Raw genomic sequence first — 269,922 nt, forward strand, 5'->3', positions numbered from 1 at the left:
AATACTTAAGATCATTATCTTAGTTAGGGTTTTACTGCTGTGAACTGACATCATGACCAAGGCAACTTTTATAAGGACAACATTTAACAGGGGCTGGCTAACAGGTTCAAGAGTTCAGTTCAGTATCAACAAGGCAGAAACATGGCAGCATCTAAGCAATGATGGTGCAGGAGGAACTGAGAGTTCGACATCTTCATCCAAAGGCTGCTAATGGAAGACTTACTTCCAGGCAGTTAGGATGAGGGTCTTATAGCCCACACTCACGGTGACACACCTACTCCAACAGAGTAGTTACCTTTGGAAACTACCAGTTATATACAAATACAGGTCAAGTACATTAATGTTTTTGTATGTGTGTTCTTAACTAAATTTAAATTAATTATTTGTTAAAATTTTAAGTTGTTATTATAAAGAAGACATTGTTCTAGATTACCTCACTCAAGATATTTTCTAGTTCTATCCATTTGCCTGCAAAATTCATGAAGTCCTTGTCCTTATTATTAAAAATAACTGAGTAGTATTCGATTTTGTAAATGAAACACATTTTCTATTCTTCCATTGAGGGATATCTGGGTGTTTCCAGCTTCTGGCTATTACAAATAAAACAGCTATGAACATAGTAGAGCATGTGTTCTTATGGTATGGTGTGGTATCTTTTGGATATATGCCCAAGAGTGGTATAACTGGGTCTTCAGGTAGAACAATTTCCAATTATCTGCGGAACCGCCAGATTGATTTCCAGAGTGGTTGTACCAGCTTACAATCCCACAACAATGGAGGAGTGTTCCTCTTTCTCCACATCCTCATCAGCATCTGTTGTCATTTGAGTTTTTGATCTTAGCAATTCTGATTGGTGTAAGAGGGAATCTCGGGGTCATTTTGATTTGCATTTTCCTGATGACTAAGGATGAACATTTCTTTACGTGCTTCTCGGCCATTCAAGATTTCTAAGTTGAGAATTCTTTGTTTAGCTCTGTACCCCATTTTTAAATTGGGTTATTTGGTTTTCTGGAGTCCAATTTCTTGAGTTCTTTGTATATTTTGGATATTAGCCTTCTTATCAGATGGAGGGTTGATAAAGATAAATCTATAGGTTGACATGTTGCCCTATGACAGTATACTTTGCCTTGCAGAAGCTTTTCAGTTTCATGAGGGTCCATTTGTCAATTGTTGATCTTAGAGCCTAAGCGGTTGGTATTCTGTTTAGGAAATTTTCCCCTGTGCCAATGTGTTCGAGGCTGTTTCCCACTTTCTTTTCTATTATATTCATCTTATCTGGTTTTATGTGGAGGTCCTTGATCCACTAGACTTAAGCTTTATACAAGGAGATAAAAATTGATCAATTTGCATTCTTCTACATATAGACCACCAGTTAGACCAGTACCATTTGTTGAAGATACTTGCAAGTACTCATTGATAAGTGGATATTAGTCCAAAAGCTCAGAATACCCACAATACAACTCACAGACCATATGAAACTTTACATGAAGGAAGGCCAAAGTGTGGATGTTTTAATCCCACTTAGAAGGGGAAGCAAAATAATCACAGGAGGAAGAGGAATTGAGGGACCTGAGTGAGAGAAGGACAAGGGGAGGGAAAGGTGGAACAGGATCAGGTATGGAAGGAGGAGATAGGAGAGAAGTACAAAGGGCCAGAAGAATGAGTAGCAGTATATAGCAATAGTGGGGTGAAGGAGCTGGGGAACAGGAGGGGGTGGGGATGGGGGACAACTAGAAAGCCCCAGACACCAGGGATGCAAGATGCTCCCAGGTACCAGTGGTGATGACTTTAGCCGAAATGCCCAACTGAGGGGAGATAGAACCTGAAGAGACCACCCCCAGTAAATAGACATGGCCCCCAGTTGAGGGATGCGGCCACCCACCCATCTCAAAATTTTTAGCCCAGAATTGTTTCTGTACAAAGAAAATGCAGGGACAAAGAATGGAGCAGAGACCAAAGGAAAGGCCATCTAGAGACCGCCCCACCTTGGGATTCAACCCATTCACAGACACCAAACCCCGATACTATTGTCAATGCCAAGATGTGCTTGCAGACAGGAAACTGGTATGGCTGTCCTCTGAGACATTCTACCAGTACTTGACTGAGACAGATGAAGATACTCACAGCCAACCATTAGACTGAGCATGGGAACCACAATGGAAGAGTTAGGGGAAGGACTAAAGGAGCTAAAGGGGATCGCAACCCCATAAGAAGAACAACAGTATCAACTAATCAGGCCCCTCAGAGTTCCCAAGGACTAAACCACCAACCAAAGAGTATACATGGGCCAGTCTGTGGCTCCTGCTACACACGCAGCAAAGGACTGCCTTACTAGCATCAGTGGGAGGGGAGGCCCTTGGTCCTGTGGAGGCTTGATGCCCCAGAGAAGGAGGATGCTAGAGCAGTGAGGCTGGAGTGGGTAGATGGATGGGGGAACCCACTCTTAGAAACAGTGGGGAGGGAGGTCGGGATGGGAGGGCTCATGAAAGGGAGACCAGGAAGAGGGATAATATTTGAAATGTAAATAAATAAAATAATTCTTAAAAAATAAAACTGAAATATATATATCAGAGGATAAATACGTACTTTTAAATATTTACATCATTACCCACTAGAATGGTTCTAAGAGTATATTAACCTTTGCTGGCATCTTTATTATTCCTATTAATTTCAAAGCGCATACTCAAAATTTTTATTTTGCCCTCATGTGTGCTCATTAAATGTTATAAAACAGGAGAAAAAAAAAGAAAGAACAACTAAGAGGGCTACATAGAAGGGCCCTGTCCCTAAATAAATAATAAGTAAATAAGTAAATAAATGAGAGAGAAAGAGAGAGGCATTGTTAAGAGATGAGAAAACACACATGGCAGGGCCTCTGCAAAGACTGAAGAACAAAAGCCAGGTCTCTTCTTGAGGGCTGCAGGGTTTCAGGGTCTTTGTGAGGATTGTCTTTCATTGGTATAGGGTTGGTCAGTTTGAAAAAAGTCAGGAAGCCTGGGAGCTCCACATCTTTGGGGTAAATACATCTTGATCTGTCCCTGGATTTGGCAGGGAGAGCAATCCTGGTGGAAGAAACACTAAACTCAAAGCCATAATGTAAGTGCAGAGGAACTGGTGAGACCCATGCAGGCCCTGTGCTTGCTGCCTCAGTCTCTGTGAGTTCATGTGAACTTTGCTCATAGTGATTTAAAGGACCTTGTTTTCTTGGTGTCATCCATCCACTGGGGCTCTTACACTCTTTCTACCGCATCTTCCCGGGTTCCTTGAGCCCTGAGGGGAGAAATCTGATGGAGGTATTCCATTAAGGGCTGAGTATTCCAAGGTTTCCCTCTCTGTAATGTCTGGTTGTGGGTCTCTGTGTTTGTCTTTAACTGCTGAAGAAGTTTCTCTGATGATGGCTGAACCAAGACACTGATATGCTTCCCTGACCAGAGTCTTAAATAAATTTTTTATTAGCAGCTCATTCTAATTCACAAGCAGACTTTTCATGGAGCTCTTATTATTATGAAATACTAATTTTATAAATTTTTAAAATTTTACATTTTAATTAAAGTAAGCTGCTTAGTTGTGATTTTTTTTTTGTTGTTGTTGTTGCTGCTGCCTACAACTTAATTAAACACACACACAAAAGCCAATTTTGAAACACCAAATGTTCCTCTGTGATGGCTGTTCTTGGTTGTCAATTTGACTACATCTGGAAGTAACTGAAACCTGCACAGCTGGGCACACCCATAAGAGGTTTTCTTGTTTTTTTATTATTTGAAATGGGAAGACTCATCCTAAATCCTGATCTTTTGAGGTGGGAAGATCTATACCTTAAATCTGGACCACACCTCCTAGTGGTACCCTATTAAAAGGACATAAAAGAAAGGGGTACTTGCCCTCACTTGCACTGTCAAGTTCATTTGCAATGTCAAGCTCATTAGGGTCCACTTCTTCCAGGTTCTGGCGTATATTAAAGATCAACTGAGACATTCAGCCTTGTGAACTGAACAACTACAGGATTCTCAGGCTGTTCACAGGGGGAGAGCAAGTGCTGGACAGTCAGCCATAACTTGTAAGCTACTTTAATACAACCTGGTTTTATATATACAGATTCAGTCCCTCAGTTGTCTCTCTAGAGAACCCTGAGTATTACACCCCCTTCCCCACTGGAGGAACCATAAAACCTTGGTTAGAACTTCTTATTTTTACAAATATTTGCAAGCTGAAAGGCAGTAGTTACACAGGCCAGCTAGAGAACCAGATGCTGGTTTATCTCCAAACACTCTCTGGATTTTGAAAGCTTACTCCCCCACACCCCCAACACACACACACACACACACACACACACACACACACACACACACACACACACACACATCCTATTAGCACCATACCTCTTTCCCCTTCTGAAAAAGTACCTGTAAATATCCTAAGCGAAAGGCTTCCCAAGGTCACAGGAGAAGCAACAGAAAACCACAGGATTAGGTATTTTCGAGGGAAAATCAGGATAAAAAGGCCAAGTGATAATAAAATGAGATAACCCAAAGGCAAAACCAGTGACACGTGAAAACAGAAACCAACATTGCTTCAGAGTTCCAAAAGCAAATAAAACCCTCTTTAGGGATTTGAAAACAAGCAAACAAACAACAAAATCAAAGGTCTGGATCAAGGCAAACAAACTCAGTACCATAAACCAAATGCTTTGAAAGACAACCAAAAAATGTATCTGTCAATTTAGGGTTCCTAGTTAACCAGCTTGTAATGAACAAATTGGACTGTAGACCAAACCAAGAAAGGTCTGAGAACCCTGGAAAGAATTCAACAACACACCTGAGGAAATATACCCACAGTCCTGGACTCAGTGAGTACCATGTTTTCATTCAGGTGCTTACTCTGGTGAATAAGTGAATCATTCAGAGTTTCTTCCTGTTTGCCATAATTGTACACACACACACACACACGCACACACACACACACACACACGCAAACAAACAACAACAAAGAATTAATTTAATTTTCAATTTTAGTGACCATGGCCTGAGAACACAGATTTAGGTTACCCTAAATTCCACCATGGTCAAACACGTAACCATCTTCTTGTTGTTTTATGGTTTTATAAAAAGAAAGTCATAAATCAAAAGCAAGTTTAAAATAGATCTGTAGGTACATTGGAAGCATGGATACAGCAAGATGGGAGAAGCTCTTCAACAGTGTTCAGGTGTTATTTGAAGGCACCCTTAGCATTTGGGTAGAGGGAAGCTAGTGGACTGCTAAGTTAATAAACTGCAAAATGTTTTTACCTATTTGTTACAAGGTGTTAATGCGGACTCAGAAGTAAGCCAGGATGTTAAAGCTAGCCCAAGAAACAGTGATCAGCCCCTGTAGTCAAAGTATTCTGGCCTCTCCATATCACTGGAGTTCTAAATAGTCAATGCATCTTTGCAGACACACTTTTCAAGAGTTCTCATTGATAACAACTAGTCTGGTGATGCCGAAGGAATGTACATTTTGTAGGATTTAGAACTTACGTACCTTGCTGATAGTCTTTTCTGCAAGAAGCGAGAATGTTGAATTCTAAACTCTTCATACATGCTATTTAGCTGTTGAGGCATAACCCCTTATCACAATCTCCACTGTCCTGTTCTCCTCTGTCTGCTGATTGAACAGCTAAATGACTTCTTCCTCTCCTAGAATCTGGTAGTGTAAGACCAAGGTGCCATGATGTTTGGCTCCAGATACTCCTCTCCTCTTGGCTTTTATCTGACGATGTGTTTGCTGGCTTTTTCTCAGGACGTGGCTAGAAAGAACATTGATGTCCTACAGGCCCAAGACCCATGTCCAACAACAGTCACATCTGGGTTTACAGTTTCAATGAATTAATATTGAGTCAAAATTCATTCTACAATACTTCACTCCTGACATGACAAAAACAATGTTCTTTTTCCATGCAAAATGTTCTTATCACATTCCCAAACCCCCATATGCTTAACTCATCATAGTATTAATTCTAAAGTCTGAAGTGTTATCTAAGAAATCTGAACCAGTTATGGCTGAGACTCAAGATTCATTTACCCCTGGTCAAATTTTCTCTCCAGCTGTGAACCTGCAAACCAAGACAAGTCATACAATTCTGATATACAGCAGTGTGGCTGGAAAAAACACTCAGCACTTAAGAGTTCTGGTTGCTCATGCAGAGGACCAGACATTGATTCTCACCATTTACACAGTGGCTCCCAACCATCAGTGACTCCAGTTTCAAGGAATCTAATGCTTTCTTCCAGCCTCTGCAAGCACTGCAGGCACATGGTGCAAAGGCAAAACACCCATACATATAAAAATAACAAATAAATAAATGATGCTAAGATATAGTTGTGACAGGCATCAGACAGACATGTCCATGTGCAAAGGGAGTTACATGAAAGGAAGGGGGAGACATTCTAGGCAAGTCCATTAGCTAGGAAGACCAAGTCTGTTAGCTCTGAAGTCTCAAGAATACACTCATAAACTCTGTGCCCAACTTTCAGGCTATCTGCTGTGGCCATGCTGTCTTCTTTACTTTGTGTGGAGCTGACTCCTCCTTTGCACAGAGTCCTGACCCTGTAGTTGGGTGAAGTCCCATTCAAGTAGCTCTCAATGAGAGACTGACCCATGCACAGCTGTCCAAGCTGGACTTTGCCTACTCTGTGACACCATCACCAGAATCTGAAAACATACCCTAAGAGGAAATGTCAGCCACAATGATCTTAAAAATACTTGTTGGGTACTCTTCTGTTTCTTGAAAGACAGGGCTTGTTCACAATAGAATAGTTTATGGACTCCTCATACAGAATCAAAAAGCATAACACCATTCTTTCATTCTGTTCTGCTTCCTAAATTTATATTAAATTGGTAGCATCTTTGCTGGAGTGATCCCACCTCTCTCTCTCTCTCTCTCTCTCTCTCTCTCTCTCTCTCTCTCTCTCTCTGTGTGTGTGTGTGTGTGTATGTGTGTGTCTCCCTCCCCCCTCTCTCCTCCTCTTTCTTCCTCTCCCCCTCTCCCCCTCTGGCTGACAGAGTAAGTTCATGACTGGTACCCATGATGCTTTTGTCAAAGGGCTACTCATCCATAGAGCTTTAATTTTAAAAGTGTGGTGGCACATGTGTGTAATCCCAGCATGGGAGATGTGGAAGCAGGACAACATAGTTGCCTTCAGATACCTAGTGAGCTCAAGCTAATCTGGGCTATATGAGACCCTGTCTCAGAAAAGCAAATAAAGAGGAGTCCAAATGTCTCAGGAGTAACCACCTTTACCTGCTGAGGCTGACAACCTGAATTTAATCCCCAGAATTCCTACTAACACACTCCCGTACACACATGCACAAATGCAATAAATGTAACATTAAAAAAGATTAGATATATGGATAATAAATGGATGGAAGGATAGGTAGATAGATAGATAGATAGATAGATAGATAGATAGATAGATAGATAGAGTGATTAATTTCCCATCTCCAAGGGCTAGTACTGTTTGGCTAACAATTCCTTTGTCTAATCATCTCTTTCCTTTGACATTTACTTATACAAACAGGTTGAATCTGCCTCTTCCCACTTTGTATATACAGCTACTCCACTAAGTACCTAATATTGTTGCTTGTAAGTGGTACCTTCAACAACACTTGAACTAGTTCAGCCACGTTCTGTGCCACTTTAGAGAGAGGATCATCTTTCCTCCAGATTGCAAAAGCCTCTCTCTCATGTCTCTAAATGGCCTGTGGTAGCATCGTATTTGCACCAACATTGTGCATATGACCACTTAATCTCCAAGAAAATGGAAGCATCTTACATTGCTCTTTACTTTGCCTTCTAAGCATTTCCAAGAATTAATTTTGATATCTTCAATTCTACTGGCAAGCACTTGGCAGTGACTTTTCCCAACATGATCCTCAGAATTATTTTACCCTTTCCTAACTAATCAGTTCAAAATCTACTCTCACGACTTAGGGTACCTGTTACAGCAACACCCTAGTTCTTGGTACTCTGATCTGCCAGCTTATTGTCACTGATATAACAAAATGTTGCAAACTACGCCGTTTTAGTGGCATGACAAATTTATTTTCTCATGATTCTGGAGGGGGGACTCTGATATCAATCTACAGGCACAGGCTGTTTCTGGTGGCTCCACTCTTGGCTTATAGGTTACAGGACATCAAATACATGAACATGACCATTCTTTGTTGTATTTGTTGTATACCCTGAGTGAAAATGTAGGGCTTTGACTAAATCTCAAAAAAAAAAAAAAAAAAAAAAAAACCACCTTGGCCTTTCATTCAATGTCCACCTCACAGGGATCAGAAGTTCATATGCTTCAGTTTTGAGGGACTCAGAGAGCTTGGGTCTGCTTATGTTCTTACACTCTCTTTGATAGTTTAATCAATCTTGAAGTTTTAAAAACCATGGAAAGGTAATAAACTTCCAGTTACACCTCTGTAGCCTATCCTCTTCCACAGAATGAACGATAACCCACTCCTCAAATGTAGACATTTCCAACACACAAGTTCCCACTGTGCCCCACGCCTATCGATGCCTCTGTTCTCCCCAGCTCAGTAAATATATTACTGTGAGTCCACTTCGTTAAGCAACAGTGATCCTTATGAGTTTTCTGTATTACCAGTCCAAACTGTGAGTCACCACACTCTTCAAGACATATAAATGGATCTTCCATATTTCTTACTCGCCTCCCCTAACTGCTCAACCTCCCCTCCCCCCTCCCACACACACAAACCCTGAGGTCATCTACCTCCTTTGCTCCTCAAATCATCCTGGTTTCTTCCCCATTCCCCATACCCTTAGACTCTGGTGCATTAAGGTTTTTGCTTTTCTGTTGTCTCTCTGAAGCTCTAGTCCACTAACTTTCTGGTCCTATCATTTTTAGTCTTTGCGTCTCAGGTAAAACAGATCTAGCTAAAAGGAGCACGAATTGTAAATTATAAAATATCATAAATGTATCAAAGACATTTTAAAGATCTTTTGTATGTCACAGTGTTAATGCATGTTTTGTGTTTATGTACATGTATTAGGCAGAGATGTCATTAAACAAGAAGGAAATATACATGTTTCATATATGTGTATGTATCTCTATATTATATATCATTTATCCATATGTGTTTGTGTGTGTGTGTGTGTGTGTGTGCGCGTGTGTGTGTCTCATCTATGCTAGGGTTTAGGTTGTCCAGATCTTGTATAGGTCATGTGCCTGTACCATACCTTCTGTAAGTTCATGTTTGTGATAGACATGTCATGTTCTCAGAAGATAGCAAACATACATACATAATGCTGAACAAATCTGCGTGTCTTTGTGCAGGAGCCATACTAGTCTTCTCTGTATTGACAATTTTAGAGTACATATTGCAAAAATGAGCACCTGTCTCAATTCTTTAAAATAGAGTCTGAGGTTATCAGATCTCCTCATTCCCTCTCCCTTTAGACCTTGCTCCATTAAGTAGAGAGTTGGTCTATTATGTGTCATGTCCTTACCCACTAGGGAGACTAGCATTCAGTGAGCATTCACATATCTGGTCAGTGAAACAGAGACAGATATCTTGACCCAGAGAGCCTTTCACCGTCCGAAAGCATGTTTGACTTTTATGTAAAAATGTCTGCTGCCAGTGTAGGAAATTCCCATTTCTGCTACCTACACACCAGAAATGCTGTAACAAAGGGGCAGTTGCTTCCTTTGTTTGCTACTTTTCCCCAGTTTGTGCATCAAGTTTATATCTCACAATAACAATGAATTCTTTTAAGGCTTATTCTCTGCTGGTTGAATCGCACTACAGGAATCTTCTTTAAATGTTGTGGGTCTATGTCTAATAGATGTTTACTTAAAGTAATGGGGAAAAAAATCAGGGTTACACAGCTCAAAAGCACAAACAACAAAATGGCTGCTACATCTATTTTAGATATCTGCCATGTGGTGGACTTTTCCGTTCTAAAGCTGAAATTACACAGTTAGCTGTCTCATCTACTGGATAAGTTTATTGAAGAATGGAAACTTACCTGTGTCTGTATACTGACACCTAACACCCTTCCCATGCAAGAGACCATCTGTCCTTGATGACAAAACACATCTCCACAGAATGGATATTCACAGTCTAAGCCTTAGAGAGCTGTGAACATATTCCCAGATATGTACCATTTTAGTCACTTCTTGATCTGGAATTGCATAAGCTAAGTTTGGGAAGAGAGCACATGACTCAATATAGATCTGTGCTTCCCAGTGTAGCAGAGCCACCTGGGACATTTTAAACTTACTTTGAGAAATTAAAATCTCAGGCTCACATTCTCATTCACTACATTTTGAGCTTCCAGGGACTGCTATGTGGATTTGGCAGAAGTGCTATGCACATGTCTTTCACAAAAGTTCTCTAGGGTAGCAGTAGGGCCAGAGACTTCCTCTTCCTCTGGGCTACGGTGCCGGGAGCCAAGCCTAGGAAATTACCTGGTGTTTTAGAAAGTCTAGTCAGTACAAGGTTAAGAAAGGACATTCACAGGTCTCAGGTCCCAGGAACCTAAAGAACGTCTGGCATTTCCTTGGAGCTGATTATGACAGTGGGATGGTCTAGGGTGATAAGATTATGACAGTGGGATGGTCTAGGGTGATAAGATTATGACAGTGGGAAGGTCTTAGACAGTAAGGATTCCATAGTAAGATAGCCCTAAACAATGACCCTCACCCAAACTTCCCGGTTTGCTGTGTCTTTATAACCTGCCCCCAAAATTAAAGTTTCAAAGCTTGATCAGAACCTCAGACTTGCTCTCATTCTTTGTGTCTCTTGTCCTTTCATTTGTTCGCCCCCTTCCCTAAGGTCTCGTCGATTCCCCGCCGGCCGGGGCACTACGGAGCACTGCATCCAGCCACCTCCCATCAGGAGGCATGCAAGAATCAGGTCACAAGATACAATGTGAATTCCAGATTAATTCAGATAGGGATTAACTGGTTGTTTTGGTATTTCCTGCTCTACTATTTCATGAGACACACCATACTCAAAAATTTAAAAAGAAAGAAAATAAAAACAAACAAACAAAAAACCCAGAAATTTAAATTTAACTGTGATAATGGGACACTCTCCTATTCTGTATTATGAAGACACAGCTTCTTGTCATGTCATAGAAAGGAATTTGCTCATTCAGTCATTCCTAGCATAGCATACATATATACTATTAATGGTTTGCTTATCCTGAGTTAAACTATTTCTAGCCCTGCTCCTGGAGGAGTACAAAGTTAATACCAGCAGAAACCGAATAGAATCTCTTTCAAAAGAGAGTCCGAGCACAAACATCCACAGACTGAGGGAAGAGTAGAAGGGTAACTAGCAAGGCCTGGATACCATCAGACTCAGAAATGCTGTTGATCACCTGACCAGGGGGCAGGACTTAGCTTTGGAATGATTGACAGCCTTTGTCCCCAACCCCATCTGCTCCAAATGGAGATGAGATAGTAGACTGATATTCAGGATTTTAACCTACTGTCCTCTCAGGCTGTCATCTCTATGAATACAGTCCAGTTTTAAAGATCTGACTCCTGTCTCTCTCTGTTCTTTGGTGTCTATAAGTGACAAGAAGGAGCCATGACATTCCTGTTACAACTAGACACTGTGTATTGTTTACTGGCTGTTGACTCTATCTGAAGGGCACAGTTAAATAGTATTCTTCCTGGGAGTCTGAGCCCTTTGGTGATGGGCATTTCAATGTGGACAATTGAGAAGAGCCAAGAGCTAGAGAGTCGGTAACTCCGATCAAGGAAAAAAGGGCTGTGCATGAAATAAAGGTAGAAAGGGCTCCAAACACATTTACTGTAACTCCTTCTCTCCTGTAGGTTTCCATAATAAAGAGATGCTAGAACATCAAGTGTCTGCCAAATCCATCTATCCCCCGAAATGGCTAAGTGGTCTTTGTTCCCATGTCACAGACCTGAAATTATTTTCTCTATCTACAGTCTCTTGAGCTCTAGTAAATAAACTGATACCCAGGCTCATGCAAACAACACTAATTAGACACATTAAACAAATGAGTATGTTGGTATAGTATAACATTTCAAAAGGAGAACAAGAAAGGGTGATTTAAAGAGACAAAATGAATAATAATATGTCCACATATATTGTATACTTTGTCTAAATTCTTTAAATGCTCTCTCAAGGTGTAACACATTTTCAATGCAAAACACATCCTTAAATGGGCAATGACTACACATGATTCCATGAAGGATTTTACCTTACCAGAAGATCTGACTTTAATTACTTTTCATATTTTTAATATTATTATATGCTACCAGTTTTTTGAAAGTGTTAACTAAACTTGTTGATTTGTATAGTCTTTAAACCTAGATTTTAGCTATCCAAATAATAGGATGTGAGGATTGTTAGATGTTTAAAAAGTTAGAATTTTGAAATTTCTGATTTATACTCCCTGAATTTCAGAAAGTAATGTTGCAGGGGAAACAGAGCTTTAGGGCTCAGTTGGTGAAACTAAATTCTGGGATGTGGGTTTTCAACCTGATAAACTGGAGAGCCAAAGAGCATCAAGAAGCTTTGGGATGTAGTCTCTTGTGCTGAGCTTTTATGAAGTCTAAGTATATCCAAAGACACTATAGAGTCATTAAACCATGGTGACAAGGAAAAGACAGTTCCCCATAGCAGACCACCAGGGAGGACAAAAACAAGGAAGTATATTAACACAGAGACACATACAAGCCTTTAAATCCTAATACAGACTATTTCCTTCCCAACTTAGTGATCCAAGGCTGGGAAGGCTCTTAAACTCAGACTTAAAGTGTTTCTGGTTTTTTTTTTAAAGGCTATTAGCAATATATTATTCCAGAATTTGAAACACTGAGAAACTTACATTTTATTCCCTGTAAGTTATGATTTTAAAATACATTATTGTTGCCAAAGAAATGTGCTTTCACACACACACACACACACACACACGTATTTCTACATGAATGCATTCAAGCCTGTATTTTTCCATGCTCCAGAAAATAACCCTGAAAGTCAGTGAGTCATGAAAATGCCCAGGGAAAGATCCCCTAAGAGGAAGAAAGGGGTTCAGCAGGAGTGGGAGGGAAAAAGAAAGGGTAATGGTTATAGTGACCAAGATATTTATGTACATGTACAACATTGTTAAAGAACATAAACAGTCTGGGTTTGTTCTTCGTGTGACTAAGGAATGCCACGAGAGGAGGATAAACCTAGAGGGTTAAGGAGAAACGTGTCTATTTTTTAAAAATAAGTGATACATTCAAGATGTTTGGGGAAACTTGAAATAATATGATGTACACTGGGACTGGAGACGAGGCCCTGCAGTTAAGAGCCCTTGCAGCTCTTGCACAGGCAGAGGATTCTGGTTTGTTTCTAAGCAGTTACATTCAGTGAGGTCCAGTCACAGGAGATCTGTCCTCCACATGCATCCCACTCATGTAGTACACATGTGGCAAGCAGACACACGCACTCGCGCGCACACACACACACGGTTGTTTACATAAGGTATATACTAAGAATCTCCTTTTTAGATGGGTGTGGTGGTACATGCCTTTAATCACAGGGAGGAAGAATTAGGCAGATCTCTGACTTCAAGGCCAGCATGGTCTATGGAGCCAATTCCAGGACAGTAAGGACAACACAAAGAAACCCTGACTTGGAAAAAAAAAAAAAAGCAAGAAAACAAATATAACTTTCTTCATCTCTCTAGTTCTTTTTTCCTCTGTATAACTTTCCAATGTTGATTTTTGTTGACGACTGTCAAGAATGGATATATTTTAACTCGCTCTTCCCTTTTCATTCTAGAGGAAAGCAGCTTTGTACATGTGTTCTTTTAATCACAGTCTACTTTAAAAACCTTCCAGAAGAGAACACACGTGATCCCAGCAAATGATATTAGATACTGTTACAATAAGAATGTGCATCTTTATTTATGCAATGAATCCTATATTAATAAGGTTCTCCTAAGAGACAAAAGTAATATGGAACTAGATAAGTAAATCCAAGAGAGGACACTTATTTATATAGATATACAGATCTACTTAGATATATGGTATAGATATAGAGACATGAGAAGAAGGCTAGGCTGATTCCATGACAGGCTTCAAATTGGCAGTAAAGGAGACTACGCCTAAATCTCTGTCTCCAAGAACTGGACAATTCCAGGCAAGTCCAGGCCTCAGAAGCTGCCTTGCCACCTGGCCTGAGGCAAGGACAATGGGTCAGCAGCAGTTTCCAGACTTCTTCAGCTACTTCCTCCATAACAGTTTCCAGACCAACCCAGCAAGTTTCTAGTCCCCACACCCTAGTAATAGAATGTCCATAGAGATGGACCCAACAGAATAACATAGAGGTCACCTACCCCAAAATTCCCTAATGTACTTTAAATCAGGCCTGTGAACATACTTAGTTGTCTCTCTATTCTGGTAATAGGAGACCCCAGCATGCTCTTCTTCTGTGTTTACAAACTATTGAGTCCGGGGTATCATTCTTCAGCAAAACATGGACCCTTACAGTGAGAGAGGACTCCTCTCCAGGGACATTGGTTTATTCATTTACGGAGACTAAGAAGCTTCAAGAGACTGTTTGCTAACTGGAAGTCTAGGATATAGCTAACAAGGCTAACTCCAAGGCCAAAGGTCTCAGAACCAGGGAGCTAACATATAACCTTCAGTTCAGGGCCTCACAGCCAGAGGGATTCTTGTTTAGATCCTGGTTTTACCTAAGGGCTGGAGTGCAAATGTCCAAAGAAAAAGAGGAGTGTCCTTAGTCCAGGGAACATGATTCTTTTTCCTGCTTTCCCTCCCTCGGGACCTGCAGCTAATTGGAAGACAGCCAGCAAACACTACTGAGCAAGGATGGCTCAGGTGAGGCCCTGCTCAACACTCTGTGAAGTTTGGAGGTCATGTGCGAGCCACAACACATCCGAAGGTGTTAGGTGTTTGCATTGGGTCCAGTTGGACTTAGTGAAACAATTTTCAAACACTGAATTCCAAGTCACAGCAAATGTGCTTGTGGAATGGTAGGAACAGAGCTGACGTTCAAAACGCTGTGGGGTTCGATTCAAAAGATTTTCCCTTGAAAATGATATTACCACAATATTTTGAAACTTAGTTTCCTATCTCTAAGTGTCTTCAAAAATGAAAATTGATAAAGAGGATGAATTTGATATTGTAAGGAATGCCACAATGAAGTGTATTAATTCCCACTTTCATTGATTTTTGTGAAAGCTGAAAATAATACAGTTGGATAGGAGTGGATTCTCCAAACTCCAGCCTGAAGAGGAAAATAAAATGTTGGCAGTGGGAGCAGGAGGTCTCCCAAGTTACCTGGCTAAATTGTTATTTTCTGCCCTGCCTGTATAGGCATTAGGAACCACACCCTCCCTCAGCCAGAGAATGTCTTTTCTGGACTGGTATAGGTCCAGATAAGCACTTGATAAGTGATAAGCACTTGCCTTGGGTTACATCCCAAGCCTGAAAAGGTGGTCTTTGTTACTCTATGATTGTGTGTGCTATGAACTGGATGGAAGCTTTGGTTCACTGATGTGTTCTCTGCTCCCATATGATACCTGATGATGTCTGGCATGCAGTAGTTAGTTCCTCAAAAGCTAGCTGACTTCATAAGACCTACTCTGGGGAGAAGTTTTACTTTTAACGCTGAATTTCCAGGAGATAAAGAGACAGGAACATTATCACACAGGCTGAGCTGGAAGGATGTCCTGCTTACTAGTAAAGGACTCTACAGTTCATGGCAGGGAAGGGAAAGGAAAGGCACATGAGGAGAAAAGGAGCCGTGACACTGGTGATAATTTTTCTCTAGAAAGTCTGAGAATTCCAGTACAACTAACAGAATATACCATGAAGGCCATGTAAAAGGAAGCAATTACCTTTTCTGTAATAATATTTCAAATAAAAATGTTAAATACCAACAGACCGTGTTTGAGACCCAAGTGTGTGAGACCTGAGTTTTCAACCTTCTCCTTGTTAGGTTTCAAAGCAAGGACAACTGTTTGGGGTAGCTATGTAACACATCAAAGTAGACCTGGCCTCTAGCTTCTCCCAGCATTCTACAGTCCCTACCTGTTACAGAGTGTAGCTGACACACACAGTTCTCTACCCTGAATTCTCCAGCCCAGGACCTGGGCTGCCATTCCCACAGATGTTCTTTCCTATATAAATAATCCAGTAATTTTTCATTACCTGCTCCCTTTTTGTGTTTCTTTTATACTTCTGGCCTCCTGGCTGTTGTACTTGGTTCTCCTCTTTCTCTTCTTCTCCCCTTCTCCCCACACAGTTCAGTGTCATGACCACTCTGGACTCTCCTAGATGTGTCTGCCTCTGGCTATGCACTCCCACATGTCTATAATAAACATTCCCCTCCACCATACCTAGGACCAGTTCTGTCCCTTCCCTTCCCTTCCCTTCCCTTCCCTTCCCTTCCCTTCCCTTCCCTTCCCTTCCCTTCCCTTCCCTTCCCCTCCCCTCCCCTCCCCTCCCCTCCCCTCCCCTCCCCTCCCCTCCCCTCCCCTCCTCTTTTTTCCTTTTCTTTTTGCTTCTATTTTTTTCTTTTTCTTTTTTTTTTTTTTCATTCAATTGGTGCAGAAAACCCATGAAAGGAGTCAGGGCATCAGGAATCATCTATGACTTTTTCCTGCTGACACTCCTTCCTCAGCTATAAACTTGTAACTTTCTGAAAACAGGCTCATTTTGTTCACTGTCATCATGCATCTGGATTTCCTGGTGTCCTTGTATAGTTAGGATTACCCCAACCCTTGTGACCAATGAGTTTATTCGACAGCCTGTAATCATGTCCTGTGTACCTCAGAAACCAATTATGATCTCATTTTTTAAAAATTTGTAAAGCACCATAGAGACCCTGAACTTCAGAAGCACACACAGAATTTCAGAACACCAACAGCAATGGGAGCTCTCAAAAGACTCCAGAGAAGTCTGCACCATCTTGCATAAGCAGTCCTTCTGGTAAGCACTGTTCTCTCTGCTTCCATGGTACATGTGCTTAAGTCTATGATGACATCTTTACATTCTGTTTGTTCTTTGTGTGTGTGTGTGTTTATACATATTCTCACTCCTTCTCTTGGTGTGATAAAAACAAAATGACCAAGTGCAACTTGAGTAGAAATGACTTTATTTCATCTTTCAGGTTACAACCCAAGATTGAAGGATGCCAAGGCAGGAACTCAAGGTGGGATCTTGTCTTAGTTAGTGTTTTACTCCTGTGAACAGACACCGTGGCCAAGCCAACTCTTATAAGGACAACATTTAACAGTGACACACCTACTCCAAGAAGGCCACAACTCCAAATACTGCCACTCCCTGGGCAAGCATATTCAAACCACGACAGAGCTGAAGCAGAAACCACAGAGAAATTCTGCTTATTGAATTACTCTGTCTGAGATGTGCTCAGCCAGCCTCTTTTACAAGCAGGACCCCATATCTAGGAATGACAACATCCACAGAGGCCTGGACCCTCCTGTATCAATTAGCAATCAAAAAAATGCTCCTGAAGACAATGTATACAGACCAATCTGTTGAGGCCAACCCCCAGTTAAGACTCCTTCAGGGGAACACTGGTTCCTTCCGGTCTGGGCCAGAGCACTGAGCAGATCTTGGGTGGCAGCTCTGCCCCCAACATCCAAGAACCCAGAGGAAGCAGGGATCCCAAGCGATCTAACTTGGACAGTGTCTTAGGTAAGTAGACAGCAAGGCCCGCCCTAAACAGGGAGTAACTGGGACCCACAAGGACCCAGGAAGTCACTCCCGGCCCGGAACACTGGTTCCTTCCCGTCTGGGCCAGAGCACTGAGCAGATCTTGGGTGGCAGCTCTGTCCCCAAGTTCCAAGAACCCAGAGGAAGCAGGGATCCCAGGCGCTCTAACTTGGACAGTGTCTTAGAAACTAGTTCTCAGATCTGAGGCCTGGATCAGACCTCTGCCAGGTCTGCTGTTGTGTGGACCCCGGATTCCACCTGAGACATACTGGCAGGTCCACTCAACCCAGAGCCACAGAGGAACAACTGAACTCAGAGCGTCAGACAACATATCCTGAGATATTCTAGAGGAGACACTGCATCCAGAACAGCAGAAACCTAGCTGGACTACTACCTTGGAGGCCCCATATCCTGAGGCATCCTAGAGGTACCACTGTAATCAGTGCAGCTGGAAAAGATCACAGAGACATCTGGACCCCTAGGAGATCAGACACAAGCTAGATAACTGGAAAGACAGGCTTCAGTCAGAGACAGCAAGTACAGGCAGCACTAGAGTTAACCAGATGGCAAAAGGCAAGAGCAAGAACGTAAGCAACAGAAACCAAAGTTACATGGCATCATCAGAACCCAGCTCCCGCATCAGAGCAAGCCCTGAACACCCCATCACACCAGAAAAGCAAGAATCAGAATTAAAATCACTTCTCATGATGATGATAGAGGGCTTTAAGAAAGACATAAATAACACTCTCAAAGAACTTAAGGAGAGCACTGGTAGACAGATAGAAACCCTTAAAGAGGAAACACAAAAATCCCTTAAGGAATTGCAAGAAAATGCAACCAAACAGGAAAAGGAATTAAACAAAACCATGCAGGATCTAAAAATGGAAGTAGAAACAATAAAGAAATCACAAAGGGTCAATACCCTGGAGATAGAAAACCTAAAAAAAAAAGATCAGGAGTCATAGACACAAGTATCACCAACAGAATACAAGAGATGGAAGAGAGAATCTCATGTGCAGAAGATACCATGGAAAACATTGACACAACTGTCAAAGAAAATGCAAAATACAAAAAGCTACTAACCCAAAATATACAAGAAATCCAAGACACAATGAGAAGGCTAAACCTAAGGATAATAGGTATAGATGAGGGGGAAGACACCCAACTTAAAGGACCAGTAAATATCCTCAACAAAATTATAGAGGAAAACTTCCCTAGCCTAAAGAAAGAGATGTCCATAAATATACAAGAAGCCTACAGAACTCCAAATGGTTTAGACCAGAAAAGAAATCCTTCCCGCCATATAATAGTCAAAACATCAAATGTACAAGACAAAGAAAAAATACTAAAAGCAGTAAGGGAAAAAGGCAAAGTAACATATAAAGGCAGACCTATAAGAATTACACCAGACTTCTCACCAGAGACCATAAAAGCCAGAAGATTCTGGACCGATATCATACAGACCCTAAGAGAACACAAATGCCAGCCCAGACTACTATACCCAGCAAAACTGTCAATCATTATTGATGGAGAAACCAAAATATTCCATGACAAATCCAAATTTACACAGTATCTCAACACAAATCCAGTACTTCAAAGAATAATTGGTGGAAAACTCCAACAAAAGGAGGGAAACTACAACCTAGGAAAAGCAAGAAAGTAATCTTCCAAAAACCCCAAAAGAAGATAGATACACAAACATATCTCCACGGATGTTAGCCCAAAAGCTTGGATTAGCGAAGACTCAACCCACAGACCACATGAAGCTCATGAAGAAGGAAGACCAAGAGGGGATGCCTCAGTTCTACTTAGAACGAGAAACAAAAATGCTCAAGGGAGCAAATAGGGAAACAAAACATGGAACAGAAACTGAAGGAGGGGCCATCAGGAGACCATTCCACCTGGGTATTCACCCCATGTACAGCCACCTAAGCTAAACACTGTTGTGGATGGCTGGAAGTGCATAATGTGAGGAACATGATATAGCTGTCTCCTTAGAGGTCTGGCAAAGACTAACACACTCAGAGGACAATGCTCACAGTTAACCACTGATATGATCAGGGATTTCCCAACGGAGAACTTAGTGAGAGGACTGAAGGAGCAGAAAGGGTTAGTGACCCCAGGTGGAAAGCAACAATACCAAACAACCAGAGCCCCCCAGGGTCTAAACCACCAGCCTGGGAACACATAGGGAGGAACCCAAGACTCCAGAGGTATATGTAGGGGAGGATGGCCTTGTCGGACATAGGTGGGAGAGGAGATTCTTGGTCCCATAAAAAAAAAAAAAATGAACACACAATGGGGGGGGGGAAATGTGAGGGCTGGGAGGGGATAGTGAGGGGGGTAGGTGCAGTCACTGCCTCATAGAAGCATGAGGAGGGGGATTGGATAGGAGGTTTCTGGGTGGTGGGAGGAAGTAGGCTAAGGGATAAAATCTGAAACGTAAATACTACAACCAATTTTAACAAGCAAAAAAAAAAAAAAAAGTCGTCAGAACCAACATCTTTTTAAAAAAAATGTCAGCCCCCTGGGGGTGGGAAAATTTTTTTTTCTTGATACTAAAACTTGTTCTGAGAATTGTATATTGCAGAATACACAGCCTTGGTGTATCTACTCATCAAGCATACTGAGCAGACCTGCCCAAACCTCCGATATCCTGGAATTCCATCTGGATTCAGTGAAGACACAGCATCAGAGGCTTATCAACTTCTCTTCTCCCCACCCCTCTTCTAAAATCTCAAAGCCCTTAATCAGCTTGAAGAAGTTAAAGAAGAGTCAGTACCCCTATTCCCTGAGCTTGGGGACTAATGTGGTTAATAATGGTCTGTCCTTCTAGGGAAAAGTAGTGGTTTTGTTGGAACAGGGGGGATTAGCTAGGACTTATTGCATAGCCATAACCTATTGGAAGAAATCTGTATAATTATTATCAAGATGAAGTTATAATTTCTTAAATGGTACAAAATTTACTTTGATTTCAAATTTAAGGTTTTCATTGGTATAAGCCTCTTATTAATATAAAAATGAGATGAATATTGATACTCACATGGACATTGTGCCTGTATAACACATTTAGGAATACAAGGCCTAGACCCAGCCCTTTTTTAACTTTTTTAACTGATTTGGGACGGTTAACCTATGAGTTAAGGGACTATAGCAAATTCATGGTTTTGAGTTTATTGTTAGGGTGTTTTCCATATTTTATTTAGAAATAGCTGAGAGGAGTGAACAGAAAACAGTCCAGGTTACCTTACATGGATAGTTGGTTTTCAAAACATCAGAAGTCCATAGAACTGATGCTACAAATATTTATATATTAATGTTCATTTTGATTAGAGACCTGTCTGCTCCTGACAGCTTTCTGTCATGGATTCTAAGAAGAAATTGAGCATCCTTGGAGATAACTCCAGTTGTGCGGTGACAGCCACTAGGCAAGAATTGCCTCTCTCCATCTACAGACAAATTACTGTCCAGAAAAGGACACACATGCAGAATAGTCGACTGATTATATCTGCCTAGACAGAGTAATCAGCCCTTAATAATCCTAAGGTCTGTCAGATGATTCTGGGCCAGAAGGCTGAAGATTTGATGCTCCAACGTCCGGTAGTATAGGGGCTTTTCAGGTGTTCAGTGGTCTCTATAAATTGGCTAAGTTTTAAAAGCTATGCTTAGTGCTTCCCATAACTTCAGTTAACTCGGTCATTCTGAATTTCTGATGGGGTTGAAGACCTATAGTCTCATAACCAATCCTGGCTATTTACTTTGAGAGAAAAGATCTGAGTAGATGGTTTTCAGCTGACATTCATTCTAAAGCCAAAAAGCCAGGATCAAAAGTAAGTGTTTTATTTAGAAGAGATGACAGAAGTTCTGGTTAGTCAACAGAATGGTGGACTGGGTATTAGGACTATCTTGTAACTCACTGGTACAATTAGGAATAAGTATGATCTAATTGTATTTTGAGAGAAAAGTTCTACTTTACAGGAAGAGTGATATGTAGGAGGAGCTAAGTGGAAAGGAGTACTGAGAGGAAGATATGGAACAAGGAGAGAAGATGAAGAAGAGGAGAAGCTAGGTGATGAGAGAGAGAAAGAGAGAGGGGGCATGGAGGCAGATGTTCACATGTCTCCACCAGTCAAAGATAGTTTTTATATCTAGGTTGGGTATTGGGTTACGCTTCTGATTGAGCATTACCAAACTTATAAATGCTTTGATTAACATTTTTAAAAAATCGTATAAAAGCAAATAGGAAAGGGGGGCATGGGACAGGGGTGTTCTAGGGAGGGGAAATGTGGAAAGGGGATGGCATCTTAAATGTAAATAAAATATAAAATAAAAAAAATAAAAAAATTTAAAAAATTTAAAAAAAAAAAGACTCCTTCAGATAACTCTGGGCTATGTCAAGTTGATAGCTGAAGCTAACAAGGAAAGAGAAGATACACATCTGTGTGCTGCTATGTGTACACTTTTGTCAGTTTAGACACAGCAGACCCAGTGGAGAAGGTTAACATGTTAAACTCAGCAAAGCCCTTTCCCAGGAACAGAGACTTCCAAGACAGAGTTGTACCAACCTTGGCCCATTCTGCTTGTACTTCACCTTAACATCAGACTGCAGTGAGGATAGAAGCAGCTGTCCTTCAAGGGCTCCTGAGAAAAACTGAGGTGGACTCTATAGGAGAAGAATCCTTGGGTTTTGTCCTTTTGAGAAGAAAGACTAAATGAAGGGCAATGAATAAAGACTCAGCAGCTACTAGATTCTTGGACTTTCCATTCATAACCAGCCATTGTTGGATTAGGTAAACTGCAACATATAAATAATTCCTATAAATAATAATTAACAATGTATTATTTATACATAACAATAAACATGCCTATGATATATAGATAGAAAGATAAATAGATGATAGATAGATAGATAGATAGATAATTAGATACATAGATACATACATAAATAGATACATAAATACATACATAGATACATAGAAAAATACATAGATACATAGATTTTTAAAAAGACCTCTCTTAGGACATGGTTATAACAAGATTAAGCTAACGTGTGTATGGCCCCAGCTTCCACACATCTACACACCCAGTTGCATTTCAGCCCTTTTTGCCATTTTCTCAGCTCTCCCACTGAAATCCATGACATGTGGCAGCCTTCCTGCCTTCTTAACTTTATATAGTCTCTGTGCACCAGTGGAGTGAAATTACCCATAAGTGTAATATTTAAACAACAAAAACAACAGATACTACAAGCCTTTTGTTGTGTTACCAGAGAGATAATTGAGACATCTCCCAGAACACCTCAGCTTCAAACAACCTGTGTCTTCCCAACAATAAGTCTCTCTCACTGCATCTCTCTCTAACACATACAGACACAAACACACATAGTCAAATGGACACATGTAGTGAGCTGCTGTTTCAGTGGCTGCACACGTGCGTTTTCCAACATGGCGCTGGCCGCATGGTTCCCCAGCAGTAAACAATCATTCTGCGCAGCTGCTAGGCAGAAAGAGCGCCAAGTCACTGGCCTATCCCGAGGCGTAATATTGGGTAGTGAGCGAACAGCCATTCAGAAGTGAATACGTCACTCTAGGGTGTATTTAAGGGACCCTCTTCCGGTTTCTTGGGTCTTTCTGCTTTATCGTATGGAGCAGTAAAAAAGTTCCTCGTGGCAGTAAACCCGACTATCGCCTCCTGTCCTTATTCGCGGGCGAAAAGGGATTTTGGGGGCGCGCGTTACATCTGGTGCCGAGAAACCCGGGTAATTTTAAGGCGCTGCGGGAGACCACCCAAGCTTGGGGACGGGTTAAAAATTGCGGGAACGCGAGGTGCATCGTGGAAGGTATGCTTGGCGTGGAGACCTTTGTTGCGACCGGATTTTCATTCACTGCCGCTGCTGTAGTAGCTGGCCTTGTGTGGTTTTCGTTGGCAGTCTATTTTTGTTGTGAGGAACTAGCTCGAGGCACAGCTAATAGGGCGAGTGGAGAGGTTTCAAAAAAGGTCTGCTCTAAGCTATCAGAACCAGGATGTGGCAACAGGTGCTCAGCCATAGGGTTGGGAAAAGAGAAACAGACGAAGAAGTCTGGAGAGAGACTGGCCAGAGAGTTTGGTTATAGGAAAGAATGTTCAGGAGGAATACAGGCCACTGCAGGGCCTGTTAAAGCTAGGAAACCTTCACCGGCTGGTGAAGAGAAGCGGGAACCCCCGCACCCAATTAAGGAGCCTGCTTCCATACACCTTAGCAGCTCCGAGGAAGATCTAGCACAAGGAGAGGAAGAGGGCCTGGGGCAGGAACCAGCGGCCTGTACTAAGGCTGGCGGTTCCAAAGTAAGACTAAGAAAGCCTTTGAATTCCTCAGCCCCACCCTTGCCTCCGACTTATGATTCGGGCGGAGGCCTTAACTCATTCCTCAGTCCGGCAGATCAGAGGCAGCTACAGCTTGCATTTCCGGTCTTTGAAGCGGCAGAAGGCGCCCGCGTTTATGCTCCCGTAGATTATAGACAGGTCAAAGAATTAGCGGAAGCAGTGCGCGCATATGGAATTGGAGCTAACTTTACTGTAGCCCAAGTAGAGAGGTTAGCTACAGCCGCCATGACTCCAGGAGATTGGCAGAACACGGTGAAGGCGGTACTTAACAATATGGGCCAATACCTAGAGTGGAAGGCCTTGTGGCATGAGGCGTTACAAGCACAAGCTAGGATTAATGCAAATACTGAGGGACAGGAATTATGGACTTTTGATATGCTAGCGGGAGTTGGTGTACACACGAATGACCAGACCGCTCATCCTTGGCAGGTCTACGCGCAGACAGCAGCAGCTGCGATAAAGGCGTAGAAGTCCCTCCCTAGGAAGGAAGGCAGTAACCTTTATTTGTCCAAGATAATTCAGACAGCTAATGAGTCGTTCTCTGACTTTGTGGCGCGGATGACCGAGGCAGCGGGTAGAATCTTTGGGGATCCAGAACAGTCGATGCCGCTAATAGAACAGATGGTTTTTGAAAACGCCACGGCGGAATGCCGCACCGCTATTGCGCAGCGGAGAGCTAAGGGGTTACAAGATTGGTTAAGAGTGTGCCGAGGATTGGGAGGTCCCCTTACTAATGCAGGGCTCGCGGCGGCAAACTTAGAAATGGCGGCAATGCTGCTTAAGGGTCAGAATCGTGGAACCTTCCCTTCAAAACATATGGCCCGGTGCTATGCCTGTGGGAAGGCCGGACATAGAAAAAGGGAGTGCCCAAATAATCAAATACCAACGAAACTGTGTACTAGGTGTGGAAAAGGCTATCATTTGGCTCAAAATTGCCGTTCTGTTAGAGATATAAAAGGTCAAATTCTCCCCCCAAATCTGTCAGCCATTAAGGAGGAAAATTTTTCAAAAAACGGATATGCGGGCCCGAGATCCCAGGGCCCCAAAAGATATGGGACACTGCAGAACACTCAGGAGACTCTGTTCGCTGCAGAGCCACAAGGGGCTCCGCAGGACTGGACCTGTGCTCCACCTCCCGAGTCTTATTAATGCCACACATGGGGGTGCAGCCGATCCCGGTCGATTACAGAGGCCCCCTGCCAGAGAGAAACGTTGGTCTTATGTTAGGCCGTTCCTCTCTCACCTTAAAAGGGCTTGTGGTACACCCCGGTGTAATAGATCAGGATTATACCGGAGAACTTCAAGTTCTCTGTTCTAGCCCACAAGGTGTATTCTCTATCTCCCCTGGAGATAGGATCGCTCAATTGATTGTTCTTCCAAGCTTACATGATTGTTTTCCATCCACTGAGAAGCTTAGAGGTTCTCAGGGGCTTGGTTCCTCAGGAACTGACTTCGCTCATCTGGTGGTTGATTTTAAAACTAGACCCACCTTACAGTTAGCAATAGAGGGGAAGAAATTTACCGGAATTCTGGACTCAGGAGCGGATAAAAGTATCATTTCCGCTAATTGGTGGCCTAAGGCATGGCCTGTAGAGAAATCATCTCACTCCCTACAAGGATTGGGATATGAAGCCAGCCCTGCAGTCAGCTCCCGCTCGTTGACTTGGAAGGCAGCAGAGGGTCAGACAGGAAGTTTTATACCTTACGTGCTTCCCCTCCCCGTCAACCTCTGGGGAAGGGACATTTTACAGGGCCTAGGGCTAGTTCTGACCAGTGAATACTCCCCACAAGCTGTAAACATTATGAAAAGCATGGGATTTAAAGAAGGGAAAGGTCTTGGCAGGAACGAACAAGGAAGGTTAGATCCTGTCTCACAAGAATCAAACGCAGGAAGACAAGGACTGGGTTTTTCCTAGTTGCCACTGAGGGCTCAGTGCCCATACCCTGGCTCACAGAGGAGGCCGTCTGGGTTCCTCAGTGGTCATTATCCTCTGAGAAATTGGAAGCTGCTACAAAACTAATTAAAGAACAAGTGCAGCTCGGTCATTTAGAACCTTCTACCTCCCCCTGGAATACACCTATATTTGTTATTAAAAAAAAATCCGGGAAGTGGAGGCTTTTACATGATTTAAGAGCCGTCAATGCACAGATGCGACTATTTGGGTCTGTGCAACGGGGTTTGCCCCTACTCTCTGCCCTGCCTAAGCAGTGGAAAATTATAATTATAGATATTAAAGATTGTTTTTTCTCTATTCCCTTATGTCCACAAGATAGGCCAAGATTTGCGTTTACACTACCTACTGTTAATCGTTTTGAGCCTGATAAGAGATATCAGTGGAAAGTCCTGCCTCAGGGCATGGCGAACAGCCCTACCATATGTCAGCTGTATGTACAAATGGCCCTCGAGCCAATTAAGAAGCAATTTCCTTCGCTGTTGCTGGCTCATTATACAGATGATATTATTATGTGTCATAAGGATTTAGGTACTTTACAGACCTCATACCCCTTATTATTAAAAACCTTAGAACAGTGGGGTCTACATGTTGCTACTGAGAAAGTTCAATTTTCAGAGATTGGTTCCTTTTTAGGGACAGTTATCTATCCAGAAAAGATAATTCCTCAAAAATTGGAGATTCGTAGAGACCATTTACATACTTTAAATGATTTTCAGAAATTATTAGGTGATATAAATTGGTTAAGACCGTTTTTAAAAATTCCCTCGGCCGAGCTGAAACCTTTATTTGATATTTTAGAAGGGGATGCTCATATTTCCTCACCGAGGGCCTTAACACCAGCTGCGAGCCGTGCTCTGCAAGTAGTAGAAAACGCTTTGCAAGACGCCCAGTTGAAACGTATAGATGAAACCAAAACCTTTGACTTATGTGTTTTTAAAACTAGACACTTACCAACTGCTGTATTATGGCAGGAGGGGCCCTTGTTATGGGTCCACCCTAATGCGTCTCCTGCAAACATCATTGAAAGGTATCCAGATGCAGTTGCTCAGCTTGCCCTTCAAGGGCTAAAAGCGGCTATTACTCATTTTGGAAGAGAGCCTAAGGTTTTAATAGTGCCTTATACTGCCCATCAAGTCCAAATATTAACGGCGACCTCTGATGTGTGGGCAGTGCTGGTTACCTCCTTCAATGGTCAAATAGATAATCATTATCCTAAGCATCCCATCTTACAATTTGCTTTAACTCAAGCTATCATATTTCCACGTATTGTCTCTCAGGAGCCGCTCCCAGATGGAATGGTAGTTTATACAGATGGGTCAAAAACAGGAATAGGTGCCTATGTGGTTAATGATAAAGTTACATCCAAACAATATCATGAAACCTCACCTCAAATTGTGGAATGCTTAGTGGTGTCAGAGGTTCTGGAAATCTTTCCAGGTCCCTTAAATATTGTTTCAGATTCCTTCTATGTGGTTAATGCAGTAAAAGCATTGGAAGTTGCTGGGTTAATTAAGACATCCAGCAGACTTGTAGAAGTTTTTCAAAAGATTCAGCTTACCCTGGCTAAGGGTAGATCCCCGGTCTTTATAACTCATATTAGGGCTCACTCAGGCTTACCGGGACCTATGTCCCGTGGTAATGACCTGGCAGATCGAGCCACAAGGTTAATTGCAATTGCCCTTTCGCCAAAGTTAGATTTGGCTAAAGCTTTTCACAAAAGGTTTCATGTGACAGCTGAGACATTAAGATGTCGATTTAACATCTCTAGAAGGGAGGCCAGAGATATCGTGACTCAATGCCAAAACTGCTGTCAATTCCTACCTGTTCCCCATACAGGAGTTAACCCTCGGGGAATCAGGCCCTTACAAATCTGGCAAATGGATGTTACCCACATCCCATCCTTTGGTAAATTACAATATTTGCATGTTTCTATTGATACTTGTTCTGGAGTTATATTTGCCTCTCCTTTGACCGGAGAAAAGGCGGCCCATGTTATTCAACATTGCCTCGAAGCTTGGAGTGCTTGGGGAAAGCCTAAAATCCTTAAAACGGACAATGGGCCAGCCTACACTTCTCAAAAATTTAAACAATTTTGTCACCATATGGAAGTGACACACCTGACGGGTCTCCCTTATAACCCCCAGGGACAGGGCATCATTGAGCGTGCTCACCGCACCCTTAAAACTTATTTGATAAAACAAAAGGGAGAAGTTGAGGAAGCTCTGCCCACGGTGCCACGAGCTACTATTTCTCTGGCACTTTTTACCCTCAACTTTCTGAATTTGGACAGTCAGGGCAATACAGCGGCTGATCGACATTGCCTGGAACCAACTAGGCCAAAAGAAATGGTAAAATGGAAAGATGTTTTGACTGGTCTATGGAAAGGCCCGGATCCTATTTTAATAAGATCCCGGGGAGCCGTCTGTGTGTTTCCACAGGGGGAAGACAATCCATTTTGGCTGCCAGAGCGACTGACGCGGCGACTCGCGGTTCCTGAAAAAGACCCCCGGAAGGATTCATCTGCAGACGCTCTCAGCTCCCATTTGGACTCTCCTAAATCGGGTTCCTAGTATATACAGTGAATTTAGATGATTAACCTATCTGCTTCCCAAAAACCTATGCCCTTGCCTTCTTAAAAGGTGTTGCTGCTGCTAACTTGTACCAATGTAACTCGCTTTATATTACAGTGCTGGTCTGCTTTTCTATAGGCAGGTCTAATAGCCAGTTTACCACTCTGATCCCTATCCCCGTTCAGACGTCTGAGACCTTGATTTTATCCTGACAAGAAAGGAGATTTTAATATAACCGCAGCCCTTATCGCTGCTATTACCATCCCTACAAATTGCAGCTGTGACAGCTGACTCAGACATGGTTAATCAAATTACAGCAGCTACTGTTGCTAATCAAATTTCAGAAAAAATCCTCTGAGGCTTTGACCCTCCCACAGAAAGTGGATGTGTTGGTCAATCAGAGAGTTAATTCGCTCCAAGCACATTTGATACAGCTCGCAGATGTGGCTCAAATGAGCTGTGTCTCAACGACCCCATATCCAGGTATTTCACCTCTGAGATTTGTGAATAATACATTTATTTAAAGCCGTAATCTTTCTGCTTATTTAAAAGGAAAGTGGAATGGGAAGTTGGACCAGATACAGCCTTGATTACAAGCTCGGATTTCCAGCGGATGAAACCTGCTGCCCGTGGAGATTTTACTTCTTAAAAATAAATTTCTTCTGCCTTTTCTTTCTTTCTTTCTTTCTTTCTTTCTTTCTTTCTTTCTTTCTTTCTTTCTTTCTTTCTTTCCAAAGAGCCGGAATAGGCCTGCGTGATACACTCCTAGGATGTGAACTAGTATTCATAGATGGATGGTTTGTAAGCTCAAGCCCAGCAAAAACGTGACAAGGTAGCTCTAAGCCTAAGCACTCGCAGCCTTGGAGCATGCACCCCTCCCTGAAATTAGACTATCTAGGCCAGGACTGCGACCCTCAGTCTAAGCACCCCAGGGGGTTTGCCTCATTGCACTGGGAAGATGAGAGGTCTAAAGTCCAATCAGCCCTTGCCTGAATAACCAGTACCTGAGCAGTTAGAGGTGTTTGCGAGTGGGTACTCGACAGGGAATGTTCCACGAGTATGGATAGATTTCCCGAAAGTATGCCTGATTGCACAAAGGTTTGATGCCAATTACCTCCTCCTGGTGGCGCCCCAGGATAGAGGCTTCCTTTCCCCGTCAAAAGGTATCGAGATTGGGTATGGGAATTAAACCCATTACAATATCTCATTTTGCACAGGGGATCAGGCCTCTGCTTTCCCTCACTGAGTTGGTGCTGCGTTCAATGGGCGAAAGGCTGTTTTATATTAATAATTTAAACAGGGAGAGATGTAGTGAGCTGCTGTTTCAGTGGCTGCACACGTGCGTTTTCCAACATGGCGCTGGCCGCATGGTTCCCCAGCAGTAAACAATCATTCTGCGCAGCTGCTAGGCAGAAAGAGCGCCAAGTCACTGGCCTATCCCGAGGCGTAATATTGGGTAGTGAGCGAACAGCCATTCAGAAGTGAATACGTCACTCTAGGGTGTATTTAAGGGACCCTCTTCCGGTTTCTTGGGTCTTTCCGCTTTATCGTATGGAGCAGTAAAAAAGTTCCTCGTGGCAGTAAACCCGACTATCGCCTCCTGTCCTTATTCGCGGGCGAAAAGGGATTTTGGGGGCGCGAGTTACAGACACACACACAGACACACTTCCTGTACTGTGCCTTCTTTGCATCTCTCACTCCTAACCCAGGTGTTTCAGGCCTGACTTAAGTGCCACATTTATGAGATGTTTCAGATGCTGAATAGTTCAATGTCATTAACTACTTATTACCACCCTTCATTTCCCTCAGTCCTTTGCCCAGATATCACTGTGCAATAAAGCCCTTCCTGACTACCCAATTCCTAAAAGGGAAGCCATGTCTTCCTCAGTAGTGGTGGGGTGGCTGTGGAGGGTGACAGCAGCAGCCTGGACATTATGAGTAACATGACCAGAAATGCAATGAGTAGACACATTGTGTACATAGCAGAGATCTTCAACTGCAACCCCGGGGATTCCCTCTGGGTTGCCTGGCAATGAACTAGGACGGGTGATTGCTTCTTTCCCTGTGGGAATGTATGCCCAGGTGCTAGGAAGCTGCCTTTCCCAGCTGACACCTACACAGACAATATCTGTTCTCTATTCAAATCTGTTCTCTTCTTTCTCTAAGAAATGAGGAAAACATAGGCTGTGGAACCCAGCGTCCTCTATGTGGAGCTGCCCCCATCTGGATACTCAGTTCTTCCTGCTGCAAGAGAACAGGCTGTGTTCGTTCCCCGTTAGTTACAGTTAGCATAAATGACTCTGGTGCCTTCTAATAGTGGAGGCAGAGGCTAAGAGTGAAAGACCTGTTAGAGGACATTACATTGAGGTGGTCGTCGGTGGAAATAAATAAGTCAGTTCCTTAAGGGGCTAGAACCTAACTTCTCATCTGATCAGAAGATAGAAACAGGTCAAGTAGGGCAGGGAATCCAAAGTGGCAGTTCCCCAATGTCCTTCATGGAGGCCAGTACACCAGAGAGCTGCTGATTCCTGTGTCTATCTCCTGAGTGCCTCCACCTAAACACTGTACTGCCTTAGGCGACTGAAATGAGTAAAGGCATCTGGACATCTGGGTGTGCCAACTGGAGGCATCTAGACACCTCGGTGTGCCAACTGGACTGACCAGTTCATCTATACCTCACCCCAGTTTCTGCAATAAGTCTTTTATAAGCCCAGACTAACACCTGGATGGTACTCCATTTCCTGAGCACCCTCCTGCTATATAGGAGCTCTAGGCCATCTCTTTCTTTTAAGCTTTCACCTATGGATCTGTAAGAAATGTTTCTAAAGCTCACACTATGTGTTCCTTGAATTTCGTTCTTCAGTTTATTGAGACAACAACTTTGATGGCCATTGTATTTCTGGAACCACACCCCAGCTACCTGAGAAAGTATCCATCCTTCTTAAAGAAGACCCATTATTCCCATATCATTTCTAATCACTTGATCACATCAGATCTCATCTTCTCGAATAGTTCATAATGACAACAGCAAGCCACATTATATCTGAAACCACCTGTCTTTTGCAATGCCCCATCTTTTATCTATTCTTTCCCACGGTCTTGCTCACCTTTTAAAAAAAATGGTGATTACCTTTGATTTATTTTTTGTTTTGTTTTGTTTTGTTTGAAATAGAGTCTCACTATGTAGCCCTGGCTGACCTGAACTCACTATAAAGAAGACCAAGATGGCCTTGAATTTAATAGAGAGTCACCTGCCTCTGCAGCCTAAATGCATTAAAGGTACTCGCTACCAATGCTCCAGATTTGGCAATTACCTTTAAAGGAGCACTTCTAAGAAGTACCTTTCTTGTTTCTACATTAGCATTAGATGGCACTGAAATAAGTAGAGGCCCTACACTGATTAATCAGAGTTTCAAGGCCAAAGCCCCCTAGTTGGCAGCCATAACAGGCTAAGTTTAAGCACCTGTCTTCATATACCAATTAGAGAGATGAGGGATGATTTAAAAATTCAGAGACATTAAATCAAAGTGGTCACACTAGGAAGAGCAGAGAACAGAATCCAGTGACCCCCCCCCCAAGTCTGTCTTCAGATGACTAACAAAAGTTTTAGGCTCAAACAAAAAAAGAATTGGAAGAAGGAACAAGAAATACGCATTATCAGGAAGTCCTGACCAAACTGCCCTGCCTACTCATTGCCTTAGATTTCATTCTGCAAAAGGATGACCGTAGGCCTTAAAATCCTACTTTAATAAGTGTTTTAAATGCTTTAACCTCCCTTCTAGCCCACCACCCACCAGAGGTAGTGAAAAGGAAAGGTTAATATAGCAAAGGAGGGTGTGGACCTGTTTAGAAATAGTTCTTTGAGGCAAATCCAATCTTCATTGCCAAGATATTAGCAGTTCAATTTACATGAATTGGCAGTGGAAACTCGATCCACTCACAAAAACCACTCAGGAATCAGCAATGGCAGTTTGATCCAGAAGAAACCACAAGGTTCTGCCAATCAGCCTATGTCTGTAGAAGCAGCAATAAGCCACCAGAATATTACAAGAAGTTTTTTTAGTGTGTTTCTCTTTATGAAGGCACAACAAATGGTGATTAGCAAAGAAAGCAAGGCAAACCAATGCCACAGCATTGTCAGTGAAGACCAGCATCAGCAAAGCCCAATGAAAACCAGCAAAGAGTGGCAAGGCAAACCACAGCATCATCCACTGTCTGTTGGGTTATATTTATATCCTTTCCAAACACCATATGCCCTTTTTCTAGGCACTTTCCAGAAAAACAACATGTGTCTCTTCTCAGCAAAATATCCTCTCATGTTTCTGCTTTAGCAAGACATCCTCTCATAAGGCAATTTCCAGAAAAACATCGTTTGACACAATCAAGTCTCCTAAGAAACCAGAAATTTTTGCTTCAATCAAAAGAACTCTTGATCAAGGTCATCACTTGAGGGGCATGAGCTGGTTCCTATAAGATGGTCACTTCATGTCTAGTGAAGCTTCTCGTGTGTGTGTGTGTGTGTGTGTGTGTGTGTGTGTGTGTGTGTGTGTGTCTGTGTGTCTTTGCTCAGCCTGGAAACTAAGGTTCAGGATAACAAATGATTTTTTTATTTTTAGCCTTGAAGAGAGATGAGATAGGTTAAGAAGACAAGAACTCCTTTTGTTTTTGTTTGTTTGTTTGTTGTTTGCTTGATTTTGTTTTTGTTTTTAAGACAAGGTAAGCTGTATAGCTTTGGCTGGTCTGGAACTTTTTCTGAAGATCAGAGGAGCCTTGAATTCAGAGATGTGCCTGTCTCTGCCTCCCCAGAGCTGAGATTACAAGTGTATGCCCCAACACTTAGAACTGCTTAGAGACTTCTTAATGGTTACGATGCTTATGCACAGTTGAATAGCAATCTGAGCCACCAAAAGAGGGAAAACCCCACACGGAATAAAAGCAGAAACACCAAAGGTTCATCTTGCTTTTAGTCACCTTTTGGATCGATGTGAGGTGAGAATGTTTTTTGGTAAAAGCAGTTTGCAAATGCATGTTTTCACTGCACTCCACAGATGCTTGTGTGGGGCTTGGTAAAATGGAAGAACCTATGAGGTGAGCTCTGGATTTTTGGAGCCTCATCGGTGTTAGGATGAGCACTTGGGGATTGCTGCTGTGGCTGCCACCTTCCTTGGCCCTGCAGGAAGCTCAGAAGCTCAAATACACAGTCCTGCTGCCCAAATCTGTGGAGATGTTATCCAAACCAGATTAAGACTGTGAGAAATATGCTGATGACCTTTCAGGAATTAATTCATGATGTTCACTGTGTTGCAAGAGTTCATTTGTGTGACCAAACCCTAATATATGTGATGGTGTATGAAGCAGATACTGTTAGAATTCCATTTCCTGAGGGAAGGACATGGTAAAATGGCAGGGTTGGGGAAGAATGTAAGCAGGTGAGTTTAACACAGAGACTCACAGTTATTGAGGAAGTGAGGAAAGTAATAGGAATCTGTAAAGAGTGCCAGCTACTGGTGTCAGTTGTTTCTGTTGCTAGTATCAAGGTAACTGATTCTCTGATCTCAGTGATCAAGAAGCCCAACAAGTTCAGAGCCACTTACTTCCTTGACTATTTTTATTTTGTTTTATGTAATTATTTCTCCAGTTTAGTATTGTTTATTGATCCTCAGACAAGAAACCAATTAAGACACCCCCCTTAGTTATTAACATCTAAAAATATGACACCTCCCTCATTCCCCCATGCCCCAGAAGAGAAAGATTTCATCTTTCTTAAAAAAAAAAAAGTCCAAAAGTCCCAAATCATTTTTAATCACTGTTCTAATTATATTAGATCTCATCTTCTCAAATATTTCGTAATAAAAACAGCAAGCCAACAATCATATCTGGAACTTTCTATCTTTTGGAATGCCTCCTGTCTTTTGTCTACTCTTTTTTGTTTTTGGTTTTTTTTAGTTTGTTCTTTTGTTGTTGTTTTTGTTTAAATTTTATATATTCACCATTGCTCTCTTCAGACACACCAGAAAAGGGCATCAGACCCCATTACAGACGGTTGGGAGCCACCATGTGGTTGCTGGGAGTTGAACTCAGGACCTCTGGAAGAGCAGTCACTGCTCTTAACCACTGAGCCATCTCTCCAGCCCTTTTGGCTACTCTTTTCCCACTGTCTTGCTCACTTTTTTTTTATTGGTAATTATCTTTGTTTTGTTTGTCTTGTCTTGTTAGAGACAGGGTCTCACTACATAGCTCTGGTTAGCCTTAACTCACAAGATCAGGTTGGCCTCAAACTCATAGAGCATCACCTGCCTCTGCCTCCCAGATGCTTAGATTAAAGGTAATTGGCACCACTGCCCTGTTTCAGTATTTGGCCAATAGGAAGCAATAATAGAAGGTAACAGAATAATCAGAAATTTTCTTATCTTCCTTTTTTCTCTCTTGTGGCTTCTCTGTCCTCTCTGGTGTTCCACCTCTGGCCACAACAAGCCAATCTGCTGGTCCTGTCAGCTGGCACTTCCCTTATCTCAGAAGATTCTGTTCTGCATTTGCTGGACAGTATCATCTCCTCCTGCCTTGGTTTTCTAGCAGAAGAGAAGTGCCTCAATTCTGCTGCCCTTTGGTTACCCCCAGCCCTCCCTCAGCACACTCTCCACTAATTCATCATCTGGTGACCTAATTACCTGTGTAAGTTTTCTGAAATATTCCCTGCACTGCTATAGGAATACACTACTGGTAAGACTAGGTACATAGAAGAACTCCTTTCCAAAGAAGCTGGAGGATGGTACTGAAGGCCTTGCCTAGGCCTGCAGACTGCACTATCTCTTGTGCTGCTGGAGCCCACAGTGGGTGGCTTCTCCAATTAAGACTGGCTTCAGCATGTGTACTAAGTTTCCTACTTTGTGGATTCAGAATCATTGGACTGTCTGTGGTCCTGTACATCCAAGAATGTTGACATGCTGGCTAGTTTTATGTTAACTTGATACAAGCTACAGTCTTCTGAAAACAGCAGATTGATAAAATGTCTCCAAAAGATCTAACTGTCTGACATTTTCTTACTTATCAATTGATAAGAGAGAGCCCAGCTTGCAGTGGATGGTGCCATCCCTGGGCTGGTGGCTCTAGGTTCTATAAAAAGCAAACTAAGCAAACCATTAAGCAGCATGGCCCTCCATGGTCTCTGCATCAGCTCCTGCAACTTGGAGAAGTTGCTGTCCTGTCCTAGTTTCCTTCCTGCCTTTTCTCTCCAACTTGATTTTGGTCAGGATGTTTCATCATAGCAATAGTAAGCTGAAGTAAGACAGCTGAAAATTATAAAATTTCTTCACCAGGAAACTTGGGGAAATATGTTCTGGCCGGGAGGACTGAATATGAGGCCAAAGGGATGGGAGACCAGCTGTTGAGACTGCATATGTGGAGTGTGGTGGTTTGAAGAAAAATGGCCACCATGGCGCATAAGGTTTAGCACTATTAAAAGATATGGCCTGGTTGGAATAGGTGTGGCCTTGTTGGAGGAAATGTATCACTGGGGGTGGACTTTGAGGTTTCAAATGTTCAAGTCAGGCCTAGTGTCTCTCTCTTCCTGCTGCCAGCCAATACAGATGGAGAACGTTCAACTCCCTCTCTAGCACCATGTCTACTTACACACCATTATGCTTCTCACCATGATGACAATGGACTAAGTCTCATAGCTGTAAGCCAGTCCCAATTAAATGTTTTTCTTTATAAGAGTTGCCATGGTCATGGTGTCTCCTCACAGCAATGAAACCTAAGACACAGAAAGAGGTTTCAGAGCACTGCACTTAAAGTCAAAGGGTGGGGAGCACAGCTGATGAGAACAAAGGGATGACAATACAAGAAACAAGAAGAAAACAAAGAAAGAAAATGGGTTGAGACCAAACATTGAATTGTCCCTGTCCTAAAAAGAGTACCACGATGCAGACTATAGGTATTCTAACATCTAATCATATCTCACCTTTATAGAGTAATCCCATTTATCCTTCCTTATCCCACAGGTTAAAGTAACCACAAATCCAGTCATTATTGTCTTTAAAATGCAGCAAAACAGATATTCACATGGTTTTACATTGTATTACAGCAATGGTTCTCAACCTTCCTAATGCTGTGATCCTCTGAATACAGTTCATTCTGTTGTAGTGACCCCCAACCATAAAATTACTTTTGTTGCTATCTCAGAACTGTAATTTTGCTACTGTTAGGAATCATAATGTAAATACTTTTGTGTTTTCCAATGGTCTTAGGCAACCACTGTGAAAGGGTCATTTGACCTCCAGATTGAGAACAGCTATATTTTAATCTAAATGGCCTAGAGATGATTTAAAGTGTGTGAAGGATGCAAATAAGTCATAGGTTTACAGTACTACTGTATTTTATATAAAAGATTTGAGCATCCATGGACTGTGGTTTCTGTGTCAGGCTTGGAACCCAACCCCTTAGAATACCAATGGTTTACTGTATATATTCTTGAAAATTGTTTGGATCTCTTATGTTGCCCATGTATTTCTACCCTACTCCCATAACAAAGGAGAGTATATAAAAATAAAATGAAGAAACATTACAATGGCATTTTCTCATACTTGGATAATAGTCACTGTAGGAGTTGTCCCAAAAGAGAAGACAGCAAAGGTAGGTCTCTTAGCAATATAAACTTACACGGTATGTTACATCTTCAGATTCAGTTTTGTCTCCTGTGGAAATGATAGTAATAGCTCATGAGCTTATGGTAAAGTCTGAGAAAGTCCTGTTCTTGGGCCAGTTTCTGCTACATAGTATCTACAGGAAATTACAAATGTATCATTGTGTATAACTTGCAACTTTTTACATTTGTTTCAGGGCTGATGGTAATTATAGAGGGCTAGAGTGATTGTTACAATTCTGTGGTGCTATTCTTGGTTGTTAACTTGACTACATCTGAAAGTAAAAACTCAAGCAACTGGGCACACTTATGTGGGAATTTTCTTGATGGGGTATTCTGAGGTGGGAAGACCCATCTTAAATCTGGTCCACATCTTCTCATGACAACTTTCATAAAGGCCATGGGGGGTGGGAAACATTTGCTTTTTGTCTACTTGCCCTCACTTTCACTGTGAGTGTATCCTACTACTGAGGTAATTTTATTTTTTTATTTTTTTTTCTGACATTAGAGCCTCCTTCCTTGGGATTCAGAATTACACTGAAGACCAGGTAAGACACCCAGCCTTGAGAACTGAAAACTACTGGATTCTTGTACTTTCCATCAGGAGACAGTTATGGCTGGAATAATGGGAACCACAGTCTGTAAACCACTCTAATAAATCCCATCACATATTTCATTCTGATCCTCTAGAGAATGTTCTAAATCAAAGTCCATGGAGTTCAAGCAAGAGAAATGATAGGGGCAAAAATTCAAAAGTTTGTTGAGTGCAACAGGAAACACAGCCCAGAACTACCCCAGCAGCCTGAAATACTTCTGAAGTAGAGGCGTATGGGTTCTTTGGAAAGTCATTCAGATGGTGTTTTGTTGGGGTAAACACGTGAAGGAGTGGTTTTTTTTTTTTTTTTTTTTTTGTTTTTTTTTTTGTTTTTTTTTTTTTTTTTAGTGGACATGGGTGAAAGACTGCCTGGAGCCAAATCCATGAAATTACCTGTTGTTCTAAGAGAAACTCATGAAATTACTTGCTGTTCTGGAAAGCCTAGTCAGTACAAGGTTAAGAAAGGACTTTCACTGTCTCAGATCTTGGGAATTTAAAGAACATCTGGTATTTCCTGGAGCCAATTACAATAGTGGGATGGTCTTGGGCAATGAGGACATGATAGTGGGATAGCCTTAAGCAACGGTCCTTGTCTAAACTTCCCATTTCGCTGTGTCTTTATAACCTGCCTCCTGAAATTCAAGTTAGAGAGCTTGATCAGAACCCTAGACTTGCTCTCCTTTGTGTCTCTTTTCCCTTCATTCTTTCGCCCCCTTCCCTAGGGTCTCATTGAATCCCCCCGCAGTTGGCACCCAACATGTGGCCTTTGGGTTGGGGTCCTATCGAACATTGCTTCCATATGGATGCCCCTCAAACATAAAATCGAGGCTTCATCGTGAATGCGAGTGAAGAGAGAAGATCTGCATTGTGATTGCCACAGAGTCACCCATCAGTGAGATTATCCTGTTAAGGTAAGAAAAATGGAACAAAATTCTGGGACAAGCATTAAGCAAACATAATTTGTTCTTAAAGGGTTTGAAGGAGTTCCTCAAGACACAAGGAATAAGGGTTTTAAAAAAGGATCTTTCATTGGTGATGTTTCCCCAAGAGGAGACTATTGATGAGAAAACACTACACCTCCTAAGAAGGTGATGAAAAGTTAAACCTTGAAGATGAGGGAGAGAAAGGGCTAAAACAGTTGTCCACTCTCCAGCCGTGTTAAAAGAAAAGGAAAAGGCTATTTCAGAGCCCTCCTGGGAGCATAAGAAAATCAGGAGACATCCTGCTGTTTCTCTGGCTCCTATTGGAGAGATCCTCAGTTCTGCTTTCTCTGTCTATTGTCTGTCCTTGGTGCACTAATCTATCTATGTGTGTCAATTGTCTGTTTTTTGTTTTTTTGTTTGAATAATTGTTGTTTGAATAATTGTTGTTCTATGTTTCATGTTTAAAAACATGGTTAAAACTTTATCTGCTAGCTATCTACCCCTTGATTTAGTTTAACATAAGCTGCTCTTAAAAGGGCTAGCAGCTTTTTGGTTTCTATGATAAGGAAGCTGATAGTTGTTTTTCCTAGAAAAAAAATCTTCTGACAGTGTTTATTGGGTTCAACAAGTGACAAGGTATTTTTCTCTTGAAATTACAGCTAGAAAAAGTAAGAAAATATTATTTAGTCTACACATATAAAACATGTAGCCACTTCATTTTTGTTTCTGACTGCTTTTAAAAGTATAAATATGGTCTACATGTCTGAGTTATAGATTATTTGCTTATAAGTTATTGGGTATGATTAAAAATTTGCAACTTTGGTAACAGAAAGTTGGTTTAAAACTGGTAACTCAGGATTGGAGTCATTCAGAAACTACATGTATAAAGGATAGGATTTAAAACAATGTCTCTTTAATGAGATATTAAAAGCTGCACTATCATACATTCATATATAAGAACTGGCAGCCAAACCTTGTAAGATGAAAGTAATGTACTTGGTGTTGATTTTAGAGAAAATGGATTGTTTGCATTGTTAAAAATTGATTTTGTTTCTCAAAATCATGGTTATACTTTAATGTTGCAAAAGAAACTTAAAAATATAGTTAAACTGCCAACGTTCCATTGGCTACAGTTGGCAGTTCAATCGTGAGCTCAAAAATTTTTGACTCACCCATGTTTATGGTTGAGAAGAGGATCAAGCAGGTGGAGATGATTGCAAGAGTAATAAGAGTTAAAAGACAGCTGTAGCACAGTACAACCCAGCTGCCACTTTTACAGCTTTATTAGATACAGTGGTAGAAGCAAATTTAGGCCCCTGAGACTGAAAAGGAGATCTCAGTGTGAGTTTTATCTGGGATCAAACAAGGCCCTGATGAACCATTTCAGGAATTTGTAGATAGGCTTCTAAAAGAGCTGGTAGAATTTTTTAGAGACCTTCAGGCAGGAGTTACTTTTGTTACACAATTGGCTTATGAGAATGCTAACTACAGTCCAAGCCAGGCTTTCATAGCACTGAGGTGATAAGGAATGCTCCAAGTATGTGGGCATAGGTCGTTTTAGGAAAGACTGCCCAAAAAATAGAAGCATAGACAGACAGCAGAAATACTCCCCTGAGTACAGGAAGAATAATTGTTGGGCCACACCTCAGGAAATAGGTCCAGATTAAAAACTTTTACATTTGAGTTAAGACAATGCTCAGAGTGGGCTCAACAGAAGCTTGTGTGACATTCCTTTTGTCTTGATCACCCTGACCAGCCCCTACAAAGGTGTTTTCCAGAATTAGTTTATTGCCTTGCTTCTTCCTTGGGGAGGAAAGGTCAGCCTCAGATCCAAAGACATTCACAACAGACAGCTTATGGGCCAGGAGTTACAGATAATGATTATGCCGGAGAAATTAAAATTATGTCTGCTTCCCTCCATGTCATAGCTGTGTCTGCTAATAAAAGAATTACTCAAAGAGTAAGAGAGGACAAGATTGGCCTTCAACTTGGCCTTTATTTGATACTCCCCTTCAGCTACAAGGGATTGATTATTTCATTAATCCATAACAAAGTTCAGATTTAAGATATATGAAACTTGTGGGGCATTACAGCGAGACTTGCCTACTCCAGCTGCTACTCCAGGAAATACATATAGAATTATTATAGATTTAGAAGAGTGTTTTTATACCATTCCCTTACATCCTGGTGAAGGTGAAAGGTTTACATTCAGTGAGCTTGCTTGTAATTTTTGAGAGCCCATGAAGTGATATCACTAGAAAGTTTTGCCATCCGGGCAGTGGTGGCCCACGCCTTTAATCCTAGCACTTGGGAGGCAGAGGCAGGTGGATTTCTGAGTTTGAGGCCAGCCTGGTCTACAGAGTGAGTTCCAAGACAGCCAGGGCTACACAGAGAAACCCTGTCTCGAAAAACAAAACAAAACAAAAACCCAAAAAAACAAAAACAAAAAAGAAAGAGAGAGAGAGAGAGAGAGAGAGAGAGAGAGAGAGAGAGAAAGAAAGAAAGAGAAAGAAAAGAAAAGAAAAGAAAGTTTTGCCTCAAGGAATGGCTAATAGCCTTACATTATGTACAAAATTTGTTCTTGCCTTAATACAGGAAGAGTTTGAATCTTTCAGTGTATATTATTCATTGTATGGTATTTTATTAGCTGATTCCTCTGAAAGAATTTTAATGCAAGCCTTTGCTCTCATACAACAAGCTTTAAAATTTTGGAGTGCTTGTTACTCCAGAAAACATTCAAAGGCAATATCTTTTCAATATTTGAGACGTCAATTATATTCCTAAATAAATTGTAGCACAGAAATTCAAATAAGAAAAGATAGTTTACTTACTTTAAATTATTTTCAAAAGCTTCTAGGAGATGCTAATTGGCTAAGACCTTACCTTAAGCTCACCACAAGAGGACTTAAACCTGTGTTTGATGTTCTCAAGAGGGATACAAATCCTAATTCCCTGAAACAATTAACTGATAAATGAGAAATAGCTTTGCAGAAAGTAGAGTAAGCTGTTAGTTATCAATGGATACATTATATAGACTTTGATAAATTGTTGGATGTTTGAATTATTGCTACTCATGTGCTCACAGCAGTTTTTTTGGCAAAAGGGACCATGAATGTAGATTCATCCTTCTTCATCTGCAAGTAAAGTTTGAACATCCTATTATGAAACTGTTGCTGTGTTAATACAGAATTGTAGGTCAGGATCACAAAAGTATTTTGAAAAAGAACTTAATGAAATATTCCTTATTTCAAACAGCAGTTAAATTGGTTGTTAAAGAATACTGATATTTAGCCTATTACATGACCAACTTTTTAGACAAATTTGATAGTCATTATCCAAAAGACAAGTTGTTACAGTTTTCCTCTATGCATGCTTTTAAATTTCTTGTAAATTTACACATGCAACCCATAGAAAATATGTTTACTGTATTTATAGACAGCTCATCTAATAGGAAGATAGTATATGTAATTAGATCACATGTTCATTCTCTTGAGTTTCCCCTGCTTCAGCACAAATAATTGAATTATGTGCTGTAACCACTGTTTGAAATGCTGAAAAAAATCAGGCTTTCAATTTGTATACTCATAGCCAGTATATAGCTCATGATTTATAATTGCTTGAAATTGTTCCTTTTTTAGATATTGCTAAAAATTCTCAAATTTTACAAATATAGATTAATTTAAGAACCATGTACTTTTCCTTAACTTTAAAAAACATTTAAGGGCTCATACTAAATTGCCTGGACCTCAGGGCAATGCCACAGCATGTTTGTATACCAGGAAGATTATAGGCCTTACAGAAACAATTGGCCATACAATCTTATTCTTTACATCATCAAAATAATAATAGCTTGAGACAATAATTTGGTATTTCTAGAAAGTGTGCAAGTCAAATTGCAAAAACTTGTTCTCAGTATCCTCAATTTTTTTCATAATGGTGTTAATCCTTGAGGACTTATACCTAATCAATTATGGCAAGTGGATGTTACTCAATTCTGATTTTGGAAAATTAAAACATGTACATGTGACTTGACACCTTTTCAGGCTTTCTAGTTGCAACTGCTTTAACAGGAGAAGCAAATAAAAATTTAATTAGATATTGCCTTTATTATTTTTCTATGCTTGGTGTTCCATATCAGATTAAGATAGATAATGCAACTGCTATTGCAGTCACACATTTGACATGTTTTGTTGACAATTTAATATTACCCATATTACTGAGATTCCTTATAATCCTCAAGGACAACATTATTGTGAAACATATATTGTGGAATTTTAAAATTACATCTTCATAACTCTCTGGGTGTGGGAGGAGCAGCTACTGGTGCTTCTGTCCTGGCTTTGCAAGAAACTCTAAAAAATTGGCTTTTAAAAAACAAAAGAGGGAGAGTTATACCCCCAGAAGAAGTCCCCTAAAAATATTCTCCATCATGCCTTGTTTGTTCTCAATTTTCTAAATCTGGATGCTCATGGCAAAGCTGCTGCCAATCGCCTCTGGCACCCTGAGACTAATAAAAATTATGCCACAGTTTTGTGGAAGGACTCTCCTACCTTTAAATGGAATGGCCCGAACCCAGTTCTCATATGGGGCCAAGGATTGATATGTCTGTTTGATACCAAAAAAGGTGTGGCTAGATGGCTGCCAGAAAGATTGGTGAAACAGATACCTCCACAAAGCCAAACCCAATTGTAGATAAAATGGATAACAATTGAGATCCAGGGAAGAGAGATCTCCCTGAGAATTCCCTTCTTTTTTTCCTTTCTAGATAAAAATGAGCCACCTAATGGTGGTTGCTATTGGAAGTTCTGATCCGATGGTGGCCTTGGGACTTGCACTACTCAGAATTTCAATGGGCCATTGACAAGGACATCGAACAGCCAGAGATTGGCATCACTAATCTGGAAAAATCACTCATCTGCTTTTCCTTCAGCAAGAGTGGAGGAGGGGACTCTGTGCTGCCCTCAAGGAGGAATGCTGTTTTCATACTGACCACACTGGGGTAGTTAGAGATAGTATGGCCAAGATCAGAGAGATTAGAATGGTGAAAGAAACAACAAGAACAAGAAAAAGAGTGGTTTAAAAACTGGTTCTCGGCCTCTACTTGGCTTACCACCCTTCTTCCCTCTATCCTGGGCCCTGTGGTTGGTCCTCTTCTTCTTTTGGCTTTTGGCCATTGGGCCTTTAAAAGACTTATGGGCTCTGTAAAACAACAAGTTGACTCCATGGCATCTAAACCTCTACAAGTGCATTATCATAGACTTGATCTGCCTGATAGAGGCTTGGCTGAGCCTTTCGATGACACATTTCCTTTAGGAGCTGCATAGAACTCAGATCTGTGCACGTTAGTTCATCATGGCGTGAACACAGCATGGGTACCTGCAAGGGGTGTGGAACAAGGTACTGCAGGGGAAGGACTCAAATTGTCTGCTTCTGAGTCCCCCAAGAAGCAAACCTATTTGCATAAGAGGTTGGTGTTGATTTCTTGTGTCTCAAAGCAGCCGACTAGGACCCTCAATGTACTACGAGGCCCATGAGACAATTAACCCTCTCCTCCCCCAAAAGACACCATTACAAATGATACTGGGAGGATCAGATCAATACTTTCCACCATGGTTAATGCCCACTTATCTGTCGATGAGATCTTCCCTGCCAGCTTTATTAAAAATTGTTAAAAGGGAGGAGATGCTGGGAGGCATACCCATGAAATTACCTGTTGTTCTAAGAGAAACTCATGAAATTACCCGCTGTTCTGGAAAGCCTAGTCAGTACAAGGTTAAGAAAGGACTTTCACTGTCTCAGATCCCAGGAACTTAAAGAACGTCTGGTATTTCCTGGGAGCTGTTTACAATAGAGGGATGGATGGTCTTGGGCAATGAGGACATGATAGTGGGATAGCCTTAAGCAACGGTCCTTGTCTAAACTTCCCATTTCGCTGTGTCTTTATAACCTGCCTCCTGAAATTCAAGTTAGAGAGCTTGATCAGAACCCTAGACTTGCTCTCCTTTGTGTCTCTTTTTCCTTCATTCTTTTGCCCCCTTCCCTAGGATCTCATCAAATCCCCCATGAGCCAAAAGACTAAGGTAGACTCATGAATGTTTAGCTAAAGCAGACACTGGAAGAAGGATGTTTTGTTAAAGCAAGCATGTAAAAGGACATGTGACAAGGGATTTTTTTTTTTTTAACAATATGTATGTATTGGTCTATCTTATACTGTATAGTTGAGTTATGTTTGTCGGGACTTAGAGAGAGAAACATACCAAAAAACTTTTGGTGGCGTGTTCTAGTTTTTTTGTTGGTTTTGGGTACTTGGGCTGATTAGCAGAATGATGTCAGTTGTGACAGATGTATGTGTTTTGATAAGACACGTGTTAAGGCAAGACCCATATTGAACAAGACCCTGGAGGACATGTGATGTTTGGAGGGTATAAGTAGAACTCAGTGGACAGTGACAGAGGCTGACCTAGGCTTGTTTATAGAGCTAGCTGTACAAAGCTTGTGGGTCTTGCATCTTCACTGATCTTCACTTTGCTGAGTGAGACACAGCAGAGAACTTCTCCTGGCATTCCTCATGGTCACTCCTGCTGACTCTAGCCAAGGCTGAGGCCTGGCTGTTCCTCCTAGGTTGTGCCACTGCCACTGCTGACCTGTTTGTGAGTAAATCAAGCTGCCGCTGCTGACCTATGAACTGAACTGCCAATTTCCAGACAACACAGATAGGAGTTACTCCAAAGAAACTTTCTTTTTCTTTTTCTTTTTCTTTTTCTTTTTTTTTTCTTTCTTTTTTTTTTTTTTGTTGTTGTTTTTGTTTTGTTTTTTGGTTTTTTGGTTTTTTCGAGACAGGGTTTCTCTGTATAGCCCTGGCTGTCCTGGAACTCACTCTGTAGACCAGGCTGGCCTCAAACTCAGAAATCCTCCTGCCTCTGCCTCCCAAGTTCTGGGATTAAAGGCGTGTGCCACCACCGCCCAGCCAAAGAAACTTTCTAAACAGGTTCACTTCCTTGTATTCTTTCTTTTCCACTGCCCCTGGCAGGTGGTGAGTTAAAAGGGAGGTTAAAGCATTTAAGAACCACCATTAAAAATAGGTTTTGAAAAAATTAGAATTACATCTTCCCTTCCAGAGAGCTCTCAATTACATTGGCTCCTTGACTTCAGTGGAAAAAAAAAAAAAAAAAAAAAAAAAAAGACAACCAAGGTTGAAGCAGAGGTGCATTTTATTAAAGAGAGTGGGCAGAACTGGGAATCAATCTCAGTGGATAAACTGCTTGCATTGCAAACTACAGGCCTGAATTGAACCCCCCAGAATTCATGTAAAAGAAAGCAGGCATGGAGGGAGGGGGAGCTGGAGAGGCAGAGATAGGCAGATCTTCTATTTTCCCAGCTTGAGGCTAACTAGAGACCCTATTTCAAAAATAAGATTGGTTCTAGGAATTGATACCAAAGTCTTCTGGCCTGGACACACATGTGCACACAAATGTTAATGTGCACATAGGTAGATAGGTAGATAGATAGATAGATAGATAGATAGATAGATAGATGAATAAATAAATAAATAAATTAGTGGTTGGATGGATGAATGAATGAATAAATAAATAAATAAATAAATAAATAAATAAGTTGAACAGAAGAATAAGGTAGACCCAGGGTCACAGTTTTAAGCTTCTCCAGGGCAATCTCACTTCATTGTCCATTGGCAACTGTTTGCGGACTTAGGAAGCTATGGGAGTTAAATTGGCCAGTTTCTAAGAGACTCCTCTCCTCTGCCTCTTTGCCCCTTTTCAATAAGTATGATTAGGGGGTAGGTCTGAGGGTGCCTTGGATAGGATTATAGGCTGGCAAGGTAAAACCATAGATGATAAAGTTTGTACAAAGGGTTAAGAAATGTCATTTACTGTAAGTGGAATTTCTGGTAAGATTGCTAGAAAAATGAAGGCCTACATCTAGGAAACAAAAAATAAACACCATTTGTGATTTGGCCCTAACCATGATACACTGTTATTCTAGCATTCTTGCTTGAAAGTATCTATGTGCAAAGAAAACATTGTTTCCATATTAGCAACTTCCACAGTGTTGATTGTGTTGCAATTCTTGACTTTCAGCTGGTGAGAGGCTTCAACCAGACTGGAGTACCTGTCCCCTTTCCCTGCTCATGTTCCCATAACTTTTTCTGCCTTACTTCCTGGCCTCATCTAGAAAGAGGAAAGTTTACAGGCAATAGCTGCTTCCCTGTGTATTTTCAACACAGAAGGATGCAATTTCCTAGTGCCCTTAGAAATGGTCAAGAGACCTCCCTTAAAATCATTTTCACATACAATATATAATTCTATTCTCAAGATTATCTTCCAATTTGTATTTAGTATACTGACCAGAAAATAATACAATAAATATCTGATCAACAATGGTGGTTTGTAATAATACTTTTTAAATTAGTTTTTTCTTCCAGCCCCTTAGTTCCCATCACTAACCACTCTGAGACTAATTAGTTATTATTAAGTGCCTACACCATAAGATTTGGGTCATTCCCTGATTAGCATGTAACTTATTTAACCCATTTAAACTATTCTAAGCCTACCATGTAGTTAGTTACCTCTCCTTTAGTCCTGGCCCACTTCTTCCTTTGTATCTCCTTAGCATCTCCTTACTGGTTTACATCCACTGTTGGGATCCGACTCCTAGCAGAAAGCAGCTATCATCTTTGCAGCCATCTCGAGCCATATACCCTGACATGAGACTTGTTTTCAACATCCTACAACAGCTGAGCACACTCTGATAAACATCTTGTTTTCCCCAGATATCTTGTTTTGTTGTTTAGTGCCCCCAGCCACAAAGCTCACGTGGTAAAGTGTCTTCAGCTGTGTTCCCCTGCTTGGGCACTGAGGCAAGGCACGTGGTAAAGTGTATATATACCCATGATTTCCTTTCAATAAAGGAGACTAGAGACTTGACCACACACCCTGTCTTGTCTCCATTTTTTGCATCTCTTGCCCCTCCATCCCCACTCTCTCTCTTGCTAGACACTGACCAGCGGATTGGAGCAGCAGCCTGGCCAGGACAGGATATAGTGGCCCCCAAGCATAGGGCAGTGTGGGCTGCAACAGTCCACCTTCTTGGTCTGACTCCCATCTCATTTTTCACAGCCTTCCCCACATCTCTCTTTTATTTTTTAGTATTTTACAGAATGTTGTCTCTTCCTGCCAGTATGCCACCTCCTATTTCCTGCCTCAGCTCATTGGCCTTCAGCTTTTTTATTGACAGGTGATGTTTATAAGAGATTCACTCTACAGTGGCTCTACCCTGTATTTTAAACATAAAAGGACCTAGACTCAGATAACACGACATGCAGGGAAATCATTGAGCTGAAAAATAGACACCTTCCACTTATGCATTTATCATGTGATGATGAATGACACAGATGTAATAACAAAAAGAATTCCTCCCACAGGAGCAATCTTGAAAGTCTACATCAATGAAAACAGATAATCTTCCCACAACAATCAGGAAATGTTGAGAGCAACAGCATAAGCCATTGCAGTGTCCTCACCCAGATTTTAGGACTGGAAGACAAAAATAGGACTAAACTCCTTAGTCACCTAGACTTGAGAGGCTTGTGAGGGGCTGTCCGCAAAACTGTCACTCTCATCTGTAGTTTTGAGACTTGTACAGTCTCCTTCTGAAGTATGTAGGACTGACCTGTTGAAAGCACTGAGCAGTGGACCTGTGCTTTTCTCTTTCCTGGATCACTCATTCTGGGGAAGTCAACAACTATGATGTGAGTTTCTGTGCAGCCCTGTGAATGGTCACATGTGCTCCAAACAGAGCCCTCTGCCAACTGCCACCACAGATTTAGGGATTTGGAGTCCATTCTCCATCCATTGTGCTGGTTAAGCCTACAGAAACCTGAAGGTCCAGCTAACACCTCATGAGAAATCACTACTCAATACCATTCACTCATCTCCTCCAATTTGTACTGTAGTTTCAACCTACTATGATGATCATTCTTGCCTGTAAACTTGATGAGATTTAGAATCACCATCTAAGAATGTCTGTGAGAGAATTTCTAGGTAAGTATGTCTCTGAGTGACTTCTCTAGGTTAATTGAGATCTGAAGACCCACCTTCAGTGTTGATGGCACCTTTCCATAGTCTGAAGTCCTGCACTGAACCAAAAAGAGTTCAGGAGCATTCACCACTTTTTGCTCCTTGACTATGGACACAAGACAACCAGCAGTTTTGAATTCCTGCAACTATTTCTTTCCAACTATGATGAGCTACACCTCAGATCTATAAGCCAAAATGAACCCACTTCCCTTAAGTTGCCCTTTCAAGCATTTTGTCATAGCAACAAGACAAGTGACTTACATACTACATTTGTTGGGAAATTAATTATGTAGTAATAGCTAACTCTGCAAAAAGTCTATCTGTTTAACAATTTATACTAAACCAACCAGTATTTATGAATTAATGGTATTATTATTACTATTACTACTACTATTAAAATTGAATGCTGGTACTGAAGTGATGGCTCCCTGGTTAACAGCACAGCACCAACATTGAGTAGATCACAACTACCTATAAATCTGGTTCAAGGAGATCCAGTGTCCTCTTCTGGCCTATAAAGGCACTGCAGGCATGTGGCACACAGACATGCATCCAGGCAAAACACAGATACATAAAATAAACCTTTTTAAAAGTAAAAAAAAGAAGGAAGAATGGAGAAGATAAAGGTAGCATGTAATAAGTGTAAAAGGGGAATCTATTAATACTTCAAATTTTTGTTTTAAATAGGTCATATACATGTGAATGTGTTTGAGTCAATGATACAAAATGTGTTTGCTTATGAGAGTTATTAACAAAATGAGTTCCTAAAAAGAATAACTAGTCAGTTGCTAAATTACAGTAATGTAATATAAATAAGTATAACAGTAATGTAAACCATTACTATTTAGGCTATTCATGCAATATAACAAAGAACCCACAAAATTTAGCAGCCTAAAGAAGTATTTTACTCTGCCCACTCACTTTAATTTGAAAGATCAGGCCACATGTTCATGTCCTGGGGGCTTGCACGTTGATAGTCTTCTGGAAAGTGATTAGAATCTGAGGGTCTCACCTCAATAATGTGTTAGTCCCCTGCTGGGTTGGTAAATGGAGTGACTGAGAAATGGTGAAAAGTAGAAGGTAGGACTCACCTAGAGGAAATAGGTCAGTAGGGATATACCCTGGAAAGATGTATCTGGTACCCTACTCCTCCTTTATCTGTTTCCCAGCTACCATGAGGCAAGAAGTATCCTCCACTACACACTTCTACCACTGTGATGTTCTGTCTCAGCAGAAGTTTACACCCATGGAGGTAGAACGTTCTAAAGCCATGAACACAGATCAATCTCTCCTCCCTTAAGCTGTCTCTTGTGTCTCTGTAAGTGGTGAAGACTCTAACCCTCCTAACAGAGCTGTTGCTTCAGAAGTTCAGATAAGGTAGAGAGAAGTCAGTTTGTCCTTGTGCCTTGATACTCAGAACTGCAACTAAGGAGACATGATGAAGGGAGCCAGAAACCTTCATATTTCTGGTCCTTGGGCTAGGGTGGTTCGAAAGCTAGACTGGCTAAGCAAAGTATCCATGTGCTGCTGTCTTTATCATATTTGGTGCCGACAGTAGCACTGCCAATGATATAGCTCAGGAATCCCAAGTTTCAAATGAATTATCCACATTGTACAACTATGAGAACATAAATGAGTATCTGTAAGTAAATATTCTGGCCTATTTTTAATATATGAAGCAACCACTACTTCAGTGGTTCTCAACCTGTGGGTCATGACCCCTTTGGGGGTTGTTGAATGACCTTTGTCACATGGATTATATATCAGATATCCTGCACATCAGACAGTTACATTATGATTCCTAACAGTAGCAAAATTACAGTTATAAAGTAGCAATGAAAATAATGTTGAGGTTGGGGTCACCACAACATGAGAAATAGTATTAAAGGCCACAGTATTAGGAATATTGAATTACAGAGTTAAGAAAGAGGCAATCTGGACTTGTGGGCTTGGTGGGACTCACCTGTAATGCTAGGACTCCAGAGCCTGGGCCAGGAAGATGATAAATACCACTCTGATAGAAAAACCTCTGCCTCAGAAAAAAAGAACAGCAACAATCCAAAACAAAAGCAAAACACTAAAGGAAACCTCTTGTTAAAGAGAAAACAAAACAAAAAAAGCAAACAAACAAGTCCTACTCCCAATAATAAGGTACAAAACACTAACTCTGCTATTATTTCAAATTATTTTCTAATAATTTCAAAAGCCAGGCAAGTAGATCCATATTGCTCAAGGATACATGTACATAATAAATTCAGAAAAAAATAAATGTAAATTATTTCATTTAAAATCTAGGTTATAAGAAAGAAGAATAGTATCTGAATTAGAATTCTTCACTATGGACTATCTTCTTCTTCATACCTAAGAAATGTTTCGGGAAAGTTATGTAAAACTCTGGGAATCACGCCCTTCCACATCCATCATAAATTATATCTATCCATAAGAACATAACAGTGATCACAGAGTAGTCTCCTTCGTTCCTTCTATATCTATTAATTAAACTTAGATATTATAAAAGTTTCTCCACTTCTATGTATTTGTAGATATATATATTTACATATGTAATATATATATTGGGCATATATATAATATTGATATACATTATATATGTTATTCTATGGGTCATGTATATTATAAATAATAAATTATCAATTAAGAATATGATGTAAAATAATATATTATATGTAAGATTATATATTATATATTGTTATAAATAATATCTTATTCTGTGGGTTAAATAAAAAACAAATGGTTCTTCCTCCTTCTCTTCCTCCTCCTTCTCCTCCTTCTTCTTCTTCATCACCATCATAATCTTCTTCCTCCTCCTCCTCCTCTTCTTCTTCTTCTTTTTCTTCTTCTTTTTCTTCTTCTTCTTCTTCTTCTTCTTCTTCTTCTTCTTCTTCTTCTTATTCTTCTTCTTCTACATCCTCCTCCTCCTCTTCCTCCTCCTCCTCATCCTCATCCTCATCCTCCTCCTTCTCCTCCTCCTCCTCTTCCTCCTCCTCCTCCTCCTCCTCCTTCTCCTCCTCCTCCTCTTCCTCCTCCTCCTCCTCTTCTTCTTCTTCTTCTTCTTCTTCTTCTTCTTCTTCTTCTTCTTCTTCTTCTTCTCCTTCCTTCTCCTTCTCCTTCTCCTTCTCCTTCTCCTTCTCCTTCTCCTTCTCCTTCTCCTTCTCCTTCTCCTTCTCCTTCTCCTTCTTCTCCTTCTCCTTCTCCTTCTCCTTCTCCTTCACCACTATCATAATTTTCTTCTTCTTCATCACCATCATAATCATCATAATCTTCTCCTTCTCCTTTTCCTTCTCCTTTTCCTTCTCCTCCTTCTCCTCCTCCTCCTCCTCCTCCTCCTCCTCCTCCTCCTCCTCCTCCTCCTCCTTCTTCTTCTTCTTCTTCTTCTGTCAAATAGAATTAGTTCTGGCCATTAGGAGTTCCTTGAGATTTTCTTGTTTTCAATTTTCAACAAGTCTCATTTTTCTTTTTTATTTTTTTCCCAATCTCATTTTCTGACCTTACACCATATCCCAGGTACATTGAATAATACTCTACCCCTAGCCATGAAATCCACCAAACTTCGATAAGAAACTCAAGTTCCTTTTGTTGGCGAATGAGGTATAAAATCCACATCAGTGTGGTAATTGCCACTAGAAAGTGACCTACTTCTATGTTCCACCAGCTGTCAGAGAAGACATGTACATATACTGACCTTTCTAAGTTCATACTCAGACCTGTGTTCTAGTTCTATAAATGTGGTAACACTTTTCACTGATTTCTAGTATCTCATTTTCTACAACATGGAACATTATATATGTTTGTCCAATCCCAATGTGTCCTTTTATGATAGTTACTATCCAAGCTGAAGCAGAAATGATCAGTGTTCTGTGTCTCTAACACTACAGAATGCTTAGGGAAAAAAATTAAAGTCAGACAGGAATAGTGGGTTATACCTATCACCATGGTACATAGGAGGCTGAACCAGGACTGTTGAGTGTAAGTGAAGTCCTGAGTACATGTGTGTTTGACATAAGCATAGTCATGTTGAAGACTCGTGCATTAGCCCCACAGGGGTGGCAAACTCTTCCTCCAATGAGGCTCAGAGGGATCTCAAAGCTTTCTACTGGTCCAAGTATTGAGAGTGGATACAGAGAATGTCCATTATTGCTTTTTTTCCCCCATTCCCCCTGCCACAGATGATGTAACCTGAAGACTTATCTATCCCCTGTTTATCCCCCATTCCTACCAAGATTGACTAAACTTTTCTCCTTGATCCAGTTGTATACCAAAAACCCTACCTCCTTATTCAGCTATATGCAGTACCCCATCTTCCAGGCATATGCTCACATCCTATAGATGTATCCATGCCCAGGTTTTTGCCAGTGTCATAGATAATCTTGGGTGGCAGCTTGGCACACCTGGGAAGAGGAAATTGCTCCCATCAGGTTGGAATATGGACATGTTTGTGAGCCATTTTCTAGATTTCCAATTGATGTAGGAGAACTCAGTGTGTTGCAGGCAGTACCATCCCAAGCAGGTAGAACTGAGCTATATAAGAAAGGTAGCTGATCATGAGCCAGGGAACAAGCCAGTAAGTAGCTTTCCTCAATTGATTTATGCTCAAGCTTCCACCTTGGTTTTCTTCTTGGCTTCTCTGGATGATAGACCATAACCTGTAAGCTGAAGAAAAACCCTTTCCTTCCCAAACTGCTTTTGGCCATAGAGTTTATTATAACAAAAGAAAGCAAACTAGAACAACAGGCAAGCCTATATTTCCACAGAAATATTCACATGACAAGAAGTAAATTTGCCTCATTTCATCCCAGTTATAGTTAGAGAGCAGTGGCTCTCAGACATGGATGAGTAAGAGCATGCTAAGAGAAACTAAAACACTCATATTTTTAGACATATGGAGAGTCATTAGTCAGAATCATCTAGAGAAAAGTTTAGAATCTGTAGTTAAAATACAAGAATGAAGATTGACACATATGTGTGTAATTTTGCTATTGCTGACTTGCCTGGCAGACTAATGTAAAAGAGTAAAGTTTTCTATATTGTGTCTATCTCATTATTTTAAAAAGTATCAAAATCACTTGATTTAATGGTGGGCAAGGTTCATTGCCTTCTCTGTCAAGCAAGCAGTTTAAGGGGAAGGTACAGAGGACTTGAATTGTCTCAAAATTCAGGGAGTTTAATCCCTGCCCTCAGGGTTTTTGTTGTTAACAAAAAGGGGTTAAATCCTCACTGTTCATTATCAAATACCTATACAGTTTCTCTGCTTTGGCTCAGAGTTTTAATGAATACCAAAGTCTGCATTTATTAATACATGAAGATAAAAATGTACATTACAGCATAGAAATACTGATAATATAAATCACTTTTATATCAAATTCATCATTAAATATAATACTACAAGATCTTTAAAATGCCTCATGGACAGTGTGTTGAACTGGTGCATCCCTTTATTTGCATTGCTTTTGTGTATGGAGGTTTAGGACAGTAGAATTGATAATGTGATGTTAGACACAATTGTACCAAAACACAACATCCATTACATTATACTATTGTATAATATAACATTGTATCTTACACTATTGCATAATATAACATTGTATTTTATACTATTGTAATATTTTTCCATTGTATAATATCTTATTTTATAACATTGTATCTTGTTTCTGTAGTGGCCTTGTAATTTCTGAATATAATTCCAACAAACATCCCAGAAATAATCATTGTCACTGGGCTATCATTGACCTCTTAGTTGTTACCTTGGTTGAACAGCTATATAAACAACTGTTTTAACATTTTGCAAGACATGGCTTTGATTCTGCTTGAATGTCGTCTCAAATCTGATTCTAAGATTAAATCTCAACCCCTCATTCACCCTGAATGTCAGTTACATTCAAGGAAATACAGGAAACATTAGTCCCGTGTTTTCGTGAGGAGTAGCCATATATGGAGAGCAGCTGTTCAGTGACAGGGCTGGTATTTTCTAACGATGAGAGTAGTGCTGTTCAGAGCTATACTTCTCACCTCTGTTTCTCTTGATTAATGGTTCAATTATCTAGTTTTATTATAGTATATTACAATTTAGTCCTACAACCTATGTCAGAAGAACTATGTAAGAACCAAGAGAAATTCCTCAAAGTAAAGCTCACCTTCATTTCCAAAGACAAAACGCCATTTATACGTTACTTGGAAATTAGTTATTTTCGTGTCTGCACCATAGACATGTTCTGTAATCTCTCCTGACCCCAATACCCTGAATTTGAAGTACCTCAACCCAAAGGAGTACTTGTCCAGAGAGATAGAATAGCAACAGCCCCGCCCCCAACCCTTGGGAGCAGAAAAAGAATTTTACTAAGAAATTATTTTAAAACACAGGTGGAGCGGGCGGAAATAAAACCACAGATATATAGACACATGGCCTAGGAGAGGAGAATTTAACTCAAAATGATAAATAATCTGTTAAGCATTGAACTAAACCAGTTTGATGAACTCAAATGCCCTCGGCTCAATAGGCAGGACTCTCGGAGGAGCCTGTGTTACTTCCCTCACTTAAGTGCAGATTTGTAATAAAAATCATAATGCCAAAGTCATGGTTTTGGGCTATACAAGAAGCTAACCACTTGGAGAATCGTCTTTGATGGGTCAGAAAACTGTACAGTCGAAGATCAGTTTATAATTTACGAAGAAAATAGAAAGTTTTGTTTCTCTGAGTTGAAATTTGCTGAACACCGCGGGAAATATTGCAAGTTTTTGGCAGAAGGCTTAGTGCTTTGCTCAGTTTTTGAGATGTGCATGAAGCCCGAGACTTCGGGGATCATTATTTGAGAAAAATCGGGCAATTCGATGTAGGGAATTTCGACATTTTTGGCTTTTTTTGAGGTGTAACAAACACAACTCTGCATCCGAGAGGACACTCCGCGACTGCCAGCGAGGCGGGCTGGACAGCGCACCAATCACGACGCAGCTCCGCCCTATATAAACGGGCGGGCGCAGCGCCGCGGCCCGAGTCCCGGCCAGTGCCTCTGCTTCCGGCTCGAGTTCTCTCTCCTTACACACGCTTCGCCATGTCCGAGACCGCGCCTGCTGCGCCCGCCGCACCGGCCCCTGCCGAGAAGACACCCGTGAAGAAGAAGGCCCGTAAGGCCGCAGGTGGCGCGAAGCGCAAAGCCTCCGGGCCCCCGGTGTCCGAGCTGATCACCAAGGCTGTGGGCGCCTCCAAGGAGCGCAACGGAGTGTCCCTGGCAGCGCTCAAGAAGGCGCTGGCGGCAGCGGGGTACGACGTGGAGAAGAACAACAGTCGCATCAAGCTCGGTCTGAAGAGCCTGGTGAGCAAGGGTACCTTGGTGCAAACCAAGGGCACCGGCGCCTCCGGCTCCTTCAAACTCAACAAGAAGGCGGCTTCCGGTGAGGCTAAGCCCAAAGCAAAGCGGGCAGGCGCGGCCAAGGCGAAGAAGCCTGCGGGCGCAGCCAAGAAGCCCAAGAAGGCTGCGGGAGCAGCCACCCCCAAGAAGAGCACCAAGAAGACTCCAAAGAAAGCAAAGAAGCCAGCTGCAGCTGCAGGAGCCAAAAAAGCTAAGAGCCCGAAGAAGGCAAAAGCAACTAAGGCTAAGAAGGCGCCCAAGAGCCCTGCCAAGGCGAAAACGGTAAAGCCCAAAGCGGCCAAGCCAAAAACCTCCAAACCTAAGGCAGCTAAGCCAAAGAAAACCGCAGCCAAGAAAAAGTAAATTTTCTTTGGCCAACTGCTTAGCCCAACAACCCAAAGGCTCTTTTCAGAGCCACCCACGAGTCTCAGTAAAAGAGCTGTTGCACATTTAGGGGGCGTGGTTAGGGTGGGAACGCTACCTAGTGGGCTGAGCTTCCCAGAGAAGAGGCTGGGGATGTGGGTGTGTGCAGTGGTATTAACTCCAACTAAGCTAAGGGTATGTGTAGTTACTCTTTCCCGTCTCGTGTGTGCGTGCGGGGGAAGGGGCGCCCGGGGGAGGGCTGGTTATAGTAGCCCACAAATGACCCTTAGAGACAATAGGAGTAAATAGTTTATCCTTGGCTGCCACGTCGATGTGCAGCTAACTTACGGAAGCAATTTAGTGGTAGAATCGTAAGCACTAAGTGGTTAAGTACAGAAGGAGTTGAATCAGTGTCCTGACAACCCCCGCCCGAATCTCACCGCAGTTCCGACTGCAATCAAGCATACAGACCCGGCCGGAGTCTTTTTTTTTTTTTTTCTTCAGTATTTTCCCATGTTTTATAGCGATCGTACTAATAGGTTAGCTATAGCAGATTTGTGCAGTTTAATTCATACTTCCCGATTGGTGAAAGCGAAGTGACAAGACAGCCAATGAGACAGTAGACCTTCAAGTGTCGTTTACGTTCCTGTTCGTGACGAAACACTAAAACTAATCCAATCCTGAAGGAAATCTTATTAGCCTCATTTGAATACTGCGTAACGTAAATGAATGTGGTGTAACTGGGTAGTTATTTTACCAAATGTTTGTTTAGTGTACCTGTGGGAGGGAGTTAAATCTTGCGCAATGCCGGAGCTGGCGAAGTCCGAGCGTGCCCCATATAAGGTCTGTCACCAACAAACAGAACAGCAAGAGCGCGAACACAGCTGAAAGGAGAGCTTCTCATTGTAAGTGTACAAGGTGCTGAAGCACCCCGACTTGAGCATCTCGTCCAAAGCCATGGGCATCAACTACATTTTAAAGCGCATTGCCTGCGTCGTGCCGCATTACAAAAAGCGCATGACCATCATATCTCAGTTGATCCAGACGACCATTCTCCTGCATTGCCCAGGAAGCTGGCCAAGCACCAAGCCTGTCACGAAGTAAAGAAGCCAAGTAGGCATTTTCACCAGTGATTTCAAAGACTTTTAAGAGCTAGACATTCTTTCAACAAATGAATTGTAGTTGTTTCAAGTAACCTTAAACTTAAAGCTATGTACTTTTTTTCCCAGTCTGTTGAACATATGGTCAAGAAGTCTAGCCCAAGTTAGATCGGAATTTTCAATCCTTCCCAAGTGAAATTTATTCCCGTGCACCACCATGCCCTCTGGGCTTCTCATGCTCCAAACTTGTATTTATGTGAACTCCGTGGTGCACCGGAAATGGGGGTGATGACAGTAGTTTCCAGGAATCACACACTTACTGGCACAAACATATGTGTTTCATAGCATATGAGTTCCATGTAGTTAATTGGCTGTCACATAATTAATTACAGGTACTAAAATTAACTAAAGATGCTGTTTTTAAGCATGCAGCTCTCTATTTGAGTGCTTCTGTATCCGTGTTCCTCTTCTAGAGACTGAATTGGCCTTAAGAATCCAGAGATTTCTCTCCTCAAGCACAAATGAGCATGTTCAATTTCATTTTGATTGGAGATTTTGCCTTCTCCCCCATTCCCATCCCAACCTTTTTTTTTTTTTTTTTTCTATAAAGTATGTGCTACTGAAAAGGGATCTAAGAATTTCCACAGAAATGTGGTTGTTTGTAGGTGCTTGCTTTACAAGCAGGACAGTTTCAATGTGACTGAGTTTGCCACTGGCAGAGATTAGGCTCTGACAGAAGAAAAAGCAATCTGGGATGATTAAGTTCTGTTACTGTATCTTAGACAGTTACTTAGCTCACAATCTTTGAGCAGCTTTCAACAAGTATGTTCCCTAGGTGCTGTCCTCCTGGTGGCGCACCTGTGATACCTGTAAGGCAGGAAGCAGGCTGAAGCCAGGAGGAAAATCCAGGTCTGCCAGATGTAGCTGTTTCTTCACAAGGCAGACTGGCATCTTGTGCTTAGGGAAGAAATAATAGCAGGGGAAATAAATCAAGGAAACAGAGAGGCTGGGAAGAAGTGTGGCTAGGAAAAAAGCAAATATAAATTTTTCAAAAAAAAATCTCGATGTGGATCAAGCTGAATTTGAAGTAAACTGGATGGGATGGTGGAAGCAGTGAACTGTTCATATCCTCATGAACAATAACAGGTTCATATTGTAGGGATAATGTTTGTATAATGACAAGTTTGATACCTCTACAGATAAATTAAAATCCTAATGATGTTTTCCTTTTACAAAGTACAACACTGCTCAGGTCAAGGGACTTGGCCTATGTGAAACCCCAAGAACTACAGCTGACTTTTACCCAGCCTAAACTTCGGTACACAGGGCATTACATGGGTCTTTAAGTGCAGCCTTAATCAGAATCTTGAGCTAGTGATGTTGAGGCACCAGACAAAAGACCTTTCTTCAGCAGAGGATGATCTGAAAATCCACACTGCCAAGCAAAGGTGGCCTACCCCCAGACGACTACACAGAAAAGCTCAAGCTCTGAACTTGGTTCTGGACCAGGTTTACATTCCAGAATTCAAACCAACAGATATGGTAGCTAAACTGGATATGTAATTAGGGTTTTGCTAAGGTATTTTTGTGTCTGGGAGCACCAGGGAGATCCAATACTAATTATTACTTTGCAGTCTTAGAACTGTGCATCAGTGCATGATGTAGAAACACTAGGATCATAGCTGAGAATTTTATAAAGTTGATGGATTTCTCAATACAAGAAATGAATAAATGAAAAATATTACAAGGTTCTTAACATGGCATGTTCAATCAAACTATAAGCTCTTAACAAATACAGTACTCATTGCCTGGATATCCTGGCCTCCTGGGGCACCAGACACACATGCAATGCACATATGTAAATATAGGCGAAACATTATACACATAAAATAAAAATTAATAAATTTCTTCAAAGGAAAGAAGATCACAGGGTGTGGTGGTACACACCTTTAATCCCAGAACTCAGCAGGCAGAAGCAGGCAGATCCCTATGAGTTTGAGAACCTGATCTACAAATCAAGTTCCAAGCCAGCAAAGACCACATAGTGAGACCAAGCCTGAGAAGTGGGGGAGGGGACTAACCATCAAGTTGTCTTTTAACTTCCTTTGATTCAGGAGTTTATGCCTTAAAATATTTTCTTGTGCATGTGTTTAGTATTTATTAAGTTGTAATTTCCTTCTAACTCTTAATTTTCAGTTACTAATTAGTTATAAATTTTATCCTTTCTGTTTTGGCACCACATGAAATTGTATCCTACACTTTTTTGACCTTAAAGAAGTACAGGAAGAGTTCCTAATGTTTGTTCCTGCTTGCATTCATAAGACATATTTTAATTTTTTTGTTCATGATGAGTTATTAAATTAAATATGCCTGGATACATATTAACATTTTACATAAAATTTTTCCAATTTATTTTCACACATGAATTTCTCTGTTATTTTCTCTTTTAGGGCTACCTTTCCTAGGTTTTGCCATTAAGATTATGACAGCTTCATAGTCATGTTTATCTATTGCTATATGAAGAAAGGAAGAAATAGAGAGAGAGAGAGAGAGAGAGAGAGAGAGAGAGAGAGAGAGAGAGAGAGAGAAAGCCCAAACAGGAATACTTAAATCAATGAGTAGCTATCATTTATTGTCTGTGAGTCAAAAGTTAAGTGGAAGCTTAAACCAAAGGAATCTTTCCTGAGACTGGTCATACAAAAGCTTTGAAATACTTGAATGTTCCAAAGAGCCTTCACATTTGGCACACAGGGCTCTTTAGAAACCTCACTGACCATTCTCAAAACAAGGAATTCCAGTATGGAAGGCTGAAACTGTAAGGCTCGGGAAGCCCCCAAAGGGGACCCCACTTGAGTCACAGGATGGCGCGCACCCAAAGGACACACGGAAGACCAACTTGCTGCAAGAACACGAGGTAGTTTAATGGCGGGACATTCCGGGCCGACACGTGTCTCAATGTAGGAGACAGGGGCATCGACCTCGTGGCTCCAGGGTTTAGGGTTAATATAAGCTCGGGGTGGGGAAAAGGAGAAACTTTCGCGCAGGTGCACACGATTGGTTGTTTTCCAATTTTTGAACATCTGGCCAAACCGGTCCATGGGGGCGGGGAGCAGTTCCTGCAGGCGGATGTTTATCTCTTATCTTCATTCCTGGGATGGCTCGGTAACCCATTGTCCTGTAACTCTGCATTCTTTGTTTACGGATTAACTGGCCTCTGGTTGGCAAACCAGAGGGGCAACTTTAGCTACTCGGCCAGGGAGAAAGAATCTATAATATCTGTTTTTCATGGGACCCATAAAATTTTCTTTTAAAACAAGAAGATGCTGATAATCCCAGCCAGCCTGGTCTACATAGTATGTCCTTGTCTCAGGAAAAGAAACCGGAGGTGGTGTGGGATGGTGGGGGGAAGAGGCCAAACAAGGTGATTCTTGCCTTTATTCCAGCATTGGAGAGATAGAGGCTGGTGGGTATCTGTGAGTTCAGGGTTATCCAGGTCTACATAGTAAAACCCTATCTTTAAAAGAAAAAAAATAAAAGAAGAAAGGAAGGGAGGGAGGGAGGGAGGGAGGGAGGGAGGGAGGGAGGAAGGAAGGAAGGAAGGAAGGGAAGGAGGAAGGGAGAAAGGAAGGAAAGAAATAATGGAGGGAAAAGGCAGATGTTAATATCTAATGAATGAGAGTACAGAAAGCAGAAGAGTGGAATGAGCAACATTTTGGTCACTGAGGTTGTAGCTCAGCTTCTAGCATACTTGCCTAGTGTGCACGAAGCCTTGAGTTTGACTCCTAGCATGGCAGAAATGGAGCATAGCAATAAATGCCAGCAAATCTGCACACACTTCAAAGGTAGCCTACTCTGACTTCTTTTAAAAAGAAAAAAAAAAAAATACTTGAATTAATTCGTCTGAGAAACTGCAAACTATAAAACAAATCTGTGAAGACAGATTGTTTGTATTGTCTAACATAGATTTGGCCCGTTTGTACTTAAGAAATACACGAGAATTAAAGCAAGAAAATATATACTTATAAGACAAATACATCTCAGCACTGTAGCATGTAATATGATAAGAAAATAGTCTAGATTAACAAATTAATGGGGTCTTTCTGGACCTGGAAGAGCAGGAGGCACCATCATGGGCGTTGATACTCGCCACAAAAAGGACCGAAAGATTCGGCACAAGGAGCCCAAGAACCAGAAAATCTACCTGCAGCTGCTAATCATACAGGTTTCTGCCCAGACGGACCAACTCCACCTTCAATCAGGTTGTGCTGAAGAGGTTATTTATGAGCCGCACTAACCCGCCACCTCTGTCCCTGTCCCGAATAATCTGAAAGATGAGGCTTCCTGGCCGGGAGAACAAAACCGCCGTGGTTGTGGGGAAGGTCAAAGATGATGGGCGAATTCTGGAAGTGTCCGGGCTGAAGGTGTGTGCACTGCAGGTGAGCAGCCAGGCCCGAAGTGGCACCCTCAAGGCTAGGGGTAAGATCATCACCTTTGATTAGCTGGCCCTGCCTGGAGTCTCCTAAGGGCGGAGGCGCTCTGCTCTTGTCTGGTCTTGGAAGGGCCGAGAAGTATACCGACAGTCTGGCAAGGCCCCAGGAACCCCCACACAGTCACACCAAACCTTATGTCCATTCCAAGGGCCGGAAATTCAAGCATGCCAGAGGCGGAAGGGCCAACCGAGGCTACAAAAGCTGACCCTGGATCTTACCATTAATAAAAAAGCTTTGGATGTCAGTAATAATAGGTTTTAAAGTTAGGCACAAAGTGGTGCATGCCTTTAAACTCAGCACTTGGGAGGCAGTGACAGACAAATCGATGTAAGTTTAAGGCCAGTCCTGGTCTGCATAGGGAGTTTCAGGATATCCAGGGAAAACAAAGCAAGAAAACAAAATAAAGCTAGACCCAAAGCTAAAACCAATTCAATTAAATATGTAAAGTATAAGACTAGTAATTGACAAAATTTTAACTATCTTGAAAACATAAGGTAACAAATTAAGAATTAGAAAAAGAGAAGAAACAAAATAGAAGATTTAGTCCTGTAGAAATACAAAGCAATGAACAAATGGTTTCCACATTCGAGAGGTGGGGGTAGGGGAATCAGGAACTCACGGTCACACTGAAGTACATCAAAAGTTAGTTCAAGGAGAGCTTAGACTACATAATAAGCACATAGCAAGATCTTATGTCAAATAAAGAAATGAATGAATAACTGTTGTACACAAAGTTATAGAGCATTACAAAATAACACATATAAAAATCAGCCAAGACACAACACAGAATGGAAGATGCTTTCAAGCACATTGTCGTCTCTGAGCAATGATATAAAACACCATATGCTGCTCTTCTGAAGAAAGTGCAAATGCTTGAGGAAGAAGTGAATGCTATAACCAAGAATCCATGGTGTACTTTGCCTGAGAACTTTGATGTCTCACTAATGTTCCTCATGAAAAAGAACACATATTTCCATGGAGACATATATCTCTTATACATTGAGATACATAGCAACACCCTCACTCAGCTGGATGGGTAGTTCACAGCCCAGGTCAGACTCAAATCACTGTAGTTGGACCATACAAGGCAAAGCAGTGAGGAAAGGTTATAATTTGATATGTGGGTAGCCAAGTAACTTACCAACAGGCCAAGAGATGGAACAGCAGATCCAAAACAAACCCCTGACCAGCACTGACCTGGACAACAATCTCCGTTCAGTCAAGTCGTTCTGGCCTGTCTCCAGCTAACAGAATGAAAGGGGCCTCCTGATCTTCCCTGGGAAACTAGAGTGTAAAGAAATCTTTACCTCACTGAGAAATGCATAAAGGATACTAAAAGGACTTGAATTGGTGCACTATCCTGTCACTCTCACTCACCTGTGTGAGGGAAGTCTTCCAATAAAATAACCTAGTGAAAGAATAGATACATATTGATACATATTGACATCCCAGGAAAACCACATGACCTTGACTCATGCACCAGAGTGCTTACACTGCTAAACTTCAATTTCTTTCTGTTCAGAGACAGAATTGTCAATGTTTCCACCATAAGTGATACCAGTAGACTGACCAGAGCAGTTCAGGGTCACTGGGAAACAAGACAGTCTTCAAAGGTTTGATTGTTTGGACGAGAACACCCTCCATAGTCTCAGACTTGGTCCACAGTTGGTGCAACTGTTTGGGAAGTAATGGGAGGTATGGCCTTGTTAGAGGAGTTATGTCACCGGAGGTAGGCTTTGAGGTTCAAAACTCTCCCACGATGCCCTGTTAGCTTGCTCTGCCTCGTTTGTGAACCAATTTGTAACTCTCAGCTCTTCCTGCCGCCATGCTTTCATTCCACTATCACATACTCTCTAACCCTTGAGTTTTGAGTTGTTGACTAGTTAAAATGTCTCCACCCCTGGGATAGCTTCTGATCAGATGTGACATGTCACATTTATGACAGTTAGTACTAATGCATATTGACTGATTGTCCCCATTTGCCATCACCAAGACTGTAGGACCAAGCTACAGGTAAAGGGATGTCATTTTTTTTTTTAATCCTGTCTTTTTAACAGTTAAGGTCCTTCCATACATACAGACTAATGTATTTGTAGGATGCCATAGTTAATTCATTTAAAATACAACCATTGTCTGTGGCAACTGGGCTAAAGGACAAAGATGCACTGTTAAAATGGTTTAATAGTATGAATGGTTCAAACTGATCTGCTTGTGTGTTTGTTTGTTTGTTTGTTTGTTTGTTTGGATTGAGATAACTCAGAAACCTCTGAAATTAGTGGTGGTTGCTTAGCTGCTTCTTAGGGAATATTAGCCATCTTTTATATTTTTCATTCCACTGACTTAAAATAAAGATGGAGAAATCCTTTCAGATCACAAATTAGAGATTAGACAAGGGCTGGAGAGATGTCTCAGGTATTAAGACTGCTGTTCCAGAGATCCTGACCTCAATTCCCAGCAACCACATGGCAGCTCACAAGCATCTGTCATGGGATCTGATGCTCAGTAGATGTGTGGTGTTTCTCCTCCATGAAAAGTTTTGTCTAAACATTCCCTAAACTACTCTCCAGTGGCTGAAAACACACCCCATAACCCAAGGATCTTTGTTTATACATCTAATGTGGAGGAGGAAATGAAAGCAATAAACTGATATTATAAAGGATTTACCAGTAAACTTGCTTAGAAAATGTTAAGTTACACAAAAGTAAAATGTAGCTAAAAGAGCTCCGCCTCTGCCTCAGCAGCCTAAGTAGGCTCTGGTAGCTGTCTTTTGCTAAGAGCCTGACAACCCAGTAGTTGCTCAATCTGCTGCCTGAGCAGTCCCAGCCTGGCACTGAAAATCTGGAAGGTCTCTGGAGAGCTACTAGTCCTTAGTCTGGGACAGAAAACTGAAAGCAATGGTTCAGTCACTGAAGGAAGCAGCAACAGCAACAGAGCAGTGCAACCTGGCAACAGAAGAGCAGCAGAGATGAGTCATCTTCCTTCTCCCATACCCTTCTTATCTGGGATACTAGCAGTCAGGGTGGCCCTTCCTAAATCAATTAGCACTATTAAAATGGTTCTTTAGTTGAGGACTTTTACTCATAATTCTAATTTGTGACAAGGTGACACTAAAATCAACAATAACAATTCACTGCTCACCAACTAAAAATGTAAATAAATCATTTTAAAAAGCAGGACCATGTGCTGGTACAAATACCTACATATAAATTATATACAAGCAAACAAACACACACACATTTTAAAGATAATAAAATAAAGATTAAAAACTACCCAGGCATGGTGTTGCACACCATTAATTCTTGGGAGGCAGAGGTAAACAGATATCTTGAATTTGACCTCAGTTGAGGCATAAGGATTGCTGTGAGTTCCAGACTATCCAGGGCTAAACAGTGAAACTCTCCCTCTCAAAACAAAACATTCCAAACCATAACCTCATCACCTAAGTCTTTTTATTTTATAATATAAAATATAATTCACTTTTAACAGTGCCCCAAGTCCTTAAAATTCCAATGTCTTTTAAAAGTTCAAAGTTCCTTAACTTTGTTACATAATTGTGATTCCAAGAGTGAATAACCAGGAACAGTTAAAAAATCAGATCAAAGCAAAGCCAAACTGCAACAGTGTATAAAGTTCAGCCTCCAACGTCTGACTCTTGTTCATTATCTTCTGGGATCCAAAGGACTTGTGAAGTCCTAGTTCTCTGGTTCTTCCCTCCACCACAAGCCCAGCTTCTCAAAAAGGCGCAGGCCAGCTCATCTTCACAACTGCTGCTGTGCTGTCCTTGGTCATCATTCCACAGTCCTGTCATCTCCAATATGCTGGGATCCCCATTACAATTGAGGCTGCACCTTCACCAGTAGCTTTGAGGGGCCCTCTCACAGTACCAACCTTCAGCTGTTCTCCAGGGCTCCTTTAATGCTGCAGTTTCTACACTACCAAAACAAGCATGGCACGGAAGATTCCAAACTGAACAGTCAGCTTGAGATGCAGTCTCAGCACACCCCCACCTGTGGACCACAGGCTCTGTGTACTAACCCTGAGGAAATATTTTGCAAAGCATTTCATCCCAATGATGTTAGACTTGTATTAACCTCAGCTAGTGTTTTCAGCCTGTCCTAGTTAGGGATGTTATTGCTGCAATGAAGTGCAGCAATACTAAATACTAAATGCTTCCAAAACGCTTCCAAATTCTTTCCAAAAACAACATGGTAGGTCTGTCATAGCAATACTCCACTCCTGGCACCAATTTCTGTCTTAGTTTCTCTATTGCTGTGATAAAATACTGTCATAATTTGAGTTTCTATAGTGATAAAACACCATAACCAAAACCAACTGAAAAAGAAAAGGTTTTATTTCAGCTCACACTTCTAGGCCCATTGCTGAGGAAAGTGTGTGGAGAAACTCAAGCAGGGAAAGAATCTGGAGGTGGGAACTAATTCAAAGGCCATGAATGAATACTGCTTACTGCTTTGCTCTTCAGGCTTGTTTGGCTTGTTTTTGTTTGTTTGGTTGGTTGGTTGGGTTTTTTTGTTTGTTTGTTTTTATTCAACCCAAGCCTACCTGCCCAGGGGTAGCATTGCCCACAGTTGACTGGGCTTTCCCATATCAATTAATCAAGAAAATGCCCTGATGGACTTGTCTACAGGCCAATCTCATGGAAGCATTTTCTCAGTTGAGATTGCTTCTTCCTAAATGCTCTTAGCTTGTGACAAGTTAAAAAAAAACAAAAACAAAAAAACCACCACAGTGTGTGCACGCATACACACACACACACACACACACACACACACACACACAGAGAGAGAGAGAGAGAGAGAGAGAGAGAGAGAGAGAGAGAGAGAATTGTTTACCACTTCAATGATCATTTGTAAAAATTTATCATCTGTGTTATCATAAGCATGCTCTGCCAGCAAACTTGATGGAATAGATGAATACAGGGTGCATTTCCACACTTTCGAAAGTTATTGACAATCAAATTCACAAGGTATATTGGTTTCATCTACTACAATTTGCCAGGAATTCCTGATTTGCCTTCCTAGCTGGCCATTCACAAGCAGGTTCCTTTGATATTCACTCAAGCTACACACACCACCCTACCCCTTAAGGGTCTGTGCTATGTGGCCTATAATATGGGCCAAAACTAGGACTTTAATCTCTTCACTGGGTTTTGTTCGGAGGGCTAGCAGTTGGAGAAGACAGTGGGTTATATCTTCTATCTTATGGTTACCCAGTAGGTTGTTTAGGGAAAAGAAACAAAGCCAGTCAATCATTTTGAACCTCAGCCTTGCCCCTCCTATCAGGTGGTAATTGCTGACCCTGAGTTTCATGGTTTTGGTGCTTTCCTCCTTGTCTCCTTTTGCTGTAGTGAGAGGCAAGTTCACACATACCAAGGCCCTGAGATCTACAATCCTGCTGACCCAGTCATTTTGATGAAGCTAGATTGAAGTGGAACATGGAACAAACAAGCCACTTGCCATATGTTCATGGACTTCACTTGCTATAGAATGAAGTACAAATGTATTCTTAAAACATAGAATGTGCAGTGCTTACATGAAGGTGGCAGGTTGGTGGAAGCTGTCACCATCACAGTATTAGGTGTGTACCTGACCCATGTGGGGTCCAGGTACACCTATTATAGGTCTCTTGTGTTAAATAAGTCCTGGGGACTGATTTTTCTAGTGTGGTTTTTAATATTCCCGTGTGCCCTACTGTGCTAGGTTTATGGCTAAAAGCTGTTGACTCTTGGGACCCTACTGTGCTAGGTTTATGGCTAAAAGCTGTTGACTCTTGGGAATAAGCTGATTCTTAGTCTGTTCCTCCTGGGCACAGCTGGACAGATGATGCTGTGAGTTTCTTTACAAGCCCAACAAGATGTAGCCATCCAGTCTCTGTGTTGTCATTCAAAATGGAACCACCCAGCACAAAGCATGACCTGAAAGCCACGGTTTAACACAAAATGCAGAGCCAGTACTGCCTGACAGGAAGAAGGGCCCATATCAGTTAGTCATGAAGGCCTACAAAACTTTTTAACATTCACAAAAATATTATAATTTCTTGTAAAATAAAAGGGAACATGATAGAGAGATGACTCAGAGGTCAAAAGCACCTATTACTTTTGCAGAGGACTTAGGTTCTGACCCCAGAACCTATATAGTGATTCACAGCTATCTGTACCTCTAGTTGCAGAGGAAACGATATTTGTTCTGGCTTTTGTAACCAGCAGGCACATACATGGTACATGTACATGCATACAGGCAAAATATCCATGAATGTAAAATAAAAAATTAATTTAAAAATAAGAAGAGAAAATTTAAAATTTAGGTCAAAGAAAATATTCTTTGTACTCATCTTCCTTTAATTCTGCTACCACTGTTATTTTTAATAGATGAAGGGACACACAGAGGCAAAAGCACATAGGATCCAAAATACATAATTATAGGCGTGAGGGTGCATAGCAGACAACATTCTGGATCTGCTTTTTGCTCGTTTATCTTCCAATATCCTTTAGAGAATAAGTGGCAGAGAGCATGCTAATCCAACCTGGTGAGCTCTGAGTCCTTGTTGTAATCATTACACTGAAGACATTATCAGTTGCTAACCCTAAAAAATTAATCCAAAGAACAGGTTAAACAAACAAACAACAATAGCAAAATACCTTGGGCAGGCAAACTGACTCAGCAGATAAAGGTGTTTTCCCATCAAGCCTGACTACTGAAGTTCAGACCCTGGGACCCACACTGTGGAAAGAGAGAATGAACAGCTGACAGTTGCCCACAAACATACTAAATTAGTGAATGTAACTGTTTTAAAAGTAAGACTTGAGGGCTTAGTGGTTAAGAGCACTGACTGTTCTTCCAGAGGTCCTGAGTTCAATTCCCAGCAACAACACGGTAGCTCACAACCAATGTCTTTGTCTGCTGTGTTTGAGGAGAGTGTCACTGTGCTCATATTAAATAAATAAATAAATAAATAAATAAGAGTTTTTTTTTTTAAAGTAAGATTTGCTTCTCACAAGATAGTGAAATTGCCACTCCCCCTAAACCCCCCTCAGGCTCCCACCAGCATTCATGATGGGCAGGGTGTTGCTCACCCTAGAGCAGGGCAACACTCACTCAACTGCCCCACCCCCAACAGGGGAGTTATAGTTCACCTATTTCCTCAGAGCATAAGCATGGCCATCCCATCCATTATGGAACACAGGTAATCTTGGAACACAGGACCAAAAGGCCCAAAAGTCATGATAACAAAGTAAACATTAAACAACAACAGTCATAACTAGGTCTTTTGATGAGGACTCTCAACTGGGAATCTAGCCATCTCTCCCACCTGCTTTCCAGTTGTCTATAGCCAGAGTCCATAAGAGATAGATAGTTAGCTGAGAAAGGGGATTCCATGATACAGCTTCCAATGAGGTCATCCACCACGGTGGTGTGGGATTTCTCAGTGGTGTGGCTATTTTTGAATGAACTACCCACCTGTAAGTCTCCTCTCACTCCTGTTCCTATACATTTACATCAGTAAATTAGTTTCATTGAGCTGTGTAATCAAGCCCAGTGGGTTCAATTTGAGTGAGAGCAAAACCAAACTAAGCACATTCAAGAATCAAAGAGTGAAGAAAGATTTATCTACAGTAGGCAGGGAGAATAAAGAAATCATTCCCAGAGCAATAGTCTCTCTAAACAAAGGAAGCATGGGGATTTTGTTCAAGAAACATATATATGTTTATAGAGGGGTTGGCCCATCTTTGAGCATGCTCAATTTAAGGGCATGGCAATTAAAGTAATGGACAAGAATGCTTCAGGCCATGCTCAGTTTGCACCATAAAGCTTTAGCTAAAAATAAAAGCTAAGAGTCTGCAGATTGATGAACAGAAATGCACGTAGTTGCAAGTGTCCACCCCCCTTAATGACAACAGTGAGATACAGTCAAAGTAACCAAGCCAAGACCATCAATCTTCTTTCTCTTTCTTTCTTTTTAAATTGGATGAGTATCTATATTTGCCCTCATGTATATAAATGAGCCCCTTTCATGCAGAGTTCTGCAGTATATAAGAGGGTGTTGGATCCCCTATAAAAAGAATTTTGGAGAGTTTTGGGCCTCCATGTGGGTGGTGGGAACTGAACACATACCTCTGCAAGAAAAACAAGTGCTAACCTACTGAGAGGCCCCTTTCTTTTACTTTCTTCTTCTTCTTCTTCTTCTTCTTCTTCTTCTTCTTCTTCTTCTTCTTCTTCTTCTTCTTCTTCTTCTTCTTCTCCTCCTCCTCCTCCTCCTCTTCCTTCCTTCCTTCCTTCCTTCCTTCCTTCCTTCCTTCCTTCCTTCTTTTCTTTATTACAATCTTAACCAATTTGGTTTATCCATAGCAATTTTACTGTTTAGACTCTCTACTAAAGATCCACTAAGGTTTAACACAATATTGACTCTCTAGTTTGTTTGGGAAGGTATAGACATGTTATCATAGTCATCACAATATAAACATAACAAACTATACCTAAATGTGTAAATGAATCTTGTGTAATCCACATCTATATAAAATGCTTATTCTGGGAACTAAAATCTTCACATTGCTGTGAATACAGGAATGACTTTTCTGTTCCCTTTTCAGATAGTTAATTTCTCAAGTATATCCTCATACCCATGAATTCAGATGAAGTCTTGTTAAACCAATTTGTTTATATATTCTTATCCACTATCATTGATAACCAAATATGGGGTAATCTTTCACCATACTACCCTTAGAACTTCATATTCATATAACAGGTAACAAACTATATATAAGATCAAAGAAGATTTAAACACAACAGATAAGCTATGATACAGAGAATAATTTTTTGAAGCACACAATGCATAACTTGAATAATTCAATCTTGGCTTTAAAAAAATAGTACAATAGATAGTAAAGAATTAGTTTCATACACACTGTGGTTTTCTCACAATCTAATTAAAAAGCAACACCATCAGAGACACATAAACTATACAGTATAGCAAAGAAGCCAATGAGAGTAAAATGAAACAAGGGAGAAATAAATTTTATTACATTAGTTAATTTATCTTCTAGTACTGGGGATTGAACCCATGGTCTCAGACATGCTAGACAAATGTACTCTCACTGAGCTATTTTCCTATCCTCCCTTCTTTTTAATCTTGAGACTAGGTCTCACTAAGTCTCCCAGACTGGCCTTGAACTCACTCGGTAGATTATAAATCAATCCTCCTGCTCCAGTTTGTAAGTAGCTTGGTTTACTGGTCTTTATCACCAGGCTTAGCCCACCCACAAAGAAATTTAAAAGAACAGAAATTAATTATAAAAAAAAAATGGGAATTGTCTACAAGTCAAAACCTTGTCTTTTGAGAAAGGTCCGTGTGTGTGTTTGTGTGTGTGTGTGTGTGTTTGTGTGTGTGTGTGTGTGTGTGTGTGTGTGTGTATTAGAAATTAAGAGAGGAAAGTAACTACCAGAAAGGAGTTTTAAGAAGTCATGAGACACAAAGCATTGTGGCACATGCCTGTCTTCTCAGCACTTAGGAGGTTAAACTCAGTAGATGGGTTGTTCAAGTCCAGCCTGGGCTACATACTGACATCCTGTTCCAAAAATCAATAAGAAACCCTGAGAACAAACAAAGTGCAAAACCAGAAGAGAGTACTATGGAAAACTTTTAAAAATTAAGCAATAGAACACGATGATTTTGTTTTATTTTGCGTATGCATGCATGTGGTGGTCAGAGTAAGGGTCCACTAGAACGCAGATAGAAAGCCAGTAAAGGGCTTCTGGAGTGGCCTTCCTCCTTTGATGTAGGCTGACTCTGGCACAAAGAAGGAAAGGAAAGATAAGGAAAGTGGGAGGAACCGGGGACTTTAGAAGGCCTAATATACACCCCAGTCGATGAGATTTCCTGCTCCACATTTGCCCGCACATCCTGGCAGGAACTGATGAAGCTTTTTCTCGCCCCCCCCCCCCCCCCCCCGCGCGCTTTTTAAAATTCTTATCCCTTCCTCCTCCTCTTCCTTCTTCCCCCCCTTCTCCCCCTCTTCTTCCTGCTTCTGTTTCTCTTCCTCCTTTCTCTGTATTTCTATCTGTTATTTATCCAAAACAGGAAACTAGTTGTTAATCCCACGGAACAAACTTTCCTAATACCATGCAGGTCCCAGAGAAGGGACTCAATCAAGGAGCAGAGCTTGGCGGCAAACCCCTTTGCTTGAAGAGCTCTCCCCAGCCTCTGAAACAGGCCTTTTACACACTATGCCAGTCTCTGCCTTCTGCAGCTCCATGAATAGGTGCATGTTGCGCGTTATTGCTGGATCATTTCTGCTTGCTCCTATTCCACCCCTTGCTCCTTGCTTTATTTTCCCTTTTGTATTTTCTTAAACCCCTAATAAGCCGTTAGTTTATAGCTTCCGAGAATTTCAATCTCTGAAACTCTTTGCTTGTTTGTGGAAGTTTGCGGAGATTTCTATTTGATGACCAGTGGATGCTCCAAGCTGTCTGTTTTTCTCTTTGACAACAACAATAAAAGGTTGCCAACTGAACTTAGAAACATGGTTGATATTCTCCGAAGGCGGTTTGCCTTTGTAAAGCACTAGGTGGCGCTGCGAGTCTGAATAATATTAATTCCAGGGCTCTTGCAACCCCATTGTAACATTTGAACCCAGTTTCTTCCTCTGTCCTCTGCCAGTTTTATTAACAAACAAACTTTGCCGGGCACGTTTAAAAAAAATTATTATTATTCTCTTGAATTTACATTTTGTCCAAGTCTAGGCATCTTCGTTCTGTAAAAGAACCCGCAACTCTTTTCTCTAGTAGGCAAAAATTAACTCTTAAGACTCAAATCTTATCATGACACTTACCCAGAAATTCCTAATCCGGCTGTTCCTTATCCTGATTTAGGTCTTAAGTCTGTGTTGTTCTGTGGAGTTGCAAGGATTTCTCTGTTGTTGTGTACTTGTTTTTTAAGCAGGAAAGGATGGGTTTATATGTGAGGTAAGTTTCCCTGGTCTTTAGGTAGGTGTTTTGCTTCAGGAAGATATTCAGAGTGTCTGGTCTTCCTCTCCACAAGTGAAATCCTTACAATGTTCCTTTCTATCACTAATACGTTGAACCTTCATCTTCTGTCTGTTACTAAGATTGCTATGTAACATTCTCCTGTAAACATTAACCATGTGTTGTTTAAATCAATGCATGAGTTGTTTTCAGGCTGATATACTTATATTATATTACAATATATATTTATATAGTTTTTATGATTTATAATTAATATGCATATAGATCCTTTATTTTAATAAACAATATATACATACTCCAGATCTGATACAGTTTTAGAAGGCAAAAGCAAACGTAAACCTTCCTTCTCTGAGTTGGTACCCATAAAGTAAAACTTTGGAATGTATCTTTAAGACAATGTGATATTTACGTTTTATTTAGTGAAGTGGGGGGGGGGAGAACTGTGGGTGCTGTGGGTGTAGGAGGAGATTTCACAGGGCAAACCTTACCAGAACAATCTTACTTGTAAGCATTCTAGCCAATTGTTTTGATTGGATGGTTGGTTGACTTTTGGGTTTGCTTTTGTTTTTAAGACAGTGAGTGTCTCCTGTAGCCCGTGCTGGCCTAGAATTCACTATGTAGCTAAAATGGCCTTGAAGCCCTCATCCTTCTGCCACTACCTCCCAAAGAGCTGGAATTAAAACATAGGTAATACAAGGACCTGCTTTGATGTACTTTTCAAACTAGTATCTTGTGGTCTATTAAGACACGTGCATCAGCAGATGACGATGACTTCACCAGGGAACAAGCAATTCCAATCAGATCAGGAACTCTGCAGTCTTCAGTGTGAACAACACACAACACTACAAATCACTGATACAGGTCAATAAGTCTACACTAAACTAACACAATACCAAGTGTGTTTCATAGTCATTCATATACATTAGGCCTAGCACATACTGACAATACTAACCATTATCTGAGATGACCCTGGAAAACAACAGCAATTAAAGACATCCTAAATGTCTTAAAAAGCCCCCCACCCCAGGAGTTTGTGATTTAAATGGACAGCTTGCTTTGTTTCCTGAGCCAAACACAGACTAAATCCTTATTCTTTGCCTTGTAAATAATAACCTGACCTGTCTTGCAGATTAATTTTCAAAGTGTTTTTTATTCAATTTTAGTTAAAAATTCTCCTTCATGCAGGCCATCAGAATTTCACCTCCTCTCTATCCGAGCCTGTATATGTTCCGGCCTTGAGTGTCTCTATGAGACAGACTAGCTTCAGGCTAAAATGTTCTTTGATCTACTATTCTATCAGGCTAAATTCTGTCACACTTTGCATCATGAAATGCCTTATGTCCATTTGTACTCTTGGTGGGAAGTACAGGAAATGTGTATCTGAAAGGGGAAACAGAAGAGACTTATGTTACAGCTTTACCAGTAAACTTGCTTAGAAAACATTATGTTGCACAAAAGTAAAGTTTTGCTACAAAGCATGCCTCCCTGCCAGGCAGTTTGGAGAGGACAACTCTGGCTGGCGGGTCTTAATTAAGTCCTGCTCCTCTTATCAGAAAGAGCATGATTCTGCCAGGCAGGCAGGACAACCCTGGTTATCCTGAGAAAAGCTGCCCTGCTCTCTGTCTCTAGAAAACTATAAAAATGTTTTATAGTGTAAATGTTCCTACTTGTCCAAACAACCAAACCTTGGGATTTTACTCTATGAAACATGTTTAATGGATCAAAGTGTAACCTGGGGCCATAAAACTATATAAACTGTCAAGGATTTCTGTTCAGAGCAGTCATACACAATCGTGACAAGTTTTTCTTATTAAGCTCTTAAGTGCTTGGAGTGGTTACTCTCTGGGAAGGTGGATTAACTCTAAACAGGATAAGCAGCATTGAACTTCCATCTTTCTGCCTCCACCTCCCAACTGCTGGGGTTCTAGGTGCCCCGCCCTTTTCTGATTTCCCTTGAAAGGCTTCTGCTTAGGAATACCAGGCACTGACACAGACTGACCTTTGTAGTAGGAGTATAGACTAAAGCTCTTCATGTAGTGTAGGCCCAATGTACTACTGTGACCATACATCTTCAAGACGATTTTTAACTTGCTCCTGGGTAATCATATGAAATTACAGATGACCTGGACCAGCTTTACTGGTTGGCACAGAAAGGATAGTCTGTCTTGTCTTGGACAAGGAATTTGAAAGAGACACTGCAGGAGAGACATGGAGATCCTTATGTTTGCAACAATTTCTTAATTTTCAAGTCCCTCAGCCTGCCCCATAAGGGTGGAAGCCAGGTTTTCCCCTTGGCATACCCTCACTTTCCAATAGGAGGCTGCTCTCCACCTCTACCACCCCATCCTCCCTGTGTGCACTAAGATACAGAGTCCTATCTGGTGAAGGTCAGTCTCTTAGTCCTTTGTCTCTTTATGCTGCCTCAGAAATCTAACATTTTGTACCAAAACCCAGGAAGGACATCTGAGATCTACTAGTGAAGAGCTCCAAACTCTGGAGACCCTTCCTCAAGCCTCAGGATATTGCGGCCACCCAAAGATCACAAGAAACCATACCTGGATGCAATCAGCAGAGGTTTATTAGGGAAAGAGCTGGCGGCCAGCAGTCTGACCAAGGTACTCGCACTGGAGTCAAGGTCCGACCTCCTCAGCCAGTCCTTGGAGGGTTTTAAAGGGAAAAACCACAAACCAGGGGAGTGGGAAGCGGGAAGAGGGGTTGTCAAGGATACAAAACATGAAAACAGTGGAACAATTCAGAGGTACTCACTCTAAATGATTAGTGTCATGTGGAAATCGCCCTGCATTCTTCTCAAAAATGTGGTTTTTACCATGCCATTGTGCCCTATCCTGACATTTCAGATTACTATCTTTACTTTTTCCGGCTATAGGGCTATAGCCCCACCTAGGTGGTAGCATCTTTATCTGTAATCAGGAATGTCTTCCTGCCTTGGGCCTCTCCCACCCATAGGTGGCAGAGGCTTGAGGAATGTAATCCAGCAAGTGTCCTTCACCTGGAATGTGAAGGCCTGAAATCTTATTTTCAGTTCCACGTTCTGTAAGGTGAAAAATCTACACATATTTCATAAAATGGCCTTTATAATTTTTCACTCTACACTAGCAACCCGAGCCTCTATAAAGATAGATCTCCCTTACCCTCATCCACTTGACAGCCTCAGGTCACAAGTAGGCTAGACAGGACCGTCTGTCTCTCTCAAGCAGCAGTTTCTTTTGCTCTCCGTCTCCATCCTTCCCTACTTTTTCCCCTCTGTTTCATTGCGACAGTTTGACAGCCAGTTTCTCCATCTCACTAGACTATGAATCCAACACAGCCAAAATGGCAGGACAAGGTTATTCACGAGCCCTAACAATGAGGCACCCTGCTTAGGTCTCTCAGGGTTCCCAACTTAGTCTTCAGAGGGCTCAGTAGAAGGTTCCAGGCTTCTTGGCTCTGGACTCTGAGAAATACAAGAATGGGGACACCCATCCTATTTTCCAGGTACATTGGTTAACCTGAAACCTGAAGATGCCTCTGAGACGCTGGATCTGACCCATCTTTTTAAGTTGGATCCACACCTGCTATGAGTTTCTGTCTCTGCCAAAGGAGACACATTTAGCCTGTCTGTGAGCTAATCTAAAATAGCTCCATTTAGGAGACCTAAAACTGGCCACACTTGCTCAATTTGGCCTTGGTCCCAATTCGGCCTTGATATAATTGGACAATGGCCAGCAGCTCCCCAAAAAAAAACACAAGTAAATCTTTTCCCAAATGCTAACACTTTATTCAATCCATTTCTCATTCCTGTTTCAGGGTTTTTCCGATGGATTAAAACTGCAGTTTGAGAATATTTTGAACATAATGCAACTCTATGGGTATGGCATTAGGGTTATGTATGAAAGGTGACTTACATGTGTGACATTTGGGTTATGTATGAAAGGTGACTTACAGGAGCAGAGAGTTGGAAACTCAAAGACAACAGCATCACCAAAGCCACACCCCAGCACAAGTGACATCTCACAAAAGCTGAGTAACCTGGAGCACTGCACAGCCTGAGGTAGCTCAACAGGATAAAGACTGGCCCTTTTAAGTCATCCAGTTAATCTAAACCTCTTCCAGGCACCTCAGCTGGTTTCTGCTTCTCCTTTCAGTTTTTGCAGCTTGGTTTGTTTACTCTTGAGAAGGGGCCTGGTTAATTTGTTCAGTTTCAGGGACTTCCAAAAAGTTATTCTGAGTTTTTTAACTTCCAGTGTAAGGAGATTCTCTAAGGGATGTAATGATTCAATCCTGGAGGAAACTGCTATACTACCCTTGTCCAATAGAGCTACTCTCAGTAAATATTCTTACGGAATCTTTTAAAGGAATAAAAAAGGTTACTTTAGGGCAAACCCAAGAAGTCATAGAAAGAGGATGAATTAACTCATTAGACAGAAAATGGTTATTCAGTGCTGGAATAACTCTCTAGGGGACAACTAGCTAGGATTTCCTTTAAAATATCAAACAATAGTATCAGTTGTTTAGTACTTAACTTTAAATAAGATCATAGCCAATGCATGTCTCCCAAAAGCTTTTGGAAACCATTTAAAGTTTGTAATTGAGTAAACTGAACTTCAATTTTGAGGTTTAATAATGTGGTACTCCATTGTAGCGCCTAAGTAATTATAAGGAGCAGAACCTTTTCAGGAGCAGTTTGTAAGTTATCCTTTCAAGGCAAAGCTGTAAACAGGAAGATGCAGATGTGAGATAAGCCTGTTCTGATGTGGCTAAGAATAGGCCATCCCTATAATGTAGGATAGCTGGAGGATAAGCAGATTGAACACACTGAGCCACAAACAATGGCACAGCATACAGCTCTTTTTCCATTCCTTGTGGCAAAGCGTCCAGCGGTATCATCCCATAGGCTCCTGATTGTTAAGTCTGTAGCAAGTTCTAAGTGTGGAGCAGTGGCTACTGATGTCCTAACACAACAGCCTAGGCCTAACCCTGGCAGGACTTTGACCAGGTAAACAGAAGGACTTGCTGAATAAATGGCATTCCTCAGAATCTCCTTTGGTAACGGTTTCTTTTTGCCAGGAAAGCCACTTTCTCCCTGACTCCAGAGTGGTCAAGCACCTCAGGAAAGGCCATCTGGTTCCTGATAACCCAAACAGCCTGCAGCACATCAGCCTCCAAGCTGTTCTGACTTGCATTCCTCCTCCCACCACTGTCCTCCTAACTAAACTTGCAAGGCTTTTGTTGGCGCCAGGCAGTCATTCCCCTAATAGATGTTTCTTTCTACCTGAACACTGGTCTGATTCCATAACTTCGCTGCACCTTCACTTACAATGATTTATGGAAAGAACAGAAAAAAAAAAAAGTAAATCTAATTTGATCTTGACAATATAAAGAAGTGGTTAAAAAAATAACTTTTAAATCTAAAACTATAATATGGCAATTTTAAGGAACCATAGAAGAATGGGGGAAACCAGGCTGTGAGGATCCCATAGCTTACATAGTTAGTTAACAATCTCTGTATTAAGAGCAGCGGGGTTTTATTGCTGTGAAGAGACACCATGACCATGACAACTCTTATAAAGAAAACCATTTAACTGGGATTGGCTTATAGTTCAGAGGCTTATAGTCCATTACTGTCACGGCAAGAAGCATGGCGGCATGCAGGCAGATAAACTTGTCCTGGTGTGCCAACTCCTGTAATGCCCCTACTGGCCAGTTCTAATAATCAAGCAGCTAGCCACCATTTATTGATACAACAGCTTGGATCAAATAATCCTTTTTTAAAAAATGTTTCCCATTAATATTAATATTTGGGGCTGTTTCTTTAGCTTTTGGGTCCCAACAACACACTTGCCCAAAGAAGAGGTATATATTAATTATTATATATATTAAGAATTAATTCTTAATATATTTAATTAAGAGTTGGACAAGTCTCCACCCTGAAAAGCATTCAATAACTGAATTAGTGGAGAGCATAAAAAGAATGTCTTCTGTAAAATCTAATCAATAACTCCAATTCATGCTTTTTATCTAATCATTTTCCCTCTCTGGTACCAGCTCCCAGGATCTAAGGTTCCTTCTCCAGAGAACCAAGGGCTATAGTAAATCAGAATATCTAAGCATTGTTCTAAATCTTCTAAAAGTAAATAGTTACTTTTATTCCTCTTAGTTTCAACATACTATTTAACAAAGACAAATAATGTTTCCTTATACTTTCTGAGATTCCCTTGTTCTTGGGGACTTACTGGACACAAATCAGTGTGTTGCCCAAGCTTGTTTCTTCTCTGGTCACTGCTCTGTGCCTATAACTGTTGGGTGTCCTACAGGTTGCAAGTCTAGGTGTCAATCACACCCACAATTGGTACCACTTGCTTTGTGCATGCATCCAATTCAGCAAAAGCTAACATTTGGAGTTCCTGGAAGAGAAGACAATGATCTCAGGGCAAAGCTTCACTTGGAGTCTCCAGGTTCCTTTTAGGGAGAACAGAGAACAACTATATTTTACAGTTCAATATATTTAAAGGGCAGAATGGGATTGCTCCAAGTTTCAGGCCTTTCCTAGGGCTTTAGAGGTGATACGGGCTCAGAGATCTCTCAAAAAGCACACCTAGAGGCACCTTCCTTCTTGCTATCAAATTGCCTTCTTTTTCACAGAGATACCCAAATGTCAAGGAGTGAATTAGCTGACTCACAGGTTGTCCTTGAATTTAGGCTTAACCTTGATGGAAGCTTCGCAGAAGGACTGCATAGCAACAACAGGTGATGACAGTTAATGGTATTTACTTAACCAAATATAGCTAAAACATTATCATTTCAACATGTAATTAATAAAAAACTATTAATAAAATCATTTATTTCCTTGTTTAGTAGTAAATTCTTGAGAGTTGATATATAATTCAGACACAGACCTCCCTCATCTCAATTTAAGAGTAATTAGTGTGGGAAATAGTTGATCTAGATATTTAGCTTTTCAAGTACATCAGACTTGTTTTTTAAAGGTGCTTGGGTATCTGTTACTGCAGGCCTATAGTTGTTGGAAAAGAACATTCTCAGTGTCCCACAAAGAAATACCAAACCCAACAAAAGTAACTTGAAAAGGCAATTTCTCTTATAAAAAGAGGTGTCAGAACCCAAGCTAGGCTAGATTTAGCACACCCTGGACAAGAAGTTCAATGAAATTTTAGTCTAATGTAGGTGGTAACTATGCATCATCCCATTGATCTGACACGTTTGGCAAATCCATAACTAGCACAAAGGAAATGAAGGAAAATGGAAGAGGACGGCCTCTCTCAGGCAGCAAGCTCCAGGAATGCAGCAGGGCCTTCGTGTAAACAAAAGATTTACCAGACAGGAGAGATTAAAAGTCTTAAGTAGTTGGGAGATATAGGCCTTTAAAAGGCTGGCCACCTTTGACAGAAAACACAAAAGACTTTTCTCATGCATAGTAAGAGTACCTGAAAATGCATACCTGCCATCTCAGCACTCAAGGACTGCTGGAGTTCAAGACCAATCTGCACTACCTAGAAAGTTCCAGGCTAGCCAAGGAAATATACTGATAGCATGGTTTTTTTTGTTTGTTTGTTTGTTTTTTAAATCAACATAAAACCATTAAGTGCTATTTTGAACATTATTTTTGCAATACCTTAACCATGCCTACGTCAACTATATACCTCTACTCTGCCTGAGCATGACTTCACAAACTATTTATTCCATTTTAATTTGTTTCTCCAACACTTATGAATTTTTTGCCTTTTTTGTTTGTTTGTTTGTTTGTTTGTTTGTTTGTTTGTTTTGGGGGGATTTTATTGGTTGGTTGGTTGGTTGGTTGGTTTGGGTATATTTGCTATTTATTATGTGAGTAAATGCTATTCAGTTACTAATGATCCTTAATTATGCACAGTTAATGTACATACAAAAGTGAGAATACAGAGCTCTAGAATGTCAACATTGAAAAGTCCAATAGATTGAGTTAGACATTAACTAAAACACAAGCAAAAAGAGCAAATATTGTGAAGTTTTTGTTTGTGTAGCGAAGGAAGGCAGGAAGTGGTGTGAATCAATACAAAAGTTATACAATGCCTAACAAGGCAAAAGGTCTGGCATATCAAAGTGCTGAGAGCCTCCCAGCCCGGAGAAAGTAGTGGTGAGGGCACAGAGTAGGACTCTGGTGATGGCTTTAAAGTCTTCTGAGGGTCTCAGGGCTTTTTGGCTCTCTGACCTGTACTGAAATGCTGATGATAACTTCTAAAAAGTCCTAAAAACTTCTTGCTCCTTCTGAGAGTCAAAGGCTGCTGGTTTAGATGATTAACACCTCCAGCCTAACAGCAGAGGACTGGGCAATGTGGCCTTTGTTCTATCTCAGCAGGAACTGCTGGGCTCTAACTTTCACCCACTTTCACTTTTTTTAACTTGCTTGTCTGAAGTTACAGAAAGAAAAGACACTCAGAGATGTGGTTATAGCATTTATTACTAAGTTGTTAAAAGTTTCCTATGAAAGGAAACTTTTCTAAGCAGAAAAGCAGAAAGATCCTGGGGGGGGGGGGGGGGAGGAAAAATTCTACTCTATCTTGGGAAAGGGAAAATATTCTATTCTATCTGCCTTTCATCTCTTTGTCCTCAGTACTTATACATCTTTCAGAATACGTGAGCACATGTTACAAAGTTCATCACAAGTTCACACCAAATATCAAATCATAAATTGAAATAGAAGTTTACAACAGAGAATGTTTACATGTATATCCACTAGGAGTAATTATCTGGCTAACATTCATCGCCGGTCTAGCTCCACAGGTTCACTGAAGGTTTAAAATTATAACTAAGTTATTAATGAAGTTTTGTATAGATAAAGCCAGGCAATATTTTATCTTCTTTCCTAGCACCTATAATAAATCATTAGCTGCCTTTTACTGATCTTTGGTTAATTGTTTTACAACCTTTTGGAAGGTGTTCTAAGTAGGAGAAAGTCTGGTTACTATCTAAGAGCAATTAACTGATGACACTTGGGAGACTGGCAGAGTCCTCATTGCAGTTTTGACTATCAGAAAGGGACCTAAGAGCAATCCCACTACAAACGAGCTTAATAATCATTGACATAATTTTAAGAGTTCTTATAGGATCATCATTAAGACTTAAGAAGTCATCTATTTGTCTATGTAACATCACTACAAGACAGTACATCTTTGTGAATCCACAGAGATCTGCTCCAAAGGGGTGAGCTATTGCTTAGTGATTGTTATATTTGTTTAATAATAATAGGGAAAGCATATTAATAGCAAGAATCTTTCCTAAAATGAGTCCCTTACAGCATGGCTGCATAAGGACTCACCTGTTGCAGATTATATAATAATCTAAGGCAGGCCTTTTCAGGATGATCACCTGCTAGTTATTAGCTTGTCCCATTATGGCTCCTGACATCAAAGAATCCACCATAATAGGTGGTGTAAACTTGTAGTGCCTGATGTGTAGAAGGCTGAGATAGACAGGCTGCACTGCCCCCACCAGTTCCTGAGTAGCCTGGGAAACATAACCAACACTCCTCCCAGAGGAGAAATAAAAGAATTTCATGTGCTCTTGATAACTTCCTCAAAGGTTTCTATCAAGGGAGTGGTGGGACTGTAGGCCAAGGTGACTACGTGAAATAGCTTTGGATTTTGCTATGGGCATACCTGGCTTGTACAAGCCAAGTGGACATCATTTCCCTAAACAGGGTTCCTCATTAACATTGATTACATACTGTGGCTCACTGAGTTATCTATATATGTATGCTCTGTGACAACTTCTTAGTCAGTTTACTAGTCTCTTTCCTCTCCTCATCTGACACTGCCCACACTGTCACAGTACCGGGCTCTGGCATAGGCCTGGGGTATTAAAGGAAGACACAGACTCAGGTCATTCGTTAAGAGAGAATGCCAAAGCTTTTACTGAGCAGGTTAAATATATACACCAAGCCAGGGAAGGAAAAACACAAACAGGAACTCAACTGGGGGGCAGTGGGCTGTCAAGTATAAATTTCCTTCCTGGGGCACCATGACTACATCAGGATGTTTCGATCTTAGATAAATAGCAGAATGCTACTTGTCAGACAGCAGCACATGGAAAGTCTCAGCCAGGGCATGGCAGCTCTTTGGGGTCCTACACTCATCCTCTCCCTACTCCTCTAACTTTTTCTTATTTAAGACGGTGGCATCTCTCTACTTTGTCATACTGACTTTCAATTCCTGGGCTCCAATAGTTGGATTCAACCTGGTACTTCTTTGCAGATAAAAATGAAATGAAACTCAACCACTGCTCTCAAAAAGGGACACATGATCACAACAGAAGGACATGTATGTTGTCGTAGGAAAACTAAGAATCGACTGCTTTGAAAGATAATTAAAGATTCTTGGAATTAATTAAATTAGATGTTCTTTACACAGATCCTAGATGGATGTGTTTTATCTCTACCAGAAAACAAGCAAGAAAGTTCATAGCAAAATAGGCCTTAAAGATCTGGAGAAATGGCTTAGCAGTTAAAAGCAGGTACTTCTCTTAAAAAGGACCAGAGTTTGGCTCCTAGCATCCATGTTAGGTAGCTCATAGGGTGTCAGTAGGAAGCCAAAGAGATGCAATAATACAGAATTGCCAAAAATAAATTCAACTCACAGCCGTGAGCATGCAAGGCCATCACCCTATAACTGAGCTATTAATACATGCCCAGTTTTCATACCATAGTTTGTTACCAGGACTTATTTTATAATTCTAATATGCTCCACATAAATTTAATTTGCATAGGGGACTTTAGTTTTGAATTTTAAAAACCTACAAATGAGTCTTGGGACAATGACTAAGTAAGTAAAGTATTTGCCATTCAAGCATAAGGACCTGAGTTTGAATCCCCAGAACCCATATACACCCAGAACAATGGAATACATCTGTAATTCCAGTATTTTTACCAGGAGATGAAAGGCAGGGACAGGATATTCCATGGGGATTCAAGGACCAACAATCTTGGTATACACAGCAATGAACACACACACAAATATCAAACAATACAGAAAGTAGAACAGGTACCCAAATTGTCCTTAGATCTCCAGAGGCATGCCAGGACACAAATACACAAATACATATCATAAACACATGCATAAAAATTTTTATTTAAGATTCTACAAATATGCACAGTGTGTTCATGCTTATAATTCCAGCACTTGAGATGGAGTCTAAATGCTCAGAAGTTGAAGGCCACCCTTGGCTACAGAGTAAGTGTAAGGTCACATGGGCTATATTAAACCTTATAGAAAACAAATAACTACTGTTGTTGTTTTAAGAAGAAGTCCGACCGCAGCTCAGAACAGACCACTCCAGACCGTGCGGTTCCAAGGGGGAGGAGGTTTCGGAACACTAACAACTACTAATATCTTCAATCAAGAATAAAAAAAAATTCAGCACTGTTACGTAGCTCTCAGTATTTAATTTTTTTAAATCATTGTCTTCATTACCTATGTGTAAGCCTCATTTTTTAAAAAGCTAGGATATAAAAGTGAAGGAATTTAAGTCTTTAGCAGTAATTAAAATGAAATTTTATTTACTTATATTATTAAATATATTTATATTACATAATTATATATTATACATTTATGTTAATGAATATAATTAAATAAAATAATTAAAATTAAAAATAAAAAATCAGAGATAGGTCGGCTGTGCATGTTGGCTCATATCTCTAAGCTAAGCAACGGAGTGGCAGAAGCAGTATTGGCATCCTATCACGGTCAGCCTCCATGGCCAGTGAATTCTGGACCATCCTCGGAAATAGGACTAGAAAGGAGTTCAGAGTGTCAAAAACAAAACACTAAACTCGCAAACACCAAAGGCTAGATTTTTTTTCTTTTGATACTTCCACTAAATTAAAATTTTAGTTCTGATGTTTATCAAAGAAACTGGTATTCCCTCTTTGAGTTCTTAGTCTCATTAATACGAGAACTTAAAAACAGATTCAGAAGATCAATGCCAGTTTCATTAGAGTTTGAAAGACAAACAATACGGGAGCTGTGCTAAAACCTGAGAAATCTTGGGGGGAAGGGAGCAGGGAGAGGAGGAAGAACAGAGGGAGGGAGGGAGGGAGGAAGGGAGGGGCGGAGGAAGAGACAGGTGTAGGATCATACTTTTAAGATCATACTTTGGAGATCAGAAACAGAGTAGCCCACAGTACCATGCAAAATGTTGTTAGGCCAGCTGAGCAGAGGTCACCAAATTCCAGACTTATGTCTCAGGGAAAAGGACTGCACCAGGGCCACGTGGTTGCAAATACCTAGGGACAGACAATAAAGGAAACGCATCCAAGCAGGTAGTGGCCAAGAGGGCTGTTTCCCAGAGAGCCCGCCTTTTTTTTTTTTTTTTTTTTTTTTTTTTTTGATTGTGTCCTGCTCCTGTTACCCAGAGGTTGTGTTACAGGATTTCTTCCTCAGCAATCTAGCTCCTTTCATATGTTAATTTTAATGCTTCCATCCTGTCCACCTTCGCCTAAACTGCTCTGTTTATATATTCTTTTCAAACAAGAGGTCTTATCCCTGCATCTCTCTAACTTTTGTCATCTGTAAGATTTGCTCCTAACCGTTAACTTTCATCTTGAGATTTCCTTTCTGTAAACTAGATTGCACTGCCTTGGAGACCCCGGGAAACTTGGAGGTCGACTGGATCTTTTCTGTTCTTTTTCCTTCTCTGGACCGAAACTTAGATTGAAGTGTTAAAATACAGTTTTACAGGAACGTTTCAATGGTTTCAAAATATTTGGTACTAAATTGAGTGGAAGCTTTAACTTCTGGAGTTTCAAAATAGAGCAGCTTCTGTTTTTTTAAAAAAAAAATTAATCTAAAACTTTAAGAAAGAAACCGATTGAGGAGCGTTCAAGAAGCATAGTCGCTTGAAAATTATGACAAGACTAAGGCTTGACCAATGGGAGAATAGACCGTCCTTTGTAACAGTTAACCAATCATACTGGGTAAAAGTAAGCCATAATTTGCATAGGACTGCCTACAAATAAGGAAAGAGTGCACAGAAACTCAGTTTCTTTTTCTTCCAAGAGAAAGAGATCTGAAGATGCCTGAGCCCGCGAAGTCCGCTCCCGCCCCGAAGAAGGGCTCCAAGAAAGCCGTGACCAAGGCGCAGAAGAAGGATGGCAAGAAGCGCAAGCGCAGCCGCAAGGAGAGCTACTCGGTTTACGTGTACAAGGTGCTGAAGCAAGTGCACCCGGACACCGGCATCTCGTCCAAGGCCATGGGCATCATGAACTCGTTCGTGAACGACATCTTTGAGCGCATCGCCGGCGAGGCTTCGCGCCTGGCGCACTACAACAAGCGCTCGACCATCACTTCCCGGGAGATCCAGACGGCCGTGCGCCTGCTGCTGCCCGGGGAGCTGGCCAAGCACGCTGTGTCCGAGGGCACCAAGGCCGTCACCAAGTACACCAGCTCCAAGTGAGTCAATCATCTTAACTCACTCCTAACCCAAAGGCTCTTTTCAGAGCCACCCAACAATTCACAATTGAGAGCTATGCACTTGTTAGTACCAGCAGTATGGTTGCCCTTTTTTTCTGGGACGAAGTTACTCTAATCAGTTCAAGCTCCTCAGTCAAGTGTTTAAGAAAATTGCCAAATATCAACTGTTTTGTATTATACCGTGTAGAGAGGGTACATTTCCGTTCTGAATAATGAACCCAGAAAGATTCGTTTCAGCATCACAAGCTAAGTGTAACACTGGCATCTCCTAGCGTCCAGATCAATAGGGTATATCCGCCTTTTGTTCTAAGTCTTTCTTGGGAATTCACATTGGCACAGGAAGGCGGAGTGGAACCGTGGCTTTACTACAAGGCTTAGCTTAAGCTACATAAAACTGATTTGCCAGTGTCTACTAATTTCGATCAAAACGCAGGGTTTTGAGCTCGGTTCCTGTTAAACTGGTTTTCAGTGACGCTCAGGTCGCCATTTTATGCGGCGCCGCCCTGTAGAGAGTTCAGTTCAGCTCGCTGAAAGCGAAAGTCTAAGCGAGAAGGGCCATCTCGAGAGTCTACAGCTCGTAATTCTTTCCTGGTCCTCACTTCAAAAGGACTAGAGCTTTTGGACTTTAAGGCTTTTGACTATGAACTAACTTGTGGGAGAAGCAACAAGGTCTCCATTTTTAAAAACGTTTACTTTGTTTACTTTTTAACTACAGGAAACGGTGAAGGGATTTGTAAAACTGAAAGGGAAAAAGTATGCAGGCCTGCAAACAATTTACTTCTTTTTCCTGAACTACTGGGTAGTTTTTAAACACCAAAAAAATTCCCAAAGCCCTCTACTGACTCGTTTTTGTAAAGAGACCTGGAAAAAAAATTCATTTCCTAGCATGTAGCCACATCACTTTCCTCGCAGTTAAGGCTAAGGAATGTTAGGTGTGGCTCTGTGGATTCCCATCTCTTTAATTTGCCTGGCTCTGGGGTTTACAGCTTCTGAGTTTGAGCTACTGATCCCAGCAGGGAGGGACGGTGGCCCAGTCTTGGGGGGGGGGGGGGGGAGGAAGTAGGAGTATCAGGAAGTGGTGGGTGTTGGAAGTATCTATCACAGGTGTTGGGGATGGAACTAAAGGCCCAGTTCCTGAGAACTACAGTCTTGCCTCCTCCATCCAGCCTCGTCCATGGCAACCTTCCTAGGCTTTAAAAGTAAATACAAAGAAACTATCCATTTTAAAGTAACAAAATTGCAGCTACAATCCAGGAGGCTTTATAAGTAAATACAAAGAAACTATCCATTTTAAAGTAACAAATTTGCAGCTGCAATCCAGGAAACTACTCACTGTATAAAAGTTTTTTTGCCACCAAGGCTGAACACCTCACTTATGTCCTCTAGCACCTACGTACAAAACAGGTCCTCTGTCCTACAGAGATTCCCAAGCAAGCAGAACACACATACACACACACACACACAAAACGTGGGGTTTTTTAAATTTTTTTAAAAATTACAAGTCAACTTTACTCATAGTGACTTTAGAAATACTGAAACTTCCTTGTAAATTATTTACACATCAGAGTTAAAATGTTCATGGCAATATTTTGTTTCCCTTTGTTTTGCTTAGCTTTGTTTTCTTTGTAACAAGATTTCAGTCTGTAGCCCTGGCTACCCTGTAATTCAGCTATGAAGCCCAAACTAAAACTTCCCACAATGCCCCTGCTTCCCCTTTCTAAACATGGAATTTTAGGTGTAGACCACACTACACTACACACCTTGTAGTGTTCCTCTTTTCTTTTCTTTTTTTCTTTTTTTTTTTTTTTCCGAGCCAGTGTTTCTCTGTGTAGTCCTGGCTGTCCTGGAACTCACTCTGTAGACCAGGCTGGCCTCGAACTCAGAAATCCGACTGCCTCTGCCTCCCAATTGCTGGGATTAAAGGCGAGCGCCACCACTGCCCGGCTGTTCCTCTTTTCTTGTTTGTGGTTTGTTTCTTTGTGTGTTTGGTTTTGTGTTTGTTTGTTTGTTTGTTTGGACAAAGTCTGAAACTCACTAAACCAAGCTGGCCTCAGAGACTTCAGCCTGACTGCCTGCTATGCACTGGAATGTGTAACACCGAGCTTGCTGTGGTGTTCATTATTAAAGCAGTCCTGACTGACCCTGCTCAGAGCCTTTCAACCATCCACACTGATCTTAAAACCAGAATTCCAGTGTAGTACTCACTAGCTCTCCATAAAACCCAAACTCATAAGGTTTCTCTCCGGTGATTGTTTTGTTTTTTAATCTTTTCCCACTGGTTGAAATTCCCCATGACCCTTCCAGTTTCTGTTCTGTGCAGATTTTCTCTACCTCATCTTCCTATTCAGGCTTGACCTGCCTACATTGCAAGATTCTACTTTAAAATAGATACAAGAACAAAAGAAAAAAAATCTAGACTCCAAAGTGGATGTGAGTATTGTCTTGGGCTTGTTGAAGGACATACTGATTGATAAATTACTTCTATTCCAGCTAAATGAGCCAATTCAAACCAGATTGGATTAAATGGAATGTATAATATTAATTGGATTATATTGGGAAGCTGCTCTCAGGTGAGTTCACTGGCCCAGGGAAGTCACCATGGGGAGAGGGGGTGGAGGAAAGAGAGAAGTGATGCACACCAAGAGAAAAGGGGGAAATTTGAAGGAGAAGTCAGGGAGAACAAAATGTCTGACTTACATAGAGAACAGCCTCTGGGGGAAGGGTAGCCCAGGCTCTGGGCCGGAAATTTCAGGGTTGGGGGCAGGATATTCCAGGCAGAGACTGAGGGATGATGGGAAAACTTGGAGGACTGCCTTGTCCCAGAGTCCGAAGGTAAACATTGGTGATTCCAGTACCCAAGTTTTTATTCACTACGAAGTTTGAGTCTTTTTTTAATTTTTGGAGGGAAGGGCTGGAAGGACAGTTAAAGCAAGTGCCCTGTGAGCCTGATGGGCTGAGTTTGATCCCTAAAACTTATATAAAGGTTCAAAAAAATGCAAAAAAAGGTTAAAAAAATGCTTATATAAAGGTTAAAAACAACACAAATTTTTAAAAATTTCTTAAATTCTCAGGGGACACTGATGTTTCTTCTCTGGTGATTCTGTAGGAACAATTGATAATGCTGACTAAAGTTAATGAAGCTTTCCTTGAGGAATAGATATAAGATTTATATGTCAAACTCTGGTGTTTATTGTACAGATTAGGAAATTAGAGAAAGCTGGGTGTGGTGGCCCACAATTTTAATCCCAGTACTTGGGAGGCAGAGGCAGGCAGATCTCTGTGAGCTGTAGGCTAGCCTGGATGGAGTACAGAGCAAGTTCCGTGCCAGGGCTGATACACAGAAGCCATGGAAAGAATGAAAAGAGGGAGGGGGAGAAATTGTAGAAAGCTCCAGAGTAGGAAACTTGAAGATATTCAGTGTTCCTCGGTTTCCAAGGACTGGGTTGATTAGAGGGTTTGGATTTGAGACAGGATAGCATCTATACCTTAAGGGCCTTGAAAAGAGGATGATCTTGATCTCTGACCCTCAAGTCTCCACCTCCTGAGTGCTGACATTAAAGAATGAGCCACCAGGTCTGCTTTTAGGAAATCAATACTGGAGATAGAATGGTAGGCCTGCCTAAACACTATATATTGAGCCACAGTCCCAGAACCCACCTCCCTCTTCCCATGCCTTCACCCCCTTCCAGAAAACCACCACTGATATTTAAACACTTGTACACATAAAACTATAATACACACACGCGCACACACACAAGTGTTTGTGTACATAGTTTAAGTAATAAAGGCTCATTATGAAAAAAAATATTCTGGTCAAGAGAATAGAATCTCTGGCCTAATGAAAACCCTTAAAACCACACTAGGTGGTTTCACTTTAAGATATACAGAACATTTTTTCCTTTTATGAGATGCAGTACTTTTCACTCCCAAAAGTACTGAGCAGCTTGGTGAATGAAATGTTACCGCATTTGCCATTTTCTGAAAGTGCAATTTTTCCTTTTTCTTTCCCTATCTTTTAACTGCTGGCCAGAACCTAAATGTCCTTTCTCTAATAGCTCTGTATGCCTGTCACATGCATACGGTAACCACCTCTGAGGTGAAATGCCTGGAACTAGTTACAAATGGTAGAAAGACACCACGTAAACGCTGGGCAACCTAGTCTTCTGTAGGGGAAAAAAACAAAGCATAAAAAAAAAAAAAAAAAAAAAAAAAAAAAAAAAAAAAAAAAAAAAAAAAAAAAAAAAAAAACAAAAAACTAGCACACAAGTCTGTGCATCTAAGGGAAGCTGAGGGCTGAGGGAGGTGACTATCAAATTAGGAACCGCACGGTCATTACCTACTCAAGGATAAACTACTCAAATTTACTCAATACTTGTGAATGTACCTGTGTCCTGTAATAGGAAGATAAAAAGCTGAGGTCAATTTACTCACATGAAATTAGCTGTCGGTGGCGGCAGGAAGCAGCTCCTGGTGCTGCAAACCTGTCATCGTTTCTACCCGCCCCACAACCACCACCAAGCAGCGTTGTTAAACCTAATTCAGCTCCTTTAAGTGAAAGGGTAGTGGCCCTGAAAAGGGCCTTTGGTTTATGGATAAGGGAACATAATGGGCAACCTTAACCGCCGAAGCCATAGAGGGTGCGGCCCTGGCGCTTGAGCGCGTAGACCACGTCCATGGCGGTGACGGTCTTGCGCTTGGCGTGCTCCGTGTAGGTGACGGCGTCGCGGATCACGTTCTCCAGGAACACCTTCAGCACACCGCGGGTCTCCTCGTAGATGAGGCCGGAGATGCGCTTCACTCCTCCGCGCCGGGCCAGGCGGCGGATGGCGGGCTTGGTGATGCCCTGGATGTTGTCCCGGAGGACTTTGCGGTGGCGCTTGGCGCCGCCTTTGCCAAGACCCTTGCCGCCTTTCCCGCGTCCAGACATATTTGCACACTATAAACCAAGGGAACTACACAGTGGCTATAACAGGCGCCCTTCCGGCTTTTATAATACCATGGCGGACCTGTTTGAAAACCTGATGGGAAGGGGCGGGAACTACAGTCAATTCCCGCCCTTCTTACCTTCATCCTATGAAAAGGCTGAGGAGACAAGGCGGGGCCTGAGACAGGAGCAGAGTCAGGAGTTAAGAATTTAATACACAGTCCTAACTGTGTCTATGCAATTCTTTCTGCAGTAAAAAAATTTTTGCAGTAGCAAAATTACAGTTAAGAAGCAATGAAATAATTTTATGGGTGAGGGTAACCACAACATGAGGTGTTGTAGTAATGGGTCCCAGTATTAGGAAGGTTTAGAACCACTGCGTACAATTTTAAGAACATGTACTAGTTCCGGTTCTGAGACTTTTTATTGACTTAGGTATGCCTAGGAATCTGAACTGTGTTTTTTAGTATTCAGGCTGACAAGGGAGAAGTAAAGCCTTAAAATGTTACAGGACTGTGGATTAAAAAGATTAAAAAATGTAATAGATACTCATCCCAAAGTTGTGAGTCTTCTGCTTGAATTACACGTAGACATCAGGAGCTCTGGGAATGAGGATGGGGGAAGGGTCTTGCTCTCTATTTCTACTATGCCTTCATTGAATCTCGGGATTTCCTGCATGTTTGTTTTTAGTCAACAAACATTAAACAGAAAAATCTATTATCCTTAGCACATCATAGTTATACATACCTCAAAACATGCATGCACACCCCACCCCACACTGACAGTTCTCAAAGGATTTGCTGGTTTCGTGTATTAATGAAGAGTCACATACTAATCTCACCAAGCTGACTTTAAAATACTTTCATAAAATGCTAGTCACTACTCATGCTGTATTGTTTTCCACATCTACATTACTCTTCTAGAAAGGAGCAGAATAGTTTCTTCTGCTTTACAAATGAGTCTATGACCCAAAACATGTTTTAGAATCACTCTTCTAGAACACTGCAGAATTAAAAAACTCTGAGTTTCTGGATATTCAGAAAGAAACATTAAAACTTTATGTGAATATTTACTGGGTGAACTACTTGACTAGTATAAAAACACTGGGTTTGATCCTGGGGACTATATACAATGGGCTGCTGGTAATGCACTCTTGTAATCCCAGCACTGCTTAGGAAGTTAAAGCAGGAAGGTCAGGTATAAATAAATCTCAGGTACATAGTGAGTTCAAGCATAGGCTAGGCTATGTAAGGTTGTGGGGGTGGGGAGAGAGAGAGAGAGAGAGAGAGAGAGAGAGAGAGAGAGAGAGAGAGTTGAAATGAAATTGTGTTCCTTATAATGATATTGTAGAGATGTCCAAGAATCTGGAAATGAATGGTACTGTTATTATTTTTGTCCTTCAATTATTCTTACAGGTTTTTATAGAGAAATAGTAAACATAATTTTTAGTCCTCTCAGGGGTAGAGGTAAAACCTTATAGAGAATAAATCAAGTTTGCATTTTTAATAATGGAGAGATATTTTAAGGTCATGGGCCAAATAACCTCTATGTAAGACTAGATATTCCTCTTGAATCAGCTTTGAAATCTTTCGAGATAGACAGGAGAGTGCTGAGGACACAGTCCTTACTGTACCTTCTTTCCACTCTGCTTTGCAAGGTATGAGATTGCCATCTTAATTTTATAGTCACATTTCTGTCTTATGAGTGTATGGATCTTTTAATGTCTGTTCCAATCATTGATAATTGGTGTTATTTCTTTGGTATTGGTAAATATCTCAAATATGAAAGATTATAGGAAATTTCATATTCCTTCATTTTCTCATGAGCAGAATTATCATGCCTAACATGAATTATCTTCCTAGGTCAGTACAAGCAGATTTCCCAAAGGTCCCATATTTTTCTCTCTAGGAACAAAAAGTTAAACAGAGATGCACAGTTACATCAAAAACTGGAACAGATTATTAAAGAATATACATCCAAGGAAGGAAGCCAACCAGAACAAAAAGCTGACTATACAAAGAAATGGGGCTTTTGTCTCTCATAAATAGCTTTAGGGTCGTCTGAATAGCATGGGCTTTCTCACAGTGCTGTTACATATTTATTGGTTTACAACTTCGTACAGTTCACTCTTTCTGGCATTCCAAATCTCCAGATGGTGAATTTTTGAGGTCACCTTCAGACTTTATACAGCACTTGTTCTCCTCCACGAGTGACAGATGTGACAAGGAACTGAATGGCACTTTCTAAACTTCCTTATAACAACCTTTTATTTTCATATGCTAATTTTTCAGCTGGGGTGGGGCAGAGTATTCTCAGCTTCACTTTCTACTCTATCTCCTGTCCCAGCACAATCACAACTGATGGGAAGCCTAAGTAATGTCAGATAAATATGGATTTTCTGTAAAACTCACCAAATGTGATAGGTTGCACTTGGTGATAAAAGCAAGAATGAAAGAGCCATGTTAGAAAAGGAACTGCCTGCTTTCTAAACAAAAAAGGAAAAGCCAGTAAGGTCCCAGTATGACCACAGAAAATGAAGTGGCAAAGTCTTTCTGACAATGGGGAAAATACATTGGTCTGTCGAATACGAGCTATGCTCTGGAGACTTCTGTTACTGCATTTCTTGTTTTCTTATGAAAAAAGAAAGAGAGAGAGATTGATTTTGAACATGGGAAATTCCAAAGTAAATACGACCTCCAAATAATCAAAAAAAAATCCATTAAAATAATTAGTCTGGTACAATAGAATTTTCCAATCAGAAAGTGATGGGTATCTGTTACTGTGATGCCTATGGTGAATTACCAGAAAAGCACACTTATTAAAATACCAAGCAGATCTTTCTTTCTTAAAGTAAATCTCGATTGTTTAGAGTCTAAAAACCTAGAATGTATGATTTATTAGAAAGCCCAACATTAAAACCATCAGCAAATAACTAGGCATGGTGGCACGAACCTTTGATCCTAGCACTGGGGAGGCAGAGGCAGAAGGATCTCTGTGAGTTTGAGGTGAGCCTGGTCTACAAAGCAAGTCCAGGACAGCCAGGGCTTACACAAGGAAATCCTGTCTCCTAAAAAAAATTAGATAGGTAGATGGATGGATAGATAGATAGATAGATAGATAGATAGATAGATAGATAAGATAGATATGTATGTATGCATGCATGCATGTAAACACGTATGTATAACATATACAAAAGATATATGTATATATAGAGAAAATCTATTTAGATAGTTGCCTCTCATCTCTCTGAAAGACTCAGTCTTTGATGAAGTTTACATTACTTTGTTTTGTATTGTTACAATAACCAAAATCAATTTGTGGAAGAAAGGGTTTGACTAACATTTCCCCCATCATGGTCCCTCATTGAAAGAAGTGAGGCAGGAATTCAAGGCAGGGATTTGGAGACAGAACTAGAATCAGAGACCATGGAGGAAAACTGCTAATAGTTTGTTCAGCCTAAACACAGGACCAAGTGCCCAAGAGTAGCAGCACTCATCGTGAACGGTGCTGCTCTATACCAACCATTAATCAAGTCAATGTCTTCCAGACTTGCCTACAGACATTCTTATAAAGGTATTTCTTAGGATGAGCTTCCTCCCCCTCAAGTGACCTTTGTGTGAGTCAAGTGGACAAAACATACCCAGAACAACACTTTGAGAGTATTTGATTAAACACTGAAGAATGAAAACTTGAAACTGGCAAAGCTGCAGCAATCCAGAGTAAAGATCAGCATTGTCCTTCCTCGGGGTTTTCATTTCTCCCTTGAATATTTATTTTTAATTATGTATACTTATGTCTGTGTTTGGTGGATATGTACACAAGAGTGGAGGTTCCAAGGGAGACAAGAGGCACAGGATCCCCCAGGAATGGGAACTATAAGCAACATGGCTCCCCTGGCATGGAAGCAAAGGAGAGTCCCCTGCAAGAGTAGAAAGTGCTCTTAGTAACCGCTTTCTCTATTCTATTCTTTCTTTACTGTTTTAAGACAATGTTACTAACCTAGATAAAATCTAAACTTGTTTGTATCCCAGGTTGGTCTCCAACTTCCCATTTCCCTGCCTCACCATTCTAGTACAAAAATGGCAGTGCGAACGTTCACGCTCACACTGATGTGGTTATCCTGAGTTATAACCCATTTCAAAATTAAGACGCTGTACCTGAGAGCACACAGAGGAATGAGTTCGAAACCAGTGCCCCTTAATTCTTGCTTGCTTGACAGCTTAACTGCAGTCGGTGCGGTCAGCTCAAGTTCTGGCTACCAGCAAGGCCCGAAAGGTCCCACAGTTCAAGTTTCTTTCCAGAGAAACTGCATATTTCAAGACACATGGCATGTACTTAGCCATTGTCAAAAAGGAAGCAGAACTAGCAGTTAGAACTTGTACACGTTCATCAAGTTAACGTTTCTAAGCAGAACTCTATGAGTTCTAAGGAGGTTCTTCTAATAGGTTCATAAACAAAGACAATTCTGCCTTTGTGCCATAACCCCCACAAAAGTAACTAAAGTAATTCAAGAGAAAGATGTAGCCAGTGTCAAGTAAGACAACAAAGTCCAGGAATTCCAAACACTTAAAAATATGGATTGCCCAAAATTTGGATAAGTGTTTAAAATCCCAGATCTGTGCAGGCCTTATTAAGATGTTATGACAATTACAGAATACCAAGTAATGAAGGTTGAGTGGAGTTTCTTAGGTTAACAACGATATACAGTCTTTTAGAGAAAATGTGGGTGGCTCTGAAAAGAGCCTTTGGGTTCAACTTTTCATTCACTACCCTTTATGCCCTCTCCCCACGAATGCGGCGAGCCAGCTGGATGTCCTTGGGCATGATGGTGACGCGCTTGGCGTGGATGGCGCACAGGTTGGTGTCCTCAAACAGACCCACAAGGTAGGCCTCGCTGGCCTCCTGCAGGGCCATGACCGCAGAGCTCTGGAAGCGCAGGTCGGTCTTGAAGTCCTGCGCGATCTCGCGCACCAGGCGCTGGAACGGCAGCTTGCGGATCAGCAGCTCGGTCGACTTCTGGTAGCGCCGGATCTCGCGCAGCGCCACGGTGCCGGGACGGTAGCGGTGGGGCTTCTTCACGCCGCCCGTGGCCGGGGCGCTCTTACGGGCAGCCTTGGTGGCCAGCTGCTTGCGCGGGGCCTTGCCGCCGGTGGACTTGCGAGCGGTCTGCTTAGTACGAGCCATAGCAAGAAACAGACAAAAGAACTCTCAAGGAAGGAGAAAGCTAATGCACCGTTGTCGAAGTCGATATATATAAAGTAAGAGAGCCCCGTTCTCATTGGACGAGACAGTACATGACCAAAGCGACCTTATTGGTAGCTTTGCTAATATCGCTCCAGGCCCCGCCCCATTTATTTAAAAATTTTTCTCTTGATCCGGATCTATACTTTTGATGCTTGTGTTGTTCTTAAGCTTTCACAAACCAAAGTTTTATCCAATTTGTACTTCTTAGAAGGACCTATGCTGTTTGCGTACTAATATTTTTAAATTGTGGGTCCAAAACCTCATACATTCTTCTGAAATGCGCCGGGCTATAGGCGATTGTTGAAGTAGATGTTTTATTTCATTTTATTTTTCTACAAAAAGGTTGAAGCAAAAGGTACCCCCCCCCAAAAAAAAAAAAAAAAAAAAAAACTTAAACTTTGAGGGAGTCTTTATCATTAAGGAAACTTTCATTCCAATATGAACATTAACAGTGGAGCAGTAATTTTAAACACTCTTTTTGCCTAAATAAATGAGCACTTTTTCCTGTAACCATCAAGTGGAAGGATTGGAGGCTTTTGTATAAGATTATCTGGGAAAGGAAAAAAAGCTTACTATACACCAAGACTTTTTCATACAATTTTCAGTTAGAGTGACAATGATAAGCAGTACGGACCCAGAATTTTTGTCCTCGTAACAAACACAAATCACTTAAAGAACAAAAGAAAAAAAAAAGTATTCTTCCTAGTAGTGTCTACCATCATCATAAGAGGACACTTAATGCAAAGATTATCAGAATACTGACGTGATGCTTAGTACTTAAAAACTTATTCGGGATAATAGTAAAAACTCTGCATTGTAAAACAGAAACGTATGACAGTAGGAATTACACAATTAGTATCTCAATGGCAAAGTAAGCAAATGGCTCTTTTATATGATGTTGTACTGGCTCTGAAAAGAGCCTTTGTTTTTAAATGGTTGAGGCTGAGGGTAAACAAAAGTCTTATTTCCCTTTTGCCTTGTGGTGGCTCTCAGTCTTCTTGGGCAGCAGCACGGCCTGGATGTTGGGCAGGACGCCGCCCTGCGCGATGGTGACGCGGCCCAGCAGCTTGTTGAGCTCCTCGTCGTTGCGGATGGCCAGCTGCAGGTGGCGCGGGATGATGCGCGTCTTCTTGTTGTCGCGGGCCGCGTTGCCCGCCAGCTCCAGGATCTCGGCTGTCAGGTACTCCAGCACGGCCGCCAGGTACACCGGGGCGCCGGCGCCCACCCGCTCCGAGTAGTTGCCCTTGCGGAGCAGCCGGTGCACGCGGCCTACGGGGAACTGCAGGCCGGCCCGGGAGGAGCGGGTCTTGGCCTTGGCGCGAGCTTTGCCACCCTGTTTGCCGCGTCCAGACATGATACAAAGGTAGTAGATAAAGTCAGCACAGTGAAGAAGACTAAACCTACGCTCGTATTATTTATAGTCACCGCAAGGCGTGAAAAAGTAGCAATTTCATTGGTTAAATACAACCATTTTACTTAGACCAATAACACAGTTGATTTGAAAATCTCTTGCTATGATTGGATACTTAGTGGATGACGATTGCTAACGCGCGATAACTATAGTCGCAAGTTAGTTTAAAAGGCAGCCTGTGCAGAGACATTACAATTGTTCCTTTTTTTTCTGTTTGTGATAGTTTCCTGTATCCGACATGCCCGAGCCTGCGAAGTCCGCTCCCGCCCCGAAGAAGGGCTCCAAAAAGGCCGTGACCAAGGCCCAGAAGAAGGACGGCAAGAAGCGCAAGCGCAGCCGCAAGGAGAGCTACTCGGTTTACGTGTACAAGGTGCTGAAGCAAGTGCACCCGGACACCGGCATCTCATCCAAGGCCATGGGCATCATGAACTCGTTCGTGAACGACATCTTCGAGCGGATCGCGGGCGAAGCGTCGCGCCTGGCGCACTACAACAAGCGCTCGACCATCACGTCCCGGGAGATCCAGACGGCCGTGCGCCTGCTGCTGCCCGGGGAGCTGGCCAAGCACGCCGTGTCCGAGGGCACCAAGGCCGTCACCAAGTACACCAGCTCCAAGTGAGTTGTTTAATTCACTCATAACACACAACACAAAGGCTCTTTTCAGAGCCACACATAGTGTCACCTAAGATGGTTGTAATACTTTCGTATTTGTAGCAGACAAATTCATTGTCAACAGCTCTTTTTGAGGGGATCCCAGCAGTGTCCACGTAATTAGAAAGTATTCGTGCTCAGTCGTGCAGATTGAAGTCCGTTATTTCCCTTTGATTTAATCAGCATTAGAGCTCTAATCTTGAAGTCCAAGAGAGCCATTGGGTTAGGAATGAGTGTACTTGCTTCATTCAGCACCTTGTACATGTAGCTCTCCTTGCAGCTACGCTTCCGCTCCTTGCCGTCTTTCCTCAGTGTCTTGGTCACGGCCTTCTTAGAGCCCTTCTCTGGGGCGGGAGCGGATTTCGCAGACTGAACCATGATAAGTAAAAGTGTATGAACAACTGGACAAAGTTCAACGAAGAGTTTCTCTCATTTATTTATAGGGCTGATATGGAAATATGGCAACAAAATGCCAGTTTTCTATTGGGTGAAATATAAGGGACGATTCTATTTTATGCAAAACAGAAACGCTGAGTCTGGTTTACAATTGGTTGATTCTTTTAGGTTTAGGTTTTAACCAATAAGGACCCAAATCTACAATCTACCCTGCAAGTATAACTTGCTGGTTTTCACAGATATCTTTCTGTATACATCGCAATCGTTTTAATTATGTCTGGACGCGGCAAACAGGGTGGCAAAGCTCGCGCCAAGGCCAAGACCCGCTCCTCCCGGGCCGGCCTGCAGTTCCCCGTGGGCCGCGTGCACCGGCTGCTCCGCAAGGGCAACTACTCGGAGCGGGTGGGCGCCGGCGCCCCGGTGTACCTGGCGGCCGTGCTGGAGTACCTGACAGCCGAGATCCTGGAGCTGGCGGGCAACGCGGCCCGCGACAACAAGAAGACGCGCATCATCCCGCGCCACCTGCAGCTGGCCATCCGCAACGACGAGGAGCTCAACAAGCTGCTGGGCCGCGTCACCATCGCGCAGGGCGGCGTCCTGCCCAACATCCAGGCCGTGCTGCTGCCCAAGAAGACCGAGAGCAGCCACCACAAGGCTAAGGGGAAGTAAGGTCAGTCTTCCACTCATCCTCAGTATGAAAACAAAGGCTCTTTTCAGAGCCATCCATTTCTTTCAGTAAAGTGCTGAGACACTATAAGCTTTAGGTGGATTTACAAGCCCCAAAGTTTCTCATTAATACTCAATGGCATAAGGAAATGAACAGTAAAGGGTCAATTATGTAGTCCTGGCTGTCTTGAACTCATTAAGTTATGCAAACTGGCTTCGACCTCAGAGATCCTGACTCTTCCTATTGCTAAGTTTAAATGCATGGACAACTATGACCAGCCAATGGAGGGTTTGGGGCTTTTAGTCTTCAGAAGAAATTAAGGATTCAAAGCCAGTATTGGTTAAAACTAAGATGGATTTGATTTGTTTTAACTATTCAGTCTTGATTAATTCTGCCTCATTTGTGGAAGTTGATCAGTTCAAAGACTGAAAATTTTTAAGTACTAAAAAATGAAGTCTGAGATGGTAAGTTACTGTCTAGCTACTACTAACTTAATACTTACTCACTGCATCAATGTGCATATTTCAAGGGATTTATTTTACTATATTTAAGGGTATATGTTTGCGACATGTATTTGGTGTCCTCACAGGCTTGAAGAGAGTGTCAAATATCCCGGTGTAGAGTTCTGCCAGGCAGAAATGGGTACTGGATTCCAATTCGTGTCCTCTGCAGAAGCAGTAAGTGCTCTTCGATGCTGACCAATCTCTACAGCCTCAATGTACAAATCTTTTTTGTTTACGCATTCATCCATTCTATTATTCACTGACAGTGTCACTACAGTCCTGGCTGCCCTGTAACACTTACCTTATACCCCTGATTAGCTTCAAATTCATAGCAATTTCACTATCTTACCCTACTTTTTTCTGGGACTATTGACAAGGATCACTTTGTCTTGTTGAGAGTTAAATATATTGCCAGGACAAGGGGTGTGACTGGAATTGTTTCTGTGCTTTGACAATAAAAGGGAAATTGGACAGTGGTGGGTTTAGTTATAAGAAATCTTGAAACCTTTATAACTATAATCATTGTGGTAAAGGCTAGAAAAGGCAAAAGAAATTAATTTGTAGTTGAATTCCAATCCATCCAGCAGGTAGGCCTCAGTAGCCTTCGCAGGAAAGGCCCACCTTCTTTCAAAGATAACAAACAAACAAACAAACAAACAAAAATGTGCCTTTACTTATAACAGTTATGGGGTATGAAATGCAAGTAATTAAGTTCCAAGTACAAAATAGACATGTTTATACTATGTAATTCCTCACTGAAAAAATCACTACAAAGCCCTACATGGCTCAAAAGAATGTATATTATCAAGTGTCTGTGTGATTATCTGGGACTAGTTGAAAAAGTAGTCAAACAAGCATTTATCAGAAGTAATTACAACCCTGTGACCTAGCTATATTGTAATCTTTTTGTTATTTTTTTCTATGGGAAATGATAATTGTGCTTTGGAATGAAACAAAGTGTCAGTTGTCAGGAACTTTCAAGTGAGAGTCTCAAAGCACTAATTGGGAGTGCCAGGCTTAAGTAAACTGAAAACCATGACCCCCTAAAATATTTTTGAATACTATCAGCAAATCTTTCAGACTAAACATTCATATTTCAATGAAAGGAAGTACATTCCATGATGGCCTTAATTCCAAAATTCAAATATTTCTCAATATAAGTTAGAGCTCCTCCATGATGTCCAGAGTTCCTTTTCTTGATGTCCTCAGATGAAGAATCTGCATCTTCCACCTCCCTCAGGCAAACAATGACCATATAACCTAGGAGTTGGGGTGGAGGGCTAATGTTCAATTTCCAAAGCTAAGCAACAGGAAAAAACTAGAACCATCCATCATAGACACCTCTTTGTCATCAGTCAAATCAATGGCTTACTTCTTTAACTCATTATTTTAATTATTAAAATTAAGGTACAATAAGAAGATAGGACCCTCAGCTATACCTTTTTGATTCTCATATACCTCTCTTATTGAAGACTATCAGCACAGTTATTCAAAGACCGTCCAGACTTCAAACTACAGAGAAAATATCAGAGCATTATTAAAATGACTTATGAACCACTCTCAGGATGGAAATGTGTCTTAATCTTACCCATGGTCATTGCCTGCAAAAAATTATTTTCTAACTTTTATTCATGTTTTAATCTTAACTATATACTTATCATTTCTAAGCCTATAGAAAAAATTCATAGGCAAATTTATAATTGACTTTTAAAGTGGCAATCAAAGAGTATATTTACTTAGCTTGTTCTCAAATTAATATTAGTATGCCTTCCCAGTAGCAAATCACTCTGCGTATTTAGAGAGTATTAAGGGGGAATGGGTCCTCTTTAATATACATAGCCCTTGTCCAGCTATTGCTAATGATGCTGACAATAAATAAAAGATTTTCCTAACTTATATGCACTTTAGACTTTTGCATTCCACATACATTGTCAACCTTAGATGGCTTTCAGATCCCAGCCACAGGTTACACTTTGAACATTTTAAAAAGAGAAAGAAAACCACAAGTTTGGTCATGTGGGTACTGGGAAAATTTACAACAAAAATATTGTCAGAACTACTTCTTAAGTACACCAGTATTGTTCTTTTTGAATAGTTGTTACCCAGGTCCATCTTGCCTACCTGACAGAATTATGCTTCTCCTGATAAGAGCACAGGAGACTTATTGGCCAGGCCTGAATGATGGTTGTGATCGTGCACTGCTCCCCAGGGCTGCCCCTTAGAAGCATGTTCTTTGATACTTGGGATAAGCATAATGGCAGGTTGTAAATTTCTTTCGTTATGGAAAAAAAAACCTAATTGGGGGTCAATATTGGTAAATAAACATTAGCTTTCTAGCATCCTAAATTTTCCTTATCTCTAATAGGCCTGGCTAGCATACTTATCTCTGGGGGATTTTGGAGTCAGTACTCCCTTAGCTAAATTCTACTTTGTGTTAAGGTCTCCTAAGCAATCTGTTAGGAAATCCTTTGAACATCAATTCTATCACTTTGAGCTTCTTAGGGTAAAAGCTATGAAAGTCTTAAGCCATTCCAGAAACTGAAATGTTGTATCTAGCTTTTTAAACAAGGATAAAATGTTGCTAACCCAAAGTGAAACAAAAGCACGTTCCATAAAACAATAATCTTTGAAGTTCTTTGCTTTTGTTGTTACTTCTTTGTTTCTGTTTTTAGTGTGTATTCTCAAGCACAAAAGCTAGCTAGAATATGATGGTCAGAGGGTAGCCTGCAAGATTTCATTCTCCTCCTCCACCATGTGGCTTCCATGAGTTTATGTGAAATTTTCAGGTATGGATCTGATGAACCATCTGGCCAGCTCTGATCTTTGGAGTGCTGTCTGCTCCACTAACCAATAATAACTTGCATTGCTACATAATTAAAATACTACAGGTAAAAAGTAATCCAATGTTTGCTTGTATCAATAGTAAAGACAAAAATGAAGAGCTATATTTCTCTTTAATCCCATTGTGGCCTTAGCCTTTCTGTGCTAGACAACAGAATTTTCCATATTTCCCAGTTCTAGGGTATTTTGTCCAAACTGCATATCTTTACTAAGAAAAAAAGAAAGAAAAAATAACAGTAACATAAACTATCTGAATTCTCCTATTATCATAATTTAGGGGGGTGAGGGACAAAGTGAGAGCACCATGGTCAGGTCAGTGTTCATATGTGTACCTGGAACTTCACAGTCTTCCAGACAACCCCTCTTCTTTCACATTCCTGCCATGTTTTAGTATCAGCCTTTAGATATAAAGCTGCAGAGTCTGTATGCAGACACACACACACACACACACACACACTCACACAGAGAGAGAGAGAGAGAGAGAGAGAGAGAGAGAGAGAGAGAGAGACAAAATGCCCTGAGAAAGAAAAACCTCAGTGGCTGTTTCTCTGAGTATCTCATAAATCTAGTGTAACTTCCGGGCATCTACTTCATCAAATCATCAAACAGTAGCTACTTTTGCTATTCATTCTCACCAGGCTCCAAGCTAACTACCCCTGACTTATCCTACCTCTGTTTCTTACTCTTTGCTAAGTTTCTCAAAAATAAATTGTGTTGTGGCTTTTGCTCTATTTATGAAATAACTGTGGCCTTGCACACTTATTTCTTCAGTCTAACAAAACTTAAAGACTTAGTGATGCCAGTTGCTTAAAGAATCAATTTTAGGCCAAAAAGATGGTCCAGTGGTTAAGAATATTTACTATTCTTGCAAATGATCAGAATTTGAATCCTAGAATGTACATCAGCCAGCTCATCAGTTACAAAGACCTGACAGTTTCATCTAGACTTCACAGGCAACTGCATACACACACACACAACAGACACACACACACACACACACTTTTTAAAAAGGAGAAATAAATCTAAAAACTAAAAATGGCTTGTGTATAGGCTTAGAATTTTCCCTAAACCTACTTTAATTAGGATTCTTGAATGTTTCAACCTCCCTTCTAGCCCAGTGACTAGAGGTTGGGAGGTTAATCGGAAAAGAGGTTTGTGGACCTGTTTAAAAGTAATTCTTTGGGGAGATTCTACTCTTCATTAATCCAGTCCAACAGCAAACACTTGCACCATCCAGCAGAAACCTCAAAGCTAAATCGGCATCAGTCAACTGAAGTAGCAAGAACCAGCCAGAATACCTCGAGAAGTTCTTTGGCAGTTTCTCTCTATGAAGTGAAGATCAACAAAGACCAGCAAAGACAAGTGAAGACCAGCAAAAGACCACTGAAGAAAAAAAAAGAAAAGCATTGCATGGCATCACACTTCAAGAGCATCCTTTCACTGTTTGTGGAGTTCCATTTACACTCTTTCCAAGCATCACTCGTTGTTTCAAGCATCCACTCCAGCAAAATTTCACATGCCCTGAGATGGTTTGTATATGCTCTGGCTAGGGACTGGCACTATAAGAAGGTGAGGCCCTGTTGGCATAGGTGTGGCACTGTGGCTGTGGGCTTTAAGACCCTCACCCTGGCTGCCTGGAAGCCAGTATTCTGTTAGCAGCCTTCAGATGAAGATGTAGAACTCTCACCTCTGCCTAACCATGTCTGCCTGGATGCTACCATGATCCCACCTTAAGGTAAATGAACTGAACCTCAGAACCTGTAAGCCAGTCTCAAGTAAATGTTATCTTTTATAAGACTTGCCTTGGTCATGGCAACTGTTCACAGCAGTAAAACACTAAGACATAGCCTCTCATCTGTCTCACAAAAAATTTCCAGAAAAATATGACACAACTGAGTTTGTTCCCAAAGAAACCAAAAATGTCCACCTTACTTGGGCTTCATTCAATCTTGCCATACAGTGTCCTGTCCAGCAGTACAAGGTCTGGGGAGATCACCTAAGAAAGCGGGGGGGGGGGGGGGGGGGGGGGGGGACAGGCAAAGAACGGCGACCTGTCTATAGGCTGATCAGGTCGCAATTTTTACTTTTTCATACACGGGCTATATACACAAAAAGGCAGGATATGGAGAAGGGGATGACGCAGGATCGTAGGTGTTCAGGGGTAGTACAGATATCTTCCAGAACAGTGTGTCAGCTGGGTGAAGGTTCAGGGGACAGGCCACTATGACTCCATCTATGATTCACTTGTCCTAATCTAAGTTGGTACTGTCTACCCAAGGTCACCTATCTACAAGATCTATGACTAGAGCCTGGCAACTGTCTATCAAAGCTGTTTGTTTACAATAACTTCTAGCCATCTGTTTTTCCACAAAGACCAAGACTTTGTGCTAGCAGGAATACATGTTAGGCCTGCCGCTGTCTTCAGGCCTATGGCTGATTCCAGGCCTTTTGTGTATAGACAGAGATGCCCCTGACAATACAGAAAGCTGAAAGAGGAAATACAGGACCTCCTGGACTACACAATAAAATGTAAATACAGAGGCCATCTGGGTTAAGGTGGTGGCCTATTCGAAAGAATCAACTTTGTACTTCCTGAAGAAAATACACTTGGGAAAGGGATGTGACTCCAAAATTTCAAATAATGCACATCTTGCTGACATTTCATATTTGAAGAATAAGTTAATGGATGCCCTTGCTACCACATCTCTTGTCTTAGTAAGCAAATAAATAGTCACCTTCATTTTCCAGGAATACCAACATACCAGGTGTATTTAAGAGCACTGCCTGAGGGGCAGTCATGAATTTCAGATATGCATTTTAAACACACACCAACATGATTTCATACATTTGACCACAAACTTTAAGCACATAGAATGTTCAAGATATATATTAGCTTGCTGTGGACAATGGCTTCAGTGCTGGGTACACGAGAATCACAATAAAAAGGGTGACTGAACAGGAGCTGGACAGATGGCTCAACAGTCAAGGGCACTGACTGACTGCTCTTCTGGAGGACTGAGGTTAAATTCCCAGCAATGAATGACACTGTAGCTAAAAGCTGTAACTCCAGTTCAGGGAATTTGACGTCGTCTTTTGGCTTATACTGAGCACTGGATATAACCAGTGAACATACATGCAAGCAAAACACCCACACATATAAAATAAAATGCGTTTAATTAAAAAAAAATTGAGCAAGAACATGCCACACAATCTATCTCCTCTCACTCAGGCCATTAAGGTTTGATCCTGGAAGACCTGGGGAAAAGCTGTTTGCTTCTGGAGCCTCCCCTCTCACTCCTGCCCATGTTCTTCATCTTCAGTGTGGTATGTAAAGTAGCCATAACTGGGAATTTCTAATTAAGCCTGTATAGAAGGGTGTCAAAGCACTTGAGTGTTTTGGGTTCAGTTGTCTGCAGTTGGGTGCAGCAGTGTAATTCACCAAGTATGACCTGTAAGAGGCCCAAATAGGAAATTTGGACATATTTTTTAGACGTACATTTAGACACTAAAAAAAAATAAAAGCTGTTGGGGCTATAGAGATAACACAGCACTTAAGGTCACATACTAATTTTCCAGAGGACAGGTTAGGGTCCCCAAATAGACTTGGTAGCTGACAACCATCTCTAGTCCCAATGAATCTGAGGCCCTCTTCTGGCCTCCAAGGCCATTGTGTGCATGTGGTACAATGTATACACGTGCTGGTAAAACATCCATACACATAATTTAAAAACAGAAAAAGAAAAAAAAAACTGTAGGACCCCAAAGGGCTGCTGTGTCCTGGCTGAGACTTTCTGTGTGCAGCAGTCTACTAAGTAACATTCTGTAGTTCCTCTAAGATCAAAAACATCCTGACTAAGGCATGGTGCCCCAGGAAGGGAATTTACACTTGACATTCTATTGCTCCCCAGTTGAGTTCCTGTTTTTTCCTGAGTTTCTGTTTTTCCTTCCCTGGCTTGGTGTATATATTGAACCTGCCCAGTAAAGGCATTGTCATTCTCTCATAACGGATGACCCGAGTCTTTCTTTAAAGAAAGACCTGAGTCTTTCTTTAATCCCCCAGGCATATTCCAGAGCTCGATACTGTGGGCAGTGCCAGAGCTGGAAAAAAAAAAAAAAACAGAACAGCAGCTGTCAGAAAGTCACATTCACTTACTCTGTCTTTTCCTGCTTCCAAGCAGGAACCAACACCCCACCTTGAGCCTGCAGCTGTTGCATTCCATTTTTATCAAGGGAAAACAAAATTTATTACAGGCTATACAGAGTGTACATAAAAAGCACTATGACCTAATCCAAACTGAATCTTCCTAAGTGTGTGGTTAGGTCTTCTATGGGTCTTGATTTATGAGGGCTCCTAATTCATATTGGTGTATGTCTTTCTCTTGAGAATCATTGTCACAGTGAACCCAGCTGAAAAACTGGGAAATTGGGTCATGATGGGGTCGTACTTCCACCTCGCCTATGTAGTTTTTATACAAGATTGTGACAGAAAAATATTTAAAAGCATCTGAAAATATCTGGTGCCCATCCCCTGCCTCAACACATTCCTGTTTTCAGATTTGTGAAATTGCTTCTGACTTTTGTCCCAGACAAAGTTAGGATGCTACTTCTGTACTTAAGGCAACCCTCCTAGGTTTCAATCTTATATGATCCATAGCCTTAAGGTAAACTGGATCCATACCTTATTTTTACTTGTATAGTTCAACAAAGAAGATAAAAATCAATATAATTTAGCATATAAAATTATTTATGCAATAACCATCTGACTTTGGAACACCAACTGTCTATCACTATCTGTAAGCTGTTTAGGGCCTCCAGTTGACACCTTGCCAGAAAACAAAATGACTGCTATGGAATTCTGATCAAAGACAGGATACCCAGGCTTCTTGAAGAAATGAGCTTTAATGCAAATGTACAGGTTATGATGAGCTGATGTTCATAAACAGATATACCAAGGACTATAGAAAAACCAAGCCTATTATATGATTTTTGGTTTGTGTGTCTCTCATACCTAGGTATCTATAATATGGTTGGAAATTTAAAATTATTTGACAAGGACTGCTAGAATGAGAGGGAAGAAGCAGGAAAGGCCACAGGTAAGATGCTCAGTTTCCCATACATATGACAACCTGCCCAGCCTGTGCACACACATGAACCAGTACCTGTGGCTGTCTCCTGTTTGTATTCCTAGGTCTAGGACCCTAACCTATACCTACTACAGCAGCAGTTCTTGGAAAATAGATAAATAAATAATCCCAACTGAATTACTTCATTTATAGAATGTCAAAATGATTCTGCTCCGGTAGGTTATAAAGGAAACCTAAACGATGGTCCATGTTTTCACTGTACTCCTACAGAAACCTGGTTAAGCCATATGCAGAGGGGCAGAAATTAGAGGAGAGTACATCTGTTCAGTTTAAAACTACTGAATTTTTTTAAAAACCTGTTATGCAAAATAGATAATTACTATAATGGGTTAACATTCTGTCTGAGTAGAATATAAACAGATGTAAGTCATAAAGTGAAGAAAAGGTTACAGGGGGAATATAACCTATCATTAAGCAAAAACAGTGTCACACTTCAATACTGTATATTCACTTTGGGATTTATGAACATGTGTTGGCGGTTATTAGGAAGTTATAAACATTGATATCTCAACTACTATTTACCAGTTTAAAGCTCATAAAAGATGTGTTATAAAGATCGTCATGTCTCCCAGCACTATCTATGTAAAGAATCTTGGGAAGTAAAACCGTATATAATCGCTTTGGGCCTGGTAAAATGGCAGGAAAGTATTGAGATTCTTCCCAACATTACTATTCGGTGCAGGAATATGCAAACGAGGAGTTACCAATCTAAACTCTGATTGGACTAAATTTCTAAACCCTTGTGAGGAAGGTGAAGGAAATGACTATTTTGCAAGAGATAGTGTTGGTTGCTTGATCTCCACTAGGTTATGTCTTGTACCCTGTCAATTCTTTTTATACTTGCTATTAAACGACCATATAGTAATTTGAAAATAAGCTGTCACTGTCCCGTTTGTCCCGGAAAATAAGAAAAGTTCTATAATGTGGGCAAGAACAAAAGTATTATTTGTCTCGGAGCCTCAGGTCTCCACAGAAGAAACGCAAGACAACTCAAAGGACCTTCAGAAACACCGCGCCGCCATCTTTTTCGACGTTTGGGGTAGTTTCTCCCTCTACTCCAACACAAAACAAAGCGATCCAGGTCTCTCGAAACTTAATTTACATTTTAAACACATAAAAAAATCATGCTTCTGATATCTGTGACACTAACACGCGGAAAATAATGGGGGCGAAGTTTTCCATAGGTGGAGCAAGGTTCTGGGAACCTGGAGTTGGAAACCAGCATAGCTCCTGACAGGTTATCGCCGCAGGATAAGCTGCATTTAGCAATTTCCATATATGTATATGAGAAATAACTAGCAGGAAAATGGCCGAGGCAGGGAAATGGTTTAACTAAAATCTGGAGCACTTTGTTCTGGGAACATGATTTGTCTACAATGAATCAAATTCAAACCGGAAAGCGGCACGAGTAACGTTCGTCTGTGAAATGTCTCCCGGCTTAAGAGTGTCACAAACAGCCGTTTAGAGCCTGATTGTTTAAGCGGGCGGAATTACCTTTGGTTATTTAGAAATCAAAAATCACAATACAAGAATCAGCCAATCGTCAATACTTAGATGCACTTCCGCAAATTCCAACGGAAGCCTAAAAGCTGCTGGCCAGGATCCAATCAGAGCAGCGCATTTCCAGCATAAATAGCCGTGGCGCCTACCGTTTGTCTCCGTTTTTTTCTTGACCTGCTATGGCTCGCACTAAGCAGACCGCTCGCAAGTCCACCGGCGGCAAGGCCCCGCGCAAGCAGCTGGCCACCAAGGCCGCCCGCAAGAGCGCCCCGGCCACCGGCGGCGTGAAGAAGCCCCACCGCTACCGGCCCGGCACCGTGGCGCTGCGCGAGATCCGGCGCTACCAGAAGTCGACCGAGCTGCTGATCCGCAAGCTGCCGTTCCAGCGCCTGGTGCGCGAGATCGCGCAGGACTTCAAGACCGACCTGCGCTTCCAGAGCTCTGCGGTCATGGCCTTGCAGGAGGCCAGCGAGGCTTACCTTGTGGGTCTGTTTGAGGACACCAACCTGTGCGCCATCCACGCCAAGCGCGTCACCATCATGCCCAAGGACATCCAGCTTGCCCGCCGCATCCGCGGGGAGAGGGCATGAGCAGATTTTCTACATTGACGCACAACGAAAGCTAAAACGGCTCTTTTAAGAGCCACCTTTATTATCCACCAAAAGACGCTGTAGTACAGGCTGGCAGGGTCTGTCCCTGTGTTCCCAATTTTATTTAGTTGTCTTTCATGAACTTGAGTATCAACCACACAAGCAGTTTAAGATGTCTAGAAGCAAGGCTTTCAGGGCGCTTTCTGTCTGATCTGCTTTCAACTAGAATTGACAGGTTAGTATCTCAAAGGCAATTAAGTACTTCTAGTTTCTTTTGCGGTGTTACAATGTACCACAGTTGTAAAAGTTAACAAGACGAACATTAAGCTTAAGCAAGTATTCTAACTTGTTACATTTTGATTTGGCCTAACAACTTTTGTATCTTATTTTGGCTTGTTTTGTTTTCAAACAGGTTCTCACGGTCTTAGATCTTCTTGCCCTGGGAGTTAAAGGCCTGTGCCTGGCTCAGTTTATCAACTAGTTGAGGATTCCATCGAAATAACCTTCCCGACTACTGGGATTACAAGCCAGTGCTACTACCTAGCCAAGTTGAGTATTTTTTGAAGATGTAACATAAAGGTTAAACTACCATTGATCCCTGGTCTTAATTTAGTTGGGTGTGATGGTTTACGCCGGTAATCCCAACACCTGGGAGACAGGCAGGCAGATCTCATCCTATTCTAGCAGGTTGCATAACAAAATCTTGACCTTTAGAAAAAAAAAAAAACTATAAAAAGACTCAAGATCAAGAATCATTTTTTTAGAGTTTGACAAAAAAAAAAAAGGCAAGAAAGCTTGTAAATCTTGACTGATACTAGGAAGAAAATAGCCATGCCCTTTTAATTAATGTCCCAGAAAGCAGGTTCAGCCACTGACGTTGACAAGCAGCTATAAGGGAGTGGAGGGAATTCAAAGGAAACAGAATTCAAATTCAAACATGTTTGGGAGTCTCATCGGTGGCCACTAATGATAGAAGGGGGAAAAAACGGTGGTACATGAGTTTTATCCACTCATCCACCCCTCTAGACCCCCATCCCACATCCTTGGCCAGCAGAGGGACAGGCATGGTCTAGATAGAAAGTTCAGTTCAAGCCAGGACTGCACAGTGTGACTCTGTGTCTGGGGGGGGGGGGGGGGTGGTGAGAAAGAAAAGTAAAGAAGAAAGTAGGAAGATGAAAATTTATCCTTTTTGAGTTGGAGCTTAGTAAATACAACAGCGAACATCATTCTAAAGGGCCTCCTGCAGCATGTAAGTACATTATCCCATTAAGGCTATAATTACTCTTTCCCAGGTCGTTAACACATCTTCAGGATAATGAGCTGGGGGGGGGGGGGGCGGCGCTGGAGGAGTCTCCTAGCAAAACGATGAAGAAGAAATGTTCTAAACTTTAGGCAAAATCAGAATGCCAAGTTTCTACCCAAGGCCAGTGTTAGAACACAATTTCATTCCTCTGACAAAGAGGAGGTAGATTTCTCCCAATGAGATTTAAAGAAACCCGGCCAGCGTGGTGACTCACGCCTTTAATCCCAGCACTTGGGAGGCAGAGGCAGGTGGATTTCTGAGTTCGAGGCCAGCCTGGTCTACAGAGTGAGTTCCAGGACAGCCAAGGTTACACAGAGAAACCCTGTCTCGAAAAACCAAAGAGAGAGAGAGAGAGAGAGAGAGAGAGAGAGAGAGAGAGAGAGAGAGAGAGAGAGAGAGATTGATTTAAAGAAACCCTAATAGCTCCTTTTTTTTTTTTTTCCTTTTAGTAAGTAGAAGGTGAACTCAGAAGCTGACCCTATCAGGGATAATGCCAGACTTTAATTGTCTCTAAACCTAATGCCAATCTTGACAACAAATAAAAATAATAGTTGATGCTCAAATACTTTCAAAATTGGTGAATCTTGTAAATATATATATATATATATATATATATATATTTACATATATATATGTACATATATACATATTACATAAATATATTTAAATATATATATATTTTGGATATATATATATTTTGGATATATATATATATATATATATATATATCTCCAAAACAACTCATAACATAAAGACATTTTAAATATCTCTTATACTACACAATTCAGTTACTTTTATTGATAATGCTTTATTCTTTATTTACAACATGTAATAATGTAAAACCATATCTTTAAAAGTTCAGACTTTTGGCTAGAGAAATGGCTCAGGGGTTAAGAGCACTGCCTGCTATTACAGAGGTCAAGATCAATTCCTTGCAACCACATAGTGGCTTACTGCCAACTGTACTGGGATCCCATGCCTCTTCTGGTGTGTCTGAAGACAGCTACAGCATACTCATGTGCAAAAAACAAATAAATAAATCTTTTTTAAAAAAAAAAAGTTCAGGTGTTCACTCTGCAAGCTAAAATTCTCATTTGAAAAAAAAACCTGACATGGTAAGTACTTCCAATATCAAATATTTTCTCCCACATTGAAATTTATGAAAATTAGTAAAATTTAGAAAATTAGTAGTATGTACTACACACAGGTAGTACATACATTCTGATAATTTATCTAAAAGATGACAATCTATGTGACATAGAGTGAGAGATACAGAATGTTGTATAGTCATTTCATTTCAGGATTACAAGTATAAATTTTCTTTTTAAACCACAAAATGAAAGTCTCAGAATATATGCAAGGTAAAAGATGTCTGTAATCCCAAAACTTGGGAAATTGAGGAAAAAGGACCAGAAATTGAAGATTATCCTTGGCTATATATCAAGTTTGAGTCTAGAGATAAGTGAGAAAGATCTGTCTCAAAATTGAAAATGAGGCCTTTAATCCCATGACTGGTAAACAAAGCAGGTGGATCTCTATTAGTTAAAAAACAACATGTTCTATATCTAAACTTCAAAATAATATAATGAGCTAAGTCTCTGAAGCAGTTTTAACAATAAAAGTTGTTACCTTCAATGTCAAAAGTTGTTACACTCTCCTTTCTCCACCTCCTTCCAAAGCAAGGTTTTTTGGTTTTGTTTTTTTGTTTTTGTTGTTCTTTTGTTTTGTTTTGTTTTGTTTGGGTTTTTTAATTTTTTTGTTTTTTGTGTTTTGTTTTTCGAGACAGGGTTTCTCTGTGTAGCCCTGGCTGTCCTGGAACTCACTCTGTAGACCAGGCTGGCCTTGAACTCAGAAATCTGCCTGCCTCTGCCTCCCAAGCTGCTCCCAAGCGTGCCCCACCACTGCCCGGCTCCAAAACAAGGTTTAAAAACCAGAATATTCCTTCCGCAATGTAAGAAAAACAGACCTATTTCCCAAAAGCAGCAACTACTAAAACATTCATCTTCACCAACCTCTTTAAGTATTGCAGCTAGCAATAACAAATATAATCACAATGATGGTAATGATGAAGTTAAAAATCCTACAAACATCCCTTGTCCAAAAGTGGATCAAAACGAAGGATTCCCACTTAAAGAGTTGTGTCCATACCCATCCAGGAGAAAGGATGTAACACAAAGGCAAAGAAGAATTAGAAACAGATCTGGCTAGATTTCTTCACACACAATACCAGAAGTAAATTATAATGCATTTCCTATAATCTTAAATCTACACAGTGGTACATGTTTTAAGCAGCTCTGTCTCTCACATGCAGAAAATTAAAACAGCATCATTTTGTTGTTTCTTTTTATTTTTTTTCTATAAATTGACTATTGAACCTGTGTTTGTAATGTCACAATGATGTGAAAAGACAGCCAGACAGGTAGCATTCTAGAGATTTGTCCTCCACCATACCTTTACCCAGCTGGTTGCACAGGGTAGGGAAATTAAGGCAGCAATCAGTCTTTACAAGTTTAGTGTTGCCCCTCTGATCAGATACCAACTCTTTTTTCTGATATTTATGATGTTGGTGCTTTTCTCCTTATAAACTCAACTCTGTTGCAGAAGGATTCAAAATAACCAAAGGCCTGAAGCATTCCACCTGAGCTAGTCATGTGATAACACCTAGAATGCAGGTAACTAAACAAATAAATCATGAGCAGTGCATGTATGGATAGTCCTTCCTACAGAATGAAGTTTAAATGTGGTTTTAGATTAAAGAATATGCAGTTCCCATATAATTATGACACTACCAGTGTTTTATTACTGAAGAATGAAATGTTTATATTGCCCGTGGGTTGGAGTCCAAAAGCTTCTTTGCTATGTAAAACTACAAGATACTTTATTTGTTAACATGTCTTTTGTTATTATGGTATTTTCCACAACAATGACCTTCACTGGTAGATAAGAAAAGAGATAATCCAAAAATAGCCAACAGCTTTATCTCACAGAAATGATATCATAAATGCAAGAAAATTCAAAAATACCGTTTTGTTATTTTCTTACATTTCCTAATATGTCAACACATAGTAATATTGACACTTCACATAGATATTTTTCCATTTTATAGACACCCCAAATTTCAAGTGGTCTGCTTCAGCAGGTAAGGGAGATGGTAAGAAATTAGGCTATAGAGTTCAAGGTCACAAAAATATTTCTATTGTGTTCGTGTGTGTGTGTGTGTGTGTGTGTGTGTGTGTGTGTGTGTGTGCATGCGCGTATCTCCAATCGATGTTGGACAATATCTAATTCAGTTCATGGGATTTTGGAAATTCAAATATATTGGCAGAATAGAGGGAAACAAGAAAGATGAGCCTGCATCTGCTTGGGATAAAAGGGCATTAACATGGCAATGGACATTCAAACCAGGTTTTGTCCCACTAGAGGCCTGCTTAATAATCCAAAACCTCTGTTTCGTTGTGCAGTCAATGGGGACAGCTGTAGTAAAGCTAAACATCCTTTCTTAAGACAATGACCTTTAAGGACATGTGAGGTGAGAAAAGCAGGGACTGTGACCATACTTTACCTGTGTGTTTATTGGGCATTGGTTAGCACCATCAGATAATCAACTCCAGCAGCAGATAGAAGGAACATTCATAACAGGAATGTCATTTGGAGACTCAATAACTGCAGAATATTCTACAAGCATCTGATTACACATACACTTCTGATGTTACACGGACTTCAAAATATAGTAGGAAGTTACCTATTCTTTACATTATTTATTTAAATTACATGAAAATCAAATTCAGTGTCTATCACTATAGCTTTACCTTATCTGGAGTGGGTGTGAAGGAAGGGGTAAATTACACAACCACTGTCCTGTGGAAGTCAAAAACTATCTTTTAGGAGCCTGTGTTCTTCCATCATATGAGTCCCTTGGATTGAACTCTGGCCTTCAGGCTAGGCTACTAGATCCTTTACTTTGCCCTTTCCCCAGCCTTGAGCAGGCCTGAGAGACCATGTTCACCACAACAGACCAAGGGATAGAATTCAGATGGAGTTACCCACCTTGGTTGCACTGAACTTAGAAGAACTGCCCCTGGGCTTGCTTTGAGATATCTCCCGCTGTGACCAAGAACAAATTATTGGATTATCCCATCCTTTTCGGGCTTAAACCAGAAAGGGTTTGGGTTGGGCCTTTCCCTGTAAGTTGGGAGCTTTGAGCCTTGATCACAGAACTTTGTCTTGGCTTCATCTCTTGTCACCCTCCATCCCCCTTTCATTCCCAGCCCCCCTTTTAGGTGAACCCAGTTGATTCGTAGCTGCAGGCAGCTACACTTTACCCTCTATCCTCTGTAAAAAATGGTAGATTGAAATATAGACTTATAAGGATACAGATGTAATGGCTTGTAACAGGTGCTTACCTGCAACACACATAGAAGAGACCTGACTGTTGCAGGTTATCCTCTGCTGACCTACACACACACACACACACACACACACACACACACACACACACCTTTGAGTGTGCAGGGCATTTTGTTTTGGTTTGTGTTTTTGTTTATGTGTTTGTTGTTTGCCCAAATTTAAGAAGCTGAGAACCAAACCTTCCAAAAATGGTTTTTCTTTCACGTTCTCACCCTACTACTGGTCTACTGACCAAATAAGGGAGAACAGATAAGCTCAGAAAAATGTATGAGGAAGAAATGTGCATAACTGTTAATGGGAGTTCGATTTCTTTACTAAAACTTAAGCACTAGGGTATTAGAAAAGCTTCCACACTTAAAGTGACAATGGTATCAGTCCCTAAACGAGGGTGACTATTTGGGAAATCGGAGCTCTTGTAATTTCTCGGCAAACACAAAAATATGAAAAAATAAAACAGGCTGACTCTTAAGGACAGAATTCCAGAGCTCTGAAGTGAGCAAAGGGGCGGGGACACAAAAAAAAAATGCCAGCGTCCCAGTTCTGAGTCTTAACATCACAATCTCTGATTGGTGTAACGTTTCGTACCCATGACTGAAAGAACGGCTTGATTGGCTAATTCTCAAAACCACGGTCTGTAGACGGATTGGAAAGTAAAACTTAAAAACTCAGCTCCAGCCTGTAGCCACTATTGTCTGGTTGGCTTGCAAGAGATGCCTGTGCATTACCACGCCTAGGTGACAGAAACTAAAACTTTCCGCCAAGAAGCTCAGCTCATAATACCTATTCAGAGGACACAAAAGCGTCAGCTAGGAGCCAAAAATGGAGCTGAAACGACTCAGCCTACCCAATTTAACAGAATCTCCAGAATCTCCCACGCCACCCACAAAAAGCGCAGAATGAACTGTGCTCCAGACCACAGCCAGTGTCAGCTGACATACCATGGAAAAACTAAACACCTTTACCAGATAAAGCTCAGCTCAGCTCTTTTGAATGAGATCAGTGGGTGGCTCTGAAAAGAGCCGTTTGAGATTTTTCCAAGCAGAACGCGCCACTCTACTTCTTGCGAGGGGCGGCCTTCTTTGCCTTGGTGGCCTTTGGCTTAGACGCCTTAGGCTTGGCAGCCTTAGCTTTGGGAGCCTTGGCCTTGGCTGGACTCTTGGCTGCCTTCTTGGGCTTAGCAGCCTTCACCTTCTTTGGGCTCTTGGAAACTTTCTTGGCGCCGGCAGCCGCCGCTGGTTTCTTCACCTTCTTCGGGGTCTTCTTGGCCGCCTTTTTGGGTGTGGCGGCACCAGTCGCCTTCTTGGGCTTCTTGGCTGCGCCCGCAGGCTTCTTTGCCTTGGCCGCGCCTGCCTTCTTGGTCTTGGGCTTAGCCTCGCCGGAAGCCGCCTTCTTGTTGAGTTTGAAGGAGCCGGAGGCGCCGGTGCCCTTGGTTTGCACCAGGGTACCCTTGCTCACCAAGCTCTTGAGGCCGAGCTTGATGCGGCTGTTGTTCTTCTCCACATCGTACCCCGCGGCCGCCAGCGCCTTCTTGAGCGCTGCCAGGGACACGCCGCTGCGCTCTTTGGAGGCGCCCACAGCCTTGGTGATCAGCTCGGAGACCGGGGGCCCGGACGCCTTGCGCTTCCCAGCAGCGGCGCCGGTCTTCTTCGCCTTCTTCTTCACAGGTGTCTTCTCCACAGGTGCAGGAGCAGCAGGAGCAGCCGGAGCGGTCTCAGACATGTTTTAGGCTTTACTAGTAAAGCGAAAAGTAAGCACAAACAGTCAAAGAGGGATGTTCCCAGTGCTGCAGGCTCTGGGTTTATATAGAGAGAAGCTGCGTGGTGATTGGTTCCCTGCGTTGTGCGCCGTGCGCCGCGCTGCCAGAGAAAGGATCTTCAGCTTTGGCTTGTGGCTGTGTTTGTTGCCCCTCAAAAAAGAATAAATATATAAGAAATATGGACACGAAATAATTAGGGACTTGGGGGAAACTGATCCGAGAGCCTGTGGGCTACATTCTCGCCTTAATTTGTACAGCTATGTCGAAAATCGGTACCATGAAACTTCTCTGATTGCCCCAAGTCTCTTTCAAACCTGACGAAAATTAGGACAACTTTATGGTTTTCCTTAAAAATGCTATTTCTCTCGCAGTCATTAGCAAACTTTTATTTCAGGACATGGTACTGCACATTCTTATCCTTTCAAGACTCTATGGAATAACTTGTTTTCACGGAAATATGTAAGGAAATTTGAGTTTTTCGCGAAAGCAACAACACAAACTCCCAGGGCTATCTGAACCAAGCTGCAGGAATTGGCAGTAGATAGGAAAGTACTGCGTGGAGAGTGAATGAATATTGTAGAAAATATCGATTGGTTTTTTTAAGGTATTTGAGATACCAGTGTGTAATTCCCGTTCGGCTTTCATGTTTTATTGATTTAGTCATTTTCTGGAGAAGGAATCAGTCTGTGCCATCTCCCTTATAGACCAACATTTCAATGCACGTTTTTTTTTCAGATTCGGTAGAGAAGTGTAGACCAACTCCCACATTTACAGAAAACAAGATACCTAGGTCAAGAAGGAACAGAAGATTAGCAACGGGGAGATGAAGAATAGTGAGATATAACCTGACTTGAGGACTCATTCCGTATTTACAGTGCACTGTTTACAGCTGTGTTATATAGCATGTTTCAGGACATTGTTATGCAGCTGTTTGCACTTGCCAACATTTATTATAACATCTTCTGCATATTTCCTATTTTAAAATAGCTTTAATTTCAATATTAAAAATAAGCAGAATTTGAAAGAAAAAATCTTTTTCATTTCCATAATAGCTGCTGGCATTATTACATACGTTACATATATAATACAGTCTGTCACAAGCAAAAGAATTAGCAGGTCGTATCTGTACCTTCCCCCCACCATGAGCAAGCCTGGAGAGACCTTGTTTACCACAACAAGGTCAAGTGACAGGATCTAGGTGGAATTACCCACCTGGGCTGCCCAGAACACAGAAGCAGAACTGCCCCTGGGCTTGCCTTGAGACATCTCCTGCAGTGACCTGGAACGGACTATGGATTATTCCACCCATCTGAAACCAGGAGGGGTTGTGGGTTGGGTCTTCCCCTTTAAATTGAGAGCTGAACATTAAAGCTTGGGGCCTTGATCAGAGAACTTTGTCTTGGCCTCATCTCTTCTCGCCCTCCTTCCCCTTTCATTCCCAGCCCCCCTTTCAGGTGAACCCAGTTGACTTGTGGCCTCGGGCGGCTACACGTATCCACTGAAGGACTTAAACGTTTTAGAGTCAGCTTATCAGTATGGTAACTGCAACAAGAATAAGGTTCCTAAAAAAGGGATCAACCGTGGGACTACAAACTTGAAACCGTAAGAAGCTTCACTCATTTCCACTCATAACTTTGAAGGCTAACTTCACAAGTGTGGTTTGGGTCTTGACTCCAAAATATAATTACATCCTGATAAACAGCAGATTATTCTCAGTAGTCAGGCTTGCACTATTTTTGAAGAAATTAAAATCAGGTGATAAAGATCCCTAAGATATGTGAGAGCAATGAAACTTATGGCTTCGTCACCTTCTCTCAATTTTATGTTAGGTAAGCATACATACACACACAAACACACACACAAATGCACACAATTACCATAGTAACAGCTGAGAGATGAGTGTCTCATGAGTTATTCTATAGGACCCATTCTTCAGCATTCTACTACCTAGAGACTTTCAAATCTACAGAAAGGGGTGGTTGTATAAAATTTAAATCAACCTGGTTATAGTGGTCCATACCTTTAATCTGAGTAACTAGGAGGCAGAAGCAGGTGGATCTCTGAAATTAAGGCCAGTCTACAGAGCAAGTTCCAGGTCAGCTATGGCTACATGAAGAAGCCAAACCCTGTTTCAGAAGAAAAATAAAACTACTAATAAGATAGGCAGCAAGAAAAGAAAAATAGATGGGGAAGAAAACAACTTTAGTAGAAAATAGTAAGTAGCAAGAAAATAATAATAATAATAGAAGGGGTAGAAGACAAATTTAAGATAAATGTGCTCAAAATATCTATGAAAATTAGAGTTATCAATTTTATATCCGTTTCTGTTGACATTACATAAAGATACTGTCACCTTGGAACTCACATCTGAGTACAAGCCGTATGTGTTAATTTCATTTTCTAAAATGGGCATTTGTAAATATTTAAATCCCGCCACACTTTCTCTCTCCCCTCTATAACATCTTTTAATTGTGTGTGGAAACTAGCATCTTGCATACTTGAGGAATATTCTAAATCCTCCCTGTTTTTAGAAAGGCCTGTAAGCCAGTGTGCAATACATCCCCACTCACGGTCTAAATAACTGAAACCGTGTTTAACAAGTTTCAGGGCAAGGTCAATGCGACTGGGATGAGGCTGCTTCACTGGGATACCAGACAGCAACTAGGAATATTCAGAGCTGATGTCACACCCTCGGCCTGAATTTAGTTTCCTCTTAAGTGGCCTTTTAGTTCCTTAGGTCGGGAAGAGGCATCCACTGTGTTATTTAAACCCACCGTTCTCACACTAGTTTTGGCATTCTGCTATTTATAGAGCGAATGGGGTGAAAACTGGTGACTTTCCAGAAAGAAGCATAGAAAAGTTCTGTGGGTTAATTGGGCTAAGCTAAATCCCAAGCACATCCTGGGTACTTGGAAGTTACCTTTAATATTTTTTCTCCTCTACCATTACCATAGAAAGGTCTCACTAGCCAAAGCACCTCTTCAAGATGACCTCTCTCTACACACCGGTGGAGCTCAAACAAAAGATAAAAAGAAAACAGTGGCTAGCAAGGCCATGAGTCAGAGAATCCTCCCCAACGTCAATAGCGTTTATTAAAAAGATTACATCTTCAACTCTGAGCAAGTCTCCATCTTTCCAGGTCAAACAGCATCGTGTAAGACGGGAAGCAGCATATATTCAATGAATACTAGCGCCCTTTGTAGAGATTTGAAAACAGACCTGTGTTTAGGCCTCTGAGAAATGCAAAGAGCTGCATAATAAGTGAGATTTAATAATGCTTGCAAAATTTTAGACTTTAAATTTTTGTAAATCTTCCATTTAAAAGACTATTTTACTGTGCTGTATCCGATTTTGTAGATAAGTGTACGGCTACAACCTCCTTTTTACAGATGAGTGGCTGGGAGAGTTATAAATTATCTGCTGTCAGAGCCTACAAGTACACTCCTGAAGGACACAAACTGGTGACTAAGAAATCCAAGAGAAAAGCTGAAAAACTCATTTTCCCCTCGCCACAGGGATTGTGCCTCCCCACCCCACCCCCGCCCCCCGGGAGTCAGCCAGCAGAGGGGCGGATACAGAAGGACCTTCCCGCCCGCGCCTTTTCAGTCCTCTAAAAGGTCCGCAGTCTTCATATATATATAGCAGCAGTAGAGGGCGCTTGAGAAATTTTAACTCTTAGTTCTCGTAGCTATGTCTGGTCGCGGGAAAGGCGGGAAGGGTCTCGGCAAAGGCGGCGCTAAGCGCCACCGTAAAGTTCTCCGCGACAACATCCAGGGCATCACCAAGCCCGCCATCCGCCGCCTGGCCCGGCGCGGAGGAGTGAAGCGCATCTCCGGCCTCATCTACGAGGAGACCCGTGGTGTGCTGAAGGTGTTCCTGGAGAATGTGATCCGCGACGCGGTCACCTACACGGAGCACGCCAAGCGCAAGACGGTCACCGCCATGGACGTGGTCTACGCGCTCAAGCGCCAGGGCCGCACCCTCTACGGCTTTGGCGGCTAAGAAAGCCCTTGTGCTTGTCTTCATTGCTGCAAAAGGCCCTTTTTAGGGCCACCTAATTTGTCATAAGGAGCTGTTTGCATTTCAACCTACTGTGCCTAAAGTCCAAATTGGCAGCAGAGACAAAGTTCAAGGGGTAGAGTTAGGCTGTGGAAGTATCTCCCTAGTACTTAGTAGTAGTCAGTTTTCACACAACAAACCCAGGCAGGCTCTACTTCATCTCCCAGTGTTTCGGCGGAAGCTTACTCCCTTAAAGTGTAAAAAGGCAGCCAAAGGTTCTTTTGAAAAGAAGAAAAAGTTTTCATTTAAGGCTAAAAAACTTTTTGCTAACTTGTGTCCTTTCCCTGTGTCCTTGGTTACAGCCTTACATTTCATTTCTGGGCTAAAGGTCAAGGCTGCCAGCACTTCTGACAACTTTACTCCATAGTGAAATTTTTCCTCAGTTAATAGATTGATTCATAGTTTTGAACTGCCCTTATTACTTACCAATTTAGCCTTGTTAACCCTACTGTGAGCCAGGCAGGCTTGCCACATAGAGACCGATTCAACCACTAAATGACTTCCTTGCTTCCAATCCAAATTTACAGCTCCTGCTACACATGAGTTCTCACCAAACCACTCCAGCGGTCAAATTGATGGGTCCAAAAACAGATTAATGACCCTATTTGCTACTTCGAACTTAGCAATGTCAAGTTTGCTCGCTTACTGGCATACTTCCAGTTTTTCTCCTGTTTACTTTCTGGGTACTTTTCAAATTATTCTAATAATGAGTTATCTCTTTTCCCCGGCAGTGTTTTTTAAGCAATTTAAAATTGCTTTCATCCTTTTTGTACAAAAATAAAATAAAACCCAAATCCCTGTGTTTTATCTGACATCTGTCTTGCCTCCACGACCCTCATCCCTAACCATGAATTATACTCCTAACTAGACTGAACAACACATTTTTCTTCCAAATGAAATTTCCATCCATACACGTGTGGTTTGTCTACTCTCATAAGAATGTAAAGTCTTTTCAACCTTCACCTTTCTATTGCCAGTGCCAATTACAGAACCTAACACACAGCAAGTACTCCAGACAAATAAAACTTATGCTAAAGACACAAAACTGGCTTCCCTCTATATATCTGTGGCATGCAATGTAACAATTAGGTTTTGATGAATTAATTACTTGATTAAGAAAACCTTAGCTTTGAGGGAAAAAATACTTTTTAAATTCTTTCAGCCTAGTAGAGTTTAAACATAATCTGTGAACAATTCAACACCTAATCAGACTTACTAGAAAGAGCTTTCTTTCAGAAAACCTCAACTTCAGTTCTAAACAAGCTTACCCCAGACAAATCCCTTGCTTCTCTGTTTGAAGCTTTTGTCTGAGTCCACATTCTAGACATAACATGCACTTTTATGTTTGATACATCAATATTATTATTTATAAATTCGGTACAGTGTGGTAAAACTCAGTCTCTTCCCCATGAGCCTGGACAAGGGCACAGTACAAAAAGAAAATCTGAAAGTATTAGGTATATTTAGTTTACTCTAGGTCTGATAAGGCAAACAGGACAGGCAGGCAACTAGTAATGAGTGAAATGACAGTCCTTGTCATCTATTCTGAGTGTTAGTGTCTGAAGTGTCTGGTGTCTAAGTTTTTGAACATGGTAAGCAGCAACTTTGACACTTCTGGGTCATTTCACACCTTACTATGATGTATGTATCTGGTGTAAAATTAATGATACTGTTTGCTTTTAAGGTTCACTTAGTATAATGGCAAGTATTAGTTTACAACATACCTAACTCAAAAGCAAGTGGCAAAGAGGCTCTCATGTAAGGTTTGCAATTTGTTGCTCCGCATGTTTTAGGCAGCAGCTGTTTTTAACTGTTGTTGTTAAATTATATTTTAATGCATGCAGCCAAAACATCAAGTAATTGTTTTGGAATTATATTTTAATGCATGCAGCCAAAACATCAAGTAATTGTTTTGGTTAAAAACTAAAACACAGCCGGGTGGTGGTGGCGCACGCCTTTAATCCCAGCACTTGGGAGGCAGAGGCAGGCAGATTTCTGAGTTCGAGGCTAGCCTGGTCTACAGAGTGAGTTCCAGGACAGCCAGGGCTACACAGAGAAACCCTGTCTCGAAAAACAAAAAAAAAAAAAAAAAAAAAAAAAAAACTAAAACACAATGGTTTGTTTTTTTTTTTACTGGTACAGTTTCAAGGGGTATCTGCCTTCCTGCTGCAAGTCTGTTTTTATTAGCTATAAAAGGCGATTACATTTTAGCCAAATACACTTTGGCATTGCGTTACTATGTAATGCTCTATTTTAATTTACTACACATAACTAATATAACCTAGCTGCTCCTCACCATAATGTCCAACTTAGTCCTGTTCTTATTTCTTCTTTACATGCTCTCTACACTCAGTTTAAAGTCTCCTTGTTCAATGCTGCCAGGCCTACCCTCACATTCCTATTCTCCTGTTCTCTCTATAGTATTATACTGTTCACTATCCCTTGTTATATCTTAATCTGACATCTCTGTTGGCCTATGCTAATGTCTATTAAACCCTGTTAATAGACCCACCCACCACTCCAGCTCACTTCAAATTAAAGACCCAGGGCAATGCCTTGGAGCAGTGAATGATGAAGCTTCTAGCTTCCTTCTCGTGTTCTCTCTCTCTCTCTCTCTCTCATTATTTTTCTAAAGAGGTTTTTTTTTTTTTTTTTGGTTTCTCTGTATAGCCTTTTTTTTTTTTTTTTTTTTTTTTTGTTTCTCTGTATAGCCTTTGGCTGTCCTGGAACTCACTCGGTAGACCAGGCTGGCCTCGAACTCAGAAATCCGCCTGCCTCTGCCTCCCAAGTGCTGGGATTAAAGGCGTGAGCCACCACCGCCCGGCTTCTAAAGAGTTTCTAACAGACAGTTTTGTCATCCACTTAAGTTACCTCAAATTTTTGAATAAAAGTAATAAATAAAATCAAATATATAAATGTATCCTCTACCACCTAACTAACTGTACTATGGGGGTGAGGAGATGTAGGTGTGGAGAGGTATGGGCACACTCGTGCACACGTGCAACCAACTATGTGTGACTTACTGGTCTGAAACATTTTTAAGTAAATTTCAGACAGACATCATGAAACTTCGTCCCTGAATACTTGAAATTGACCTGTAGAGTGAAAAATTATAAAGGCCATTTTATGAAATATGTGTAGATTTTTCACCTTAGACCTGAGCAGGGAAAGTGCAGATTCCAGAACGCGGAACTGAAAATAAGATTTCAGGCCTTCATACCCCAGGACACTTGCAGGATAAATTACATTCCTCAAGCCTCAAGCAGCAGGTCCACCTATGGGTGGGAGAGGTCCAAGGCAGGAAGGCATTCCTGACTACAGATAAAAGATGCAAGACACCTAGGTGGGGCTATAGCAGGAAGAAGTAAAGATAGTTAATCTGAAATAGTTGATAAATGACAGGGTGGGACACAGTGACATGGTAAAACATTCAGGGTGGGTTTCTCTGGAATGTTTCGCTATTCTTATGTTATGTATCCTTGGCAACCCCCTCACCCCCGCCCCACTCCCCTGGTTTGTGGTTTTTCTCTTTAAAACGCTCCACGGACTGGATGTGGGGGTCCAACCCCACTCCTGCGGGAGTGCGTGGTGAGACCGCTGGCTGCCAGGCTTCTTCCCTAATAAACCTCTGCTGATTGCATCCAGGTATGGTTTCTTGTGATCTTTGGGTGGTCGTGATTTCCTGAGACTTGAGGAAGGGTCTCCCGAGTATGGGGGTCTTCAGACCCTCCCAAGAATAAGGAAATTTCCCATATAATTTTCACATGACTGAAAACAAATTAAGACTTTAAAAGAAAAAAGCCGGGCAGTGGTGGCACACGCCTTTAATCCCAGCACTTGAGAGGCAGGCGGATTTCTGAGTTCGAGGCCAGCCTGGTCTATAGAGTGAGTTCCAGGACAGCCAGGGCTACACAGAGAAGCACTGTCTCGAAAAACTAAAAAAAAGAAAAAAAGAAAAAAAAAGAAAGAAATAAAGAAATATGCTGTCTAACTCATCTCTTTTCTCTGTTAAAAATCTCACTACCCTTAAGAGCCAGTATCTATTTTATCTAGCTAAGATATCGTTCAAGTCTGTTTTAAACTTGAACTATATACCAGATACTATTTGGTTGGGTTGTTTCTTTTAAGACAAGGTATCTCAACTGGCAATTTTGTTGAAGTCCACCTTGAACTGATGATGCTACTGGTTCCTACCTCGTAACTTCTAGAATTATAGACATATGGCAAATTAACAGCAAATTCGGATGAATTGAAGACCAGTTCAGAAAAGGGGACACTCAGGAGTACAGACCAGTATTCAATGGTGAAAGCTAACAGAAACACTACCCCGTTATCACAATGCTAAATAGAAATTGGGCATTTAGCATTGGAACAATGACTAAGCATCCATATGGCATTTCAAACACCTTTGTAGCCATGAGGCCAAACCTATGCGACAGCACTTTTCATAGAAAGGTGTAGGTGGCTCTGAAAAGAGCCTTTGGGTTCGTCGGTTAGCAAAAAAAAAAACAACTAAGCTCTCTCTCCACGGATGCGGCGGGCAAGCTGGATGTCCTTGGGCATGATGGTGACACGTTTTGCGTGAATGGCGCACAGGTTGGTGTCCTCAAACAGACCCACAAGGTAGGCCTCGCTCGCCTCCTGCAGGGCCATGACCGCAGAGCTCTGGAAGCGCAGGTCGGTCTTAAAGTCCTGCGCGATCTCGCGCACCAGGCGCTGGAACGGCAGCTTGCGGATCAGCAGCTCGGTCGACTTCTGGTAGCGCCGGATCTCGCGCAGCGCCACGGTGCCGGGCCGGTAGCGGTGGGGCTTCTTCACGCCGCCCGTGGCCGGGGCGCTCTTGCGGGCGGCCTTGGTGGCCAGCTGCTTGCGCGGGGCCTTGCCGCCGGTGGACTTACGAGCGGTCTGCTTAGTACGAGCCATAACGAGGGAGTGATAAGAAATGGTAAAGAATGGGCTGTGGGTTCGTATTTATAGAGGCAAGACGTTCCTGATTGGTTGAAATCTTCAAGTTCCTCAAAGGGAATGATGTATGCGGAAGTAGTTAGTAATTGGATAACAGGTCTCAACTTTAAATTTGTGACCAATAGAAATCTGCTTTATTACCTGGCTTACTGTTTTTTTGTTAAATATTGCTTCCTCAGCGACATTGTAGCCTTAACCACGTTAACTGTTACATTTTGCTTTAAAAAAAACAACAACAACAAAAAAAAAAAAAAAAAAAACTAGTAACAGATACTATGTAGATTTTGGCAATGCCAGCGCGGTTCCAAGGGTTACTTGTTGAACTCGGTTACCGGAACTGAGTTTTGTCTTCTCTCTTAAATTGTATTAGAGATGAAAGGGAGCAGTTTACTATCCGGACCAAAATGAAATCGAAAAGGCACGCACAACTTTGTACAACTTTTAATCAGTTCATGAGTTTTAGAAATGTCTTAGCATGAGCAAACCTAATTGTCTTTTGAAAAACACTAGCATGGTTTCTAGTAACTATGTACAGGATTCATTGAATTCGCACTACTGTTGCAGCACGGCAGCAACTCTAAGGACTCTTGGGCCAAATGAAAAGCATGCCCAGTTTAACTGGACTGTACAATAATTACTTCTAGACCATCTAAGAGAATAGTATGTTATGTCTTCCATACAGACTATCTTAAAACAAGATTCCAACTTTACATAAAGCTAGAATTTAAATATGAATTTTGTATCTAGGGGGACAGAATTTATTGATACTATTGATAAAAATAACGTAAAAGAAAAATGACTTTGCCATTAATGCAGTATCAACGTACCAACTATTTCCTAAAATCTATTTCCTTTAGTTTTCATAATGAGACTTAGTTTAGCCAATCAGAACAAAGAAAGATGAGACTTCATTTGAATAGACGCTCTGTAAACTTCAGCCAGCTTATCCTTCATGACATACTATCCACTGAGCGAATATGCTTCCTTTGATTGGACAGTTAGTGCATGACGTTTACAGGCTCTCTGACAGGGACAGCCACAGCTTTATTTAAAGAACAGAAAAGGCGGAAGATACTTCAATATTTACTTTCTTGGCCTGGGTTCATTCTGTGTTCATTATGCCTGAACCCGCGAAGTCCGCTCCCGCCCCGAAGAAGGGCTCCAAGAAGGCCGTGACCAAGGCCCAGAAGAAGGACGGTAAGAAGCGCAAGCGCAGCCGCAAGGAGAGCTACTCGGTGTACGTGTACAAGGTGCTGAAGCAAGTGCACCCCGACACCGGCATCTCATCCAAGGCTATGGGCATCATGAATTCGTTCGTGAACGACATCTTCGAGCGCATTGCGGGTGAGGCGTCGCGCCTGGCGCATTACAACAAGCGCTCGACCATCACGTCCCGGGAGATCCAGACGGCTGTGCGCTTGCTGCTGCCCGGGGAGCTGGCCAAGCACGCCGTGTCGGAGGGCACCAAGGCCGTCACCAAGTACACCAGCTCCAAGTGAGTTGTTTAACTCACTCCTAACCCAAAGGCTCTTTTAAGAGCCACTCAAGACTTCAAGATTAGAGCTCTAATGCTGATTTAACTAGTCAAAGGGAAATAACTGACTTCACATCTGCACGACTGAGCACAAATACTCGCGGTTAAGCTAATCACATGGACACTGGCCGTTAACAATGTATTCTGTGTAGTCCACTTAAATATTGTGGTTCGAACTTAAACACAAGGGTCTTAATAGCCCTGTCAAACCTGGGTCTAGTCTTTGAGTCTTAAAAGAACAGACACCCAAGTGGTTAATTTATCCATTTAAAGGCAGTAAATCTGCATGGTTTGCCAATAACCTTCATTTCTGAATATTGTTGAGTGGAGTGTTTAAAACTGATACTCCAAATATCCTGGGTATGATGTTTTTGTTTAGGGATTAAACAGGTAAAACTCAATAGAAGAGACCTTGAACGAGAGTTTAGATTCACTTTTTAAAAGCTGTGTATATGCACATGTAACTTGGATTAAAATGTGTGTGTATGAATGGAATATTTTAGAAATACATTAGAAAGTTCCCCTCTATAATATGTAATTATATATAGTATATTAGAAAAATAAATTTTTAAATAGCAACTATGTGACTCCATCTTGGTTGGTGACCTTACCAGGGTGTAAATGGCCATATGTCTGCCAACCATCTTCACTAAGGTTTAAATGTACATGCCATGTGACTTCACCATTTTAAGATGACCACATATGTTTCATAAATAAGCTGTATTTGATAATCAAGATTTAGACATTTCTATAGCCCACTCATGCTCACTATGCAATATTTGTCTAGCTTGTTTACCTTGTAAGTTTTTTTTTGCTATTTCGATAATGAACTAAGCAATACCATAAAAACTACAATGGCCTATAATGGTGCACTATAAAAGAATCAGTAAAATTGTAATTCTCTCTGTGGACTGTATCTATAAATAAAAGCTTTATTTTGATACTAGAAGAGCTTCAATACAAAACTGTGATTTTTAGAGCTAAACCTAAAGTTCTAAAAAGTTAAACCTAAAGTTCTAAAGTTCTAGTTTTATGAAAGCTGCTTCATTGTGAACTCTTAGGATAATTAAGAAATCCAAATTAAATCTTTTAATGTGTATACTTGTAGTCACGCTAAGTACTAATGCAATTAATTACAGGAATAGCTTTATTTAGCCTCCTATGTATGTTTAATTAAACCTAAAACAAGTAACTAGAAACAAGCAAAGTTTGACTATTTAGATATACTTCAGATTGGTAGTCTTCAGAGTTCTCCAGAATATGGCATTTAAGGAGTTTTAATCTAAATAAATAAATAAATAAATAAATAAAAGCTTTTCAGGATAGAGAGACACACCAGTTCCTGGCAGTCCCCCAATCAACCCCAAAGATGATGGATACAGAACAATGTGTATCTGTAGCTTGCTTTAAATGTGGCAAAGCTGGCCGTTGAGCAAAAACTACCCTAATAGTTCAACTGCTGACAGTACACTGTCCAAACTGTGGACAAATAGAACACTGGGGAATTGATTGCCTTGATTTACTAGACAAGTTAGGAGAGTTCCCCTGAGTTTCTACTCCACAGGGAAGTCCATTGGATCTTCTGGGTGAAAAATTCTTGCTGCTCTCCACCTACCACAGAGGAACCTGGGGTTTCAGGTATCAGAATAAGTCTCTGTCATTCTTAATAAATTCAGAAGATGTTTGGTCTGTACTGGTTTACTCAAGTGAACTTTATCCTTCTCATGTCTTTGAAGAGGGCTAACACACTAAGCTAGTGATAGATTAGTCCAGTTTAACAGCAGCAGTCAAGGTTTCAGCTGCCTTCTCAGTTCTCTTCATGTGTTAAAAAATCAGGCCACTGGCCTTACTCTCCTAGAGCTGCTACTATCTCTGTCTAGATACAGTTTGCCTTGTTACCAGACTCAGAGAAGAGATAAACTCACAAAACAGATTTCAATGTAACCTTCTACTGTTCCTTCATTTCAAGGAACCCACTTTACAGCAGCTGTACCCAGTAATGAACCGTCTGTGGTAAGTAGTTGCATCAGAAAAAGGTGTGAAGTTTATGTAAGGTCTGGGGATATGAAAGATTAGGTTGTGAGGATCTAAGAAAGTGTTTAAGGTTTAAGGAGGTGTTTTAAGATATGTATATTTAAGCTACAACTTAAGGTTAGTAAATAAATGCAAGTTACAAAGGTTGAGGCTTAGGTTATACCTTAGTAATTTAAGGTATATCAATAGACTGAAAAATGCTTCCGATTTCTTTGCATCACTAGGCTACTAAAAGACTTCAAAAATTCAAAGTTTTAACATTAGTCAGTGAAATTCTGATAAACTATTAGTCTAGCTATGGCAAAGCACTACTGTTATTTTCATAGTCACAAGATCGATTTCCTTTGATTGTCTTCTAGTACAGACTTAAAGGTACCCGTGCTAAAAAAAAAAAAAAAAAAAAAAAAAAATCTGTCTTATTTGTATAGTCTTCTGGATGGAGGGCAGAAGTTGCACTTTCACAGTTTGAACTCATACTGAAAATAAAAGAAAAGGTGAGCTTTGGTTCCCTCTGCTCAAATAAATGTTTCTGTCTTTCCCTGAGCTCCTTAAAGAGTCTTGAGGCTTTTAACCAAAAACAGTTTCCAAAGCTCCCACTGTGACACAAATATGTGATTCTACTTCCTTTTCTACAGTGAGTTTCAGTATAGTTTACATTGGTAATGTGTAAGACTTTTCTATTTGCAAACCTAAAAAAGAAATCTTTTAAGATTTAGGGAATCAATTTGAATCTGCCTCTCTTGAGTCAAATAAACGCCAGATAAGTACCCCTGTCAATCAGCAGTGTAAGGTCCTCCACTTATTGCCTATTTCTGAAGATGGGATTCCTCCCCATTTCCCTGGTCTTGCGACTCCACTCCTCCAACTACTAGGAACCTGGGCCTAAAAGTTTCAAATGTACACTTAAGGAAAAAAAAAGGTTTTGCCCTAGACTCCTTAACTTTATCTTCTGCCCCACAGATATTTTAAAGGTATAAATATGTTTCAATATCCTGCCAAGTCCAGGTGTTGCCTCAAAATCTGCATTATGAACAGCTTCAAAGTGGCTATCCCCAGCTGGTTCAGTCGGCTTCAACTTGGTCTGTACGCTCTTAGCTCCAGATATCCCCACAGAGCCTGGACAGTGAGTGAAACAACCAGTTCTCCCAGCACTTGGCCTCCATCCCAGTTTTCTTGGGTCCCCAAAGGTATTGTTGCCCTGACAGCAGAAAGCCATCTAAAGAATGCAATCCCTTCTCTCTCCCTCACCAACATCCCTCCCTAGTTCCTCATTTTTTTTTTTTTTTTCGATTACAAAAACGGAAGAGAATGTTAACGACCAGACATTCCCACTAATCTGCCCTTAGGGACCTAGGACCTTAAATCACCACCTGCCACTGCCAGGTACGCCAGGTGTGCTAGGTATTGTGGATAAAGCCCCCCCACACACACACACCTCTATATCTCTGCCTACTTGGGTGATTCTTTGATTCTCTCTCTCTCTCTCTCTCTCTCTCTCTCTCTCTCTCTCTCTCTCTCTCTCTCTCTCTCTCTCTCTCTCTCTCTCTCTCTCCCCTGCCCCCCACTCCGGTCTGTCTTCCTCTAGCTCTCTTCTTCCCCCACACTGAATGAGGCCTTTCAATCACTTCCACTAGTAAACCTTACACTAAATCTGTTACATGGTATTATAGGCTATGAAGGCTATGAATGAGTCCATTAAAGGGAGTGAGGGGGGTCTCTATTAGTAGGTAGGTGGGTAAGACTCTAGGCAAGCTATAAAGTGAATGCTAAATCCCTAAATTACCGTTTTACGACTAGGAAACCACTTTTCTTTCTTTTTTTTTTTTTTACATTATTGGTTTCCCTTCAGAAATAGTTCACAATTACAAAATATACACATCTGCAACTAAAAATTTTACTCTACCTTTGGTAATACCTGATTTCTGTAACAATACACCAAGGGTTTATGTCCCAGTCCTTAGGTGAATTATAAACTACTCTAAGATTCCAACTTCTATGGAAGAGGAAAGAGATGTCAAGGAGTCCAGAGGAAAACCTCAGCATAGAATCCTTTCACACAATGGACACGAGGACGCGCGCGCGCACACTCATTTTCGACAGTGTACCCTGCAGCTGACACCATTAACCACTGTACTAACAAATACTTGCATGCTTGTGAGAAATCAGAGGCCTAGCACTTTCACATACGAACATGATGCATTAAAACACAGGTTGGGAAGACACAATACAGCTCTTTTTTTGGAACGTGGGTGGCTCTAAGAAGAGCCTTTAAAATGGTTGCGTGGATGACAGAACTCCTTAAGCCCTCTCCCCGCGGATGCGGCGAGCCAGCTGGATGTCCTTGGGCATGATGGTGACACGCTTAGCGTGGATGGCGCACAGGTTGGTGTCCTCAAACAGACCCACAAGGTAGGCCTCGCAGGCCTCCTGCAAGGCCATGACCGCAGAGCTCTGGAAGCGCAGGTCGGTCTTGAAGTCCTGCGCGATCTCGCGCACCAGGCGCTGGAACGGCAGCTTGCGGATCAGCAGCTCGGTCGACTTCTGGTAGCGCCGGATCTCGCGCAGAGCCACGGTGCCGGGCCGGTAGCGGTGGGGCTTCTTCACGCCACCGGTGGCCGGGGCGCTCTTGCGGGCGGCCTTGGTGGCCAGCTGCTTGCGCGGGGCCTTGCCGCCGGTGGACTTGCGAGCGGTCTGCTTAGTGCGAGCCATTGCAGCTAGTAGTGGGAAAAATAAAGATAGCTAAACAGTGCAAGCGTTGCCTTTAAGTACGCTTGACTTCGCGCACGCGCACTATACTTACCCGCTCTTGTACCCCTCCTCCCCACAGAGAAGCATTCTGATAGGCTTGTTTGCTTTTCAAAAGTCCCGCGCAGTAGCACTATTGGCTGAGGAGTTCAGATGGTGATTGGTTAACTATTGCACTCCGATAGAATGGATTGCTAGTCTGTTTTAGTCTGCCACAGACAAATTTAAGCTTTCTTAAATTTATGTCTCCACCTGGGTTTTGTGTCGAGCCGCTTAAAGAACATAAGGCAAAGAAATCTTGACTTTGAAATGTCATAACCCTACACATCCCAGAAACCACTTTGGAAAACATGTTCTCTACCCTCCTTGGGTTTTTTCTCATCTGGTGCCTGGACTGCAACGTGATTGGTTATTTCTCAGCTGGCGAAATGAGCCAATCCGAGCCAGAATATATGAAAGGCAGGTTTATTGGGAAACTGCTCTTGAGGAAGTTCCCTGGCACCAAGGACTGAGGCCAGTCAAATCCAGGGGTGGCCCGGAGCGAGGAAGAAGATGAGGACACATCTGCTTTGATATGTAAAATACACAACTACGTCCTTTGTCCTGGAATCCTAAAACTACATTCTTGCTCCACACAACAGTTTCAAATGACACAAAGCCAGCAGTAATGTAACAGGAGCTACAGATTAAGTAGCCTCGGAATGCTACTGCATTGTAAAGGCTTACCTAACAGTTTTTTCATAAACCCCTTTGACTGTTCTAATCCCGGGCGTTTTAAGTCTGATGCCTCTCCAGAGAAATACTATGTAAAGTACTGCAAGAGCTACATTTTATACAAAGTAAACTTGCATATGTACGATATCCAATATTTCCCTGCATGAGACAAAGAAAGTAGTTACCTAACAATTAGAGCAGCCTCCAATCATAATTGTGGTTCGGTGTTTTAACATCTTACACAAAGTAGGTAAAAAACAACTTTGGTTACTAGGCTCTCATATGAACAGATAGTGGCTCTGAAAAGAGCCTTTGGGCTTTGAAAAAGGAAAGCGTTTCGCTCATTGATTTACTTTCCCTTGGCCTTGTGGTGGCTGCTTTCGGTCTTCTTGGGCAGCAGCACGGCCTGGATGTTGGGCAGGACGCCGCCCTGCGCGATGGTCACGCGGCCCAGCAGCTTGTTGAGCTCCTCGTCGTTGCGGATGGCCAGCTGCAGGTGGCGCGGGATGATGCGCGTCTTCTTGTTGTCGCGGGCCGCGTTGCCTGCCAGCTCCAGGATCTCGGCCGTCAGGTACTCCAGCACGGCCGCCAGGTACACCGGGGCGCCGGCGCCCACCCGCTCCGAGTAGTTGCCCTTGCGGAGCAGCCGATGCACGCGGCCCACGGGGAACTGGAGGCCGGCCCGGGAGGAGCGGGTCTTGGCCTTGGCGCGAGCCTTGCCACCCTGTTTGCCGCGTCCAGACATTGTAAATATCTTGCTATAGGAAACTGTTCAGACTACAGTAAAGCAGCCAGAGCACCAAACTTATACTCAACCGTTGGCGCAAAAACGGAATGATTTCATTGGCTACACATACAGTTTTACCTAAACCAATGGTATCGTGTATTTGAAATATTCTTACTTTGATTGGATAGTTAATGCATGACGTTTGCATAGTCTAGCAAGTATAGCTTCAGCTTTGTTTAAATAGCAGGAGGACCCCTAGACATTCTAACATCTTTCAGTCTTTTCTTCCTTTCTGTTGCTTACTCACTATGCCTGAGCCAGCCAAATCCGCTCCCGCCCCGAAGAAGGGCTCCAAGAAGGCCGTGACCAAGGCGCAGAAGAAGGACGGCAAGAAGCGCAAGCGCAGCCGCAAGGAGAGCTACTCGGTGTACGTGTACAAGGTGCTGAAGCAAGTGCACCCGGACACCGGCATCTCGTCCAAGGCCATGGGCATCATGAACTCGTTCGTGAACGACATCTTCGAGCGGATCGCGGGCGAGGCATCGCGCCTGGCGCATTACAACAAGCGCTCGACCATCACGTCCCGGGAGATCCAGACGGCCGTGCGCCTGCTGCTGCCCGGGGAGCTGGCCAAGCACGCCGTGTCCGAGGGCACCAAGGCCGTCACCAAGTACACCAGCTCCAAGTGAGTCAGTCATCTAACTCACTCCTAACCCAAAGGCTCTTTTCAGAGCCACTCAAGACTTCAAATTAGAGCTTTAATGCTGGTTTAGTAGCCATTGGGGAAATAACTGCCCTCACATCGACAGAATTGTGTATAGGAGTACTTAAGTAAGATTCAGTTAGTAATGCATAGAATACAGTGCCCCATCACCAATGTTTACTATAGTCTGCTTAATGGTTTGAATTTTTCAGGAAAGAGTTCTGGAAGCCCTGACGTTTGAAAAGCCACATACGTGAGAATTCTATAGTTTGCCATTGACCTTTATTCCTGAAGGTTGTAAGTGGAGCGTGTTTTATGGAATTTGATGACAGCTCACTTTATGCGTCCTCCTTAGTCAACTTAGGTTTTACCCTCTACCAGGTTATCAGAGGTTTGACGCACAGTAGATTCGTGGTGCGGTCACTTGTCAGTCCTCAACTGTTTATTTAGGGAATTTCATGCAGTAATTAGTGTGTCTTCTATTTAGGATTAGGAAGCTCTCCCAGAGGGAATGATTCAGAACTTCTGTATTCAGTATAATGATAACAGATGAGGAAGACATTCAGCCTAACATTTGGGTAGGCTGAGGAATATATTTTAAAATATACAGAGAACTGTTGGTTTTAAATTTAATAAAGTTTTCTTGAAGAGTTATTTTTAATGAACTACAGAAATACTCCCTGAAAGTATTATAGTCTTAAGAGTTATTTTTAAGTATATGCATGTCTTTATGTATGGATTCCCCTGGAACTGGAGTTGCATGAAGTTGTGAGCCACCCAAATAGGTAGTGAGCACTGAACTCTGTTCCTCTGTAAAAGCAGTACACCTCTAGTTCCAACCTTCAATATTAAAAATATTGCCTATAGTCCCATTTTTGGTCAAATAAAAATTAAAATTTTATAATTGTTTAAGGGTAGACCTTAAACCTGCAAAACCATACACAGAATCTACTTTTCACAGCCCAGACCACTGATCCAAACCAATATCATCCGCAAACTGAATAGTTGTAGCAGCCTCCTTACTAGTTTTCCTTGACACTAGTTTTCATCAAACATCTATATTCATTGTTTTTAAATTTAACTCAGATCTTGCCTGTTCTCAGCTCAAACCTCTACAGTAATTCCCACCTCACCCACCTCAGTGAGAGCAAACTCCAACAAACTGAGCCAGGAACCCTCATTCTTTCATTAACAGCACTGCCTGCTTTTTCAGAGCACCTGGGACCCATTCCCAGCACACATATGGTGGCTCACTACTGCCTTAAACCCCAGCTTCAGGGGATCTAGCACTTATTTCTAGCCATCTTGGGCACATGTTGCACAAACACTCATATACATTTAAATTATTCATACCTATAAATTCAAGAACACAGAACAATGCCTGACACATATTGTGATCAGATTTTTTTTTCAAGCCTCAGATCACAGAAACCCTTATCTTTAAAATTAAACTTGAGATCCCATCTTTATGCTGGGGTAGGCCTTTAATCCCAGCACTCAGGAGGCAGAGGCAGAGGGATATGAGTTCGAGGCCTGCCTCGTCAACAGAGTGAATTCCAAGGCAGACAGAGCTACACAGAGAAACGCTGTTTCAAAAAAAAAAAAAAAAGAAAAAGAAAAAAACTGCCGCTGCTGCTGCTGCTGCTGCTGCTGCTGCTGCTGCTGCTGCTGCTGCTGCTGCTGCTGGTAGTAATATAATGACGATGCCAATCAAATTGACACCCTGGATTTTCTTGATTTCATGGTAAACTGTCCCAAGTGTTTTGCTGGCCATGAATAAAAGCATCTTTTCTGTTGAGTTTTTCTCAGCTCCACACTTTTCAGTGCACAATACTCTCAAATCTCACCACTCCTAGCTGAACCCAAATTTCTGAAGATACAAACTTAGCACACATAAAAAATATCAAAACTGCCTATACTGTCTTAGAGTATGTTTATTTAGACATCCAACGTGAATGCACTCCTACATGTTAACGAAGTTGGGACGTTGCCAGAGTTGCATATTAAAGCTACCAATATTTTTATATTTTACCTACTACCCAGTTTTATTAAAACATTCCTTCCTTAAGCAAACACCTGCCCTCACCATGAGTACCAGAAAACCCACACCGCATAGGTCTCCAGAACACGCAAGGCGACATTCTTTCAAGCCAGATTTCCGCACTCTGTGCACTCTCCAAAGCACAGAAACAGCCAACCACCGTAGGAGCTGTGCACTAAGGCCCGCCCCGCACTTTTATCCCAGCTGCCCATCAGCTAGCTCTCGCGCTTTGTCCTCCCAACCTGCACCATCTAAACACAGGCAGCATAAGGACGCTTTATCCTTCCTACTTCTAAATAAATTAATGTTTTCGATTACGTATCTTCAAAGAACTCAACCTATATTTAAATACTCGAGCGAATCAATTACTAACTTTATACCAAACACTGCTAATGCTACACAATCTCAAAGGTAAGCGACAAATGTACGCTCTTTTAATAGGAAAATGTGGGCGGCCCTGAAAAGGGCCTTTGGTTTTGTGAGATCAAAGCGGAAGTCGCTTAACCGCCGAAGCCGTAGAGGGTGCGGCCCTGGCGCTTGAGCGCGTAGACCACGTCCATGGCGGTGACCGTCTTGCGCTTGGCGTGCTCCGTGTAGGTGACGGCGTCGCGGATCACGTTCTCCAGGAACACCTTCAGCACACCGCGCGTTTCCTCGTAGATGAGGCCGGAGATGCGCTTCACTCCTCCGCGCCGGGCCAGGCGGCGGATGGCGGGCTTGGTGATGCCCTGGATGTTGTCCCGGAGGACTTTGCGGTGGCGCTTAGCGCCGCCTTTGCCGAGACCCTTCCCGCCTTTACCTCGTCCAGACATGTTAGAGCTGCAGGAGACGAAACCTCAACAGGGTGGAAGACACAAGCACATTCCTTATATGCAGGGTGTTCGGACCTAATTGAAGACTGAAATCACGTGCGTACTCGCCCCGCCCCTGGCGTGGCTCATGCCAAATGACGTCACCAACGTTCGTTGTTCTCTCTCCTTGAGCTGGGTCTTTTGTCCCCAAACAGGACTTTCCGGCCATTTTAATTCGTTCAGCCTAAATAATTTTTTTTAACAATGCACATTTGTCACTAGAGACATATTTAGAGAGACAGCAGATCTTTGGTGAGCCAAGCGATCATAAATGCTGATGTAGGGTGCATGTGAGGTCTCGCTTCCCATGCTTTTATTTCCTGCTGTAAAGGACTAAACACTGGAGAAAGCAGCACCATTTCTTCCATCTCGACTTCAGAACGAATCTGATCCGAAAGTCTTGCTTTCCGCAGGTAAATGCGTGGTTGGTCGCTAAGACTTATCAATTGACTTGCTGAAGACTGTCTCTATTAATAGTTTTCTCCTTTGTTGAATTATTTACTAGTATGTTAATGTCTGCTACTCTAGTCAAAATTTTGCTTTCTCTTTGATTCAATAGCGACATTATTCCCACCAAATAGCACCCTTTGGGTAGACAAAGTTAGAAGGTGCCTTCCTGTAAGCTTTGTGTGAAGTAGGCGAGAACACTAGCTACAAATTAGGTTAAGAGCAATATTAAGAAAGCACTTTTACCGAGTAGCAGAGTGGCGCAGCGGAAGCGTGCTGGGCCCATAACCCAGAGGTCGATGGATCGAAACCATCCTCTGCTATCTAAATTTTTTGTTTTGGTTTGTTTGTTTTGCCTTTCTTTGCCACTCCCAAGACTAGAAATCCTTTGAACCGTCCCTGTAGATATTCTCTGCAATTACTGAAGTCTTAATCCTGACAGCAATAGGTAGTGTTTTGAGAAAAGTGTGCAGTTAACGGAGGATGTAGTGTCTTCAGTTGAAGTCTGACTGAGAAAACCACTTCTGCTACCGACATTAGTCCCGTTAACTCCACTTTCCCAAAGATAAACCTTTTTGCTAAGCTATCGCTGTTCTCTACACTTCTTTTCCAAGCTTTGTACTCACTGTTTTTTATTTCTCTCGCAGGAAGGATTCCTGCTCAAATTTTATGTGTCAGATACTGTCTGTCCTAGAAGTTAAAGCACAGAAAAAAACACAGTAAGTAGCCTAGAGTGTATACAGGTACTTTGGGTTGCTTTGCTTTGAGTAACCTTGAGATGTTCCTCTTGCCTCTACCAACAAGGATTACTGTGTCTTTTTAAAATAGTTCTTCTCTGAATCAGAAACCAGAAATTCCAAGACCTCTGTCCTGTTAGTCTGTAGGGATGGAAGACTTTATTTCTTCTCCGAGGGGACTAAAGATGAGACCTTGAAAACGATTTGATTGACAGAACCACCTAGTAGCCTTTTTTTTTTTTTTTCTTCAGATATAGTGAGAGAATGATTGTTCATCTCAGCCCCATAACCACCCACTAGTTCAGTGACTTGGGGAAGTCCTCCCATAACTCTACATGCAAGTGCAATTAGGATTACAACATAGGAAAAGACTGTCACAAAAGTGAAGAGTGAAGAAGCCTTTCTTCTCCTCTCCTCCATGGTGACAGGCATTCGTCTCTCCAGCTGAGAGCCACAGGAGTATGTATCAGCCATGCCAGTCTACTAAAGTCCATTGAACTGGAGTCAAAGTAGTTCCAGAGAACTACCTGCCTGGTGACCACATGCTTACTGGTCATAAGTTAAATGCCACATTAAATATGCTACCAGCATGGATCATAGTGACTCCCTGCTTCAGGGATGTAGAATAAAATTACTACCCTGTTGGGAGCGACCTTGCTTAAACAATAATTGCCTTGTCAGCCATACATGCTCACTGGCACAAAATCTTGGCCTCTGTAGAAAAGAACTAGCCCAGTTGAGAACAAATAGGAGGTCTTGTGGACAGGTACCTAGCAACCCATTCTGCTCTGTTCCTTCTGCTGAACTTTTTACCCAGCCAAATAAATACCTGTATTTATCCTTTTTATCCTGTTCTTGAGAACACCTGCACCCCTCAGAGACAAAGAGACCCTACCCCACACCCCCTACCCCATATCCTGCTTCTATGAGTATATAACCGGTGTGGGAACAATAAAAAATTGTCAGCTTGATCAGACCTTTTGACTTGCTGTCCATTCCTTGCGTCTCTTGTTCCCCCCCACACAAACACCCCCCAATTCTCTTCTAGGTGGTCCTCCAGTCCCGTTCACCGCCCCCTGGGCCAGTGCACTGCCCAGGAGCTATGTGAACGTTCCCAGGCTGTACTTTTTAGTGTATGGCCAAGGGTCATCCTATGGCACTTATCCATAGAGCTTATTTCACAGAACTGAACATTAAATAGAGACGTTCAGCTCCCATAGCTTTGCCCTGGTGTTATGGAGTGTGTAACCACTGGGAAGAGACCATAGGGTCAATCTGATTATAATTTCAAAATGGACTGATTAGCTGCTAACAGGACAAACAATCTCTGAGCTAAATTTGAGATTGCCATGAAAGAAGGCTACGGGAAGAGTTTTAAAGGGGAAAATAACAAGACCTTTAATATCTGTACGAACAAGCAAAAACTGTTCTGTTCTGCCAAGTGGTTAAGCCAGCTAAAAACCATCTTTGGGTATCTGTGTAATCCAGTTACAGAAGCAAAAGATTGTTAGTCATATAGTAACAAATAGTCACGCAGGGCTCTCCATTTTTGGAGGTGATCGCTGAGTCAGAGTTACTGAGACTCATCTTCCAGGGACTGGAGTCAGAGACAAATGGCTAGATGGATGCCTAGCATAAAATAGTTTCTTTAGCCATCACACTGGCATTTATAGACCAGGAAAAGGGGTGGATTTTGTCAAGAAACTTGAGTAAGTAAATGAAGCCAAGAAAATCATTCTAGGCAAAAGAAACAAACAGAAGTCCACATGAGAGCTAAACACTTCTAACTACAAAAATTCAGTGTGAGAGAGTAGGAAGGTGAGGGAGGCAGTTCCAAAAAGAGAAGGGGCTGTGCTCAGACCATTTCTTCAACCACTGGAAATGGTTGAGACCTACCTGAGACAGTAGAACACGAGACACCTAACACAGAATTTCATCCCTTATGGGATTGTATTGATGTGTATGTTTGGGGCTATCTATATTAAACTATGCAAGAGTGACCATCTTAAATTGGTCATTTCTACATTAATATTCCATACACAGACTTAGCCAAACAGATCTTAAACACACACACACACTTCAGCCTCCCAAATGTTCATCCCACTCAACAAGAACTGTGGAGATGGCTATTTGTTGGTTGTCCAGTTTTTTTTTTTTTATTAAAATGTAATTATATCATTTCCCCTCCATTCTCACCCTTCAACTCCTTCCATACACACCTTCTCAAGCCCTATGAAATTCATGACCACTATTATTAGTATCATTATTATTATTACAAATATATGCATGTACATAAATACAACCTACTGAGTCCATTTAGATAACACAACTTTTTTGCAACAGCAGAAATAAAAGTTTTGAAGACTAATACGACTTCAATCAACAATTCTCACCAGCTGTGCCATCATTTCCCATAGTGGTTAAGCCATGCAAGCTATCCGAGCATGCGAGCTGCTTTTCAAGAAATCTCCAACTCCAAGAAGAAAGAGAACATAACATCATTCTGTTGTGTATCAGAGAAGACTTCTCAGACATAGGTTTTAGCCAATAGAAAATCTTAGCCGACCAATGACTACTGTGTGTTCTGGATCACAGTGTAGCACTGAGCCTTTCCCAAGGTGAGCTTTTAAGCACAAAAATCATGTCCTGAGTTGACATACTTCAGTTATCAAGAGCAGTTAGCCAGAAGCAGAACTACAGAAGCCAGAAAACAAGGGTGGTACATTTAGGGACTCTCCCAGAACTATGGACTTTGATGGGTTGAGTTTTTGTTTTAGTTTTGACAGGTGGTACCAACAATTACAGCCTGAATGGCATTTTAATCACGGAGTCAGTTGTGTTAAGGACTCAGGGCCTATTACATTCCAAAGTCAACTTTTGCAGGACCAAAGAATGTGTCTGTGTGAACAAAGCTCACCTGATAGATGATTGTGGGATTCTAGAACAAACGTGTAAAGAATTCATGTTTCTATTTCATTCTTCCTATTTTTTCCACATGTTATTCTGCTGACAGGCAAGAAAGGCTGTGTAAAAGGGTCGTTTCTGAACTCCAGTAATTGCTTTTTAGTAGTCATGAAAGCATCGTGACTTCCATGAATATTTCTTCTCTAAAATTATTATAATACCATTTTTATTCATAAATTAAGTGTAAAAATGATAATAGTCAAAGCCGTTTGTATTCCTAACTTTGGGTCTTTTCACTTCTTAATAAAACCTAATTTTCAAATAGCAATTAATGACCTTGGACCTGTCAAGACACCAGAGGATCCAACAAAAATGTATTGTTTTCTTTCTGAAATGAACAGTATGTGCCTTGGAAAAGTGCTGTGGCATCAAGTTATAAGAATCAACGGAAGTAGAACATGGGAGGGCGCCCTTGTCAGGCCAGGGGATCCGTAAGTGATGAGCACTAATAGAAGCAGTTCTCAGTACATGCAAACTACTCGCTTGGCCATGAATTACAATACCGAAATAACTCAGCCCCAGTTTTTTTCTAAATCTGGCCCTGTGGCCTCAAATAATCCACAGGATCTCCTGGTGTGGACTGCGTCGCCTTTTATAATGTGCAGAGCCCAGCAGAGCAGACTTTCACTTCCTAAATGTTATTGCTAGAAACTGCTTCCGTGACCACGTGGCCTAACGGATAAGGCGTCTGACTTCGGATCAGAAGATTGAGGGTTCGAATCCCTTCGTGGTTAGTTAGTGTTTTTTTGGTTTTTTTTTTTTTTTTTTTTTTTTTCTTCTCTGATCTCTAGAAGTTAAATTGTAACATCCGGTCAAAACATAAAAGATTCCCTCATTCTCCAGATTTTCCGAAAGTTTTGCTTGTTTCTGTCAAAGGGAAAGGGGAGACCATTTTCGAACACCTTAAAGCAGTAGTTCTCAACCTTCCTAATACAGTTCTTCATATTGTGGTGATCCCCAACTATAAAATTATTTCGTTGCTACTTAATAACCGTAGTTTTCCTACTGTTATAAATCTTAATGTAAATATCTTGATATACAAGATATTTGATATACGAGTCCCACTCCAGAAGTCGCGACCCCTACGTTGAAAAGCACTGCGAAGAAGTGCGCTCGAGAAAAACAAGAATCAACTGAAATGAGGCCTTCGGGTATTTTGAACTGTCAGATTCTCCCAGGCCTCTGGGCCTCAATTTTGCGGGGCTGAATAATCCCCACTCCTACATTTTTGTTATGCTTTGAGATAGGGTTTCAAGTAGCACAGGCTGGCCTCCTGGCTGCACCATGTACTCAGGCCTGCCGCATCTTGCCTGGCAGAAATGGGATTCTGATCCAAGAAAATAAAAACGTGCCCGAACTAAAGTATTCCCCCTTTTCTTCTTGTCCTATTGCACAGAAAGAAAAGGCATGTCCCATCCAGGAAACATCATAGAGAAAAACTAAAAAAAGTAGAACAATCTCGGACACCCTGAGTGTTCAACTACTCTCTAGAAATTTGTTCAAAATCTACAAAATATAGTATTACACCCTTTGATAAATGTGTGAGATGTGTTGCTTTAAGGCGGGGGTTCAGAAACACACACACACACTGAAGCTCTGAAGCTCTTTAGAGATACATGTAAAGTGAATGGAGGGAGATGGGGCAAGTAAGGGAAGAAGGAAAAAGAAAGGGGAAGGAAGAAGGGAAGGCAGTAAAAAGAAAGGTAGGAGGAAAGGAAACGAGGATGGGGAGAGGAGGATGGGAAAGGGAAGGACAGCAGACAAGCCATCATCAGTTGCTAGTACCAATGTAAAATAGTAGCACTAACAAACAGCTAAATGTCCTAAACACAGACCCACCCCATCCCGTCCCACCCCTACTCCGGATGACGACCACTACTTTCCCACATACAGTCAGTCTCACAGTATTGTTTCACCAAGATAATAATGACTAAGCTATCCAAGAACAGTTGCTGAATCAACTGATTCACCATTACATTTTGCCTCCTTCGTTGTAATAAACCACTAAATTCCATTTTGCCTAACTGAGGGTATGTTTCTGTTGGTGGTTGTTTTATTGCTAAGAGGAAAATAATTAGATCAAGTGAAATGTTCAGTAAAAGGTCAAACAGGGACCAGGTTCCATCTTCCATAGGATAGGATCCTTCAACCACATGCCTTGGCGTTTACGCAAGAAAGTTGGAGACTGCTGCTCACAGAAACTTGCACGTGAATATCTACGAAGTTCATCCATAGCTTCCAAAAATGCAAATCCCGCTGCCAGGCTCCTTTGGGCCCTGGGCATCATTCTCACAATTCCCATAACCAAGCAGTGCTTCATCCCAGCCACATGAGGGAGCCAAAGAGCCACCAAATCCTTTTACACACCAAACAATTTTGACCAGTTTTTTTCCTTGGCAGTTCTGGGGACCAAATCCCAGATTCAGGGCTTTGTTCCTGCTAAGCAAGTTGCTCTTGAATTTGAAACAAATGAGTCAGCTATCTTCCGTGTAACACTTTCCTTTGATCCACCACTAAATCAGATCAAGAGCAGGTGGGCTAAACATTTGAATACACTCGTCCCAAGACACAACTGTAGCAATCTTTTCCAGTTTACCATTTGTTTAACATTGCTGCACTTCCGTTTACTTGGGAGAAATAGAGGACTAAAATGGTTTTTTAGAGATAAATGGGAAAAATATAAGTATTTACTTACTAGCTTTGTCAGCCTTTTCACTGTGGTTTTTCTATACATATTTTCATACAAGGCATACTTTGTACCTTTCTGTCTTATAAATTTTAGTGAACTAATAGTCTTTTATTTAGCATGGTATATGTGACCAATCTCTTATTTACGTTACTAATGGTTACAGTTATAAGCTGCATTATACATTCCTACAGCCAGTAAATACATGCACATAGCAATGACCTGCACATCTTAGAGACTGCCATAATTGGATCCACTATAGGGAGAAGAAATGATAGACCTGCATACAGAAAAGCTGGCATGGCACAGGTTGTGCACTCTGATGAAATGCATGAAGAGCAACTAGGAAATGAATGAATCTGTTGGATAGAGCTGAAAATAAAGGCAGGCAGGTTAATCTTCTTTTCCTAAAATGTTTCTATAGGGGAGCAACGTTAGGCTGTAAAAAAAATCTTGAGGAAGCTGTGGTTAATAGTTTCTGCATGCAATTAGCCAAAGGGCAATCTTGACCAGGGAAGGCTTTTCCAGGCCTCAAGAGCTCAGTCAAGAAAGGTTTTCCTATTCCCATGGATCTGAGGCATTGGAGTCGTCAACATAGATGTATTCTTGTCAATGATACACATTCACTAGGTCTTCATTTAATCCCATGCTACTTTCCCTGTGTCCTTTATAGAAAACTTACAGACTCAAGCCCTAGAGTACTCTTTCCTTCACATGGCTCATTGTCACCTCGATAGTATATTTTTAATCTGTATTATCATTTGCTTCTTAACAAAGTCCCCTTTAGTCCAAAGGATGAAACCTTCTGAATAAGATAAACTGACATAAGTAGTGTAATTTCTACATTCAAAAGGATATATGATGCCAAGGCTGGCTTGGAACTCAAGGTGAGTCTCCTGCCTCAGCCTCCCAAATGCTGGGATGATGAGTGTTAGCCACCACACCAGGCTTTAAGTTTCTGATGTAGATTGTCATTGATCTTCTGCGGAAACATATCTAATTTACATTCCTTCCAAGAGTGAAACTGATTTGAGGGCAGGTAAATGCCAAACTATTTATTTTGCTTGCTTCTATCTTTAGGAATAATTTAGGATCTGGGCATTTTTCTCCATGGTAAAGCACTCACCGTCACTAAATGAAGCCTTAGCTTAATTCCCAGCAATAACAAAAGAAAGAAACGATTGCTCAGATGTGGATAGCTGTGGATAGCTGTTGCATGATACGTGCTAACACCATAAGTGCTCAGCAGTGTCCACCAGTGACAAGAAGTGATATGTTCCTGTTCCGTCTCAGTGGCGGATCTGCAGTGCTTGAACTAAATCTAGTATAAAGCACCAGATATTCAATCTGCAATTGAAAGGCTAATGGGGGCTGTGGTTACCAGAGCTGTATCCAGTTCTTTCACTGAGAAGAATCCAAGTACAAACACATAGAGTTGTAGCAAGCAAGGTTTATTGAAACTGAAAAAAAAAAAAAAAAAACAGTCCCAAAGACACAAATGGACCGTCCCAAAAGGGTGGGGGTAACCCACAGAGCCTGAGGTCTTAGAATTTACCTACCTTTCCCACTCTACTCTCTAAGTAACCTCCCTTCTTGAACAGGTTGAAAATGTCTTCCATGTGTTTGCTCAGAATTGGATATATATCCTACTCTCCCTCCCTCCATCCCCCTCCTTCTCCCTCATTCTCTCTTTATGTAGACTGGGCTGGCCTGGAATTCCCTATGTAGCCAAGGATGCTCTTGAATTTCTAATCCACCTCCTTCCACCCACCAAGTGCTGGGATTACAGGCAGACACCACTATGCCTGGCTTTTATCAAGATGGAAGGCTCAGAAAGGCAAAAATTGTCCCCACATCCACCTCCACCTCCATATTGTCTAATAATTAGATACAATTAAGAGCATCACTCAGGTATTACTATAAGAGTAACAATGCCCTAGATATATTACACCTGGAAAAAATTCCAATCCCTTACATCTTTCCATACACACACATGCACACAATGTCTATAAACATTTATTTTATAAATATGGTACATGTTTGATATATGTAAAACTTAAAAGAGAAAGAGAAAAAGTCAAGTCCCGTTGTAAGGTCTTCTCAACATAAAGTGCAGGGACAGGCCAGGATGTGACTGTTCAGGTGTTCCTGACAACAAGCATCTCGGGGACAGAACCCAGCATCCACTTTATGGAGGATGTGCTTCCAATCTGAATAGTCACCTCCTACGTGTTCATTTACAAGATCAATCAGAATAAAGCTGTTTTCAAGCAGTATACATTGTGCATAAAACTCAAACACATATTGCTACCCAGTCTCCAGTTCTTGTGAGGCTTTGAAATCCTCTGGGAACCTGGAAATTTGGAACTTGTTGGAAAGACTTAAGCACTTCAAATGATGATCTAAAACAATTCGACGTCAATCCTTATCTATACAAGAGACAAATGACAAAGAGATGGAAATGTTTCCGAGACCATCTTCGTTAGTGACCCCCACCAATTTTGTGCTTCTATTTTGGGTGCACAGCATTTTGCTGCAAAAGCAGGTAAGTGACGTTTTTCTGAGTTTCTGGTGTGATAAAATTAAGATATAAGTATAAGAATATGGAAAGGAAAAACAGAGACTGGAAGCCTGAGACGATCTCCAGGTAAAATACAGCAACTCATTCTGTCAGAGGAAATTCAAGGCAAAGGACTGTTGGCAAGTTTTTTTCCAGAGAAGAACAAAAGGAACGTCATGGCTAGAAACAGGAGGGGAAACCACTCCTAAAAGGCAGTTAGGAAACAGTGAAAGGCATAGTGGGGTGGGGGTATGGGTGGAGACTAAGGTGAGACAAAACCGGACTGACATCTCAAAAATGCGAAATTGAGTAAATCGAGAGATACGTGAAGAGAAAGGGAAAAAGAACTTGATCCCAATAAGTAAGAGGGAGGAAATCTACCATACAGGCTCCACGGAAATGACAACTTGGAGAAATATGAAAGAGAAACTTGGCAAATTTAAAATGTACAGCTGTTCTTCACAGCTGGGTGCTAAAACCACAGGCCCACAAAACCACGAGTGAGCTGAACGACGAGGATGGGATTCGAACCCACGCGTGCAGAGCACAATGGATTAGCAGTCCATCGCCTTAACCACTCGGCCACCTCGTCACAGTTACTATAGCTTTGGGATAGGTGTTATGTTGTGTATCTATTAATGTGTTGGTTGTGGGATATTGTTAATTTGAGTTTATGGAAATTTGTTTTTTCTTTTCTTTTGGAAGAGGAGAATTCCATTTGGCTTTTTAATTACACCGTTTAACTATACAGTCTCATCACTTTATCGCATCTGTCATTAATGACACCAAAGCCTTTGTTGTCTATAGATGCCCCCACCCCCCTTTTAGTTCGATCAGAGAAAAAAATAAAAAAGAAAGAAACAAACTGCTGGGAAGAAGTGGATTTGAATAAAGCCACAGCAGGAGAAATTAATAAAACCATTTATGACGACTCTGGTTCTAAAACTCAGATTGGATTTTGTCATTTCTGGCCATGCAAATTCATTCTATTATCACTGGTGTTACAATGCATCTCTCTTTGCTCTCAAGTATGCTTCCAATATAAATAAATGCCTGCCATGTGACAGAATCCTAGACTCTAAGGAGCCAGCCCAGGTGGGATATGTTAAATTATTATTGGTTCTTAACAGTCTGTGGACTTTGAGACACAGAATTGCCAGGATATCTGAGAAGACTTTTTGTTTAGTTTATAGAGAGAGGAAAATGTGGCAAAAACTGGTCATTTGGGATTTCCACTTGATACATTCCTTATTGTTGTCTATTCTATACCAAACCAAGCAAAAATCACCAAGAACACAACTGCAGTCAGATGAATTCGGATCTGTCGCTCTGCAAGTAAGAAGAAGGCATAAGAAGACACCTTCGAAGACTCAGCAAGAAGGTGTCGGAAAGGGCTTCACGATTTGCACACGGGCTGCACGATTTGGACAAAGGAAGGAGAGAGAGGATTCATTCTAGAAGGATGCCAGCAGGCAAACTGTTCATATGCCTAATGAGTAAAATGTGTAACTGGTACACTAAGAAAGAACATTGTTTCATTACAAAAAGAAAAGATCAAATACAAATGATGTTTGTGTGTCAGAGTAGACTTGCTGTGGAAGGTAACAGTGGAAAGAAAGGCTGTAAAACCAGTGAGTCTCATTGTTAGTTATCAGGAGCTAGTCAGTGACTGTCTAATGGGTATTAGTCAAGATATGAAATGTTTTGTTGTTGTTTGATCAAGTTCCTACCTCATTTCACTGAGATCAAGAACGGCAGTGTGCTCTGGAGAAGCTGGGAGGTTACACAGCATCAGAAGACAAGCCTTAGGACCCAACTGTGAGTCTCAGGCTAGGTCCTAATGTCCAGGCTTCTCTGGACACCAGAGAATATGTTTCTCTTTCTTGTCTGTATCCAATGCAATGGCTGAAAGGGGGTTGGGGGAGGCAGGAGGAAAGTGTGTGTTTTAACAAGAATAAATAAAAAAAATAAGAAAAGTGGGTGATGACGTTGTCAGGGCTTCCTTTACCAAAGGAGCTAGGATTTGAGAAGAGAAAGTGTAAGTCTGAGGGTGTGTCCATGCATGCTGGGTATATTCCTAGTTTGGGCGAAAATGAAAAGCCAGGACACCAGAAAGAGACAGATCTACTGAGACTTGACGTCCAAGTGCTAGACATGTTATATCCTGGGTGCCTTAAGCTAGGTAATTACTGAAAGTCAGGCATGCACTTTCAATAGACAGTTAATCTTCTAAATAATGTCAAGACATGAGTATAGAGCTTAGATGGTGTCTCAAACAAGTGAAGCCCTAAGATGAACACACTGTACCCTAAACCTTTCCAAAACAGAGTCCATGCTAACAAGCCAATTTTACTTTGAGTAGCTTTGAGGAAAAGGAAAAACTGAAAATTTTAAAATGGAAGCAAGCATTTGCAGCTAGGTGCATACATCCTGAAGGTGATTAAGGAGATTGGTGTGTGGAGGCAGAGGAAGGAGAAACATAATATAGACTGAACACATTTTAGAGTATGACATAAAGCTCACTATACCATATTATTCTTATACAGTCACTGATTATCTCCTTATAACTAGTGTTAGCTTATTGTTAACATTTCTCTTTGCATTCGAAAATATATTTTGAAGAGATTCCACAGAAAAGATTGCTGAGAGGGAAAAAAAAAAAAAAAAACATTGACACTTGAACAGCTAACTCTCTGACCACACATACACTTAGCTTAGACCAGAAATGAGGAAGAGGATCCACCCACTAGAAGAAATGCGAGCAGAGATGATCCCAGTAACGCAAAAAGGAATAAGGTCCCACCGAGATTTGAACTCGGATCGCTGGATTCAAAGTCCAGAGTGCTAACCATTACACCATGGGGCCACACATGAAGCACTTTTCTCCAGGACATACTACCTGAAGTATGTTTACATATCTGTTTAATCTCAATATGTAGAATAGATTTTTCTTCGTGACAAGTTTACTTCAGACAGAAAATACAAGAAAGATCTAACGTGTTCTATCTTGTAGAAACCAAATTCATGTATAAAATCTACTGACGTTCAAACAATTATGAGTAGTCCTTTACAAAGGAATTCAGCTCCAGAATAAACAAGACGTATACCTAATCCTCGCGTCTGTACAAAAGTTTGCCAGATTAGAAACTGCAGTTTTCAACAAAAATGGTTCATTTCAGATAAAAGAGAAGGGTAGGTATAAAACTAAAGCATCTGATTTTACAGCTTGGGAGGGTTTAGAGGGGCTGAGAAAATGTTCAGATGCCATGTAACTTCCTGAGGTTGCTATCTGACTTCCGAACTTCCTACGGCTGTACAAATCCTGAGGAAGGTGCGCCAAAACTGACATGAGGTCCCACCGAGATTTGAACTCGGATCGCTGGATTCAAAGTCCAGAGTGCTAACCATTACACCATGGGGCCTACGTTGTCAGGCGGTCTTCGTAGAGAGGATAGACATTAGACCAAGCGTCTGAAGCCTGACCCATGTTGCTGCGATCTGGATTTGTGACGTTGCTGTACCGCTAGAAAATAGTTGAAGTATAGCTGCTCCTTGCAAATGAAAACTCTGAGTTTGCCAGACTAGAGTTATCAGCATTTGCTACACCGGAACTTACAGACAAAAGTGTCAACACCTAGAAATTTCTTGGTATACCTAGGCATGCGGCAAACGCAAGAAAAAAGGAAATAAGTATAAAATTCGAAGAATTTACTAGTACTTTAGGATATAAAAATAAATTGCTTTACTTATTTAACTATCTTCTTTCTTTGTCCTTATCCGCATTTCACAATGGATCGATTGCTTATATAATGCTAATAATATATTTTATTTTGTTACTTTTACTCTACGACAGCATTCTCTATACGAGTTAGAAAATCTGGATATTTTAAATAGCGATAGTATTATCTTTAAAATTAAATTTAGCCAAACAGAGTTTTGAAATTTGTCTGCTATTTTGACTCAGAAATTCATCTTCCGAAACAATCTAAAGGCAGGCCAAACGAAAATTTGTTTGAAATATTTATTTCAGAACATTAAATACACTCTGGAGTAGACACATGATGTGCTGCGTGTACCTTCAGTGCAGGCAAGATTTTGAAGTTCAGACAAGAAATATATTTCAATCTCAAATCGGCACGACCTTGCACGTTGCTAGATTCAAAAGAAGAAAATAGAATTGAAATACAATGCTGTCCTCAACCGAAGAAAACTGGGTGTTTCCTCCATGTTTACAGTGATGATATGAGAGGTTTTTGCTACCTGTCAAGAAAACACATACACGTAGTCGGCAGGATTCGAACCTGCGCGGGGAGACCCCAATGGATTTCAAGTCCATCGCCTTAACCACTCGGCCACGACTACAAGAACGCATATGTGAACAGGATATATTCCCATGAGAAGTAATTCCCCAACTACTTTTCATACATTAGTTTTGTAATGTGATAGATCTAAACTACTTGCCATCGAACTAAAAACACAGCTACAGAAGGCAGGAGGCAGGAATTGTACCCAACAATTCCTGATATGAACGTCCTCAGGACTAACAGAGGTGCAGGACAAAGGGATCGCAAATGTAGGAACCTGAATGAGACTCAGGAGCCTTACTGAATACAATTGTTACTACAAAATCTAACTTTGTGACCTTTATACATAAATTTCGGTATTCAAAAGTCTATGAGCAAACTCCGATGTTCCTTATTGAAAGTTTTCCTTAAAACCTGGTCAAAATACTGGTTAGCAGAGGATGGTTTCGATCCATCGACCTCTGGGTTATGGGCCCAGCACGCTTCCGCTGCGCCACTCTGCTGACACACTGAAGTTGCTGTTTTTGAAATGTTTATTAAAGACAAAGGTGTTCAATTTGTTTCCAACAATTTGTTGGTTGTTCAACATGATATGAAAAGTAATGTGATATCTTTACATGAATGCGAAGGCCAACGACAATTTAAAATTTTTCCTGCTGAAAATCGATCAGCTGAAGTTGGAGCTCAGAAACTCGATGAGAATTGTTTCGGGTTAGAGCACAAAAGACACACTCAATGTCAGAACTTTTAATATCAATCTTGTAAAAGTTTTGAACTTCTCAAATCTCTCAACCCTTTTGGTTTCTTTTTGTTGTTTGTTTGTTTTGCCTTTTTGTTTGTTTTAGTTTGTTTCTGTTGGGTTTTTTGTTGTTGTTTGTTTCCTTTGGGTGGTTTCATAGAAGAATCTTTTTTTAAAAAAAATTACAGAGTGCATTGGCCGGGAATCGAACCCGGGCCTCCCGCGTGGCAGGCGAGAATTCTACCACTGAACCACCAATGCTACTCGATAGGTTAGCTCTTCTTCTTTCTCCTTACATAGCTATCGTTGAGTATTTTTACTGGTTAGTTTATAAAGGGAGAAAATCAGCACCCCGAGAATTACTACGCAATAGTTTATAAAACATGATTAGAAAATAGGGATTATCTCAAACAAAAATAGAGTTTTTTATTTCACTGAAATTAATGAAATAAAATGAAAGCCAGCAATATGGTCCCTCTTGTCTATTTTATTCGTTCTTCAGAACAGAGAAGTGTAGTTATCTTCCAAGGTGTTTTTGGTGGCTGTGATTGGCTGATGTGGAGTGGGAAACAAAAGAAAGAAAAAGCAAGAAGCCAAAACAACAGAAAAATTTTCAGTTTCCTGGAAAGGGGGAACTGGAGCTTAACCAAGTTTCTCTAAGTCCTAAATTTGGTATACAGATATGAAGAGTATGAGAAATATCTCAAATTTTGATCGAGTTACCTAACTTGTTCTTAATTACTTATTTCTAACAATTGGAATAAAGAGCTGACTTACAAAGGAAAGTTTAAATGGTGCTCATTAAAAACACTTTAAAATAAAATTTTTTAAGAAAAATATAAAACTAAAACGTTTAGAAACAACCTAGGTGTGGTGCCCTACATCTGCTATTCCAGCTCCGAAACGACAGAAGCAGACAGATCTCTGTCAATATCATCCCAGACCCACCCCAGACTCAGGAGCCCTGCCACCCAGCCCAGCCCACCCTCGGTCTTGGAGCAACTCCAGACTGGCCAGAACTACATAGTGAAAGCCTGTCTGGAAAAAGGAAAATACAAGGTAAGGCTCAGCAAGGCTAGACAAGCCAAAGCAAAGAAAACTCAAAGATTATATGGGTCAGCAATTAAGGACGGTTTACCTGGATGGAGGATCTCTCATGAGAGCAAAGGATGTCATCGGAAGACATCCATAAGCTGAAATTTTCTCTTCCAAAATCATGCATTTGAGTCTTGGGTAGAAACCTGTTACTGGACACATAGTACAAAATTTTTTATAACCACCCCAAAGGCTGCTTGCAAACCAATCATAAGCAGCCATTTTGGAGTCTTCTACTGAAACTTTGATGGGTATTTCACCAGAGTCCTGGAATAAACAAACACGTATTTGCAACATCTAGGTTCCTGAGCAAATATCTGGAGAATAGAATGCTAGAATGAACGCATGGGAAGGAAACTCATGTTAATAAGGAGAGTAAACCATTTCGGACGTTTTCAAACCTCACATTGAGTGCCAGCTCCCACGATATATTTTTTTTAAATATTACATTAAAAAATTAAATTTATGAGAAAAACTGTAGATAGGCAATCCTTTAGCTGTCTTACAATGACGTTAAAATACTTGTAGCTGGATGTGGTGGAACAACCCTGTAATCCCATCACCTGGGCCGTAAAGCAGGTCAGAGTTCAAGGTCATCCTCAGTTATCAAGAAGCTTCCAGTTCAAACCCGGCCTAAACCACACATACGGACCCTTGCCTCGATTTCTCCCCAAGATTAATAATGACTGCCTACCTGGCAGGATCTGTAACCGGCATGCTTCTAGGAATGTCTGTGAGAGATTGTCTACATTAGACTATTTGGGTTGGTGTTCTAGACTGAATAAGGAGAGAGCAAGCCCACCACATGAATTCATCACTCTCTGTTTCTTCGCCAACTATCATGTCTTCTTCACCTTGATGGAAGTATTCATGATGTCTCTGATTTCTTCCTCTTCTAAACCACTTTTTTTTTCCTGGTATTCTGTCACATCAATAAGAAAAGTACACACCTTGACTCTAAGAGGCATTCCTCCTCCTATTGAAAACTAAAACCTCTTTTCTAGTCTGGCAGAGCCAAATCAGTGACATTGTTACCAGGAGTAACTAGGCTCTAGGGACAGATTCTCACTAAGTGAATTCAGTTTTATGGAATTAAAAAGTCAAAATATCTCTGGGAGTGGTAGTGCTGAAGACCCCCAAAGTTGGGAGACCCCCCACTCAAGTCTCGGGAAGTCTCGGCCACCATAAACTCTCTCAAGACACCGACCGCACCTGGATGCAATCAGCAGAGGCTTTATTAGGGAAAGTTGGCCGGCCAAGGTCAAACCTCGAGCTCTCTCAAGAGCAGAATTTGACCCAGAGTGGCAGGCTAAGGAAAACCACAAACCAGGGAAGTGAGGAGGGGGTGAAGGGTTGCCAAGGATACATAACATAAGAATAGCAAAACATTCCAGAGGAACCCACCCTGAATGGTTTTGTGAGAACAAAATTTGAAAGCAGCATTGTAACAATAACAAAAATTCATGGTCAGCAAAAAACACCAGCAATTTGTTAAATATAGTCATAATAAAATATTAAGTCCCTCCAGGGGCAGGGTGACCAAAAATGAAAAGGCATGCAAGGACGTGCCCAGACAAGTCCAAACAAGCCCAAGCGAATAATAGGCCATCTAGTGTTTACTTTTCTCTCCCCCTTTTTGAGAAGTCCAAGGTTTCATGGTCAAAAGTATCTAGTCATCCTGCCAGCTCACACGTAGCCGCTTCTGCAAGTTGCCGATGTTTGAAATATCCAATCATATGTAACCGCGCCAAATTTTCCCGATCTCCCCAATCCCTACCCATAAATATCCCAAGTTTCCTGGGTTCTGGGTCGGAACCTCTATCTCCTGCATGAGATATGTTCCGGCCCGAGGGCCCTTGTCATTAAACCTCCTCTGCAATTGCATCAAGAAGGTCTCTCGTGTGTCCTTGGGGTGTGCAGGTCCAGACTTGGGTGAGGGTCCCCTTGCGGGGGTCTTTCAGTTTATAGTCATGAAAATTACTCAGTACACTCATTCTCAAAAATGTGGTTTTACCATGTCACTGTGCCCTACCCTGTCATTTACCAACTATTTATTAACTATTTCTCACTTGTTCTAGCCATAGAGCCATAGGCGGTCATTGTGTTTCGCCACCTGAATGACTTTCATTCTTTACGGCCAATTCCCAAAACTGGCCTGGCTTGTTTCCAGAGAAAATTTTCCATGTCCCTAAAAGAACTTAAAAGGCATATATATATGTGTGTGTGTGTGTGTGTGTGTGTGTGTGTGTGTGTGTGTGTATGTGTGTATATGTGTGTGTATACATATATATACATATATATACGTATATATACATATATATACGTATATATGTGTATATATACACATACGTATATATACTAGATACGTATATATATACACATATATATGTATATATTCTATAAAAATGATTTTTATAATTTTTTATTCTTCAGTGCATGCCTTTAATCCCAGAGGTTCCTTGAGTTCAAAGCCAAATTCTTCTATAGAGTGAGTTCCAGGGCAATCAGGGCTACACAGAGAAACTGAGTCTTGAAAAACTAAAAAATAAAATTAAAATGTCAGTTTGTATAAAACTAGAATCTTGGCTCTGAAACAAGAGGATTAGAGGTTCAAGTTCATCCTACACTAGACACCAAGCTTAGGTCAGCCTGGGCTACATGATACTATATCTCAGCTTTGCTTTCCCGAACCCAAAATCTAGAATGTTTTTGTTTGTTTGTTTGTTGAGACAGGGTTTCTCTGTATAGCCCTGGCTGTCCTGGAACTCACTCTGTAGACCAGGCTGGCCTCGAACTCAGAAATCCACCTGCCTCTGCCTCCCAAGTGCTGGGATTAAAGGAATGTGCCACTGCCGCCACTACCACCACCACCACCCGCACCCGGGGAATCTTTATAACCATAGGCCATGTCACCTTGGTCCTCTGGTCATTGTTCTCCAGAATGGCTTAGTAATGAGAGGGCTTCCCCAAAGGACAGCACCACAAGGATTTCCTCACTGACCACACGTCAATGAAGCTTCCTTGGGAACTCTTGGTATGGCCCAGTTTTAGTAAGAATCCTGCCAAAGCATACTGTACCAGTTAGTGAGGATCCTCCCTATGGCTCCTACCCTCACCTTGCTGTAAGCCTCAACTGCCCTTGCTGAACCTGAAGACAGACTTGAGTTCAGCTGAATATTGCAGTCTCTTTCTCCACTGCAGTCATTCCAATAGAATCTGCCCCACCATTTTTTTAAAAAATTAATTATTTGTGTGTATGTATAAACAAAGTATTTATTTGTGTGTATATATGTGTGTACCCAAAGTTGCCAAAGGCCAGCCTCTGCATGGGAAGGGGTTCTGAGAGACGGGGTGTCTGGGAGTGTCGAAAAGACACGAAGTCAAATTGTGGATCCAAGCTGAAGAGCTGTGTTCTGTTTGCTATTCTTTTTTTTTTTTTTTTTTAAGATTTTATTTATTTATTTATTTATTTTATGTAGGTGAGTACACTGTCACTCTCTTCAGACACACCAGAAGAGGGCATTGGATCCCATTATAGATGGTTGTGAGCCACCATGTGATTGCTGGTGTGTTTATGTATGTGTGTGTGCATGCATGTCTGAGTTCTACAAGCAGTTCTCTCTTTTTATCGAAAAAAATTCTCTAGATAGCTAATCTCCTGCAGAACACTGCCGGGAGCCAAACTCAGGAAATTACCTGCTGTTTTAGAAAGTCTAGTCAGTACAAGGTTAAGAAAGGACATTCACAGGTCTCAGGTCCCAGGAACCTAAAGAACGTCTGGCATTTCCTTGGAGCTGATTATGACAGTGGGATGGTCTAGGGCAATAAGGTTATGACAGTGGGATGGTCTAGGGCAATAAGGATATGACAGTGGACTGGTCTTAGACAGTAAGGATTCCATAGTAAGATAGCCCTAAGCAATGACCCTTGCCCAAACTTCCTGGTTTGCTGTGTCTTTATAACCTGCCCCCAAAATTAAAGTTTCAGAGCTTGATCAGAACCTCAGACTTGCTCTCATTCTTTGTGTCTCTTGTCCTTTCATTCGTTCGCCCCCTTCCCTAAGGTCTCGTCGAATCCCCGCAGGCCGGGGCAGAACACAGATCCAGTCTTTTGTTTTACATATCAACCCAGTCATTTCTCCAGGTTTCCTTTTGATTATCTTACAAAACAGCATCCCTTAACCCCAGCTGTCTTAGGAGACAGCAAGCAAACCATTTTTCTTAACATTGCAAACAAATTCAGAGATCTGTCTGCCTTTGTTAAACACAAACAATAAACTAGTTGGGTGGAACCTTGCCCTGAAATTACCATTTCTAACCACACCTGGGAACCTTGAACGGTCCTAGGCTGACCTTAAACTCAGGAATCTATCTACCTTTGTATAATAGATACTGCATATATATATGTGTGTGTGTGTGTGTGTGTGTGTATGTGTATACATATATATGTGTATATATGTATATATATGTATACACGTGTATATATACATATATATGTATATATACTCAACTATCTCATATATATATTTATATATATATTTATTTATATATTTATTTATTTATATATTTATTTATTTATATTTATATTTATATATAATTATATATAATATTTCTCAACTATCTCATATATATATATATATATATATATATATATATATATGAGATAGTTGAGAAATGTTTATATATTTTCAAACTCATGTTTTTAGACTTTTTTTTTTCCACAGCCTTAAGGTCAGTCCTGAAGGACCCAGGGTTTACCATTTTGCTGAGACACAGCCACACCTTTGTCTCCTGGATTCTTGCTGATTATCATGGAGTCATTAACCTGGAGGACATTCCTCTGAGGAATGTGAAATATGTACATTATTATACAAACAAGCCTTACACCCACTGCAGCAATGGACACTCTTAGAGGCTCACACCAGGGCCTTGTCCCAGGGTCAGGAACCATGTCACTCTGCCCCTACCAAGGCTGCACTGGGCTCAGCACAAAATGGTTAGAAGTGTGTTAAAAGATGCTCTGGAATTGGAATCATAGGCAGTTGTGAATAGACTGATAAGGGTGTTGGAAAACTGAACTCTAATCTCCTGAAGCTAGTCCTGAGCAACAGTCACTTTTAATTGCTGAGCCATCTCTCTGGACCTGTGTCCTGCCATTTTTAACAAATGTTCAAAACAACTTTTCTTCTGCTAACAACATCAGAGGAAAAGAATATAGATGGTGAAAGAAAATGCCATTCAAGTTACAATGAAGGGTAATGAATTGGCCAGGCTTTCGTTTGTTTGCTTGTTTGTTACTTATTAATCCTTAGGTGTTCTTCTGCACCATGTGAAAGATATAGAAAACTTATGAAAAGTATGGAAAGTTTTTATGAACCCTAGACCTAAGCCAAAAATGTAGGCCAGCTGGTTCACTAGTTCCACAAAGAAAGCAGAACTAAATGTGAGATTTTTAGGTCTTAGAATTCACTGCCCCATACATTCTGCATTCCGGGAGGAGTACATTATTCTTGAATCAGAGGATACTTGCTGGATTAGCTTTCAGGAGAGGAAGGGAGAGGCTGATTAACATTCCTCAGACCTCAGGGAAGAAAACCCACCTGTGGGTGGGGAAGGTCCAAAGCACGGAAACACATTCCAGGAACCAAGAATACAGGTCGGCTGGGTCGTTCCAGGAACTGGCTGACCACAAAATATATAGTTGAAAATATGTTCCCTTGGTTACCCCCTCACTCCCCTGGTTTGTGGTTTTTCCCTTTAAAAAGCCCTCTACTCCCCCAGGCTTTTTGTCAATTCCTCTGCTCCTGTGTGCGTTATGAACTGACCATCAGATGACTGATTCTCAGATTAAAGCCTCTTGCTGTTTGCATCTAGATCGGTATCTTGTGAGTTATTGGGTGGTCATGACATCCCGAGACTCGAGTGAGGGTCTCCCCCCTCGGGGGTCTTTCACATGCTGCAAAAATGTAACAACAAGAACTGAAGTTCTCACTGCTACTTTGTTAAGTTAAAGAAACCAGGTTTTTTTTTTTTTTTAATGTCATACCATTCTCTATATACAACCCTTTCTCTAAAAATGTAATCAGTAATCAGTTCTTTCAGCTTTCCCACCCACCTCCTTGTCCTTAAGCTCTGGGGTTGTTTTTATACCAAGCCTTATTTGATGTACACATGCTTTGAACTCAGACCTGACCCCTGTACTCTGACCCCACCCCCAACCCACTGTCAGCCAGAGGCTGCCATCACTCTTACAGCTTTTACAGTTTAGACCTGGGTCAAGTATGGGCTTATTCTCATAAATAACATAGTTTATCCTAATCACCAGTAAATACTGGCTCTTCTTGACACTGACCTGATATTTGCTCCATACTGGGAACCCTGTGTAGTAAGAGTTTTGGTTTCTTTAAAATCCTAGTTATGTTATATGAACATGTTTTCATTTTAATCCCAGGTGTGGGATACAGGGCTGCTTCAGTTTATCCACAGCCATGAACTATGATCGCCCCGTGCTATATGGGGAGCGGGGGGAGGGGAAGAAGAGGGAGGGGACATGTTTTTGTCAGCTGCAGATAGTTTAATTCTGGAAACACTGGCAAGGGTATAAATTCAAGAGCCCCTGAGAGGGCCTGTGGTGGAGGCTGCACCCTCTGCAGCCCCACTTGCTGCTACTGCTGGGTTGCTGGGTTGCTGGCTCTTGAAAAACAAAACAAAATATATTTTTCACCTTTCAAGAAAAAAACTTTATTACACATATCTGAAAAATATAAGTGATAAATCACAAAAACAAGTGAAAATATTGTTTAATCTCCTGCCAAGATGTGTATGCTGTTAGTTGTAGGTAGAATCATTAGTTATTGCATAACATGCTGTGAAACTTAATTGATGTACAACGGCACCCAGAAAACTACAACTTCACACACTTTTCAAGTTCGTTTTGGTTTTGTTTACTTGGCATTTTGTTGTTTTGTTTTGAAACAGGGTTTTGCTATGTAGCCGTGTCCTCCCTGGAACTCAAATAGACAGATCAGCCTGGTCAAGAGCTCAGATTTGTCTGCCTCTGCTTCATGTACCACTACACCCTAGGGTCTTTCTGATCTAAGTTCTGCCGTGTGGCTGAACTCTCTGCTCAGCTCCCATACTTCTGACTTCCACCATGTTCCCCGGAGCCAGTCTCCCCATTTTGCCCTGTCCCAAGAGTCCATCTCCCTATCGGATGCCCCACCTTCTATTTCCTGCTTAGGCTTATTGACCAATCAGCATTTTATTGACAGGTGCTGCATTGATACAGGATACTAGACATTTTCTCTTCTCTACCTTCCTGCTTATGTCTTGTGTGTGTGTGTGCATGTGTGTGTGTATGTTTACATGTGCATCTGAGTGTGCACATTAGTTCTCCTTCTAAGTGGTTGTGATAGTTTGCACATTTGCTCACTAGATATTGGATGAAATAAAACGCAAGCTCATTTGTATTTGTAAGAAAGTCACAATTGTGGATGGAGTGTGGCAGGTCTTTCATCTCAGCACTGGGAGGCAAAGGAAAGTGTGTCTGTGAGTTCAAGGCCAGCTTATGTTATATAACAAGTTCCCGGATATCCAAGGCTACCTGAGACCCTGTCTCAAGACCCACACAATGGAAAGAAAGAACCAATTCTGGTAAGTTCTCCTCTGACCTTCATTTCTAGTAGTTTAAAAATCTCCAGACTTGGGAGGTCATAGGCCATAGTGAAAAAGTAATTGTTGTTGTTTTGTTAATGGATATACTGGTTAAATTGCCTTCTAACAATTGTCTGCATTTTCAACCATAGATTAGTGCAGTCGAAGAAGCTGCTCTCTGAAGCGAAAAGTGGTAACTGCAGAGATTTATAACTGGCCACAATGCCGAGAAGAAGGGACTACTGAATGCTCCATCAAAAATTAGAAATATGTTCTCCCCTCCTCCGAGATTCAGGGAATGTCTCAGAAGAGGGAGAAGAAAGGAAGGAATTACATGGACTGCTGTCTTCCAGGCAGGATAAAGCTTTTGGTTGCACTTCTGAACTCTCAGCAGCTATGATCACTTTCATTTGATTGCTCCTGTAAAGGAGGTGGGAGGGGCCCATAGGGTTCTACCCTGCCCTGAGGAACTATAGGAAATTAATGGTTGTGTTGGAGTTGTGAGTTCCAAAGACTCTGGTAAGATGCTTATTCTACTTTAAGTAACCCTTAGTCATGTTCCTATAAGCATCCTTGATGAAACTGGAACACACAGACACAAACACACGCCTTGAAGGTAGAAGGGTCTGATTGGGGAGAAGGAAGGGGGGTGTGGACAGCAGTCATGTTAAGAGAGGGGGACAAGGGATGAATAGGATCAAAATACATTTTATAATGTAAAAAACGCCACAGTGAAACCAACTTTTACATATAATTTAGGATATGCTAGCAAACACACCAGCAGGGTAGTGGTGGTGCAGGCCTTTAATCCCAGCACTTGGAAGAAAGAGGCAGACAGGCAGATGCCAGTCAGGGCGGTTACACACACAGAGAGAGAGAGAGAGAGAGAGAGAGAGAGAGAGAGAGAGAGAGAGAGAGAGAGAGAGAGAGAGAGAGAGAAAGGGGAGGGGAAGGGAGGAGAGGGGAGGGGAGGGGAGGGGAGGGGAGGGGAGGGGAGGGGAGGGGAGAAGAGAAGAGAAGAGAAGAGAAGAGAAGAGAAGAGAAGAGAAGAGAAGAGAAGAGAAGAGAAGAGAAGAGAAGAGAAGAGAAGAGAAGAGAGAAAACCAAGTGAGATCTTCAGGCTATTGATAAAACTCTTTAGTAGTATTTTGTGATATATATCGTCTGCCTCCTTCCATAGTTCTTCCAAAACTAAGTACCTTCTTTGTACTGTTAAGTTTCAAACCCAGAACAGGCAGCTGAGGCATCTATTTAACATATCAAACCAGACCTGGTCTCCAGATTCTCCCAGCATCCCCAAGTCCCTCCCTGTTACAGGGTATGGCTGGCACATCCTGCCCTTCATCCTGAACTCTCCAGCCCAGGGGCTGGGCTGCCCCTCCCCCAGAGGCTCTTCCCTGTACAATCCAGATCTTTTGGTTACTTATCCCTTTTGTGCCTTTGGCCTCCTAGCTGCTGTACTTGGTTCCCCTCTCTCCCCTCTGTGCCTCTCTCCCTTCCTATCCCCCTCACCCACACGACTCAGGGTCATGACCACTAACGACTCTCCCAGATGTGTCTACCTCTGGCTATGTCTCCATTTTATCTACAATAAACTTTCCCCTTCATCATACCTGGGAAGAGTCTTGTCCTTTCATTTATCATATGCTTCACTAGGCACTGAGGTTACAAATTCATGCATACTGGTTTTCCAGAACTTGGTGGTGAAGACCATTCAGGAAGTGAAGGCTTGACTAGAGTCCCAGGAAAGGCTGCTTTGGAAGAACCGATTTGTGTTGGTTGCGCAATGAAACATGAGTATCTAAGTCAAGCAGCAAAGGGCAGAGAATACCTTTTCAGAACACATTCTCAGAAAAATCAGACTCAAAAGTCCTGTGGAGAGAAAAAGCAAAATAGGCTTCAGGACCTGAAAGGCTAGTAACACTCGGCTAATAGACACAGGCAGCTGCAGGGATAAGATTTACACTGAAAAATAAAAAAAATAATTAGAGTCAAGTGCATGTTGAGTAATCACAACACTCTGGAAACTGAGGCAGGAGGATGAGAGGTTTAAGACCAGCCTCAGCTACATAGACTATCTCAAATAGCACAATATAAGCATAACATTAAAACAGCATGGTGGCTCCACTAATGTGCACAATCACAACTTGTCTGATAAATCAATCTTAACTTTTAAAAACAAGCATAATAAAGACACAGATTTAATTGAGCAAGAGAAAAACTGGGAAGAGGTGAAAAGCTTCATGTCTGTATCTTTATGACTTACACATCACAAACAGCAGTCAGGTGTATTTTTCAAATGCATACTTTATTGTTCACACACAGAAAAAGGGAAAACAATTTACAGCAAATGGATCTAAAACCTAACAGTCTCAACCTAAGTGATACCATTAATAATTGGAGACAGAATTCACCTAGGATGGAAGGTGGGTGATGAACCAGCCTGACTCCATCTTAAGGATAGAAAACGTTTTGTTACAAGGTCAGACAAGTTCATTTCTGTTTGCTGCAAAAATCAAGTTGACTGTACTTGCCTGGCAGTGGTGGCATATGCCTTTAATCCCAGCACTTGGGAGGCAGAGGCAGGCAGATTTCTTAGTTTGAGGCCAACCTGGTCTACAGAGTGAGTTCCAGGACAGCCAGGGCTACCTTGTCTCGAAAAACCAAACCAAACCAAACCAAACCAAACCAAACCAAACCAAAAACCAAAACAAACAAAACAAAACAAAAGTTGACTGTACTTTAATTTGTTTCACCCTATGGAGTTTGAGTTGGCCCTTGAATATACCCTGATAAAATAAGATGTTCTACCAAATAATTTTAAAATGTTCAGCCAAGTTTGCACATAACCAAATTTCTTTGGAAATCCTCCAACTCGTGACAATCCCCTAGTCTTGCAGGGAATTTTTTGGATTATAAACCCTACCTCCTCCTATGTTCAATGATATTTTTTTCAAACCCTGCTTTAGGAAGATAGCACTGTCTGACAGAAAATAAAGTTTGCTTAATTTGACCAAAGAATTTGGGTAACGATCTTTACTCTCTCGTTTGGTGGAATTAAAATGGGTAGAGGTATAGAGTCAAGACAGGAACTCAAACAGGACAGGAACCTGGAGTCAGGAATTGATACAGACAACATGAAGGATGATGCTTACTGTTTTGTTCAGCCTGCTTTATTTGTTGTTGTTTTTTGAGACAGGGCTTCTTTGTGTAGTCCTGGCTGTCCTGGAACTCACTCTGTATCCCAGGCTGGCCTCGAACTCAGAAATCCGCCTGCCTCTGCCTCCCAAGAGCTGGGATTAAAGGCGCGCGCCACCACCGCCCGGCTTCAGCCTACTTTTTTATAGAACCCGGGACTACCTGTCTAGAGGTGGCACCATCTACAATGAGCTGGCCCCTCCCCATCAATCGCTAATTAAGAAAATGCCCTACGGCCTTGCCTACAGCCTGGTCTTATAGAGACATTTTTTCAGTTTGAGGTTCCCTCCTCTCAGATTACATTTAGCTAATGTCAGATTGATAGAAGACTAACCTGCACAGAGGTTTATCCCTTTCTTGCAGACTTTTGGTCCCCGTTCCTGATTGATACTTCAGCCGGCTCCCAGGCCTTAACAGGTTTTCCAGTTCTGCTGTCAGTTCGTTCTGATCTTGCTAACCACTCCATTTAATTTGATTCTTGTCCTGTGTTTTCTACAAACCCTCTTTTAAAAGAGTATCAAAAACTGGAACTCGCACCCCGTTTTCCAATGCCAGTAACAACCCAAGAGCAAGCCATGATATAAATCTCTCTGAAAGCAAACATGCTGCTCTTTTTGCCTACATATCCCTCAAACCAAGGAATTAAATATACGTTTTATTTCAATCTTCTTCACCGACCTTGACCAAAACACTTGACCCCGACGTGATTTGAACACGCAACCTTCTGATCTGGAGTCAGACGCGCTACCGTTGCGCCACGAGGTCCCAGCTATGAGCTGTTTTCAGGCTAATTTAAGTACCAGTATGACCTTTCTACCCGTGCTAAAATAAGTTTCAAAGTTTGATCCTTTGTGTTCTCAAAATTCACAGCTCTATTAAGGCCTTGTGTGACAGAGTAAGGAATTCTGCCCATTTAACCTTAACTTCCAAACACTCTTGTTACTGTCATACAGTCTTCTCATTTGCTAATTTTGTTTCGTTTTCAGAAAAATAGTAGATGAATGTAGTTTAGATTCACAGCAACCAGGACCAAGAAATATCTCTGCTACTCCTAGACCAGACTTTTAGCTTTGCAGTGAGTCACGGAGAACTGGCCTGTGCGTGCACTGACCATTTTCTGCCTAGAGGACCACTATTGGCCCTAAAGCCTCGCCTCCAGGTCACGTCATACTCCACCAGCTCCCTGACAATCATAACGCCCACACCGGTCGGTCGCTCGGTTAACAGCAATGACACACAGAAGGCACCCTCACTGAGATAATCCTGGATTCCGTGGGTCTCAGCAATTATCCCAGGGTCAGCAGAACCGCGGATCTATTAGTGCTATTGTTACTGGGGTCGGAGGTGGGGAGGGGATTCTAGGTTTTCCAAAGGATTGCATTTCGAAGCAAAGTAGCCGGCTACTTGAGTTTGAGTGCCCAAGAGCCCATTATTAGGGATTTTGAGACAGGGTCTTGCTTGGAATTTGCAGCCATCTTCCTGCCTCGGTCTGACAAATGCTGGAATTGCATACATTACAGAACCCTCTTGCAGCTAGGAATTGAGAAAAAGGACATTTCCCTGCCGTAGACTCCGAAGAAGAGTCAAAAGCATGTGTTTTGATCAAATGTCTAGGTGAGCTGGAAGGAAAAGTTTGGGAGTGCCCCCTGCCCCACCCCATTGCTTACTGTCGTGAGTTCTTTGATTTCTTTATTTCTTTCTCTGATTTCCATTTGTTTGTTTTAGGGAAGGGTTTTCGATGGTCCAGCTTTGACTCAAGCTTACAAAATACCCGAAAATGTCCTTAAAACCCCTAATCCTCTTGCCCGCAGCTCCAGGCTGTTGGGTTTTCAGGCCTGTGCCATCGTGACAAGGTTAATATTGTGCTCCCGAAAAGCAGGGAAAAAAACCTTTATTCTCAAATAAGCCTTCTAGAGTTACCTGGTTAGTTGCTTTTGGTCGACTATAGGCAGCCCTGACGGATGAGACATGATAGCAGCTGACACAGTTTGATCCAATCACTTTTTCTTGCTCCTCAGACCTATTTTCAAAGCAGATTTGAGGCTTAGTCTTCTCTGTCTCTGTCTCTGTCTCTCTCTCTCTCTCTCTCTCTCTCTCTCTCTCTCTCTCTCTCTCTCTCTCTCTCTCTCTCTCAGCTGAAATGAACTCTTAAAAGGAGTAACAGGCAAAACCAAGCTAGAAACGCATTCTTATGAAGATAAACTTCCAGTGTGGTCTGGGCCACATACTGAATTCCGGGATATTCCAATCTAAAGTGTGACACCCTTTGAGGAGCAGAAGAAAGGGGGGAAGAAGGAGAGAGACACAACTTTTGACCTTCTAGGATGGAGAAAACAAAGTAGCAGTCATATAGAGCTGCCATAATAAATACTGCAGGATGCAGTAAACAACAGGAATTTCTTTCTTTTTGTTTTTTCTTTTTAACTTTTAAAAACTATATATATAAACTATATATATATATATACATATATACATATATATATGTATATATATACATATATATGTATATATGTATATATATATTACATAGTGTATATATACTATATATAGTGTATACTGATATACATAAAATACATATTGAATATATACTGTGTATATATACATATATATTCTCCCTAAGGATTCTTTCCCCTGGCTTGCAGGCAATGATCTTCTCTATCTATGTGGTCTTCTTTTGTGGACCAGTGTTCTAATATACTCTTCTTGTAAGAATGTAAGAATGACAGTCACGCTTTGCTTCTTTAAAGACATCATCTTTCAGTACAGTGACATTGAGAAGATCTAGGTTCGGACACATGAATCTGAGGAATCTAGAGGACAGTGGAGCATCAGCAGATCGCCTCGGCCGAGCACCGTGCCTTATAAGTGTAAAACTACATGGTGGGAACAGAAGCGGCCGATGGTACAAACCCCATTGCCTTAACCTTCATCTTAGCTTGAAGCTGAATCTTCTCAGCCCTAACAGGTCCTGTTGCTCATCCATCTACCATCCAGATGATACAATTTCTGGTCTCTGTTCATGAATCTCTTCTTATACTTTCTGAATTTCTATCTTAGATCTATTTGAGTGGATTGCACGATGTGAATTCCTGACCTGGACAGATTGCAAGGTAATACAGGGGTCTGTATGTATGGCAGTGGCTCCCTCTTTTATCGCCCAGCTGAAGCCCTTGCGCTTGTAGTGGCCTTTTATCCTTGCTTCCGATCGAACGATTTAAAAACATCAACAAAAACAACTATTATTGATGCATCCAATTTTTATATTCAAGAGTTCCTAATTAGAACTCCAGCACAAAGACAAAAGTTATTTTCCAATAATACATGAGCAGAGACCCCTTCATGTGGGACCACGTGGCCTAATGGATAAGGCGTCTGACTTCGGATCAGAAGATTGAGGGTTCGAATCCCTTCGTGGTTGGCCTGAGTTGGTTTTTTTTTTTCTTTTTATCTTATTTTTGACAATAGGTCATCTGATAACTGCTTTCTGATATAACGTTAGTACTAGATAAACACAAAGAAGACTAAAAGAAGTCTGTATCAGAGCAAAACAACAAAGCAAAACACTCCGGAAGACTTCTTCAAACTCAAAAAGACTGAAGTAGCCATTACAGTAAAACAATATGAAGCAACTTGGACCAGATGCAGATTAGAAAAGCAGCCACCACTCCTGTAATCCCAATACTTTACAGAAGGAGTCACAAGTTTAAAGATCACATTGTCTACACAAGGGGTTTCAGCAAGGACTACAGAATGAAACATAGTCTTAGAAAGAGCTAAAGAAGAAAAGGAAGGGGAGGAAAAAAGGCTGATATTTTAAAGAAACATAAACAACAAAACATTACTAGATACCTTTAAGGAATTATTACATTGTCTTTAATTGGACAAAGGCACAGTGGCTGTATCAATGTATGTTTATGTGATACATGTTCATATAGTTAATCATATGTCCCCAAATAATGTTATTTAGCAAAAAATGTAAAGAGTAGATGAAATAAACAGTTACTTGTTGACTGTGGATGATGAACATACAAATAATTCCCTGTTTTCACTTTCATTATATATTAAAAACATCATAATAAAAATTTTGCTGAGTGTGGTAGCCCATATCTGTAATCCTAGCCCTCCGGTTGAGGCCGGAAGATTCCAACTGGGAGGCCTGCCTGGGCTAAAAACTAAACCCTGACTCAATTTTTTTCCTGTTTGAATTTAAAAGGAGAGGGTGGGGGAAGGGAGAGGGAGAAGGAGAAAAGAGAGGAAAAGAAAAGAAAAAGAAAAAGAAAAGTTTCTCACAAAAAGAGCCCTAAGGATGAACACATTGGCTGTAAACAGAGCAAGGAACAGGGTGAAGAAAGAAGTGCTTTCTACGCGAGGAAGAGCAGATGTTTCCAGTCTGACAAGTGGTCTGTCTGGGATGACAGAAAATACTAGGTGGGCTAAAGGTCACAGCCTCCGGGCTTTCCTTGTCAGCTCTAGATGGAAAACCATCAGGTGTGTGCTTTCCCTCCAAGCTGAAACAGCTGCCATTAAAATTAGCATTTTAAAATTCCATAGAAATATTTTACAGGAAGGATTATCATTTGTTTCTTTATCTGGCTGTAAATATCCTACACTAGAAAAAAAAATAACTTCTGAGTGAAGTTAGAAAAAAATTTTAATGGTCAAATCCTTTTCATTATGAGGGAATCTTGTCTCAGAAGGAAGAGCAGCAGTATGGTGGACAAAATCCACCTTCCGCACTGCCTCCGGTGTGATTTCTCATTGTTGTCTTTCAAAAAGCAATGTCTCATCCAGGCAGACCTTTCTTCCACTGTTGCCACGTTCCGCGAGGTTTAAGTTTAGAACACAACTTCATCGCCTCCAGTTTGGCTCCGTCCTACACATCGTTCAGATCTGAGTTTAAGTAGAATTCATTCTTTGAATATTTATCAAGCTCCCCATGCGAAATTCAGAGTTTAACAACAATAAAATTCAAATCAAATGTAGAATCAGCAGCTGTCTTCCTGCTCCTTGGGTTCTACAGTGACTGTAGGGGTGGATACAGTACGTAAGACCTCTGCGGTTGGGATCTAGCGCACGTTTCTCAGCTAGTGTAACACACGGCACGTTTCCTTTTATTTACTTCTGTAAATGTTTATACTAAAAAGTCTTGAAAACTGTGGCCGGATTTTTTTTTTTTCATTTTTAATTCTTTTGTGACAGGGCATCACTATGTAGCTTGGGCTAACCTATGTAGCCTAGTCCCCAATTCACTTATCCTCTTGCGTTAGCCTCCCAGGCGGCTGGGATTGCAGGCACACACTGCCGCCACTCTGAGAGGATGGAGCATCTGGAGTTTGAAAGTGTTGCTTTGGGAACTAAGCCAAAAAGAAATAACTAGGGCACCTAAATATTCTGGAGCCCAAGAGAGAGAGCCAGGCGAAGGGTGATTTTTAATCCAACATGAAAACACGCGCGGTAGTTTCTTAGCGTGGGATGAAATATAAATGTTTTCTCACAAATGCCTTCACAGGCATACGGACAGTACTGGGGCTACGGTACTGAAGTTTCAGAAACTGAAGTTTGTGAGGTTCTGTCCTGTCATTGGGAATGGTCTTGATATTTCTAAACTATTATCTGAAAATATCAGATACTTCCTTCTATGAGAGAAAATCCCTCAGAATAAAAAGGATTCGGCCATCACAATATTTTCTAACTTCACTCTGAAATATTTTTAATGGTGTAAAAATATCTACAGCTAGACAAATTAACAAAAGATAGTCTTGCCTGTAAAATATTTCGATGGAATTTTAAAATGCTAACTTTAATGATAGCTGATGTTTATTAAAACTTTGCTATCTTTCAAGTACTGGACTAACTGGCTGTACATATGAATCTCTGAAGAATACCTCTCCTCTGTCAGACTCAAAATGTGTGACGACATTTAATGTTTCTTGAATGCGTGCGGATAAATATATTCACAAGTTTGGGCTTGTGATAAAGTTCCTAGAACGTACTGCTGATTTGTTTTCTAAAGAACAAAACAACGTTCTTCAACTTCCCACTTACGTGTATGGAATTAAACTTAGTAAAACTAGAAGGGTAGGCTATGTGTGATATACGTTAAGATGTACAATACTGGACACAACTTACAACACTTGTAGTCGTGGCCGAGTGGTTAAGGCGATGGACTAGAAATCCATTGGGGTCTCCCCGCGCAGGTTCGAATCCTGCCGACTACGATCGTGGGCTTTTGTAATTTCCAACTCTACTGGAAATAGTCTATCTCAGAGATTTTATAAATGACATCAATGACTTCTCTATTTCTATGAAGTAGCTATAAGCTTCCAGATTGATATTCATTTAAAATAAGAAAGAATTGCTATCTCATAATAAAGTGGTTCTTAGATTTTATTTTCTCATGAAGAAATTGAACAAAAGTAAATTAAAGACATCAGTAAAACTTCTAGTTTTCTGGTTCTAGTTTTGCATCTTCTTTGAAATGAAATAAATATTTCCCAAGTGTAACCTTAGAACTTCAGCATAATACTGTCACTTCCTTTTTCTATATGTACACCAGCCTATAGGCGGGCCAGTGGCGCAATGGATAACGCGTCTGACTACGGATCAGAAGATTCCAGGTTCGACTCCTGGCTGGCTCGGTAGCTTTTTGTTTTGTTTGGGAATTCTCAACTTTCTCCTGTATTGAATTTCTGTATATTAATTGTTTTCATATATTTCACCTTACACAAAATAAATATATGCTAGAATTTAACTTTGCCACTCCTTCATACTCTTTGGTTGCTTTTCCTCAAAGCACATCACTCACTACCTGTAGTGGATGACTGTGACTAACAATCCTTAAGGATTTCCGTTATAACAAACCTCATCTACAGAAATAGGTATCCTCTGCACCGACTCTCTCCTCTTTGCCAATTTCCCCTTTTATTATTACTATTACTATTTTATATATACCAGAGATGCACTTAGATTAGGAAGACTCAAAATATGTTCCTAAGAAAAAGGACTAGCAGAGGATGGTTTCGATCCATCGACCTCTGGGTTATGGGCCCAGCACGCTTCCGCTGCGCCACTCTGCTCCCAATAAGGTATATCCTTAATTACCTTTTAGTATTTCTTTGTTCCCCTCCCCCTACACTTTTTAAAAAATTGTTTTAAGTTGTTACAAGACGTGTAATCTTGCCGAAATCTCCGTGAACCAAGAGCACTACAACTGTTGCAAATAGGAAAGAAAGGTCTGTAGAGACAGATGGCTCAGTAGTTAAGATTACTGGTTGCTCTTGCATACAACCCGAGTACAATTCCCTGTACTCACATGGTGGCTCACAATCATCTATAAAATACTTCCAGTTCCAGGGAACTCAACATCTTCCTTTGATTTCCTGGGCACGTGGTGCATATACATACATGAAAGTATTCATACACACAAAAAAATAAATCTTAAAATAGAAAAAATAGCAGACAGTAGCGGGGTGTGATGGCGCACGCCTTTTAATCCTCAGGCCGTGAGAGGCTCAGATGGAGGCCAGCCTGGTCTACAGAGCGAGTTCCAGGACAGCCAAGGCTACACACAGAAACCCTGTCTCAAAACAAAACCCGAAAACATACAAAACAATTGGCTGTGTGCGGTACCTCATTTATATCATCTGCTGATAGATCAAATTCATGATTTTAACAGTCGTCAGTACAAAGTGTGAAACCCAAACAGGAACCACATTGTACGTTATTATTAAGTCCCCAGACCTTACAAGAATACACTTCTGTTTCCTAAGCCAGACATATCCTGCAAACTCTGTTTTCAACCTAGACTCAACTCGGACCCTCATGATGTGCTCCCACCCTTTTTTGCCTTGCTAAACTTTTGTTTGCCAAACATGATTGCCCTTGTGCCTTATGAAAATGTGACTTCCCAGATACCTTGATGACTCCCCTTCCACAGGAAGTAGTCTTGCACTTACCTTTTCTTGCCTCCTTTCTAACAGTTATCCGGACAGCTGCGTTCTGTCACACTTATCTACCCCATAGGCAGCCTTGAGCCCTGAGACACCCCCCACACACACACACTTCTGATCAGGTGCTAACAGCCAATTATCTCGACAACTGTTTTCTATCAACCCTAACCCTTCTCCATAAAAGGAACCTCAAAAGCCAGTGAGGGGCTGCTGCCTGAAATCCTGACTTAGGGTTGCGGCAGCTGTCTGGCCAGTCTAAATAACGCTTTCTTAATTAGACAGTCGTGGAAACATTTCCCCCAACCCCTCAGGTCTAACAAAAGACTTCTGAAGAAATAAACGTGCTGGTTCTCTGGTGGATCTGATGCCACAGAGCGGTAAGTACTGGCACATTTGTGCTCTTTTGTTTTTTAAATACAGAGATTTATTTAAGTCCGTCGAGTTGGGGGGAGAAGGCACGGAATCTGTAGTTCACAAGTTTTAATGGTTCGTTCCCAGAATTTGGCGGCCTAATTGCGTTCAGGCCCCCCTGCCTTAAGAAATGAAGTAACTCCATTCGAATTTTTGCAGAGGTGGAGAAATCAGTGATCCTGTGACGCAAAAGTTAACTTGAGGCAGGAATCTCATAGCCCAGGTCACACATTCCAACTGGAGTGATAGGCCTAAATGTAAGAAGAGTCTACAAAAGCCGCGGCTGAGTTAGGAGACAAGTATAGAACAATAGCATCTGGGGTTAAAACAGGGACAAGAGTGCGTAGCGAAATTCAGAATGCATGTAGTAAGTTACTAAATTATTTGTGGATACCTGCGTGGATTCTTTCTTCTTTTCTTTTTAATAACTACAATAATTCATTGTCCTTAAGTCTAGGGTGATACCAAGTATAAAATACTGACCCCGACGTGATTTGAACACGCAACCTTCTGATCTGGAGTCAGACGCGCTACCGTTGCGCCACGAGGTCACCTGAGAGAAAAATGTTTAATTACTATCTAACCAAATCTATGTAATTAGCTTCTGCTATTCTTCAGAGGTGCAGTAATTAGTGATCTTAACAAATCTTTTCCTTCGTCCCCGTCCTTCAAAGGACGCTAACAAAGTGTGCTCTGAACTCTGTACAAGAGACTGTTCCTTGTCTGACTTGGAGCCGACGGTTACCAGATATCGACCACCTTCCAGATCACATCGCTGTACCAGAACCGGGTACCAGAACAACATTTATGTCTGAATGAATCAAGAGAGGATTCCTGACTCGCTGGTCAAAGGACCTGCCTGGAAAAGCTCCGGAAGCCGAGGATCCTTGTCCTCCAGATATGAAATAAAAAGTGGGTGAACCACTTGACACTACTGTTAAACGATCACCTTTCTCGAAATGAAAATTAAATATCACTTTCCAAGGTAGAGAAGAGAAGAGGAGAGAAGAGAGGAGGGGAGGGGAGAGGAGAGGAGAGGAGAGGAGAGGAGAGGAGAGGAGAGGAGAGGAGAGAAGAGAAGAGAAGAGAAGAGAAGAGAAGAGAAGAGAAGAGAAGAGAAGAGAAGAGAAGAGAAGAGAAGAGAAGAGAAGAGAAAAGAGAAGAGGGAAAGATGCCACAGGATTCCTACTGGGAATTTTTTAAAGGGCTTTAAAATAATGTATTGAAAAACCTTGTGTCTGATTCTGTGTAGGAAGCTGAGCATCTGGCTATATTTTCTTGTTATAATGAACTTGGTTATTCAGTGGAGTAGTGGAAAGGAGTTGGAGAATCAGGGAAAAACAAGTTTTCTCACTGTCATCAAATCAAAGAGTAAAGTGGCAGTCTGTTGTCAACTTTACTTTGTCATTGGTAGCTCACTCTCCAGACAATTCCCAAGCAGGAGTATGCTGGCAAAGGTTTAGCAGCCACCATTGGCCAAAACACCACTGGTGAAGTGCTGGTGAAGTGCTTGTTAATTTCCAAGGGGCAAATCGTCTCACCATAGCTGATTCATATATTGATACAGCCCTAGTGCCCTGTAATAGCCTCTTTCCTACAGCTGTTTGCTCATGGCATTTCTTCTGGTTAGCCTCAGCTGTCAACTTGACACACCCTAAAGCTGAGAATGATTCAATTGGGGAATTCCTTTGATTGGCTTGGCTGGTGCATATGTCTGTGAAGCATTTCCTTGATGCTGACTGATAAGCCCAACATGGACAGTGCCTCCCCTGGGCAGATGATGGTTCTGGGTTGTATGAGACATCAGGTTGAGCAAGCCATGAGGAGCAAGCCAGTAAGCAGCTATTTTTACAAAACTTCTGTTTCCCTTGCTGACTCCACATCCTGCCCAGATTCCTCTTCATGATGAATTACAATACTGTAAACTAAAATAAACCCCTGTGTACTCAAGTTGCTTTTGTCTGTGATGTTTGTCACAGCAACAGAAAAGCAAACTACAACATTGTAAGCATCTCTTTTAATAAACCTCTTACCCAAAAGGGCAATCTGCCTCAGTGTCCCTTTTGTACCTCAGACCTAAGAACATTCATTATAAAGTTACTTATGTCACCCAATGTTGAGTTGGAAAGATATTTGCACAGATAACTCCTATGAGCCAGTACAAGCAGCCACATGCACCATCAAGGTCTGTTCTTGACATCAGTATCAATAAAAGAAATGGGTGTTCTTAGGCATTGTGGTGTTTTGAACAAGCTATGTTCCCCATAGACCTGGGTATTATAATATTTGGTTCCCAGTTGGTGACATTCATTGAGGACGTGGTACATCTGCTCTGGAAGACATATGAGAAAGTATGTCACTGAGGAGGATGGCCTTGCCCCACTTTCAGTTTTCTATCTGTTTTGCATTTGCATTTAAAGATATGATCTCTCAGCTTGCTGTTACAGCTGCCTGATGTAATGCTGTCCTCACTGTTATGGACTCTAATCCCATGGAACTGTAAGCCAAAATAAACTCCTTCTTCTGTAAGTAGCTTTTGCAGCAATAGAAAAACAAACAGCACGGGTACCAAATGTCAAGCTCACTTCTCTGAACATTCAAGTATCATCATACAATTCTATCAAGTCTTCATTGTAAGTCTGTTAAGTCAGTTGAAACATAAATCTTGTCATAAGCAACTAAAAAATTTGAACAACTGAACTCACTTCTTTCCAATCTGAACAATCAGTAAAGAAGGCCATTATGTTCTCTTTACTAGAGAAATGGAGATAACACATCCCATAATTATGTCTGTGACAGGGAAAGCCCGGGAAGGATAGTTAGTTCACAACCACAAAATAAGAAATCAGTCCCCAGCATCACTGGCACTGTGCTTGCTTTCTACTAACATCTCCAAATCTATTTCATCCTCCTAAAAGCAGTTTCAGGGCTATCCCGGCATTCCTTGCCTTACTTCCTGACCAACAGCAGTCCCAGGAGTCTGATTTCCCTCCACCCTCCCAAATCTATCTAGTAGGGCATACTCTCCCCTGTCTCCCAAGTTGGATAGAGCTAGCTTTATTTGACCTCTGATGTTTTTTGTTGTTGCTGTTGTTGTTTTGGTTTGGTTTGGCTTGGTTCGGTTTTTCGAGACAGGGTTTCTCTGTGTGGCCCTGGCTGTCCTGCAACTCACTCTGTAGACCAGGCTGGCCTCGAACTCAGAAATCCTCCTGCCTCTCAAGTGTTAGGATTAAAGGCGTGCGCCACCACTGCTGGGCTCTCTGATGTTTTTTTAGAGGTCTTTGGTAAATGTTCTTTAGCAAACAAGAGCAAGTGTCCCTGGTATAAAAGAAAATTAAATGTTAAACTAAAAAGGCTTGAGAGAATTGGTCTGAGGCAAGATTTCATACAAATGATCACTTTCAAGACAGATGGCCTGGGCTAAATTTGAAAGACATTGTCCAAGGAAGAAAAATTAACTGGCTGTCAGGATCGGGGCCTCGCATGTGAGTACCACACAGATCAATAGCAATGAAAGGCTGACACTGTCTCTGAAAGGGGATGTCCTAAGATGCCTTTGGATCCAAGAGCTGGAGAGCTGTCCTGGCTTCTGCCTTACTCGACCTGCTAATTATTCCAGGCCTACCTGGAAGCCAAAGGATGAAGGAGCCCAGGTAAGAAATTCTTTATGCTGTAGAGTAGAAGGATGAAAATGGACCTGATGATACGAAGCAACTTGATTCACATAATAACTCCTGTTATGATCAACCTGTTAAATCTGTTAAAAAGTATTTTAAATAAATAATATTCAATACTGGAGTCTGCCCTTTGGGACAACTCTTTCCAATATGCCATTATAATGAGAAGAATATCAGTGAAACAGATTTACTCTAGAATTACAATCATCAACATCATGACAAGGTTTGTTTTGTTTTGTTTCTTGAGATAAATCTCACACTGTAGTCCAGGCTGACCTTGAATTCCAACTTGCAGCAATCCCCCTGCTTCTGCCTCCCAAGTGCTAGTATTATAGGTGTAAACTACCACATCAAGCAAAGACTATCTTTGCTTGGGAAAAAAATAGTATGTGTGTATGCACAAATTTTACATTGTTGCTAAAAAGGTCTCAGATGTCCAAAGCTGCTTGATCAGACAGAAGGTCCCCCCACGCTGTGGAAGAGCTGCATGTAACCTCTTCTTTTTGCAGCATTCATAGCTATTTTTATATTTCAGAAGGTTTGCCATGAATTATAATAATATTGCTCCATGACAAATTACATGAAATTGTATGGTCCATATATAAGTGTGTATGTGTGTGTGTGTGTAGTATGTGTGTGTAGTGTATATATATGTAGTGCCTATGTGTGTGTGTAATATGTGTTGTGTATGTGTATAGTGTATGTATAGAGTGTGAGGTGTGTATAGTGTGTGTGTGTGTGTGTAGTATATGTGTGGGGTATGTATATGTGTAGTGTGTATGAGTGTGTTTATAGTGTGTAGTATGTGGTGTGTATATGTATAGTGTGTGTATAGTGTGTGGGGTATGTATGTGTGTGTATAATGTATGTAATATGTGTGTGTGTATAGAGTGTGTATAGATGTCATCGGACAATCTCAGGTGTTATTCCTCAGTCACTGTCCATGTAGTGTGTATGTGTAGTATGGGTGTGTGTGTGTAGTGTATACACATACCACATACACACATGTGGAGCTAGTGAGCTCCAGGGAGTCTTTGCCATCTCCCCATCATTGGAATTGCAAGCCTGTGTCACAGATCTTGGCTTTTTGATGTGGGGTCTAAGGATCAAACACTCAGGTCAGCATGTTTGCATGGCAAGCACTTTACCAACTGAACTATCTCCCCAGCCCATACATTAAGTTTTGTTGGCACAGCCAAACCAGCTTCATCTGCAACCACACCATGCAACAGTAAGAAATATTTAATATCTAACTCCTTATAAAAATAAGGCTCCAGATCCCAGTCTAGAGAAGGATGTCTTAGAGACACACCTACCTGCTGTATCCTGGTATCAGAAGCATCTCCCACAACTCTGATTTCAGATGCAGCAGGGCAGGGGATTCTGGTTTCTTCCAGTTTGAACTGCTGCCTGGAGTCTCTTTGCTGGACCACTTGAATTAAAGACATTTGAAAAGCAGCAAATAAAAAGGTTGATTATGAATGTACTACTTTTTGTCAACCAGTGAAATTTCCTGTTGAGAGCTGTTCTCATTCTTATCATCAAAGATAAAAAATTTGAGGCCCAAAGAACTCTGCACAAACAAGCCTTGTTAAACTTCTTTCCATAACAATCCTCCTACAGCCACCCTGCCCGAGTCTCTTTGCTTTATAGAACAACATTTTGGTTTACTTTTTGTTCTCCTGGTCTGTTCCACATATCAGCGACTCCCCCTTTTAAAATGACATTTATTGTACCATGTAAAACTTGTGTTAGACTGGATGTGGTGGCGTAGTGATACATGCCTTTATTCCCAGCACTTGGAGGTAGAGGGAGTCGGATCTTGGCAGATTTCTCTGAGTTTGAGGTCAGCCTGGTCTATGCAGTGAGTACTAGGACATTTGGGGCTATTTGAAGCAATCCTGTCTCAATAAGACAAGACAAGACAAGACACAAAAACAAAAAACAACAAACTTGTTTAAAGATCAGAGGGGTGTTTCAGTGGATAGACAGGAAAGGCCTGGCTGGGCTCAATCTCCTCCAGAGCCGACAAGATGCAGGGAGAGAACATCTTTGCACCAGGTTGTACTCTGATGTCCTTGTGTCCTATAGTGCACATACATGTGTGGGTGCACAAAAACACACACAAAATAGATAAAAGTAAGAGAAAGCAGTTAAACTTGTATTAGGCTTTTTTTTTTTCCTGTTGACCTGTCTTGTGGTAGTTTAACTCTCAAATCAAACCACAATCTCAAGAAGGTGGAATGGAGTCCTGTGCCCTTCTGTGTCCACTGCTGCAGCCTACAGGAGACAGAAGAACTAGGGGCCTGTTGTCTGACTTACCTCCAACCCCCTCTACCAACTGACCACCCCTGCACTTCATAATCCTGAGAGAAGACCCCATAGGATCTCTACTCTTGAGCTAGCAAAGTCACCATTGAATAGTTATAATATAATATAATATAATATAATATAATATAATACAATACAATATGCCCCACTCCGAAGTTACTCCATTGCCTTCTCAATTATGTAGAGTTGCGTTGTTAAAAGTAAACATATTAGGATGTAAAAACTAGGGGTTGGAGAGATGGCTCAGCAATTAAGTCAATGCTGACTGCTTTTCTTGAGTTCAATTCCCAGCAACTACATGGTGGCCCTCTTCTGCTGTGTCTAAAGACAGCTACAGTGTACTCATATTCATAAACTAAGTAAATAAATCTTTAAAAAGGGGGGGGTGAAAACTACCTTGGGAGTATAATTTATTTTGGGAGTAATGTTTTATTTTCAATTTGAGGGAGAAAAGTAGGCCACTGTAGTTTTGTAACCATCAGGAAAGAAGAGGAGCTTTTGTGGTTGTAGACCAGAGATCCACTCTTCCATTTTACAGGTATGTACTGTTAACTTACTCGATGCCAGACTCTATTCTAGGTTTAGTATGCGTCAGTTACTAAAACTGATTTTAAAAATCATTATTTTGTGTGTCTGTCTGTGTTTCTGGTGTATGTATGTGCATGATATGTGTGCCAGAGCCTCAGAGGCTCCCCACTCCTCAGGTTCTGGCTTCGTCTCTCTCACTGGCCAATACCCAGGAATTCTAAACAATACATTTTTAAGATTTACTTTGCATTTTTAATTGTCCAATGCATGTGTGTCTGTAGAAGCCAGAAGAGAATATAAGCTCCTCTGGAGCTAGCACTACAGCCTGGGGATTTGAGACCAAATATTTCACAGGTTGCTGTAAGACAAAAACAAAGAAGATACATTGCAGAATAAAAGTTCTGTTTACAGCTAAAACAGTTAAAAAGAAGTTCCTGTTAGTTTGGTGCTAGATCCTAGCTAAGCTATAGCCTACATATAGTCTCCCTTTATTACTGCTTACAAACCACCACCACCCCCCCTTCACTTGCTGCATATCCTTGTCTTTGTTCCTTCCCCCCGTTCTTTATTTCCTTTTAACAGGGAACAATCACCAACTCTCTCACCTCCAGTGAACACCTTATTTCTCCTATAAGATGGACTTCAAGAGGCCAGTGGGGAGGTGCTTTCTCAAACCCGGACTTAGAGAGAGAGACTGCTGGCTGGCCAGTCCCAATTGTGCCCAAATACGGCTCACTTTAATTTGGACAATTGCAAACTTGATCCTTTCTTGAGAATCTCAGGATTAACAGAGAGCAGCCCTGACAGGAGTGCTGGGGACTGAAGAGGAGTCCTGAACACAGCTCAATTTCCACTTAGCAGCACAGAAAAGCATTTTGAGGGAAGTCAGAGTGAGCCATTTAGGTAAAAAAACAAGGCATTTGAAGAGGGTCAAGTATGGACAGCCTCCTTAACTGTCCTGGAAAACCAGTGTGTGTGTGTGTGTGTGTGTGTGTGTGTGTGTGTGTGTGTGTGTGTGAGAGAGAGAGAGAGAGAGAGAGAGAGAGAGAGAGAGAGAGAGAGAGAGAGAGAGAGATGCTGTAGCCCTGGTGCCTAGCAAAACATATGATTCAATCATTTCAAGTCTTCATTTCCGTTGTCAAATCTCATTTTGTGCATCTGACCTGTTCAAATGCTGTCTCTTCCCAGTCAAGGGTAAAAAATAATACAAAGACATTAATAGTTTATTTCATTTCATTTTATCTATTGACACTGGAGTTCTCTGTGTAGCCCTAGCTGTCCTGGATCTAGCTCTGTAGACCAGGCTGGCCTTGAACTCACAGATTCACCTGCCTCAGCCTCTTGATTGCTGGGGTTAAAGGTATGCACCACAACTGCCTAGGTGACATTAGCTTTTTTAAAATCTCCCTTTATCTACAAGTTCAAGAGGGACCACTAAGAGGAGGCAGTGTGGCAGTGGAGTGCTATCTTACCAGATCCCCCCTGTGTCTTACTCCAGAATTTCATGTTAAGAGAAAAAAAAAATCTATTGTCAGAGATGCCTGTAATCACAGCATTCAGGAGGAGGCTGAGGAGCTCACAAGTTACAAGCTACCTTTGGCTACTTAGTATCAGCATAGACAACTAGTACTAATTTTGGTCTTATGTTGCTCAAACTGACCTTGAACACTTTATGTAGCTAAGGTTAGCTTTGAATTTCTGATCTTCCTGTCCGTACCTCTTAAGTGTTTGGATTATAGGTGCCTGTTCCACATTTGACTAATCCTATTTGAAATATGTATGTTAACATTCTAACCCTAGCCTGATAGTGTGCACCTTTGATCCTACCACTCAGATCTCTGTGAGGCCAACCTGATTTAAAAGCAAGTTCTAGGGAGAAACCCTGTCTCAAAATTCCAACCACCACCACCACCACCACCACCCATTTTCCCCACCCCCATCCCTGCCAGAGAAAACAACAACAAAATACCTTCTAAGCCTAGTACCTCAGAACCTCACTTTATGCAGACTCAGTTTGGGGAGGGCCTGAAACAGAACTATGAAGCTGTGATGTTTCCCAGTTCTGCTGAATGAGATTTGGTTGTGAGACTTAGGGTTCGGGTGAGGACACCATGTGAGATAAAAAGAACTGAGAATGTGTCCAGTTTAGAGGCATATGCCAGGGTGGGCGGACAACAATCACGGCTAGAGATTTTACTCCCTATCTTTGTCTCTCAATGTAAGACTAGCGAGCAGAGCCTTAGGTTACCTGAGCCCCTGTCAGTGAACCTTGAGAAGACGATATGCTCTAGAAAGATCAGGGGAGTGTCAATGAGGAAATTTCTAGATCATGTTGGCATGGAAATGACTCTAAGGAATTTTCTTCTTTGGGTTGAGTTGGGTTGAGTCGTGAACTAGGACTGTATGAAGGAGAGACCAAGCTGAGCACTAATGTTACTGGGGAAACAGATTCTCTTTTTGTGTCTTTGTCCCATTAATAAAATAATTTTTAAATAAAAGGAATACTAGCGGACAATTTTATTAGCTCCTTAGAGAAAAACAACTGGGCAGGCAAACTGAAGGATCCAGCAGGCACCCGGAGGAGAGAAAGGGAGTTAGCATTCCTCTATAGAGGTCTGAGACATTTGAAGAAGGATGTCAGGAAAGAGATCAATAATGCTGAGCCAGGGAGACACGTGGTTAGAAGCAGAAATAGAGACAATTTGTTAAGAAAGGAAAAGTATTCCCCAAGTGAAAGTGGAATAGTAAACAGAGAAAGATCAAAAGCAGAACAGTCTTTTAAGGAACCTAAGTGGTCCCCACCCCTCTCATTTGCATTTCCATTGCAAGTGTTCTGAAGGAAGGATAAAGCCCCAGATAAAAAGGATCTCCACGGATCAAGGCAAACTGGTTTCTTTCATGTGTTAATCTTGGCATTTCAGCCTTTCTCTTGCTACACTGGCATGCTTTAAGCTGAAGGTTCTCAGCCTGCAGGTTGAGACCCCTTTGGGGATTCTTTCACTTGGGTCACAGATCAGATAACCTGCATATCAGATATTTACATTACGATTCATAACAGTAGCAAAATTACAGGTATGATGAAGTACCAATAAAAAATAATTTTATGGTTGGGGTCACCACAACATGAGGAAGGAAATACATTGAAGGACTGCAGCATTAGGAAGGTTGAGAATTGCTGCTTAAGTGACTGCTCGCTGAGCTCCACAGTAGATACAATGTAGCCATTTTTTTCATCCTTTTAACACTGATTTCCCCGCTATCAGTGGGCTATAACTCCAACTGGAATAGCAAACTGAGTTAGCCCTCTTTCTGTTAAGTTGCTTTTGTCAGAATATTTTACCACAGGAGGAGAAACTAAGACACCTGTCATGGGTGAGGCACTACAAAAGAGAAAGAAGGAATTCTCTGGACCACAGTAACAACAGTAGGGTACTTGACCTGAGGTTTTCCTCACATTAACAAGTCAAGGATTACTGTGATTAGTTCTTTGTTCTTACTGTGGAATATTGTTGTTAATCAAGCATAAGTAATAACATAAAAATATTGGAACAGTTCAGATGTAGAGTGAAAAATTATAAAGACCATTTTATGAAATATTTTGTCTTTTTTTTTTTTTTCAGAGCTGTATTTACTTCTGTGTTCCTTTATGGTCCCATAGACCACCACATGTTGGGGGCCGACTTTTAGCAGAAAGCGGCTATCAGCTTTGCAGCCATCTTGAGCCTGCATGACATGAGATTTGCAGCCATCTTGAGCCTATACCCTGACAGGAGATTTGGATTACAATAGCCTACAACAGCTAATCACACTCCGATAATCTTGGTTTAGATACCTTGAGATTAAAGGTGTGTGAGATTAAAGGTGTGTGACTTAAGAGTATGACCTAGAAGTATAGAGATCAGAGTTAGAGACAAGACCTAAGGGCATCATTAAAGGTGTAACTTAGAGGCATGGCTTAGAAGTGAGACATATAAAAGGCAGAGGCAGACAGTAGAGATTGAGACTATAGAGGGAGAATCAGACAGGAGACACTTAGAAGAAGAGAAACTGAAGAATAAACGGGATTGAATCACACCCTGTCTGGTCTCCATTCTTTGAGTCTGCCCTCACCCTCGCTCTTGCTGAACCCTGACCCGCAGACCGGAGCAGCAGCTTGGGCCGGGATACAGTGGCCACCCAAACGTGGGTTGGCCCGGGCCTCAACATTTTGCCTGGGCTGCAACATTTATTTTGGCCACCCCAACGTGGGGCTAGTGTGGACCCCAACAACCACACATACAAACAAAACATTCTTTACAAATAAATAAAATTTAAAAAATAAAAATAAATAAATAGATAAAAATTAAAAAATTAAAAAATTAAAAAATTTAAAAAAACAAATAAATAAATCTAAATCTTCCGAAATACAAAATACTTCCAGCTATACTCTTGAATTATAAAAATAAAATGTAAAAACATGAAAATTTCCTTTGGGGAAGAAAAATACATTGCTCATTGATCCATGCCAACATTTTACCAAGCACTACTCCTGTTAGACACTGATCAGTACAACAGAATTCTCAAAAACTTGGGTTGGTCTCAGACTAGTCATTTCTGGCAGACAGTAAAAGTCGGCGTGTTCAGGCACACCTTCGTTTGTTTCAAAGAGGCCAACCTGAAGAATTCAAGAAGTTTTATTTCATAATATCTAGTTTTTCTGGGTCCTTATTTTCAGATACCCAGGGCCTGCAGATTCTTAAGCCCTAACCCTTATCAGACAAGCCCTGAAGCAAGATGCTTATTTCTTTCACATTTGTCAAGGGATATCGATTATCTAAAAGACAGGGAATAGGTGACACATCATTGTCTGGAGATGGAGAAAGAAGAAAGAAAAAAAGTATAGATGGATATCATTCTTATTTACCTTTAACTTTTGTCTTAGTTTATATTCTGTCTCTATGATAAAATGCCCTTACAAAAGCAACTTAAGGGTTCATCTTAGCTCCAAGTTCAGCACAGAGAAGTCATAGCAGCAGGGACTTCAAGGAGCAGATCATACCATATCTATAATTAGGAATATAGAGCAAGGAATGCACTTGTGTAAGTGCTTAAATCACTTTCTGCACTCTTATATAGTCTCAGAGCCTCTGTGTAGGGAATGGTGTCACCTGCAGTGGGCAGGTCTTCCCACTTCAATTAACATAATTAATATAACTTCCCACAGACATACCAGAGGCCTATTTCCCAACTTTGAAATCTATGTGCCTTGTAAATTCTACATTACATCTGAGATCTTTTACTTCTAGTGAGGAATCAAAAGCTATGACTCATTAAATAAACTTAAAACAATAGTAAGCATGTTGGAAACATATTTTCATGTGAAGTCAAAGGACAACTTGCTTGAGTTAGTTAGTTCTCTCCTATCACATGGGTGTTCTAACTTAGTGACAGATACCTTTAATGAGTCATCTTGCTAGCAAAATATATAGACGTTTTTATTGCAATAGTGGAGATTAAACCAATATACTCAGAGACACTAGGCAAGTACTCTACTAGTGCTAGGGCCTCTCTGTGCTATCTCTTTAGCTCCCTTGAGCTTTGTGATTTTTCCAAAAGAATTCAGATGTGATGTAGAAAGTGTAATATAGAAGAAAAATGGAGTTTATTGCAAGGTTAGGTAGGAGCACTGGGGACATGATAGTGGACAGACCATTGTGGAAGAAAGTATTCTCAAGAATGAAGAGATGGTCTTTATACCAATCTACTTTTTCAGGCAGCTTTTATACTATTTCTTAAAGTCTCTTTAACAGACAGCTTTCCTGGGGGAATGGGGGATTCATGTCCAGATGATTGCCAGGCATTTTGAGATTAACTCTTTGAGACAGGGTCTTACTAGCCATGGCTGATGTCAAATTCACAGGCCTACCTCTACCTCTGAGTGCTGGAATTAAAGGCATGGAATTAAAAATCATGCCTGGCTTGATTTAACTCTTAAGGAAGTAGACAATGCTCAGTGGTTTAAAACACTTAATGCTTTTCCAGAAGCCCAGGAGTTTGATTCCAGTATCCAGAGTCACTGAGTGTAACTCTAGTACCAGGGGATTTCATGACCTTTTCTGGCCCTCACAGACAGTCTAACATGCCGGGAGCCAAGCCCAGGAAATTACCTGGTGTTTTAGAAAGTCTAGTCAGTACAAGGTTAAGAAAGGACATTCACAGGTCTCAGGTCCCAGGAACCTAAAGAACGTCTGGCATTTCCTTGGAGCTGATTATGACAGTGGGATGGTCTAGGGTGATAAGATTATGACAGTGGGAAGGTCTTAGACAGTAAGGATTCCATAGTAAGATAGCCCTAAACAATGACCCTCACCCAAACTTCCCGGTTTGCTGTGTCTTTATAACCTGCCCCCAAAATTAAAGTTTCAGAGCTTGATCAGAACCTCAGACTTGCTCTCATTCTTTGTGTCTCTTGTCCTTTCATTCGTTCGCCCCCTTCCCTAAGGTCTTGTCGAATCCCCCCGGGCCAGGGCACTTGGCGCCCGATGTGTGGCCTTGTGGGTCGGGGTCCGATCGAAACGTTGCTTCCACAGGGACGTCCCGAAAGCATAGGATCGACGCTTCTCCAGAGAGAAGAGAGAAGATCCGCATTGTGATCGCCACAGAGTCACCCGCCTGTGAGATTGATCAGGTGAAGGTAAGAAATAGCAACGCAATTATGGGACAAGCATTGAGCAAACATGATTTGTTCTTAAAGGGTCTCAAGGAGTCCCTCAAGGCACGAGGAGTAAGGGTTAAGAAAAAAGGGTCTTAGAAAAGACAAATAGAATAGAGTTAGTTTAGAATAGTTAGTTAAATTAGTTAGAATAGAGTTAGACTAGAGAGATAGAATAGAATTTTTCCCTTTTCCCAAATAGAAAAGACAAATAGAATAGAGTTAGTTAGAATAGTGAGTTAGGTTAGTTAGAATAGAGTTAGAATAGAAGATAGAATAGAATTTTTCCCTTTTCCCAAATAGAAAAGATTTCATTGGTGATGTTTGTCGATGTTTCCCCAAGAGGAGACTATTGATGAAAAAAAAAAATGCTATGCCTCCTAAGGAGGAGATGAAAACATTAAACCTTGGAGATGAGGGAGAGAAAGGGCTAATGCAGTTGTCCACTCTCCGGCCGTGTTAACAAAAGAAAAGAAGAAGGTGATTTTAGAGCCCTTCTGGGAGAAGGAGAAGATCAGGAGACTGTCCTGCTTTTTCTCTGGCCCCTTCGGGAGAGACCCTCAGTACTGCTCTCTGTGTATATTTTTTGTCCTTGGTGCACCAATCTGTCTTTGTCTGTCAGTTTATGTCTGTGTTTTTGTTTCGTTGCTTGAATGTTGTTTCATGTTTAAAAGAAAATGGTTAAAACTTTATCTGCTGGTTGTTCAGACCTTGATTTAATTTTTAACTAGAGAGAGAGAGAGATAGAGAAAGAGAGAGAGAGAGAGAGAGAGAGAGAGAGAGAGAGAGAGAGAGAAGAAAAAGTAAAAATAAAAAGCAGTTTCAATTGGCCTTTGGAGCCCTGCACTTGTGGTTAGGAGTCTAGCACAGATGGAGAGGCCCTGCCATGGTCTCATTGATGTAAAAGCCGCTCATAAAGGGGCCAGCAGGTTTTTATGGCTTCTATGGTAAGGAGCTAATAGATGTTTCTCCTAGAAAAATCTGTGACTATGATTATTGGGTTCAACAGGTGACAAGGTGCTTCTCTTGAAATTACAGCTAGAAAAAGCAAGAAAAAATTGTTTAGTCTAAATATATGTGCAGCCACTTCATTTTTGCTTCAGACTGGTTTCAGAAGTATAAAATGTTCTGCATGTCTTGGATATAGATTATTTGCTATAAGTTATTGGGTATGATTAAAAAATTTTTTGCAACTTTGGTAACAGAAAGTTGGCTTAAAACTGGTAACTCAGGATTGGAGTCATTCAGAAACCAGATGTATAAAGATAGGATTTAAAACAATGTCTCTTTAAGAAGTATTAAAAGCTGCACTATCATGCATTCATATTTAAGAACTGACAGCCAAACTTAGTAACATGAAATAATGTACTTGGTGTTGATTTTAGAGAAAATAAATTGTTTATATTGTTAAAAATCGGTTTTGTTTCCCAAAATTATGGTTACACTCTAATATTGCAAAAGAAACTCAAAAATATAGTTAAACTGAGATCTCAGTGGGAGTTTTATCTAGAACACACACAGCTCTGATAAACCATTTTAGGAATTTGTAGGTAGTCTGCTAAAAGGGCTGGTAGAAATTTTAGAAACCCCAGGCAGGAGTTGTTTTTTACACATTTGGCTTATGAGAATGCTAACTTTAGTCCAAGCCATGCTTTCACAGCACTGAGGTGATAAGGAATGTTCTAGGTATGGAGACACGGGTCATTTTCGGAAAGACTGTCCAAAAAATAGAGGCATAGACAGACAGCAGAAGTGCTGTCTGGAAGCAGAATCACTCCCCTGGAATTTGTCCTCAGTACAGGAAGGATAATTGTTGGGCCAGGCCTCAAGAAATAGGCTCAGATTAAGAACTCTCACACTTGAGTTAAGAGTTTGAATCTTTCAGTGTATATTGTTCATTGCATGGTATTTTATTAGTTGATCTCTCTGAAGGAGTTTTAATGCAAGCCTTCACGCTCACACAATGAGCTTTAAATTTTTGGGAGTGCTTGTTGCTCCAGAAAATATTTAAAGGCAGAAAATATTTATATATAACTTGCGACGACACATCTCCTTTAGGAGCTGCATAGAACTCAGATCTATGCACGTTGGTTCGGCATGGCACGGACACAACGTGGGTACCTGCAAGGGGTGCGTGACAAGGTACCGCAGGGGGAGGACCCAAATTGTCCGCTTCTGAGTCCCCTGAAAAGCAAACCTGATTGCATAGAGGTTGGTGTTGATTTCTTGTGTCTCAAAGTAGCCGACTAGGACTCTCAATATCCTACATGGCCCATGAGATAAATAACCCTCTCCTCCCCAAAAAGACACGATTACAAATGATACTGGGAGGATCAGGTCAATGCTTTCCCCCTCTGGTCAATGCCCATTTATCTGCCAATGAGATTTCTTAATGTCCGCATTTGCCTGCCAGCCTCGTTTAAAATTGTTAAAATTGTTAAAAGGGAGCAGATGCCGGGAGCCAAGCCCAGGAAATTACCTGGTGTTTTAGAAAGTCTAGTCAGTACAAGGTTAAGAAAGGACATTCACAGGTCTCAGGTCCCAGGAACCTAAAGAACGTCTGGCATTTCCTTGGAGCTGATTATGACAGTGGGATGGTCTAGGGTGATAAGATTATGACAGTGGGATGGTCTAGGGTGATAAGATTATGACAGTGGGAAGGTCTTAGACAGTAAGGATTCCATAGTAAGATAGCCCTAAACAATGACCCTCACCCAAACTTCCCGGTTTGCTGTGTCTTTATAACCTGCCCCCAAAATTAAAGTTTCAGAGCTTGATCAGAACCCAGACTTGCTCTCATTCTTTGTGTCTCTTGTCCTTTCATTCGTTCGCCCCCTTCCCTAAGGTCTTGTCGAATCCCCGTGGGCCGGGGCACTAACACATGTGGTATATACTCACACATATAAAATAAGATAATTTTAAAGGCCTCCTGCTCAATAGTAATTACATACATGATCCTTCTAGAAGTTCAAAATGTCATGTCCAACTAGGGCCAGAGACACCATTCAAATCCCCCTTTTTAAAAACAGTTATCAAAGTCCTGTTTTAACTCCTGTTTTGTTTGTTTGTTTGTTTTTCCCCGAGACAGGGTTTCTCTGTGTAGCCCTGGCTGTCCTGGAACTCATTCTGTAGACCAGGCTGTCCTCAAACTCAGAAATCCGCCTGCCTCTGCCTCCTCCCAAGTGCTGTGATCAAAGGTGTGTGCCACCACTGACCAGCCCTTAATTCCTGTTTTTAAGAGCTGTTGTTTATGAGGCAGAGACGTTCAGTGACCTCCAGGCCTGCTGTGGTAGACACTAGCTACCTTACAGTCATTTAGGAAATAGGCATCAACTTGATCTGGCTGCTTCTAGCTGAAAAGAGTTTCACCTCTTGATGACTCTTAGGTCTCTGAAGACAACCAAAAGAATCCTCATAGATAGTGACAGACGGCTGAAGAACGAGCTAAGGGTCGTCTTCTGCACGGGAGAAGAAACAAAATTAAGACAGCAGACCAATACTTGGGTCTGAAGGGAATGAGATGATTACTAAAATCATAGAAAGTGTAACCCGTTTTTACAGGTCATTCGGAGTCTTGCTCTCCCCCCCCACCCCCTTTTCTTTTTTGGATTTTTGACACAGGGTTTCTGTGTGTAGCCCTGGCTGCCTTGGAACTCACTCTATAGACGAGGTTGGCCTTGAACTCAAAGAGAGTTTAACCCTGAGTGCTGAGGGTTAAACTCTCTTTGAGTGCTGAGCCAGCACAGCGGGATTGAGTCTGGCTCCCTACCTCCCTTCTTCACACACACTTCAACACATAGGGATGAGGCCTCTGGACAAGAGGCCCAACTCTAAGATCTCTCAAGTGGGAGGGAGAGGGGAAGAAAGGAGCAAATGAAATAAGAGCTAAGGGCAGAAAGGGGCAAAAGCAAGGAAGACAGGAGGGAGAAAGGATTGTTTCTTTGTATGCTACCTAGTAACAAGTGACAGCTAGACACGGGAATACTATTGGCTGATGACTCCTGGCAGACCAATCCCGGGCTCTAAACTGCTCAATGGATATTGTGTGACTTGCACGCGGAATGGGTCCTCCGAGGTCTGCTGTCGCGAGTCCCCACACTTTGCGACTAATGGAGAGCGGAAAGTTCTTTCCTCTCTACTGTAGCAGTTTGTTCCCTGGTGTCGACTGTGCTCAGCAGCGAGTTGGAGAGTAGAGAAAAGGCAGGATAATCAGCATTTGAGGGTCAGAGAAGAAAAGAAAACGCAGTTAATTCTAGAAGGTAGGGAAGGGGGCGGGAAGCGCTCTTAGTCCTGGCAGGGGCCATAGGAGGGGAGTAGGGGGTGGGGCACAACACAGGCTGCTGGGAGGGAAAAGCGGGATCTTTGACTCAGGGAAGAACACCTAGGGGGAGGGGGAGTGTCACCTACCCAGTTTTACCCGAGGTTCTCCTGGAGGAGGGAGTACAGGGAAGGTGAGGGGGAAGGAGGGAGGGGGAAGGAAGAAGCCTTGGGAGGAGGGAAGGAGGAAAGAGGAGGAAGAACTTGGTAGAGAAGTAGGACAAAGACCCGGAGGTTGAGGAAGAGGGGGAAAGGGGAAGAACAAGGGAAGGTGAAGGAGAGGGAGGAGGAGGAGGGGGAGGAGGAGAAGGAGGAGGAGGGGGGGGAGGGAAAGCCCAAGAAGAAAGGAAGAGGAGGAGGGAGGGGGAGGAATATCAAATGACAGCTGAAGAAACTGGACTCTGGAAAGACAACTGAGCCTAAGACAACAGAAAACTGCTTGCCTGGTGTTTATGTTGTTTGTTTAATAGAATGTTTGGTGAATCCACTTATTAAGGTATAACCAGTTCCATAGGAAAAAAGAGTCCATCAAAGGCAGAAGTTTGAGTGCTCATGAGACTAGTGTAAGATAAAAAGGTGTAGTGTACATGAGAACCGTGGGTGATTTATCTTCTGTACTTCTAGGTTTTCTGTCTGCCCGTGACCTAGGTGACTCTGTCCTGAAGACCTATGGAGCCTGCTACTTCCCTGCATTCTTGCCCGCTAGCCTCCCTTCTCTTCTTCTTGGTCCTCAGCCTGTTTGTGCTGGTCTCAGGTACAGCTGTAGGCTTCTTGCTCCTATCAGCTTTTCAGAAAGCAATGTCCACGGTTCTCCTGATGGACAGAGGCAGGAAGAGAGACTGCAGCTGTGCTGGCTCATCCTTCTGAACATGGACACTTGATTTATCCCAATTTTATCCTACAGAAATGCAGCTAGAACATCAAAGGAGATCTGTAAATGTCCAAGTGGCAACATTCAAAAGAGTTAAAAATAGACGAAGTAGATTTGAATGATATATTTTGTTTAACACCGTATCATTAAATATTAATATTTAAATGCTTAACTTGTCAGGTGTGATAGCACACACCTATAAACTTAGGAGGCTGAGACAAGACTGCCAAGGGCTCAAGGCCTGCCAGGGATACATAATAAGATACTGTCTTAGAAAGCAAAACAAGGCGGCTAGGGATGTGGCTCAGTCGGTAGGGAGCTTTCCTAGTATGCATGGGCTGTATGTAGTCTGAACCCTGGGTCTGTGCCACACTCAGGCATTGGGCTGAAGAACAAGTCTTTCTGAGCACTGGATCTACACTGTATGCTCAGGGTGACTGTCATGTTCTGGTCATGTCAGTTCTGGTTTTATTATGTTTTTGTTCGTGGCTGGGCTTGAACTTGCTATGAAGCTGAAAATAACTTTGAAGAGCTGATCTTCCAGCCTCCAGCTCCTCAGCGTTGGGATTGTGGGTGTGTACCACATTACATGGGTAGTGCTTGGCTCCTGAAATATTTTTGGCCTCCCTGGATTGTTCCCAGAAATGCTGCCCACCAGCCACAGCTACCAGCCCACTAGCAAACCCCTGTAGCCTTGGAAATAACTCGTCTAATCCAGGGTTGCCCAGCCTTCTCAGTTCCCAGACCACATTAGATGAAGAATTTCCTAGGGCCTTACATTAAATGATCCAAAAGTGTCTGTTATAGTTTCCTTTCTGTTGCTGTGATAAATACCCTGACAGAAAGCAACTTAGGAAAGGGAAGGATTTAATTAGGTATAAATGCAAGCCACAGTTTATCACTGAGGGAAGTCAAAAGAGAAACTTGAAGGCAGGTCTGCTTGCTATCCCACACAGCATTACCTACAACCAAGGAACCAACTTCATTCACTGCCAGAGAAGTGTAGGATAGTTCATGGAAGATACTGCTTGTTGGCTTCTATTAGACTCTTATGTTGCCTAGGGAATGGTGTGGGCAGCCTTAATATTGTTGCAATTGACAACCAAGACAATCTCCCACGAAGATACCCACAGGCCAATGACTTAAGCAGTTTCTCAATTTGGATTCTCTTCAGAGATAATTCTAGGTTGTGTCAAGTGGAACTAACAGTTAAAACTAACCAGGACAGTGTCCAGACCCCAGTTTGAGTGGTGTCAGTGTACACACACATTTATTTTGTATGACCTTGTGAAACAAAACTGTCACTATAAAGTTCATTCTTGAGAACTACGGAATCAAAACAAACAATAACAAAAACAAACCTCTTGAGTTAAGCAAGTTTAACAGGTATTGTTCTGTCTGATTGTGTCCCTTTGTTGAATAGCCCAGTTTAATGTCATAGGACCAGCTGAGCCCATCCTGGCCATGGTAGGAGAGAATATCACACTACACTGCTACCTGTCACCAGAGAGAAATGCAGAAGACATGGAGGTACGGTGGTTCCGGTGGCGTTTCTCCCCAGCAGTGCTGGTGTACAGAGGCCATCAAGAGAGACCAGAGGAGCAGATGGTGGCATACCAAGGAAGAACCACCTTCATGAGCACAGACATCAGCAAGGGGAGAGTTGCACTCATTATCCACAATGTCACAGCCTATGACAATGGCATCTACTGTTGTTACTTCCAGGAAGGCAGGTCCTATGACCAGGCAAGCATGAGGCTCACGGTGGCGAGTAAGTTACTCTGTTTTCCTCTGTTGACTTTTCCCAGTGTGAGTCTTGGAGAAAATTTTTCTCCTGGATTCAGGCTCGTCACAGACTAGCACATTTCTTGCCTGTAATTCCCTTTATATAGGGAGGGTTGCTTCTTGAGTCCACCCGAATGAACTCTGCTAAGCTGTGACCATTGCTTCTTGAGTGTTAGGCACTGTTAGAAATGTGCAGGGGTACCTGTGATAAACAACCATTGCCCCCAAAGCCACAGTAGACATTTCGCTGATTAATATTAATCTTATAGTTTAGATCAGGCTTAAACTCACTTTGGTGCTGACAATGGCTTTGAACTTCTGATCTTTCTTCCTCCCTACCAAGTGCTAGGATTACAAACTTTATCATCCTGGGCTAACCTTGCCTTGACCTTTCCCCCATTTCTCCTTGTAATAATTGTAGAGAAAGCAATTGACATGTAAACAGATAACATCAATATTAAGTACAGCAGCAGACTAAGGCTAAGGCTGGTGGCCCTGTAGAGGAACAGGGTAAGAGTACGACCTGGAGCCTTTTACAAAGCTTCCTAACAGAAATGGCAATTAAACTGGGTATGCAGGAAGTGTCACACAACACTAAAGGAGGAAGGTTTTCTGACCCTTGTAACCTGATTCTGCTCACAGCAGAACTTCAGGATTGGCTAGTGATGCTTGTAGGTTCCAGGAACCCCAATTCTTTCCCTGTAAGCAGTGCAAATTCTAATTCAGAGCAGATGGTGTGTGTGTGTTCTTACCTGTGTATATGCTTTTAGTAGCCAAAGATGTAATTCTCAGTCACTTTCCAACTTATTTTTTGAAATAGGGTCTCTTGTTGAACTTTGATCTCTCTGCTTCTGTGCTATCCTGGCTGGCCAACTAGCCACCAGGATCTGTTTGTCTTCACATCCCCTACCTGGGGCTTCGATTACAGACATGAGACCACCTGAGCTTTTGTATAGCTGCTGAGGACCCAAAGCACTGGTTACACCTTTACAACAAGTGCTTTACCAGTGAGCTCCCTCCAGCACCCTTTGATTTTATTTTAAAGATTTTAAAAGATTTATTTATTTATTGGTTTTTAGAGACAGGGTTCCTCTGTGTATCTCTGGATGTCCTGGAACTCACTCCGTAGACCAGGCTGGCCTTGAACTCAGAAATCCCTGCCTCTGCCTCCCAAGTGATTAAAGGCATGCACCACCACTGCCCGGCTTTATTTATTTATTTATTTATTTTATGTATGTGAGTATGCTGTGTCTCAGAGACACCAGAAGAGGGTGTCAGATCCCATTATAGAGGTTTGTGAGCCAGAATGTGGTTGCTGGGAATTGATCTCAAGACCTCTGGAAAAGCAGTCAGTTCCCTTAACAACTGAGCCATCTCTCCAGCTATTTATTTACATTTTTAAAATTATATTTTGTTTGTTGGATCAATTGGCTGGATGTTTGTTGGATCCTTCAGTCTGTTGTCTCAGAACCCCATTGAACATTTTATAAAACTGTTTTGTTCAGATTGCCAAGTTTTGAGGGGGGATTTATTTGCTTTTGTTGTGGTTGTTTGGGAGTTGTTGTTGTTGTTGTTTGAGACAGGGTCTCTCTCAAATATAGGCATGGCTGGCCATATTATTTTGAATCTTATTTCACATCAAGTTTTCTGAGTGAGGCTGGGCATCTATGGCTTTGTTTCCTGGGCAAAATCAAATTGCAGATCCACACAGAGTGGCACACACCTCTCGCACTCGAGCACTTGGGACTTGGACACAGGGGGATCAGGAGGTCAATGTCGTCCTCAACTACGTATCCAATTCAAGGCTAGCTTGAGCTACATGAGATTTTTGTCTCAAAAACACACTGGGTGTGTTTTTTGCCCAAAAGATGAGGCAGAAGGATTTCTGTGAGTTTGAGGCCAGCCTGAACTACATAGTGAGATCCTAGCTCAAACAAACAAACAAACAACAAACAAACAGTAGAGCACAAAGCCTGGGACTTCAGTGAATGGTTTAATTTCCTTTCTTTAGCATAATATATTGAGTAAGCCTAACAAAGGAACTAGTCCATAAAAGTTTGTGGGGCATGCCTAAAGTGACAGAAATGTCCCACAACCACACATCTAAAAGTTTGTCATGCCTCATGTTCTCTTCAGCTGAAGGCTTCTAGGATATTCTTTTAATGACATACATTGAATGGTGACGCTGTTTTGACTACAGCAGGTGCCTCATAGCTCCCTAATAGGTGAATTTGGGGGAGCACTGTAGATAACCTACCTGTGTGAGTCCCCAGAAGGTAAACTGCTCTGAATGTCAAGACTCAGCTCTGTGGTAGCAGCCCTTGTGATTAGCACCCAGCTGTGAGCCATTGCCTTCCTTCTGCTTGACCATGAGAGATGGGAAACGCTGAAATCTAGAGAGGACAGTGTTTTAAAGTGAGAAAGCTTCATTAAGATTGTGGCATCCTGAGAAGTTCTTGTGTTACTCTAGAATGTCACAAGGCTAAAGCAACTGAGACATTTTCCCACAGAGCACAAAGTGAAGTTCTAAGTTGGCCTTTTTCAGATGGACTGAACATATCTATTTAGAAGTGAGACAGAATTTCTGTCAAAAACAGTGTCACAACAACTCTTTAAGGGGACAGCATATTAGCTATATTAATATAGACATCTATATTAGCTATGTGATGAGACCCGAAGCAGAGAACAGGGGAGAATGTAATGGAATCCTTTGCTCTTGGAGAGCTTCCAGCTCAGTTGGCACGTTGGTCCCTTCTCTAACACCAAGGCCTTTCTTCCTTCCCATCGTCTCTTTCCTCCTTCCTGCTTCATCCTCCCTCCATCTTCACTGTCACAGAGCTGAGGCTGCAGGAGCTTGCAGATTCAGTGTTTCTAGGTCCAGCCAGTTTGTACTTCTTTTTTCCTGGCTTCTATCATTAAGAGTTGATCTCTTAAGACACGCTCACAGAAATACTGTTGCTTGTTCTAGGATACTGAGGATCAAACCCAAGACCTTGCTTATGCCAGACAAGTACTCTGCTACTGAGCTACATCCCTAGCCCAGCCACCGTGTATGTTTGTTTGTTTGTTTGTTTTTTGAGATGGGGGTCTCACTATGTATCCCTGGCTGTCCTGGAACACTGCGTGTAGGCTAGGCTGGCTTCAAACTCATAGAGATCCTCCTGTTTCTGTCTCCCTAGTGCTGGAACCAAACCAGCCACTCTTTTAGCTAAGCCTTGGTCTTTCCTCCCAGGCCTTGGCTCTGAGCCGCTTATTAAAATGAAGTCTCTTGAGGATGGGAGCATCTTGCTAGAGTGCACATCTGAAGGGTGGTACCCAGAGCCCCGTGCTGTGTGGAGAGACCCCTATGATGAAGTTGTACCTGCCCTGGAGGAAGAGTATACAGCTGACAGAGAAGGCCTCTTCACCGTCTCCATGACTATAATCATCAGGGACTGTTCTGTGAGGAACATGACCTGCTCTGTCAACAACACTCTGCTCAGCCAGGAGATGGAAAGTGTGATTCTCATTCCAGGTTAGTCCCCTGCCCGCTGGAGATATGTCCTAGTAAGATAGGCTCCTCAGCAAATAGGCTGATGTCTGAAGTATTGATGGAAGACCAGAGGATGGTCTGGGGAAGGATCTTTGGCTCTGCCGAGCTGGAGGCTGGAGCTGAACTGAGGCCATATCCCTTGTAACAAGAAAATCAATTAGTCCTAGCCATGTGAATGAGTAGTGATAAACAGCAATAGAATAGCAAGGAATAGTGGTTATGTTGGTTTATACTTGTAGCCCGACACTTGAAGTGATAGAACAGGAGAATAGGCGGGTCTCTACTTAAACTTGACTAGACTTGAACTTGTGGTAATCTTTCCTCTGCCTTCCCAGTACTGGGTTTATGCTATGGGATAAGCCCATGGGATGAGTTCAATGTGTAAGGAACTGGATCCCTGTCTCTCTGTTGAGAAGAGACCACATGCAGCAAGAGCAGAGCAAAGAGGAAGGCATTGCAAGAATGTTGGGGGCAGAATGCTGGGGACCTGTGCAAGGTGGCGCCTGTAGAGGTTTAGCGGGCTGCTTACCTTGTTTCATCCATGGCATGCATTCATGGGATTCATCCACAGCAGCCTTGAGTGGTTCTGCAGTTTTAATCCCCTGAGTCCCAAAGCAGTCAGAGGTCAGCCAGTACAAAGCCATCATTTTTTCTCCCATCCTTGTTCCTGAGGGAGAAACCTCAGGTCTGGGACCTGAAAGAGCTCTTTGGGTAAACTTCCCCCAAGGAGTGCTCTTGGCCCTAGTGTTCTATCTCTCACGACATAGCCCTTCTCTGCCTCACTTTCCAGAATCCTTCGTGCCCAGCCTTCTTCCTCTCTGGATGGTGGCCATGGCTGTCACTCTGCCTATAGTAATGCTACTCTTCCTCACATCTGGAAGCATCTGTCTTGTCAAGAAACACCGCAGGAAGAAATCGATCCTGTCAGCTGAAAAAGAAGCCAAATATAAAGAAAAGGAAACTGCACGTAAGGAACTAGGAAAAAGAGAAAGAACGTAGGAGGTAAAGGAGTAGAGTAGGAGAGCTCACCATTCTTCAGTTTAAGGCCAGCCTAAGCTACATAGTACCACATCTGAAACAAGAGGAGGGGAAAAAAAGAAAGGACACCACCCTCTGAACTAGACAGAGGACACATAGATGCAGCAGAAGTGCTCAGAACTCTTATATCCTAACAATTAAGCCTCTGGATCTTTTGATTCAGTCTGCAAACTTTGCATTGTTCACAGAACTGAATGGCTGAACAGTAGCAAACCCAAACAAAGAAAGTTCTAATACTGTCTACTCACCTGGTTTCTGACAGTTCTGAGGAATGGGTACTGTATTAGTTACCTTTTTTATTGTTGTGATAAAGTTGTATGGCAGGGGCTGACAAGATGGTTCAGTGGGTGAAGACACTTTCTACCAGGCCTGACATCCCAGAGTTCAATACCCAGAACCCATATGGTCAAAGAAGAGAACCAACCCAACTCCTACAAGCTGTCCTCTGAGCTCCACACATGTAACATGTCACATGTACACATAAACACACACACACACACAAACACAAACACATATATACATACATACATACATACATACATACATACACACACTAAGTAAATTTAAAAAATTACATTTATATAAATGAATATTTTGTCTAAGTGAATGGGTGCCCCGATACCCACAGGGGTCTGAAAAGGGCATTGGATAGCCTGGTACTGGAGTTATAGATGTTTGTAAGCCACCATGTATGTGCTGAAAATAGAACCTGTGTCTTCTACAAAAGCAGCTAGTGTTCTTAACCCCTAAGCCATCTCTTTAGACCCTAAAACATTTTTAAATTACATTTATTTATTTATTTATTTATTTATTTGGAGGAGGAAGGTGGCACACCATTGCCTGCATGTAGAAATCAGAGGACAATTTGTGGAAGTTGGTTCTTTTCTTTGTGGGTCTTAGAGAGTGGACTCAGGCTTTGCAGTAAACTCCCTCACCCTTTGAGCCACCATGATCAAATTCACTAACTAACCTAGAACATCTCTCACAAACCTAGATTTGTTTCCATAGTGATTCTAAATCCTGTCAATGTCACAATCGAGATTAATCCCCTCAAGTGGGAGTGAAGGGTTTAGTGCTGTAGCAAGAGCCAGCCCTGCTCTGTTTAAGACAAATCTAAATTCTCTCAGCTGTTTACCTGAGTACAGTACTTTGCTTCCTTTTCAGGGCAACTTCATGAGGAACTGTGTAAGTTTAACCTTCCCTCAACTACTCTGCAGTTTGTGTTCTGCTGGCTTAGCCATGACCTCATGACATTAACCTCTCTCACTTGCAGGTTGGAGACGAACCCTCTTACATGCTGGTGAGTGCCTCTGGCATTCTCTTATACAAGGGGATTTTCTCACTAAGGGAGGATTTGAACAAAAGACTCAGGGGCCCTGGAGTGGGGAAGTAGGGGATTGAGAGTGCTTCACTAGCTATGATTCACCAGTGCTGGGCTCCAGCTTGGTCAAGGAATCCCCACAGCTTTCTATCAGCCCCATGGTATACTCTTCACAGTCCCTTCTCTCCTTTCTCCCTCCCTTCTTCCTTCCTTCCTTCCTTCCTTCCTTCCTTTTTTTTCCAGAAGAAGGTAATCCATGAGTAGCAGAGGTCTACCATACAGAATAGCTCTCCCAAAAGTATCTCTTGCTCTTGGATCCTGAGTCAGTTTGAAAGAAGACAGTCCTGTCTTGGGTATTTATTACTTGGGAGGTGGTTAGAATGAACAGTTGGATCCTTGTAGTAAAAAGGCAATCTGCTTCCTGGGGCTTACCAGGGATGTAATAAGTCGGTGTTGAGAAATGCTATCCTGCTCTCAGGAGACCACTAACACTCAGCGTGTCAGGTGATTGAGAGCCCAGAGCACAGCTGCCTTTTCTTCATGAGCATTATTTATTTTTTCATGTTTCATCAATGAGAATACAGGCTTCACTAGACACCTTGGCACAAGAACTGTTCCTCCTTAAGAGGAAATTTAATATTGTCCCAGTCTAACTTGACACACAATCACAAGCTGTCACAATCAGACATACCAACTTGGAGGAAGGAAGGTAACTATTCTAACATGATAAGCAAAGTAGACTGATTAGGTAAGAGGTAGTGTAGATGGTTGGCAAGAACTTCGTACATCCACAGTGGCTTCTGACTGACTGAAAGTATTCCCTTGTTGTGTTTGCTGCATACTCTTGGCTTTTTCATCCTTTGTGGGTACCCTTATCTGTCATTTAAATCAGTTGTCATCTGGTTGAAAGAGTGTAGAGGCCAGTGAGGTGATCCTGCACTAGCCAGGACACTGTGTAGTAAGACTCAGTTTAATCCTTAATTGATTCATCGTTAGGGAGAGTGAGAGATTCACCCTCTCTTGTTGGTCAAAGCCAAGTTGGATGGTTTCTACGAAGGGAATTCCAGAGATCTTATAGCATGGTGAACACTGGGACAGATCTGAAAATGCTGAAAAGGGGAACAATTCACTTTTTTGTTCATTTGCTAAACTTTCTGGGTTTTTGAGCCCTAGTCTTTTCCATAGAAGATAATGCTCCTGTCCCTAGAAGACAAATGAGCTTCATTATGAGCTTCCTCAGAAAAAACAAAAACAAAAACAAAACCTTCTTCACATAGGCCACCGCACAGAGGAATCCCACATCAGTTCCCAGGACCTGGGGGTCTGGGGCTGGGGAAGAGAGACTGTGGCTGTGTATATCCAGGAGACTGAGATCTCAGCACTAAGCCTGAGACTTTTTTTTTTCTACAGCTGATGTGGTTCTGGACCCAGATACAGCTCATCCTGAGCTCTTCCTGTCAGATGACCAGAGAAGTGTAATAAGAGGCCCTTCGAGGCAGAGTGTGCCTGACAACCCTGAGAGATTTGACTGCCGTCCATGTGTCCTGGGCAGGGAAAGCTTCTCCTCAGGGAAGCATTACTGGGAGGTGGAGGTGGAAAATGTGATGGTGTGGGCCATTGGTGTTTGTAGAGACAGTGTTGAAAGGAAAGGGGAGGCCCTATTGGTTCCTCAGAATGGCTTCTGGACCCTGGAGATGTTTGGAAGCCAGTATCGAGCCCTGTCTTCACCAGAAAAGATCATACCTCTGAAAGAACGTCTTCACCGAGTGGCCGTCTTCCTGGACTGTGAGGGTGGAGATATTTCTTTCTACAACATGAGAGACAGATCACACATCTACACATGTCCTCCTGTGACCTTCACTGGGCCCCTGAGACCCTTCTTTAGGCTGGGTTCTGATGACAGTCCCCTGTTCATCTGTCCAGCATTCACAGGGGCACAGGGAGTTAAAATACCTGAGAGTGGCCTGTTCCTATATAGAACAAGACCAGTTTCTCAGAGCCTTGTAAAGAAGCCATAGCTCTCAGCACAGTATCATCGGGTAGAGACCAGATCCTGTGTCCTTCAGGTCACGTGGAGCATCTTCCAGCTGCTGCCTTCACACATACTTCAGGCCCATGCCTCAGGTCACTGCATCATTCCTTCTAACTATGGGCCTAGGTAGGCCCAGTCTTTGGGGACTGTGATACAGCTCTCTCCTGAGAAGAGAGTGTGAGAAGGGGAGAGGAAGAAAACCTGGAGCTTCAACATGATGCTCTGGCCACAGTGGATGTTGGGCAAAGGCAATAGGGTGCGTCAGGATGTAAGAGGAGAGAACTGCAGAGGAAGGAGACAGATAAATACAAATTGAGGCCAAAGATGGAGGAAGTATACTGGAGAACTCTGAGGTAAGCCCTATATGACAGCTGTGGGTAGGTAGGAGCTCATAGTCCATTGATATCCAAATCCAAAGATTTAAATATCACATATTATGTCTGGAGTGTGTATCTGTAGACCCACACATGAGAGGAAATAATCATAGGGATGATCTGGATGTAAGCTGGCTCAGGCGTCCCTACAATAAACACTCACTTCTGAGTTCCATGTTTCTGCTCAGTAAGAGTGGCTTGAGGCTTGAGGCTTGAGGTCCAGGCTGAGCAGCCAGGTTCATACAACTCAGATTTACTAGAGACAGTAGCTCAGGATGTCTTCCTTTTCCCCAAGCCCCTCCCCCTTCAAGATAGGGTCTCACTATGGAGACCAGGCCAGCCTCCACATCCAGTTTATGATCTTATGATATATACAAAAGGTAAGGCTTCTGTGTTCTTGGGTTACTACCTATTGAGATTTGTTTTGGTTTTTCTCTTGACTCATGCTTTCACTCTGTGAGCACTGCTCTTGACTTTTTCTCCCCATCTTTTTGTTATAAATATTTTTTTTTCAAGACAGAATTTCATTGTGTGTTTCTGGCTGTCCTGGAACTCACTATGTACAGTAAGCCGCTTTTGAACTCACAGAGATCTGCCTCTGCTCCTGAGTGCTGGAACTAAGGGTATATCCCACTACACCTGGCTTCATTCTATCTCTTCAGTGTGGGGATTATAGGCTTGGGCTCTCATGCCTAACTAATATCTGTTGCCGATTATGACCTTTGAAGCTTAAAACAGAAAAACAACTATATGTATTAATTTATGTTAAACCAATAATAAGCTAACTATAGTTTCATATGAACAGTATATGTCTTATTTAAAAACTTGTTTCTGATCTGGGCAGTAGTGGTGCATGTATTTAATCCTGGCATTTTGGAGGTAGAGGCAGGCAGATCTCTAAGTACAAAGCCAGCCTGGTTTACAGAGTGAGTTCTAAGATAGGCAAAGCTATACAGAGAAACTCTGTCTTGGGGTGTGGGGGGAGTTGTATCTGTGATGGCTATTGTTGGTTGTCAACTTGACTACATCTGGAATGATCTATAATCTAGAAATGTAAGAGATTATTTTACTTGGTTTGAAGCTGGTGAATCCATTTCTAGTCCATACCTTTGAGGAAGAAAGACATATCTTTGATCTAGAGGTTGAGATGGAAAACACACACACACACACACACACACACACACACACACACACACACACCTACCTTTAATCTGGCCCATACCTCCTGATGGAAGTCTGTATAAAGACATAGAAAAAGGAAGCTTTTACTCTTTGCCTGCTTGCCCTCACCTTGTTAGCACAGCCATTCCTTCACTGGCATTGGACCCTTCTCCTTTGGGATTCTAGCACATACTGAAGACCAGCGGAGGCATCCAGCCTTATGGACTGAGCAACTACTTGGTTCTTGGACTTTCATTTTACAGCCTGCCATTGTTGAATTAACTGGATTAAGAGACACTCATCCTATAAGTTCTGTTACTCTAGAGAATGCCGACTAATACAATTTCTAAAGTAAAATATATTTTATTAAAAGAATATTAAATATAAAGAATTATCTAAGTTTTTGAAAAATTAAAAGATATCTGTATTGTTATATCTGCCTTTTTATTTACTTCGTTGGGCTATCAGAGGACATACAGGATCTAGGGGACTACAGTATACACTAGAGAATGATAATGCCTTATTACAAAATAAATATTAACCTCACAGACACTTCCCCTCCATGTCCCCATTCTGTTTGTTTGTTTGTTTGTTTGTTTTGTTTTGTTTTGTTTTTCTAGACAGGGTTTCTCTGTATAGGCCTGGCTGTCCTGGCACTCACTCTGTAGACCAGGCTGGCCTTGAACTCAGAAATCTGCCTGCCTCTGCCTCCCAAGTGCTGGGATTAAACATGTGCTCCACCATTGCCCAGTGATGTCCCCATTCTTAAACTAAGGTTTTACAACTTCCATTGTGCTTGAGTTCTCAGAACGGATACAGTGGCGTTCCAATTAGGTTTTTGGTGTGTGAACTTGACACAAGCTAGAGTCAATTGAGAAGAGGGAGGCTCAATTGAGAAAATGCCCGGCACTAGACTAGCCTGTGGGCAAAGCCCATGGGGCACTTTCTTGAATAATGACTGATGTGAAAGGGTCCAGTCCATTGTGGGTAGTGTTACCCAGGCTGGTGGTCCAGGGAGATATTATAAAGTAGACTGAACAAGCCATGAAGGGCAAGGCAGTAAACAGCACTTCTCCATGGCCTCTGCTTAAGTTCTTGCCTTGACTTCACTTCAGGATGGATTGTGATCTGGATGTATAAGCTGAAATAAATCCTTTTCTCCCCAGGTTACTTTTCATCATGGTGGTTTGTCACAGCAATAAAACCACTAATCAAGACAATCAGTCTCCAGTTTATATCCTAAACCTGTTAACACATTCATGCCGTTTCCAGAAATCATCCCTTATCTTTAAGGGATCTTTGAAACCAAAAATGAATAAGTTTTGATTGTTGGCTGAATCTAGAAAACTCCAGGTCTGTGCCTGATACTAAGAGAATATTGAACGGTGTAGCCCTGCCTGCTTTGCTCTGCTTGCCATCCACACACATCTTATTCAGTCCGTTTAGCCTTTATCATGAGCCAACGCTTCGGCACGGGAGCACCACTGAGTAGGGAAAGGAAGGGTGGGTCCTCTAGAAGGCTGAGGCAGGGAGGGAGGGATATAGGAGGTGTGGGAGGTTTCAAAGGACTTCCTGGGGGAAGCTATGGTTTTGTTGAGACTTGCAGACTGAGAAAGAACCAGTCAGTCTTTGAGAGCTGGGGGAGCAGTGTGAACAGCAAGCAGAGGAGCATCAAAGCAAGAAGTGACTTCATGAAGAAACATTAAGTGGTCCTCGTGGTTAGAGCAAATTAGGAAGTGGAAACACTTCGGCAAAAACGAACAAGTATGACGAGTAAATCAGGCAACCACTCATCCTTAGTAGTTTCCTTCTCCTGAGTCTCAAAGACAGTTCTACTTTAACCCAGACTCAAGCTGTCCCAGCATCTGTCCCAGCACACTGTCCCAGCACAGTCCTCTTGAATCACTGCTGACTGCAAAAAACCAATTGAGTACGGAAATTTGAGAGTTGCATCACAGGAACTAAGAAGCATCTGGCTCTAGAGTATGCATGGAGGTGCGGCTTCTTAGCTCTTCTCTGAGGCCTGGGATTAAACTAAGTCTGACACCGCCAGTTTGTTTTCTCTGCTGCTGTGATCACTATGTGCTAAAGCACACTGGAAAGCAAAGGACTTTCATCTTTAACTTCTACATTGCAGTTCATCATTCTAGAACAAAAGAGCCATAAATCTATTTATTTACCAAATACATGAATGGGGAGATCAGGGAGGTAAGTTACAGTGAAGATGAAGTCCTGCTACAGGTTTCAGATGCTACGTGATCGTGTTCTTTAAAACAACACAACACAGTTACCCTTTAGTCAATCAAATAACTACGTTGACTAAAAAAAAACCGTTAGTCTTTCTCAGAATGAGTGTCACAGTTTCCAGACCCCTTCTTCCAGATCCATGTTGTGTTTGGCCTGAGGAAGACCTCTCTACCTGCTTCTTAAAGGGGCTGAGTCTCAGCCCGAGGCAACAGAGCTACAGCCAATCAAAAGCAGTCTTTCGGAATTGGTTCCCAGGCCCCACCCAGCTAATTGCGCTGCTGTTACAAAGTCCCCGCTACTCTGGCTCCAGAGAGGCTTGGGTTGGAGGGCTGCAAGATAAAACACTGCTGAAGTTGGGGTGTGTAACATTCTTAACCACGGGTATAACGTCTGAGAATCCAAGAGAAAGATCTGTCTTCCATTGCACCCTTCCATGGACAACGATAACTCCACTACGATTCTTCTGCAAAGGGGCATGAACAGCTGGGTCTAGATCAACCCTTATATCTCAAAGCTATATCATCAACCATCTGCAGAGCTGGGGATGGAGGGCTAAACGCCATGCTGTGGAATTGGCCACAGCCAAAGAAAGCTTCCTTGCCCAAGAATGGGTATTTACAAAGGTCTCTGGAACCACCACAGCCAGCAATGTGATGATGACCCATGGGAGGCAAGAAGGTAGTTAACTCGATTCAGCAGCCAGTGCTGTTGGTTCAAAGTTCCAGAGTCTGCCGGGTGGTGGTGGCGCACGCCTTTAATCCCAGCACTTGAGAGGCAGAGGCAGGTGGATTTCTGAGTTTGAGGCTAGCCTGGTCTACAGAGTGAGTTCCAGGACAGCCAGGGCTATACAGAGAAACCCTGTCTCGAAAAACAAAAAAAAAAAAAAAAAAAAAAAAAAAAAAAACAAAAAAAAACAAAAAAACAAACAAACAAACAAAAAATTCCAGAGTCTGATCCTGAGTAAATTATTTTAAGCATATTTATGCACAGCAGTACTTGGAGAAAAATTTCTTGGTCATAATTAACTCAATCCCCTGTGTATAGTAAAACTTAATTACACAGTAAAACTTCAATTACATTGAACCTCTTTGTAAAGTACATGTGAGACCTTTCATAAAGATGGGTTGTATAGACTGACAAGCTAAGGATAATATTACAGGATATTTGATCAAATGGTAAACCCTGAGATTGTGAACTGGAAAACCCTTTTTCTAATTGTAGCATGGCTCAGCCTTTGACCCTGGAGCTTTCTGTATACTGTAAACAAGTATTTGTGGCATGGCTCAGCCCTAGCACACACCTTTAATCCAAGAGCTAAATAAAGTCAATCCTAGGTCAAGAGATGGAGCAAGGAACCAGCTGACAGGAAGTGAACATAAGAGAACAGTAAAGTTGAGGGGGTGTTTGAGTTGAAGGATTTTTAAGACAGCATGAAAAAGGAGCTTTTTCCTTCTGAGCTATCAGTGCAGTAGGAAGGTCAGCTGGGCGCTTTCTCTGCCTCTCTGAGCTAGCAGGCTTTCACCACAGTGTCTGGCTCCTGAGTCTTAATTTGGTAAATTGAATGTTTGGGATTTTATTTTTTAAAACAAAAGGATAAAGGTCTGGGGAGAATCTTGTGTGCTCTTTTCAACCACACAGATATTGCCAAGGTCACCAGGCTACTAACCACATCTGCTTCCAGCTTTCTGGGTGGTTAACAGGTCATCCATCCCTGCCTTTGAAGGGACAACCCTGTGTGTTTACTGTTCCTGGATCCCCTAGTGCTTATGTTCAAGTACAAGGACCTCCCATGGGTGAGGGGCAGCTTCCAATAACTGGTTAGTGTGTATCTATAAGGGTCTGTAGCTTGGGTACAAGCTACAGATTCCATAATTCCAGAAAGCCATCCTTCTTCCAGAGGTCACTGTGGGCATGACAAAGTCCTCTGATAACTGTTTCAGTCCTTCAGTCTGCCTTCCTTCCCCAATGTGTTGACTCAGAGATATTCCAGAATAACTGTTCTATAGTCTTCCTCTGGAATCATCAGAGTGAGGGCTTCCCAAAAGTGTGCTTGAGTCCACAACGATTTAACAGGATCCATGAAGTCAGAACTCTTCATTGCCACTAAAAAACGGTGTTCATGTCTTTGCACATTGCATGTAGGCCCCGGAATTTTCTAGATGTTAAGTGACACCAGATGACACTATCCTACCACTAGAACGTGTGCTTTTGTGCACATATATATGTATATGTATATACACACACACATATGCTTAAAATGTTTTTGACTTTAATTCCTATTATATTAAATGTTGATAGCTACAACCCACATAAACAAAAATTCTTCAGGTCCTCAGCTATTTTTAAGAGTATAAAAACTTTATGAGATAAGAACATTTGAAAACGTATGCTTAAGCAAACATTAAGTATAACCAGTTCTATGTCTAAAAGTGAGGCATGTTTGTTCATTGCCATGCTGGCTCAAACCCAGGGCCTTTGACAGGTTCCCTACCCCTGAGATACTAGCCTCAAAACCAAGGTTTTGTTTTATTTTATTATTATTTAAGACCTTTATTAACAGGTATCATCAGTTTATTATCTTTTCTGAAAAAACAAGTTGTAAACTTTTATTTCAAGTTAAAAACCGTTTTTAATCTCAACTTGACTGGAGGAGGGACTAAACTCTCACAAGAACTGACTGCAAGTTTCAAGCAACCTAATGATCCTTATGGGGAGAGGACCACTGCCCCACCAGGTCCTGACTCTCTAGACATCTTGATTTCCAGAGCTGAGCAACCCCCACAGCCTCAGTGGGCTCTCTACTGTAGTCCTGTGAAAAAGCTTCTTCCAGTTGCCGGAAACACACACACACACACACACACACACACACACACACACACACACACCAGCATCTCTCAGTAAATTGTTTTAACAGCTTAGATGATATCTACAGCACAGGTTGCAGCTCCTGGACTTTAACCAAGGAGAATGAAAAAGAGAAGATGTTTCCTCCCGTTGCCCATGGAAAAGCAGTGAGCCCTTCACCGCAGAGCCTGGTTAAGTTTACTCTTGCCAGCTGAGAGTCATAAATTCCAGCATGGTTAACACTGGCTGTAAAAGAAGTCTACACAGAGACCACATTTCCTTTATACAGAAATGTTTCAAGTTAGAAGGATAAAATAGCCTATATCATGCTTAGACCTCAGCAGTTATGGCCTTTCCCAACTGTAATTCTACAGTTTTCTAGAAATCTCCCAAGAAACACATTTATATCAATGGACATGGACTGGGCCCCTTGCTCAAACCCTGTGGCCCATTGTTTTTACTTTATTAGATGGAAATCCTATCCAAGACACCACAAGGGCCACCTATAACTTCATTTATCAAAGAGAGAGAGAGAGAAGGAGAGAGAGAGAGAGAGAGAAAGGACAAAGAAGGAGGAAGGAAGAGAAGGAAGGAAGGAAGGAAGGAAGGAAGAAAGGAAGAAAGAAAGAAAGAAAGAAAGAAAGAAAGAAAGAAAGAAAGAAAGAAAAAGATTTTTTAACAACCTTGTGAGATGTAAGTTGAGAGCCATTAAAATATATATGGCTACTGGTAACACATGTAAGCGTAACTCTTTCTTTGAGATCCCCATATTCACATTTGTATGTCTTTTCCTTTCCCTTTCCCTGGGTGCCTCCCTTTCTATTATCTCTGTGCTTATGTCTATACTAAAAGCTCATCGGGGAAAGGCACTCACCATCCAGATGGACCACTTCAAAGTTCAGTCCCTGGGACCCATATGAAGGAGAGAACTGATTTCTGAAAGCTGTTCTCTAACCTCTACACGAATGTGTTCTTCATCTCCCCATCAACACACAAAAATCAATCAATAGACAAAACTAAGATGTAATAAAACAATTAATCTATGTTACCATCTCTTTCTAAAAAATCTCCCTTCTGCTTCACACTAGCTCATCCTGAAGTTCTTTGCTGTAGTGAAGCCAAGAATTCCACCTTCACTTGAGTATCTGAAAACAAACAAACAACAAAACATTCCTGGGCTGCTGTAGGTGACAATGTGGAGTTATGTCTCCAATCCAGCCCCACAGACACTGACAAACCCTAGCTGGACAGCTGGTAGACCTTGGCCAACAGGCTTCACATAGCCACAGGCAGTCAGAACTCTCTACCAGTCCCCCAGCGCTTGCAGCAACCACCCCAAATTGGCTCCTCACTTTGAGTTCTCAGATACAGTAAACTTTTAACGTCTGAAGCCAAGAGAAACTTCCCCCAGCTTTCTAAGAAGACAAGCTGAAACAGAGAGCATGATGCACTCTGATAATTTTTCTGCCATCAGACATCCACAGGAGGGGACACTTGTTTCATTGTGAGTTTTATGCACACATTCCCAGAAATTCATTTTTAAACACAGTCAGCTGATTTCCACGTACTTAACTCACCTGATAATTGATTTTAGTCTTGCTCACTTTCCAGAAATACTCAGAAAAGGGCTTGGAAGAATATGAGTCCTCCTTGTCTCCATTGTTCTACAAACAATAAGCCTTTCATAAGCCCCACTCTTACCACAGAATTGGCACACATAATGGAGTGTGGGCCACTGACTTCATAGGGAGTCTCAGCTTTAACCTCCCACAATTCCTAAGCCTCAGGATGCATGATAATTTAAAAAATAAAATAAAAACAGCATTTTTGAGAAAAGAATAGAGAGGAAAAAGATGGTAAGTGTTGAAGCTTTAGGACACAAACTGTCTCTTGGAAATTGATCACATCATTAGCTGACGCTAGCATACTAGGAGGTACTGTAATTCTGGCTGACAGTAAGGGAAGGAGAATTTCAGGCACAGTGTGTGAGGAGATGCAGCAGTGAAGAGAAACAGAGACCCAGAACTGGTATAGGACAGTGGTGAGCCAGCTTGAAAAAGTCTTGAGGATATCAACGATTGATAGCATAGTGTTCAACTTCTTTAAAGGCAGTTGTCTTCTGGATCTCACATCTCCTGAGTTTCAGGGTGCCACCCCTTTGTCTCCCAGTTTGCCTGGAGAAGTGCCAGGGTCCCAAGCATCTCTCTCTGTCAAACATCACTATCCAAGCCCCAATGAAGGGCAAGATGTCCACTCGGTTCTGAGATGGGAAGTTTCTAGTCCCACTGAGTCACTGAAGAGTCCCTGGTATTAGGGTGTGGTGGCCCATCCCTTTAATCTTATCCCTTAGATTCATTAGCAGAGGCTGTTGGATCCTGTGAGCTCAAGGTCAGACAGATCTATATATTGAACTGCAGGGCAGCCAAGGTAACATAGTGAGACTGTCTCAGAGAGTCCCCAACAAAGCTGAGCCCACAGTAGCAGCCTAGTAAACTTGTCCTTTGCTAGTTCTTCCTGTCTCCTTTCTTCACTTCCTCATTGTGCTTCCTGAGATCACTTCCCAGTAAATTACAGGCATCCACATCTTTGTGTCAAGGAATGCTTTTGGTGAAGACAGAGACAAGGTTTAATCAGGGTCCACTGAGTGACAGCAATGCTTAGAGGAAAATGGGTTCGAGAAGGCCAGTTTTAAAATGAGGCTGGACCTTGTATACCCCAGACTGACTGAAAGTCCTAAATACTGACTGAATCCCTAAATACCCCTGAGCTGCTTCTTCCATGACCCTGATGCTGGATCACAAGTGTATACTCCCACACTTGGCCTGATGACAGATGTATAGGCTGCCAAAATGTCAGAGTCCGACACTATTCACACCAGCCCACAGCCTGTCATCCAGAGGGAAAAGGTAGGCCTGCTTTGGCCAGTTGTATAGTAAGGCCACAGGATGATGAAAGAACCAGAGTGAGCAATAACCACAGGTAACACAGAGGCTGCAAGGGGCAGAACTCAGGGAAGGCCTCAAGTTTATTCCCTTTCCTGGGTTCTCTGTCTACCTTGCTCAATCCAACCTCAGTTTATGGGCTCCTGTTACATCTTCTGGCAACCCTTCCACCTTCTTCTCCAGACCATCTCCTTGTGGCTTCCTTTGTACACCCTCTTCAAATACACAAATTCTATCAGACTACCTACCTATGCATGGGTTGGTAAATAAGAACATAATTTATTACTGAATTGTACTATCAGAGTGTCATAGGTGAATGTTAACTATGTATGATCCCCTTAAAAAGCAGCTGACATTGAAGTCCAACAGCAATCCAGCTAAGAACAAGGAACTGGCATGACCTTTACCCACTGCGGCACTTCCTCTTGGCTCAGTTGACCAGAACTGTTGCAACGCTGACAGCTGCCTCATGACCTGCGGATTCTGATCAAGAATAACACACACACACACACACACACACACACACACACACACACACACACAGAGAGAGAGTAAAAAAATGCATCTAGCCAGGCAGTGGTGTTGCACCCATTTAATCCCAGCACTTGGGAGGCAGAGACAGGAGGATTTCTGAGTTTGAGGCCAGCCTGGTCTACAGAGTGAGTTCCAGGACAGCCAGGGCTACACTTGAAAAACAAAACAAAACAAAATGCATCCAAAATATAGTTATATAGAGAAATAAAACCACAGTGTTCAGAAACATGTAGTCAGGTAACAGATAAAACAATTATACAAACTACCATGGTTTACAGTACTCAGGAGGCTGAGGCAGGAGGATCACCATGGCTTCAAGGCCATCCTAGACTACATAGTAAGTTTCAGGCAAGCCTGGGGTACCCTTGCCTCAAAATAAACAAATAAAATGAAAAAAATAAAATAAAAGTGATGAGCAGCCACCTTGGCTTCACCTACCAGCCTTGGGAGGTGGAGGCAGGAGGATAATTTCAATGTTATCATCAGCTGTATAATGTGGTTGGTGCCAGCCTGGGCAATAAGATCCAGTCCTTTCTGTCCCCCAACCCCGCCACTCCCAGCCTGCAAAAGTACAATTATACTTGTTTGCTTTTAAAACAACAAATAAAGTGGAAGTTACAACCTTTAGGTGACTTTTGAGAGAAGAAGAGGAATTAACCACGCAGACAAGAGGGGGCAGAATGTTCTGGAAGAGAGAAGATAAGCGCTATTATCTGGAGGAGGTGCTTTGAGTAACCACACCAATTTTGCCTGCTTGCGGGAAGAGAAAAGAGAAAGGCTTTTACCTTTCTTCAAACATTTTACCAAGGAAACATCTTTGTCATCTACAAAATACACATTGGAAGAGGGGGAAAAAAAGACACAAAATGATGTCATAGGATTCTGTGTTGAGTCTCATTCACAGTCAACCTGGAGAGATGTGTCACATGCGGCTGTGGGTGAACATGCCTGGGACTACTGCAGTGTTTGTCTCTCCCTCCCTTCCATCTGGTTTTCTCCTGTTCTTGTTTTGAGACACAGTGTCCCTGTGTAGCCAGGCTGGTCTGTGTCTTGTTTTGTAGGCCAGGAAAACACCCCCTCAAACTCAGAGCAATGCTCCTGCATCAGCCCCCTGTCTGTTTCAAATAGTCATCTTAATTACATTTCTTCCTACAGAGCCTAAAGGTTCTGGCTTCAGTATGGTTCCAAGTCCCAAGTGATGAAACTACATAGACGAAAACCCGTCTTAATTATTTAGTAAATCAGTAATATAATTAAAGATTTATTTTTCTTATTTTTAATTGTGTGTATATGTGTGTGCCCTAGTGTGGGTTTGTGCAAACAAGTGCAGATGCTCCAGCAGTCCAAAGAGGTGTCAGGTTCCTGGGAGCTGGAGTTATAGGTGGTCATGAACCACTTGACATAGGTTCTCTACAAGAGCAGCCCGTGTTCTTAACTGCTGAAACATCTCTCTAGCCCAACTGTTAATACTTTTGTTCTTCAGTCTGATAAGCTAGGATGAAACATTTAAATTTATTGTATAAATCATTTTAAAATACAAAATACCCACAACTGATGAGGCAAGAATTCAGAACTAAGGTTCTGAAACTGATACTTTAATAATATACATTTCCTGTAGGTATGAACAAGATGTGTGTGGCATTCTGGTTGGCATTCGGACATACAGGAATTGTTACATTCTAAGTCCTCATGGCCAGTCCTTAACATGCAGAAAAAGTCATAAAATTAGATTCGTGCTTGGGAACAGGACATATCCTGGCAGCCAATCGGGCCAACTAGAGTAGCTAGCTTTGGTCTTAATTATAATATTTTTTAAAAATTAAATAAAATTGAGAAAAAAAGTTGTCAAAAGCTGGGCAGTGGTGGTGCACGCCTTTAATCCCAGCACTTGGGAGGCAGAGGCAGGCAGAATTTTGAGTTTGAGGCCAGCCTGGTCTACAGAGTGAGTTCCAGGGCTACACAGAGAAACCCTGTCTCAAACAGAAAAAACAAACAAACAAACAAACAAACAAAAAAAGTTGTCAAAAATATAAAGCACTTACTTTAAAATTAATTTTTAATTTATGTGAATGCATGTAAGTCTGTCATGTTGTCCCAGCCCATTTGGATCAGTCAAGAGGGTCTAGCAAGAGAGAGAGTGGAGATGGAGACAAGACAGAGTCTGTTAAAGTCCCTTTTATTGAAAGGAAATCCTGGATATTTATAGGCACAAGCAGGGGAACACAGCTGAAGACACTTTACCACGTGCATCTTGCAGCTTGGGGCACTAAACAGCAAAACAAGATATGTGAGAAAAACAAGATGTTTATCAGAGTGTGCTCAGCTGTTGTAGGCTGTTGAAAACAAGTCTCTTGTCAAGGTATATGGCCTGAGATGGTTGCAAAGATGATAGCCGCTTTCTGCTAGGAGTCAGCTCCCAACATCATGTGTGTGTAGATACCTGGGAGGCCCCTGGAATTTTAATTACAGACAGTTGTGAGCTACCATGTGGGTGCTGGAGCTGAACCTGGGCCCTATACAAGAGCAGTCAGTGCTCTTAACTGCTGAGCTATCTCCTCAGACTCCAAATATAATACAATTATTAACTTTGATTTCTAAAAAGTCCACACAGAAAGAAGACCAGATGTCAAAATAGACAGCAACTGGCATGGAGGGCTCCAGTCTAGATTGTACCAAGTGGTTAGGTAATCCATGAGAAATAACCAGCCTTTCTATAATGCAAAGGCTTTATACTACTGCTACTACTGATAATGATTAATAGTAGTAATAATAATAATAATGATAATAAATTAAACTAAATTTCACTAATTTTCATATAAGCATGTAAGATAATACATCTTGTTGCTGACAGGCCTGAAGGACACTCTGGTGGATGCTATGGTCCTTTTAATATTACAGGAAAGGTCACTGATAACATATATTTTTATGCCCTTTGATTCAATAGCACTATTTATGGAATTGGGTCAAACAGCCTATTGGGTAATTATCAAACAAAGGGCTACACATAAAATTCATATCATTTTCTATTTTCACCTTCTTTCCTCCTCTCCTTCTCCTCCTCTTCCTCTAATTTATTCTTCTTATTTCTTCTTCTTTGTCTTTTCTTCCTTCTTTTTTCCAGACAGGCTCTCACTGCATAGCTCTAGTTGTCCGGGAACTTGATATGTAGATCAGGCTGGCCTCAAACGCGCAGAGATCTCCCTACCTCCGTCTCCCGAATGCTAGGAATAGAAGCATGAACTAACATGCCCGTTTTACTGGGTGTTTTTTTAAAAAGTTTATCCTACCTTTAAAAAAAAAAAAAAAAAAAAAAAAAAAAAAAAAAAAAAAAAGCAAAACAAACCAAAACAGGCCCATTTATTTATTGTTAACATACATGGTAGATCCACCAAGTCTCCTTGAGATCTGAGGGACAAAACAACCTTCCTTCGAGCCGGATTCGAACCAGCGACCTAAGGATTTCTAAAGTAATCTCTCTACAGTCCTCCGCTCTACCAACTGAGCTATCGAAGGATAACGTAGAGAGCTTCTAACAGTATCAAGTACCTCAGACTAGCTTCAAATTGTTCCTAAGTTTGAGAATTTTAAACGTTTGATCTTCCTGATTCCACCTGGGCTTACCAGTATGAGCCACCATGCCTGATTTTAGGCAGTGCTGAGATCAAACTCAGGGTTTCATGAATGCTGAATGAACACACTATCAAATGCCAAGGGCATTCTTTAGAATAGAAAAAGAACTAAAAAAAAATCCCACAATCTTGGCAATATATATTTAGCTTATTAGCTATGTTATGAATTGTATGGGAAAACTTACTGATTATTTCTATGATGTACATAAATATAAAGTAAACACCAGAACAATATATGTCAGATAGCACTAATCAGTTTGTGGTGATTTCATTTGTAAAACCGTTTTTCTTTTCTTCATTTTTTATTTAATAAATGGAAATTCAAAATTAAATAAGGAATTGCTGATCTCGTGACTGACTTTGGTAGGGTGAAACTCAAGATCCATATTAACTGTGCAGTTATACCATCTTGAAGGTGGGCATCCAGTGGAATTCTGCCACCCACACCCACTCTTGAAGGTGTCTTGTGGAAAAGATCAACGATGGAGAGCAGGATTCATTGTGGACTCACTCTTTAGTTATTCACAGAGGTAATGACAAAGTCATTTACTTTCTGGGCTCCCATTCTTTTGCCTGTTTTGTTTCAAATACTGTTTGTGTCAAATACTCTTCCAACTCCGCATGATTCAAACAAGGTATTAGTAACATTTGTCTTTTTCTTAAAATAACAAACAAACAAACAGCCCGCTCGCTTTTGTTTTGTTCTCCATATGTAGCTCTTGCAAGCCTGGATCTTGCTATGTAGCCCAGGCTGGCCTTAAACTTACAATGACCCTCCTGACTCCTGGATATACATGGGTTAAAAGAACTGAAGCCACAGAGGTAAATTCACTGGCTGATGGCCTCACGCCTCATTTCTGTTATTCAAGCCTTCTTTCTTTTTGTCCCCATTCCTTATATTCAGTATATTGTTCTCTTAGCGGAGGACGATGAACCGGATGAACCCGAACTACCGGACCACCAATCTGTAGTCCACATGTTTGAAAAGCTGCCCCTTCCCCCACCCCAAGTAAATACACTTGGCCATCTGGGGGCAGGCTTCTCTAACAGCACACAGCCTTCTTCCTTCTGAAGCTTTCTATCTTTGGCCCTGGGGTGACAAACAGCCTTTTTCACTTGGTCACTGTGGCTCAGGCTCCCTTTTTCTCTGGGACTGTCATAGTCGGTAGGTGCTTCACTCTCAGCTCAGCAAGCCACAGAATAACACAGCTCTCTTTGTCTCTTCTCTGTACTAGGCTTTCTGTTCCTCAAGCTCTTCAGCTCTGCCTCCCCCCCCCCCCCCCACTTTGGCAAGATTGTATGTACCTCAATATGTAACTTCCAGAGATCACCTGCCTAAGCTGAGTGCTTCTGGGCTTACAGGTGTGAAACTCTCTGTCTCTCTCTCTGTCTCTCTCTCTGTCTCTCTCTCTCTCTCTCTCTCTCTCTCTCTCTCTCTCTCCTCCATTTCATTTAATGGGCTCCATTTCTACCTCTGTGGCTTTATCTTCATGATCACTTCTAAACACGAATAACAAAGTATCCTACTGGATACGATTTTATTTTATTGTTTTATTGTTGTTGTAAATGCGGAGGTTCCAAGATCTCTTCATTATATACAGTTGTGCCCCTCAGTTCCCTTCTGGAGGCAGTTGAGGGCTGGAGAACGGAGTTTGCTATTTTGTGCCTCCAATACCAGAAGGGTATAGATGGGCATTGTTATAACGTGGACTGAAAATTACCCTGCAGGGGGAATACAGAGCCCTCCAGGTTGAAAGGAACTGGTGGAGAACAGGGCGCTTGCAGAGCCCATAGTTACTCTCTGACCATTTCTCTCCCAGCCTGAAGCTCTTGGCAGACTCCATTGTCCCAGCAAGCTTAGAGATGGCAATTCCTACCAACTCCTGCATCTTGGTTTGTCTGCTCACCCTCACGGTGCTACAGCTGCCCACGCTGGATTCGGGTAAGACTCTGTTCTAGCCTTCTCTTTCTTTAAAAGTTGGGAGGTCCCTATAGATATCTGTGGCCCGGGTTTGGCTCCTGGTGGAGACTTCCACCACAATCCAGTGAATTCAAAGGAAATCCACCGGGGAGGTAGTACACACCTGCAATTCCAGCACTAAGTGGGCAGAGGCAGATCTTTCTGAGGCCCAAACCAGCCTGACCTACATAAAGATAACCAAGGCGTCCAGGGTTACACAGGGAGCGCCTAGTTGTTTTTCCTTTAAATCAGGGGAATTGAAACGCTGGGTGTGGTAGTGGTGCACACCTGTGAGAGTTGAGGACAAGGGGATCAAGAGCAAGGAGCTCAAGGCTACACTGTGAGCTGGAGGCCATGAGATCCAGTCTGGAAAATAAACCGAACAAAAGGAATCGTAGCCAGCCCGAGTTCCGTATTTACTAGGTCGGTCTGTAGGTCCTCCATCCCATCCCATCGTCCCATCTGACCTTGTTTATTACAGCAGCTCCCTTCGAAGTGACCGCACCTCAGGAGCCAGTGCTGGCCTTAGTGGGCTCAGATGCCGAGCTGACCTGTCGCTTTTCCCCAAACGCGAGCTCAGAGCACATGGAGCTGCTGTGGTTTCGACAGACGAGGTCGTCAGCGGTACTTCTATATCGGGCTGGCCAGGAGCAGGAGGGTCAGCAGATGACAGAGTACCGCGGGAGGGCGACGCTGGTGACAACCGGGCTCCTAGACGGTCGCGCTACTCTGCAGATCCGAGGGGTCAGGGTCTCAGACCAGGGGGAGTACCGGTGCTTTTTCAAAGACAAGAACGACTCCGAGGAGGAGGCCGCTGTGCATCTCAACGTGGCTGGTGGGTACAGAGGGGATGCGTCGCCTCGTCACTCCGCGCGGAAACTCTCACTTTGAGAACCATCGGGTTCATTCTCCAAATCACTTTGAATCTGAAGAAGCGGGGCCGGCGCAGAGTGGGAGATGAGTGGGAAGAGGCTCAGCAAAAGGAGTAGTAGCGAGATGTCGTTCCTGCGGATGCCTTATTCTAATTATCTTCTGCACTTTCCCCTCTAGAACAGGATGATTCCCTTCGAGAAATATGTAACATTCTTAATTTAATTTAGTTTTTGAGACAGTATCTGCTATGTAGTTCTGGAAATCTTCCTGCTTCTACCTCCACAGTGTTGGCGATTACAGGTGTGCACCCCCGCATCTGGCTATTAGATTCTTTTACAAGATATACCGTTTCCGGCAAATTTGTATGCCAGTTTAAATTGTGTAGCTTTTCAAATTTACGGAAGGCTGTGGTGAGCATCTCAGATGCTCTGAACAGCTTCGTGGTTTAGTGCCTAAGGATCGACACCCTAACAGAGTGGTCCGTTGCTAAAGTTCTTGACCCACCCCAAAATGGTTTTACTCATATTACTCATATTCTCTCCTCCCTCTCTGAGATAATAAGGAAAGAATACACTGAGCACTAATTTCCCTCCTTGCTAGTGATCCAAAGCAAGCAAATCTCCACCTCCGTTTTTCCTACTGTGAAACCAGAAAGCTAAACCCAGCAAGAATTTGCAACAAGGAAATAAGTGAAAACTACTTTGTTAATGGTAAAGCAGCGTATACTTATAAATAAAGAAATGTCTACATCTAAGACTGGAGACTTAGACACAGATATTGCCTTTCCTTAGTTCTCATTTATCTAGTTATTTAACTTGCTACTTTTGAGAAAGGAGCAGACATGCCCAACTCAAACTCCAACTTAAGAAAGCTTTAAAGTCCTTTCTTGAGAGCTATAATCATTTGTACCGAGCAAACCAACTCAAAACAATGAGCTTCCCACACCGGGAGTCGAACCCGGGCCGCCTGGGTGAAAACCAGGAATCCTAACCGCTAGACCATGTGGGAGCTGCTATGCGCCTTCTTCTCTTACCTCCTCCTCCCATGTACGGGATTACAGGCAAACGACGCACCTGCTTTTTAGGTGCTGGGAAATGAATCTGTTAATTGTACTCCTAGCTCAAAAAGACATTACCATGTTCTGCCATATTTAACGTACCAAATATAACTCTCATGTCATTTTTAGGGAAGGGCATCTTAAAATTATTATATATATAAATTATTATATATATATATATAATTGTGTGTTTGTGTATGATATTTCAGCTGGGAAGTGACACCCTGTAATTCCAGCAACTGGAAGATACAGGCAGGAAGATTAGAAGTTCAAAATTGACCTTGGCTACTTAGAACCTCAATGTTGTTATTATCTTTTATAAATGATAGCCACTTCATAAAATATATCCTGTAGAACTGTGAAAGGGGAGGGGGAGAAGGAAAAAGAGGGAGGGAAAGAGGAAAAGAGAGGGAAGAAAAGATTTAGGTTAAATAAAGAAAAGTAGATTTATGTTAACTTTGTTGCTGCTACTTTTCTGTTGCTGTTTGTTTGATTAATTGTTCTTGCTGTTCTTGGTGGTTGGACAAGCTCCCCCATGTCTTCTCATCAGACTTTTCCTTATGTTGAAGGGTGTGATCTCAATGAGGCTCCATCTCTAATAAGATATAAGACTTTTTTTTATTGATCCTTCAGTCTTCATACAGAAGGATTAGGATTAGAGGAATCCTACCCAGCCCCAGTCTACTTTTGCCTCCTCTCTGTCTTTCTCAAATGAAGATTATCATGTTCCCAGGAAAGCATTCACTGAAAGATTAAGGTCAGTTTCTCTCTAATAGCTGTGGGCTCAGAACCTCACATCAGTATGAAGGTTCAAGAGAGTGGCAATGTGGAGCTGGAATGCACTTCCTCCGGATGGTACCCAGAGCCGCAGGTGCAGTGGAAAACAGCCAATGGAGAGATGCTGCCATCCACACCAGAGTCCAGGAATCCTGATGAGGAAGGCCTGTTCACTGTGGCAGCTTCGATGATAATCAGAGACAGCTCCATAAAGAATGTATCCTGCTGCATCCAGAATAACCTCCTTGGCGAGGGGAAGGAAGTAGAGATCTCCTTACCAGGTCAGTGGACCTAGTTCTGGGTTCTCATAATGACAAAGACTCAAGGCACTATGACTTCAGTCCCTGATCAGAAGGGACATCATGGCAAAATTGTCTATATCTTCCCCCACAGCTCTTGCCTGCTGACTTGAGGAAGTCCTACCTACTTGGTTAGAATAAAGATACTGAGGGCTGGGCTGTATCTCTGTGATAGAGTGCTTGCATGGCACAGAGAAGGTCCTGGGTTCTACCTCTAGGTCTGCACACACCACCTCCATGCCAATCTTAGAAAAAGTTCAGAGCTTTATTCCAGAGAAACAGATGACAGAGAAGCTTTGCCTCTGAGGTTCTTCATGACTGGACCCTTCTCCTTCAATAAGCAGGAAGACTAAATTATTTTTCTGATTTGACTGTGTCTTTCCTGAACATCTCCTCCCTTCCTTGTTTCACAATGGAGTTCCATATAGGTCACCAAAGACCGCCAAATTCCTCCAGGAACTGTCATCATTTCTAATTTATTACCTGTGGTTTAACAGAAATCATTCCTTGCTTGTTGGCCAGTAACTCCCATTCTGTCTATCTTGCATGCAGTCAGTCACCTTTTCTCTTCCTTCTTTACCTCAACCACCTCACTAATAGTTAACAAGGAGTTGCTGTAAATTTTTATTTCACATGTTCTTACCCTAACTCTTCAGTGCTTGCTTTGGCTCAGGGTCAAATCTTTCTGAAAAGCTTAGCATGAAGGAGAAACCACGGAGAGCACTCCCATCTCTGTTCTCCTTTGGTACCAGGAGAGAAACTGAAATTATTCTGTCTTTTTTGGTTTGTTGTTTGTTTTTGTTGTTTTGTCTTGTTTTGGTTTTTTTCAGTTTCCTTCGTGCCAAGGCTGACTCCCTGGATAGTAGCCGTGGCCATCATCTTACTGGCCTTAGGATTTCTCACCATTGGGTCCATATTTTTCACTTGGAAACTATACAAGGAAAGATCCAGTCTGTGGAAGAAGGAATTTGGCTCTAAAGGTAGGTCACAGTGTTCCTAAGGGCATTGTGTCACAGCTTCCAGGGAAGGTTGGATTCAGGCCTGTTTGGATGACTTCCAACAGGAAGATGCTGAATTTTAAAATTCTGAGGTTGGAAGGAATTATAAACCTCCTAAAGTCACAAGTAACTAATATGAAGAAAACTGCACGTGATCCAGGCAGAGTCAGAATCAGCTCCAACTGTCATTGTATACCTGATACTCTCTCATAGCCCAGCTTTAGGCTCTCTGGTCAATCTAACTCTGTTTCCCAGGAAGAATCTTATTATTAAGATGTAGTCCTAAGTCCTGAGCCAGGAGGTACTTCCAGATGATTTCTTAGAAATATTCTGGTGGTGCTTTTATTTATTTATTTGTTTGTTTGTTTATATACTTTATTTTATTTTGCTGGCAGCATTTCTGTTCCTGGTTTGCAGTCAGTGTTCCTGTCACCCGGGCACCACAGAGTAAAACAGTGTCCTTTTATGTGTTTCTCATTCTGGTTTTCCTCCTTCCTCTTTCCCATTATAAAAAAGCCATTGACATGATTTTGTTTGTTTTCCAGAGAGACTTCTGGAAGAACTCAGTAAGTGGTCTTCTTTTTGAGTCACAAGATTTTCTCTCTCCTACCTGTTAACCCACGACTGATGGTCTCTTTTCTTACATTTCAGGATGCAAAAAGACTGTACTGCATGAAGGTCAGTGGTTCTGAGCTCCTCACTGACTTTGAAGCCCTTACCCTAGAAATCACAGACCTGTGAGGCTTGAATGCAAGAACACCCCATGACCTCCTTAGTAATAGGATAGAAACAGGGAAGGTGACAGCGCTTTCCATGAGGCATCCGGAGAGCCACCGACGATGGCTAGCAGAGAAGTTCCTTTGAAGATACCCCATTTGGTAGTCAGTTCTTAAGTCATTCAGTAAGAGATGGGGCTGGAGAGAAGGGCAGCTAGAGAGTGGCCTAATAGCTCCCCTGCTACAGCTCCTACAGCTCTGTTCCATGTCTCTGGGAAGGAGGGATAGGTCGAGTAGTCCTGGTACCCGACAGGCTGATGCAGTCTCTCTTTGCCTCCAGTTGACGTGACTCTGGATCCAGACACAGCCCACCCCCACCTCTTCCTGTATGAAGATTCAAAGTCGGTTCGATTGGAAGATTCACGTCAAATCCTGCCTGATAGACCAGAGAGATTTGACTCCTGGCCCTGTGTGTTGGGCCGTGAGACCTTTACTTCAGGGAGACATTACTGGGAGGTGGAGGTGGGAGTTAGAACTGACTGGGCCATTGGTGTGTGTAGGGAGAATGTGATGAAGAAAGGGTTTGACCCCATGACTCCTGATAATGGGTTCTGGGCTGTGGAGTTATATGGAAATGAGTACTGGGCCCTCACCCCACTCCGGACCCCTCTCCGGTTAGCAGCACCCCCTCGCCGAGTTGGTGTTTTTCTGGACTATGAATCAGGAGACGTCTCCTTCTACAACATGAGTGACGGATCTCTTATCTATACTTTCCCTAGCATCTCTTTCTCTGGCCCCCTCCGTCCCTTCTTTTGTCTGTGGTCCTGTGGCAAAAAGCCCCTGACCATCTGTCCTACTGCCAGTGGGCCTGAGAAAATCACAGTCATTGCTAATGTCCAGGACAGCATTGCCTTGTCCCCACTGGGGGAAGGCTCTGCTTCAGGAGACAGAGACAGTCTCCATTCTAAACTGATATCTTTCTCACCTAGCCAAGCAGCAGTCTAACATACATTCCAGCTTCCATATACGATTTTGTTTTCCTTTGACTAACTACTCTCTCCCGCCCAAAGCCTCAGCTGCCAGCTTCTTGCAGTCCCGTTTCTTCCTGGTGGATGGAGACTAATTCAGACTGGGAAGGTGGTATGTGCCTGCCAAACAAGGCAGGAAGAAGGGCCATCCTAGTTTGTTTCTGTATTAACATTGGGGAGGTAGAGGGCTGAATCCTAAGCTATTTCCAGTACTCATAGTCCTTCAGGCCAGAGCCTATGCAGGAGGACTTGGTACAATCACCTGAGGGACCAAGAGGCAATTAGCTTGGCATGGAATTGTGGCAGAAACATCTAGAATAGAGATATGTAGAACAACAGGTTTTAGGCAAGGGAGAACAAAACCAAACCACAGGATGCTAAGAAAGAAAGATCTTGTGCTAAAATCCTATAAAGGGACTTAGAGAAGATGTGACAGGCAAATGAAGTGAATTTGGTCCAATTTGATATACTTGTCCCTGGGGTTTTCAGTTATATCTCTTTTTTGTTGTTGTTGTTAATTAAATTTTTTGACAGCTTCATATGTGTATATAATGTATTCTAATTACTCTCACTCTCCTCAATCTGTCTTATTTCCCTCCCCTCCCCTCATCAATGAGTTTAATGGGCTATCCTCTGAGCCTAAGAGAGCACGTGTGACTGAATACAATGATTTGCCCTCTCCTACAATCGTTAACCAATAGTTCAGCTGAGAGGGGTAGGGCCGCATGAGCCCCTCCCCTGTCAAGGCTAAGTGCTGACAGGGCTAGTTTTAGCACCTATGAGATCATTACAAGAGCCCAGAAGAGAGCATTGCTCAGCCATTCTCCCTCCCCTCTGGCTTTTATGGTCTTTTATATCCTCTCAGGATGTGTCTTGAACACTGTATCTTAAGTTTGCTAAGTCATGTTCTATAGGATAGAGGAGATTGGCCCTGCTTGTTTGAGAGTACTGTGAGCAAGCTAGCAAGAGACAGAGAGGAGTGGAGATAAATAGGGCTGAAGAACCAGATAGGGTTAGAGTAGAGGAGAAAATTTTAAATAAACCCTCCAGTATATATATCTCCTCCTCTTTTTTGACCTCCCTGAAGGTCAATTGAGCCTCACAGTATTGACTCCACTAGATAGGTGTGTGTGTGTGTGTGTGTGTGTGTGTGTGTTTTAAGATAAAGGTTTACTATGTAGCTTAGAGTGGCCTTGAATTCCTGATCCTCCTGCCTCTACCTTCCAAGTGCTGGAAACAGCCATATCCACCACACCTAGCAGGTTCATCAGCTTTGGTTCAGCATGCTTGGGTGGCATCACTGTTTTATCAAGAGCTGCATGCTCCCTCGGGCCTCACTGCAATGTTTGACCACCTCCCAGGCCCCTCCGGTTCCCTTCCACCACCATCCTTTCCCAGACTGTACAATTGCTCAATGCAGCCTACCCAGGTATCCTGCTTTCTAGTCCCCAAAGTTGCACCATGATGCTCAACACAGCTTGACAGTTTGTCCCTATTTGTGTGTGTGTGCCAGTGTCCTCCTGTTTGTATGGGACTTGTTTTGTCAATGGCCTGTGTGTATCCAAGCTCTTCTACTTCTATGGTATTTTTTGGCTTCTAGAATGAATGCTACTAAATAAAGAGAAAGAAATATATGTCTGTTTGCTGAAGGCAGCCCCTGAACTTTTCCTTCTTTATCCCAATGAGAGGGACTGGACTAAACTGAAACAGGAATGAGCGTTACCTGGGAAATGCTGTGGCAGCAGGGTTGTTCTATATGGTCCCTACATAGGCCTGGGAGACTTACCAGAACAGGCAGAGATGAAAGCTATTCATGAGGATCAAACTACCTTCAAAGAAGGCCACTGTGCTGATGGTGTTCTGCTCTCAGCCTTGTTTCAAAGGCAACTTCATTTCTATCCCTACTAAGGTAACTTTGTTGGTGAGCAAACCCCACCATGTCACCATATGTACCAAGAGGGTGCAGCTCCACAGCAGAGTTCTTGCTTGCCATGCACCCACCATCCTGTGTTCCATCGATAGCAGTGCTTCTGCCCCACACGTGACTTTTGCCAATTAAATCTCCAAACATATGAAAATCACTGTAGGTTCTCTCCTCCATCACCTCATAGGTCCCCAACACCCAGGGCCTTCCTCCTCTTTTTTTTAATCTCAAATACTAGTCACCCTATGCAGCTTGTCTTATACTGTACTCCTGGGAGAAGAGCATAATTTATCTTTGATTTAAGAGAATTAATTTAATTGAGTGTGCTGGCACACACCTGTATTCCCCAGAATTCAGAAGACAGAGGCAAGAGAATTGTCATATATTTGAAGCCGGCTTGGACTAAATGTCAGTTCTAGGTTGGCCTAGGCTATATAGTAGCACCCTATCTCAGTAAATAAATAAGTAGTAAGTAAGTAAGTAAATAAATAATAATGAGTTCATTTTATTCAAATATTTTACTTGTAGAAATCCTCAGGAAATGTAGTTAAAACATCTAAAGTGGGTTGGTGAAATGGCTTGCCGGATAGACACTTGCCTAAGCCTGAAGACCTGAGTTCAATCCCAGGGACCCACATGGTGGAATGAATTGTCCTCTGATATCTACATGTTTGTCATAGAACATGCTCACCCATACACATATACACATACACATGCTAAATACATTAATTGCCCAGAAAAGGTAGACAATTGCGCCACTGTGTTTACTATGGGATGTGGATCCTAATGTGTATCTGTAAAACTTCACACAAAATATGTGAGCCTGCAGGTCTGAGGTTAGAAAGAAAAGGGATCTGAGAGCTGGGCACAGGGAAGCTTATAATCTCAGCACTCTGGAGATGGAGCTAGGAGGACCACAAGTCCAATGCTTACCTGAGCTACATAGTAAGTTTAAGGTCCTATCTTAAAAAGGGGGCAGGAGGGTCCTTTCAGATTTCAACCAGCTCTGTCTCTGCTTCCCTTCAAGGAAAATGATCTGTGGGCATACTGAAAGGCAGTAGAGTCTTAGAGAAGACCATGTGCTGATTCCCAGTGTTCTGGTTCTCACCTCTGTATGTCACGAGGTTTATTCTTAGTGATGAGGTTTATTCTTAGTGACGAGGTTTATTCTTCAACAAAGGTACTTCATTTTTACAGTAATGGCAGCCTTTAAAAAGAATCAAAGATGGGTGTGAGGGCACACACCTGTAATTCCAGTACTTGGGAGGTAGAGGCAAGAGGATCAAGAGTCCAACATCGTTCTCAGCTACTGCTATAGTTTAAATCCAGCTTGTTTTATATGAGACCTTGCTTCAAAACAAAACTAAAGCATAATTTAGAGCAGAGCCATGAATGTTGTTGGTACACCCTCATCCTTAAAGGTTTGGGCATTCACTAAAGCTTAACCCTAAAACTGTGCTCTCAAAGCTGGATGCATATGGAGTTTCTGCCGTTAATGAGGGTCCCTTAAAAGCCCAGACAGGTTCCAGGATAGCCAGGGTGGCATAAAGAGTTTTTCTGTCAATAATAATAATAAATTTAAAAATCCTGTCATCAGGTAACACTTCCAGATATTCTGATTTAATTGATCAGGGGAAAATTGCTAATATTGGAAGGGTGTTTCTCTAAAAATTATAAAAATACTATATTTTATTTAACCCAAGCAGTATTCAGGCCACACTGCCTCACAATCGTGTGGATGGCCTGTTAGACACACAGTGTGGGGTATTATCCCCTAAATGCACTTAAAATCGAATAGTCAGGATAATATATATTTATGGTGTACAAAATATTCGGATGTATATTGTGGAAAAGCTAAATGAAGTTACAAACCACACCTGTTACCTCACATGCTTTTGTTTTGTGGTGAGAACCTTGAAAATTTCTCAGCAATTGTCAGGTATGTGACACATTGTTATTAACTATAATCTTGTTTTAAACAGCAAAAGTTCAGATTTAGCATCTATCTGGGTATCGAAAGCTGGAAATTTTATTCACAGTGTCAGGGATTAAGCAGTGTTTCATCAATGAAAATACTTTACACAATAGAAGCTGTCTAGAAAAAAGGGCAAAAAAAGAAAACAACAAAGAAGAAGAAAATAAAAAGCAGTTTCTAGACTAGACTCGGCGATATAAGCCTGTGAGTCCAACGCTACGGAAGCTGAGGCCGGCTTGGACAATATAGTGAAATTCTTAAATCTCAAAAACTAAAAGCAATAGTAATGGTGAAGTGGGGTAGAACAGTTTCTAAAGCACACAAAGTCAGAGCGATTTGTCTGTGGTTCTTTAGCTGGCTGGATCTAACGCTGACTGCAACCAGAGCTCCAGTTTCTTTGACTTCCATTGAGATTGCAGGGATGCCGAGATTGTCAACAACAACAAACAACAACAATAAATTTAAAAATTATGTCATCAGGTTACACTTGATTTGCATTTGGAAATGTTGTTGGGGATTGCTATAATGTGCGTTGGGCGAGTTTAGGAGAAAAACAGTTTCTGGTTTTTAATTTTGTTTTTGTCCCTAAGAAGTTTTTGCCTTTGGCCAGTGGATGTGCTTGCGGGGATGTCCTTTCCGAGGACTAGGGAGGAGCGGAGTGACAGGCGGGTGAGCACTGAGGAGCTTCCGCGGCGGACCGGGAACAGACCCGGTTGCAGTCTGGACTGCACTCCTCGCCGCCCAGAAGGCGGAGGGTTCCGAGCTTTATTCGTCGCCGTTGGAGGCAGTTCACGTAGACGCAGAGACTGTAGTTTTTAGGAGACGAGTTTTTAAATCTTGAATGAAAACAAGACAAAATAAAGTTAGACTGCAGACAGTATAATTTTAAGGTAGAAGTAAGAGTAGGAACGGTTTTAGCTCTTGTGAGTCAGGATGGCCGAGCGGTCTAAGGCGCTGCGTTCAGGTCGCAGTCTCCCCTGGAGGCGTGGGTTCGAATCCCACTCCTGACAATGTTTTTTTTAAACCTAACTGCTTTTCAGACGACGGAAACTTTCTCGTTTTCATTTTTTTTTTCAGTAAACATTTAATTTTTCTTTCTTATTTTATCTGTATAGTGGAAGCACTGTGTACTTACAAGATAGCTTGAAAAATAGAGATTTTAATATTTTCTTTGTCTCTGCTTGTCTATTCACATAAAAATTTAGATGACGGTAACATTCATGGCTCATCATTATCACTGATGTCTGCACCTTTACTGGCTAAGCCATTCTGGTTTTGTATTTGTCATGATTTTTTATGCACTTAAACTAGTTAAGATCTTTCAAAGATACACAATGGATGTGTGTGTGTGTTCGAACATGTGCTTGTGCTTGTGATGTATGTCTATCTTATCTATCTGTCTATCTATCTATCTATTATCTATCTATCATCCATCTATCTATCTATCTATCTATCTATCTATCTATCTATCTATCTATCCTCTACTGGTATACAAGAAGACAGATACAAATACACAGAGAGATTTATCATGAAGACATAGTTCACAATTATCAAGGCTGAGAACTATCATGACCTTCTGTTTTTAAGCTGGAAAACAAGGAAGGCAAGTGGCATGGTTCAGTCCAGTTATGAAGAACTGAAAATCCAGAGAGCAGATGCTAATAAAGTCCGTCAGATCATGAAGCTACTTCTCCCCAACCCACTACACCATCCCCACACTCAGGCCAAGACTGAATCAAGCCCATCACGTTAGGGTTGGTAACCTACTTAGTTTAGTTATGTAAGTCCTAGAAATCTGGAGAACCCATGGCTGTTCAACTTGATATTTTAAATTAACCATGGTGCATGGGCTTGTCTCTAGAGATAAAAGAGAACAGGACAGGTTCAGCCCCAGCTGGAAAAGTGAACAGACTGTTACAAAGACATGACCTAGGAATGGTGCAGTACACCTGTAAACTTGCCAGAGGTGAAGGCAGGGAGATCAGAGGCTCAAGGTCATTCTCAGCCAGGCCAAGCTGAAGCAAGCCGGTTTTTACTAGATACTACAGTCAGACAAAGCCAAACAGAAATATTGAAAAGAACCTCTAAGAAAATAATTTAATTTGGGACATTTGGAAATAAAGACAGTTCTAGTTAGATTTCTGTTGCTCTGATAAAATGCTAACCAAAACCAGCTTGGTGAGGAAAAGGTTTATTTCAGTTTATAGATTACAATTCATCATCATGGGAAATCAGGACCTGAACCTGAAGGTAGAAATTGAAGCAGAAGCCATAGATGAAGGATGCTTACTGCCTTGCTTCCCAAAACATCTACCCAGGGTGGCACTGCCTATAATGTAATGGCCATTTCCATATCAATCATTAATCAATCATGCCCACAGTCCAGCCTGATGGAGGCAATTGTTTAGTTGAGATTCCTAGTTTGTATCAAACTTGTAAAAACTAATCTTTACTAAGTCTAAAATGTAAAACAAGACACACAAGCGCAGGTGAGGGTGCTTTTTGGTAAATTTGAGAAAAAATGAAGTGTTGGTAGTTATTATGACAAAGAAACACATATACATTACTACAAAAGTTCATCGACACTTCTACAGTATGAACTAAAGTTCCCTCAAAAAAAAGTCACATATTTGTGTTGAAGATTCCGGTTAGAACTCTATGGTTTGGGCAGTCAGCATGTTAAAGATCAAGTACCAAAACGATCTCAGGCTATCCTTAGTCCCTTTAATAGTCATTTATCAACCAGTTTTTGTTGACTACTGAATGTATTAACTTAGGAAAGCATTGTCTTTCATCAACCCCAAAGCTAAGGCTAAGATTGTCATCAAATAGTATTTGAAATCTATGGCAGAGATCTCCCGCCCCCTTTGATTGAGATTCTATATATCATCTATCTATCTATCTATCTATCTATCTATCTATCTATCTATCTATCTCTATCTATCTATATCTATCTATCTATCTATATCTATATCTATATCTATATCTATATCTCCAATAGCTACGCCAAGGTATCTGTGGTAAACATATTGGTTAATGACTTTTGTTGTTGCTGTTCTATGACTATAAAACATTAATATCCACTTTCAAAATGGAATGTGTTACACAGAGAAACCTAAATTCGTGCTCCAGTGCCATGGTCACTCATCATCTACTCACAATAAACTATCTTGTACTTTTTTTGGAGCAAGAACTTTGCTTATATCGAATGCTTGAGGGAACTCACCTTGCTGTGGTTGGTTGAAGTAATTAGGTAGAGATCAGAATTTGCAGGCAGTTCTATTGACAGATGCTTAGAAACAAACAAAAACAAACAAAAAACAACTGTACTCTTAAAGAGAAGGCAGGCTATTTGGATAAAGTGGTCAAGTAAGGGGAGCCCCTGGAAGAACCTTTTGTGATCTTAACACCCCATGCCTCTGATCTTTTTATTAGACCCTCTGTATAAAAACGGTACCTGAGTGTTTAGTTTCTGCATCTGACGTGGAGTAGATGAGGCATGTTCAGTAAGGGGAGAAGGGGGCATCCTTATGCTATCACTGGAAGGTAAGGAGAAAGGGAAGTTTGTGGGCAGACAGGAAAAATCTAGTAAATCAGAGAATCTGCTTTCTCACAGTCTTTGCTACTTACAACCCAGGGGGATCAGAAAGTGCAACTACCTCCTAAGCTGTTCCTCAGAGCATCAGGATGCTCTGTTTCCACAAAAGCCATAAAATCAGGCTTGGCACTCATTTTGTAGATCTTGGGAAGTTAATAAGGGGTTGTCGGCTGAGTTTCTATTTCCCTGGTCTTGGTGAAAACACTCAGCTAAGAGTAAAAGTGATATTTGATTGCCCAGACTTCTTAATTTCCTCATATTTCAGAATTTGGGGGAAGATTCCTCGCTGCTAAGTTGTCTTCAAGTCTCTGTGTTCAGAATGTCACTCACTCTGTGACAGGTGACAATACGGATGTTCTCCTGGATAGATTTTTCAAATGTTTCTTTCCCAAAATATCTGAGCACCATAGAGCTTTGAAATAAATTGTGGCTTGTTTTATATAGTTGTCAGAGGTGCTGCAGGGCTTTCCACAACAGATTTATTAGTCATTTCAGAAACTGGTTTTAAAAATAAATAGGTAAAAGAAACAAACTAGTGGGGGCAGACTGTAAGAGTACACCCATTCAAGAATTCCAGAGAAAGAAAATAAAATAACCAGAGGTGCTATAGTTATTGTAGAGTATTTTGTTTACTGTCTGTTTTTCCTTGTTATTTTTGTGTTTGCTAGGGAGAAAGATACTACGTGGAACAAAATTATAGAAACACTAAGGAATGTATATATTTGTTTTTAATGAAATAACCTTAGTTTTATTATTTATTTACTTACTTATTTTGTAAATTAAAACTCACTTCCTAATCCGCATAAATACTTTGGTGAAGGGCTGCCAGTGCATGACAATGACTAACGTTCGTCTTGAACAGACACCGTGTCAACGAGCAGCGGAAAAACCACAAAAAGGCCCCGCTGGGATTCGAACCCAGGATCTCCTGTTTACTAGACAGGCGCTTTAACCAGCTAAGCCACGGAGCCGGCACGCTTGTTGTGCTTCAAATCAACAAAGAAAAGGAATGAACATTACATTTGTTGGGCGTAGTCTTAGCCTCTTGGTTGAAGATGACTCAGGTAGTTCTCCAAATCTTAAAAATGCTCTCGGCTTCTCTCCAAAGACCTAAGAAACCGCTCAGACACAGAAAAAATGAGCCCTGGTCCGGATGGGCTGAAAAATTACTAGTGCAGGCTGGCGCAAGAAGGAAGCTACCTCGAAGGACAAGACCTCTCCGGCTTATCACTCTGATAAAAGTACAAGCCAGGCGTTAAGGAAAAACAAGTAGGTAGGGCGCACAAAGACACTGTGTCTGTTAGTTACACTTATGTTGATCAGAACCTTCTCCAACCCCCAAACGGGCCCATGCAGCAAGCAAGATTTTTTTTTTTTTATTTTATAACTTTTATTTATAACTTAAATTTAAGATTTTGATCATCCTTTAACTGCCCCCACCTTTTCCCCCCTGTAAACTTAGGTTTCACCTACCTCCCTCTTGGTTCTAAAATTAACGAAAAAAATTTCAGACTCGAGCCTTAAAAAATTCAAGACTTCTTAATTAACAGCACATTCTTGGAAAAGCATAAAGGAGAGGCCCGTGTACAACGTCTGTGGCGGGAAAGGCTTCCTATAATGCTTGTCCAAAGGGTCTGATTTAATAAACGGTCCAGTAAAGAGCATTTGCAATATATCTGTATTGTCCCCGGTCCTGCTTCCAACCTACTCAGACCTTTGTTAAAATAAATCCATCCTTGAAGTACAATTCAAACAAGTTTACAAGCTATTATCATTACAAATGGCAAATGAAACCTGCAGTTACAATTGGTTGGGTTTTGTTAAGACCTATAGTCACAGCAATGATGCTAAATTCAACATTTCAATATTTCTAAACTGTGTCGACAGTTGATTGACAGACAGTTGAAGGATTTGTCAAACTAAGACAGCCAGCCTTTGGATGACAAGAACGGGGCTCAGGGAGAGTCTGTGGGTACTAGAGTTCTTACTCTCATTAGAAGATTTATGATCTCTGAGTTCACTATTTATGATCTACAGACTCTATGAGATAAGCACCTGTTTCTTTTATTTTAATTTTTAAGTGTGTGTGTGTGTGTGTGTACGCGCGCGCGCGCGTGTTGTGTGTGAGGGCCTGAAAGCTGGCAACTAAAAAAAACACAAAAACAACAACAAAAACAAAAACAACAACAACAAATTAAAAAAACTAAAAACAAAACAAAACAAAAAACCAAAACAAAAAAGAAAGCTGGCAACTTGAGGAGTCTGGAAGGGGGAATTAACTCCCCTGGAGCTTCAAGGCAGTAACGAACTGGCAGCCTAACTTTGATGTAGCTGAGCACTGTGGCTCCACTTAGAGCTCAGGCTATCCAGTAGAATAGCTACTGGATATAAGTTTTAAACCCATCAGTCATGGAAGGCAGTTGATAGTGTAGTCTTCTACTGATTTTACTGATTCTGTTTTCTTCTGAATTTGGTGTCTTTGCCTAATACAATCACTAACTAGAAGAAGCGGGATCTCTCTTCTCTCTCTCTCTCTCTCTCTCTCTCTCTCTCTCTCTCTCTCTTTCTCTGTGTGTGTGTCTCTCTCTCTCTCTCTCTCTCTCTCTCTCTCTCTCTCTCTCTCCACACACACACACACAACTCAGATAAAGTGAAACAATAACTTGCAGTGGGCATGGCTTAGTAAATTGAGGCAGACAATGAGACCTTCAAACGTTGAAAAACAAAGGGAGTTTTTTATAGATCAAAAGCAGGAGAACAGGGCGTGTGGACAGAGCATACAGCCATCTGGGTTCAAGCCATTCTGGACAGGCAGAATGGACTTTTAGAGATACCTTGGGTTCTTGCCCTATTTCTGTTGTGTGGGAGGACCTGGAGGCACCAGATTTTGCTTCATTACTGGAAATCCAAGCTCATATAAGTGCATGCTTTTTTTTTTTTCTTGGTTGGTTGGAGACAGGGTTTCAGAAAGATGGTTGGAACTTGGTTGCTATGTACTGATCAGAAGATGAGGTTAACCTTGGCCTTTTTTGTCTCCACCTACTCAATGTTGGAACTGTAACCATGTCATTTGTGAGTTTGGGTTGGTAATATACTCCAATGTAATTGATTTCTTTTTGAAATATTTTCCTTTTTCTTGATATATAATAACATCTTTCTGCGATGGAGTGGAAAATCACCAAATTACCTTAGAAATCTGTGTACAAAACCCGATGACAAAGAGCCCTATTTTTGAGGAGAAAGTGTTAAGTAGGCTTCCACTAAAGCTTAGATGGAAAAAAAAAAAAAAAAGACACACGTGCATGCGCATTAAGGGTTGTTGAAATTATATGCGCCAAAACTAGTTTTCTAATCTCAACATGTACAGTCTCAACGTCAAGCAATTAAATTCTGTTCAACAGCCCTTGATTTATTTACAGTGCATGAGAATAGAGATGCCTTTTCAAAAATATAGAAAGACTGAAACACATATATGAAAACCACCTTTGCTTAGAAAGTAACCAAATATGTACCAGAACTGACATATTCACATAAAGGCATCATGTTGAGACGTGCAGGCAGACTGCCTGTTAGTAAATATTTGGGGTCTAAGGTTAAACGACTTACAGGAAGACAAGAAAAAAAATATCAGGGGATGCCATAACATGTTCCACTTTCCTTTCTTTTTTTGTATTATCTTTCCTCTAAATCCATCAAAGTTTTATTTAGAGCTTTAATGTTTGTATCAGAACTACCATATTTTCTAGAGGGCACGGGGAACTTTGTCTTCTTTACTATTTTATCTCCTGAGCATCTAGCAATATTGGTTGAATGAATGAGAGCGTGAATAGAAAGGTGACATAGGGACATCTTTCACCACCGTTTCTGGTTTTTTGTTTTGTTTTGTTTTTGTTTGTTTTTTTTTTTTTTTTTTTTTTTTTTTTTTTTTTTTTTTTTTTTTTTTTGAGGCGAGGGGGGCGAGCAGAAGCAAACCTAAAAGGAATCTAAGAGAATCTAAAATCCATTATCCTAAACCAAACCTAAGTCGGAAGGGCAGCACAATTTTAAGCCTCGAAATAGTGTAAGTAGTTGCCCCACCCAAGCGCTTACGTGTACAGGGCCAGTGGCGCAATGGATAACGCGTCTGACTACGGATCAGAAGATTCCAGGTTCGACTCCTGGCTGGCTCGGAATGTACCTTTTGTTTCTTGACCTCACGGAAATTTAAAGAAGAAAATCCTTTCATGTTTGAGTTTACCTGTACCAAAACAAAACAAGGAACAAAAAAGATCGCGCCGAGATCATCACTCTTATTGTCTTGTGTTTTTAGACTTTTTCATTCTGTAACCCACTCTGTTCGAATTCCTAGCAAGCCTCCTGCCACAGCCTTACCCTAACTCATCACTTCTTTGTAGAGCAAATTCCACGTCGGACCATGCGATGGCATCACCAGCGTTTATGTGGATCAGTGATCCCTAGGTCAGGAGGACTCTCCAGTCCATATTGGGCTGTAGGATGATTTTGAAGTAACCCCTTAAGCCATTAAAAATCTATTTGGAACAATTAATTTTAATAACAAGGGTAATTTGGAGAAACTACTGAATTTTGTCTTAGTCTTTCGTATTCAGACTTTTATACTTAATGTAGATTCAGGTCCCAATTATGAGGCTCTAGGTTTGTGTTTAGTCCTGTTTCTTAGATTTAAAGGCAATAAACATCTCATGTTATCATACGGATAACAGAATCAAATTATACCGAACGAATTACTAAATACGAAAAGCCTAAGCGAGCCGGTTTCCGTAGTGTAGTGGTTATCACGTTCGCCTCACACGCGAAAGGTCCCCGGTTCGAAACCGGGCGGAAACAGCTGTGCACATTTTTTTTTTCTTATTATCACGAATATAATTCTGTTATTTTCATCAGTTATACTCTCTTTCGCTTCCAGAGTACAGCTTGAAGCGTGATATCCCACAACTGATCCTATGTCTCTTTCAGGGAATTGAGAATCCTCATCCCTCTCATCCGAGATGCCGGAAGCGCATCTGTGGCTTCTTCCGGTCCCCCCTCGGCCCGGAGTCGCCTCAGGTGAGAACCTCGCGGCCTCCGCGTGATAACCCCCATCCATCCGTGCCCGGGACCGGAACAGAAGCCCTGGTGTTTCCACAAATGTTCTCGTGAAGGCGGAATCTGGGAAGGGCCATCGCACGCCCTATTCCGGGGAGGACGGGGAAGAGCGTTTGGTGGGACTGCCTTGGGCTCGGCCGCGTTCATCCCTGCGGGTTTCGGGCCGAGGGAGTCCAATCTCTCCTCACGTCGTCCTTTTCTCCTAAGTCAAAAAGAAAGGCAGCCTGGAGTGGTGGCTCACACCAGTAACCGCTGGCATTTGGCAAAAGGATTGCAGTGAGTGCAAGGCCATCCTAGACTACAGAGTGCAAGTGTCTAAAACAAACCAAAAATGAGGGTAGATCCCCAAGTTAAGGAATAGATAAGTAGGACCCTGGGGAGGTGCAGAGGTCCCAGGGATGGAGAAAGATTAGAATGACCTACCACCAGGGGAACAAAACTGGTGACACGTGTTGCAGAAGATGGGATTTAATCCATGGCACCTGAGCCAGACAGACTTGCTGCGAAAAAGAAGGAAAAAACAGAACCCCGGACAAGACCTCAAAATTAGGCTAATCATAAATATCTTTGCCTGATAATAACAGCTCTAACACAATTTTGATAATTACTTCAACCTGAAATATGATCAAAATGGACCCAGGTTTGCTACAGTGATAGAATACAATAATCAATAAAGAATACAAATCGACAGCCTGAATCTAAACTTTTTAAACAACTCCAGCAAAATGTTACCTTATGAATTATTAACTGCTTTTCTTATGCAGTGACTATATACCTGTGAAGAAGCAACTTAAGGGAAAGAATTTATTTGACTCAGTTTGGGGCATAGGCCATCAGGACATCAAGGCCTGGGGGTAGGTGTAGCTCACAGTTTTGACAGTAGGAGCTTATTCATATCTGAGAGAATTAGGAAGTGGGGGGTTAATTCTTAATATTTAATATACTAACTTTAGTATAATTTTATTTATAAATGTTAAACATGCCAATTCCTTGGTGGTTTGTGTGTTTTGTGTCTTGTTAAAGAACTCTTCTCAGGAGTTGTTCTGAGGAAGACAGAAGCATCTATGACTGGCAAGCTAACTGCCAAGTACTGTTCCCACCACACATAAGAGGAAAGCAAATGTAGATACCAAGAATGGTAAAGCAAAAACAAAGAAGGCTAAGCCACAGAGGAGATCTGAGTGGCTGTCTGCTAATCACCAAAAAGAAACGTCACCAGGCCAAAAAAAAAAAAAAAAAGCCCCTGGAAAGAAGGGAGAAAAGCTATCCAGAGGGAGAGGGAGGAGGAAGGAAGGGCAAAGCAAATGCTGGAACAATCCTGTTATGGAACAATCCTGTTATGGAACAATCCTGTTATGGAACAATCCTGTTAAGACACTTGTCAGGATGCTCCACAGGTCAGTCCCAGGAAGAGAACGACACTGGAGATGCCAAGTAAAATGGTGTGTACTATTAAAATAACTATTTTTTTAAAAATATTTAATTTTTTATTTTATGTATGTGAGTACACTGTGGCTGTCTTTAGACACACTAGAAGAGGGCGTTGGGTCCCGTTACAGGTAGGTTTTGAGCCACCATGTGATTGCTGGAAATTGAACTCAGGACATTTGATAGATCAGTCCGATTTATTTATTTATTTATTTATTTATTTATTTATTTATTTATTTTTGGTTTTTTGAGACAGGGTTTCTCTGTGTAGCCCTGGCTGTCCTGGAACTCAATCTGTAGACCAGGCATGCCACACTGCCCGGCTAGATTTATTTATTTTTTTAATCCTTTTTTTCTTAAATTGTAGAATTTTATTTCTTTTTGAAGTTACAATATTTATACATAAGGGACACTCAGTTTGGTAGTCAGGGGTACCACTGAGTGTATCCCAGAAGATGAAATGACAGAAATGGAGCAGTGGTGGTGCACGCCTTTAATCCTAGCATTTGGGAGGCAGAGGCAGGTGGATTTCTGAGTTCAGGCCAGCCTGGTCTACAAAGTCAGTTCCAGGACAGCCAGGGCTACACAGAGAAACCCTGTCTCCAAAACAAACAAACAAACAAACAAAAAACCAAAAACAAACAACAACAACAAAAGAAATGACAGAAATGGAATTTTTTATGATCGCTGGTTTCCAAGAAATGTTCTCAGGTATTCATTCACACTTTAGGAACTTTGGCAGAGAATTGTTACAGAACAGGAGCAAAACTTCACAGGCATGACTGCCTCAAGGAGCAATAATTGGGTTTTCTCTGATATCATAAAGGTCCCATTCAAAAGACAAAAGCTTCCTGCTTTCCTTTGGCCAGTCATTCTGTGGAGAGTCATCGTGTTCATTTCCTTGTCTGCATTGTTCTTGAAAAGCTCCTGTATGGTTGGTGATACACATTCACTTCTGTGACTTCCTTTTCACTGCAGCCACAAACCCTTTGTTGACTTCTACAGTGAAGTTTTGGAGAAAGGAGCTTGGAAACTGTTTTACAAAGTCTTGTCCACAGCCCTCACATCCTGTGAATATCTGCATTGGAAAAATGTAAAGCTAGATTTAAGTGGGCTTGTTGAAGGCAGAGGGAATATTTTATACCCAGAATTTAAAGATAGTCTTTACTGCCCTATAAGTTTAGAGTTTTGCTTTTCACACTTATCTTTAGTCTGCCCTGAACTGAATTTCATGAAAAAGAGGTAGAAATTCAATTAAAGTACTCGCTTTAAGAGTAAACAGTCATAGTACCATTTACTCGAGTCCATCTTTCTCCCCAGCCTGCAATCCTTGCTCTTTCCTAGTCCAGCTTCTGTGTAAGTGTGAGCCTCTGATTGTTCCCAACTTCTTAGTGGTCCATTTGCCTAACCTTGTGGCACTGTTATGACAGCAATAGAAATGATTATAATAATACAAAACAAGATGCCTCTGTCTTTTGTCATAGTGCTAGCCAGTCTCGCTACTAACTTTTTCTTCCTCATAAATGTCTGAGAAATTCTAGTCATTTGTTCTTCCACGACATTTCTAGAATAAAACATGTTGGAATTTTTATTTGATTTGTATTGAGTTTATAGATTAATTTTGTAGGTTATACAATTTTTTATAATGCTGATTCTTCCAGTCTGTGAACATGAGTTCTTTGTTTGTGTAAACATTTTGAATTTCTTTCTATAAAATTTTATAATTTTTTCTGTGAATATCTGTGAATAATATTTCCGGAGACTTTTTATTATTTAATGTTGTTCTACTTGGTATATTTCTAGTTACTCTGACCTAGTGGGTGGGACTGCTGGTTGCTTCTGTCTTGAAGCAGAAAGAGTGAAGGTCACTAAGAGCCAATGAGGAAGCCCTTGTAAAATGGGGTGTTCTGAAAGGAGGGATGTAACTTACTGCGGTCACAATAACTGTCATCAGAAGAAAAGGTGTGGCAGCCAAGCACAAAGACAAATACATAAAATGTTTCCCCTTCTCCAGGGCCAATACCTCAGGATCAGACAAAAACACTGGATACTCAACATGATTCCCCTCAGACACCCAAATACTCGAACTGCAAATAAAACAGGCTGTTATTTATGAATTTACAGACAGGATGAGTTTCTGAGATAATCAAAATCCTGAACAGACTAATTTAAAATTCCCACTTTGGGAATATTTTTAAAAGTCTTATTTTTAATTGACACATTACTGTACATATTTGTACAGTTCAAGGTAAGACTTTAATATGTGTATACAATGCCTAGTTATATGATTGGTATTGATTACTTCAGATATCATTTATGTTAACATTTAAAATCTTTTCTACCAGCTTCTTTGAAATATTCGATTAACTGCCAACCATAGTTATCTGTGCTGTAGAACACTGAAGGCATTTCTCCCAGCTCCCACTTCAGGAATATGATCTTTGTATATTCATACATGCATATATAGAATCACACACTGTGGCAAACAATACTGTCTAATGTCTCCATCCTTCAGAGTTTCTGCTGGTATGGAAACCCTAACTTTGAAGACTGCCTTGCCTGTCTCTTCATCATTGCTCCTTGGAATCCAAGTCAGTCCAGTTTATGCTGAAAACTGCAATTGTTGAATTTCCAGAATACTGTAACAACTCAAATTTAACAGTTTCACAATGGTATCTTACAAGTGTCTTAATTTATTTGGAGACAGCAAAACTGAGGTTTCTGGAGTTGTGGCAGTATATACCATTGAACGAGGGACTCAAGACAAATGTGCTCCATGATTGTCTCATGGAAAACCAAATTGTGTCTGGTAATCATGTTAGCTGTCCATTGTCTAACACCCAGGAGGTCATGTAATACGCATTCTTACTTTTCTGTAATCAAAATTGCCAACAAAAACTTTATGTATAGTAAAACATTTTATTAGCTTATATTAATTATGCACTACAGTGTTTCATGACATTTCAAACATGTAAATGATGTAGTTTGATGGTCACACCTCTCCCTTACCCTCTCGCCCCTCCCACTCACGATAATTTCTTTTTCTCAGGCTTGCTAGTCCTCCCATCTTCAAGTTTCACATGTGTATGTGTGTTTAAAAGTTTTATCAGGGTTGGGACAGCCTGAGCATGAATGAGAGTTACTTTTTGGAAAATGGGCATCTTTATCCCACTGAAGACAATGTCCCTTCCTCTCAGTAATCAACTGTCGAGCTCTTCAGAAGGGTTGTTACTGCTTTTCTTCCAGCTACTCAGGTATATTCTCTCTCTCTCTCTCTCTCTCTCTCTCTCTCTCTCTCTCTCTCTGTCTCTCTTCTGGTAACTATGCTGAAATTAATCACATGATTAAATCCAACTGCAGTACTGGAACTTCCTCTGTACACTTCAGGCTACCCTGCCCTTCTTCAAGAAATTATAAGTGCAGGAGAGATGGGGAGAGAAACAGTCAAGTCTCTGTAATGCCGAGTGCTCAGTCAATCGTCGCGATGCCCATGTGGTGATAGAAGCTGTGTTGGGCAGGTCCGTGGGGACACAGATCAGCTAGAGTTCAACCCACTCCTGTAGACACTTAGACATGGCCCCTAAAAGAGCACAGAGCACATAGTTCAGTTCACATCAGGGAGGTGAGTCTGGAACTTGTGGAGACACAGGCTTGGGGAAGCTTTCCAGAGGAAGGCATCTTCTTCAAGAGTAATTCTTGATGAACACTGGGAGCTTTGATTTCATGCCAAAACTATACAGCAGGCCCAAAGGCCTTTCCCTCACCAGAGACAGGAGTCAAGAGTTCAGTTCCTAGTGCACGGGAGAAGCTATTCCATTTGAAAAGAGACTTTTACACAAGCAAAAGTGAAGAAATCCATGATTGTACTCTGTGGTTTCGAGAACAACCCCATATCAGAAGGAACTGTGCAGGCTTCTCTTTATATTACCTTTGCAACAATGAAGCTGAAGTTAGAGGAAACCTAAGAATCCATGGGTGGCGGGCCTGGGATGTAGTTCTGTGAAAGAGCTTGTCTTCTATGCACAAGGTGGGACATACCTGTGATCCCAGGACTGGGAAGCTAAAGCAGAAGGGTCTCAAGTCCACAGCAAGTTTGAGGTTAGGTGGTACAATGATCAAATACATTCCTTTGCTAACTGGAAATTACCAACTAGGTTTTAAAAAATTTTTTGTCACCTTTCGATGCGCTCCGCCCCCCCACCCCACCCCCCACCTCCCCATTTTTTAAGAAGCAAAGGTCTGTAGGAAACCCATAGTCAGGCAAAGCCAGTTCCACCAATAAATAAATAAGAAAATTAATTAATTAATTAATTAATTTTTCCCCTCACATGAAATTTAGATCTTATCCAGTTAGCTTTGAAGGTTTTTAGGAAATATGATATTTGGATTTTATAGAATCTTTGTGTTGGCTCTTGAATGGTTGAGTTCAGAGGGAGGCATCAGAAGTGAAGATTTCCTAACAGTAAAATAGATTGCTTTATTCTGCCCAACAGGTCAGAACTGTCTGGGATGATGTGGAACAGTGCCCACTTTAGATAAAGACAAAATGATAAAATACAGTTTAAATGCACTGGCTGCTCTTACAGAGGCTACGGATTCATTTCCCAGCACCCACATGGGGGCTCACAACTGTCTGTAGCTCCCGTTCTAGGGAAGGGTAGAAGCCACAGGCCTGGAATGGCAGCACTCAGGAAGGGAATTTAGCAAGATCCTGATCCAGACCAGTGTCCATTACATTGTGAGTTAGAGGCCAGCCTCGGTTACATGGGACCCTGTTTCAAAGAATGCAGCTCAGGGCCAGTGAGATGACTCAGTGGGCAAACATCAGCAGCCAAGACCGGCCACCTAAGTTTCCCCCTCAGGTCCAATATGACAGAAGGAAGAACAAAAACCAGTTTGTTAATAGTGATAGCTAGAGTATCAGCAATTCTACTTTGGTTCCTGGGCTCCAATTCATAAGAGAAAACAGCAGCAGGGCTCTGAGACCTGACAATGCAGTGAGATGTGTTTGGGGAGGGAACAACAGAGTTGGAAATCCCATTTCTTACAGAGTAAGCAGGAAGTATGACTGCCCATTGCTCTGGAGACACCATTTTCTAAGGCTGTTTGCTTTGTTCATTCTTGAAAATAATCTGAAATAAAGGGAAATCAATTTGTCAGTAGCAAAACATAAATGAAGACATGAACACCACAGAGAACTGTCTTCCAACCGTGAATTCTTTGCAGTAGTTGAGTTTTCTGTGTTTGAAAACAACCAAGCTAATAAACATACAAGTTTAGAAGTCAAAATAATGGTGAAAATTGGATATGTCTATTTGTTTAATCCGTTGCCACTAGCATGTAAGCTGTCTGCCTTGGGGAGTTGAGAATGATGAACACTATGCTTTATGCTTTACTACAGATATATCCCGTGTGTGTGTCTGTGTGTGTGTGGTGTATACATTTATTGTATTCTAGCAACACCCACAGTCTATTCCTAGGCTTCTCAAATTAGTATTAATATTTCACATTTGGGCCCAAGCAAAAACACTTTGAAAAGTAAGTGGATCTGTTGCCGGACCTTGTAAGGGAGCAACTGAATTGCTTTCAGCTGCAAAATGTGAACATGAAACAAGGGGCGGAAGCAACTGCTTGTTTAATATTGCCAGGCTTTAGCTGCTTTTGAAAAAAATGCAAAAGAAAAAAGCTTTAATCAAGAGTTCTAAGGCTTCCCTCTTTTCCTTGTTGGATTTTTAAGTGTTTCTTTGGGGCAGGTAGTGAAGTGACTATCCAGTGGCTAGAAAGTTTTCTCTTAATTGAAAAGCAGGTGACTAGTGTCTCTTTTGCCATGTCAGGATTTTGTTTTATAAAGAAATAAAGCAAAACCAGAACACTCTGAAACTTCCAGTTTTAGAAGGAAAAAGCGATTTTAAAAACTGGGAAGATTCTCAAAGCGTGCACAATGCCAGCTGGGGATGTAGCTCAGTGGTAGAGCGCATGCTTCGCATGTATGAGGCCCCGGGTTCGATCCCCGGCATCTCCAATTCCTTCTTTTCTCCAGGAAAAAATTACTTTTTACATTTTAAAATGTCAAATCATTATGTATTATGTCATGCACTACATTTGTTTTATACAATATTTTTGTTTTAACTACGACTAACAGAGCCACATATTAGTAGGGAGGGACCTAGGATTTTTTAAAAGATATTTTAATATCACTTTGTTTGAAATAAATTGACCCAAAAGCGTAGAAAAACACACCCCATGCGTAATGAGACAATCGAAGTATTCTGGAAAAAGGTTCATTTTCAAGAAGGAATGCTTATTTGTGGTGTACCGCTGGCCTTTTAGGGCAGAAATAATATTGTCTTGAAAACGCAGAAACACTGACAAAATATCTTTAATCCCGTGTGTCAGAGAGAAAAAAAAATCAGTATACTGTTGAGTAAAGGGGAAAAATCTAGTTTGTTAAGGGCAGATTCAGCTGCTCGGATATATAACCCAACACATAATCCAATTTCCAAGAGAACCAGAAAAGGAATGATGAATAAGGTTGTTACAGTTATTTTGTGAACACTTCCACACGTCTGGCCGGTTAGCTCAGTTGGTTAGAGCGTGGTGCTAATAACGCCAAGGTCGCGGGTTCGATCCCCGTACGGGCCAGCTACACTTTTGCTAGCCGGTCCTCCCACCAATTTGTGAAAATTGAATAAAATTTCAGATTGTCCAAGGTATACTGATAGGTGACAACTCCTGAAACTTCCGTCCAATATTTTGCAATTAGTTCGTCTCCCCACGCTAAATTGTAAGAGACTCATTTTCCCTAAGCAAAGTGCTCAATAGCTTCATATCAGACAGGTAGGACAATGCAGCTTGTTAATTGGATCTGAATACACTAGAAGGAAAAAAAAAAAGTCTCATCGTTTTTTTGAATGCCTAAACCCTGTCCTCGGAATGGTCTGTAAACAGAGTTTCCCACTACTGTCATACAAGGTTATTATGAGCACTACCCAGAGTGTCTCTGTTGGGGCGAATTCGTGGCAGAAATTCCACGCCTCTAGAGAAACTTTTCTTTTTTTTTCTTTCCTTTACCTTTGATTTCTCAGGTAAGAAAAGGCTAAGCCCTTTTACAGAATTTGCTTTAGCCTGTCAGTGTTGCTCCTCTTCAGTGAAGACAGGCGCCCCTCTGCTCGCTTCTTTTCCTGATGTTTTTCCTGTTCATCAGATCCATCTTTCCTCTGTCTTCTGTCAGGATCCCAGTCTTACTATCCTCTACATTCCCTGGACGTCTGTTTTGTTTTGTTTTGTTTTTCTGTTTATTCATGAACTCCTGGTTGTATATCGAGGCGAGTGCATGTTTCACCTGTCGTTTTATGGTCTGAGGGAAAATTCCCAGATCAAGTCCCTGAGGACTTGTGAGTGAGTTTGGGGCCGGTGGAGGCGGGTTCTCCTTCAGCCCCTCAGTGGTATCTGAGGCTCAGTTTCGGAGTTGCTCAGAAATTGGCCCTTTGGGTTTAAGGTTACAGATACTAAGTAAATCTGAGAAGAAATTTTGTTTTCTGTATTTTTAATAAACGCCATGGTTGCTTCTCTTACAAGGGTGGGTCAAGAGGTGTTTCTTATGGTCCTTAGAGATTTACGGAAGAAACTTTGAGACAGTCAAGTAACCTGGCTTAAAAGACTGAAAGACCAAACAAATCCAAAATTTAAAACAATATAAATTATATTTACTAAAACATCTACCAAATAGCTATCAAAAAGAGTTTGTTAAATGATTGAGAAAACGAAGAGATAAATTTTATATCTGGCTCGTTGGTCTAGGGGTATGATTCTCGCTTAGGGTGCGAGAGGTCCCGGGTTCAAATCCCGGACGAGCCCAGCTTTTAATGTTTCCCATCACGGAACTTTCAAATATTAAGTTAATTAATGATGGACAACTTTTTGTTTTGTGTTGTTGGTTTTGTTTGTTTGTTTTTGTTTGGCAAGTAAGTGTTCTTTCTATGCACTTGGTTTCGGTTTGTAACGTGAACTCTTCTAATTAAAGCCAGTCGTTTTCAGATTTGACTTTCATTTTCCCATTGGTCTCTCTAGAGAGCTCTACGCCAAGAGGGTACTAAACTCTGTCAAAGATATATAGGTATATAATACAACATAGATGCTCGCCGTAATTAGAATTGCTTTTTTAAAAAGTTACGAGGTCTAAAATAGTTTTTGCTTGATAGTGATGAATTACATTGTAATGATATAAAATTGAGTTGTCACAAAAATTCACTTGCGCCCAACGTGGGGCTCGAACCCACGACCCTGAGATTAAGAGTCTCATGCTCTACCGACTGAGCTAGCCGGGCACATGCGTAAGTTTGTCCTCCACTATTATAGGAGAATAGGTATTTCACGTCTCTCCCAACACTGCCAAAGATTGTCGTAGGGCATAATTTTAGATTATATTTAGTTGTTCATATTTCTAGGTGAGAAAAAACCGAAATTCTAACAATAAAAGTTTAGCTGGACATTATTACCCTGTGATCTACATTTTCCTGCTCTTCCTATTCTCATCCACTGGTGTCTATATTTCTCTCTCTCTCTCTCTCTCTCTCTCTCTTTTCATTTCTCTTTCTGTTTTCGGCTTTCTTTCTTCTTCGTCCTCCCTTCTCTGCCCTCCCCCCGCCGCTTTCTATCATTCAGGGCTCTCCCTTTCTGTGACCCACTGAGACTCTCTGCTGCTGTTCCCATAACCTGTCAGCTCTACCGGCTCTCTTGCTGTTTGTGTTAAAAACAGACCTGAAGGGACAATAACGCAGACAAGCTCTGTAAGGTGGCTTCTGTTGACAGGTGTTGATTCATGGCAGAACAGAGGTAACGGCGTGTCCGTTAGGATCGCCTGGTAGATTTTAATTCTCATTAAGATGAGAATGTCGACTTCATAAATTTGTAGCAGGAAATATAACTGTGTGGTCTAGTTGCATTTTTCAATTGTTTTCAAAAGTGAAAAGACCAAATTCATACCCAAAGTATGAAATCAAAGCAAAACGGATTAGGTGGTAACAGTTGCATCAATTTGAAAACCTTTGATCTCTCAGCACCTTATTATTATCTGCCAGGAGCCAATGGGGATCACATTTAAAAATTCCCTCCCCAAGTGTAGTCATCCTCCTTGCCCTCTCCTATCCACGACTTCCTCTTTCCTTTACCTACGGACCTGGATGTTACTGTTACTGTCTCTCCATTTTATATGACATGTCATTCCATATTCCAGCTAAATCCATAGAACAAAAACAATTCATGTGCTACCTATTTAAAAAAGGCAGCTAGCTCCTCATTATGGTCAATTTGGCCTGTTTAGGCACAGTGTAGTGTGTACTTTAGAAAGCCTTGGCAATTTAAAAACACAAAAAGGATACAGAGGTGCAGGGACTTAATGCAATTTGTGGGACAGACTGAACCTTAGATGAAGGAAACAGGAAATCCTTTGTTCAAGAGTTACCTGAACAGGCAGCCGAGGGGACCACAGAAAGGGACAGCATGTAATAAAGGTCCTGAGCCATCTCGGATCACAGTTCAAGGGAGCCTCAGTGCGTGATGTAACTGAGTTGGGTGCGACCTCTTGGAAAGTCTTCTGGATTGAGGTGCACAAAACACAAACTATCTGCTCCGTGGGATGGATTTCCGCTCAAGTCGCCACACAGGCATCCACACATGGAGGACAGGGCTGTTGGTCAAGGGCCTGCTTTCTTCTTCAAGTGGTAATAGTGAGGTCACCCTTCAATTTATGCTTTGGTGAATAATGCGAAGCCGAGGAGAAAAAGAAGGAGGAGGAAGAGAAGGAGAAGGAGGGGAAGGAGGGAGAGGAGGGGGAGAAGGAGGAGGAAGAAGTTGTATTCTTCCAAGAATTTATTTATTATTTTGGCAAGTTCTTATTTTAGATTAAACAACAATCATGGAATTGAGCCTGTGAAAGTGTCTTTAGACAAAATGGACGATATTAAATACATCTGTAATAAGCTAAAATAAGATAACCCATTCAATCAGCTAGAGTTGGGAAAGAGATAGAAGGTTATATTTAATTTACTCCGGTGTTTCTTGAAGACTTGAAGAGGTTAGTGCTCAGCTAAGTGATTAATAGGCTGCTTCTTAGTCTTGTTCAGGGAAATAAACAAACAAAACAACACAATCCCACAAAACACTGAACAATAGCAGAGAACCACAGGGGAGTGGACACTGCTAGTCCGCTAGTTGTCTAGTTTGGCGTGGGGGATTGTTTGCCTATGTCTGTGACTCCATTGTATAACAACACAATGATCTTTAATAGAATCTGGAGAAGAATAAGACAGATTTCTGATGTCAGATGTGTCTGTCATGAAGAAGGAAGAATAAACGTCATTTGGAGCTCCTCATGATCTCAAGGGAAGCTGGAAGGAAATCTAATACTATCAAATTAATTTGCATTTGAATTCTACTTTAACCCAGTATGGAGACTGATAATTTAAAACTATATTAACTTCATCTTGATGGTCATTTTTAAATTAAGAGTTAATGTGGTCTCCTTGTTAATCGACAAAGACCAATGTCAGTTAAAGAACATTTTAGTATGTTTCTCCCCCCCCCCCCATTGTCTTATTTTTATTCATCTTTATCTTTTCTCATCTCTGTTTGTTTACACAGGCTCTCACTTTGGCTGGTCCTGAACTCACTATGTGGACCAGGCTGGGGCTGGAATTCACTGAGATCTCACTACTCTTGACTCCCTGGTGTTGGGATTAAAAATATACTCAACCACATCGGACCAACCATAGAGTTTTGCTGCAACTACGGACTAACACGTCTCAAATCTTGCTGATAAACGAGGGTAAATGAGCTGTTTAAATTCACCGCAGTAAAAGATGGTCCTTTCAAAGTCCTTAATAACTTTGCTTCTGGTTCCTTGGCTTTTAAACTTCCATTTTCTTCAGGGTCCAAGTCGCAGAAATTTGGTTCTGAAGAGGTATTGAAATAAAATAAGAGGATGAGTGAATACAAATTAAAAAGTTAGAGGCAGCTATTACTTGCATAATAATTAAGATAGACTCTAACCTCACGCAGAGATGGCATCCCAAGTAAGGAAGTGGCTGCACGTGGGTCCTTCGATAGCTCAGTTGGTAGAGCGGAGGACTGTAGGTGTGCCTTCCGGGTATCCTTAGGTCGCTGGTTCGAATCCGGCTCGAAGGAACCTGTACTTTTTAGCGTTGGTGGGGCATTCCCGTGAGAAATGAGTCTCATTTTCTGTATCTGAATGAGCCCAACACTATTCTCGATGTGCAGAGAAGTGAATGTAAGTTTTAACAATTGTTCTCTGTAATGATTTTTAATACTTCCAAGCAGGCTTTGACGTCATAGTCCACATAACCCCACCCCTGGAGATCCTTGTGCCCTTGAATAAAGGGACGGGAGATGCCGGGTAGGCCCGAGGTTTAGGGGCAAGAGTGAATCCAGGGCCTGTGGGTAATCGGTGGGGCACGCGCGCCCTCCAGTGGTCAGACAGTTCTCCGCACCTGGACCTCAGTCGCAAGTTTCTCAGCCTGCAGCTTCCTTTCACCTCTAGACAGGAGGGAAATCCTGTTCATTCAAGCTTCTTGGTTTAATTATGTTACGATGGTTTTGTTTGTTTGTTTCAAGAGGTTGGGGGGAAATTGGTGTATATCAGAATGACCTGGAGACATTTTACAACCTGGGCGACGCTAATTTCAAAAGTTCTACAGGTGATTTTAATGTGCTGCAAGGGCTTTAAAACGCTGCTAGAGTGTTTCTCTCAAAAAAACAAACCAAACCAAACCAAACCAAACAAATAGCATTGCTGGAAACGAAATGGCAGCTTTAGGGGAGAAATGCAAGAGGAGATTAGTTCAAAGGAAATCTCACATATCAGTAGAACATATATGCTAATTTTGTGCTAATTCCTTTAAACTATGTTACTCCTGCTCGCAAAATCAGTTACCTGTGGAAGAGTGTCAACGAGAAGCGATTAATATCAACTAAGACAAAGTAATTGACGAAGATTTTAGTTCAATACATCAAAGTTTACAAGGGGTTTGTGCTTTGCAAATTCTTGTACCTTCCATCTCATGTATCAGAACATTTATTCTCTTAACAAATTATTTTCAAGTTTTGGTGTAATTAGAAGCATGAAAAACCACGAGATTTTTAGTTTCAGGCCGGTGTGAGTTGGCAACTCCGGATGATCCCGTGTTTTGAAAGTGAGCTGTGAGCAAAAGAAAAACAGTTCTTTTTTTTTTTTTTTTTTTTTTTTTTTTTTTTTTTTTTGATAACGTTTGGGCCTCGAATACAAAATAGTCCTGGATTAGGCGTTTCTGCAAGGCGCAATAAGTTCCAACCTACATAGAGTCCTACATTTCTTTCCGTATCTTGGACTATATTTCTGGATATTCCAGTACCGGTAATTGAACTGAAACAAAAAAACAAATGACCTAGATTCAAACACAGCTATATACGATCTACGCTTCACTGTCTCATTAACAAAGGGAATGCGTTTGCTTACAGCTGTTGAGAACGTGATAGGAAAACAGGAAATACGTGAAATAAAAGAGTATATTAAGATAGAACTACTGGAAGTGTAGGGTTGGAAATTCTCTCGACAGTAACAAAACTCCAGACCTCGGAAGCCGAGAGAGAAATCTCAAAGAACTCGGCCATTTCCTGGAGGACAGTGTGTGGTAGAAACTAGGCTTTTCCGGATTGCAGAAAGAACCTCTGAAATGTAACTCTGTAGGTTTAGAGTGACCGAGTTGGCTGTTCTTATTCTAGCAAGGTATGATGGGAAAAGAAACGGGCAGATGCAAAACTGGAGAATGCGGGCATCGATCCCGCTACCTCTCGCATGCTAAGCGAGCGCTCTACCATTTGAGCTAATTCCCCTTCAGGCAGGAGCTGCTTGCTACCTTGCTCCTTTTTGATATCTGGATGTAACTCACTGCTAGCTGGTGTTTTCAGTTTTATCAAATAGAGATTGTGTGTGGGTGGGGGTGGGGAAGGGGGATGGAGGGGGTATTAATGTGTTTGTTGATTCTATTTTTTTTTTAAAGTCCAATTAAATCCGGACAAGATGATAAAAACGGAAGTATAGAAGTTAGAGTATTTAAGAAAGAGTTTCCTGGATTAGGTGTAATGTTTTATAATCCCAGAACTGTAGGGGAGGGGAAGAAAGAAGTCCTAAGGCAGGAGAATTGCCCTCTCTTTGAGGCCATCTTGTTTTACATAGCAAAACGAAGCTAAAAGTGTGAGATTGTGGCTTGGTGGTCACGGAAGAGTGCCGGGTACCTCCCAGTTCCGAGGACCACACAGGGGTACGTACAAATGGGCCAGGACGCAGAAATCACTGAAACAACGGTGCTGGGATTGGCAAGAAGTTAATGCTGGGACCCTGTGCACAGAAACCAGATGCCAGATCGGAATAAAACATTCGGCCGAGAAAAATAATCTAGTTCCCTAGGCTCGACTTTGGCTCACTTCTTGGTCCGAAGCAATCCTCATATCCTTCACGTCTTCTAACTTCCACGACTGACGCAACTGGGTCCAGAAATCGACTCTTTGATCTCTACAATTCAAGTAGACTCGCTCTTCAAGGTCAGTCCTTTGTCTGGCTTTTTTCTCTTTTTTTTCTTTTCTTTTTTTCCTTTTCTCCTCCTCCCCCCTCCTCCTTCTCCTCCTCCCCCCCCCCCTTCCTCCTTCCCCCTCCTCTTCTTCTTCTTCCTCTCTCTCTTTCTCTCTCTTCTTTAAATTACTGCCGGAGGCCACATGGCCAAGACTGATGACGTCTGTTTCTGGTTAATTTCTTTCCTTTGAATTCTACAGGCACCATTTCGAGGAGTTTCAAACTTAATTTTCCAAAGTAAATATCGATACGCTGGTAATTTTGAGGTAGGGCCATATAGCTAGCCCTCGACGGCCTGAAATTCACTGTATAGTCGAAGAGGAACCCGAAGTCATGATGTTCCAGGTTTTAGATCGGACTGTGGTGAGTGAGGTCCCTAGTCAACAAGCACAGGTCCAATTGCCTCTTCTTCTGAAAGCTTATCAAAGAGACTTCCGCTTGTGTGCTTAATGTTTGTTTTTAAAAACTCAATAAAATCGGAGCAAGATAATAAGAACTAAAAGAAAGAAAGCGAACCATTTAAGTCAGTGATTCTAGACCGGTTGTGGGGTGGTGTGTCTCAGCAGCGGGGATGGGAGTGCTGAGTTGGAGGCCTGCCTGGATTACTTTACGAATACCAGCTAGTCAGAGCTAGAAAACAAGGTTCTGTAAATATGAAGGAATAAATGAATAAACAAATAGGAAAAGGAAAGAAAAGAAAAAGAAACACACATCCCCAAACCTGACCCTCTATCTCTGAGCTGTGCATGGAGGCCTTACCAGCGTCTTCAGACCACCCTCAACACTTACTTTTCTCTTTTGCTTATTCATTACAGTCAGGATTGACAACAGGAGAATGGCTTTCTGTGGGAAGAAGCTCCCTCCGCGTAAGAGATTTTAAATCTCAGATGCTGAAATTGTGTATAGAAACCCACTGTTACTCCTCTCAGAGTCAGACTTGGCCTGACATTCATCACTGTCTAGATTCTTCCTTCTTACTGGACACAATCTGCCCAATCTGGCCTCGATTTATCTTTCAAATGACTATGACAAGTGTAGGCGTGGAAGAGGATGGAAAGGCTAACCCGTTCCCAAGGCACAGATCCATCTGCTGCAAGATTACACTCCCACTAATGAGGTATTTTAGCAGGAACAAATTTTGGGGTTCCAGTAACACTAGATTGATTGTTAACTTCCCAAACGCTCAGTTGTGGTCGAAGATAAGGAATATCTGAAAATTCACACTAAAGTTTTGGCAATTGCTAAATGGTGCCACCTCCCGACTTTCAGGAAGAAATACCCAAGTACCAAAATAAACTGGCCATGGCTGTCTACAACCCACAACTAGCTTTTCCAGTTGTTTCATACTTGATGCAACCATATCATTAATCTAGAAAACCTAGATAAATCTAAGAGAAAGGATGTAATGGAGAAAGGACAAGCCGGCTACAGAACATCTAGGAGAGGGTCAAGGACAGGGAACCTCACTAGGTTTTGGTTTTCCTGAAACTGTGAGCATCACTATACAGAGTGTGTCCAATGTTTGAGGACACCTAAGAGAAATAGTTATGTCGTTAACAAAGCAAAAGCAAAATCGAGACCAGATAACATTATTAAGTAGCCATTACTTATATCCTTCGATAGCTCAGTTGGTAGAGCGGAGGACTGTAGGGGGCTTAACTTTCCCTTGAGGTATCCTTAGGTCGCTGGTTCGAATCCGGCTCGAAGGAGAAGTGTTTTGATGGGTACTTAGTCGTTTAGACTTATCTAGACTTATCCTTCCTGCTCTCCTCCTTGTAGAATATGTAGAATGTGTCCTCTGTTCACAATACTTGGGTTTTTGTTTTTTTTTTTAAATTTTTATTTTTTTTAAACCATGAATTAGATATATGCGACAGACAGTGGGGTCCCGTGTGGTCTTGACATTTAGCAAAAAATTTTATGAGGCTGGACCAAGCTTACCGCAAAGCAAAACGTAACGTACCGTTTCCCAGATAAAGCCATTATTAGTTTAATCCCTTTGCATAGTGTGTCCCCACCACACTCTGCCCCACCTGCGACGGTTCTACACATACCTAAAATGTGTGGTCGTTTCATCTGGGACGGTAGTATTGAGAAAAGGTCGGTGTAAGGTCATAAAAGAGGGACCCTCTCCCTGTTCCCCTAGGAGACTAGGCAGAGCTTGTAAATGTTTCCAGCGTCTGATTTTGTTGGTGGTGTATGGTTTTTCTTTCTCAGAGGCTTTCTGGTGCACCTAGACTGCTCCAGCTCCTTACAGCCTTCCTTCAGCTCTCCAGCTTCTCTCCTATGCAGTCTCTGCTCCTAACTTTTCATACTTAATAAACTTTAAAAGTTATAAACTCCAACAAATAAAAATCTCCCTGGATGGCTTCCTATGCATTCCCGTGGTGCTCTTCTGTTTCAGGCACCAGGAAGCTGAGTAGCACCAACCAAGCATAGCAGCATAAAGATGGAGTGATTAAATGTATTAAGTTTCAATTATGTGTTGTTATGGTATGTTATGTGTATTTGCTCCAGTGTAATTGTGCATCATAACATGGGCCAGGGCATTACTAAATACTCGCTGTGATTAGCTTTTCTCAACTTGACATAAGCTAAGCCATCTGGAAGAGGGGACCTCTGTTGTGAAAATACCTCTATCAGATTTGCCTGTAGGCAAGTCTGTGGGAGCATTTACATAATTAACCATTGGTTGGAATGGCTCAGCCCACTGTGGGTGATGCCACCCTTAGGCAAGTGGTTCTGAATTATATGAGAAGCAGGGTGACCAAACTACGGTGAGCAAGCCAGTAAGCAGCACCCCTCCATGTCATCTGCTTCATTTTCTGCCTTCAAGTACCTGACTTGCTTGAGTTTCTGCCCAGGCTTCCCGTATGCTGGACTGTGATCAAGACGTTTAAGTTAAATAAACCCTTTCCTCCCCAAGTTGCTTATGGTCATAGTATTTTAACACAGCAATTGAAACCAATCTAAAACACATAGCAAAAACTTCTTAAGTTTCGTGTCTCATGCTTTTGCATTCACTCTTGATTTCCTCGTTTCTAAGGTGAACTGGGCAACAGCTCTGCTTCAGAATGGTATTGTCTATCTATGGTATCGCTGCCATTTCCATTTTAATAGGGAGAGGAGCCCCTAAAGAGACAGGATAGCACCGTAGGACAAGGGCACTGAAGGCCTTAAAAGATTTTCCTGATGGTTACCTGCATCTAAAGTAAGTCAGAAAATAGAACAAAATAACCATCTATTTGATAAGTCAAACAGATTCTGTACCTCCCTTCGATAGCTCAGTTGGTAGAGCGGAGGACTGTAGGTTATGACCCTGATATCCTTAGGTCGCTGGTTCAAATCCGGCTCGAAGGAGGTGTTTTTTAATGCCATCAAAAGATAATATAAAATGCAATAAGAACTTCAGTAATCAAGCAATCTTTACAAATTCATATTTGAAAGAGTTAGGTTTATGCCTATAAAGTACATTTAGCTTAAGCTTTTCATTTTAGTGAGACGATTTTTTTAATAGAGCTGTTTATATGTACAGGCATCTTCTCATCGTTACCCCTTCTCATGATCCAGTCTGGATTTTGTGAAAAGTAACTGCTTCTGGCAATTCAAGGAATACCTTAATCATTTTATTTCTTTGTATTGTACAGCACAGCTCGTGAAGTTTGTTTATTTTACCCTAAATCCTACAATTGAGTATTTCAAGTAACATAGGTTCACTGCATTCTCCAAATTTCCTTGAAAATCTTAGAATTGTCACCATCTTTTCAAAAGAATATTCCTTCGAGCCGGATTCGAACCAGCGACCTAAGGATCACCCCATCAGTGCTCTACAGTCCTCCGCTCTACCAACTGAGCTATCGAAGGAAGATGTTATAGAACTCTTTAACATTTGCAAAAATATATAAACACGCCAGAAACATGCCATAATGTATATAATATCCAAATTTTTCGAAACTTATATATTCCATAAAAATATCCCCGGATGGCTTCTTGTTTTTCCTAGCAGATTCATTTTCTCTCTTAGGATCAGGAAACTGAATGGCACTGTAGGTATTTGCTAGCCGAGCATGACAGCACACTTAAAAATGAAATAGTTCAAATTTTTGCTTGAGAGAGAGAGAGAGGGAGAGAGAGAGGGAGAGAGAGAGGGAGGGAGGTTTCATTTATTTGTTCCATTACAATTGTGAAAAATAGTATGTACTACTCCTTACTACTTGTCAAAGGCCTCTCAAGTATTATGTCTCATGCATTTGTGTCTACCCCTGGTTTTCCTTGTTCAGAAAGGAGAATCACGAGTTTCCTTGAAGTGGGCACTAGCTCTGCTTCAGGATGGTATTGTTTGTCTATGTTGCCATTTTCACTATTTCTAATAAAGGAGGTGCTGAGAGTGGACAGCACAGCAGGGAAAGGGCAACAAAGGAGTGGATGGTCCTGTCTGGAAGGGTTCGTGAACATTCTTAGGAGCAGTTTTTGGAAATCTGTAAAACACTTATACATTAAAAGCATTCAACTCAAACGTGTTCTTAAACACCTGTTGAAGGATCACTAGCTAAATTAGTTTTAGAATATCCTAGTATCCCCCAAAAATTTTTCTCGTATTTCAATATGAATCAGAACAAGTCCACCAACTATTTTACAAATGTTAAAGAAAGTCCAGGTATCTTCCTTCGATAGCTCAGTTGGTAGAGCGGAGGACTGTAGGGTGTTAGTGGAGTGATCCTTAGGTCGCTGGTTCGAATCCGGCTCGAAGGAGTGAGCTTTTGATGGTTGGAGTACTAGGATTTTCAAGGAAATTTGGAGAATGCAGTGAACCTATGTTACTTGAAATACTCAATCGTAGGATTTGAGGTAAGATAAACAAACCTCAGCTGCCCAACAGTACAAAGAAACAAAACGATTAAGGTATTCCTTGAATTGCTAGAAGCAGTTATTTTTCACAAAATCCAGACTGGGTCAAGATAAGGGGTAACGAAGAGAAGATTCCTTACACGACTATTTGCAAGTTCATTCATTGACGACTCAAAGATTCTTCACGATCCGCTCTATGCTCATCTACAAAAATTTCAAAGGGTCTCTCTTGTAACCCAGGTTGGTCTGGAACTTCCTTTCTTCTCCATCTCCCAAGAGCTGAGGATTACAGGGTTGCCACTACCTCCGGTTGACTTGACGTTTAATGTGTATAAACATTCCATTAACAATAATTTCAAGCACATACAAAGTAGAGAAAGCAACAGGTGTTGCCACTTAGCCATCACACTCTTGTATCTTCTTTACATGTGCCCCTCCCCCAGCTCTCAATGTTTTGAACTCTGTAAGACGCTCTCAAGTGTCACCATTGCTGGTGAAATAGTTAAAAATGAAAAGCAGGGGTCTTTTCTCTCCACATTCACTTTTAATAAAAGGAGCAGAGGTAACCAACAGCAAGCTCTCTTCAGTGAACGTCCCCAAAGTCAGCTTTAGTTATTAGGTCCTCAGACGCACCTGAACTTTACAAATTAACGCCCAGAGTCTGCGGACACCGTTGCTCTGGCTTCTGTCTTCTATAATTTTCGTGACGACGAAGGATAAAAAATTTATGTAGGGCTTTGGTGAGGGAAAAGTTAAGTCCTCAGCGTCATCTTGGGCTCCGTCGGTAAAGCAGGAGGGAAGGTTAGTACATCATTTCTAGCAGCATCGCTCGATAGTCATCAGCTGCTCTTACGAGCCTGAAGCATAGCTGTGGCCACTGCGCTGGGCCTTAAGGTCCCAACAGCGAGACCCGACTTCTTAGTGACGCAGGCTGGTGTACGGACCGCGCCCCCTGGCGGCTGTTCCGAGGCTGCACGGGGCAGTGAGCTGAACTGAGAACTTGTACTCATCAACTTGCAATTGATTCGAACACAACAGTAGTCAAACAAGCTTTTTACTCATACATTTACAGATTTAAATATTCACAAGGCGAAGTGTAAAATTACTAAAGGCGCGTTTGAAATTTTAAAACCGCAACTCCAATTAAAATTCCAAAAGTATATGTGCAAATTTATAAGCTGCTTCAAAAACTTTTAAAAATGTTTAAAACTCAGTTGAAACTTCAAATAATTAAAACTTCAAAGCTCAGACTGAAGTTTACAAGTTGCACTTCATAAAACTTTTTTAACATGTGAGTTATCCCTTCAACCACATTCGCACCACCGTCCAGGAAGAAGACGCTGTTTTGGTCTCTACAACACACTCTCCTAACACTGGTCTGCAAAAATCCCGCGAGAGGCACTAGGGCACGCTCTTGATGCTTGGAGGCAAAAATCATTCATACGCAGTTTTTAAAAAATTAAAAATATTTCGTGAGAGCTTGTCTCAGATCAGGGTTGCGCTCGACTAAGATTCTACCAGGACCCACAACCTGCGGCTCCCACCCCTTCTTTAGAGTCCAGTCTGTTGGGCCCGCCCCGCCCCCCCCCCCCCCCCCCCCCCCCGCCCCCCCCCGTCCCGTCCGCCCGCCCCGTCCCGCCCCGTCCCGCCCCGTCCCGCCCCGTCCCGCCCCGTCCCGCCCCGTCCCGTCCCGCCCCTCCCCTCCCCGCCTTGTCCCGTCCGCCCGCCCCGCCCCGCCCCGCCGTAGAACGGCACTCAGGATTTACGTCACTTGCGCCCAAACCGCAGATTGGCTCGCAGGAGTACGTCATCAGATAGCGACAGATTTACGGCTGTCGTGCTCCCCATATCTGCCATGGTGAAGGCAAGAGAGTTGGTAGAGGAGCAAAAGGCGGCGATGGAGGAAGAGGAAGAGCTGAATGCAGAGGCGGCGGAGGAGCAGGAGGAAGCCGAGGATGCGGCCAACAGCAGTAGCAGCAAGAAGAAGAAAAAGGTTGTTCCGGGTATTGTGTACTTGGGCCACGTCCCGCCGCGATTCCGGCCCCTGCACGTACGCAACCTGCTCAGCGCCTACGGCGAGGTGGGACGCGTTTTCTTCCAGGCCGAGGGTAAGCCCTGCGTCAAAAGGAGAGGGTGGCGATGCAGGCAGGCGGGCATGACTTATTTTCTTGGCGGTACACGTATGAGGCGTGGGGTGTTGGCTCTTGGAAGGCTCTGGCTCCCTACTAGCTGCTAAGCATGTAACACGTCCCTTAGATACCAGGCGCGGGGAAGGAAAATGGAAAGGGTGAGTGGATACAGATAGTGCTCTAATAACTAAGGCCTGAAAGATACCCTCGATTTTTAAAAAAGATTTATTTGTTTATTTTTTTTATTCGAGTACACTCTAGCTGTCTTCAGACACCAGAAGAGGTTATCAGATCCCATTACAGATAGTTGTGAGCCACCTCGTGGTTGCTGGGAATTGAATGCAGGATCTCTGAAAGAGGTTAAGTGCAGTCAGTACTCTTAACCACTGAGCCATCTCTCCAGCCCCCTCGATTTTCAAATAGTCCCTGAAACTGTATGATTAGCCTCCTTCAGTCTCCTACACCTCTTGACATGCACAATTTGGAATTGGAGGTGGGGACTGGTGCCATTATTAAGTTCAGAAAGTTGTCATTTGACGGGAGGAATGAGTTAAAGGAGAAGCTGCACCATACAGACAGCCCTTTTCCATCAACAACGGTAAATCGGCACCTAAACAGGCAGGTTTGGCCTTCTGGCCAAACTGAGGCTTGTCTCAGTGGGTGCTTGACCAGGGTGTGCGTTGTGTTTGGCCCACAGACCGCTTTGTGAAACGCAAAAAGAAGGCAGCCGCAGCCGCTGGAGGAAAGAAGGGAGCTAAATACAGCAAGGACTATACCGAAGGCTGGGTGGAGTTTCGAGACAAGCGCATAGCCAAGCGAGTGGCAGCCAGTCTGCATAACACGCCCATGGGCGCCCGCAAGCGCAGTCCCTTCCGTTATGACCTGTGGAACCTCAAGGTGAGGGTCTGGGTTTCCCCGCCACACTTTGATTCTTACCTCCAGCCCATGACACCCTATCCTCCTTGCTAGATCTAAGCAGCTCCCGGTTTCTTCTCCTGTTCTGGTCTTCCCTATCTTGACTTTTTTTTTTTTTGTTTTCCTGCACACAGTATTTGCATCGTTTTACTTGGTCCCACCTCAGTGAACACCTTGCCTTTGAGCGCCAGGTACGAAGGCAACGCCTGAGAGCAGAGGTCGCCCAAGCAAAGCGAGAGACTGACTTCTATCTTCGAAATGTAGAACAGGGACAACGCTTCCTTGCAGCTGATGGGGATGCTACTCGACCAAATAGCTCCTGGACATTTACTCAGCGTCCTACTGAGCAGGAGCTGAGGGACCGGAAAGCAGCACGGCCAGGAGGGCGGGAACGAGCTCGGCTGGCTACCATCCAGGACCAGGCCCGATCCAACCGAGGGCTCCTTGCCAGGATCTTTGGAGCCCCTCTACCTGCAGAGAGCAAGGAAGAACCATAGCTAGTAAGAGACTCCTGTTGGAAGAAGGAACCAGCCCTGTCCCCTTCTGGTCTGCCTCCTTCAGAGTGTAACCATCTAGGCAGATGTTTTCCCTATTCCACAGACCAAGAGTCTGGTAAAAGGCCTTTTTTGTTGGTGTCTTTTACCTACTTTGACCAAATCCTGCAAGCGCCAGACTGAGAACCTTACTCGTCCTATTCATAATGAAGACTACTGTAGGTGCCTTTTGCGTTTTGTTTGATTTCTGATTGCCTGCCCCTTTCTCAGTGGGCACCTGACAGTTTCTGGCTGGAAGAGTGGACTTGCCTTCCAGTAGGGTAATGGTCTGTGGTGTTTGTTCACTGTGGTGGGGGGGCTGAATTAACAGGAATTGGATTAGTGGTCCAATTTGAGGTTTATATTTGAAAATAAAAAATAATTTATTTTTATATGCTTTAGTTTTTCATTCAGTAAGTTTCAACTTCTTTTGAAGCCACACATGCCTCTCAGTTACTTTAGCACAGGCATGATTCTTCTCCACCCATGAATCTCAGTTACTCGGGAGATAGATCCCGATGCTCCTGTATTAGTCAGTGTTCTCTAGAGTCACACAACGTACAGGTAGTCTCTATATAGTAAGGGAATGTGCTGATGACTTACAGTCTGTAGTCCAACTCCCCAACAATGGTCAACAGCAGCTGTGAATGAAAGTCCAAGGATCTAGCAGTTGCTCAGTCCCACAAGGCAAGCAAGCGAAGGGGAGTCTTCCTTCTTCCAATGTCTTCTACGTAGGTCTCCAGCAGGTGTGGCCCAGATTAAAGGTGTGTACCAACAGCCTGGATCTGGGACTGATGACTTTGAACTCAGAGATCTGCTTGACTTTGTCTCCTGAGATTCATAGCCACTATGACTCAAGATCTCCATGCCAAGATTTAGTTCAAAAACTTGTATCTTCCAGTCTCAAGATCAGGATTACAGGTGAGCCTTCCAACTCTGCATTGACAACCAGGAATAGCCACTACAATCCACCCCTTGTCAACGTGACACAAATAATAACTTATGTTCACATGAGACAATAACAAGGTCATGAATATGCCTAACATGATATAACTATTCCTCATACAATTGCAAACACATTTGTAAATTTACAATGAGGCAATGTCCCTTTTAGTAGCTCAACTTAAATACCAATTGATGTTAAAGAAATTGGAAGAAAATGTGTTTTTAACAAAATAGAACAGAAACATTCATATTACTTTATAATCATTGTTTCTTCAACTGGTTACGTGGCCTTAACTAGTATTTATAACTACCTTCCTCTGCTATCCATTCTGTATTTCCTCTACTCTCTGCAAGCACCTCTGCAGGTCTTGGCTCTTTTCCTGGAGGAGTGACCCATACCTTCATTCCTGATGGGTCTGTGTCCTTTGTCATACTTTGGATTAGGCTGTTGTAGTTTCCCATTGACTTTAATCACAGGTCATGGATTAGTACTAAGAGATTCCCTAAGGGATCTCCTACATTCCAGACATAATCCTTCTTACCTCCATTGTAGAGAGGCAATCCAATTTCCCCATGGTAATCTGGATCTATCACCCCTCCTAACACTTATTCTGTTCTTAGCCTGTTGGTTCAAGGGCATTAGAAGCCCAAAATGACCAGGGCTCCTGTAAGTCGACATATGGTGGTTTTGCCAGAAGCATTATGTTCAGGAAAGGCAAATCCATAGCCAGAGTAAGTATCTACTCTAGTAAGAACAAAATGTCCTTTCCACAGAGGAAGTGGTCCAATGTAGTCAACCTGCCACCAGGGTGCTGGCTGGTCACCTTGAGGAATGGTGCCATATCTGGGGCTCAGTGTTGGTCTCTGCTGTTAACAGACCTGGCATTCAGCAGCAGCTGTAGCCAGGTCAGCCTTGGTGAGTAGAAGTCAGTGTTGTTGAACCCAAACATAACCTCTATCTCGGCCACCATGGCCACTTTGTTCATGTGCCCATTAAACAATGACAGGGATGGCTGGGGAAAGAGGCTGACTATCCACAGAACTGGTCACCTTATCTACTTATCTACTATTGAACTCCTCCTCAGCTGAAGTCACCTTTTGGTGAGCATTTACACGGGACACAAGTATCTTCACATCCTTTGCCCATTTGGAGAGATCTATCTACATACTTCTTCCCAGATGTCTTTCTCACCAATTTTCCAATTGTGATCTTTCCAAGTCCCTGACCATCCAGCCAACCTATTGGCTACACAGCCCATGAGTCAGCGAACAGTCGTGCATCTGGCCATTTCTTCCAAACAAATGTAGTACCATGTGTACTACATGTGTACCTGAAGTTCTGTCCACTGTAAAGATTTTCTTTCACCCGTATCTTTCAGGGCTGTCCCGGAAAGGGGTTGTAATGCTGCAGCTGCCCATTTCTGGGTGGTACCTGCATAACGTGCAGAGCCATCTGTAAACCAGGTCCTAGTCTTCTCTTCTTCAGTCAGCCGATGATAGGGAACACCCCATGAGACTATAGGCACATGCTTGGTAGCAGATGGCATTGTAACAGGAGTAGAAGCCATAGGTATTTGAGCAACTTCTTCATGTAACTTGCTTGCACCTTCAGGTCTGCTCAGACTCAACCACGTATATACCACTTCCATTTGATAACAGACTGCTGCTGTGCATGTCCTACTTTATGACTTGGAGAGTCTGATAACACCCAGCTCATGAAGTGGTCCCTCCTAAGGTGAGCATCCTGCTTCTGTGGGGCTGAAGCACTGTCTTATTTCTGGAGATAAATAAATATTTACTAATTCTCTGAGTTGCTGTGAGGACAGGTTTTATAAGAATCCTAAGTAATACACTTTCTGCACTCTGCTACCTGTGATGTTTGCTTTGACAACCAATTTGGAAAATATCATCTACTTGTGACAGTGATAAGGAGTGTCAGGAAGCTCTTAGTCTAAACAGTCACATAGCTAATACAAGGCACAGTTACATCTTCTTCTGGGTCTCTGAAAGCCTACTCTGTCCACATAAAGCCACTTCTACAGGAACAATGTTAAGAACAGAGAGAAAGTTAAGGTGAAAGATAATAATATGTAGTTGTTCTGTGTGACTAGAGCCCAATAATGAAACGTTGACAAAAGCAAGTGTTGGCTGGACTTTGTACAAACCTCTAATCTCAGTACTTGGGAGGTAGGCAGATCTCTGTGAGTTCAAGGCAACCTGGTCTACATACTTAGTTCCAGGACAGACAGGGCTACATGGTGAGGAGGAAGTGGCGAGGAGGAGGAGGAGAAAGAGGAAGAAGAGGAAAAGAAGGGGAAGGAAGAAGAGGAAGAAGAGAAGAAGAAGATAGGACAAAGTGTTTTTCAGGCTCAGATAGTGCCTTGTGACTTCATTACTAGCTGTGGGATCTGTGGTGTGGAGTTACAGCCAAAGCTAGCTGACTCCTACTTGTAATGCAGTGTGGAGTCCTATGCAGTTAACATCATTGTGTCCATACTTGCTGCATCTCAGTTGGCAATATGGACTATGGATTAGTTTGTTTGTGTGATGGCTATCCCTGGAAATTAGTTACAGACTGATGTGGGTTAAATATAAGGAAGAGTGCTCTCGTTTTTTATTTATTTGTTTATTTATTTAATTTAGGTTTTTCCTGACTAGGTTTCTCTGTGTAACCAACCATCCTGGCTGCTCTGGACCTTGCTTTGTAGTCTAGCCTGGACTTGAACTTACGGAGATCTGCCTGCCTTTGCCTCTTGAGTGCTGGGATTAAAGGCATGCACCACCACTACCTATCCTTGCTCTTTTTAAAAAACTGATTTTTAACAAATTTTTTTCTTATGTGTATGGGTGATTACCCTCATGTATGTCTGCACACAGTGGACATTACATCCCCTGATGCTGACAGTTGTGAACTGCCGTGTAAGTGTTAGGAGCCCAGGTCATCAGGAGGAGCATAGGTCCCAATGACATCAGAAGACACTGCAGTAGCCACTGTCATTTCTGTCCCCAGGTTTGTGGTGTGACAATAAAACCACTCCATTTAAGCTGCTTACTGCTGCTCAAAGATTCCTAGGCTAGGTCTCTCATAACTCAGTATTGGTACCTTACGTCCCAATCCTCTGAGCTATCTCATGAAAACTTTGAGTCAGTGCTGGAATAGGGCAAGTTTATGAGGGAGGCCAGCCTCTTTCCTTGGTCTCCACAATAAAATAATTTAGAACGAGACTCTGGCGTCCAGCAAGCAAAAGTGTTCATTTAAAAGCTCAAGAGCATGCTGGGTAGCAGAAGGGCAACCTCAGGTGAGGATAGAGGATTCAAACCACCTAGAATTGACAGATTTAGGTAAGGTGTAGTATCAGCCACAAAGACAAGCAGCATTTCTAAACACTAGCCATAAAATGCCTGAAAAAGAATTTACAGTAGCTACAAAATAGAAATAATACATTTAATCTAGCAAAACATTTTGAAACTATAAAACATTTGAAAACTATAAAACATTTAAAAGGACACGAAAACAGTGAAAGAAATGATAGCATTTCAGCAAAAAACAAAACAAAAAACCCCCAACTTAACAAAACTGGAGTCATCATACTATCTGACTCAGAAATATAGCCTACAAAGTTACGGTAACCCGAACACTATGGTGCTGACATTATAGGGAGACCAATGAAACAGAATAGCTCTATGAATCAATAGTCAATTCATTCTTCAAACAGTTGTTAAGACACAGCCGGTGAGTATGTGTGAGTGTGAGTGTGTGTGTGTGTGTGTGTGTGTGTGTGTGTGTGTGTGTGTGTGTTTCTTTGTGTTTCTATGATTGATTCATGCTTGCAGCCCCAGTATCAAGAGACTGAGGGAGGAGGATTGACCAAGCTTGGGCTATACAGTGAGTTCTAAGTCATATTGGGGTATTGGGTGAAACTTTCTAAAAACAAAACAACAAAACCTAAAAGAGAACATAAACGTGAGGCCACATCAGGGAAAGAATACTCTATTCAATATGCCACATTGGGATCTGGATATCTGCATACAGAAGAATGAAACTGAGTACATCTCACAACAAACTGGAAGGGGGAATGCCAAATGTATTAAAGACTCAAATATAACACTTGAATGCATAAAACTTCTAGAAGAAGGCACAAGGGCAAAGCACCATTGTACAAGTCTGGCTGTGGTTTTGGATGCATTTTAAAAGCACAGGCTACCAAAACAAAGACAGAAGACACAGCTCCTTACCCAGAACCACAAACTTCTGCACAGTGAAGCAAACATATGAGCAACAGAGGCCCAGGAAGTGTACAGAGTGGGAGAAAGCATGGAAAAAACCCACACATCACATGAAAGTTGATGCCCAAATACACACAAAGCACGATAGGTAGAAAACAAATAGCCTGACATAATGGAGGAAAAAAATCAGGTTACCTGTTTTTCAAAGAAGACAAAGAATAAACTAATTTATGAAAATGTGCCCAACTCATGAGTGACCAGGAAAATGAGACCCAGATCCCACTGAGTATACCTCAACTCCTGTCCTCCAGAAAGGGCTATCCATCCTCAAATATAGAAAAGGGCCGTGGGGCAGTGGTGGCCCATGCCTTTAATCCCAGCACTTGGGAGGCAGAGGCAGGTGGATTTCTGAGTTTGAGGCCAGCCTGGTCTACAGAGTGAGTTGAGTTCCAGGACAGCCACAAACAAACAAACAAACAAAACAAACAAAAACAAACAAACAAAAAGAGCCAGTGTTGGAGCCAGTGTTGGTGAGTTGTGGAAAAAAGAGGATGCTTGCACAATTTTGGTGATTTAAATTATTATAGCCATTAGAGGTACTAATATGACAATTCATTGCCAGTCATGGGCTCATGTTTGCTTTGTTCATGGTAATGAATTCTTGTCTTCTGAGACACTCTTGTCTTCACATTCAAGATTATTCATAATAACCAAGATACAAAATCAATGGACAGATGAAAACACAGCAGACACACGTGAAACATTAGTTACTCTGCCCTTTATAAAGAGGCTCTGTCACTTCCCACCGCTAGGATGAAGAAGCTGAGGACATGGAGTTGAGTGAGGTAAACCAGCCACAGAGAGAGAAATTCACTGACACTGTGCGATCTCAGTGCTCAGGCGTCAATAGTAGAGAGGCTCACCAAAGGCTGCGGATGGAGTACGACAACCACCTTGGTTATTTTGATTTAGTTAGCCTATAATACGAGTAAATACAACACAGGCTAATCCCAAACCGGTTACTAGGCATGTTTTGAATCCATGTCCTGAAACTAGGAAGTTTTACTGGCTGTGGGTGTTTCCGTAGTGTAGTGGTCATCACGCTCGCCTAACACGCGAGAGGTCCCTGGTTCGAAACCGGGCGGAAACACAGTTTTTCTCACTTTCTTGTGTGTTTTTAGACTCTCAGTTCACTCCCTATACTTTTGAGCAGTTAGAAGACATCAGTTTTCGACCCTATGATTTTAGCTTTGGCTGGTATAGTTTCTTGAACCTTAGCCATAGCAAGTATCTTGTGTAAGGACCACTGGAGGCACTTGACATAAAAGAAAGTGCAAAATAAATCTTTTCTTATCTAGGGGGATTAGCTCAAATGGTAGAGCGCTCGCTTAGCATGCGAGAGGTAGTGGGATCGATGCCCACATCCTCCAGTTATAATGTTATTTTGCGCACCTCGGTTCCACCAACAGCTTCATACATATTCAACTCCACACATTACAGATTAAAAATGACCCACATTAGCTTTCTGCTTTCCTCTCACGCTCTAAACATAAACTTTAGTGCGTCCTTCACCACATTCTGACTTTCCAGTTTCTCACATCCACATCATGCTCTCCTATGTTCATTTAACAAATGCTGCTGAGCGTCTAGATTTGATTCTTTACTCGACAGACACTGGGTCAAAACCTATTCTGTACACATAGGTTTAGGCTTTTTCTCTTAAACCACGCTATGCTGTATGTTCTTTTGCCCGCCTCTCTGGAATCTTTGTTTTCATCGCACATCCCTGCTCACTCAACCGCGTTATTGGAGGATTGTTCTGCTCCTCACGGGTGCTACCCACAGCCCTGTACTGCCGACAGCATTGCATGGACCAACCTCCACTCCGCATGAGTGGGATGTGGCAACCTCCGTACAAGTCTCAATTTTCCATGTCTAACCTCTGTAAAAACAAACAAACAAACAAAACAACACAACAACAACAACAAAAACCCCACAAAACTAAAACTAAAACAAAACAAACAACCCCGGAGAATCTTTCCTTAGGGACTTGCTGTGACTATTTGAGCCATCTGCCCGGGTTCTCTCAACAGCTCTCCAGCGTCTACATCGCTCTCCTCGAGGTGTCTCCAGGTGATCAGACCCTCCCAACCTCCTGTCCTCTGTGTGTTTTACGTGCATGCGATTCCCTTCCATCATACTTTATACAATATGTACCTTTCTTTATAGAATTAGAAATTTACAAAAAAAAAAAAAAAAAGTGCTTGTCCTGTTTCTGTAGTGTAGCGGTTATCATGCTCGCCTCACACGCGAGAGATCCTGGGTTCGAAACCGGATGGAAACATTGATGTTTTATGTTCCCAGCCACAGAAGAAAAGTTCACAGTTATGACAGTGGGATGGTCTAGGGCAATAAGGATATGACAGTGGCATGGTCTTGGTGAGATAGCCCTAAGCAATGACCCTCGCCTAAACTTCCCGTTTTGCTGTGTCTTTATAACCTGCCCCGGAAATTAAAGTTTTAGAGTTTGATCAGAACTCCAGACTAGCTCTCATTCTTTGTGTCTCTTGTCCCTTCATTCTTTCGCCCCCTTCTCTAGGGTCTTGTTGAATCTCCACGGGCCGGGGCAGTTGGCACCCAACGTGGGGCCTTTGGGTGTGTGTGATTTACTTTCCCTTTTCTTGCCAGCCCCAGAGAATTAAGTTTTGCTTTCTCAGAAGAAGTCTGATGAGTGGCTAATCCCCAACTCCATACTTAGCCTTCCTTGGTCTGCCCTGTGGTGTTGAAGATGTCCTTTGACACTTCTGCTGACAAATTCAACTGGACTATGTGGAATAAACCCAACGCATCTTTAAGAGTAGTAAGAACATATGGAACTGGAAACCAGAGGATATATTGTGTTGTAAGAGGAATGTATCGACTTGTGTAGTATATTAGTCATAGTCTTCTAGAGTAACAGAACTTATAAAGTTATACTGTCAAAAGCCCTTTTCTATGGGTTAGAAATGAGATAATGGTATTTCTTATCTTTCAATCTGTTTGTGGTAGATTATGTTTATTGATTTACATATTTGAACCATTCCTGCATCTCCAGGATGAAGCCACTTTGGTCATGGCAGAAAACATTTTGATATGTTCTCAGTGTCCTCTATAATGTTCCCTTCTAATTTCTACTTTCATTATTATAGGTCTTCTCCCGGTACTTTATTTAATCTTCCTAAAATTTGTTAATCATGTTGGTTTTCTCAAAGAAGCAATTCATGGCATTGATTCTTTGAATTGATATTTTATGTCTGTTTGCTTGTTTCTATTTCATTGATTTCAGTTCTGGGTTTGATTATTTCTTGCTCTCTTCTCTGATGGCTGTTACTCCTTGTAGTCATTGTCTAGAGCGTTCAAAACAACAGTATGTCACCAACTTCTTATGATAAGATCCCTCCTGTCTTTTGCTGTAGGCATTTAGTGCTATGAGCTTGCCTCCTAGAACCTCCTTCCTGGTGTCCAATAGTAATGGGCATGCCATGTCTTTATTTTCATCCAATTTAAAAAGAATTCAGTTTCTTTCTTGATTTCTGCCTTGACCCATTTGTCATTCAGCAGTGAGTTTTTCAGTTTTCAAGAGATTGTATGTTTTCTGCTGTTTTAATCCATGATGGTCAGATAAGAGGTAAAATGTTATTTCAATTTTCTTATATCTGTTGTGACTTGTGTATGTCCTATTATGTGGCTAATTTTAGAGCAAGTTCCATTAGATGCTGAAAAGAAAGTGTATTCTCTCATGTTTAGTTGGAATGTTCTATAGATGTCTGCTAGGTCCATTTGACTTATGTTATTTAACTGCAGTATTTCTGTGTTTAGTTTTTGTCTGGGTGACCTGTCTATTAAGGAAAGTGGGGAATAGAAGCCACCCACTATCACTGTGGGTTAAAAACATGTGATTTTAGCTGTAGTAGTATTTCTAGTATGAACTTGGGTGCCCTCGTATTTAGTGCATAGCTGTTTACAATCGCAATATTCTCTTAGTAGATTTTTCCTTTAGAGAGTATGTAGTATCCTTCCTTATCTCTTTGGGTCAGTTTTGAATAGAAGCCTGTTTTGTCTGATATTAAAATAACTGTACCTGCTTTCTTCTTGGGACCATTTGCTTAGAATACCTTTTTCCATCTTTTTACCATGAGATGCTGTCTGTCCTTGATGTGGAGGTTTATTTCTTATATTCAGTAGAAAGATGGAATCTAACCTGCTAGTCTGTTATCAATGAGCGGTGTTTATTGATTTCTGATATTTTGTTGTTGCAGTGTGAATTTTTCTCCACTCTTTTGATGTGCTGTTCTGGGATCATTTTATTTCTGGATGTGGCTAATCTCATCAGATTGAAGTTCTCCTCCTAATGTTTTCTGTCCAGCTGAATTGGGAGGTAGAAATTATTTAAATTTGGTTTTGTTATGAAATGTTTTTCTTTCCTTGTTGGTTGCGATTGACAGTTTTGCTGGATATAGTCTCTCTGAGTTTGTAGATATCTGTCCAGGCCATGCTGGCTTTCAGATTGTCCATTGACAAGTCAGGTGTTATACTAATTGGCATGTCTTTATAAGATTGATCTTTCTCCCTTGCAATTTTCAATATTGTTTCTCGGTTCTATATATTTAACGTTTTGAGTATTATGTGTTCTGGGAAGTTTCTTTTCTGGTCCTGTCTATTTGATGTTCTATATTTTTCTTCTACTTGGACAGGTACCTCCTTCTTTAGATTTGGAAAATTTTCTTTTATGAAACAAAAATTTTAAAATTTTAAAATGTTGTGTTAAGATGTTTTTTGTGCCTCTGTCAGATTTTCTGGATGTTTTGTAACTGGATTTTAAAAATATATTTAACATTTTCTTTGACTTCATTTTACCTTGTCTTCAATTTCTCTCTTGAATGTCTTGTAATTTGCTGATGAGGTTTGCCTCTGAGGTTTCTGTTTGACGTCCTAAGTTTTTTTTTTTTTTTTTTTTTTTTTAAATTTCCAGTTTTAGTTCAGTTTAGGTTTTTGTTAGTGATTCTATTTCTATTTTCCTGTCTTGAAATGTTTTCCTCATTTCATTGTCTTATGGTTTCTATTATGTGAAGAGACACTGTGACCATGGCAACTCTTAAAAAGAAAGCAATTTAGTTGTTGGCTGGGTTACAGTTCACAGCAAAAGGATTGAGCCAGCCAATGGACCTGGCTAATGCTTCTGACACCTCAAAGCCCACCTTCAGTGACACATTTCCTCCAATAAGGCCACACCTACTCCAACAAGGACACATGTCCTAATCCTTTCAAATAATGCCACTCCTTATGAGCCTTTAGGAGCCACTTCCATTCAAACTACCACATTCATTCAACTGTTTGTTTTTACACTTTTCAGCTAGGCATTTTTCTTATCTTTTTAAAGGTGAATGTCCTTAAACTCATTCATAATTACTATTTTAAAGTCCTTGTCTTATGCTTTTTTGCATATATTGTATTTCTCAAGGTCTATTGCAATAGGGCTACTGGCTTCTCAGGAAGGCTTATTGTCTTGCCTGTTCATCTGGTAGAGAAGTTAAAATACTTGAGGTGTTTCTTGGTGTAGATATGTGTTCCTGTCCTTATTGGGTGGGTATTCTATTCTTTGGTTACTGTCACTCACTCTGGTTTTTTGGCAAGTGTGGTGGCTGTAGGGCTCCTGGTAGAGAGGGCTCCTATAGCTTGCTGGGTGACACAAAGGAATGGAGATGGGCTCTGAGGAAAGATCAGAGGGGCAGTGGGAAAGAGCTAGTGGACCCGGCTTGACCCGGTCCCCACTGGGTGGCGGCGGGGTGGGAGGAGGGGCTATGGCATGCAGGATGCTACAGGACTAAGGGTAGGTCTGGAGAGATCAGAATGGAGGGCAGGAAGGATAGTGAAATTGCCCAGCTTTGTCCCAACTCAGTGTGGCTTCTGGAGGTTCATGGTAGAAAGCGTTTCTGATCGATAGCTGACACAAAGGAATGGAGTGCGCTTTGAGGAAGGCTC

The 269,922-nt window shown here is 41.7% G+C and overlaps 17 protein-coding genes, 32 non-coding genes and 1 pseudogene across 56 annotated transcripts; 29 read left to right on the forward strand and 21 right to left on the reverse strand.

Moving 5' to 3' along the window:
- Positions 1–55,881: 55,881 nt before the first annotated feature.
- Positions 55,882–60,061, forward strand: H1-4 (H1.4 linker histone, cluster member). The gene has a single exon (XM_034511011.2). The coding sequence runs from the start codon at positions 55,932–55,934 to the stop codon at positions 56,589–56,591; it is 660 nt and encodes a 219-aa protein (XP_034366902.1). The 5' UTR covers positions 55,882–55,931; the 3' UTR covers positions 56,592–60,061.
- Positions 60,062–61,820: 1,759 nt separating this feature from the next.
- Positions 61,821–62,386, forward strand: LOC117714298 (large ribosomal subunit protein eL18 pseudogene; annotated as a pseudogene).
- Positions 62,387–86,186: 23,800 nt separating this feature from the next.
- On the forward strand, positions 86,187–92,302 carry LOC117714310 (histone H2B type 1-C/E/F/G/I). Of its 2 annotated transcripts, XR_013112221.1 has the most exons (3): positions 86,191–86,617; positions 89,129–89,208; positions 91,351–92,302. XR_013112221.1 is itself a non-coding variant. In XM_034511026.2 (1 exon), exon 1 carries the CDS (start codon positions 86,241–86,243, stop codon positions 86,619–86,621), a length of 381 nt encoding a protein of 126 aa, XP_034366917.1. In that variant the 5' UTR covers positions 86,187–86,240. The 2 variants fall into 2 exon arrangements, 1 of the variants encoding a protein (XP_034366917.1); XM_034511026.2 differs by lacking the exons at positions 89,129–89,208; positions 91,351–92,302 and having other exon boundaries at positions 86,187–86,621.
- LOC117714308 (histone H2B type 1-C/E/F/G/I) lies at positions 86,491–111,104 on the forward strand. Of its 4 annotated transcripts, XM_076939270.1 has the most exons (5): positions 89,156–89,208; positions 96,369–96,419; positions 97,800–97,986; positions 98,441–98,832; positions 110,922–111,104. In XM_076939270.1, the coding sequence occupies exons 1-5, from the start codon at positions 89,162–89,164 to the stop codon at positions 110,935–110,937; spliced, it is 693 nt and encodes a 230-aa protein (XP_076795385.1). In that variant the 5' UTR covers positions 89,156–89,161; the 3' UTR covers positions 110,938–111,104. The 4 variants fall into 4 exon arrangements, with proteins under 4 accessions (XP_034366915.2, XP_076795386.1, XP_076795385.1 ...); XM_076939271.1 differs by lacking the exons at positions 96,369–96,419; positions 97,800–97,986 and adding an exon at positions 86,564–86,617 and having other exon boundaries at positions 89,129–89,208; XM_076939269.1 differs by lacking the exon at positions 89,156–89,208 and having other exon boundaries at positions 96,106–96,419.
- On the reverse strand, positions 91,239–91,565 carry LOC117713367 (histone H4). The gene has a single exon (XM_034509588.2). It carries the CDS (start codon positions 91,563–91,565, stop codon positions 91,254–91,256), a length of 312 nt encoding a protein of 103 aa, XP_034365479.2. The 3' UTR covers positions 91,239–91,253.
- LOC117714302 (histone H2A type 1-B-like) lies at positions 99,507–111,104 on the forward strand. 4 transcript variants are annotated; one of them, XR_013112219.1, is made up of 5 exons: positions 99,507–99,934; positions 100,521–100,608; positions 106,505–106,599; positions 108,288–108,368; positions 110,922–111,104. XR_013112219.1 is itself a non-coding variant. In XM_034511017.2 (2 exons), exon 1 carries the CDS (start codon positions 99,538–99,540, stop codon positions 99,931–99,933), a length of 396 nt encoding a protein of 131 aa, XP_034366908.1. In that variant the 5' UTR covers positions 99,507–99,537; the 3' UTR covers position 99,934; positions 100,521–102,330. The 4 variants fall into 4 exon arrangements, 1 of the variants encoding a protein (XP_034366908.1); XR_013112218.1 differs by having other exon boundaries at positions 106,505–108,368; XR_013112220.1 differs by lacking the exons at positions 106,505–106,599; positions 108,288–108,368.
- LOC117714299 (histone H3) lies at positions 108,365–111,104 on the forward strand. Its single transcript, XM_034511013.2, has 2 exons — positions 108,365–110,744; positions 110,922–111,104. The coding sequence occupies exon 1, from the start codon at positions 110,099–110,101 to the stop codon at positions 110,507–110,509; it is 411 nt and encodes a 136-aa protein (XP_034366904.1). The 5' UTR covers positions 108,365–110,098; the 3' UTR covers positions 110,510–110,744; positions 110,922–111,104.
- A 2,301-nt stretch (positions 111,105–113,405) lies between these two features.
- Positions 113,406–118,449, reverse strand: LOC117714295 (histone H1.3). Its single transcript, XM_076939272.1, has one exon. It carries the CDS (start codon positions 117,936–117,938, stop codon positions 117,273–117,275), a length of 666 nt encoding a protein of 221 aa, XP_076795387.1. The 5' UTR covers positions 117,939–118,449; the 3' UTR covers positions 113,406–117,272.
- A 3,126-nt stretch (positions 118,450–121,575) lies between these two features.
- LOC117714313 (histone H4) lies at positions 121,576–122,193 on the forward strand. Its single transcript, XM_034511030.2, has one exon. It carries the CDS (start codon positions 121,666–121,668, stop codon positions 121,975–121,977), a length of 312 nt encoding a protein of 103 aa, XP_034366921.1. The 5' UTR covers positions 121,576–121,665; the 3' UTR covers positions 121,978–122,193.
- A 3,852-nt stretch (positions 122,194–126,045) lies between these two features.
- Positions 126,046–126,957, reverse strand: LOC143443196 (histone H3). The gene has a single exon (XM_076938822.1). The coding sequence runs from the start codon at positions 126,955–126,957 to the stop codon at positions 126,547–126,549; it is 411 nt and encodes a 136-aa protein (XP_076794937.1). The 3' UTR covers positions 126,046–126,546.
- A 1,001-nt stretch (positions 126,958–127,958) lies between these two features.
- Positions 127,959–128,546, forward strand: LOC117714307 (histone H2B type 1-C/E/F/G/I). Its single transcript, XM_034511023.2, has one exon. The coding sequence runs from the start codon at positions 128,118–128,120 to the stop codon at positions 128,496–128,498; it is 381 nt and encodes a 126-aa protein (XP_034366914.1). The 5' UTR covers positions 127,959–128,117; the 3' UTR covers positions 128,499–128,546.
- Positions 128,547–132,406: 3,860 nt separating this feature from the next.
- LOC143443197 (histone H3.1) lies at positions 132,407–133,320 on the reverse strand. Its single transcript, XM_076938823.1, has one exon. The coding sequence runs from the start codon at positions 133,274–133,276 to the stop codon at positions 132,866–132,868; it is 411 nt and encodes a 136-aa protein (XP_076794938.1). The 5' UTR covers positions 133,277–133,320; the 3' UTR covers positions 132,407–132,865.
- A 474-nt stretch (positions 133,321–133,794) lies between these two features.
- On the reverse strand, positions 133,795–134,772 carry LOC117714301 (histone H2A type 1-B-like). The gene has a single exon (XM_034511016.2). It carries the CDS (start codon positions 134,769–134,771, stop codon positions 134,376–134,378), a length of 396 nt encoding a protein of 131 aa, XP_034366907.1. The 5' UTR covers position 134,772; the 3' UTR covers positions 133,795–134,375.
- A 200-nt stretch (positions 134,773–134,972) lies between these two features.
- LOC143443338 (histone H2B type 1-C/E/F/G/I) lies at positions 134,973–137,011 on the forward strand. The gene has a single exon (XM_076939273.1). It carries the CDS (start codon positions 135,062–135,064, stop codon positions 135,440–135,442), a length of 381 nt encoding a protein of 126 aa, XP_076795388.1. The 5' UTR covers positions 134,973–135,061; the 3' UTR covers positions 135,443–137,011.
- An 891-nt stretch (positions 137,012–137,902) lies between these two features.
- LOC143443339 (histone H4) lies at positions 137,903–138,374 on the reverse strand. The gene has a single exon (XM_076939274.1). The coding sequence runs from the start codon at positions 138,307–138,309 to the stop codon at positions 137,998–138,000; it is 312 nt and encodes a 103-aa protein (XP_076795389.1). The 5' UTR covers positions 138,310–138,374; the 3' UTR covers positions 137,903–137,997.
- Positions 138,375–139,046: 672 nt separating this feature from the next.
- Positions 139,047–139,118, forward strand: Trnam-cau (transfer RNA methionine (anticodon CAU)). The gene has a single exon. It is a non-coding gene; the product is annotated as a tRNA-Met (tRNA).
- Positions 139,119–143,157: 4,039 nt separating this feature from the next.
- On the forward strand, positions 143,158–143,230 carry Trnar-ucg (transfer RNA arginine (anticodon UCG)). Its single transcript has one exon. It is a non-coding gene; the product is annotated as a tRNA-Arg (tRNA).
- A 5,022-nt stretch (positions 143,231–148,252) lies between these two features.
- Trnas-gcu (transfer RNA serine (anticodon GCU)) lies at positions 148,253–148,334 on the reverse strand. The gene has a single exon. It is a non-coding gene; the product is annotated as a tRNA-Ser (tRNA).
- A 2,202-nt stretch (positions 148,335–150,536) lies between these two features.
- Positions 150,537–150,608, reverse strand: Trnaq-uug (transfer RNA glutamine (anticodon UUG)). The gene has a single exon. It is a non-coding gene; the product is annotated as a tRNA-Gln (tRNA).
- A 484-nt stretch (positions 150,609–151,092) lies between these two features.
- Trnaq-uug (transfer RNA glutamine (anticodon UUG)) lies at positions 151,093–151,164 on the reverse strand. Its single transcript has one exon. It is a non-coding gene; the product is annotated as a tRNA-Gln (tRNA).
- An 858-nt stretch (positions 151,165–152,022) lies between these two features.
- Trnas-uga (transfer RNA serine (anticodon UGA)) lies at positions 152,023–152,104 on the reverse strand. The gene has a single exon. It is a non-coding gene; the product is annotated as a tRNA-Ser (tRNA).
- Positions 152,105–152,477: 373 nt separating this feature from the next.
- Positions 152,478–152,549, reverse strand: Trnam-cau (transfer RNA methionine (anticodon CAU)). The gene has a single exon. It is a non-coding gene; the product is annotated as a tRNA-Met (tRNA).
- A 426-nt stretch (positions 152,550–152,975) lies between these two features.
- On the reverse strand, positions 152,976–153,046 carry Trnag-gcc (transfer RNA glycine (anticodon GCC)). Its single transcript has one exon. It is a non-coding gene; the product is annotated as a tRNA-Gly (tRNA).
- A 12,377-nt stretch (positions 153,047–165,423) lies between these two features.
- On the reverse strand, positions 165,424–165,495 carry Trnaw-cca (transfer RNA tryptophan (anticodon CCA)). The gene has a single exon. It is a non-coding gene; the product is annotated as a tRNA-Trp (tRNA).
- Positions 165,496–168,075: 2,580 nt separating this feature from the next.
- On the forward strand, positions 168,076–168,148 carry Trnar-ucg (transfer RNA arginine (anticodon UCG)). Its single transcript has one exon. It is a non-coding gene; the product is annotated as a tRNA-Arg (tRNA).
- A 2,718-nt stretch (positions 168,149–170,866) lies between these two features.
- On the forward strand, positions 170,867–170,948 carry Trnas-aga (transfer RNA serine (anticodon AGA)). The gene has a single exon. It is a non-coding gene; the product is annotated as a tRNA-Ser (tRNA).
- Positions 170,949–171,295: 347 nt separating this feature from the next.
- Trnar-acg (transfer RNA arginine (anticodon ACG)) lies at positions 171,296–171,368 on the forward strand. Its single transcript has one exon. It is a non-coding gene; the product is annotated as a tRNA-Arg (tRNA).
- Positions 171,369–171,734: 366 nt separating this feature from the next.
- Trnam-cau (transfer RNA methionine (anticodon CAU)) lies at positions 171,735–171,806 on the reverse strand. Its single transcript has one exon. It is a non-coding gene; the product is annotated as a tRNA-Met (tRNA).
- Positions 171,807–173,569: 1,763 nt separating this feature from the next.
- Positions 173,570–173,641, reverse strand: Trnaw-cca (transfer RNA tryptophan (anticodon CCA)). Its single transcript has one exon. It is a non-coding gene; the product is annotated as a tRNA-Trp (tRNA).
- A 16,742-nt stretch (positions 173,642–190,383) lies between these two features.
- LOC117714124 (butyrophilin subfamily 2 member A2) lies at positions 190,384–203,128 on the forward strand. The gene is made up of 8 exons (XM_034510773.2): positions 190,384–190,576; positions 191,259–191,388; positions 192,929–193,276; positions 196,523–196,804; positions 197,613–197,789; positions 199,025–199,045; positions 199,134–199,160; positions 200,592–203,128. The coding sequence occupies exons 2-8, from the start codon at positions 191,304–191,306 to the stop codon at positions 201,197–201,199; spliced, it is 1,548 nt and encodes a 515-aa protein (XP_034366664.1). The 5' UTR covers positions 190,384–190,576; positions 191,259–191,303; the 3' UTR covers positions 201,200–203,128.
- An 11,611-nt stretch (positions 203,129–214,739) lies between these two features.
- Trnay-gua (transfer RNA tyrosine (anticodon GUA)) lies at positions 214,740–214,828 on the reverse strand. Its single transcript is given in 2 exon segments — positions 214,740–214,775; positions 214,792–214,828. It is a non-coding gene; the product is annotated as a tRNA-Tyr (tRNA).
- Positions 214,829–216,662: 1,834 nt separating this feature from the next.
- Btn1a1 (butyrophilin subfamily 1 member A1) lies at positions 216,663–223,124 on the forward strand. The gene is made up of 7 exons (XM_034509589.2): positions 216,663–216,886; positions 217,386–217,739; positions 219,611–219,892; positions 220,741–220,890; positions 221,454–221,474; positions 221,560–221,586; positions 221,965–223,124. Exons 1-7 carry the CDS (start codon positions 216,808–216,810, stop codon positions 222,627–222,629), a joined length of 1,578 nt encoding a protein of 525 aa, XP_034365480.1. The 5' UTR covers positions 216,663–216,807; the 3' UTR covers positions 222,630–223,124.
- Positions 218,714–218,785, reverse strand: Trnae-uuc (transfer RNA glutamic acid (anticodon UUC)). The gene has a single exon. It is a non-coding gene; the product is annotated as a tRNA-Glu (tRNA).
- A 4,354-nt stretch (positions 223,125–227,478) lies between the features above and the next one.
- Trnal-cag (transfer RNA leucine (anticodon CAG)) lies at positions 227,479–227,561 on the forward strand. The gene has a single exon. It is a non-coding gene; the product is annotated as a tRNA-Leu (tRNA).
- A 3,485-nt stretch (positions 227,562–231,046) lies between these two features.
- On the reverse strand, positions 231,047–231,120 carry Trnat-agu (transfer RNA threonine (anticodon AGU)). Its single transcript has one exon. It is a non-coding gene; the product is annotated as a tRNA-Thr (tRNA).
- A 3,125-nt stretch (positions 231,121–234,245) lies between these two features.
- Trnar-acg (transfer RNA arginine (anticodon ACG)) lies at positions 234,246–234,318 on the forward strand. Its single transcript has one exon. It is a non-coding gene; the product is annotated as a tRNA-Arg (tRNA).
- Positions 234,319–234,921: 603 nt separating this feature from the next.
- Trnav-cac (transfer RNA valine (anticodon CAC)) lies at positions 234,922–234,994 on the forward strand. The gene has a single exon. It is a non-coding gene; the product is annotated as a tRNA-Val (tRNA).
- A 7,636-nt stretch (positions 234,995–242,630) lies between these two features.
- Positions 242,631–242,702, forward strand: Trnaa-cgc (transfer RNA alanine (anticodon CGC)). Its single transcript has one exon. It is a non-coding gene; the product is annotated as a tRNA-Ala (tRNA).
- Positions 242,703–243,248: 546 nt separating this feature from the next.
- Positions 243,249–243,322, forward strand: Trnai-aau (transfer RNA isoleucine (anticodon AAU)). The gene has a single exon. It is a non-coding gene; the product is annotated as a tRNA-Ile (tRNA).
- A 1,143-nt stretch (positions 243,323–244,465) lies between these two features.
- On the forward strand, positions 244,466–244,537 carry Trnap-agg (transfer RNA proline (anticodon AGG)). Its single transcript has one exon. It is a non-coding gene; the product is annotated as a tRNA-Pro (tRNA).
- A 397-nt stretch (positions 244,538–244,934) lies between these two features.
- Positions 244,935–245,007, reverse strand: Trnak-cuu (transfer RNA lysine (anticodon CUU)). The gene has a single exon. It is a non-coding gene; the product is annotated as a tRNA-Lys (tRNA).
- A 2,769-nt stretch (positions 245,008–247,776) lies between these two features.
- Trnay-gua (transfer RNA tyrosine (anticodon GUA)) lies at positions 247,777–247,864 on the forward strand. The gene is given in 2 exon segments: positions 247,777–247,813; positions 247,829–247,864. It is a non-coding gene; the product is annotated as a tRNA-Tyr (tRNA).
- A 1,631-nt stretch (positions 247,865–249,495) lies between these two features.
- Trnaa-agc (transfer RNA alanine (anticodon AGC)) lies at positions 249,496–249,568 on the reverse strand. The gene has a single exon. It is a non-coding gene; the product is annotated as a tRNA-Ala (tRNA).
- Positions 249,569–251,917: 2,349 nt separating this feature from the next.
- Positions 251,918–252,013, forward strand: Trnay-gua (transfer RNA tyrosine (anticodon GUA)). Its single transcript has 2 exons — positions 251,918–251,954; positions 251,978–252,013. It is a non-coding gene; the product is annotated as a tRNA-Tyr (tRNA).
- Positions 252,014–253,577: 1,564 nt separating this feature from the next.
- Positions 253,578–253,664, forward strand: Trnay-gua (transfer RNA tyrosine (anticodon GUA)). The gene is given in 2 exon segments: positions 253,578–253,614; positions 253,629–253,664. It is a non-coding gene; the product is annotated as a tRNA-Tyr (tRNA).
- Positions 253,665–254,080: 416 nt separating this feature from the next.
- On the reverse strand, positions 254,081–254,168 carry Trnay-gua (transfer RNA tyrosine (anticodon GUA)). The gene is given in 2 exon segments: positions 254,081–254,116; positions 254,132–254,168. It is a non-coding gene; the product is annotated as a tRNA-Tyr (tRNA).
- An 800-nt stretch (positions 254,169–254,968) lies between these two features.
- On the forward strand, positions 254,969–255,056 carry Trnay-gua (transfer RNA tyrosine (anticodon GUA)). Its single transcript is given in 2 exon segments — positions 254,969–255,005; positions 255,021–255,056. It is a non-coding gene; the product is annotated as a tRNA-Tyr (tRNA).
- A 1,912-nt stretch (positions 255,057–256,968) lies between these two features.
- Positions 256,969–259,121, forward strand: LOC117713852 (activator of basal transcription 1). The gene is made up of 3 exons (XM_034510358.2): positions 256,969–257,260; positions 257,979–258,178; positions 258,331–259,121. The coding sequence occupies exons 1-3, from the start codon at positions 257,008–257,010 to the stop codon at positions 258,691–258,693; spliced, it is 816 nt and encodes a 271-aa protein (XP_034366249.1). The 5' UTR covers positions 256,969–257,007; the 3' UTR covers positions 258,694–259,121.
- Positions 259,122–264,978: 5,857 nt separating this feature from the next.
- On the forward strand, positions 264,979–265,051 carry Trnav-aac (transfer RNA valine (anticodon AAC)). Its single transcript has one exon. It is a non-coding gene; the product is annotated as a tRNA-Val (tRNA).
- A 207-nt stretch (positions 265,052–265,258) lies between these two features.
- On the forward strand, positions 265,259–265,331 carry Trnaa-agc (transfer RNA alanine (anticodon AGC)). Its single transcript has one exon. It is a non-coding gene; the product is annotated as a tRNA-Ala (tRNA).
- The last annotated feature ends 4,591 nt before the right edge of the window (positions 265,332–269,922 follow it).

The sequence above is a fragment of the Arvicanthis niloticus genome, chromosome 8 (genome assembly GCF_011762505.2).
Source record: "Arvicanthis niloticus isolate mArvNil1 chromosome 8, mArvNil1.pat.X, whole genome shotgun sequence".
Lineage (NCBI taxonomy): Eukaryota > Metazoa > Chordata > Mammalia > Rodentia > Muridae > Arvicanthis > Arvicanthis niloticus.

Coding starts and splice junctions, on each gene's coding strand:
- H1-4 (XM_034511011.2), top strand. CDS start 55,932: ATGTCCGAGACCGCGCCTGCTGCGCCCGCCGCACCGGCCCCTGCCGAG.
- LOC117714310 (XM_034511026.2), top strand. CDS start 86,241: ATGCCTGAGCCCGCGAAGTCCGCTCCCGCCCCGAAGAAGGGCTCCAAG.
- LOC117713367 (XM_034509588.2), bottom strand. CDS start 91,565: ATGTCTGGACGCGGGAAAGGCGGCAAGGGTCTTGGCAAAGGCGGCGCC.
- LOC117714308 (XM_076939269.1), top strand. CDS start 96,283: ATGTGGGTGGCTCTGAAAAGAGCCTTTGGGTTCAACTTTTCATTCACT. Junction 96,420..97,799: donor TTGGCGTGGATGGCGCACAG/GTTGGTGTCCTC, acceptor GGTGGCTCTCAG/TCTTCTTGGGCAGCAGCACG. Junction 97,987..98,440: donor TCCAGGATCTCGGCTGTCAG/GTACTCCAGCAC, acceptor TGTTTGTGATAG/TTTCCTGTATCCGACATGCC.
- LOC117714302 (XM_034511017.2), top strand. CDS start 99,538: ATGTCTGGACGCGGCAAACAGGGTGGCAAAGCTCGCGCCAAGGCCAAG.
- LOC117714299 (XM_034511013.2), top strand. CDS start 110,099: ATGGCTCGCACTAAGCAGACCGCTCGCAAGTCCACCGGCGGCAAGGCC.
- LOC117714295 (XM_076939272.1), bottom strand. CDS start 117,938: ATGTCTGAGACCGCTCCGGCTGCTCCTGCTGCTCCTGCACCTGTGGAG.
- LOC117714313 (XM_034511030.2), top strand. CDS start 121,666: ATGTCTGGTCGCGGGAAAGGCGGGAAGGGTCTCGGCAAAGGCGGCGCT.
- LOC143443196 (XM_076938822.1), bottom strand. CDS start 126,957: ATGGCTCGTACTAAGCAGACCGCTCGTAAGTCCACCGGCGGCAAGGCC.
- LOC117714307 (XM_034511023.2), top strand. CDS start 128,118: ATGCCTGAACCCGCGAAGTCCGCTCCCGCCCCGAAGAAGGGCTCCAAG.
- LOC143443197 (XM_076938823.1), bottom strand. CDS start 133,276: ATGGCTCGCACTAAGCAGACCGCTCGCAAGTCCACCGGCGGCAAGGCC.
- LOC117714301 (XM_034511016.2), bottom strand. CDS start 134,771: ATGTCTGGACGCGGCAAACAGGGTGGCAAGGCTCGCGCCAAGGCCAAG.
- LOC143443338 (XM_076939273.1), top strand. CDS start 135,062: ATGCCTGAGCCAGCCAAATCCGCTCCCGCCCCGAAGAAGGGCTCCAAG.
- LOC143443339 (XM_076939274.1), bottom strand. CDS start 138,309: ATGTCTGGACGAGGTAAAGGCGGGAAGGGTCTCGGCAAAGGCGGCGCT.
- LOC117714124 (XM_034510773.2), top strand. CDS start 191,304: ATGGAGCCTGCTACTTCCCTGCATTCTTGCCCGCTAGCCTCCCTTCTC. Junction 197,790..199,024: donor TAAAGAAAAGGAAACTGCAC/GTAAGGAACTAG, acceptor CTTCCTTTTCAG/GGCAACTTCATGAGGAACTG. Junction 199,046..199,133: donor GCAACTTCATGAGGAACTGT/GTAAGTTTAACC, acceptor TCTCACTTGCAG/GTTGGAGACGAACCCTCTTA.
- Btn1a1 (XM_034509589.2), top strand. CDS start 216,808: ATGGCAATTCCTACCAACTCCTGCATCTTGGTTTGTCTGCTCACCCTC. Junction 217,740..219,610: donor TGTGCATCTCAACGTGGCTG/GTGGGTACAGAG, acceptor TCTCTCTAATAG/CTGTGGGCTCAGAACCTCAC. Junction 221,587..221,964: donor AAAGACTGTACTGCATGAAG/GTCAGTGGTTCT, acceptor CTTTGCCTCCAG/TTGACGTGACTCTGGATCCA.
- LOC117713852 (XM_034510358.2), top strand. CDS start 257,008: ATGGTGAAGGCAAGAGAGTTGGTAGAGGAGCAAAAGGCGGCGATGGAG. Junction 257,261..257,978: donor CGTTTTCTTCCAGGCCGAGG/GTAAGCCCTGCG, acceptor TTTGGCCCACAG/ACCGCTTTGTGAAACGCAAA. Junction 258,179..258,330: donor ATGACCTGTGGAACCTCAAG/GTGAGGGTCTGG, acceptor TCCTGCACACAG/TATTTGCATCGTTTTACTTG.